This window comes from Anser cygnoides, chromosome 24 (genome assembly GCF_040182565.1).
Source record: "Anser cygnoides isolate HZ-2024a breed goose chromosome 24, Taihu_goose_T2T_genome, whole genome shotgun sequence".
In the NCBI taxonomy this organism is placed as follows: Eukaryota; Metazoa; Chordata; class Aves; order Anseriformes; family Anatidae; genus Anser; species Anser cygnoides.
Window position 1 is genome coordinate 3892750 of NC_089896.1, and position 223386 is coordinate 4116135.

The 223386-nt window shown below is 56.2% G+C and overlaps 23 protein-coding genes and 2 long non-coding RNA genes across 69 annotated transcripts in view; 13 read left to right on the forward strand and 12 right to left on the reverse strand.

Annotated features, from left to right (window-relative positions):
- RPS6KA1 (ribosomal protein S6 kinase A1) overlaps positions 1–13675 on the reverse strand; it is a 40547-nt gene extending 26872 nt beyond the window's left edge. For 2 of the 4 annotated variants that reach the window (XM_048073167.2, XM_048073165.2), the window contains exon 1: positions 13505–13674. In XM_048073167.2, coding sequence (XP_047929124.1) covers positions 13505–13567 — 63 coding nt within the window. In that variant the 5' untranslated portion in view covers positions 13568–13674. Of the gene's footprint in view, positions 1–7005; positions 7051–13504 lie in introns of all 4 variants that reach the window. The other 2 variants (XM_048073164.2, XM_048073166.2) reach the window with 2 other exon arrangements.
- Positions 13676–30195: 16520 nt separating this feature from the next.
- Positions 30196–33712, reverse strand: HMGN2 (high mobility group nucleosomal binding domain 2). Its single transcript, XM_066982619.1, has 6 exons — positions 33560–33712; positions 32755–32799; positions 32371–32400; positions 32000–32050; positions 31543–31638; positions 30196–31092 (listed from the first exon to the last, which is right to left on the reverse strand). The coding sequence occupies exons 1-6, from the start codon at positions 33572–33574 to the stop codon at positions 31057–31059; spliced, it is 273 nt and encodes a 90-aa protein (XP_066838720.1). The 5' UTR covers positions 33575–33712; the 3' UTR covers positions 30196–31056.
- Positions 33713–34362: 650 nt separating this feature from the next.
- DHDDS (dehydrodolichyl diphosphate synthase subunit) lies at positions 34363–46281 on the reverse strand. Of its 3 annotated transcripts, XM_066982616.1 has the most exons (10): positions 46160–46281; positions 44769–44847; positions 43728–43844; positions 43126–43268; positions 42139–42255; positions 41853–41954; positions 41110–41224; positions 39339–39446; positions 35547–35615; positions 34363–34495 (listed from the first exon to the last, which is right to left on the reverse strand). In XM_066982616.1, the coding sequence occupies exons 2-9, from the start codon at positions 44829–44831 to the stop codon at positions 35577–35579; spliced, it is 804 nt and encodes a 267-aa protein (XP_066838717.1). In that variant the 5' UTR covers positions 44832–44847; positions 46160–46281; the 3' UTR covers positions 34363–34495; positions 35547–35576. The 3 variants fall into 3 exon arrangements, with proteins under 3 accessions (XP_066838717.1, XP_066838716.1, XP_013055098.1); XM_066982615.1 differs by lacking the exons at positions 34363–34495; positions 35547–35615 and adding an exon at positions 35780–37378; XM_013199644.3 differs by lacking the exons at positions 34363–34495; positions 35547–35615; positions 46160–46281 and adding exons at positions 35780–37378; positions 44937–45738.
- Positions 46282–47864: 1583 nt separating this feature from the next.
- LIN28A (lin-28 homolog A) lies at positions 47865–62006 on the reverse strand. Its single transcript, XM_066982618.1, has 4 exons — positions 61887–62006; positions 60889–61067; positions 51224–51408; positions 47865–50105 (listed from the first exon to the last, which is right to left on the reverse strand). The coding sequence occupies exons 1-4, from the start codon at positions 61915–61917 to the stop codon at positions 49892–49894; spliced, it is 609 nt and encodes a 202-aa protein (XP_066838719.1). The 5' UTR covers positions 61918–62006; the 3' UTR covers positions 47865–49891.
- Positions 62007–70474: 8468 nt separating this feature from the next.
- On the forward strand, positions 70475–72967 carry ZNF683 (zinc finger protein 683). Its single transcript, XM_066982798.1, has 4 exons — positions 70475–70564; positions 70798–71493; positions 71766–71894; positions 71987–72967. Exons 1-4 carry the CDS (start codon positions 70475–70477, stop codon positions 72419–72421), a joined length of 1350 nt encoding a protein of 449 aa, XP_066838899.1. The 3' UTR covers positions 72422–72967.
- A 747-nt stretch (positions 72968–73714) lies between these two features.
- CRYBG2 (crystallin beta-gamma domain containing 2) lies at positions 73715–84718 on the forward strand. Of its 3 annotated transcripts, none has more exons than XM_048073119.2 (19): positions 73718–73911; positions 76762–78923; positions 79494–79538; positions 79618–79736; positions 80081–80237; positions 80325–80464; positions 80565–80691; positions 80773–80936; positions 81105–81231; positions 81457–81599; positions 81681–81807; positions 81895–81927; positions 82028–82140; positions 82351–82480; positions 82754–82893; positions 82983–83106; positions 83532–83690; positions 84037–84196; positions 84297–84718. In XM_048073119.2, exons 2-19 carry the CDS (start codon positions 76827–76829, stop codon positions 84383–84385), a joined length of 4194 nt encoding a protein of 1397 aa, XP_047929076.2. In that variant the 5' UTR covers positions 73718–73911; positions 76762–76826; the 3' UTR covers positions 84386–84718. The 3 variants fall into 3 exon arrangements, with proteins under 3 accessions (XP_066838473.1, XP_047929076.2, XP_047929075.2); XM_048073118.2 differs by having other exon boundaries at positions 73721–73911; positions 79491–79538; XM_066982372.1 differs by lacking the exons at positions 84037–84196; positions 84297–84718 and adding an exon at positions 83791–84030 and having other exon boundaries at positions 73715–73911; positions 79491–79538.
- A 4956-nt stretch (positions 84719–89674) lies between these two features.
- On the forward strand, positions 89675–102018 carry UBXN11 (UBX domain protein 11). 7 transcript variants are annotated; one of them, XM_048073188.2, is made up of 14 exons: positions 89687–89811; positions 90018–90051; positions 90641–90791; positions 91044–91144; positions 91916–91970; positions 93011–93087; positions 93593–93704; positions 95113–95330; positions 95665–95742; positions 97108–97228; positions 98228–98331; positions 98568–98725; positions 99362–99508; positions 100414–100662. In XM_048073188.2, the coding sequence occupies exons 4-14, from the start codon at positions 91061–91063 to the stop codon at positions 100586–100588; spliced, it is 1329 nt and encodes a 442-aa protein (XP_047929145.1). In that variant the 5' UTR covers positions 89687–89811; positions 90018–90051; positions 90641–90791; positions 91044–91060; the 3' UTR covers positions 100589–100662. The 7 variants fall into 7 exon arrangements, with proteins under 7 accessions (XP_047929142.1, XP_047929145.1, XP_066838477.1 ...); XM_048073186.2 differs by lacking the exon at positions 89687–89811 and adding an exon at positions 89826–89891; XM_048073185.2 differs by lacking the exon at positions 90018–90051 and having other exon boundaries at positions 89675–89811.
- Positions 102019–102198: 180 nt separating this feature from the next.
- SH3BGRL3 (SH3 domain binding glutamate rich protein like 3) lies at positions 102199–104260 on the reverse strand. Its single transcript, XM_048073212.2, has 3 exons — positions 104053–104260; positions 103517–103684; positions 102199–103121 (listed from the first exon to the last, which is right to left on the reverse strand). The coding sequence occupies exons 1-3, from the start codon at positions 104098–104100 to the stop codon at positions 103056–103058; spliced, it is 282 nt and encodes a 93-aa protein (XP_047929169.1). The 5' UTR covers positions 104101–104260; the 3' UTR covers positions 102199–103055.
- A 119-nt stretch (positions 104261–104379) lies between these two features.
- Positions 104380–117325, reverse strand: CEP85 (centrosomal protein 85). Of its 5 annotated transcripts, none has more exons than XM_048073273.2 (14): positions 117195–117325; positions 116186–116258; positions 115493–115645; positions 112584–113308; positions 111802–111935; positions 110811–110928; positions 110231–110416; positions 109714–109866; positions 109280–109434; positions 108651–108774; positions 108131–108181; positions 107939–108046; positions 107065–107293; positions 104380–106796 (listed from the first exon to the last, which is right to left on the reverse strand). In XM_048073273.2, exons 2-14 carry the CDS (start codon positions 116238–116240, stop codon positions 106633–106635), a joined length of 2355 nt encoding a protein of 784 aa, XP_047929230.2. In that variant the 5' UTR covers positions 116241–116258; positions 117195–117325; the 3' UTR covers positions 104380–106632. The 5 variants fall into 5 exon arrangements, with proteins under 5 accessions (XP_047929230.2, XP_013039647.3, XP_013039648.3 ...); XM_013184193.3 differs by lacking the exon at positions 117195–117325 and adding an exon at positions 116343–116546; XM_013184194.3 differs by lacking the exon at positions 117195–117325 and adding an exon at positions 116352–116545.
- A 1157-nt stretch (positions 117326–118482) lies between these two features.
- Positions 118483–119082, forward strand: LOC125183890 (claudin-19-like). Its single transcript, XM_048073058.2, has one exon. It carries the CDS (start codon positions 118483–118485, stop codon positions 119080–119082), a length of 600 nt encoding a protein of 199 aa, XP_047929015.1.
- A 438-nt stretch (positions 119083–119520) lies between these two features.
- On the reverse strand, positions 119521–126285 carry CNKSR1 (connector enhancer of kinase suppressor of Ras 1). Its single transcript, XM_066982373.1, has 20 exons — positions 126128–126285; positions 125529–125686; positions 124875–125065; positions 124708–124792; positions 124441–124482; positions 124129–124344; positions 124002–124061; positions 123514–123582; positions 123154–123273; positions 122902–123008; positions 122147–122510; positions 121903–121933; positions 121608–121780; positions 121450–121523; positions 121227–121298; positions 121060–121133; positions 120767–120831; positions 120577–120691; positions 120101–120282; positions 119521–120026 (listed from the first exon to the last, which is right to left on the reverse strand). The coding sequence occupies exons 1-20, from the start codon at positions 126177–126179 to the stop codon at positions 119823–119825; spliced, it is 2454 nt and encodes an 817-aa protein (XP_066838474.1). The 5' UTR covers positions 126180–126285; the 3' UTR covers positions 119521–119822.
- Positions 126286–128858: 2573 nt separating this feature from the next.
- On the reverse strand, positions 128859–130633 carry ZNF593 (zinc finger protein 593). Its single transcript, XM_066982379.1, has 3 exons — positions 130399–130633; positions 129498–129560; positions 128859–129343 (listed from the first exon to the last, which is right to left on the reverse strand). The coding sequence occupies exons 1-3, from the start codon at positions 130593–130595 to the stop codon at positions 129202–129204; spliced, it is 402 nt and encodes a 133-aa protein (XP_066838480.1). The 5' UTR covers positions 130596–130633; the 3' UTR covers positions 128859–129201.
- Positions 130634–131382: 749 nt separating this feature from the next.
- C24H1orf232 (chromosome 24 C1orf232 homolog) lies at positions 131383–133062 on the forward strand. Its single transcript, XM_066982371.1, has 4 exons — positions 131383–131873; positions 131957–132043; positions 132135–132232; positions 132444–133062. The coding sequence occupies exons 1-4, from the start codon at positions 131787–131789 to the stop codon at positions 132703–132705; spliced, it is 534 nt and encodes a 177-aa protein (XP_066838472.1). The 5' UTR covers positions 131383–131786; the 3' UTR covers positions 132706–133062.
- Positions 133035–150179, reverse strand: LOC106038014 (serine/threonine-protein kinase PDIK1L). Of its 10 annotated transcripts, none has more exons than XR_010826444.1 (4): positions 149941–150079; positions 148146–148447; positions 141421–145494; positions 137232–140058 (listed from the first exon to the last, which is right to left on the reverse strand). XR_010826444.1 is itself a non-coding variant. In XM_066982366.1 (4 exons), the coding sequence occupies exons 2-4, from the start codon at positions 148764–148766 to the stop codon at positions 144751–144753; spliced, it is 1080 nt and encodes a 359-aa protein (XP_066838467.1). In that variant the 5' UTR covers positions 148767–149537; positions 150039–150053; the 3' UTR covers positions 137232–144750. The 10 variants fall into 10 exon arrangements, 5 of the variants coding, with proteins under 5 accessions (XP_066838468.1, XP_047929064.2, XP_066838467.1 ...); XR_010826440.1 differs by having other exon boundaries at positions 137232–140795; XR_010826441.1 differs by having other exon boundaries at positions 140675–145494.
- Positions 150180–152077: 1898 nt separating this feature from the next.
- On the forward strand, positions 152078–155445 carry TRIM63 (tripartite motif containing 63). Of its 2 annotated transcripts, none has more exons than XM_066982369.1 (9): positions 152078–152278; positions 152380–152546; positions 153543–153711; positions 153998–154093; positions 154223–154456; positions 154600–154622; positions 154796–154920; positions 155006–155083; positions 155193–155445. In XM_066982369.1, the coding sequence occupies exons 1-9, from the start codon at positions 152120–152122 to the stop codon at positions 155231–155233; spliced, it is 1092 nt and encodes a 363-aa protein (XP_066838470.1). In that variant the 5' UTR covers positions 152078–152119; the 3' UTR covers positions 155234–155445. The 2 variants fall into 2 exon arrangements, with proteins under 2 accessions (XP_066838470.1, XP_066838471.1); XM_066982370.1 differs by having other exon boundaries at positions 152079–152278; positions 155223–155445.
- Positions 155446–155741: 296 nt separating this feature from the next.
- On the reverse strand, positions 155742–157276 carry LOC136786893 (uncharacterized). Its single transcript, XR_010826445.1, has 3 exons — positions 157151–157276; positions 156733–157007; positions 155742–155774 (listed from the first exon to the last, which is right to left on the reverse strand). It is a non-coding gene; the product is annotated as an uncharacterized lncRNA (long non-coding RNA).
- Positions 156329–158667, forward strand: SLC30A2 (solute carrier family 30 member 2). The gene is made up of 8 exons (XM_048073104.2): positions 156329–156455; positions 156726–156925; positions 157143–157289; positions 157437–157590; positions 157665–157821; positions 157992–158097; positions 158184–158318; positions 158413–158667. Exons 1-8 carry the CDS (start codon positions 156406–156408, stop codon positions 158556–158558), a joined length of 1095 nt encoding a protein of 364 aa, XP_047929061.2. The 5' UTR covers positions 156329–156405; the 3' UTR covers positions 158559–158667.
- Positions 158668–158783: 116 nt separating this feature from the next.
- EXTL1 (exostosin like glycosyltransferase 1) lies at positions 158784–166926 on the reverse strand. 4 transcript variants are annotated; one of them, XM_066982364.1, is made up of 12 exons: positions 166305–166926; positions 164894–166174; positions 162073–162166; positions 161877–161984; positions 161377–161496; positions 161158–161290; positions 160959–161068; positions 160488–160583; positions 160321–160407; positions 159952–160112; positions 159688–159859; positions 158784–159541 (listed from the first exon to the last, which is right to left on the reverse strand). In XM_066982364.1, exons 2-12 carry the CDS (start codon positions 165826–165828, stop codon positions 159422–159424), a joined length of 2136 nt encoding a protein of 711 aa, XP_066838465.1. In that variant the 5' UTR covers positions 165829–166174; positions 166305–166926; the 3' UTR covers positions 158784–159421. The 4 variants fall into 4 exon arrangements, with proteins under 4 accessions (XP_066838465.1, XP_066838464.1, XP_066838466.1 ...); XM_066982363.1 differs by having other exon boundaries at positions 158784–159562; XM_066982365.1 differs by having other exon boundaries at positions 158784–159499; positions 166305–166925.
- A 1440-nt stretch (positions 166927–168366) lies between these two features.
- PAFAH2 (platelet activating factor acetylhydrolase 2) lies at positions 168367–173418 on the forward strand. 6 transcript variants are annotated; one of them, XM_066982779.1, is made up of 11 exons: positions 168367–168411; positions 169732–169826; positions 170043–170193; positions 170418–170514; positions 170600–170668; positions 170802–170916; positions 171893–172006; positions 172146–172237; positions 172320–172490; positions 172605–172753; positions 173083–173418. In XM_066982779.1, the coding sequence occupies exons 2-11, from the start codon at positions 169737–169739 to the stop codon at positions 173175–173177; spliced, it is 1143 nt and encodes a 380-aa protein (XP_066838880.1). In that variant the 5' UTR covers positions 168367–168411; positions 169732–169736; the 3' UTR covers positions 173178–173418. The 6 variants fall into 6 exon arrangements, with proteins under 6 accessions (XP_066838880.1, XP_066838879.1, XP_066838884.1 ...); XM_066982778.1 differs by having other exon boundaries at positions 168396–168443; XM_066982783.1 differs by lacking the exon at positions 168367–168411 and adding an exon at positions 168501–168519.
- A 10754-nt stretch (positions 173419–184172) lies between these two features.
- STMN1 (stathmin 1) lies at positions 184173–187987 on the forward strand. Of its 2 annotated transcripts, none has more exons than XM_066982784.1 (5): positions 184173–184269; positions 185240–185309; positions 186041–186213; positions 186944–187135; positions 187499–187987. In XM_066982784.1, exons 2-5 carry the CDS (start codon positions 185297–185299, stop codon positions 187565–187567), a joined length of 447 nt encoding a protein of 148 aa, XP_066838885.1. In that variant the 5' UTR covers positions 184173–184269; positions 185240–185296; the 3' UTR covers positions 187568–187987. The 2 variants fall into 2 exon arrangements, with proteins under 2 accessions (XP_066838885.1, XP_066838886.1); XM_066982785.1 differs by lacking the exon at positions 184173–184269 and adding an exon at positions 185109–185132.
- Positions 187988–189002: 1015 nt separating this feature from the next.
- Positions 189003–193672, forward strand: PAQR7 (progestin and adipoQ receptor family member 7). Of its 7 annotated transcripts, XM_066982776.1 has the most exons (3): positions 190341–190459; positions 191325–191867; positions 192324–193672. In XM_066982776.1, exon 3 carries the CDS (start codon positions 192363–192365, stop codon positions 193401–193403), a length of 1041 nt encoding a protein of 346 aa, XP_066838877.1. In that variant the 5' UTR covers positions 190341–190459; positions 191325–191867; positions 192324–192362; the 3' UTR covers positions 193404–193672. The 7 variants fall into 7 exon arrangements, with proteins under 7 accessions (XP_047929216.1, XP_066838878.1, XP_066838875.1 ...); XM_048073259.2 differs by lacking the exons at positions 190341–190459; positions 191325–191867 and adding an exon at positions 189003–189029; XM_066982777.1 differs by lacking the exon at positions 191325–191867 and having other exon boundaries at positions 190306–190455.
- Positions 193673–194503: 831 nt separating this feature from the next.
- On the forward strand, positions 194504–203105 carry GJA9 (gap junction protein alpha 9). 2 transcript variants are annotated; one of them, XM_013184285.3, is made up of 2 exons: positions 194504–198640; positions 200417–203105. In XM_013184285.3, exon 2 carries the CDS (start codon positions 200438–200440, stop codon positions 201992–201994), a length of 1557 nt encoding a protein of 518 aa, XP_013039739.3. In that variant the 5' UTR covers positions 194504–198640; positions 200417–200437; the 3' UTR covers positions 201995–203105. The 2 variants fall into 2 exon arrangements, with proteins under 2 accessions (XP_013039739.3, XP_066838874.1); XM_066982773.1 differs by lacking the exon at positions 194504–198640 and adding an exon at positions 198663–199066.
- Positions 203106–203250: 145 nt separating this feature from the next.
- On the forward strand, positions 203251–208730 carry MYCBP (MYC binding protein). Its single transcript, XM_066982786.1, has 5 exons — positions 203251–203407; positions 203572–203644; positions 205234–205282; positions 206189–206318; positions 208632–208730. Exons 1-5 carry the CDS (start codon positions 203393–203395, stop codon positions 208674–208676), a joined length of 312 nt encoding a protein of 103 aa, XP_066838887.1. The 5' UTR covers positions 203251–203392; the 3' UTR covers positions 208677–208730.
- Positions 208731–210436: 1706 nt separating this feature from the next.
- Positions 210437–220891, forward strand: RRAGC (Ras related GTP binding C). The gene is made up of 7 exons (XM_048073024.2): positions 210437–210734; positions 213166–213369; positions 214053–214252; positions 215100–215214; positions 216661–216803; positions 217686–217834; positions 218881–220891. The coding sequence occupies exons 1-7, from the start codon at positions 210462–210464 to the stop codon at positions 219030–219032; spliced, it is 1236 nt and encodes a 411-aa protein (XP_047928981.2). The 5' UTR covers positions 210437–210461; the 3' UTR covers positions 219033–220891.
- Positions 220734–222286, reverse strand: LOC125183883 (uncharacterized). 2 transcript variants are annotated; one of them, XR_007166678.2, is made up of 3 exons: positions 222149–222286; positions 221487–221614; positions 220734–220867 (listed from the first exon to the last, which is right to left on the reverse strand). It is a non-coding gene; the product is annotated as an uncharacterized lncRNA (long non-coding RNA). The 2 variants fall into 2 exon arrangements; XR_007166679.2 differs by having other exon boundaries at positions 221487–221611; positions 222149–222282.
- Between the last annotated feature and the right edge of the window lie 1100 nt (positions 222287–223386).

Consider the following 223386-nt stretch of genomic DNA (forward strand, 5'->3'; position numbering starts at 1 on the left):
CGAGCCAGGATTCCTTGACCCACGGCAGAAGCTTTGCTGAAGTCTAGGTTTCAAGTACAAACGAGGGACGAATGCCCTCGTCTGCTGTACCTGAAGGTGAGGGGGACATTTCCCAGGTGTGCACTCCGTGACTGGCGAGGGAAGGGCCCAGATTTCACGCTGCACTTGGGTAAACCCTTTTTGCCTTAGAGCGCCGTTGCAATGAGATCAGTTGGAGTTTCTCCTGAGCCCAGCCAGCTGGGAGAGTGCCTCTGCTTTCCTCACCGCGGAGGCAGTGCCAGGCAAACAAGCGAGCAGCTTTTACTAAGGGCAAAGGGGAAGCAGAAGGGCTCCAGGCCAGGCTGGAGTCCTTACAGGAGAGCTGGGGCTCAAAGCCGTCCGCATGCAGAGCTTGTGAACGCTGCCTGCCCCCCGCACACTTACAGAGCCAGCGGGAGCTGCTCGTGCTCCCTGAGCCATCTCGCTGCTGCAAGCTCCGCAGGACAGTCCGCAGCCTCTCCCCGCTCCGTGGCGGCGCCTGACAGGCAGCACCGTGCGGCCGGGGGGAAAAAGTTATTGCAGCTTCACCTGGAGCTATGGAAGGAATTTACTGCTCGTATCAAAACCACGCTTCAGCTTCCAAATAAAGCTGACACTTGTAAAGCTGCAGGAGCTTCGGAGACTGCCTGCGCGTGCGGGAGGAATCCCAGATCTGCCTCTGAGCCAGCGATGAAGCCGGTTACCCTGCAGCAAACCTGGAGCGAGCCCCGCAGCTCCGTGTTTAGTAACACGGGGCCAGGGCGGCATGCTCCAGAGACCCAGGCCCACCCTGTGCCCTTTCAAAAACCAAATGCACGTTCTTGGGTTTGAGCCCTTCAGGGTCCTCTTCAGCACCAGCACTGCTGTTTGCCTGGGCACAGAGGCAGCTGCCACCACCACAGCACTTCCCCACCCCATCTCCTGTGGCCAATTCCACTCTACCTTCCCGTCAGTCAGAGGGAAGAGCGCACAGCTCCCCTTAACCCTCTCGAGAAGTGCAGGCAAAGCTCTGGCTTTGCTGACGCTTCCTCCCGGGTCCACAAAGAACTTGACTTTGCTCCAGCGCCCTCTCTGCCCCCTCCAAAGCGCACCCATCTGCCCCCGCAGCTCCATCCCGAGATACGTGGCTGAGGAGGGGATGGCGGGAGGATCCCTCGCTTTGCTGCAGGCTCAGGAGAACTCACCCCTTTGAACTCTCACGGGGAGATGGATGACACATGTTTCCTCCAGGTATGGCATACAATAAAAGAGGAGGTTTGTTTTTTTTCCCCCTCCAGTTAAAGAGGCTTCCCGGATACAGAATCTGAGGCGGTTTCTATTAATCTCTGAGGTGGATGGAAATGGAAGAGGAGAAAGCAGAGCAGTTGTGATCGGTCAGAGCTCTGCCGGGCGCGACGTGCAGGAGGGCTGCTAGAGCGCTGCTTGCGAGCTCTGCAGCCTTCGCTGCATTCCTCATGTGCAAGTCCTGTAAACTGACCCCTCTTCAATTATTCATTAGAGTCTGCAGCTCATCAGAGACTCTGCTCCTCAAACAGGCGTTTATTTGTTATTTTTTTAAAGAGCTCAGAAGCTTGCTGTTAACCATCGCCCGGCCTTGCCAAGGACGAGGAGCAAACGTTCTGGCAGGAACGAGGCAGGCAGCTGTCAGGCGTTACATTAAAAAACAAACCCACTTGATTACCTCAACTGACAACACGGAGCAGCCGGCTTAAACCGAGCGCTTTACCACTGACGGGCTGAGAAGCTGCACGTTGAAAGAGAGCGGCGGTATCTGCAGCTAGTCCTTGCGGTGGAGAGGGGAAGGCAGATTTCCAGGCAGTGCTAAGATGTTCTGCTCCCACCAGGTTAGGCCAGGCCTTGGGGTCCGGCCCAGCAAGAGCATTCGTCGCTAAGCGGCTGGAAGCAACCAAGAGGGGCACTGGGCAGAGAAGGGATCTGCTGAGATATCCATCTCTTCCCACATTCGATAGCTCTCTAATTCTTGGAGAAAACAGCAACAGCTGTGCAAACACACCGGGTCTCTGTTTCAAAGAAGAGCATTTCACTTGTTTGTTTTAAAACCTTTCATTTTAAGAGGCTGCAATTGGAGTCGTGTCCTGTGCTGAGGATCGCACCGCTGGGCTTCCAACAAGATCCGCGCTCAGCCTGGAGTAAGAGTTCGCCGGCAATGCTGACAGCATACGGCAACAAGAGCCCTCCGCCACCTGGACACTAGATGGGCACGCAGGACTTGCCCCCTCGGGCCCCCCACTTGGGGACGCAGCTCCAAAAGCTGTCAGAGGATGTTCTGCCACGCAGTCGGCGAAGCCAAGCAGCAAGAGGCACAGTGCAAGAGAGATGTGCTGCTGGGAAGCAGAGCTGTGACCAAGCACTAACGGACTATGCTGTGATGGAGCAGCAACAGACCTCCCCTCTGACATCCGACCGGAGGAGCATGAAAAATTCCGCTTGTGAGCAGAGGTCAGAGCAGGATTCCTCACCAGCAGCCTGCAAGAAACTGTTGTACGTCCAGTTTGTGGGTGGCAGTGAACAGCTGGGCTCAAGCACCTCAGCAGGTGCACAGTAACTCCAAGCACCTCAGCAGGTGCACAGTAACTCCAGCAGAAGTAGGAACCAGCCTCATTTCTAACAGTAATCTGCTGCTATCAGAGCACACAAGGACAGGAACAGAGCAGCCTCGTGTCCTTCAGCTGTCGGGTAGATGGCTACAATTCCTTCAAGCATCCCGAAGAATTACTGTGTGGAGCTGTGATTGCAACTCTACTTTGCCATCACTAGAGCTTTACAACTGGGTGTTTCACCCCCAACAACACAAACTAGTGTTAACATTGACGGTGCAGGTATTCCTCTAGCCCAGCAGGTCCACGTCCTCGGTTTCTGCCTTTAGCTTCCCCTGCTGCAGGTGATGCAGAGGAGGATCTTCCTGCAGGCTTTACCTGGTCAGGACATGGGGATGGATCAGCAGGAGTTACCCAGATCTGGGTAAGAGCTGTGTGTTCCCCCTTGCCGCCTTCCCGCTAGGGTTTGCTGCCTAAGAGCAAGGCCCAGCCTGGCCAGGTGGGGCACCTCGTGCCGGGCGTGCAGAGCAGAGCAGGTCCTCGCTCCTGTCTCAAAGGTCTCTTTTATGGCGCACAGCAGAGCTGGCAGAGGTTACTCATTCACCTCCCCAGGTTTCACTGCACCCTGTGATTAACGCCCAAGAACAAGCTGATCAGCACTCCCAGCCTGCAGCAGGGTTACCTCCAGAGAGAGTGGGCACGCTCGACACTGCAAATCCCCTCCTCTGCTCTTCATTATCAAATGATTTCGCTAATTGGGTGTTGTACTTTCACGTACAATTCCTCACACTTGGCACCTTCATGGCGTACATGCTCACCCCTCAGCCAAACTGGCTGCAGGGCATGCTGTAAAGCCCCAATTATGAGAGGTTCCATTTTTCCACTCAATTCAAGCCCTCTGCTGCCATTCCCCAGCTGAACAAGGACCAATCTTCAGCCTCCTTGACAATTAAAATCTAGAGAACATAGGAGAGAGTGAGATTCCATACCAAAAGACCAACGCACAGGGCTGGCAATTAGCCCCTGGCACAGAGCAGCTTTTGAGAGCACGGCAAGAGCCCTCGTGTTCTGCTGCTGACCAGCACAGATGCGTGGCTCTGCCGGGGAAGCCAGCGGATTGACCCGAGCCTGTCGCAGGAGGTATTTCTCTCTGGGGGAACCCGGTGTCAGCCCAACTTGTGTCAAAGAAAACAGAAGAGGAAGAAAGCGGGCCCTGAGCCCTTCTCTGAAATGTGGAAGATGTTGGAGGTATCAGTTGTGCTCTGTGAGCAATACAAAACCTCAGTCACCAACACGGATGGGAAATAACAGCTCTTCTCTTCAGCAGCCCACAGAAGTTGCACCGGAACATGGTGCTGACTGCACTGCTGCTATCATAAAGCCGATGTCAGATTTAAACAGGCTGAAACAACATTACCAAAAGAGAGGTGTTAAAAAAAGACATCCTCGCACCTAGCTTTTCCACAGACCTCCTGCTCAATGCAGCTGGATTAGTTGGATTGGTTTTAAAGATGTGGCCAGGACTGCCTAGCAGACTGCAAACTGTTCTAACACATACACACTGGGAACATCCAGATAAGCAAGGATCCAGACGTTAGCAATTTAGGATTGTGCTCACTGTCAGGAGAAGGTTTGGCTTGGGATTCCTATGGCCACAGAGCTGGAACGCTGTTGGGATGCCCTGACTCTGCAGAACCACGCAAGGGGAGGCAGTCGCCCTGGAAAACGCTCTGCCCAACCTGTAGGATCTTGCAGGCATTTCCAAGATACTCAGATAAACACACCAGGGAACGATGCTTGCAGGGACTTGTGTACCACAATTGTTCTTGAAAGGTGGGAAGCCACGCAGGAATAAAAGCCAGAAGTTGTGAAACGCACCAGCTGTCCCGGGAAGGAAGCGGAGCTGCAGCTACAAAGGCAACTAGAAAATATCGGGCTATTCACAGACCACAGGCAGCCTAGCCCAAAATATCCCCTTGCTGCATCTGCAGTGACCATTCCGCTGTGTTTCATGCCCAAAGGCCCTGATGTGCAACAGGAGCAGCGAGGTGGGAGAGAGATGAGGCAGGCATCAGGTCTTGTGCCGCCAGCTGCCAAGTTCCCAACTCTTTTGAGGAACTCTTGGACTTCCTCCTTTTCAGAGTTTCTTTGGTTGTTGCCCAAGCAAATAAAGATTTTACTTCTGGCAGCATCCTGCTTATGGGGACAGGAGGAGGCATGGCACTCGTGTGGGCGTTGAGTAATGGCCGCTGTTGCTGCTTTGGCCTATTTTTAGAAGAGATCACAGAATTAGCCGCAAGAGGATAGCAAGTACAGACGTGGGATAAAGGTGCCTCTTGTCCTTACACACAGCTAGAACTGAGGGGCATGGAAGCGATCCCGAGCAACTTTCAGCTTACAAATACACAACCTCGGATGTTTACCGCTGCTTAGTTCTCCTTCTTTAGTCCTTGCTGTAGGTGAAAAGCAAGAGTCAGCACCAGACTGCTGACGTCTGCTCCCAAGCGAACAGAAAAATACATAGATACCGAGCTAGCTGCCTGCCTGCGTCCCCCCTCTGGAGCATCAGAGCTGGCTCAGAGTGCCAATTAGCCCTGAAGTTTAAGGTATGTGTTTATAGTAGGGATTTCATTTGTCTTCGTGCTGGTAGAATATATATACCTTGTACAAACTTGGAAAATGCGACAGAGGTTATTTCAGGAGCGCGTAGCAGGGCTTCACACATTTAAAAGTTACCGAAAATGGGATTGTCAGACGCTGCTCACAGGCATTTGGGCCATGGGGCCTTGGAAAAGTGCACAGCAGGACCCTGTACACAGCACAAGGCTCTTGTGTTCCCTTCCCAGCCTGCTGCGGGATGCTGGACAACTTGCCTGCTTCTCTGCTCCAGGCTCCCCAGCTGCAACGGGACCTTGACTCTCATGTCTCACAGAGGGACAGACGTAGAAACAGAAAAGGCAAAGAAAACCCTGCATGCTTTTTAGCCTTTATTGCACCATCTTTTTGAGGGGCTGTATCTACAGCTGGGTTCGGCCAGGCTTTGTCCCAGTGATGTTCTTCAAAGAAAAAAAAAAAGTCTTCAACTGTTTTTAAAGCATCATCCTTCAGCTACTTTCACGGGAGGGCAGTTTAGCCAAGTGTTTGAAGATGAAACAGGCAAAGTCTCAAGTCTTACAAGCCCAGCTGGAATCTAACCAAACGAGACACAGATTTTCTTCCGTGCCAGAGATGCAGGCACAGCGAAAAACCATAAAACCATTATGCTCAGGGGAGAGAAGTGCAGTGTCACTGACCTGAGTTCATCTGACCTGTACCACATTTCCTGCAGGCCACTGGAAATGTGCCCAACAGCTAGCCCAGGAAAGCAGAACAGGTAGTGGAGATGCAATGGCAGTACTGGAAGTTCAGCGTAAGCTTCTGGAAAAGAACTAGCTCAAAAGTAGCCGATTGTTTTATGCTTAAATTTCTTTTACTAAAAACGTTATGGTAACCGAGAAACAACACAATAAGCCTCCATGGCCTTTAGCACGAACAATGATTCAGAGACAAACTGCCACAGGGCACTCACCGAGTGTAAAGAACGGGACAAACTCTGGTCAGGCCATTCAGCAAGGTCCCCAAGCCAAATCAAACACGGAGAGTCATTCTTCATAATTACAGAATGTGCATATCAGAAAAGGAAATATGGAAAGGCTTGTGCTTTGAGGGCACTGAAATGCCTTCTCTGCTGCCCTTCTGCTCTACAGTGTCTTGCAAGACAGAGAAGTAAAGGCACAGTGTGCACTAGTAGGAAACACCCGTGTTAACAACATCAGTTCTCGGTCTTTTACTTGGAGAGGGTTCACATCAGAGTAATCACATCCTTCAACATCACGTTGCTCATGTGGGGAGCAGGAAGACAGCAGATCACTTCCCTCTACCACTCCCTGCTGCTGTTAATGGGGATGCAGAGGGCAACATGACAGATGTGGAGCTTCTCCTAGCTCCACCAGGGCAAGAGAATAAACAGAAACCAGGCACTCTGCAAGGGCAGCTGTGCCAAACCCATCAAATACTCTTGCATTTCTCACCCCACCTGGCAAGATCTCAACAGAGAAGCATGTAAATATGGCACTGAAACACCCCAGGGATTCTCACTTCTAGCCCTCCTCTACAGCTGCTGGTCCACCTCCGGTGCACTAGACTCAGGTGGCCCTTTAGGAAACTTCCCGGATATTTTGGATGACCAAAGGGACAGGAGGAAGGAGGGCTTGGCTTTCCTCTTCCTCTGCTCCAGTCCCTCACGCTCCTGCATGCACTCGTCCAGATTACAAAGCAGCAGCTTACAGGATTTAAAAATAGCCTTCCCCAACCCATTCACCAAGTCAGCTCACACACCACATGCAGCTCAGAGGGATGAGTAAAAGACTTAACCCTGCTGCATTTTTACCTTGGATGGAGGATTCCCACTTTCTTCTGGAGCAGCCTGCCCATTCTGCAAAGGAAGAGAACCTGCTGTTAGCACACACCAGGCACGGACCGCTCCTCTGACACCCCCGGGGCCTCTTTGCTCTGAGAGCATTTCATGCTGGACAAACAGGGGGATGCCACTTTCAGACACGGTACGAGAGGGTTGAACTCTTCCCTTACGTCTTGGGGGCACAGCAAAAGACTCTGCCAACAGAAAAAACACTTGTGTAAACAAAGTCTCTTGCCCAGGGAGTCTGCAATTAGGGCTGGTATTGCTCGTGGGATCCGCCTCGTCCCTGCGCTCCTCAGGCACAGATTCCCAGGTTGGTGTGTACAGGAGTCCCGCTCTCGGCAGCGTGTGCTGCAGGGGCTGCTCCGGAGACAGAAACCCAGCGGTGCGGCTGCGCTATCCCACCTCCGGCACTCGCGTGGCAGCGACACCCTCCACTGTCGCTCCGGGACTCACAAAGAAGCAAGCGGGGTAAACCAGGTGAAGACAGGACAGCAGTGCCAGCATGCAATTTACAGCCTCACAGCCATTTTGCCTTTACATTGGTTTTTAATATGAGCTTTTATCAGTAATTTATTACCTTATCACAGCTGGTATCACTGTAGGAAATCGGCACCACCTGGCTTCAGGCCACCTTTGGCCTGCAAGTCAAGCTTCTGTTGCTGGGGCTCTGTACAAAGTCACAACAGGTGACCTGAGCTGCCTGCAGTGGCACCAGGCCAGTCACACTCAGCGCTGAACCACAGGCGTATCAGGTTCAGCACAGCACCGTGCCTGGAGGAGCCAGCAGGAGCAGGAGCAGAAGTGGGTGGGATTTACTTAGAGATACGCAGAGCAGGGTAAGTGTGTACAAAAGGGTTTCTGCAGACTAGGGAGAAAAACAAGGGCAAGAACGTTTTCCTTTGACATCTATTTGCGCTCGTCTCAGGCTCCAAAAATCATGGAAGCCTTCACTTTGCCTGAAAGAACAAAGCAAATTTATCCACTTCTCTTTAGATTTTACAGTCTGAAAGAAGAAGCGCAACACATTTGTATTTCAGCCTCAGATTCCTAGTTGAATGTTTGGGTTTCACTGTCTTTAAGGGGAAAACTTGCATTTGCTGATTTTCAGGGAGCTTTGGGGCCACTGGGAAAACCTCCTTCTGGTGTTGTGCTCTCTTCCTACAGCATCCACTTGGTGCTTCCACTCTCCTCCTTTCCATAGGAGGTCATCAGTGCTGCGTTCAAACTGTTTGGATACCTGCTCGCAGCTAGCTCGTAACAAAGGATGGAGCACTAAAGAGCTACATTTCTACACAAGCGTGGTTTTCAGATAACTCAAACCACAGCCACCAGTCTCCATGGGTCTTCCTGTTCAGGTCTCTCTGCTCCTGACTCGGCCCAGCCAGCGCCGCCTGCAGCAGCTCCACCACAGTGCAGAGAGCCGCCACACCAGCTAGGGGAAGGAAGACCTGCCTCAGCCTGATGCTGGCCCTGCAACGTTTACGTTTACACGGAGTTACTCTGAGCTCCCTAAGTCACCTTAGTACCACTCACAATGGGGTTTGAGCTCCTAGGATTTTCAGGCAACAACTGCAATGAAGTAATCGCACACCACCACGCACCAAGCTCTTCCAGAGGAACACAGGCCTGATGTTTACACAGAGCTATTAGTGACATTAGCACACAGAATATCTAAGAAATGAAGTAAGAGTTTATGTTTATGTATATCCCTCCACGAAGAAGGGGAGACACCGTGCTGAAGACGGCCAGACTTGGAAACATGCTCGTGTTTACTGGCTCAGCTGTCACTGATCAACAATCTGTAAGTTGCGGCTAATCAAAACCATAGCTCTGGGAGGGCTGTTTATGTCTAAAACAGCTCGAGTCCCGTAAGAAGTACAATTTCCATGTCAGACAGAGAAATACTGCCTGGCTCATGGTCTGGAGAGCAGATCTACAAGGCACGTGTCAGGAGAGGGGATGAGTTGATGCATGGGACAAGCTCTTTTATTCCCCTGGGAAGATCAGCATCTGGCGAGCGAACGCAGGGTCTGTTCAAGCCCTCAGCTTCGGGGCTGAGCTAGGAGACACCAGGACCTGCCAGAGCTTTTGAGCGCTGCAGTTCATCAGCTCCCTACCCCGAGGGACACTTGTTCCGTGCACTTGCTGCTGATAGCAATCAATCCTACCTGGGAACGGAAGGGACGTGGAAACAAACAGAACAGTGTCCGTCCTAGGGAGGCTTCCTGGGCACGTAAATCCGTGGCCTTAGCGAGATGAAGCTCCTAATGCAGCAGTCACGTTCACGAGCTGACGTCGGATGGATTTGTAAGGAGAGAATTGCAGTATTTACAGCCAAGTGTTTTCCTTCTACCCGAGAGAAGAAACAGAGCCTTTATGCCCTCATATGGGGTTCGAGAGCCGTTTGTAAGCTTCCATGATGGAAACACACAACTACAGACTCATCACCTCGCAGGATAACATACGGCTACTCGCCGCAGTACGAGGAGAGCTGAAATAGTTGGAGGGTTTCTGGGTTTGACGTCTGTCTCTTTAAAATGCTTTATTTCTGCACTCCCCCTGCATACCACGCACAGCGTGTCAGCGAGTGCATGTGTGTTTGCCTCCGATCGTGCCAGATCCACTCTTACCGCGCACCGTTCTCCTGGCTGGAAAGGAGCGGCCTCAGTGTCCTACTCTGAAAGCAACCTCCAAGAGCTCCCTGCAGGCAGCAACCAGGCAGCACCTGCTGCAGGAGGGAGGCGCGGCGCCTTCCCTTGGGTGCCCACGGCAGCAAGGAGCTGATGCAGACCGAGCAGGGCTTGGTCTCACGTGCCTCGCCAGGGGACAGCGGGATGTCCCCGCGGCTTTTCAGCCAGCACCGCTCCGTGGCCACGGGACACGGTGATTACAGAGCTCACCTGCCGGCCACACGGGGTGTCAGCCCGGCAGCTGGGGCACCTCTAGCTGAACGACAGCTAAAGCTGTGTGGGAGTTAATGCAAAGGCCCTACAGCGCACACGCTACTCTAAGAACTTTTCTTCATGGCACGCAGAAAAGCGTACCGGGAAAGAAGTGTATTCCGTTACATAACCGCCAGCCTGGCTGAACCTGGAGATATTTATCTTAGGGCATCTTGCATTCTAAATCCCTTTAATTCCCCATAATCTGCAGCCCAGGGAGGAGCAATTTACAGAACAAGCCACCGCTGCTCTAATCTGAAACCAGGACAAGTCTCACCCCCGGCAGGACCACGCGTGCCTGTGCCCACTCCTGCTGCCATCAGGGCCTGTGCTCTATAGTTAGCAGCATCAGCACAAGTCACCCCGGATTATCGACAGCTCTGCTTAGCCGGGCAGCCTGCTGCTATTCCTGGACCTCTAGGTTTTGGCTGGTCACTTCCGAGATACCCATATATAAAGCCACGGGGAGCAGGTACCAAGGGTGCTCCTTTTCCCCCCTTTGATGAAGGGTGAAACATTCAAGCAGGCAGCAGCGGGGGAAGAAACCCTTCACCCCAGAGCTTCTGCTCGTTTGACACAAGAACAAGACATTTTATTTCTATTTTTAAGTGGATCTTGCCTATTGCACTTCAGAGAAACAGAAGAATTCTGCAAAAAAATAAAGATCTCCAACTCTTTTCTGCAGAACCCACGTAGTCCAGACCGAGGAGACTGCATGAGGCATATCAGAGACACAAGTCACTTGGCTTCCTCCCGTATCTTTGATCACTGTTTTATGCACTGTTCAGCTAAGATGCTTCAAAAAGATAGTTACTCATGAATAGCTTCTGCTCAATAAAGGATGATACAGGCAAAAATAATTAGCTTGAAGTGGTTGGGTTTGTCGTAATCCCACGTCAGTTGTGTTGCTGTATGTTTGTGTAACAAGAGAAGAGTTTAAAGAAACGCATAGCCCAGATGACAGTTTCCATCGCTATGGTGATGAAGTCATTCAACTCCACTCTGTCGCTTATACTCTGCCCCAGCCAGATTTTTCTACTACACAAGCAATATTCCGAATAACGTAAGCTTCTGAGGGAAGAGGGGATGAAAAAGTATTATGAAGCGAGCTCAGTGCCCAGGACAGAGGGACTTGTCTCCTGCAGCGGATCTGTTCCTGCTCCCACTGCCACCCACTCCCCGGCAGGCTGCGACAACAGGCGCCAGCTGTGACCGGTCCCCAGCAGCAACCGCCCGGGGAGCGCAGTGGAAAAACCCCAAATCTGAAACAATGGGCCTGATGCCTCCTCCAGCGCGGTGACAGCACCTTTCTGTGACTCAGAAAGCAAAGGTTCAAGGAAGCCGGTTTCAGACCTCGATGGCAAGGATCCCAGGCAATTTACGTAACTGACATTCCAGAAAAGTCTCTTTCATTTCTCCGTGGTACCACCTTGCCCGGGAGAGGTTAAAACTTTCTGCTTGGGCCTCTGCTCTCGGTGACTTTAACCTCACAAGGTAAAAACAAACCTGCACCGAGCCTAAGTCCCTGGCTGCGGTTTGCAGACAGGCTGCAGGATCTGAAGGAATGCAGCAACATCTGGCCCAGGTGGTGACAGCCAGGCTCAGAGGTGAAACCACCCGTATGATCTTCCTCGCTGGAAGCAAGTACACGTACCTGCTCACCTCGAGCCCCAGGGAACTAACTTGCTAACGTCCCATTTGGGGTGGTACTGAGATGTAAAGAGACTGACCTTCAGAAATACCACCTGCAAGCTGCTCCTGCCCCTGGAGCTGACCTAGAGCTCTGGTCAAGGTGAGCTGGGGGAAGGCAGGCCCCGAAATTTCCATTTTCAGTATAACACACCTGTTAACTAACGCAGTGGGGAAATCGTTCTTGGTGCTGCCACGATCTTCACAACTGACTCTGGCTGACAAACGCACCGGGCCCCCCCGCAGCCAGTTCCGGTCAAGAGATCTCGTGATGTTGACACAGCCGGCTGCCTGGCACCTGAGACCTGGGATTAGGCAGTAAATGAATCTCACCGATGGCATTTATTGCCCTGGGCACTAGCGTTCGTTTCCTCCCATGACAAGTCTAGTTTCCAGGCTATCTTCCTGCTTCGGAAGAGAGAAACCACAATTACAAAGCGCTGTAATCCAGCTCGAACCTACCCCAGCACACCCGGCTGGCTCCGCGCACGTGACGCGGTCTCAGGAATCACGATCAAGTCGCTGCAGGACTGCCATCCTCTCCCACCTTCGCGCACAAACACATCCTCGTGACTCAAGCGATGCTTCAGAACGGATGCCCTCAGCCCACTGCACCCGCACCTTCGTGCCAGATGCACACACGCAGCACGGGGATCCCCCGCACGGCTCCCGCCCGCCCCGGGAAGTCTCCAGGAGAAGACTCGCCGCATCTGGCTGATGAAGATTGGGCAACCTCCCCTCCGGTCGCCAGCAGACCCTTCTGCTGTCGCTGCAGTGCTTAGAGAAACGCCGCCTGTGCTCTGAGTAAAGGTCCCTCAAGTGAAAATTTTAAATAGGAATAAGCACATCTGAGCAGTTAACCATCACAACATCCCTAAGAGTGACAGGAGGGGTAAAGGAGCGTGACAGCCTTCAGCCCAGCCAAGTGGGAGAGCACCAGGGTCTGAGCAAAGCGCCTGGGACAAAATCCACACCGCCCCTATCACTCCTCCAGGAAAGCGGCTAGTTCCAATTTGGATTAGGAGATGTTTAACTGAAGAGTGCCAGAGCACACTGCCTCAGCTGGCTGCTCTGCAGCGGGTGAAAACTGCTACGAGCTGTCCCTTTATTCCGAAATGGCTGTGAGGCAAGCCTGCAGATGCGGACAGATGCTGTGCGCTGTCCTGCACATCTGGGCTGGAAGCCTTCATTAAAGGCAAAGAGCAAAGCAAGAGGGAAGCGTGCACATCCAGCAAAGTAAAACAGAGCCACGGCTGGGTACCCCGAACCTGCCTCACGGGCCTGCCAGGGCAGCTGGGTCTAGGCAGACAGACAGCAAGGAAGGCTTAAGGAGAAAAAAAACAAAATCGGAGGCATTTATTCCCGGGGCCTTCGGCAGGGCCAGCCTGCCCCTGTGTTTGGGTGGGAAGAGAGGTGCACGCTACTCACGCGTTACTCATCGTGAAAGCCTGCAAGGGAAGCAGCGGAGCCATGAAGCCCCCGGCGCTCCCAGCCCCGGTGGGCACAACGGCCGTGCCCGCAGCGCCCTGCGGCTCGGAGCAGCCGGAGCAGCTCACGCCGGCCTCCGGCCCCCGCGATCCGCCGAGCCGGGAGCCAGCCGGCCCCCAGCCCTGCCCGGAGCCCTGCGGGGAAACGCGCGGGGAGGGTCCGCGGGGCCGGGCAGCGGCGGGGCAGGAGCGGAGGGAAGGAAGGAAGGAAGGAAGGAAGGAAGGAGGGAAGGAAAGAAGGAGGGAGGGAAGGAAGGGAAGAGGGAGGCCGGCCGGGCGCTCCTTTGTTCCGCGGAGCCCCCTTGGGGGGCGGCGCTGCCCCCCGGGAAGGGCCGGTGCCCCGCTCACCTCCGTGTCCAGATGCACCAGCTCCATGTTGGGCCAGGGCTCGGCCAGCTGGGCGAGCGGCATGCTGGCGGCGGACTGGGGCTGCCCCGCGGGGCTCGGCTCGGCTCGGCACGGCACGGCTCGGCTCGGCGCCCCGCGCTGGGCACCGGCTCCCCGGGCCGGGCCGGGAGCGGCGGGGCGGGCCGGGGCGGGGCGGCCGGGGGGGGGCCGGGGGAAGGCGGCGCCGCTCCGCCCGCAGAGCTCCGGGGGAGGCTGGGGGCCGCCGGGGAGCTTGCGGGGGGGGGGAGGCAGCGAGAGCAGGGCAGGGCCCGCGGCGAAGTTGCGGGAGGGCTCAGGCAGCTCCGCCGGGGGCTGCCCGTGGGCAGGTGCCCCACGCCAGGCGGGTTGGGGGGAGGACGAAGGGCTCGGCCGGGCGCCGCTCTGCACCTCCGGCGGGCGCCGAGGCTGCTCGGGGCGACGCGTTCCCGCTCAGCCGCAGCCTTGCCTGGGCGTTTTTTTAGCCCGATAAATTCGGGACGCGCCCGTTAGGCAAAGAGATCGTAGAGCTGGTGGGAAGGCACCGCCTGGGGCTTGCAAGGTGAGGGGCGGCCGCTGCCTGAGTGTGGCTAGTGAGGAAATCCTCCAAGGCACCAAGAGGCACCCGAACAGCAAACCTACTGCAAGCTACGCTGCCCCGAGCGTCCAGCTCTTCTGTGCCCGGGAAGGATCCTTCCCCTCTAGAGCTGCAGAAGTCACCAGCTGCTTCACTGCGCACACAGCGCTACACGACAGCACCAGGGGAAGAGGCTGCGAGGGTAAACTCAGTAAGAGACGATTTGTATTTCTGTTTAAGGCAGGAAACGTCTCCGGGAAATCTGGATTCTAAGTTCGAGATGCACAGGGAGTTGCTACTCATTGCTGCTTGTAGGGCCCTCCTCCCCCTTCTGTTCCTGGCAAGACATGGATTAAAAACACCCACATCCACCTTTCTACACCGTTTGGAGATCCTCAAAGGAAAGGTGCCTTAAGCACAAGTGCTCCTGTACAATCGCTGTTCTGCTTTGCCAGGCTTCTCACATAGGAAAAAGTTACCCAAACCCAAGGCATCATGTTTTTGTGTTTCACTACAGAATTGTTATAAAAAATCTTTTTGAAAGGGTGCATCACTAAGGGTTGACCTCATCAAGGTGTGGCTGGAAATACCATTTAATGAGCCCAAGTGAAAGCACATACAGCTCGGTTTTGTATTCTGCAGGCGTCTGTCCCAAGAAGTCAGCATTGCACCATCCTAAGCCCATAACCTGTTCAGAGAGGGCAGCGAGCCCTTGAGAAAGCTCAATTAGGGCAGAGCACAACACTGAAAAATTCCAGTTAATCTTCACAACACTTAAGCTAATCTGTAAGTCATCATCAGGACCTGCTTGTGGTTTAGGCTGTTATCTGTTTCACATGTGGGGGAATCGTGTGTAAAAAATTCCCAGGGTGACAGAAAGTGTTTGAGCCGAGCCTGGGAACCGCCGCCTCCTAGTCCTGCGTGCAGAGCACCCCTCTGTGCCTTCAGTGTTGGAGTCCCAGATGAAGGCGTTCAGTAACAAGCCCACCAGGCTGGTACTAAGCGAGGCCCTGTTACAGCCAATTGAACTCATGTCACTTACTTTTGGTGCAAGCTGAAGCAGATCTCGTGGAGAGTTATTAATTCAGCTCCAAAGCTGTCCGTAATTTCCCCGTATTGCCTGGGACACGGCGTGCCGTCTGGTTACATCCATCCTGCAGCTGCTGCAGATTGGAACCTGTTTTAAATGGCATCAGCAACACGATGATGTCAATACTGGCATCCCACTTACCTTCTACATTTAATTGCAAAACGCATCTCCCTTTCTGGATTTCTATCTGCTCTGCGTGCATGTTGAACAGGTCCGTGGTGGGAACACGAAGAGAAGTGCGTGTAGCAGAGGGCTCTCTTGATGTTTTCTGGAAGGAGAACAAAATGAGGCACTGCTCTTTGCGACCTGCCATGCCTTAATGCCAGGCCCCACGAATGCGACCTTTGGGTGACATTCTGGTGCTCTTGGAGCTTCCCACCCGGGTGGCAGACCCACGCGGAGCAGGTAAGCCGTAACGACAGGCACAAAGGACATTTCCCATCAGGTGACCCACAAAACGTCTCCCAGCTTCAAAGGCAGGTTTGTGCCTGCAGGTCAGGTAAGATCGGGTGCTGAGCGGTTATCTGCAGCAGCCGAGGGGGTAATCTTAGTCAAGTTGGTCATTAACTCCTGAGAAGTTTCTGACCCCAAGGTCACGACTGTTACTGTAAACAACAACAGAAATTAAAAACGCTAAACATAAAACGAATTCATTGCAAAGTGCTGAGAAATGGAAGGAACCTTTGCACTTATAGGGTGGTATGGTGACCAGTAGAAAAGCGAGCCTTAATTTTCAAGGTCACAGCGAAAGGTTGATGGACAATATGCAGAAGAACAGTTTGAGGGCAGAGCAAGACCTATTGGAATTCAATAAGGGAAGGGAGAAAGGAACCTACTGCTGCTTCCACCTCCTCGCAGGTCTATTGAGATGCAGAAAGTCCTTCATATTTCACAGCAGAATGACAGGCAGGCTGACCGTGAGCTTGACAAAAGACAGAAATTATGAAGCTTTATGGAGCAACGACTTCTTTAGGCTCAAAGAAAAAGACAGCTCTGCGCCCATGGGTGCCACTGCACCTCAACAAAACTCTCAAATTATCTTGCCCAATTCTTAATAAAACGGCAAGTTAAATATATTTGGGAGACTACAAATGATTTATGCATGACTATTTCCTGCATCTGTGCAGCTACTTCTGTTAAAGGCTAGGAGACAGTTTTGCTGAGGTAGCTCTACAGTATCCTCAAAATTACACGACCCCCCCGAAAAGACTAGATAATAGCACAGCAATTCAGCAGCAGTGCTGGGTAGACAATCTAAAGGGACTCTCAATGCCCATCTACAGGACTCAAAGAGAAGCAATGCTATCTATTATCAGACTGACCTGCCTTCAGTAATTGTGATTCAGTGTTGCCTAGTGCAGGAGATTAACAGAACATGAAATGTGTCACACTAGATTGTTAGCAAGTCCAGAGGAGGATGCCTGGGTAAGTGAAATGAGGTAGTGGTCTACCCTGGTATTTATTTTCTAGTCAAAGAATAGCTATAAAAAACAGCCCCTGTCCTGAAAGCAGGGTACAAATAACGTGCTTTGGAGCTGAACAGCCGAGCCTGCTGTTTGGGTAAGTGTCCTGGCTAAATACAGTGATTAAAACGTATATACTGACATTTTTTGGAGAGGGCTGCAGGCTGGAGAGAGTTCATAGCATGATTTCTACATTTCCGTTTAGACTACCACTGTTATATGCCGCTGTAAACAGAGACTTCCAGATCAACTGGCTGGCCCTTTCATCAGTATTAAATTTGCTGAAAATTCAAAATGCTACAGTTTGTTTTTTTTTTAATCAAATCCTCCTCAAATACAGTTGTAGATATTTTTGCCTCTGCAGCTGGCTGGCTTTTGGTTTGTAACATTTTCCTCTTCAGGGAGGTTGACAACATTTGTTAAGCCAGTTATCCGCAAAGAAGCACTTCCCCAGCGGAAGTATCGAGACCGGTCCTTATCCACATTACCAAATCCAATCAGGCTTTGAAGAGGCAGAGTTTTCCTCGTTACGCTAAAAGCTGCCTAAGTGATTCTCCACCTAACCCAACAGCAACACAGCGTTCCCATGGCTCACCGTATCCGTTTTCTCTACTGGAGCCAGGGAGCATCTTTCTTGAACTGCCTGCTTCATGCTACGCCGCTTTTAAACATATAAGGAAATGCAAAGAGATTGCAGGCATGAGAACTCACAAACTGAGTCCCAAATGCCTGCTACAATTTCCAAAGACAGGCTCATGTAATCTGCTTTGTGTATACACTATGACAGTCGTTTAATTAGAGCTTACAGCAACCTTCTTTGTATTTTTAAGATTTGCTAATCAGTTCCTTAGTTCATTGTTATCCCCACTACTAATAGGGAAACTGAGTCACGGTTTCAACAGGTCATCGGGATAGAATTTGAACTCCACGTCCTGTCGTCTTCTAATCCCCAGCTCACAATTCAAGATCTCATTTCCTTGCCTCTTCTGCTTTGTTTTTCCACTATGAAGGAAGAGATGATAAATCACCTTGTTTTGATCCCAGGGAGACATTTTTCCTTAGCGTGGTTCAAACATCACACTTAAGATATAAAGCAGGTGCCCTATAAATGAGGAACTCTGGCTGGGTTTAACAGTGGAATTGCTTCTTCCTTTTGTGACAGATTTCTTTCCGTTCCTTACCACTGTGTGCAACTGCAGCTGCCTCAAATGCCAGCGTTTTCCAAGGCAGGTCCAGGCAGTATTTGGAATGCAGAAAATACACCACAGCAGACGGTGGGATGAGGAGTTCCTCGAGGATCACAGTCCAGGCAGCTCTTTCATTCTCCTGAAAGGGGCATGTGCAGACTGAAGGCGTTTAACTTCTGCCAGTACTTCCAGCAAAGGTGAGCATCAGATGACCTTGCTCAGCTCCCCAATTCCTGCATTTATTAAGGTGCCTAGCGTGTCTGAAACCTTTTCTTTTCTTTTGCACTACATATTGCATTTTGCCTGCTGGCTCTGCAAGTTGCTGAGTCCACCCTGCTCCTGTGGGCTCTTACTGTAAATCATGCCGTTCCTCCATGGACCAGATTTTCTGAAACCTCCTCTGGGGCTCCCAGGGAGTCCTTGGCTGAAGCACACGCAGCACAAGTCAGGGAAGAGTTTTGCTAATGGAGACAAGAATTGATTAAGCTGTTGCCTTTAGGAAACTCACTTCATTTGGGAATTGGGCACCTATCTCTCAGGAACATCCAGCTGCAGCTAAGAGGTGCCTCGAGGAAAGGGACCCACTGGAGCTGGGATTGTGGCCTGGGAAGGCGACCAGGGAACGAGCTGCCAGGCAGCAAGGCCATATCTGCTGGTTGTCATGGATACAATCACTCTGTCAGTCTCCCCTGATATCAGTTACCTTCCGTTTCCTGGATGCAAATAAATGAGTGGAGGTCTGTTCCTGTTTCTATGCAGAACAGAACCCTTAACATCCAAACAAAAGGAGAAAATAATCTGTTTCTTCTTAACATTATCTAAGGGGAGAGTGGAAGGTGGCTTGCTTTTTCGGTATTCAAACTATGTGAGTCTGATAGTACTCCGACCAATTGCATTCGGTGCTGTCATAGCCTTTAGATACTTCCTAGGACCTCAGAGGAGCTATTTTCACAGCCCATTCAGCCTTTGCTCTGGCTCAGCCTTTTGGATTCATAACAAGCTGCTGCGAACTTGCACTCTGCCTCCGCACACACTTGCTATTTCCTTAGCTCGGCTGCTCAGAGAATTCATTGCAGTAGCACCAGCAGACACACACCTGAGCAGAACTGTTCAGGTCCCAACGACTTCAGTTCCCTGTTTGAAAGGAAAACGGGAGGTTTGGTCTTCAACTACAACTGAAAAAATACTTACAAAAAATCATATAAAATACAAGCAAATGCGTTATTTGCGGGAGTGAGAGAGGCAGATTTTTAAAGCAGGTTTGCATCCCAGGTGGTAAGTTATTTAGAACAAGTTACCTGGCTAATTTTGGTTTTAATTAGCATACAGATATGTTTGTAGTTTATTTCATTGTAGTGCTATGCAAGGGAGTGATAACATGAAAGAGAAAGCTATTAGAAACTGTAAACAGAAGTGAAACTCTCGGGCCTGTTTTCATTGTCCCCTAGCCAGGGAGAAAGCTGAGTAAACAATAGTGGTAAGTAGTCAGTTTTATAATTCTTTTAGGTTTAAAAACTCGTAAACAAGTGATGGGTCTTTTAAGCGTATACAAATAGATTCCCTCAGTTTTGTGCTACTTACAGAACAGACGGATGTGCACAGGTCCCAGTTTCTCCAGACAGGGAAGGGAAATATGGCAACTGAAAACAAAAACACATTTCAACAGAAACCCAGCTTCAGCTAGAGGAAAATGTCATTCCACTCTTCGCAGTCTCAAGCCTACATCATGCAACTGAACAAGTCTCATCCTGCTTAACAGAGGGCACACACAAATACCCATTCCTAATTATCCCATTACACAGTTTGGGATGCCATCATTCAAAGTTAAAAAAAAAAATCCAAATTGGAAGTACGTTTCAGGAATCCTGATGATAAGCCAAAAGACTCCAAGCCAAGTAAACTATTTTTCTTATGGAGGAAAAAAAAAGCACACACACACAAAAAGACTTTATTTCCAATTTGTTCAAGACTGATATAATCATAACTGTCAGTATTTAGCTTCTTAGTACTCTTACAAAACAGAGATTGCTGCACACATCCAGACTTGAAAAGCCACATCACAAAAACAAACAGAGAAATAAACTCCCAAAATACAAGAAGTGATCCTGCCTGGGAATATTTTGGCAGAATGACCAATTGTGTTCCACAGGAAGACACAACACAAGCAAAACTTTCTAAAGAGGTGCCTTCACCACCTAGGGAGAGAAATGTATGTCTTCAACTTTTCTTCTAATGCTTCTTTTCTGTATTTGAGAACCTGATTAAAACTGCAAAGCGGCACAGATATGACTCAGCTGGCTTGCATATACAGGTAGCAGATATATCTACCCCATGCTCACTGGTTTCCTTGTTGGGGAGTGAACAAAAGGCACTACAGGTTCAGTGATGTCAGAAAGACAATTACCTGGCGAAAGAAAACCTGTTTGTCCTTCATCAGCATTAAAAAAAAAAAAAAAGAAAAAGACTCTGGAGTTAGTGAGGCTCCTAGATACTTTGCAGCGCTGCATGTCTTTCAGCACACCATAAAATGGAGCAGAAATGCAAGGTTGGTACTTTGTTGCTGAAAGATTGAAGACTCCCTCTTTGCTTCCCCAGGGACTGGATCAATACTTGAGAGCAGAACAGAACTTGCTAACAGTGGGGGAACTTGTTTCCGCTTTTTAAATCGCTCTTCTCCCCTGCTCACCTTCATGATGAGTAAAGGGAGTTTGGAGACTGCTCTTCAGACATTCGTCTTTCCAAAAGAGGTACTTGTGCTTTATATTAGAAATCTAAGGAGTGTCCAGCTGGGCCTCTTCTGGCTCTGTCTCAGTGAGTTTACACATAGATCCTACACCTCGACTGATGAAGGAAGGCTTACTTTTTCTGGATTATTCTCTAGTGACAATTTAAGCGGTCATTTCTTGTGTGGTTGTCATTTCATTGTCATTCTCCAGAACTGCTCAGAAAAGATAATTTCAGAATTTCTAAGATCAAAAGCAAGAAGCTTACTTTTATCTTTCTTTCTTCAGACTTTGTGGGCTTCCTTCCATGTGATCGAAAGCAATCTCTTTGTTACACTGGGGCTGTGTCTTTCCTCTGTCACTGTAAAGAGAGGAGGGTGGTATTGCTCAGATGGAGATGTTTTACCACTGAAAACAACATACATTTTCCTATAAAAGCTATCCCAGCATTCATATTCAAGAATTCATAAAATAAGCACATTAAAAAAGTATCAAAAACTGCTCAATGCGCAGATAAACCTCCAGCACCCAGGAGCAGCTGCAGCATGAACGGGGAGCTGCACAGCCACCCCCTTGCTGCTTGGAACAGCTGAAGGCTGCACCAGTAAATACCAGTGGAGCAGGAATAGTGGTGGGCCACACCACTGAGTTCCTCCCTGCCCATGGATGTTTCAGGCTCTCAAAGTGCACCAGCACACCCGCGTTCTAGACTGTCACGCTCAGACACGATGCTCAAGAAACATGTCCGAGGGAAAAGAGCTCACTGTGGGGCAGTCTGTCGGATTCTCCCACCACCTTCTCCTGTTCTTTGCTCACAAGTGCGTCTCCAGCCACTGAGTAAGAGCAATTTACAGAGCAAAAACTTCAGAGACAGGTATTTTGTCACCCAGTGGGGATAACTAAAAGCTTCAGTGCACACTGCTTTATATCAATAAAGGTTTTGCCACAGGCAGTGAACATTTTAAAAGGTTCCAGCTCCGGAAGCCTGTTTGAGTTTTGCTGCTGACTTAAATGACAGCGAAAACGAGACTTAGACAGGGCTTGCAAGGTAGGTAAAGACTTCTTTCACCCTTTTCCTGTGGGAAATCAGAAAGATTATTTGCTCATAACCTTGTTTCTGAAAGTCCTGGCCAGACCTGCTGCCTTATTTGTCTATTTAAAACCTGCACAGAAGCATTTTCTGCCTCAACCTAAAAAGCTACTAGCATGATGTTAGAGATAAATGCCCTGTGGCGGCAGCCCAGCATAAGATATGGTGGAAATGAGGCCAGTGTGTTGGAAATGGATAATAAATAACATCTGATGTAACATTATTTAACTGAAAAGTCTCTCAAATCTAAAGACATTGGAGCATGTTACAGTTCTTAAAGCAGTACAAGAAACACAGCGCTATTAGCTAACGCTCAGTAACACCACATGCCTGTTGAAAAGCAATATTGATCAGCAGAGACGGAAACAGGCTTTTTGGCAGCTGCTTGCCAGATTCTTGGAAATTAATATAGGAGTCAATTACCAATGGATAAATGTCCCTCCTTACAAGATCACCAAGGCGCTTTTGGCATAAGCTCACCTGCTGCCAGAAGCATTTTGGGAGAGGTAGATATAGACAGAAACAGATGAGTTCAAATTTCATCACTATGGCCTTCGAAATTGTTCAGTAAAGTGAGAAGGTGAATCAGTGTGGATCAAGAATCAGTAAACCAGCCTATCTGGAGCATCAGTTAGTTACCCCTTGTGGCCTTGCAGTTCTTAGCACCAGTCATGAAGAAAATTTTGTTATTTGCCTCCCAGTGTAAGATGGAAACTGTGTCCGAAAGACAAAAAAGCTGCAGAACCAGAGTGTTGGTGAGGTGGCAATACTGGGAAGAATCCCTCTTGTGAGAAAAGCACGGTATTGCACAGAGACTTACATAACTGCTGTGCATGAGAACTGCTGCTGGGTTAACTGCACACAAAGTGCAAAGAAGCCACAATTCTGACTTCATACGTGTCTGGTTGTGTAATGAGCTACCTGCTCAGGGTTCACACACCATTTCTTCATAGTGGGCAGGAACCCAGCACCTTTGATTTCAGAAAAAAAAGTCATTGCACTTCTCACTGCTCTGATGCACAAAGGCAGCAAATGCATAAACCCAGCGCTGAGCACACGCAGCACGTGAGAAGGACCTTGAGATGACTTTGGGGCATTTTATCTTAAACAATCTGATTACTCATGTGTGCAAGCCGGGCCCTGTATATAGTATAAGCTTGCTGAGGCCAACACACTTCAGCCCAACTAGTATACTCACTCAGGAGGCTGTGAGGCTCACCACCTCCGTGAATGATAGGAAGAAAGGGTCTAAAAGGGGCTATCAGCATCCCTAATTCTGGGCTGAGTCACACACACACACACAATGCAAGCTCTATAGGCAACTTAAGAACTCTGGTCTGGTCATTTCACTCATCACTGAATAATCACTGTAGGTTTGTTATCTAGGAACTAGCAGGGAATGGTGATGGTGCATATATAATAGGGACATTTGAATAAAAACTATGTTGTGTTTTCCAGCGCAGTGCACACTCCGATGTCCCTGAAACAATTGGTTTCAATGTTTGCTGTATCTTCACGGCACGGCATTTACACCTGTCAGTGACTGAGAATCCCTGTCTTCTCCCTCTGAGTCTGGGTGATGTTTTGCTCACTTCATCCCAAAAATGCATCTAGCACAGTGATCCCTGCCCCAGTCACGTACTGAGAGCTGAAGAAAAGGAACAAGTTTGGCTTACCAGGAGCTCACCTTTCCATTTTGCATCCACTTCAGGGAAGTATCATTAGTGTGTCAAGTGCTTCACATGCAATCTCTCCAACTCTTGTAAGCAGCCACTTCCTTTCCAACTTCAGGCACTGCTACTTGCTAAGGGTAAACATCGAAAGCATGTGTTAGAAGGAGATAACCCAATGACTAAAGTGTTTCATAATGTACAAGGTGAAGGACAAACAGCTCTCTACAAATGATGGTATTGCTTCAGCCCAATACATATTATAGGATGTCATTCTGCTAGACTTGACAAGAATGTTAACGCAATGATGGGAAAGGTTGCTGGCTACCAAAGTGAGCACTGAACTTTACAACATCAGAAAAATCATCTAGTCAGGCTTTTAATGAGCGTTGTGAATTAGCACAAGTATTACAACTCTATTTCCTGGATTGCATTTAGCTTGAAGAGAAAAAGCAAACCTACTCAAGACACTGGCATGCAAAAGGAGACATGACCAAAAGTACAGAAAGCTTGTTGACAACGTATTATTTCTTTGAACAATACTGTCATCTCAGGTTGAAGATTCAGCAAATCTGATATAAGTAGCTTGTGCCAACAAGCCTAAAATTGACCAGGCTTATACAATAGCCATTTAAATCTGGGTTTAAGATAAAGTATCCCTTCCCCAGTTAAGGACAGGTGAGATGGATAACAGTAGCTCTAGTTTAGGCTTAAACTTTCAGGACACGTGTCATACCAGCTGCACTAACTGCTCGAGGGGAAAAACGAACAATCCGGTGACTCCTAGAATAGAATTTGGGAAGCCTGAGTTCAAAGACCTGCCATAACACACATTTCCCCTGAGATGTCAGGTAGGCCTGTAAACTGACAATGAGTTGAGCACTGTGTGGGTTTTGAGCAAAAGCATAACAAAAACTGGAAAGCGCTCATGTAGTGTGGTTGTATAGATACATCGGAAATCAGAAGGGAGACTCGCACTGCTCAGGTGATTACTGGTTGCCTAATGCTGTCTCCCAAGCCAACACAACACCACGGCGATGGGGAATGCTGGAAGAGAACTTCTCCCACTTTCTAAAAGAAGTTAACACATTCGATTGTAATAAACCAGACTTCAGCCTCCCAGGTTTGTTAACGGGCGGTATGTGATGCATTTGGACACTGCCAGCCATTTGTTGGCTTCCGAGCACTGATTCTGTGTTTCCTGGTACCACCGTGTGGTGAAGGGAAGGAATAGGCTGTTAATCAACATCTGATAATGAAACAAACAGCACTACATAAATCCCTGCGTCCACTAAGCTGGGGCAAGAATGTGAGAGGCGAGATTGCCAAATTCAGCGCTCCCCTGCCAATGTGCCTCACATCCAGCTTACTTTTGAAACCATGGGCATTTTCGCAAGAGAAATTAATTTAGTATCAATGGAATTTTCCTTCCTGGATTTCTGTTTAGCTTGCCAACAAGGAAGCTAGTTTGGTCATGCTGTGACAGGGAAACCTGGGCATTTCAAACCAGGCTACAGTCCAACAAACTCTATTCACCAAATACCCAAAGCATAGTTAACAATCTCTGTTATTATCTCCAGTAAGAAGGAAACCACTAGAAAAGGTAATTTAGTTGCCCAAGTTTACAATCAGTCCTCACACTAGACTAAGACCATCTAATATTATGCATTCGGTTCTTATACTTAGACAAAACCTACTTCCATCGACAATAAGCATGGAGATACCACTTCATTAGAGTAAAGGCACACAAAATCTCCCAATTGTGAAACACTAAAATAGAAATCTTCTCTGGGCTAACTCCCCTCTTGCTCCATGATTGCTGTACACACTAACCTCCACATAGCAACAGCAACCGAAAAGCTGGAGAGCAGGAGAGAGTTGTCGCCCAGAGGGAAATCTGTTAAAAATCCAAAAGTAAGTTTAGTGAGATGATTGAGTAACGTGTAATGAAATCCACTACCAAATCTGCTGTTCCGAAGGGGAAACCTAGAGAGTTTGGGTTTCAAGTATCTGGTAGAAAAAGGCAGAGTCTTCCAGTATCTGCAGGTGGGTTGGAAGGTGGAGCAACGGCCATGTTACGCAGCTGGGTTATTTAAAGCCACTGTAGGACCACTCCTTCCAGCATGTTTTCTTAGTACATTCTCCAGGCTGGTTTTAAGCACCTGAGGCAATTAAATATTCTTGTTTGGAGGCTTTAATGCATTTTAATAGACCTCACATTCAGGAAGCTTTCCCTGATGTATTCTGTTGCTATTTCTTCTGTCACACCCTACATCATCTGGCACCCTAAAAATTCCCATTTCAAGATGGTTTAAAAAAAAAAAGATTGCCAAGAGTTGTTTTTTTTTTTTTTAAAAAAAAAAAAGTCTTTCACCTCAGAAATCTTCCTAACCTCAATTTACTAACACTTTATTAGTTGGTATTTCCTCAGCCTCAGTCAAACTCTACTCAGAATCAGCTTCCCATGTTCTGTCTCATTCCTATCCCTTGCAAATGAGGACAGGTGTGCATTGTAAATTGTCTGCATAACTATAGCTCCATTTCATCTTTATAAACGGCAGGATAAGAACCCATTTCTCAGAAATTATAGTTAGAAATATTAATCCCTGGATATGGTATTACCGTATCTGGGATGATTTAGGGACAATGAAATCCCTGTGCCATCAAGCTAGGTGATTCTTCTGACATGAGTGATCCTGCAACTCAATATTCACTGTGTGCACTCACTGAAATTTAGTCTCCTTTCCTTCCTTGTTCCTTTTCATACCCACCCATGGCAGGGCTTGGCTGATGCGAGGAGTACACTGTCACTTTTTCCAAATATAATTAAGCTCTGTGAATGCAAGATGAAAACTTCTGCAGGGAGTACATTATCCTGAAACTCAAAACTGTTAATCCAAGGGCACTGCACTGGGAGGGGCAGGGACATGAGTTTGTCATTCTTGTGGAGTCCTCCCAGCACAATCTACTTCGGTTCTCATGCTTTTTTTAGCTCACAATCCACTTTCACTTCACAGTAAAAGCATGTTTGGGCTAAAGGTGTTTGTGCAGAATTACGGAGACATGCTGGTCTGCAACTTGCTCACACTAACTTTTACTCACATTTAAATGTCACTTAGTACACTGCTTTAAAAGTGCAGACACTTTGCTCTATCGTGTCTCAGTTATCTAAACATTCTTAAGACCCCAGCAAAACGTGAAGGCATTAGGAAAAGAAGAATCATCCACAGGCTCCACTGGAAGCATGCCAAATATTTTGGTGCCACGAAGAGCTCAGCCATTCTTTGCAATCTTACCTATACAATCAAAAAGCAGCTTTGGATTCAAAGTGTGAAACAAATATGCAAATATTTATTTCACATATATATATGCATATATAAATAATATAAAATAACTTCACATATAAATAAATTCACATAAATATGCAAACATGCATATTTATTTGGGTCTATTTCCCAGATACTTTGTGCTGAAGCCATAATCCGAGAAAAAAACTTACAGGCACAGCCACTCATTTTATATGGATTTAAACCAGAGAGGTACATAACTACTACTCCAAGGCCTGCAAGGAAACACTGAACCTACTCATTTGCCTTTCTGTTGTCAGTGGTGACCTTCTGCATCCTGGATGTGGCTGTTCTCCTTTGCATGAAAGCAGCTGCAACTCCAAGCAACAGACTCAGTCCTTCCAAGTGAATCAGGCTCCCATTTCACTGTGCATCACTTGTGCAAATCAAGTTTTCTGTAAGAGGATGGATAAAATGAAGGTGGGAAAGGTATCAGAAAGCAGAACAAGAAAAAGAATCATGCAAACTGACAGTGAGTGTTCAGAACTCAGGTAATTAGCAGAGAGACAAAAAGCTTTCATATCTTATTCTAAGAACAGGACACATCCAATGTACCCAGCACAACCCTGCCGAGGAGCGTAGCACAGATTTCAAGATGTACCGTATCTAATAGGAAGTGATACAGCTGGTTGGAAACTGCCAGGATCCCAGCTACCAGGATTCCAAAGGAAAAAATCCTAGACAGGAAACTTGAGCAAAGCCCAGAAGCGCAACTGAGCTCTGCCAGTACTAGTTCTTTATTTATTGGTAAACCAGACAATCCATGGCCCTTCTCTGTCACCTGCTGCGTATGGGAACTGTTGTGTGTTCTGAGGAGTGCTTTAAATGCTCAAATCCTCAGCCCGCGTTGAAATTTGGAAAAAAAATATACATTGCTGAATAGCACCACGTTATTTATCACTGAAACATCACAAAGTAGTGACTCTCAACTGTGTATCACTGGATGCTTTTTCATGTCACCTTTGTTTCCACGAAACACCAGTAGTCTCCAATTTTTGTAATCTCAAAGCTTCTAATAGTACAGAACGCATGCTAAAGCGAACACCACCTGAGAGATCAGCTTTTTTAACGTACCCAGTAGCATAAATCACATTTCCAGATTACACACACAATTTTCCATGTAAAACGGTTATGATTTAACAGAAAAAATTATTTTTAGCTTAAGGCATTCTGGCAGCTGGAGATGCAGATTTGTGGCTATTTCTAACCACTAAACATGCACGGGTTACAGCACAGCGTTGTCTGCTATTTAGTTTTTAATTTAGAGAACTAATTAGTTGGATTTACTGTCTTTAGCATCCCTTACATTTTGCTTAAGGAGAAATAGATGAGCCCTGCATGTCAAGTCAAGCCCCAAAAGAAAAAATAACTTCAGCACAAGGGCATGCCCAGTGGGAAACACCTTAGATGTAGCAATAGATTCAAATCTTGCAGCACCAAATACGTGTCGCTGTGTGGAGAAGAGACGGGCAGATCCCTCACGTAGCTGAGCTGCAGATCATCCAGCGAGTTTAGAACTTCCCTAGCAACATTTCTGCTTATGGGAGAGAGGGGCATTCTGATCAGCAACTAGATGCCAGATCAGAATAAAGGAAAATATAAGAGAGCTTTGTAGCAAAAATTAAAGCGACAATACGTTCCAAAATGTGCTACGCTGAGCATGAAGTTACACACGTGCCACAGACATGAAGACAGTTGTCAGTACGTGCAAGAGGTAATGAGGTTTGGGAGTTCAACGGGAAGCAGTCAAGGTGGCACGGCTGGATGACTGCAGAGTAACTTAGGCAGCAGTTATCACCAGAATTATTGTTTTCCTCTGGCTGGAGGAAATACCCTGTAGCATTACGCACAACACAGCAGCAAACATTTTAGAATTTTAAGTATTGAAAACGTTAATAGTTAAGGAGCACGTTCTTCAACAAAAATACGATCTGTAACTACGCTTTGTTAGCAGTAGCGTATCTTTCAACTGAGGGATGAAGAGGCCTCCCAGCCACGAGGTTGGTTTCGGAGCATTTCAGTCGGCAACCAGGCCAGCAGCAACCTGCTCAAAAGCCAGCTCGTTTGGAACTGCTCATTCCCTTTGCAGAGGCCCAGTAACATAGAGCAAGGTAGGGTATTTCAAGATTTCTTCACCCTTACATTATTATTTTAATGTAATAATTACATTTTTATTGGGGGAAGCCCATTTCACTGCTCACAGAGCACTCGCAACATCATCCAGCCTGTGGACGTCCGAGACCATCCCACTACCTCGATGCTCATCTCACTCATGCTTACAAATTGACTCGTTAGGAAATCCAGAGGACATCAAACCTGCCGTCAGTTCTCACGCAGGTGAGCCGCTCTTTCTCCCTAGAGCAATCAGTCCTCTTCTGGAGGACACGGCCGAGCAGACCAGCCCAACGACACAGCACCCTAAGTGCCCTTCTTGTAAATCCTTGAGCTCCTTTTCACTTTGCCCCAACACCGCAGCCCCACTCACTTGTCCCAGGGCTGCCTCTCCTGGAGAACGTCCCCCCGATTTACTCCCCTCTTCTCCCCGTTCCTGCTGCTGGGGAGCTGCAGCCTGGCAGCAGCTGCATCCTACTGCTTGGTTGCTCAAGTCAGTTGTCAGAAACGTTGTTGGCCACTTCTACACTGCTGCTTCTGGGTGGGGTACGTACTTTACTCAAGCTCACTGCTTTTCATATGTTTGTGAGGGGAAACGTAAGATTTTTCAGCTATGATAACGCAAGGTGGAAAAATAGTTCTTACCGGGACATTTTGATCTGTTCCCTGTGCTCTAGAATACCTCTAGCGTTCTAGATGCGGAATACTTCTCAATCTGAAACTCCACCCTGTTGCTGTTGGATTCCCTCTGAACAGCACAGGTTAAAACAGGTCACTGAGCTTAAGAACAGACACTCAAGTCCCAGGAACGGCCAAGTAGAGATGGAAGAAATATTCCATCTCATAAAGTTACTGAAAGAGACGTTTACACATTAGGGTTTTCGGTTTGGCTCTGTTCTAGGGTGTAAGTAGTGACTATAAAAATGCTGCATTTTTACTCAACAAATCTTGTTTCCTGCTTAGTCACTACACCACAGCAAAGTCTGTATTTGATTAGCAGAAGCAACAACATTCAAGCAAATCTAACACATAATCAGTTTTATGGAACTAGTTCTCGCTTCACTACAAAGAAAACCTTACCAAAATTTATTTTTTCTTTGCAGCAACTGAAAGATTGCTGTGTTCTTCCCCCTTTTGTGTAGTTACAACACTATAGCCACTGCTTTTTAAGCGATAACAAAGATAAACTATCTCAGGAGATTCACTTACATGCTCCATTTTGGGCCTCCCAGGAAGTCAGGACTTTCCAACCAACCTGCAGTGAAGTTACCTTACCCAGCTTTTAGGTACAGAAACCTTGCTTTTCCCTTGTGAATTACAAATGCATTAATTATCTGAACTCAGATACTTAAAACAAAAGTCTTTTAACCACATCAGAGATGAAATAATGGCAAAGAGAAATTAGAAAGGCATTAAGAACAGTCCAAGCCAAACCGTATCCAGCTTTATTAAAGGTACTTTTCATAAACAATCATGGTAATTTAGGCAGGACATGGGCTACAATCTGCAACATTTTACAACAACTGTCAAACTCCCCTCCCTTCATGGACTACCCAAACGTAAAAGTTGCTATAAAACTGAAGAATCTTCATTTCATACTTGTAGAGGGAAAAGTTTAGAGTGAGGGTGGACACTTTCACATTTAGCATGTTGTTTAACAACTCTTCACAAATCTACCCTGACTTTGAGAAAATTAAAACTGCAGATTTCTTAATCTGAAGATCCACAATATAAAAGAGGAAATGCAGCTCCTTTTAGAGCTATTATGTCCCAAATTAGACACCACAAGTCCGGGATCACCTGACAATGCATTTAGAGTGGCAAGTCCCAAAATGCCGTTTTTGCTGTATTTCGGAGTGATAGGCTCTAGGCAAAAAACTGAGGACACGAAAGGGAACACAGAGGGCAATACAAACTGCAGTTGGAAGTTGGCAACAGGCGTCTTGGGAGCTTCAGCGTTCACTCTGATGCACTTCACGAAACAGACGTGCAGCATTAAGGAAACCCTTCCTCCTCTATTCAGGAAGAGCCCTTCTTCCAAAAACTGGGGAGGGGGTAAACTTTTACTTTTAAAATTTAGGTTCCAAGAAATAGACTAAGTGACATTTGTCCCCACTGCCCCCCCCCTCAAAACACAACAACGAAGCGGTCTGTGTGCTAACAACATAGCTTAAAAAAAAGTAAAACAAAATTCTGCATTGTTATAAAACTTGATAAAAAATAGTATTTCAAACTGTACAGTCACCAGAAGTACACAGTTATCAAAAATTCACACATTTTACTTGGCATCACCAGCACCTTCGGCTTTCTGTGCCTAAAAGAAAAAGGGGGAACCGGTCAATACACACCACACACTTGCACCAAACAAAATTCCTCCTCCTGAGTAACAATTCTCTGAACAGAAGAAATTTATCTGGGCTGTACCACCATAACTCTTAGCAGAATGAAGTCTAACATTCAAAGCAGTGCAAAAGGCAACCGGGAGCTGCTTTATGAAGTGCTAACTTTATATGATTTTAGAACAAGGCAGAACAGTAACTTTTCATACAGCAACTTCAACTAGCAAACAGACAATGTTAACTCATTACTGACCAGGCAACACAGCCCTCTGCGTCCATGGATGTACTGTTAATGTCACAAGCGACAGGTCTAAATACTCAAGCAGTAATTCATCTTCATTAGCACAAGCCTAGACCTGCCTTTGTTTGATAGGGAAAAAATTAATTTGCTGTTGTAACTCAAGCTGCTAGACCTGCTGTTATACCTGGTCTGTTTTGGCATCTCCGTTTTCTGCAGGGTTGTTTCCCTCCTTGCCAGCATCAGCTTTCCCCTTCTTTCCCTTGGGCAACTTCTCGCTCTTCTGTCAAACACAAGATGACACACACCATTACAATTACCAACATCCAATCACTAAGCCACAGGAATCCAAAAACCAGCATGGTAAAATCAACATTGGATGTCGGCCTGAAAAGAACGCAACACACAAGTGTTCATGTATTTAAGAGATCGATAACAACTGAGAAGGGTCTTCTTGTACTTAATCACTCTTTGGTATTTTTTATTCAAGTTTTGTAAAATACAGAAGTTTTCACTGCAACTTTATAGAAGTGACGATGCAGCTAGATTTCGGGACTAGATACACTTCAAAGTTCTGTCAACAGACAAATCCAAGCCTCGTAACCTATTTTCCTCTCAATAACGGCGCTAACACAACAACTTACCTTTGGAGCTGCCTTTTTAGGTTTAGGCTCTGGCTTCGGAGGGGCGGGTTTCTGTTAAGTAAAAAAAGACTCTTGTATTATTAAAATTATTTTTAAAGAGGCATTTGTTTTTACAATTCAGCCCCAGATGGTTTATTTTTAGGAAAGCAAATTGAAACATTTGAAATCAAAGCACTTACTTGATTTGTCAGTTGCTCAGCCACTCCCATAACACTACACAATGGGGCAGTTTGTTAAGCTAATAACTTTCTTTCAGCTGAACAATGCGTCTCTCCAGAATACCTACAGTTCTCACACAGATGCAGTATTTAATACTCGAGCCTAAAGCTATTAAATGTTGTGACATCTCTGCTCAGCAAGAGAATACTCACAGCAGATAACCTCGCCGATCTCCGTTGTGGCTGTTTGAAAAGAGAAATTATTTAATTTAACGTGATGAAACGTAAACCATCCAAACACACAAAGTCTGATCCCAAAGTAATAAAATCCCAGGAGTAATTTCTAAGTTTTTAGTTCACTTTTTTCCCTTTCTCATGGAGCACGAGAATATCCTGTTTACATCACTCCTAATAATAACTAACAATAGTGAAATAGTTTTTTCATGCTTAAGCCCAGACGACGCAGCTAACACTTGGAAGGGCCGCTACGGATTAGGAGGAATCCCCGTCTCCTCAAGGATCTTTCTGACAATCGACCTGAACCTTGCCTTCCAACGCTTTACGACCCAACTTTGGCGAAAACACCCAACTTCTTACCTCATCCTTAACTTTGGCCTTATCGCCCTTGGTATCTCCTTCAGCCTAGAGCGTGAAAGAGAAGCGGAGGCAACAAGTTAACGGGGGGGCGCTCGCTCTAACCGGCTGCGGGGGGGGGGGGGGTGCTGGGCCCTGGGGGCTCTCCCCGGGATTTGGGGGGGGCTACAAGGAAGCCACAGCGGGCGGGGGGGCTCGCCTTAGGCCGGGCTGAGGCGGAAACTCGGCGCACCCCCCCCCCCTTCCCCTCCGCCCCACGGGGAGGCGGGGGCCGAGCCGCCCCCTCAGCGAGGCCCCGCTCCCCGCTCCCCCCCCCTCCCCTCACGGGTTTTGGCGGCAAAGCCGCCCGGGGGCTGCGCGAGCCGCTTCCCGCCCTTCGCGCTCCTCGCAGGGGAGGGGAAGCCTCCCCCCCCCCCCCCCTTTCCCCTCAGGCCCCCCCTTCCCGCCAAAACCAGCCGGATCGGACCGGCTGCGCGCGCTCGCGCCCCTCCCCTCCCCTCAGCCGTTAGAGCGAGCGCGCGCGCGGCCGGCAACGGTCCCGCCGCCCCGCCCCCCCCCCTTCAGCTCCCCCCCCCCCTTCCCCTCAGCGCCCGCCGGGGCCTCCGCTCGCGCGCCGCCTCGCAGCCGTTACCGCCCCGAAGGGAGGGGGGGGCGGGACTACGCGCCTCAAACTGCTCCCCCCCCCGCCCCCCCCCCCCCCTCCGGTGTGTGTGTGTGGGGGGGGGAGGAAGGGAGGGAGGCCCCCGCTGTGGGGGGGTGAGGGGGGAGGAAAGGGGGGAAGGGGTCCCGGTGCCCCGGTGCCACGTACCTTTCTCTTCGGCATGGCTCCGGGCGGCGTGTGTTGTGTGTGTGTGTGTGTGTGAGGGGAGAGCGAGCGAGACGAGCGCGCTGGGCGGCGTGAGGGGGCGGAGGGAGGAGGAGGCGGAGGAGGGGGGGGGGGGGGGGGGGAGCCGGGCTCGCTCGGGCCGGGGCGGCGGCGGTGAGGAGAGCGGGGGAGGGGGAAAGCGGGGAGAGGCCGGCGGCGCGGAGGGCAGGCGGGCAGGAAGGCGGGAGGGCGGGCGGGCGGCGGGGCTGCCTCCCGGCTCGCTCCGCTGGCTGCCGACCCCACTAATTTGAATCGGGTGTTTATAAAGTTTTATATAGAGCCGGACGCGGCCCAACCGGTTCCAGCCGGATCCCCGCCGCCCCGCCCGCCCATTGGCCCGCGCCGGTCACGTGGGCTGTGGGGATGGGGAGGGGAGGGGGGGGGGGCCGGCAGGGGAGGGAGCCGCTGAGGCGGCGCGCGCGCAACTGGGCCTCGAGCCCCCCCCCCCCCCCCCCCCCCCTTCACCCCCCCCCCCCCTTCCCTCCCCTCACGGCGCTCCGCGGCCGCCGCCTGCCCCCGCGCCCGGCCCCCGCGGGCGGGAAGGGCCCTGGGGAGGGGGCGGTGGAAAAAAATACTAATAAATAAATGAATTTAAAAGGGGGGAGGGCACAGAACTGCAGCGACGCAACAGGGTTTGCGGGGGGGGGGGGGGGGGGCGATGTGGGGAACGGGGGCTTCCCCCCCCCCCCCCGGCTCCGTGTGCAGGTGAGGGGAGCTGTTCTTCAGCACCTCCGCGGGCACCCGCGGCCGCTTCATCTTCATCCTCCTCCTCTCCCCCCCCCCCCCCCCATCCTCTTCCTTTTCTTCCTCCTCCTCCTCTTCCTCTGCCACCGCCACCCCGCTGCCGGGCTGGAAAATGGGCGTTAGCACTCTTCTTTCCTGTGAAAACAAAAAAAATCAAGGAGGGGAGAGTCGCGGCCAAAGCTGAAGGAAAGGAGAGGATAAAGCAAAAATAAACGCAAAAGCGAAAGAGCAGGAAATTTCCCCAAGAGCACTTCACACAGGTGGTAGAAGTTAGTGCCCGCTACTTGCGCTGAGGGACCCCCAGAGCTGGGCTCCCCCCAGAGCCCTTCCTCACACCTGGGCACAGGTACCAAATGTTTGCTACAAACCCAATTACAAAATATTCCCTTCACTCCTGCCCCAGCTTCACACCTTTAACTGAATCTCATCCAGAAGAGCGGCTTCACAAGTGCGCTTCCCCTTCCCCACCAGGTAAGCTCTCAGGCTTCTTCCAGACCTCAAATGCAAGGAGAGCACACTTCCCCAGCTGTGCTGATTTACCAACACCCTCACCATATAAACACGAATTAGGAAGCTGAATTCTCACTGCAAGCAGCCTGTAGCTCATTCCACAACTGTCATTTAAGGACTGACTGGAAAGCTGCGCTCCTGAAAACTCAGAGTTTGCCTTTGTAACTTACCACAACCTCTAGGGAAGCAAGGTTTACAGGGAAAGTTTGTATTTCACTAGAATAACTGATGCAGGGGGAATAAAACTCAGAGGTAACAAGCCTTTTTCCACTGCTTGATGAACTGACACCCTCTTCCCTCCCCCACAACAGCAAAGAAAGGGATTAAAACTTTCCCTGCAAACCTTTTGTAACTCCTAGCCTTCAGTTACCACACCTGCAACAGTTATACTCCGTTTTGGAAAGCCACCACTGCAGTTTGGTCACCCACAACATGAGAACAACCAAAAGCTTTTTTTTTTTTTTTAAAAAGGCAAAAATGCATCCTTGGGTAGAACCAGTCTCCCTGTATCTGCCTGGCAAAGCAGACTGGAGAGCGCTCATCTCATAGAGAGTACAAAGTATTTCCACAGAGAACTTCCCAAAACGTGCAGACAAAATAAAATAGAGCAGGAGTTGAAGTTGACAGCTCCCTTCACCTTGGCCCCCTTCATCCAAGCTACTGTTTGCTTACTTACACAAGAGGATGTACGTGCACAGAGCTCCATTCAGCCAGGCCTTGGGATACCAGCAAATTGCTCACACAACTGTAAAGAGAACACAGCCTTCAAATTTTTTTCCAGTCTAACAGGAACCAGATGAAGAGCCTGTCACAGGTTAAACGATGTACTAGACCTCGATGCCAACTTCATGACACCTACGAATATGAAGCTCTATGAAGTTTTAAGTGTTCACTTCTTTTTTTAAATAGTTTGGTATGAATATGCTTTATTCACGGTTTGACAATGTAGTTACCCTCTTCACAATCACATTCAAAATGCTGAGTTTGCAGCACTTAAGTCTTAAATTTGCATTTTCTCATTTTCACCTGGAGGTTAAAAAAAAGAATACTTTAAAAACAGCAATAGCTGATACTGCTGCACCTGCACGTGCATCAGTAACAAAAGCAAGACATTTCCTGTTATTTTGATTGTGGGGACGGAAACCAGGAAAAATTAAGAGACAGAAAGAGTCTTGGAAATTATCTAGTCCACCTCCCTGCTAATAGAGAACTGAGAAGTAACACTCCACAGCTGCTCCGGCCACTCCCATTAAAATCAGCTATATCACTTCTGCATCATTTTGGCTGGGGTCAGAGGCTGGTTTTGGCTCCTGTATTCCTGAACTAAGCCCATCCTCATTCCCCAGAAATGGATGGTGGATGTTAAGTCACAGCTGTAGAGGTCTCAGAGGAATTTGGCACACCGCATCCAACCCCTGGTTTAAGCTAACTTCTTTTCCTTTTTAAGCCATGAGGTTAATTCCCAAACAATTGTTTTTCTTTGCCTCTTTGGACCCTTCCCCCTTCTTTCCCTCAGCATAGTCAGTGTGTTCCAGCCGGGTTTGGAAGCCAGCATTTGGGTTTCCTCCCCCCCAGCACTGCTGAAAAGGGATCACAGGGCCTGATGGAGCTCTGGAGTATCCTTTTTCCTTCATGGCAAGGCTGACAACACCTTGCTTTAGCTTTTTGGAAGCCCAGAGCAGATAAATCAAAACCAGCATAATAAGGTGGGGAAAAGGCAAGATGCCCGAAGTAGGCAGTGGGAAATATCTCTGCCAGTGCTTGGCACAGGGCTCCCTTATACACCAGGAATAATCCTCTCTCTTCAAAAAGGAAATGGGATGGGACAGCAGAGGAAATCTCACTGGAGGATTTGCTACTGCAAAGTCACAGAAAGAATTCAAGCCCAGGCTGATTTAACATGACTGAAATCGGTAACCTGGGCCAATTCCCGAGGAGCCTAACAGAATGCAAGGCTCCTTTTAGTTAACTTGTCACAAAACCACCAGGCCTCTGAAGTACCAAGCAGCGGAGATACAGCAGGATGCTCTATCGTCAGGGGCAGGGAGGGAAGACAGAAGGACGGCATTACTTTCCTCAGCAGCATTCACAGAACTAGGAAGGTTCACAGTACTCTGTCCCTGCCCTCAGACAGTGCCAGTGGGGATGTAAAGTCCCGTAGCAGCCCTGCATCCCCACAGCAGAACCACACCAAGTGAATTTCTCTGGACAGCAGATATTCTCTCTAACATGATTAAAAACTGTCTTCCCAAGAACCACCCAGCACTTATGTCATGCAGACACTGTACACAATCTTTCAAAGAAGTCCGCTCTCTTGTGCTCTAGTGCCTGTAGGAAGCCCTGGATTCTCTCCTCCCGCATGGCGGTGCATTTCTGCAACAGTGTCCGTCGACGCTGAGAGTCTCCATGGGATGCAAAACCCTCCTGCTGCAGCTTCTTTGTCACATAAGCCTGATCCCTTTCCATCTGTTGTTGCTTCCTTTCCTCCATGTAGGAGTCTCTGGCCTTCTAGAGTGAAAAGCAGCAGAGCGTTAGCACTTTACCAGGCCTTTCAGCTCATCTGTGGTGCAGATGCAAGGCAGCACAGGTTATGGAAGAAACAGCCTCTGCTTGGCAATCAATCTGTAGGGTAAATGAAGAGTGGCTCTGTGTGTGCCTCCCCTACTTCAAGGCAGCCTGCTTGATCAGTTAGAGAAAATATAGGGATATCCTTCAGGACCTTCTCCCCAAGACACAAGCCTGCTCAAAGCATTAACTCACAGTTAACATAGATAAAGGTCATGACAGATTGTGGAAAAAACCCTCAGATACCTGAATCAGAGAGGAACGGTGTACACGAGCACTTTCAAACCACAGATGTGCACATAAGCTTGCCAATGTCATCACTGAATCTTTGATCCTATTCATGCAGCAGCTGAAAGGTTTTAGGGGATTCAGAACAATGATCTATGCAGCAATTCTTCGAGCTGATGATCAGGTATGGAGCTAATAGCTAATCAGCTTGAGCAAAAAAGCAAGAGTGTGCTCAACATTCCCAAACGTCTGCAACCTAATAAATTACCAGCTCTATACACAGCAGGATGGGCAGGGGAAAGGTAAAGACAGTAGCTATCCTTGCCTATCCTTCAAGTATTTGAAGTATTTTTGCAGAACATCACTTGAATTTCTTCTTACTGCAGATACCCTACCCTGCAACCCACGTCACACACAAAGAAACAAACAAAACCCACACCTGCATGCAGGTATATTAACTTTTCATTTTAAGAGAAGTCACTACGACATGACCTGACACGCACACGCTACGGGGGAGTAGTGGCCTTTCAAATGAGGAAGTAGTAATAATTACTCTAATGAGAACCTGAGCCACTCTTCACCACCCTTTCACTGTGTCCGTGTCAGCAGTCTCTGCTCTGGCACTGTAAACTTTTGTTGCGCTGGTAATGAGCGTAGAAACATCCCTAGCTAGAGAAAGCCCATTGAACTGGTAACACCCCACTGCTGTAGCTCCGTTTATTAGAAGTGAAAAGATCACCAGCTCGTTCAGAATAAGATTTCCACCCCGGGACAAAGTGAAATTCTGCCAGCACCTGCTGGCTACCACGTACCCACAGCAGGTTATAGCTGACCTACAGACTAAGGGGTGAGGAACTTGCCTGAGCAGCAGGCAAACTGGAAAATGAAGATTGCCATTAAACAGGAGGATACCTTTATCAAATGCCTCCGAACCGTATGTTTTCTGTACTTTGTCAAACCTTCCATCCAGCTGCCTATCCATATTGTAGCTGCCTCCAGCACCCTGAACGCAGCAGCACTCTCCCTAAGTAGACACAGCTGCTGTAACCCATTCTGGCTTCTCAGCAAGTCAAGCCCCTAACCCCATCTGTTTCTAACTGGCAAACATCCCCTCCACCAGTGTAAGCTGTTTCAAAAGCTCTAGCTTTGGGCTTTCAAGATTACTTATTTCAAATGCAAAAAAACCCACCTCCTTGTAATCAGCAGTTACTCTGAGTGAGAAGTCCTCCCCTACCAATTCCCCACACTTGTTCCCAAGTGAACTCAGCAGCTTTCACTGAAACCACTGATGAAGTGGCTTGAGTTAAACTCCCTGATTTTGCCCTGTAGCAAGTGAGGAGTGTTTACTTGTTCTGTCCTGCCAGAGGAGGAGTGGGGACATACTTCCAGCTGGTGGAGGGGCAATAAGCAATGGAGACAGTGGTGACTTCAGATTCTTCAGTTATTCGTGAAAGCAGAGGAGTCTGTACCCATGCTAATGTGTTGTAACAAGCCACACAGGTATAGGAGACACAACACATCTGGCAATGGCTGCTGCTACTGAAACAAAGTCTTAACTAAACACACTAGGTGAATAATTCCTGTCTCCACTCTGCACACTCTCACCTGATGTCCAGCACATTGCTGCTGTGCAGGTAACTGCGATGAGCTTTCCATCTCCCTAAGGCTCGCTTACCTGTAAAGCACTGTAGTTCATCTGGAACCGAAGGATAGCCTCACACAAGTTCCAAAAGGAATATTCTGGCCACAACACTGACTGAAACACCAGGCATGAATGGGATGTCTGCAGAAGACAAGATTACCAATGGTTTAATCAGCTAGCACGGGGAAAAAAAGTCACCAAGATACAGCTCAGTTGGTCAAGCTATGCCGATTTTCACATAAAGATTTCACCTAGCCTGTGTTACCAGATTCTACTTAAAATGAAATAAATACCAGCCAGGATAGTTTGAAATCGCACACTGTACAGCCTAATTAGTTTGTAATGCTAGGACACCAGTCACCCATTCCTGTAAAATCACCAGCAGAATACTCTCTAATGCTACATAGGTCTTTAGAGGTATTTTTAATAGCTTAAGCATCACAGATGTACAATAAAACTAAAATAGCAACATCGGACTATCAAAGGCTGTGTTAAGGGAATAACATATGAACTGAGGATCAAGACATGACATTTAAGCCATTCATCAAATGACATCTCATGATATTCCTCGCTGCCCACTCACGGCATTTAAACTGCTTAATCAATTTAAGAGTTGTGGTGTGCCACAGACATCCTAGAGCTGAAAGATGTCAGGTTTTAACTTGAAAGCTTATTTTGGCCACTAAGTCCCTCAGTGTTTCAAGTAAATGTATTCCCGTGACCATTATTACAAAATCTAACACTTAAAGAAACTCTGCATGACTCAAAATTGTAATGCTAAAGGAAAAGTCTCAGAGTCGATACTATGCAAAAACACTGTGAGGACATTTTCTTTGATACCACAGAATCACCCTGAATAGCCCAATTTCCTTCTACTATGGGGCCGTCAGGACTCACACAATCGCTACTGAAGGGAAATGTGGACCAACGCTTTGGTCTGCGAGCTGGCAAAGCAGGAGCACAAGCGCACGTTCTCCTCTGCTGCTTCTGCCAAAAACCACGGCACAGGAGAGGGGCACCACACCAGCCAGACTCCCAGAGCGTCGGCTGGCTCAGTAACGCTTCGCCACTTACATATAAGCTCAGTCTCCAATGCACCTCTGCCAGAACTACCAGCAAGAGGAGCAAGGGAAATGTTACTTTGCAGTACTGACACCCACCCATTCAGGGTAAACACGTGCCCAAGAATACGGCAGAAGGGAAGGATGCCTTGGTAGGCAATCGCAGCTGAGGCCAGACAACTTCTGCGAACTTGCCAGTTAAGCTGGAATAGGAACATTTGATGTGGTTGCTTAAAGGCAATTGTTTTTTGGCTCCAGACTGCACACGTAAAATGTAACTAAGTAAAGCAGCTCGACTCAAGGGTTCTCCCACAAAGTTTGGATTACAAACAATTCAAAATTGCCTACCACAGGAGAGAGAGAAATGGAAGCAGCTTTGAACACTGCAATTGCAAATTCATGAAGTTACTACATTTTAGCTTAGCAGCCCAGTCATGCTGATTCAACTTTGTTGTCCTTAGAACCTATCCTGAATGTGCCTTGTTTCACTACCGAAGTCAAACAAACTTCTGAAATGGTGAAAGGTTAGTCACATACATTATAAGGTTACATCTTCAGTACCTACAGCTGCTGGCGTGTGACAAATGCCACTCCAAAGGTTCTAGAAATCCTTCCTGGGATTTCCTCATCCCAGGAAACACCGACAGGGAGAGTTTAAGAGCCTTCATCATCATCACATCTGGAGTCAGAACACTCTCTGAGGCAAAGGTGGAATATTTTATGGAAAAAAACAAAAACTTTACCTGCCAGAGCAAGAAATCACTTAACCGGACCTCTCCGGAGGTTCGAATCAGGAGGTCTGGGTCAGGGGAGTTGCTGGTGTACAGACACTTATCAAGCAACGATTCAGACACATCACTGGAAGACAGATGCATCCCATTAAAATCACTTTCCTGAGCGGACGGAGGTGTCACTACTGAATCAGAATTACTAAATAATTTTATAAACTCAGGACTGCAGGTTAAAATTGGGTGGCTGGGACTGGACCACAGCCAGCTTTCAGCTTGCTGACAGACACTGCTACCTGCTTCACAGGCCATTCCAAATGCTCTTTCAGCCCCCAGAGCATCCCCCGATGCTCTTTAAAACATAAGACAGCGGTAGAAACAGACTGTGGAGGCTTCCATCTGGAGCAGAGAGCTAACTACTCCATCTTCTCTAGGATAGAGGAACAGTTCAGTGTTAGTGATTCACCCGTTGTTTGACCTCACAGCTAAATCTGCCAACTGAGCAGCCCAGCGTTGCGGCATGAAGTCTGCCTTCACACTTTAACTTAAGACACAGATCTTTTCTTCTGTATCTATCACCACGGCAATTGAAATAAAAAAAACAAACATTGCACAGTAACTTTAAGTCATTTGCTCCAGTCAGACTGGTTTAATAAGATCTATTTAAAAGCCACCTGGTTTCTGGGAGGTTATTGATAAATCACAGGAAGCAAGACAGTCTTAATCTATGAAGCGTCACACAGAAAAACCAGAGTTACCTGGGTTCAAGCAGCCCTTGCTCCACGCCCCACGCCATCTCCCTGACAGCATTACTGATTTCATGCCTTGATGTGTATGCAAAGCAGACATTTAGAAAGCACCTAAAAAGAGAAGAAAGTCATGAAAACCTAAAAGTAAAGGGCCAGCAGGTGACAATGGTGTATGTACAACAGTTCTGTGTGCTTGTAGGACAAAGAAAGAGGTATCGTGTCTGACAAGTATTCAGCCTTCAAGTAAAAGAGGAGAGCATGACGTACCAGCTACTTTGATCCATACATCACTTACTTGTTGTAGTTCCTGGTTGCCAGCACAGCTTGGGCAATCAGTTCCTGAATATCCAAGGGCAGAAGTGGCAGGTCTCCGAGGACGCGGATACACACACCGTGTTTCTTCAGGTTCTCCCTATACCCAACAACAAGAGTGAGGACTGCAACAAACAGATCAGCCCCTATTTGCCTCGCCTAACAGCCACCGAACGAAAACAGCAGGCACAGCTTTAGCAAAACTAAGAATTAGAAATAAGCATAACGACCAGATGTGTCAGGCGTTCAGAACTGGCTTAGATTTGTTCATCCCAAACCATTCCCTACAGGGAAAATGATCATCCCCCACGCGGGCACCTCAGGTACAGACATAACCACAGGGCTAGATAACAATCACAAATCAGGCATGCCTACCCGAAGTTATGAAGATCCACATGTGTAAAACTTAAAATACAACCACAGCCTCTAGGCAACTAACTAATCAAAAATACAGAAAGCAGAATTACTGAGGATCACCCACAGAACAGCACAACTATTCCTGGTCTATCACTGATGAAGAGGCCACGCTGGCTAGAAAACAGGGAAACGGCCTCTTTGAATCGTGGCATACTGTAGTGCTCAGACAGAACTCGAGAAGATCAGGACTCCCCATGCACAAATGAAGCCGTGTGCACCAGGGAGTCCTCTCCTTCCCTTCATTCCAGTTGTGCCCTTTCACTGCCCTACCAATTTGCTTCAATCAGATAAACAACCTTTCCACACAGCACTTTCCTCATCCATCGGGCATGGGGAAACAAACACCCCCGAGTTACTGTGCAACAGTGCGCTGCAACACCCCCCCCACGCTCACTCAGGTCCGTACTAGTTCCATCAACACGCGCAATGTGAACTAGTTCTCCAGCTCCAAGAAGTGACTTAACACACTACGTGCCCACACATGGGTTTCTCTTAATGATGATGATCTGCTTTTGTTCCACCCTGCAGGAAAGAGACGTGAGAGGGTTCTTACTGTTCCTCCAGCAGGCGGCTAAATTTCTGTCTTGCCAGATCCATTAGTCCATCCACCTCTTCCTTGGAGCGTTTGAAGTTCTCGATACTAAAGGCGTAAACAGTCACCTCCCGAATACCCAGGTTTAAACACCACCGCAGCGTCTGCAAGGAGACGAAATATAATTAAAAACACGAGCCAGCTAAACAGACAATCAGACAGCTCAGCAAGACCCATATCCTCAGCTGCTAGAACCTTCCTGTCATTTCCCACTGCGCTAAGACTGGATCAGGAGAAACAACCATCAAGAGCTGACAATTCCTACCTTGCCTTTTCAAATAAATTCAATCTGCATCACAGAATTAAGCTTCAAATGTGCAACGCAGTTACTTTAATCAAGTGTAAAACAGAGGAAAAATTAGGAGATCAGAATGATTCTGCAAAACAACAGTAAGGGAGCCGAAGTCAGGCCCCCAAACGACTAACATCAGCTGCAGGCACAAGGCCTGACTCGTCAGAGAAGAGAAGGGACGGAACACGTCAGTAAAGCAGCAAACAAAGCCAGCTGATGAACACATCTCTGACTTCCAGCACAAGTCAGAGGCAGCAAACATCCTTCCCACCTGTGCCAGCTTATCAAAGCCTTGCGAGTGTCCCTGCTGCCTCTCCACGTGACACTTCTGGGCGTAACGGCGGTTGCCATCCATGATGAAGGCAACATGCTTGGGCATCGGACCTGCCTAGAAGGTAAGGACAAACAAAACAGACCAGAAAGCTGACATCTTGCATCATGGAGCGTAGCCCCACCCTTCCTGGTAGCACCCTGTATTTCTAGGGGTGCAGTGGGTTTCTCACAGCTTAAAGCCTGGGAAGATAAAGATGCTAATCACCTCTTTGGTAATCCCAGCTTAGTCTCCCTCTAAAACATCTCAGTATTGACGATTGCCTACACCTACAAGCAACTTTGCCCTCCCCATTTCTGTTTCATGACAGAGAACCGTAGCACTTAGGAGGCAGAAAAGCACTGCCACAACCGCCTCTCTGCAGGTGCAGAGGAAGGTGCTCAGAGCTTCATGCTGCTGTGGTTACAAGTATTTTTGTTTCAGACTTCAGGGGCATTTTCACAGACGCAGTTAACTTAGGAGAGGACACGTGAAGCCGTGAGACCTTCTCCCCTTTAAGACGAGTAACTCCTTTCCATTGACCTCAGTAGGCCTGCAGAGAGACCCTTTGAAAAAAGGGCAGCAGCGCTAGTTCTAAGGCTCTGCTGAGCCAGGACAGAACTTCCCTGGAACTGCTGGGTCATTATTCCAGCCAGAAGAAACCCGGCTTCATTTCTTAGATCATAACCCACCACTTCACTGCTCTCTCTCCTCCCGTGCCCTGCTTTCATCAGCGAGGGCACAAAACATGGAAGCCTGGGAGCATAAGCTCATTATTGGCAAGCACTACCTGCAGCCCTGCTCATTTGCAAGACTAAGCTTAAGTAATTTTCCATCCCCGAATGCTGCTTAGGGAAGTACATCCAGTGCCAGCATTAATATGTACCCTTGCTAGCAACGCTATCTTCCTACAGCAGATTGGTCACAGAGATAGCTCCACTTCGAACCACGGTGAGCCTGCTAATTGCTGATTACTGTAGGTAACCAAAGTTCGCTCCTTACCTTAATTATGTTGGCACAGAATCTCTCTATGATGGTCAGCTCGCCTTCTCTGATCCACGACATGTCTCACCAAGAGCTCCTTTTGTTTTTCGGGGGGAAGATGAAAATAAAATGGTTAGAGGTACAGAAGACTCCATGTGAGTCCAAAGCAACACTGCATGCAATCACCTGGGAAAAATAAGGTAGCTGTTTTGGAGACCTTTTTATCACCTGCACGAGTGCTTGGACAAGCAAACAACAGGGGAAGTGAACAGCTCAGAAACGAGCTCTGGAATTTTCCAGCTGGATGCCAACAGACTTGATGCTCTACCGGCTTGCTGCAGGAAAAATCCCTCCTGCTTCTTCTTGCAGAAATTGCTGGTGAGTTTGTATACACCCACAGTAACAAGCACTCACATCGCACCAGGCTACCACCAGGCTCAGCATGGAGCAGTGATCCCAAACTGACCTGCGGTGCTTTTCTGCTGGAAACCCTTCAAATGAAGCAGCCATCGACATCACCAACCACCCTGCTCAGTCACCACTGAGAATTTTTTCCCCTCACAAACAGAGAACTTCAGCCTCAAGAGCTCTAAAAACGTTGTGTTTTGTTTTTTTTTTTTTTTAACCACATCACCCACACATCAAACACTAATACCTGGTTTAAGCTAACAAAATACAAGACCCTGCCGAACTTCCAAATTTGCCGTCATTTCTCTGAGCTTGGAGCCCTGAGAGAGGTGGGCACAGCAGTTCTGAGGAGCGCTGCAGGGTCACAGCCCAGATCCACGCACCCGTCCCCCAGCGAGGAGCAGGAGCAGCCTCAGATCGCACCGACCACACGCTTTCTGTGCGCGCCTTCTCCACCTGTGCCCTCGGGAAGGGGCGCGCGGCCACAGATGCGGCCACAAAGCATTCAGGCGAGGACAGGCCGCACCTCGGCCTCTTTCTACAGCTCCCAGCCCTCCCTGGAGACAACCCGGGCCAAAAACACGTCCTCCTCCCCCACCGCTGCCCGCTAACAAAACCCAACCTTCTGTCACTAAAACCTCACGCGGTCACCTCTAGAAGCGCTCCCCACCGAGAAGCCGCCTGCCCACGAGCCAGGAGCACCGGGGGGACGCCGAGAGCTCACCCACACGGCCTCGGAGCTCACCCACACGGCCTCGGAGCAAGGCCGGGAGGCCCCGGGCCCACCCCCGCCGTGAGGGGAGACCCCAGCGCGGAGCGAGGCCCGGCCTCCTGAGGGGACGGCAGCGGCAAGGAGGCGGCAGGGACCCCAAGAGGCGGCTCCCCCGGGCCTGAAGGGTCTCCCCGCTCCCCCCGTCCCCCTTTTTTTCCCCCCCGTCCCCCCCTTTCCCCTCAGGCCCCCCCCCCCCCCTCGGTTACCCCCGGATCTCCCCCCGCGCTACCTCGCCCGGCAGCGCCGCCGCTGCCTCCTCAGGAGGGGGCCGCGCCCTTCCGCTTACGTCACCCGCCCGCGCCCAGGGGCGGGAAGCGCGTGCGCGGCGAGAGGGGGGCTCGCGCGCATGCGCGCGGGGCGCCGAGGGATGAAGGGGGAAGAAGGAGGGGGGAGGGGAGGCGGCCATGATGGCGGCGGCCATGAGGGGAGGGGGGCGGCCATCGGGGCAGGGTGGTCGCGGGGAGGCTTCAGGCCGGCCCTGGGGTGTGTAGGGGTCCTTGGGGCTCGGTTTTTGCCCCCAAAGCCCAGTCCCCCCCCCTCCCCCCCCAGCCCGTTTTGGGGCTGAGGTTCTCAGCCCCACAGCCCCTCCGTGAGGGAAGGAGGAACCGCACACAGCACATCACCAGCAGCCATTGCCCATGGTCTTTTATTTATTTTTTTTAAATTTTTTTTCCAGAAAAACACATTTTACATAGATGGTACAAAATTAAAAACACAAATGAAAGGAGGGGGGAAAAATCCTGCAGCGACAGGCTCTCGCTGCAGGGACTCCAGCAGGAAATCTCTTTGGAAAGCACGGCCGGGGCGAGCCGCACGCAGCCTTCCCCGTGTATTCCCTCCCTCCCACCCACTTCATAAAAATTCAAGAGTTTGACACAAACAAGCTTTGGTTGCTAGCAGTAAACATGGAGTTACATTCTTCCGTCTCCTCGTAGACAATCTTGTGACTCAAGGCTTTTACACCAGGGGAGACACCGACACCACCTCGTGAGGGACATTTTTCCCCAATACATTCAAATGCCCCGTTACAGCCGGACCCTGAGTGTGCAGCCTCATCCGCCCGCGATTCGCTGTCCCGTAATGCATAGTGCCCAGCGCCTGCGAGCCGAGCATGGGCAGGGTGGGTGATGATGCAGCAATTTATTTAATTATTGTCAAGACACGGGAAGAACCACAACAGCAAACGCAACAAGAAGATGCAAATCAATCCCACCTTCTCCAGCGTGGCTTCCCTTTACAGATAAAAATCCCTGTTTTCTGGAATCCCAGGGCCGTACTGGCCCTGGGGAAAACCTGAGTGATTCTCTAAGCCGTTCGCTATTTGCTTTAGCCTAGGACAGGGATGGCTACAGAAGTCAAATCCCCACACAGAGTGGCAAGGCAGAGTACACAGAGAAGATCCCGTCTCCCTGGTCCAAAACCTATTAGATGCTTTGGCTATTTTTTTTCTTTTTTTTTTTTCTTCTTACTTTTGTAAACAATAATCAAGAATACTGAGAGAAAGTGGAAAGATTTACAGAGATATTTACACATACTAGGCATCTAGCAGAAAAATCACCAAACCATTAAACTGGGGGCGAGGGGGAAAGGTCCTACACGATTCTTCAAGACAGATACAAGACCCAGGGGGCAGCCGTTTCCCCGGCACAACCAAGGTGCCACGGGAGGGCCGGCAGCCCACACAGCGCGGCAGCGGGACCGCAGCCCAGGGTTAGACGCGCAGCCTGGTGCGCTCTATTGCATTTACCCCGTTCAGACAAAAGCGGTTTCCCTGAAGTGGGTTTGTCTAGGTCCCATCACTAGTTGAGAACTCGAGGTCCTTCCCCCACCCTCCCAAGAAGAGACCACCACCTCACCATAGAAACTACTGGAGCAGGGCAGGCTCAGCTGGGAGCCGCTCTCCATCCCCGCAAGCCTCGGAGCAGGGGGTGGATTTGGGGCCAAACAAAGCTTTGGAGGGAATGCCAGGCTCCGACAGCCTCGGCAAGTCCCCGTGGCGAGGTTGGAGGAGATGCTCTCCACCTGGTCCAGCCCTGCTCCGCATCTAAACCTATCACTACCTAAAGAACAGCAGGAACCGTGCTCGCATCCTGAGATGCCGGCACGGCGAGATGCCCTCCCTGGGAAGGCTCAGGCCAGCCCCGAGATTTTGGAGTGGAGTGTCAATGGCCCGAAAGCAGGGATCCAGAGCTTCCCCCAGCCATCGTGAGCCAACATTTGGGGGAAGCCAGGAAGGGAGCAGACGGAGCAGTTGCACCTCCCTTGGCGGAACTTGGCACCAGGTCCCTTGTCCCAGCAGGTCCCAGCTTGAGGACGAGTGAGGGCAGGGATTCGGGACGACGCTCAGTCTCTCAACACCCTCCCTGGCTGCTGTCAGCTCTTCAGCTCTCACCACATTGCCCTGGGACCCCCATCCTGGCTTTCTGGTCCCCAGCCCCAAGGCACCAGCCTGCTGGGAGCCTGTGTGACATCCCAGCCTGCGGGTGACAAGGGGGACTCCAGCATGGGGCAGGCAGGAGCGTTCCCATTGGGACGGCGGGGAGGGGAATGTAAACAGGAGAGGGGAATGGAGGACAGTCCTCAAAAGCCACCAGGCTGGGAGAAAATCTGGAGTTGGGGAGCCAACACGGGCTCTAGCAGCTGCTCCCTGCCCCTGCACTGCCTGGCTTCTCCATCCCTGCGCACAGATTGACAGACCCAAATTCCTCCTCAGTCCAGCAGGGAAGGGAAAGAGACTATTAAAATACAGTTAAAAAGAAAACAAAACCCAAACATACCAAAAAAAAAAAACCACAACCAAAAAGCTCGACAACACGTCAAGTCCACCTAGCGAACATCCAGTGAGGTAGATCTACGCTTCCAATACAAACTTCGTCACATCTTTGTGCTGTTAGAAAAAACCCTCCTCTCTGTCCAGCACTGGGCTACAGAGGCATTTTATCCCTGAGATTGCTCGAATACCTGAGAATAAGTTGCAGGAATTAGGTCCTTTCTCTCTCTCTCTCTCTTTTTTTTTTTCCTTTTTCTTTTCTTAAAGATTAAAATATACAAAAATACAAAAACAGAATATTTATATTAAAAAAAAAAAAAGACGACAAACAAACCCAAAGATACGTCATCCACGCACATCCTAGTGCAGCTTTCACTTGGCGTTGGCTTCGGCATGGACGGGGCGGCCGGCCCCGGGAGAATAAAATTTATTGTCACCGGGGCCAATAAATAAAGGCAAGGCTGGGGGGCGGCGGGGAGAGACGATGGCAGCTGCTGACACCCTGCTCCCCCTTTCCCTCTGCCCCTGGGCAGGCTTAGCCCAGGGGCCATCACTTTCTGGCGCACGGCACGGGCAGGAGGAGCAGCGGCGTTTCTGTCCCGCGTGGGTTTGATCCACGTGGAAGAGCCGGGCTTGGTGGTGTCTCCTCCGAGCCGCGCGCTGACGTGCGGGAGCCCCGGCTGGGTTGCGTTTCCCCGAGGGAAACACCACCAGCAAAACCCCGGCAGCTGGCTTAAGCACTTCCAGCCCTCGCAGCCTTCCCGCTGCCCGGCTCCGTGTTTCGGAAGCGGGGAGGACCTGCGAGCGAGGAGCTGGGGGAGCCGCGGGGCCGGCCCGTGGGCATCCCCCAGCTCTGCCGCCCTCGTCCCTCCCTCCTCCGGGCACGGGGCAGGGGAGCAGGGAGCCGCGAGAGCCTCCCTGAGATGCTGCCTCTCTGCTCCTCCTCCCAGAGACGCTACTGCCCGGCTTCGTGGAGAATAAAGACGAATCAAACGTGTTTCTTTTTACCTGCAAGAGGTGCGCTGAATGCTCCCCCCGCTATTTTTGGAGCCGTCCCAATTAAAAGCGGGCTTCGGGGAGGAAAAGGTGCTGCCGTCTCCCCTCCCCGCTCCCTCCTCCTGGCCCCCATGGCCGCCCGTTGCCTTGCCAAAGCCTCTCCGTCCCGGTGTTAGCCCCCGCCGCTGCCTGCCATCATTCCCGGGTTTCGGGGAGCAGGGGCGAGCTGTGCATGTCCTCCTCCTCTCGGAAGTAGGCAGGCTTTCCCTGAGAGCTGGGGGACTGCTGCGCTTTCGCGGGGCAGTTGGCGACCATGTGGCTGATGCTCTGGCAGAAGTGGCATTTCTTGGGCTGCGGCGGGAGCTTGCACTCTTTGGCGTGGTGGTCCAGCCCGCCGCAGTTGTAGCATCTGCGAGGGGAGGAGAGAGATTCGAGGAGGAGAAACAAAAGGAGAGGAGTCCCTGCCACCGAGGGTGGTGGTGGCGGCGGCAGCTCCAGGTTTACTCCCCCAGTGGGTTTGGACCTGGCCCAGTGGTGCTGCCGGTACCCAGGAGATGGCAGCAAACCCACGTGCCGAAAGCAAGCGTGTGGGGACAAAATGGGACATTGGGGGCTCACATCCCTCCAGCACGACTACGGATCCTGCGTTATGGATCCTGCGTCTATGGATCCTGCATTTTGGGTGACCGCCAGCCTGCACGGTACAAGCCACCAGCACTCGGAGCAGCAGGAACAGGCAGTCGCACGGCCGGTGGCCCCAGCTGGGAGGACAGGGACCGTGGCCATCAGCACGGGGACAGCCCCGAGGGTGGCTTGTCTGAGGCTGTGCCTTCGCAGCACGCACCCCCAGGTGCCACTTTCGTGCTGGAACAACACGGGGAGCAGGAGCTGCCTTGTGCCCGTTTCTCATCCTGCATCGTTCTAGGATGGCCGCGACCATTTGCTCTTTGCTTCTCCTCCCCAGCTCCTTCCCAACCGATTGGAAAACCCAAATTTTAGGTGAACAGCCGGGGAAGAGGGCAGCATTGCCGCACCTCGCCCCGGGGGCCCCGAGCCTCACCGTGGGAGACGCTGCCAGGACGTCCGGCCGTTTCCTTCCCACGAGGAAGGGTTTCTCTTAGGGAAAATTACCCCTGCCCAGCTCGGCCGGCCGCGGCTCCCGCTCACAAGGGGAGCATCAGCCCGGGGTGTCCCCGACCTCTGCCCTCTCCCTTCGGCTTCTCTGCCCTTTCCCCACCAAGCTGCATCTGCCGCTCATTAAGCGCAGGAGGAAGCCGCTTTCCCAGAGGAAGGGCCGCTGCCCACCCCGTGCCCTGCTGCCCCCCGGCTCCGCTCGCCTGCCCAAAGCAGGCAGGATGGGGCCGCCCCGGCCCGGCTCACACCCGTGCATGGGGCAGCCTCCTGGGGACCACAGGGACGTGAGGGGGACGCTGAGCACGTAGCCCCTGCTGGAGCCCAGCCCCAGGCACCTCCTGGCACCCGCAGGGCTCCGAAGCAGCCCCGGATCAGGCCCCAGGCGCCCCTTACCGGTCTCCTTTCGATCTGCGTTTCTGGAGGCTCTTGCCCTTGGGTCTCCTCTCGCTGCCGATGCAGAAGACGCCCCCCGGGCCGGTCACCCGGATGGACTCCAAACCTTTGGATGACTTCTTGAAGGTGAATTCGACAGCTTCGCCCTCCTTCAGGCTGCGGAAGCCCTCCATGTGGAGCTTGCTCTGGGGGCAGGAGGGGACAGGGATCAGCACCAAACCAAGGCGCCCCCAGCCCCGGCACACCCCAAGCCCCATCCCACGGCACCAGGGCTGCCGGTGTCCCCTGTGCCTGCCACCCAAGGGTGCAGACACCAGGGACCGAGCTCGACCGTGCACCTTCATCTGTTGACGCGGAGCTGAGGCACGCAGCCAAGCTGGGCTCATTGATCCAGCAAACTGGGGCCGGCGGAGCCAGACCTGACCCTAATTTCAGTGGGGTGTGCTGCAAAACGCTGGCTGTCCGTGCTGCAGCCCCCTTCTCCCCGCGTCCCGCACTGCCCATTGCAACCTCCCGATGCCACAGGCTGGGGATGCTCGCGCAGAGATGCAAGACTTTGTTTTGAAAAGACAAAAGGACCTCGAGGCTTTGCACGCGCAGCCCTTCTCGCCTCCCCATGGAGAGGCAGAACCAGGGGGACACGGCCCGAGCCCCCCCGCACCCATGCCCGCAGCAAGTCCGGGAGCTTTTGCCCTAAACCACGGCTGCACCGCAGAGGATGCAACACGGGGGGTGGGAATCGGGGCCCTCAGGGCGGCATCTGCTAGTCCCTCCCTGCTCCGCTTCCCAGAACAATAAGGAGCTTTTCTCCGGGGCCCAAAGGCTGCAACGTGACATGCCAGGGCTGCTACCAAAAATACGAGTCTCCCCTGGCCTCGGCTCACCCCTGCTCTGCGCCGCTTTTGCCTGAGCATCCTTAAAAAGCTGCCGAGCTGGGTGCTGGCCCAGGGTAACCCTAAATGCCGCAGCTCCCTGTGGCTCCAGCCCTTTAAACGCCCCCAGCAATTAAGCAGCCATTTGGCCCTGGCTCAGCACCGCCGGGGGCATCTCCCGGCCCCGGGGGTCACCGCGCTGATCGACGCCGTGAAAACAAACGGGTTCGGAGAGACACAGGCTGCGAGGGAGCTCGCGAGAGGACGGAAAAATCCTCTCCACTTTCCCCGAGCCCCGTCCATCTCAGGACGCCTTCGCGCGGAGCTGGGACGGGCGACGCGCCCAGCACCTCCTGCCCACCCGCATCGCTGCCGGGCCGGGAGCACCCCATCCCAGGCGGCTTTTCGAGCGGAGGTTTGGCTCAGCTTCGTTAGCGGAGGCTTAACGAGCGGGAGCAAAGAGTTAAGGGGGATTTGCTGGCGGAGGGAGGAGCAGCTCCAGCCTCGCCGGGCTGGGATTCCCGGCAGAGCCCGACGCCTGCGCGGCTGCATGCAGCGGGGACCCTGCTTTTATGAATGGAGCATCTCCCATTCATGGGCTGCCGAGTTCCCATCACGTGGCCGCGGCCGCCCGTGCTTCCCGCAGGGATCCTCCGCGGGCACGCTGCCCGTCCGGGCGGCCCCGCCGCCTTCCCTCTTCCCTCCTCCTCTTCACCCTTCAAATCTGCCCGGGACCCGCGTGGAGACACCCCGCAGGAGAGCAGGGAGGGAGGAAATGGAGCCGCTGGGGTTTAAGGGTGATTTTTTTTCGGTGGGATCTTGGGAGGATGCGCCTGCATCTGCGGGCACGTGCAAGTGAAAGCGCAGCAGAGCTTGAGAAGCTGCTCCTTCTGTCCTCCCTTCCATTCCCAAACCTCCTGGGGGGTTTTAGCCACACTGGTCCCTACCGCCACGTCCTAGAGCCTGGCTCTGGCTGGGACAGAGCCCACGGGGCTGGGGTGGGCCAGGCCGCCCTGGGAGAGATCACCAGAAACCTCCGCTGCCTTCCACTGCCGAATCAGAGCCAGAATTTAAGCTATTTAACCTCCTCCCTGCTGGTGAGGACACACTGGGACAAGCTCTGCCCACACCGTGCTGCTCCGAGCGGTCCCATCACCGCCCAGCCACCGGTGAACACTCTGCCACGCTCAGCACCCCCCACACACCTCTCCCCAGCCCCAGCCCGGCCCCCTGGTGCCCCACATCCCCACATCACCGGGAGGGTGCCGAGCATCACCGGGAGGGTGCCGAGCACCTCCCCAGCACCAGCTCCGGATCTGCCCCAGCCGCCAGCAAAGCGCAGGAGGTGCCTGGCTCAGCCCCAGCACCCCGGGGTCGGCCACAGCAGCCGCTGTCGGGGGCGAGGAGGGGACGAGCTTTGCTTGGTGGCACTGCCGGAGGCTGGGGGATGCGAGGGAGGCCGGGGGACACGAGGCAGCCTCCACCGGGGTGTTTACAGCCGCGGCCAGCCCAGCTGTGTTTACACTGCTGGCGATGAAAACTCACAGGCGCTCGGCCCCGTGCTCCGGGACAAAGCTAAGCCGCAGTTGGGGGGGGGGGGGGACACCCCGGCACCATTCCCTGGGGGCTGCTGCACCCCTGGGTGCCGGGCTCCCGCTCCTCACCCCTCCCGCTCTGAGCACCCACCCCACTCCCCGCCATCGCCCCTCTTTGGCAGGACCAAGGAGGACGAGGAGGGCCGGGGCAGAAGCTGCCGCAACATGATGGGGAAGCGATTTATTTTCCAGCGGCGGGCGAGGATGACAACCGCCTCCTCGGCCCCCCGGCCCCCTCCGCCAAAAGGCCAAAGGAAACGCCCTCTCCCCGGGGAAGAAGGGGGGGCAGCGGCCGGGGCGCCCCAGCTCTCCCCCCGCCGCGGCCTTTTGAAGTGAGCTGCGAGTGGCTGGTGGTCCCTGCGCATCCCCCTGCCCCCTTCCCAAAACACACACATTGCTGGCATTCCTCTGTTATCAGATAGGTAATCAAACTGCAGCCCATTGAATTAGCTGCATACCTCCTGCATCTGAAAGGAAGGGGCCCAGAGCCCCCGTCCCACACCACACACAAAGCGGGAGCCTTCCCAGGCCTCCGCACGCACACACACACACACACACACAACCCCCCCAAAAAAATAAAGGGAGGAAGGGGGGGGCTCGGAGCGAGCCGGGGATGCTGGCGAGGGGGAGCGCAGGGGAGGGCTTGGGCTGGGAGCCACCGGGGCCGGCCAGCGAGAACAAAGGGCCGGCGGCGGCCGAGCTCACGCCGGCCAAATTCCAGGAGTTCCAGGCCACGGCGGGGGGAGGAAGGGTGGCCGGCATGGACGCGGCCCCACTGACCCCCTTCGCTGCCCATGGGGGCTGGAAGCCCCAGTGCTGCGCTGCGGTTGCCCCCGCCAAGCTCCGCTGTGCCCCCGTGCACCAGCCCCGTGCCCGCAGCAGAGCCGGGTCCTGCACCCCACGGGTTGGTCTCTCGGGGAGGTGGTTTGGGGGCAGGGGGTGTAGAACGACCCCGTGCTCTCCATCACAAAGCACTGACAATAAAACTGTGTTTTAAAGCGTATCCCAGCGCAGGGATCTCGCTCGTCATCATTAGGGCCCAGAGTTAACCGGCGGGACGAGAAGCAGCAGCAGCGCCGGCGCTGCCCGGCCCAGCTCCCCGTGGTGCTGAGTGGCCCCGCAGCCCCACCACGGGCCCTTCGCCCCTTTTCCACCCATCCCGCACCCCGGTGGCTCCAACAGCATTTACCACAGACAAAGACCCAGCACGTGAGCGGCCGAGCGCTGCCCACCGCCCCAGCGCATCCGTGCGGACCCCAGCTTCACCCATTTCCCCTTCCCCACCTGCACGTGGGCACCTTCCTCCCTCCTCTTCCTCCCACCCCACAAAACCCCCACGGCGGCTGCTTCCCCTCAGGGCTGGAGCACCCCAAACCCAGCCTCTGCTCCCCAAACCGCGGCAGCGGCTCCGCTTTTTGCCCCCAACCCCGCTGGGCGCTGGAGGGGCTCGGCCGGCCCCGGGGTCACCATTGTCCCCGCGGCCGCCCCAGCGCGACACAAGGGGACGTTTATTCCAGCCGGCCCCGGCCACTCAATCAAACCATCTTTGTGTCCGGAGGGGCCTCGGGCGGCGTGGCCGCTGCACCTCGCCCTTATCTGCGCGGGGGAATCGCCGCGCTTTCAACTCGAATCTCTGGGAAAACAAGCTGGGTCGGGATGCTGCCCTAAGAGCGGCTCCGGGACCGCGAGCGCAGCACCGAGCTGGGCCAGGGGATGGCCGGGCCGTGCTCTGAGCTGGCTGCGGCGTTTCGGGCAGCCCGTGCCTCAGTTTCCCCCTCGCAGTCAGGAAAGACCCCCCCCGGCAGCCAGCACACAGAGCTCGGATCCCACAGCGGGGGCACCAAACCCTATAGACGGCACCCCATGGGAGCTGCGCCCACCCCGCTGCCCCTGTTTTAGGGTTGGGCTTGGCGCAGCCCCCAGCCCCTGCGCAGAGCAGCCCCTTCCTCGCTCCCACTCCAGGGACGAGCGGGCTCACAGAGGGCTCCCGCTCGCCCAGTTTGGGCTAACGCTTGCCCAGTTTGGGCTGGCACGGCAGCGACTCCTGCCCGGCCGGCACAAACAGCTCCGTCGGCTCGACGGCCCCCGTGGGACGGGGCAGCCTCAGCCCAGCCCGGGAGCGGTTTCAGCCGAGCGGCCGCTGCTGCCCGCCGGGGAACGAGCCCCGGGGCACGTCGTGGCCGGGCTGGGCACCAGGGAACACGGACCACATCCACAGCCCGTGCCCAGGCAGGATCCGTCCCCTGGGCAAAGCCCTTCCCTCTTCCCAAATTGCCATTTCCCAGCGCTGCTGGAGGGAGCGAGCACCAGGGGCTGTGCTGAGGCTTTTCGGGGGCTCACGCGCAGGAACCGGAGCAGGAATCTTCTGCTACTGCTCAGCCCTCGGCGCGAACATCGGGGCAGATGCTCAGCCTGGCAGGAGGCGGTGGTGCAGAGGGAGATGCCTGCAGGACCCCGCCGCAAGGAGCCCAGGGGATTTCACCGAAACCCTACTGGGGATTTTCCAGGCTCTCCCTCCCGCAATCTGGAGCAAAGCCCCCAAAGATTTTTTTTTTTTTTCCCCAAGTAAAACCAAAACAAAGCCACGTTCCTGCCAAAATAACCACGCGTTCCCTCAATTTTCCACCGTAAGCAAGCAAAATTAAACACTAGATTAATTCTGGGGGGGGAAAAAAGCACCCACTGAGGGTCTAAGACATCAGTTGCCTGCCCTAAATCCACCCCCTCAGCTCGCTCCGTTGGGTTTTTACCTGCCCCCAGGTTGCCAAACCCTCGCTCCCTTCCCAGGCAGGCACCTGGTGCTGCGAGGGAGCCAGCACCAGCACCAGCTAATTAGGATCAGCTGCTGCATCTTAATTTCATACTCCCATACTAAAGCAGGGGCACGTCCAGGAGCGGCAGCACCCCTTCCTTCGGCGGGGTCAGCTTTGTCCTGGTTATTTTTAGGAGCAAATAAATGGGGAAAAGGAAAAGCCAGAGCTCGGGGCAGCAGGGGAAGGGGCTGGCGAAGACCCCGGCTCCGTCCTGACCCTCCCCAGCTCCGCGCCAGTGCCCTAGAGAATGGGAGAAATCCCATTCATTTGGGCCATTTTATCTCGGAGACCATTTAAGGGTGTTTTCTCTCCCTGCCCGTCACCCTGGGGGCTCGAGAGCTGGGGATGGGGGAAGGGATGTGCCTGCAGCCATCAGTTAATCTTTAGACAGAGACAGGAGGCTTTTTTTGTGTGCAACTTGAGGGAGTTTCAGGGCAGGAATAAAGCCGCTCTCTTTCACCGCTCGCCACCGGGCACCGCGTTCCCAGGAATTCCCGTTCCCAGGGCGCGGCGCGTGGTGCGCCGCGATTTAATCCAGCGGTTATTTAAATAAAATAAATAAAAATCAATTAAATAAAGCCATTGCTCTCGCCTCCCCTCCCCCCCCCCCCCCGTGAAAGCGGAGAGGCCAAAGTGCATTGCTGCCCCCCGGGGAGCCCTTCCCGAGGGGATGCGGTAAATCCCCCCCGCTCCCGCAGCCACCCACGCCGGCACCCCTGGGACGCCCACCCACGGCTGGGGTGACCCCAGCCCCACGCGGAAGCAGGAGCAACCATGCACCCAAGTGGGAAAAATGGGATTTTTAATACCAACCCCACGGGCATCGCTGCTCCGATGCGCTGACTTAGGCGCACGCTGCCCCTTCCCCTTGCTGCCGCCCCCACGGGGGCTGCATCCTGCCCCATGGCAGGCAGCAGGAAGGCAGGACCCCGCTCCCGGGGGAGAAACGCCCCGTGTGCCCCCCACCTTTGCGCTCGCTCAGGGACGGAGCTGCCTCAAAACCCGTGCTTTTGTTAAAATTTCTCATCTCATCACCTCCCAGCCCTGCTTGGGGACACGGCACCAGCCCTTGTCCCCCTCCAACCCATCCCCTGTGCACCCGCGCGGGGACAGAGCCCCTCTGCCCCCCTCTGTGGGGCTCCTGGGGCCAGGAGCCCCCTCCCCGTGCCGGCACGCAGCCGGCTGGCCCCGCACTGCGGGCAGGACAGGAGGGACACGTCCTGGTCGTGTCCCCCCCACGGACACGCGGGACCGTGGCACCGAGATGCCAGAGAGCGAAGCCCTGCAGCCAGCAGCACTCCTTGCCAAAAATCACGGAGCAAAAAGCCCCAAAACTGCCGCTTTTAGCAAGGATTTAGACCTGTTGGGATGGAGGAACGCTCTGAGACACGGAGCCAGGAGGCAGAGACAGCGTGAGGCTGCTGTGGGAGCAGCGAGGTCCCCATGGGACGGGCAGCCCCATCTCCTCTCTCTGCCAGGGCTACAGGGCCAATTTTGGGGATGGTTGTGCTCTCTCTGCTGCTCCAGCCAGCAGGCTCTCAGCCTTGGGGACACGGGAAAGGGGCACACACATCTCCCCTTCTCCCTTTTGCCAGGTCTGCCTTCCCTGGCAGCCCAGCTCTCCCCTAAGCGATGCCCAGAGCAGCAGTGTGAGCCCAGGACCACATCCCTGGGGAGAACCGCTGCAAATCTGGGGTCTTCACTAACACCAGCTGGATTTCTGCCACCTGGTGACCCCCCAGCCCTTCACGGGCGCTGCTCAGCCCTCGGCATCCCCAGGACGACCTGCTCCGCTCCTCCGGGCTTCAGCTCCCCACAGCCCCCAAATGAATCCATCTCCAGTGTCCAGGGGAGGCATTTTAACCCAAATGCCTCATTTTTAGCTCACAATGAGAGGGAAAGGCAGCCCTGGAGGAGCCCTGTTAGTCTCCTGTCCTGCAGAGATTTTAATCTCTTTGTGATCAGATAAAGGGGGAGAGAGATGGAGACGCGCTCCCTGCGGAGAAGGGCCATTCAGACCTGGTTCCTGTAATAAAGTGATTTAATAGATCTAAAGAGGCCAATTCCCTTCTTTCTCCCACAATTACTTCCTGTGGGTCATCATTCACGTATGTAAATGAAGAGGGGAAGGAGCGGGTTATCGGGGAGCAGGGGGGGCTCTGGGTGCTAAACCCCCATGGCTGCTTTGGGGCACCTCGCACCGCGCCGGGCACGGCACCCCGAGCAGCCCCCGCTGCGGCCGGGGTCTGCCTTTTGCCCTTCGGGGCCTGACCCCCTCCCCAGGGTGCGGAGACACCTCTGGTCCCTCTCCCCGGGTGCCGAGGAGGGGTCGGGGCAACCCCGCGGCTTCGCTGCAGGGGATCGGCGACCTTGTGCCAAGAGCGAGCGGGGTGGGAATCGGAGGATGCTCAGGGCGCTACGCCAGCCCCAACCCGCCTCAGTCCCGCGGGACGCGAAGCCCACGGTGCCACGAGCATCCCGGGTGGGACCCACGCACCGTCCCCAGGCGCTGTGTTGCCTCTCCCCTACCCAAAATCACCCCGTGCCCCGTGCTCGCCGCGTTTCCCGAACGCGCCAAACCCCGCGCGGGGCTCCTGGCAAATGGGACGCCGGGCGGTCGCCCCTCTCCCCGGGATGCGCCGGCGGAGCCACCCGGCTAATTCTCTTTTCCTGCAGGGACGAGAGTGAGAGCAATCAGGAAACCAGACTGTCTGGGGGCAATAAAACCCGGGGAGAGCGGAGGGAGGCTCGCCCCCACCCGCGAGGTCCCGCTGCACCGCATTGACATGCAAAGACCCATTTGCTGCCCCTGGGGAGCACCCGGTGCTCGGCGCAGCTTTCCCCTGCTGATTTGGAGCCCTTGCCCCCAAATCCGGTTGTTTTTTTTGGGAATTGGCTCCTACAAAGGCAGCTTCACCATGCCGCTGCCGAAGGAAGAGGGATTTGGTTCTCCCTTGTTCCTCTGCTTGCCTGGGCAAGGCTGGGAGCCCCTTGGGGACCCCAAATCCCAGGATGAGCCCTGCCAGGGTGAGACACAGCCCCGGAGCTCAGCCCCGCACCTTGGCTGCCCAGCAGACCGCAGGATGGACCCTGCTTTTGTGGGATTCGCGCCTGTTGTCAGCACCGGTCACTGGAGCCGGCTCTTCCAGGGGCTCCCCGGAGCTGGCGTTCACGGCACCACCGCGCCGCCTCCATCCCCGTCCTGCTCCCGGCCGTACGCACAAAAACACACGAGTTTGCTCCCCAGATACCACGTTCCTACATTCACAATGCTTCCCAGCCCCGATGACCACTGTTTTCCCCATCGGAGCGGGGACCCCGGCGCTCAGCACCCAGCCCCGGTTCCAAGCACGCAGGCGCTGAGCCCCATAACTCCCTCCCGGCGTTGCCCCACGGCCCCCATTCAGGCACCAGCTCCAAGCCCGTTTCCCCAGCCCCTACACCGGGTCCCCCCCTACACGGCGGATCCGTCCCCCCCCCCCCCCCAGCGAGGCAGCTTTGAGCAGCCGCAGCCCCGAAATTGCCATTTCCCTCGGTGCAGGATCACCAACAGGACACGCGCGGGGCTTCCCCGCTCGGCAAGGTGCGCGGGTTAAATCCGGACACGAGACCGCCGCTACCCTACAGGATCCATAGGGGCGTGGATGTGCCCCTACACGCCTTTGTGCCAGCCACGGCAGGACCAAGCACAGCCCCAGCCCGCTGCCAGGGAGCGGGGCACGTTTCGGGCAGGGCTTTTGTCCCCCAAAACGCAGCACAGAGACCGAGCGCGGGTCACCGTGTTGCAGCCGGATTTGGTTCTCCAGTTCCCAGGGACAGCGTCCTGGGGGCCCGCAGAGAGATAATTCCCCCCCCCCTACAAGGATGAGATGGGGAGAACCCCATCCAGCGTCCCTGCCTAGCTCAGGGGTCCCAGGACCCCATACCCGGGGGAAAGGCAGCTCTTTCCCCTTTCCCTCCACGGGGTGAGCAGCGGCCCTGCCCCAGCACCTCCCGTGCACCCCCTTTTCAAGCCGGCGGGCACCTGCTCCCCTGGCCCCGGCCCCTCTCCGAGCTCCAACGAGCTCCCCAGTGAACCATGATGAGAAAATGAAATCGCTCCGGGATCAGCTTACGGGGCCGGTCCCTGGAGAGGGCCGGGGGCTGCGGCGGGCGCGGGCCGTGCCTGCCCTTCGCTGCCCTCCTCTCCCCAGGGAAACGAGCCTGGGGGCACCCCGGCTCCCCCAGGACACCACTCTAAAATTGGGGGGAGTGACGAGATCCCTTTTCGGGCAGCACGGGGGGCCCCGTCCTGCACAGCATCCCCCCGGCGGGCTGCTGGGGCTGCACCCCCTTCGCTCCCCACCCCAGGGCCCCACTCAGGGGCCGGGCTCGCCGCCACGTACCTGGTGCACGAAGACGTCGACGGGCGAGTCCAGCGTCGCGCCGCCCTTGGCGGTCATGGAGAGGAAGCCGAAGCCCATGCGGACGTTGAACCACTTGCAGATGCCGGAGCCGTGCAGCGGCTGGGGCTCGTTTTCGGCCTTGGGAGAGTCTCCGGTCGTCTCCTCACCCGGCTTCGCACCTGGGGAGAGACCCACGCCGAGCACCTGAGCTGGGGCTGGGGGAGCGCCGGGTGCCCCCAGCACCGCCCAGGCCCCGCAGCCACCCGGGGAAGGAGCAGCAGGAGCCCCAGGTCGGGTCCCGCAGGCTGGAAAAGGCAAAAAATAATAATAATAAAAAAAAATATGATACGACTCCCTTCCCCAAACGCAGTGATCAGCTCAGCCTCCACGTGCGTGCGGGACCGCGCCGGGTGCCGGGGGAAGCAAAGGGAGCCGCTGCCGGCGTGACCCGGGCGGTGCGCGGGGTGGGAGCCCGAGGTCCGGCCCCCTCTCGAAATTGTTTAAAAAGCAAAACGAGGAAAAAAAATAATAATAATTAAAAAAAAAAAAGCCAAAACGAAAAAAAAATGAAAAACAAACCAAAACCCACGCAAAAGCAGGAAAAACTCCCCCAAAACACCAACTCGCCCCCCCCCAGCCCTGCGGCGAGCCACGCCGGGGAAAGTATTTTACCCCGCCGGCAGCATCCGTCCCGCTGCACCCCTGCTCCCAGCTGACCCCCCCCACCCCCCCCTCCAGCCCCGAGCTCCTGGGTTCATCCTGGGGCGGGGGCAAAAATCCTAAAAAAAAAAAATAAAAACCCCCCAAATCCCCCCGGCCCTGCAGCAGCGGGAGCGTGGCCACGCTCGGCCCGGCTTGGCCATCGGGTTTGAGCGGGGCTCAGCGGGTCGGGTTTGAGGGGGGGGTCCCTCGCCCCCCCCCCCCCCCCGGCCGGGCTCTGTCGCCGTTATTAATAATCGCGGAGGCGAGGAAGGGCTGCGACAATAATATAACTTAACCTGCAAACTGCTGGTTGGAAACAGACCCCATCCCGGCACCCGCTTGCAAATTCCGAGTTGTGGCTGTTACCGCCTCCTCCCTCCTCCTCCTCCTCCTCCTCGGCCAGCTTTGAGGGTAGCAGCCCGGCCAAAAAAAAAAAAAAAAAAAAAAAAAAAAAGGGAGGAAAAAAAAAAAAGGGGGGGGGGGGGGGAAACAGAACCAAAAAAAAAGCCCAGCTTAGACCCCGCCAGGAGGGAGCCGGGAGAGGTTTGACTCCATCTTCACTCCAACAATGGGGGTGGGAGGGAGCGGGAGGGTTTTTTTTTTTTCAAAGGCTCCCAAATTCTCGCAGACAATAGCGGCCCCCGCCCCCCCCCCCCCCGGGGACCCACCCGCGGGGCTGGGGGGCGCCGGGCCCCGCCGGTCCGGCCCGCCCCCACGGGATGCTAATTTCCTAATTAACCCCCCGGTAATAGCGACACATTCCGGGAGGGATTTGGGAACTGAGGGGGGGGGTTGAGCCATCCCCCCCCCCCCCCCATTTAGGGGCGAGGCCACCTGTCAAGGGGGGCGACGCGACCCGTTTGGGGGGAACCCCACGGGGGGAGGCGAGGACACGCGTGGGGGGGGCGGGCACGGGGCAGAGGGCCTTTAGGGGGGGGGGGGTTCCAGGACACCGGCACCTCCCCCGGCCTCCCCGGCCCCCCCCCTCGCACCCACCCACGCGTGTCCGGGGCGGGGGGGGGGCGGGGGGGGGGGGGGAGGCCGCTTAGCCCCGGAGCCCCGGGGAGCGGGGCCGAGGCCGGGAGCGGGGCGGAGGCCGGGACAAAGGGCGAGGGCCCGCGGCCTCCCCAGCCTCCATTTCCGGCCGGAGGCTGCGGCCTCCCCTCCCGGCGGGGGCACAGCGCCTCCCGCCGCCTCCCTCCCGCGTGGTGCGAGCTGTGCGTGGGGGTCAGCCCCCCCCCCGACCCCCCCCCGTGCCGAGCTGGCCGTGCCCCCCCCCCCCCGCGTTGTGCCCCCCCGGAGAGCCCCAGGAGCGGCCTCAACCCCGCTCCGCGCTGCCTCCCCACGCGGGATGCCGTCCCGAGTGGGTTCCTGGAGCGGGGGGGGAGGATGCGAGGGGAGGTCGGGCGCGGGGGGGGGTCCCGGGGGGGCTCGCGGTGGGGAGGGGAAGGGGCAGCCCCCGCTCGGGCCCCCCCGTGAAATCCCGCGTGGGGGAGCCCCGCGTGGGGGGCGCCGCGCCCCCGGGCTGCGGCAGCGCCGCCGGAGCTGGCCGCGGTGCTGAACGGCGCCTGTCCAGGGTGCTGCGCCGCGGCCTTCCTCCGCCGCCTCCTCTTCTTCCTCCTCCTCTTCTTCTTTGTCCCCCTTCCTCCTCCTCCTCTTCTTCTTCGTCCCCCTCATCATCATCACCTTCTTGCTCCTCCTCATCTTCTTCCTCCTCCTCCTGCTCTTCACCTCTTTCCTGCTTTTCCTCCTCTTCTTCATCTTCCTCCCCTTCCTCCTTCTCCTCCTCTTCATCTTCTTCTCCCTCCTTCCTCTTCCTCCTCCTCATCTTCTCCTTCTTCCTCCATCCTCCTTCTCTTCTTCTTCCTCCCCACACTCTTCCTCCTCCTCCTCTTCTTCCTCCTCCTCTTCATTTTCTCCTTCCTCCTCCTCTTCATCTTCTCCTTCCTCCTCTTCTTCCTCCCCATCCTCTTCCTCCTCCTCGTCTTCTTCTTCCTCCTTCTCCCCCTCTTCTTCCTCCTCATCTTCTTCCTCCTCCCTCTCCTCCTCTCCCTCCTCCTCATCATTGTCCTCCTTCTCTTCTTCTTCCCCTTCCTCCTCCTCTTCCGTTTCCCCCCACTCCTCCTCCTCTTCTTTCTTCCTCTTCTCCTTCTCTTCCTCCTCCTCCTCCTCGTCTCCTTCCTCCTCCTCCTCCTCCTCACCCACCGCTCCCAGGAGCCCCGCATTGCCCCATCCCCGCGGAGCCAAGCAGCCCCCCGGGCTCCCACCAGTGGGTTCGGGGGACGGAGGAGGAAGAGGAGGAGGAGGAGGCTGGTTTTCCTCCTGCACCCGAGGGCAGCGAGGCAGGTGAGCCTTCGGGAGGACGTGGCCAGACCCGGGGCAGGGGTGTCCGTGTGCCAGCACGGTGGGGACCTGCACGGCCCCCTGGGGCTCTGCGCCCTCCCAAAGTGCGGCTCAAGCAGAGGCACAGCGGGGCCGGGCAGGGCAGGAGGCGCCCACTGCCTGAATAAGCCAACGCTGCGCACACGCTGCCATCTTTACAGCCACGATAACAAGGATAGACGGCGTGGGGGGAACTCCTCTAACACGCCTCTGACTCACGACATCCCCCGTGAGTCCCCAAAGCCGAGTCCCCAAAGCCAAACCCCCGTGTCTGCAGTAGCAGGAGGTCGGAGTCCAGCCGGCTGCTCTCCCTCCCAGTATGACCACCCTCCCATACTGGGGACGGACTGGCCATCCCTCCAAAGCCCCCACCGCGTGCCCTCAAGGGCGACCACCTTCTGCTTCCATCCCCGCTCTCCAGCCCAGGCCAGTTGGGGTGCGCCCCATTTCCCCTCCCACCCCCGGCTCCCCACCAAAATCTGAGCGAGGAGCACGGAGGGAACCCGCGAGCGCATGGGGAACAGGGACTCCTCCTTGGGGGGGCCCTAAAGACCCCCCCTAAATCCCAGCCCAGTGAGAAGAGGTGCCGAGAGCTTTCAGCAGGTACTGACCAAAGCCGGGCGTCCCCTCTGCCACCACCCCCCCCCCCCGAGCTGCCGCCAGCCCCCGGTGGGACCGGGCCGGGGCCGGGGGCGCCGGGCAGCGTCTGGCAACCTCTCCTGGCCGGCCGCAGCTCGCCTGCCTCCTTTTCCTTCTCGGGTGGGGGTGTGCGGAGGGACAGGAGAAAAAAAAAGAGAAGAAAAGGAAAAAAAAAAAAGAAGGAAAAAGTAAAAAAGGAATAAAGAAGACCAAAAAAGAGGGAGTAAAGAAGGAAAAAATAAAGAGGGAGTAAAGAAGGTAAAGAGGGAGTAAAGAAGGAAAAAATAAAGAGGGAGTAAAGAAGGAAAAAATAAAGAGGGAGTAAAGAAGGAAAAATATAAAGAGGGAATAAAAGAATGAAAAAATAATGAACGAATAAAGAAGGAAAAACAAAAAAGAACTGGGGGAGACTTTTCCATCTCTCCTTTCCTCTCCGCTCACCTCTCCTTCCAGCCCCTCTCCGTCCACGCCAGCGGGATGTGGGGATGTGGGGATGTGGGGATGTGGGGATGTGGGGATGTGGGGATGTGGGGATGTGGGGATGTGGGGAGGGGACAGCCGCCTGCCCACACGTTTCGCTCCCGAGCTCGGCCCCATCACACCTGGAAGACGCAAAGAAAAACACCCAGGAGCAGCCCCAGCCTGCGCAGGGGATGAGGGGCGCCTCCGCGCTGACATGCCCCCCGCATGCTTCGCAGGGCCGGGGCCAAGTTGTGCAGAGCAGCCCTGAGGAATGTCCCTGTCCCTTCTGTCCCCGGGGGGGACACCCGGGTGCCAGCACGGCCTGGGGACGGGCCACATCGGGGGCATCCCGTAGCGGGGCAGGAGGTGGGCAGAGGTGTGGGGCCATCTCCTGGGGGAAGGACGCAGCGAGGCGTCAGCGCTTCCCTTCTCCAAACCAAATCCTTCCAAAAATAATCCAGCACTGCGCACCGGCTCCCCCAGCCCCTTCCTGTGCCGGCCTGATGGCAGGACTGCCAGCCCCCTGCGACACTTTCCTGTAAACCTTTAAGCTCAGCGCCACTTCTCAGTGATCCCGAATTTCTGCCCGTCCTCGGTGACTTCCCAAATGACAGCCCCATGGGGGGGGGTGACCCAACCTCGCTTCCCCCAGCCCCAGCGATGCGGCCCGCAGCGGCGACGGCCCCGCGTCATATTTCTGTGTGTGGCGTATTTGTTTTTTTTTTTTTTTTGGGGGGGGGGTGTTGCTGAATGGCGAATGCAAACGGGAAGGGGACTCCTTCCTGTTCTTTCAGAGCCGGTCGCTGCGCCTGGCTCCGCTTCAAGGGGCTAGCCAGCAAAGCGGCCGCTTTCACAAATAATGGCTTCATTAGATTGAAAGAAGTGGACAGTGACCTCTCCGAAATGGACTTTCTGACCCCTGCTGACCTCTGGCCCCGGCTCTGACAGCCGGTAAATCTTCCCCCTTGCCGCACGGCCGGGGCGAGGGACGAGCAGCACCAGGCACCGCGGTGCCGCCGGTGCCGCCCGGCCTGCCCGGGTCCCCATCCCCACAGGATGAGGCCCAGGGGCTGTGCGAGGCACGACAGTGGCAGAGATGGGAACCGGTGTCCTCTCGGTGCCGCAAATCGCGTCGGTGGCCGGCCCGGGGATATTGCATTTCCAAGGGCTCCCAGCATCGCCGCCTGCCCGCCGGGACGCCCAGCCTGGCTCAGAAGCGTCCTCGGCGCCCACGCTGCCGTGAACCAAACCCCCTCCTCCTCCTCCTCGTCCCCGGTCACCCAACCTTCTGGTGGGGAAACCGAGGCACGAGGGGGACACCACAGGAGCCCCGAGGCTGGCACTTGGCCCCGTGGGCACGGTCCCATCGCCGCCCGCCCGCCTCCTCCCCGGCCCTGCTCGCACGCCGCTGACCTTTGGCTACGAAGCGATCAATAACGGAGGCCACGGTGCTGCTCCTCCCCCTCTGCCGTGCCCCCTCCTCGTCCCGGGGCCTCTAATGAGCCCGGGGCCTCTAATGAGGCCGGCGGTGATTGAGGGACCCTCGGGTACCTCCCCTGGGTGGGGACACCCCCAGACACAGGTGTGCTCCCGAGGATGCCCTAACAAGCCGTCCCCTTCCCAAAACCCCCAAAATGCTCCCCCGGCAGCGGCATGGCTCCGTCAAGGGGCGAGGAGAGGGCGTTCGGGGTGTCCCGTGGGGTGCTGCCTGGTGCCACGGGTCCCTGCCGTTTGGGTGCGGTGGGAGGGGTGCAGGGAAGGGTCCTGGGCCGGGGCGAGGGGGGCTGCGGAGGCTCGGCAGCGCCTCGGTGCTCCCCCAGCTCCCCCGATCGATCGGCTGCCGAGCGGGGATTGATCGGGATTGATCGGCCCCATACATATTCCTGCTCTCTGATAGAGGGAAATCAATAGCTGGAAGAGATCCTCCTCCAGCGTGGCCTCTCCAGAGGCAGAGCCCTCCAGCACGCCGGGGCTTGCAACCCCCTCCTCGCCCCCTAAATCCCCCCGCCCTCCTCAAAGCCTTGCTCCCCCCCAAAACCAGCCGTGCCTCAGTTTCCCTACCCATAAAATGGGATTTGCGCCTGGGTTCTTCCCCTGGACGCTCCCTTTGGGGAGAAGCCCCCCCCTCCAGGCACCTTTACAGGGATGAACCCAGGGTGGGGGCTTTATCCCAGCACCCCTGGGTGCCCCCAGGGCTGTGAGGACATGGGCAAAGGCTCATCGCGGGGGTGTCCCCATCCCCACGTGTCACCGCAGAGACCCCACATCCTCGCTGCACCCATGGGTGCCGCTCTCTCAGCCGGGTGCTGCTCGGCAGCCGGCCCCCCAAAACTTTTTCTTCTAAACACCCCCGTTTATTTTAAGCTTTCAGGCCCTTGCAGGAAACCCCAAAGCGAGAAAGGGCAGGGAAGGGCTGGGGGGGTGTTTCCGAAAGGTGCCCGCTGGGGGGGGGGAGCACCCTGTGCCAGGGCACTGCGAGAGGAACCGGGGACCGGGTGACACCGGGGGGGCTTGGGGACACTGGGGGGGGGCTTAGGGACACCACCTGTGGTGACAGGGACACCGCCAGCACCGAACCCCAGCTCCAGGGATGCCTGCGGAGGTCGGGGACCGACGCTGGGCGCTGCAGCGAGGGGGCTGCAGGGCTCCGGGCGGGGGGCACGCGGGGGTGCGCAGCCACAGCCGGCACCGGGCGTTTTTATCTCGAGCCATCTCGGGCGGGCAGGGAAGGTGCGAAGTTTCAGAGGGGGAGACGTTCAGGTGTCGAGCTCCTCTTCCGGACCCTCACATCTCTTCTGCTCCCCTGCATGCAGCTTCCCCCCCACACCCCCCCACCCACCCCCAGCAGCCGAGAGGACGTGGACGTGCAATGCCCCGAAGGCGTTAACCGCAGCGGGATGAGGGGGGGGCTGCACCCGCAGGGTCAGGATGAGGGTGTTCGGGGTGCGGGGCAGACGTTTGGGGCTATGAAGGGCCAGCCCCCTCCCCAGCCACGCTGCCCCAGTGCCCACTGTCCTCTGTCAGCGCTGGTGGGGAGGAAGCGGGGGGGCTTCCCGCTGTGGTCTGTGCGCGCTCGCCGTCCTCACGTCCCCAGCTCCCTCCCTCCCCGTCTCGCCTCCCTCCTTCCCTGCTGGCGTCACTCAGACGCTCTCAATGCACCCCAAAACCCACAAAGCTGTAGCCAGACACCCACCCTGGGCACCCCATTACCCCCTTAGCATCTTGTTACCCCCACTTGGGGCGCCCACCACTCCTGGGTACCCCATTACCCCCTAGCATCCCCTCACCCCCACTTTGGTCACCCCATCCTTTGCCCAGCACCCTGCCACCCCCTCCTTGGGCACCCTGCCACCCTCCTGCACACCCCATTTTGCCACCCTCCTGCGCACCCCGTTTTTCCCCAGCTCCAAGGGCACCGCTCCAGCCCCAGCTTGGGGGGGGTAAAGTCTGGCTGTGCGAGGCTCAGGGCTCGGCTTTGTCCCCATCCCACCCACCCAGGAAACGTGCCCGGCCCCCGGGGAAGCGCTTTTCGGAGAAGCGAGGGGAAGATAAAGCACACAAGAGCAAAACGACTCTGCCGCAGCTGCCCACGGAGCCGGGGCAGGGATGGGAGAGGTGCCTGGGGGGCTGCAACACCCCCGTCCCCTCCCCAGGGACAGCTCCATCCCGTCCTGGAGCCATCACTGGCTCATTCCAGGGCATAGAGGGACACGAGGGGAGCTGGGGACGTCCCCGCTGGGGTCCCCCCCAATCTCCGCATCCCCCAGCCCTGGAGCAGCCCAGGATGGGGCAGCCCCCAGAGCCCCCACGCTGTGGCTCAGCCCCATCCCCGCCGTCCAGCAGCGGTGGCAGGGGGAGAGGACAGTGACCCGGGGACCTTCCCCTGCTTCCTGGGGGATTTTCTGCTCCTGGGGGACCAGGACGGGGCGAGGGGAGCAGCACCCCAGCCCGTGGGCCAGGTCTCTAAGAGACACCTCGCTTTTCTCCTCCTCCTCTTCCTCCCCGCAGAGGTGCTGAGGCTTCACCTCGCCTCTCCTGATTTAGCAAGGGCCCCCGCGCCCCGGAGGTTTCCTGTTCACACACTCGCTCCCGGCAGCCACCGAAGCATCGCCCGAGCGTGACGCGGCGTGGCCGGGGCTCACCGCACGGCCACAGCGCCCGGCGAGCAGGTAGGGGCCCCCGCGCTGCCCTGACCCGCGGGAACATCCCCAGCACCCATCCCTGCCCCTCCTGCCCCTCCGGCAGATCTCTCCGGCTCTGGACCGTGGCTTTTTGCCGGTTTTTGGGGTGCAGCCGCAGCTCACGGGGGGAGCAGGGGCGCAGGGTTGGCGATGGGCACCGCGGTGCTGGATGCCGCATACCTGTGTCAGCAAAGCTTTGCCATCCCCAGCCTGCATGGAAAATACAAGTTTTAGGCTTGGCCGTTGCCTTGGGGTTGGTTACCCCAAACATAAGCACTTTGGGGGGGGAAATAGGGTCTGGTTTCCCTTCTGAGGACAGGGGGAGCGGGGCAGGGCTCAGAGCCGAGCCGAGGGCCCCGCCGTGCCCGCACGCTCCCAGCCCCGGCTCCGCTCCCTGCCAGACCCCCGGTTCACACCTGGCAGGTCTGCATTTGGCTTCAGCCCCCCCAAAAGCCACATTTTGCCCTGGTAATGGATTTTCTGGAGTCTGGGGTCAGCAGGTGGCGGGGTGCAGACCTGTCAGAGCGCTGTCCCCAGCCGCGCCAGGGCAGCACCGCGGTGCCCAGCAGCCGGCCCCATTTACCCCTTGCTGGGCTCAGTGGAGCCATTTGGGGCACGGATTTCCCCCCAGGACACCGACACCGCCCCCTCGCTGTGCCCTGGGTGGGGGGGCATCGCCCCCATCTGGGTCCCGGTTTGGGCACTGGGTGCTGGGGAGCACCCACGGGGAGGGGATTTGGGTGGGTGCTGTGGGTCAGCGGCTTGGTGGTGCGGTGGCTCCCTGCTCCCTGCTCGCCGTGCCGGTGCTGGCACCAAGGTGGGGGCACCGCTGCCTGCGGGGCGGGCAGACAGGGCTGTGCCCCCCCAGCTCAGCCCTACTGGGTGCTACTGCACGGGGGAAACTGAGGCAGGGCTGCGGTGGGACAGCCAACGAGCCGAGCACCGCGTCCCCTGCCACCCCCCCCCCCCCGAGGCTTTCTGCTGCCGGGGGGGCCGCCGTGGAGCCGCTCCCCCCAGTTTTCCCCGTTCTCAGAAGGCAACAGCCCTGCGGCGGCCATGCGGGCAGCACCCAGCCCACGCCGCCCTCCCCGCTCGCCGAGCTAAACCGGGACGGAGAAACCCCGCAGAGCTGCTGGTGGCTGCGAGGTCCCTGCACCCCCGCAGGTCACCGGGCCTGGAGGGGGTCCCCAGCAGCCCCCCCGGCCCCCCACAGCTCCTGGATGGGCGACGGGACCCCCGTGCACGAGCCCCTCACCTCCTGCTCTGCCCCGGCACCATCGGTGCCTGCAGCCTGCGGCCGGGGCTGGCCGGTGAGGGTGCAGCAGGGCTCGGGGTCGTTCCCCGCTGGGTTCTGCTCGTGCCTTCCTCCCCAGGGGCCGAGAGCTCAGCGGACGCATTGCTGCCCGCAGAGCCCCCTCCCCGCGTCCCCTTCTTACCCTCCTGCACTTGTGGCTTCTGCAGACCCCGCGGCGAGTGCCTCCGCCTGTCCCACGGACGCAGCCGTGCTCCTGCTCCGCCATCTCGTGTCTCTGTCCCCCTGCAGGGTCACCGCGAGCATCCCCACCCTCTCCTCTGCCCACAGCCCCCCGGGACACCAGGGCAGCCGGGACCCCCGCAGGACTGCCCCCCCCCTACAGTGTGGGTGCTCTACGCCAAAGACATCCCCATCGGCAGCACCGAGGAGGAGGAGGAGGAGATGAGAGCCGAGGCCAAAGGGCTGCACAAAACCCCAGAGCAAACGCCGGAGCCGATGAAGGAGCCGGTGCTGGCGGGGGCTCGGCCGCCCCCCGCGGTGCCCAAGGGGCTGCGGCTGCACCCGGGCAGCCTCTGCCCCCTCCTCGTGCCCCAGCCCTGCCCCTGCGGCACCCGCTGCCCCCCGTTCCTGCTGGCCCCGCACCCTGCACCACCCCTCGCCCCGCTGGGTGACACGCGGGCCCTGGTGTCACCTCCGCGGGGTGGCACGGGCTGCGGTGCCCTCCTGCAGCTGCCGCCCCCCCTGGGGACGCACGGCACCGTCCCGGCCCCACGCAGGCAGCGGGTGCCTGAGCTGCAGAAGGCACCGGTGGCTTTTCTGCCCCTCCCCACAGGGGGTGGGTGCCCGCCACCCCAAAAAGCCCCCGCCTGCCCGGCCAAGCCACCCGCCCGAGCCACACTGGGGCCGCGGGGGAAGCAGGACAGCAGGAACAAGTACGAGTGCCGCGTCTGCAGCAAGCGCTTCAGGCAGCTCTCCAACCTCAAGGTATCGGGGGGGGGGGGCCCCGCTCCTCATCCCCAGGCCAGCAGCACATCCCTCCTCCCTCCTTCGGGCTTTGGGGACAAGGCACAGCAGGGGATCACCCCAGCAGGTTGGGCTCCTTGCTCTGTGCCTCAGTTTCCCCCCATCGGCACGAAGCACTGGGATCTCCAGCCGTACCCCGGGGGCTGCTCCCATGGGGGGTGGGGGGGGAATGTCTGGAGCCCAGGGTCCCCTGGGTGCTCCGTTCCCCCCCCAGCCCCCTGCCTCCCCCCCAGGTCCACCTGCGGGTGCACAGCGGCGAGCGGCCCTTCCAGTGCGCGCTGTGCACCAAGCGCTTCACGCAGCTGGCCCACCTGCAGAAGCACCGCCTGGTGCACACCGGCGAGAAGCCGCACCAGTGCCCGGTGGGTGCACGAGGAGGGCTTTGGGGGACACGAAGCGGGGACGCAGCACCCCTCGAGCCCCCCCCCCCCCCCCCCATCCTTTCTCCCCGCAGATGTGCTGCAAGCGCTTCCGCAGCAGCAGCAACCTGAAGACGCACCAGCGGCTGCACGCGGGCCGGGACCCCACCCAGTGCCACCTCTGCCCCGGCCGCTTCTCCCCACGCGTCCATCTCCAGCTCTGCCGGTGCCCGTGCGAGTGCTGGCACCTGCCCCGTGCCCCCCCCCGACCCCCAGAGCCTCCTCGTGCAAACCCTGGGATGCTTCAGCCTGGGCATGGGGTGGCTGCAACGGGAGGAAGAGGAGGAGGAGGAGAAGGAGGAAGGGCAGAGCTGCCCTGCGGCACTGCTGCGGGGCTGGGTGCTGGGGGAGGGGGGGACGGGGGTGCCCGGGTGGGCAGGGGCGCACGTGGGGTGCCCTGTGCCTGCCTGGCCCCGCTTTGGTGGCCCCTGGAGGCAGCCGCGTGCCCCGTTGTGGCTGGTCTGAGCTGAAGCCGTGCCTTTGTGCCGCAAACGCCCCTTTCCATGGAAAAAGGTTTAATTTCTGTTTTCTAATTTCTGTTCATGTTTTAATTTCTCAGCCCCCTCCATCGCTGGCACACCCCCAGCTCCGTGGTGCCTGTGGGGACGTGGCCCTGCCCACCCTCACCCGCTGCGGGGCTGGGGACATTATTATGGCATCATTCCCGTGTTTTTGTTCAGTAAAAATTCCTGCCGTTGGATCTGGCCTGCTGGTCCCTGGGGCCTTGTTTGCTCTCCAAATAACCGGGCTGAGCTCCCGCGGTGCCGCGGCCCCAGCCTGGGTGCGCCAACCTTTGGTCCCGGCACCCTCCTGTGCCGGAGACCCCATCCCCGGGCTGGACCCCGCGCTGGGGCTTTGCTCCGGGGCTTTCACAACCCCAGCCCGTGGCTGCAGCGGGGACGGACAGGGCAGAGTCCGGCCGGCATCGGTGAAGGTGGGTGGAGAACGGCAGAGCCACGAGCTCCCGGGGCCCATCGGGACCCTGAAACTCCTGGCCGAGGTGCGGTGGGACCGGGGTGCCCCAGGCTCCCCACTGGAGCTGCGTCGTGGCTGCGCGCACCGAGCTGGCGGTGGCCGAGCGGCTCCCCGGGCGGTGGCCGGGAGCGGTGGCCTGGGGCGAGGCTGGCACGGCTCGGCAGGGCACCCGCGGGTGCTGGGGCGGAGCGGGAGGGGCAGGGCGAGGATCCAGGGCGGGTGCTGGCTCTGCCAGTGCCCTGAGCCCTTCCAGGAAAGGGCCCCGCGCCCGCGCCCCGGGCCAGGTCTCCTGCGGTGGCCCAGGGCCACCGTGACCACTGCTGTGTCCCCAAGCCAGCGCTCAGCCCCTTGGGGCCCTGCGGGACGTGCGAGGCCGGTGTGGCACGGGGACGGTGGCCTGGCTTGGTGGCAGCAGTGGGACAGCCACGGTGGCCGTGCAGCCTGCCCTGGCCCTCTGCATGCTGTGGGCAGGCACGGTGCGGAGCGAGCTGCCCCTGGCCAGGGCTGGCAACTAATTCAGCTGTGGTGGTGGCCACGGGCCCCCCCCAGCGCCTCGGCACAGCGTTGGGACCCCAGAGGTGGCACTGAAAGGATCCCGGTGGTCAGAGGCGGCCAGCGGGCGGGAGCCACGGGAGCCACGGAGCCCCCACGGAGGTGGCAGGGGAAGGGTCGGCGGGGCAGGGGGTCCGGGGGGGGCCCCGCCAACCCGGGCGGGCCGGTCTCCCCGCCGGCGCTGCTGAGTCGCAGGAAGGAGAGGAGCAGGGTGCTGGGGAACCAGCCCGACCGGCTCCCCGGCTGTCAGCACCTGAGGAATGCCAAACCTCCGCTCGCCAGGGCTGGGTGCTCGGCGAGGGCTGGGTGCTCGCCGGGTGACTCTGCCGGTCCGCCCAGCCGCGGCGTGCCGGTGCAGGGAGCAGCACCCCGAGCCCCGCACGGCGCCCTCGGCACGGCCAGCCCGGCGCCCACCAGGACCCTCGGCCAGCAGGTACGTGGGGGTGCGGGTTTGGGGCCCGTGGGTGCTGCCGGGGCGCGTGGCGGTGGTGGGAAGGGCGGCGGTGCCGTGCCAGGAGCGGGAAGGCACCTGCTGCCAGCGGCACCGCGGCCGGAGCCGTGCCCCGGTGTGGCGGCGCTGTGCTGGGGCTCCCAGCTGAGCCAGCATCGCTGGGGACGGGGATGGGGGCTGAGCCCCTCTCAGCTCCAACCTCTTCAAGGGTTTAGCCCCACTCCCACATCAGAGTGTGTCACCGGACCCACTGGGGACAAACCGGGGCTCACCCACCTCCGGTGGCCTCGTGGCTGGGGGTCACGGGGGCCTGGCCGCCCCCATCCCCTCCTCTCCGCAGGGCTCGTGGCTGGGGGCTGCCCGTGACACCTCCGCACCGGGCAGCAGGGGAAATGGAAATCGCCCTGCCCTAATTATTAACCCCAATCTGAGCAGCAGCCGCCCAAACCAAAGTCCTGATTTTCCTGAAGGTGGCAGGTCCGCGCTCACCCACAGCCCTCGGGTGCATCCCGGCGTGTCCGCGGGCCCCGCTTTCTCTGTGGCCACCGGCTCAAAGCTGGCCGCAGGTCGCTGCCACCCGGCAGCCGCTGCCCTCACCTTTTGCCTTTTAAATTGGGTGCTCAGAGCCCCAGCCTGGCTGCTCCGAGACCCTGCGGAGTGCCAGGAGCTGACAAATGAGCCGAGCGCCTTCACCTGGGTGGGACGGGGTGATTAATTGGCCGTGCCAGGTGCCCGTTGCGACAATACGGCTCGGTTTCGCCGCAGCGTGTCCCGGCGTGCACAATGGCTCGGCTGGGTGGCCGCATCCTGCACCTGCCTCCATCCAGGGTGCTGGTGCCAGGCAGGGGAGCCCGGCGCTGGCTCACCCCCAGCACCGCTGGCACCCCGGGTGTCGCTGGGTGCCGGATCCTGCTACGGGCGCGGGGTGCGGAGGGCTGGGAGACGCTGACCTGGAGATCTTTGGAAATCCAGCTCGGGGCAAGAGTCAGCCGTGGTGCTGAGTCAGAGCCTCCCAGCACCCCGGTGTCCCCATCCCTGTGCCACCTGGGGCCATGGGCACGGCGGGGACGGCTGAGCACCGCCGGCGAGTGCTTGAGAAACCGGGGCTGAAGCAAGCTGGGGATGAAATCAGGAGCCAGGCGGCGCGGTGACGCCGGCTTCACGGGGAAGGTGGCACAGCAAAGAGGGGTCCGTGTCCTTGTGTCCCCGTGTTCCCCCCCTTGTCACAGCCAGGATCAGGAGCGTCCCCAGCCCCGGGGTCCCAGGGTGACCCTGTGGTCGTGGCGCTGGGGCTCCCTTCCAGCCTAAAGCCACCCGTGGTCCCCAGCATGCCTCCACCGGTCCCTTTTCCACCTGGGACTTGCGGTGGCCCTGCGGGTCCAGCTGCGGCCCTGCGGGTCCGCATCCAGCTGTGGCTTTGCTGGTGCAGGTGCGTGACCCTGCCTGGGCTCATCCCAGCCTCCAGCCGTGCTCGCTGTCCCAGACGAGGGCTCCTCGCCTCCTGGAAAATGACACCAACCCTTCCTATCTCTACTGGAAAGACCTGCCGGGCCGGGGCGCGCGAGACGCGGAGGGTGCGTGGCGGGCAGGCAGGAGGGGCGGGCAGCTGCCTGCACCCTGCACTCCCCTGCCTGGCCCCGGCACCCCCAAAATGTCCTGGTGAAGGCCAGCCTGGAGGCAGTAGGGCTTGGAAACATCCAGGCCTGGGCAGTGCAGGATGAGGCTATCCCCATGGTCGGGAACCCCCAGCGCTGACCCCAAGGATGGGGGACTCCTCCCCAAGGAAATCTCAGGTCCCGGCCCGGAAAAATCAGCCCGGGGAGGTTTTCCCCCATCCCCAGCCAGGAAAGCCCCAAATTTGGCCTCTCCCTGGGCTGTGCCCAAGCCCCTGATCCTCCTGCAGCCCCCGCAGCCTCACAGGGCTGGTGACACCGCGCAGCTCGTAACTGGGAGATGCCGAAATGCTGCCACGCTTCCGGCTCACTCACACGCAGCTGCCTCGTCAGCTGCTTTCCGTATCCCAAACACAGCAATAAAACCCTTCTGGGGCGGTCACGCAGCCTCGGCACGGCGTCGCCTCCGCCGGCCTCCCCACAAGCCGGGGCCCCGGGGTGCCCGTGACCTCCCCGGCGCGCACCAGGGGCCGGGGGGTGATGCCCGGTGCAGGAGCTGGGTGCTGGGTGCCCACTCTGCTCAGGGTGCAAGCGGTGGGTAATTAGCACAGCTCGTTTTCTCGTGCCAATGAGGCTGCAGAGGCAGCTGGAGCGATCCCACCTTTGCCCCGATGCAGGGAGGGTGCTGCCCAGGTCCCCACCTCCTCCTGCAAAACCCCATGGGTGCAGCGGCTGCGGCACAGCCCTGGCGAAGCCTTTTCACCCCGCGGAGCTGCCTCCCTGTTATTTTTTGGGCTTGTTTGTTTGCTGTGCTTGCTGACTCGGCGCAGCCCTGCGCCCTCCTGACTCATCCCGCAGCTCGGGGCACGGCCCGGCCTGGGGCATGGCCCGGGCTGGCCGCATCCTGCCTCGGTGGCGCGGCGCAGCTCCCCGTGTGCTGGCCACAGGAGCGCTGGGACGTGCAGGCAGAGGGGGTGGTGGTGTCCCACACGTCCTGCGTGTGCCAGGAGGGTGTGAGCGTCCCAAGAGATGCTTGAGATGCATTTGGGATCCCCAAAGCCACCTCCTGTATGCATGGGATCCCCCCTTAAAACATCCTAAAAGGACCACAGGGATGTATAGGGCGGTTTAGGGTCTAGAAGGGTGGGCACAAGGGTGGATCCCAGAGGGTTTCAGCTCGGGTGCCCCACAGTCCGATTTCTGGTGCCTCTCCCCGCAGCACCGACAGCCCCAGCACCGCAGCGGGGGCCCAGGCGAGGTGGCGGGGGCCGCAGCCCCCCCGGCATGGATTCACCACTCCGGCACAGCAAGGCGAGGGGCCTCGTCTCCAGCACCGAGCTGAGCATGAAGCAACCGCCACCGGGACCCGAGGGCCGGTCCCGCTTCCAGAAGGTCTCGCTGGTGTCGCGACGGCTGGAGCAGGCGACGGCCGGGGGGGCCCGCGACGGCAGCCCCTCCCGCGTCTCCCTGCTGCTGCAGGCCTGGGAGCGGGAGATCGTGGAGAAGACGTCGGCCGGGCCGGCCCCCGTGGCGCACCGGGGATGCTCGTCCTCCGTCAGCATCCTCAAGGACTTCACCGCGCACGGCCCCGTCTTCTCGCAGGTCTACTCGCCCGCTCAGAAACCCCGGCAGAAGGACGAGAAGGGGGGGGATGACAACGGCACGGCACCGGCGGCTGCGCCCCGGGACATCCCCGTGCACCGGGAGAGCTACATGCACGGCGCCCTCCTCCCTGCCGGCCCCGCGGCCGCCGCAGCCCCCTGCCACCGCTCGCCCCGTGACGGCTCCGGCGCGACCGAGCCCAGGCCCAGGCACGTCACGGTGCTGCGGGCGGGCAAGGAGGGAGTCGGCCCTAAGCTGGGGGGCGCAGAGGGGAGGAGAGCCCAAAACGGGCTGCACAAGGCTGCCAGCACCACCACGTCCCCGTCGCAGAGGGAGAGCTGCGAGCAGGATGGTGGTGGCTCCGCTGAGGTCGCGGCACGCACGGGAAGCTCGCCGGGCGCCTCGGGTGCTGGGGGAGCCCCCGGGGAGAAATGTTCGAGGCAAGCTGAAGCCGTGACGGTGAACGCGGCATCAAGAGATGGCGACAGGCCCCAGGACCCACAAACCAGTAAAACCAGTGCCCAGCATCCCCCAGAGGACGTCAGCAGCCAGGCAGATCAGGCTGGTGTGGGAGAGGGAGGCACGGCGGATGGGGACGGCACTGGTTTGGCCACGCCGCCCAGGACAGAGAGCTCTGGGGGAGCTGATGGCACCCCCGAAAACCTCTCCTTGGAGGTGAGCAATGGTCCTGAGCCCTTACCTGAAGCACGAGCATCTCCAAAGGGTGCAGAAGTTGAGAAGGAGGAGGGTGAAATGTCGGGGGACCCCCAAAGCATGGTCCAAGGGCCTGAGAGCATCCCTGAGCCCCCCACAGAGACCATCCCAGAGCCCCCAACGGAGACCATCCCAGATCCCCAACCTGAGAACATCCCAGAGCCCCCCACGGAGAGCATCCCGGAGCCCGAGCCTGAGAGCACCCCAGAGCCCCAACCTGAGAGCACCCCAGAGCCCCCGCAGAACCCCCCAGCCCCTTCCCCACTGCCTGAGAGCCCCCCGGACATGGCGGAGGAGGACCCCGAGCTGGTGGTGGACATGGAGATCTTCGTGGACACGCTGCGCAACATGGAGCCCTCGGAGATGCGGAAGGCGCCCAAGGCCCCGCGCCAGCCCCGGCCCTCGGCGCTGGGTCGCTGCGCGGCGCTGCCGCCCATCCACGAGGACCGCGTGGCCCCGCGCGCCCCCGTCTCGCTGCCGGACGCCCTGCGGGAGCTGCTGGCGCGGGGCGGCGGGGGGCGGCGGGCAGAGCCCCCCCCGGAGAGCAGCAGGAGCCTCGAGGAGGAGGAGGAGGAGGAGATCGAGAACCCCTACCTGAGCCCCGGAGAGAGGGCGTCGCGGGGGCCCCGCCGTGGCACCAGCAACGGGGAGCCGGACACGCTCCTGGGGGGGCCGAGGCTGGAGGGAGAGAAGGAGAGAAGCAAAGGGGCGCAGGGCAGGGCGGCGGGCGAGCGGAGCGTGCTCTTCCGAGGGAACGTCCTCAAGGGCATGGCGCTGCTCTCCGACTTCCTGGAGCACCGGGCGGCCGCGGCGGACGAGGCCAAGCCCTACTCGCGCCTGGACAACAGCGTGCTCTACAGCCGCTTCGTCGCCCCCGCCGCCGCCCCACTCTGCAGGGACCGGCGGGACCAGAGCTCACCCCCCGGCGGGGTCCCCGGTGGGACGGGCACCAGCGAGCACCCTGGCACTGAGGCGGTTGAGCTGGAAGCCCCGAGCCTTGGCCACGTCCCGCCTGTCACCGAAGAGCCGGAGAGCACCATGGCCCCGTGCCCCGCTGATGTCCCGGTGAGTGATGTCCATCGCACGGCCCCTGGGGATGCCCTGCCCTGCCTGGCACATGGGAGGTGGTGGGGTCTGGCTCGGTGTCACGTCTGAATCCCCCCAAGCAGCTTCTCCTGCTTCCAGTCTATGGCTGGTGCTTCCCAGAGGAGCGGCTGGGTTGGGAAAGGTCCCAGTGTGAGGGGAGGGTACTGCGATGGGAAGGTAATGGGGTGAGAGGGTACTGGGATGGGTGACGGGAGGGTGCTGGGATGGGAAGGTACCGGTACTGGTGATGGGAGGGTACCGGGATGGTTGGGTACTGGGACAGGTGACAGGAGGGTGCTGGGATGGGAAGGTACCGGCACTGGTGATGGGAGGGTACCAGGCCGGGTGATGGAGGGCAGGGGCCGGGCGAAGAGGCCGGTCCTGGAGGTGCAGGAATGTCGAGGTGTGGCTGCTCGGGGCGGTGGGAGGGATCCGCAGGCTGCAGACGTGAGGCCGCAGCTGCTGCTTCCTCGGGCTGCGGCGATGGCTGGTGTGGGCGACATCGCCCTGCGCTCCTCACGCGCCGGTGTCCTCGGCTGTCCGCAGCAGGAGGACAAGGAGGGCTTCGAGAAGATCAACACGAGACCCGGCAAGGTACGGGGTGTGTGGCCGGGGCCGGGCTGGCCGTCCCGGTGCCGCGGTGCCGTAGCACCTCTGCTGTCACCCCTCCCAGATCGTCCTCTTCTCCGAGGCCGGCTTCGCGGGACACAGGCGGGAGATCTGGGGCGACGTCCCCGACGCCACGTCCTGGGAGCTCTCGCACACCATCTCCATCAGGGTCATCCGCGGCGGGTAGGGGCCGGTGGCGGCGCGGGGACGTGACACAGGGTGGCACTGGCGCGGGGACGCGGAGGGAGAGCTCGGCCGGGGCCGGCACTGCCCGTGGCCGGGGTGGAGGCCACCAGGTCACCGCCCGGGGTTCATCAGTGGCCGTCCTGCTGCTGCTAACGACCGTGGCCACGAGCCAGCATCGCGGCGGCACGATGTCCCCACCCCGCTGTGCTGCCGGAGGCTCCTGGTGGCCGGGCCGGCGGCATCCCGCACCCTGCCATTACCCAGGGCCGGGCGCGCGGCGGTAACCAAATGAACGGGGGCGTGGGGGGATTTTCCCCCTGGTGCTCCCGCCCCGCTGGCAGGTGGGTGATGTACGAGAAGCCGCGGTTCCACGGGCGCAAGTGCGTGCTGGCGGAGGGGGACGTGGAGATCGACAACCCCTGGACGGCCTACGGGCAGAGCAAGGAGCCCCGCGGCAGCCGCCCCTTCCGCATCGGCTCCTTCAAGAGGGTGGTGCGGGTGAGCGCACGGCCCCTTCCCTCGGCACCCAGAAAATGGGGGGCACTGGGGGTCCCCCTCACGCTGCCCCCCCCCCCCCCCCGGCAGGACTACCGCACCCCTGAGATCAGCCTGTTTGCGGAGGAGAACGGCGAGGGCGCCAGGCTGAATTTCACCGACTCGGCCGAGGACACGCGCGTGGGCGGCCAGGCGCTCGCCGCCTCCTCCATCATCGTCCACTCGGGGCTGTGAGCGGGGTGCACTGGGCTCGGGGCGCTGCCACCCCGGGGTGCTGCCACCCCAGGGCGCTAGCGGCCGCCCTCGAGCGTTTGGGTGTTTCTTCCCCAGGTGGCTGGTTTACTCCAAGCCTTTCTTCGACGATGACCCCTACGTCTTGGAGCCGGGCGGGTACCCCAGCTTAAAGGCGTGGGGAGCGAAGGATCCGTCCATCTGCTCCATGCACCCCATCAGGCTGGTGAGCGCTGCCTGCCGCGGGGCCGCATCCTGAGCGCGTCCCCTTGCTGCTGCCTTCTCACCGGGGCTCCTCTCCTTCCAGGGCTGCCCCGTCGTGGAGCGGCCCGGCGAGCCGCAGGTGGTGATCTACGAGGACGTGGGCTTCCAGGGCCACAGCTTTGCTGTCAACCGAGATATCTACGACCTGAAGAACCTGCCCGGGCTGGCGCTGCCCACCCTGGGCTCCCTGCGCGTCCTGGGCGGCTGGTGAGCGGCGTGGGCAGGCAGAGCTGGAAGGGGACGGAGCTTCCCGGGGCTGTGGGATGATCGGGAGTAGCGTCCCCGTGGCAGGGAGGGTGGCACTGGAGCAGTGTCCCCGTGTCCCGACACGTGCTGGAGATGGGGGGACCTCACTGCCCGCGTGTCTGCACGCAGCTGGGTCGGCTACGAGAAGGAGGGCTTCCGAGGCCACCAGTACCTGCTGGAGGAAGGGGAGTACCACGACTGGAGGCAGTGGGGCGGCTACAACAAGGAGCTGGTGTCCTTACGGCTCATACGGACGGTGAGGGCACCGCGTGGGGATGGAGCCACCCGCCCTGTCCCGTCCTCATCCCCCCGCTGGGCACGGCCTGAGAGCCCCCCAGACTCATCGCACACAGAGGTCTGGGTGCAGAGAGCTGCTCCCACCAGCCCCTAACACCACGCGGGACATGGTGCGGAGAGCACCCAGCCTACGGCCCCTTCCCCACCACAAACCAAGGACTTGGGGGTTCCTCTGTCCCTGCAGGACTTCTCCGACCCGGCGCTGGTGCTCTTCGAGGCCATGGACTTCGAGGAGGGCCCCAGCGTGGAGCTGAGCGAGGCGCTCCCCGACACGCAGCTGGCCGGCTACGGCACCGTCACGCAGTCCATCCACGTGCTGAGTGGCGTGTGAGTGCGGGCACGGGGGACCAGGGGGACAGAGGGGACAAAGGGGCCGAGCCTGAGCCAGCACCCGCGTCCCCCCGGCAGGTGGGTGGCCTACGAGGGCCCCAACTTTTCGGGCGAGCAGTACATCCTGGAGAAGGGGGTGTACCGCAACTGCGAGGACTGGGGCGCTGCTGACTGCCGCATCACCTCGGCGCAGCCCATCCTGCAGGTGAGAGCACCCAGACACCCCCCCATGCACCCATGGGTGCCCCCGGGTGGGCAAGGCACCAGCCAACCCCGCTCTGTTTGCTTCCAGGTTGGGGAGCACAACCTGCACTTCGTCTCCAAGGTACGGGGTGGTGCACGGGGAGGGGGACACGTCCCTCGTTGCGATGCCGCCCTTTGCGGGATCGCCCCCGTCACCGAGCCCCTTTGTGCCCCCTCCCCAGATCCTGCTCTTCTCAGAGCCCGACTTCCTGGGGGAGCACCTCGCCTTCGAGGACGAGCAGGGCGCCCTGCCCGATGGCTTCGTGCCCCGCTCCTGCAGGGTCCGCGGGGGCAGGTAGGACACCTTGGGGCTCGCTGCCTCTGGATGGGGACTGGGACAAAGAGGAAACCCCAACACCCATGGGTGTTAGGGAGAACGGGTGTTAGGGAGAACCAGGCACGGGGCTGGCAGCCATGGGGACACCCATGGGGGCTCGCTGGGAGGGCAGGGGACACCCACCCGGCACGGTGGCCACGTCAGCCTGGGCACACTCCTCTCTGCCAGCTGGATCCTGTTCGACGGCCAGGACTTCTCCGGGGAGCAGCACGTGCTGTCCGAGGGCGAGTACCCGACGCTGGGCGCCATGGGCTGCCTGTCCTCGGCCACCATTCGGTCCCTAAAGAAGGTCCCGGTGGTGAGTGTCGGTCCTCTGGTCTGAATTTTTGGGTAGACCTGTGTGGTGCCAGGAGCTGGACTCGACGATCCTTCGTGGGTCCCTTCCAACTCGGGATATTCTATGATTCTACGATTCTCCCTTTGCTGGGGCAGAAACCCCTAGGAACCTCCTCCTTCCCCTCCCGTGGCTACCCCAGTGCTGGCTCTCCAGCCTCGGATCCCTCCTGCACCCACGGGTGCTCGCTCCCCCTCCTTGCCCCCCTCTCCCCTCACCTCCTGCCCCATCCCGCAGTTTTTCTCGGAGCCCTCCATCTTCCTGCACGGGCTGGAGTGTTTCGAGGGGAAGGAGATCGAGCTGAACAGTGAAGTGCGGAGCCTCCAGGCGGAGGGCTTCAACAACCACGTGCTGTCGGTGCGCGTCAAGGGCGGGATGTAAGTGAGCCCCGGCCCCGCTCTCCCCTGCCCCGCATGGGGGGGCTCTGCGGGTGCCCGGGCTGACCACGCTTTTCCCATCCCCGCAGCTGGGTGCTGTGTGAACACGGCGACTTCCGAGGCCGCCAGTGGCTGCTGGACTGCACCGAAATCACCAACTGGCTGACGTACAGCGGGCTGCAGCACGTGGGGTCCCTCTACCCCATCCGCCAGGTGAGCGCGGGGTGCCGGCACCCAGGGAGCCCCAAAAGCAGCCCCGGGGGGCAGGCGGCTCGCAAGGAGCTCGAGTCACCAGCCCTGACGCAAGGGGCCCGGAGGAGGCAGCGGGGCACGACCTTGGGGAGCAGCACCCCGCCGACGGCGCTCGCCCATGAAAGGTGCCGCCAGCCCGTCGTCGGCACCCGGCTCCCTGCCCTGGGAGCGGCCGCCGTCGTGGCGAAACGCTCCCCGGGGACAAACGCCTTGCACAACGTCCCGGCGTCGTGCCGGGGATTGCCGTGCCCAAAACAGCTGCGAGAGACAAGCCAGGGCCACATCCGTCACCCCAGCACCGCGGGGACACGGCGCAGCGCGGGTTTTGGGTGCCGTGGGGACGCCGGTGTGCAGAGCCCGAGCAAAACGGGCTTCTCTCCTCGCAGAGACGGGTCTATTTCCGCATCAGGAGCAAGGAGCTGGAGCTCTACCTGTCCGTCCCCGACGACGTGGAGGACATGAAAGCGGGGCGCGTGGTGGTCTCCAGCCTGAGCGAGCAGAGCAGCTCCGTCTGGTACTACGAGGACGGGCTGCTCAAAAACCAGGTCAGGGCTCATTGCGTGACAGCCGCGACTCGGAGCCGGAGGGGACCTGGGTGACGCACCCCAGAGTGATCTTTTAGGGCTTACAGCAGCTTTTTCCTAGGCTAACCTCAGCCCCGACACCAAAGACACGTTGATTCTCTCTTCCCCTGGAGACATGAAGGCATTTCTGCCCCACCTGAGGGCTGTTATCACCCCAGTCATCCCCACCCCTCGCTTGCTTTCCTGCCTTTCGCGTGTCCCACCCCAGCCCCAGCTGCGTTTGACAGGGAACCCTCCAGGCTTGAAGGCCCTGAGCCTCATGGGGTGGAGGGGACGGGGCTGACGTGGCCACCGCTGCTCCCCGCAGGTTGCCCCCAACATGAGCCTGCAGGTCATCGGGCCGGCTGGGAAGGGCTCCAAGGCCGTGCTCTGGTCCGAGACACGGATGCCGCGTCAGACCTGGAGCATCGACGCCCGGGGACGGATCCGCAGCCAGATGTTCGAGGACATGATCCTCGATATAAAGGGTGAGGCCGTGGTGCCGGCACAGGGGCTGCTGTCGCTGGGACCCCCGTGGAAATGGGGCACCAACCTGCTCTGCCCTCCCCAACCCTCCCCTCTCCGCAGGCGGCCGATCGTACGACCGGGACCACGCCATCATTTGGGACGCGGCTGAGGAGCGACCCACGCAGATCTGGGACGTGCAGGTGCTATGAGGGGGCAGCGTGGCCCCGGCGCCGAGTAAGTGCCACGGGGCAGGGCGAGGACACCGTCAGCCTCCCTGCCAGCGTCCCTGCAGCGGTAGGGGGCTGCCCCTGCCCTGCCGGACACCCCTCGGCCCCGGCTGCTGCTGTGAAGGATGCCCGCGACCACCTCCGTCGCCGAGGGGCCGACCCCACGGCCCTCCTGGGAGCCCCGCAGGACACGCTGCCGACCCCGTGGGACGCTCTGGAGGGTGGCACAGCTGAGCCCCTTCCCCTCCCCAGTCCCCTCTGAACTGTATTTATGTACGTGTGTAAGATACGGCCCCTCGCACGGGGCCAGCCCCGCCTGGGTTTGGTTTCCTTGTCCTGGTGTTGGCCACTGCCCGGCTCCCCCCACGCCAGGGAGCTGCTCCCTCGCCCCCATCCGTGCAGTGTGGGCCCAATCCTGCTCCCCGGGCGGGAGCTCAGTGCCCTCTAGTGACCAAGGGCCACAAGCAGCACCCAGCTCCGGGTTTGGAGAAGCGAGGTGCGTAACTGCACCCCCCGAGACAGCAGCATGTCCGGTTCGGGATGCTGCTAAGGAGAGGGGGCTCTGGATCCCTTTCCTCCACCATTTCTGTAGGGGTGCAGCAGGATGAGGACCCCAAGCGCTGGGAGGTGCCCTGGGGATGTGTCCTGGTATCGCTGGACAGGGCTGGGCTGTGCCAGCAGGGCGCTCAGCAGGAAGACGTGGCTCTGCACAGGCACAGGACCCCCAGCCCCGGTGGGAGCCCAGCCCCTTTGTGCCCCCACCCCAGATCCTGCTTGTGTGGGGGCTTTGGCTCTGTCCCTGTCCCAGCCCCAGGCAGGGAGAACAGAGACGTGCGTGGCGGATGGAGGGTGTTTAACCAGGGAAAGCTCTACCATGGACGAAGGTAAAGGTGCGGGGGGGTCACACAGAGGACGTTTGGGTCATGAGGTGGCAAAGGACACGGGGGGGCTCCAGATGGACACAGTGATCATCCTGATGGCCATCAGCATCCTGCTCTGCTGTGGGCTTGGGACTGCTGAAACCCACTGCTGCCAGCATGAGCTTTGTCCCGTCCGCACGTCCGTCCGTCCGTCCGTGCTGCAGGACACGGGCAGAGCCGTGCCGCGGCTCAGCTCCCCGGGACAGAGGCGTCCTCCCTGCGAGCAGAGGGCAGGGCAGGGCCGGAGCTCCCCGGGGACGTGACTCAGAGCCAGGAGGGACGTGCGGGGAGAAGCCCGTGCAGCCGGACACGCGGAGCTGCAGCCGGACACGCGGAGCTGCTGCCGGACACGCGGAGCTGCTGTCCTCGCTGCGGGCACAGGAGCCCAACGCTGGCAGGAGCCCGGTTTGCTGAGCAAGGCTGAAGCCAGTTTGGGGCAGCGCAGGGGCAGTTATCGGCCTGGGGCAGAGCTGGGCTTACACCTGGGGTGCTGGGAGGGAACGGGGGGAGCGGGGCGAGGCCGGGACTGGGGGAGGAGGATGAGGAGAGAAGGAGGAGGAGGAGGAGGAGGAGGAGGAGGAGGAGGTGGGCGAGCAGAAGGCACGCAGGCAGCGGGGAGGGCGTCAGATGCAGAACCACAGAGCTGCCGCCAGCCTCTGGGGGCCGGAAGAGGTCCCCAGAGAGCGGGGTCTGGCTGAGCCCGGAGGCCCCCCAGCCGCGGACACTGCGGCTCCCCCTCAGCGGAGCCCCGCGGGCCCTGCCCGCGGCTCCCTCAGGAAATGGCCGCCTCCTCGGCCCGCCCTTATATAGCCCGCCGAGCCGGGATAGGCCGCGCCGGATTGGTGAGGAGCACGAGCCCTGCCGTCCGATTGGCCCGCACGACGGGGGCCACCTTGCGATAGGCCAGGACTCGGCCTGGGGGCGGATCCGCCCGGCCTGAGGGGGGCGCTGCGCCCCTGCCCCGCGCCTTAGGGCCCGGCTGCGGCTTCCAGCGAGGCCTGGGGCCCCTCAGCGAGCCCAGCCTGAGCGTAACACCAAAATAAACACCGCGGTGTAATAACGCAATAAAGAAATACCACAAAGCCTCCACGCTTTATTTCTCAAAGCCTCGCAGCGCTCCCGCTCCAGGGCCGAGCAGCTCCGGGGCTGCCGGAGGCTGCGGCCATGGCGGGGCGCCGCGGGCATGGCGGGGCAGGGGGAGCGGCGGCAGCGTGCGGGCAGGCCCGGGGCAGGGGGAGCCGTCCTGGGGGCGTCTTCGTGGGGGGACACGGGGAGGGCAGGGAGCTGGAGGTCCCCCATCAGCACAGTCGCGGGAGGAAGGCCGCAGCCAGCCCCAGCGCGAGGAGGAGGATGGCGGGGCTGCTGCCCGGCGGGCTCAGGCTGCTCTGAGGCATGGTGCTGTTGTTGGTGGCGGCACCACTGTTCACCTTTTCGTGCGCCTGGATGAAGGGCTGGAAGAGAAAAGGGGACAGTCAGGAATCGCCACGCGTGGGATCAGGCAGCAGCGCCTTGGGGGGAAATCCCCCCCGGGACCCGTCAGGCGGTGCCCCGGTGCCAGACAGGACGCATGGTCTCCTCTCCCCCAGCTGCACGCAGATCAGTCAGCTTCTGGGTTTTCCCTCTGCATGAAGTAAAACATGCGTGAAGCCTAAACGTGAAGCCCAAAACAAGCCCTTACCATGCTGTTACCACATTTCTAGCCAGGGGCTGTTAGAAATTGTGAGTGGGGGAGCAGGAGTGAGGGGGTGGCCTCCTCCTGTCCGCGCCGCTCTGAGGAAGCGGCTGGGGACGTGGGGCCTGCGAGCCCTGCCATGGAGGATGTGGGGCACAGAAATGGAGCTGGGAAAGCCCCGTGCTGGAACCAGCGGTGAGGAGGAGAGAACCCCTTCCTGTTGGTACAGTGGGCTGTTGCAAGCGGTGGCATTGCAGTCATTGCGTGAAATGATAACGCAGCTGGGGTGGAAATTTCAGGGCAGTTTCCTTCCCTCTCTAAAGAGACCCTCCCTTCAAATTAGGGCATTTGCTTGAATTCCTCCTGCCCTGGCTGTACAGAACCACTTTCTCTGGGGGGTCGGTGCAAGCAAGCAGCAGTGCATTTCATTGTTTCTCAGCCCCACTGGGTCTCTCTGGAGCTGGAACAATGATGAGGATGGGGACAGCCCGCAGTGCCATGAGGAAGGGGTTCGTTTCTCATGGGAAAGTAAACAACCTGCAGACGGACGAGGGGATGAGGGAACTCTCTATCTGTGTCCAGTGTCCCTGTAGCCCCACGGCTGTGCCAGAAGACTCCACGGCCGTGCCTGGTATCCCTCCAGCCCCACAGCCATGCTCAGCATCCCTGAACCAGGCATGAGATGGGGACAGGGATGGGGCCAGGATGCGAAGGAGAAGCTTCAAGATGGGACGGAGAGCTGAGAAGTGCCAAGGTTACAGTATACGCACAATGCTCTTAAGCAAAAAACACTTAAAAAAGCAACATATAGTAGTATTTAAACTTTGCAGACTACAGTGGAAAGCTCCTAGTAAGAGAGCCAGGGTTAAATTCCAATAGGAAATATAATGCTGTTTTCCTGCTCACGGCAGAAATTCTCCCACCAGTTAACTGGCCAACCCCCCAAGGTTACCCCCCTCCCGACCGCTTCCATACCCAAGGGACAGATCTGGCTGCCCCCCAGCTTTTGGGGTGCCCGAGCTCCCCTGGGCTGTGGAGTTTCTCTTACCAAGCAGAGGGCGAAGAGGGCAAGCAGGAGGAACAGGTGGGCACGCTGGAGGGGCTGCATGGTCGGTGCTCGGTGCACAGTTTGCTGCGACGCTTCCTCATCTGCTCGCGGTGATTGCAGTCGGAGGCTTTAAAGTGCAGCCGTGGCCCCATTGCACCAATCACACCTTCCTTCCCCATGCCACTGCTGCTGAGCATGCCTTGCCGCCCAGAAGGGCAGCTAGAATCAAACCCATGGCGATTCAGGCAAGGCATCGAGAAGGCTGCTGATGCTGCAAGGGAGAAGGTTCACGGGATGACATGAGGGGCATGCAGGTGGGGATGATGTCCCAGCCCATCTCCAGAAAAGGCAGCTGGAGCCTCTCGCCCTCCCATTTTCCACACCATATAACACTGCCTGCGGCACAACACCCCTGGGCTGAGGTCTGCCCCCATGGGGGTTTCTTGTCATGAGCTCTGTGCCTGTGTAGGACCAGTGCTTGTTACAGGTTAAAACCTCCTGCTGCACCAGGAGGGTTTGCAAACATCGCACCTGGTAACAAACCTTGTCCCCTGCAGCTCAGGACAGGAGCTGGGCTCAAGCTGTTGCTCGGAATTTTGGTTACAAACACGGATGACAGGGAGGTCTGATCCAGGTAGTGGATGGGGATGATGCTTCCTTCCAGCCCCGACACCCTACCGCTCACAGCATGTCTCTGAGCTCCACCACCCATCTGACTGCAGCAGCAGGAAACAGAGGCTTATTTTAAGACAGGTTGAAATAACTAAAGCTGACAAAATGTGACAAGCATGGGTGTGAAATGCACTTGTCTTGGTTTTGCAGTTGTGTAGCGCATGCAGTTGTGAGCCTAGTCCACCCAGCGCTGACAGCGCCTGAATGCAGCAGCACACCTTCGCTTTATTTAGTTCGTCTTTGCACGGTACAGAATCGTCAAAATGAAAGGCTCCTGCAGACAGCAAACGTGCCATAAAAAGTGCTGCCCCTCTCCAGGGAACGAGGCCGAACTCTGCACAGAGCAGAGAGACGTGGCGGTGGGATGGCGACATGCAGGCCAAGGGCCCTCTGGAAGAGCCACGGCCGCAGGCACAGGGTCTGGCTCAGCCGAACCCAGCTTTGAGCCAAAAAAAAGGGAAAATTTGTGCAGCGTGCAATGCCTCTGGGGTGGCCTGCGGATGCAGACCGTGCCCGTGGGAGGGCAGGGGCGCGCAGGAGGTGGCTAGGAAGAGGAAACGTCGGTTTAGCTGCCATTCGCTGCGCCACGAAGCGTGGAGAGAACCCCTAAGCGAAAAAAACAAAAAGTTTAAAAATCGCCATGACGGGGCCGGCTTGCAGGGCAGGTCGGGGGGGGGGGGGGAGCGGTGCACGCCGGGACTTGTAGTCCTCGAGCGGCCTCTCTGCCCCACGTGATCGGCGCCGAGCCAATCGCAGCGGCGCGGCGTCGCCGCGGCAACGCGCGGTACACAAGATGGCGGCGGGGGGCAGCGGGCCCGGGGCTCGCTGAGGGCGGCCCGGGGACCCCCCCCCCCACACCCCGCGGGGCCCCAGCAGGTAGCGGGGACAGCGGGGACAGGGCCCAGCCGCCGTGTGTGACTCTGCCCTTCGTCGCTGCAGCAGGGCAGGCTGGCTGTGCGCCTGCGGCGGGACTCGCCTGCCCCCAGCCCAGCGCTGCGCTCCGCTCCCGGTTCCTCCTCGTTGCTCCCAGGCAGCCAACGCAGGGCGCACCGCGGGGAGCTGAACGGCTGCTGCTCGAGGCCAGGCTGAGCCGCGGGTGCGTGACCCCCCCCCCCCCCCCCCCCCCGGCCAGAAGGCGAGCAGTTTGCACCGGGAAGGCGGGCTGGCGAGGAAAAGGTCTGCGGTTCAGGCGTGGTTGGGCAGCCTGCTCAGTCACGTTTAAAAAGTTTGCCTGTCAAGCAAACCTCCCCCCTGATTAATGAACTTACCTTTTGATTCTACATATTCTCTCCTCATTTTTAGTGAAAGGGCGGAGCTAAGTTGTTTGCGTCTTCTGGTAAGGCTTTTTTTTTTTTTTACCATCTTACGTGTTTTGCAGCGATCGTGGCTCTTTCTCCTACATGTCCAAAATCAGATAAGTAACAAAGGGTTTCCACATCCTCAGCAACCCCTAGTGCACATTAGAGCTTCATCGAGTTTTACAGTTCCATTTTAGGTCACATCCTTCCTATTAGATCTTAGAGCAAAAGCCGTCTTTCCACTGTCAGTGAAGGCTGCTGCTTCTGCTCCTCCCAGAGTGAACTTTTTGTTAGCGCAGCTCGGTGTCACCGCTTTCAGCCTCACAGCACAGCACAGGATGCTCTGCATTAGCGTCATGGTCTCCTTCTGCTAGCCCCGTTTTGTGATCGCTCTTTCTGGCTGCTGAGATCGTATGTTCCCTTGGGTCCTGTGCCATAACGAGTGCCCTCATACCCTTATTATTTTGAGAGTGCTTATGGGAGTGAACAGACCTGGGCCGTTCTGTTTTCTCCTCCCCTCTCGTTCCCTTAGCATAACTGTCATGTTTCTTTACCTCCTTTCGGAGAAGTCATATGCAAAATGCTGACCTGTTTTCTTTCTTCCATGCTCTTTGTGCCTCTTCTCAGGTGACAGCCTGTCTCCTTGGTCAAAGAACCCAGAGCAAGGCAGTCTCCCCTCCTGCTCAAGGGGGACGATACTGGAAAAGAATACACAGGGTGAAGTCCCTCAACGATTAAGGGGTTCTGGGCCATCACAGCTTCTCAGTGACAGTCTCAGGTACTCAATACCCCAGGCCAGGGCTAATTTGTGTGGTCTCCCTCTCACATACACCGCATGCTGTCAGTGATGCAGCCATCCCCCTACCCACCAAGGGATTTGTACCCAGCACCCACCAGAGGTCCACACGGGGTACTCACAAAGGTCCTGTGGCAGAACTGGAATTCTTGGGTGGGGTCCCCTGTGGTGCAGATCTACCTCCGATAGCAATTGCCCTTTTAGAGAGGTAACGTGCTATATTTGTGTTTTCAGGTGCAGCTCCCGCTGACATGGAACTCATGTCATCCATAATGCAAAAAATCAGTCTGTTGGAACAAAAAATAGATAAACAAGCACAAGAAATCCAACTGAAGGTAAAAACCCTGGCTTTTTCCAGGCCTGTTCTGTGTCCTGCTTTAACTGTTCAAGCCAAGGTAGCAATACACTTGCTCAGACATAGCCTGGTCTGTTAATTAGACAAATAACCCTTTGCAAAGCAACAGAGCAGTCATATCAGTCCTTGACATTGGAGACTGAACAGTCCTTGCTGTGCTGACCCTGCTGTGACTTTAAGAATTAATGACTCGCTGCATCCTTCCACTAATATCATTATCTGTTTGACTTCGGACCTTTCTTTTCTTCCTTTTGCTTAGACAGTAAAGTCGTCCTAGAACAGGCCTCTTTGTAATGCTGCAGTTTAGAATAAATAGCTGTGGTTTTTTGTTGGTGGTTTGGTTTTTTGTTGGTTTTCTTTTGGGGGGGGGTGTTTTTGATTATTTGTTTTTAGAAAGAAGAGGGTGCGAAGACGCTGGTTTGGCTTCTAGATCAGCCACTTACAGCTCAGAGCATGAGCTATGCCCGAGCAGGGAGTACAGGGACATGAGACCACATCTCTTGTGCAGATGGCGGCAAGGAAAATAGGTTCTCAATGCCCCTTACCTACTTTTGAAGCACTGAGTTATATCCCACCCCTCAGCTGAGCCTGATGATTCGTGAGGCGATACAGCCTTTCTAACCCTAATTTTGCCCATCTGAGAGAGTATGTGCAGCACTGACTCACCCAGCCAGGACTAATTATGCAGACTGCCTCAAGGTCCTGAAAGCAGAGGAGCTTAACAAGGTCATTATTCATTCTGATCCTGAAGGACAGGAGGATTGCTGAACTTGAAGAGAAAATGAAGACTCTTCAGAAAGGAGAAGGTAAAAAAATTGTTCTGCCCTTGGCACCTTGCTCCTACCTGTGGGAGAGTTACAGGTCTCCTGGTACTGCACCAGAACAGGCTTGGAGACCTTCCCTCTGAGCCATCCTTGCCTTAAAAGCCCAAGAGCCTCTTCAGTGAGCGAGATCAGTTACACACGTGGTGCTGTTTGCCAAGGTAGATTCTCACTTCATCAGTTACTCTGCTTTTCTGGCGCAGTGCAAACATTATTTCCTGACCTATTTTCTATGGCTTACTAAATTTCCATGAGCAAAAAACAACCACAAAGGTACCTGAGGATGGTCAGAAAAAAAAAAAAAAGAACAGTAACCACTGCAGAGTTCAAACAGGCTGGGGAAAAAAAAAAAAAAAAAGGACTCACAGCTAAGCAAAACCAAAAATCTGCTTGCAGTTGCAGGTCCAGGCTCACTTGTCCTGTAAGGCAGCCTACCTCTAAATTGAGCCCAGCTTTGAGTGAGTCACTGGAGTTCTTTCACCCCTCTGTTGCTTGGAATCCAGTAACTCTCCAGCTGATCCCAGACACATTTCCTACGATGGCTGAACTATCTTATTAGCACAAAGCTGCGGTGAATTCTCTATTTCCTGAGCAGAGAAAAATACGCCTATCAAACCACAAACACGTTTTGTACCTCATCGTACATTGTTCCAGCTATTAAGCCTAGGTTTCTGGACCCAGCTTTAGTGGACATCTGCTGATGTTTGGAGAAGTTTCTTATGACTAAGCCAAGCAATTCTCCTTGTATAATTGTGAACAGCACTGCTCACATCAGCTTCCCGCAGCATAAAACTTCACCAGCCTCATTCACAACTATTTTTGAGAAAGATATGAACGGGCTAAAAGTGCTGCAAGTCAGGTTGTCAGGGACCAGCATGCAGAACTCACATTGAGTTCCTGCGTCTTACAGGCTTGAGTTCATTTATGGTACAGGCAGACTGCTGGGGCATCTGCACCGTGGGACATGCACTACCTGTAGCTCTTCTTTAAGGCTGTGCACAGAAAAACCAAGTCTTCCCTTTCAGATGCTCCTGACTCGTCCACAGCAGAGGATCTGGAAATGAGGTGCCTTCAGCTGCAGACCCAGGTCTGGGAGATGGAGGTGAGATGTCTGCTTCACTTGCTCTAAGCCATCTGCGTCTCTGGTTTGAGATTGTTGCAGTCCCAGACTGCTTGGTTCTTTTCAAGCTGCCACTTTGATAATCACAAATCTTCACCTCACCCCTCTGAAAAGAAAGAACAGGTTGGATGTGAACTACAAGGTAATCTGTTATTATGTTTATTTTATACACAGACATTTAAGCCTCCTCCAAGCCTCTTCATTTTGATTTCAACGACCGTAGAAATAGTCTATGCAGCTATTAGGCACTTGGGAAACTACTGTATCACTACAGATAGTTTCATTCTCCCTTTAGCCTGGTACTTCTATTCTGTCAGAGAGTTTGTCTGTCTGCCAAAGCCAGGTAAACTTAAGAGAAACCTTCTCTTTCACTTCTGCTTCTGGTGCTCACAACTGCAGCCAAGTACTCTCAGGCTTCCATTTGTAGTTTTCTGAAGGTCTAGTTTTCTGTTGATCTGCAACACTGGCTCGTGCTTTCCTCTTACAGCGGTTCCTAAATGACTATGGTCTGATTTGGGTTGGAGAGAGGCATGAACAGCTGGAAGGTTTACAGTCACTCAAAGATGAAGACCTGCCAGCAAAGAGCCTCTGGAAGCCAGGTAAAGCATCAAGGCTCTTTGCTGAAGCAACCATCCTAGCTCCCCTTGTGTGCTTAGAGAAGGTATGACACTCCTTAGAGCAGATAAGCAGGCCATCAGAATTTGTGATCCTGTGCTGGGTCTTCACATCAGTCCATGTCTCTGGGACAGAGACATGGAACAATTTAACAGGAGCTAGGCCAGGCAGAACAGTGGTATTTTATATATCGAAGTTTTATAAGCCCCATCTGAGGAAAGAGGAGAGAACCTGGTGGCTCAGCCATTTGGAAGAATACCCTCGCAGCAGCTGCTTCCTGGAGAGTTCACATATGCTAAACGTTTGAAGCTCGATTGCTCTAATAACACTGACGTAAAATGGGTGGAAAATGGAATCAGATGCTTTGTATATATAGTAGCTGTAGCAACTTACCCATATTGTCTGGCTCCATCAGAGAGTATTGTTTGCCTTTCCTCCCAGCCCCTATGTGAGTGGTTTAATTGGGACCTGATTGTGCTGTGTAGGGTCCAAGCATATTTGGCAAAGGCTTCTTAGGAAGTGGTAACAGAGAAAAAACAAAATAGAAAAATACTTGGGCTATACAGCCAACACTGCTTCCTAACTGCTGTACAAATATTAGCTAACTAATCCATCCCTCCCTCAGATGCAGACTGGGTAAAGCAGGATAAATGTTTTCATGATTTTTCAGTTACCCTTTTTACAGGAGAATTTCCCCTCTCCTATTTAAGGCAGCTTTTTTTCTCACCTTTTTCAAATCTTAGAAAAGCAGAACAGAAAAGCAAAGGCCATACCCTCTGCCTTTCGTTTCCTCTTCTTATCTCATTCTTCTGTCCATTATAACACTTCTACCACTTTACCCTGCCACCCTCCTCAAACACTCAAACATCCTCAGCAGCATCCCAGCAAGAGAGAAATCTGCTTTAGAGGGGGAAATCTGCTGGTGACTGGGAGCATGCAGCCAGCTGTGTTTACACCGACATTTTTTCGTCAAGTCTGCCCTATTCCATTTATCCAGCCTAGATACCTAGTTCCTCCCTCCATGCATTTTGTAGCACCGCAATTAAGGGACAACACTTACGAACCCACAACCAAACACAAGCTGCTGGATGTGATTGCTAAACAGCTGGCTGCATCTTAGCAGCAGAGTTAAACTGGCTTGTAGGCAAGAGGGTTGTTTCTCTGCTACTGTGCCTTTGTGGTTTTGCACACGCCCATGTAAACCTGGCAGCCCTGCACCACAGCAGGATTGTTGCACCACGCTTTGCAAAGGTATGAAAGGTGAAAAATGGAGGCAGCGCTGACAGCCCCACTATGCTAGCATTCAAAGGCAAGTCAAACACATCTGCCCAGAGGTGAAAGTGGCTCAGCTGGCATCTCCTTCCCTCCGTAACTCTGCTCCTTCTGCCACAGGTGAGGCAGTTGTTTCCAAACATGAGATTGATTTTGATTTAATCTTGGAAAACGTGAAGGATTTGAACATGCTAGCTGGAGAAGGCATTTCTCAAATTGAGCACACGCCTCAGGGTGCCCGGCTGAGACAGCAAGAACCCCTCCCTCTTACGCTGTATCAGAATGGGATCGTCATGTTCGATGGACCCTTTCGGTCCTACGAGGAACCATCAGCACAGGTATGGAAATGTTTGTAGAGGAATTAATGAATCTTAGCAGGGTGACTCTAAGCCTAAGTCTCAGGAAACGGAATATATAAGAAAAGGGTGTGAGAGTTCATCCTAAAAACGAGCAGCTACCGAGACCTCCAGCCCCTCACCCATGTTCCTACTTGCATACCAGTCTAGTATGCAACTGTGTCATGATTTATTAAGAGATGAACAATCTGGGCCGTAGGTGCAGACATTTTGCACAGCAGTAACAACACAAACAGGAGCAGCCCAGGATGTAAATATTAGTCATCAGATAAAGAGAAAATTTGAGGTATGACCATGAGCTCTTGTTTTATTTCAGCAATGCCTGCAGGATATCATGGATGGCTATTTCCCTTCAGAGTTGCAGATGCGCTACCCTGATGGCATCCCTTTTCAGGTAGGGAGTGCAAAGCCCTGTTCTCATCAAGTTTTTGAAAGAAAGCGGTCTGCTTCCTAAGAAAATGGTTCCAGTTTCTTTCCCTTTCACCAATCTTCTGGATGTTCCACACAACAAACTGAGTTTAAGGCTTCTAAACACAGCATGCAAGCAGCTAAGTTCTCTGCATGTGTGTCTTGGGGAAAGGGTGGCTAGGAACACACCTGTGAGCCGTTAGAGGAAGTGAGTATTTGCGCATCGGGACTGAACGGTTTCTGTGTCTCGGTGAATCTTGGCTCTGATCAAGACTTCTGAGAACATAACAGGCTTTGCAGAAGAGAAGTAGCATATGCAGCATCTGAAGAGCTGTGCAACAACAACAAAAAAAACCTCAACTAGTTCACCTGCAAGAGCTTTTAAAAACAGATTGAACAAGCATCTCTCAAGGAGGTTGTAGGGAGAGTTTATTTTGCCATAACTTAAATGGATGTAGGCACCTGAGGTTCTTTTGGGTCTTTTTTTTATTTATTTCTCAGAAATAGCAAAAAGCTAAAGCCACATTTTCAGACAGCTTTAAAGGACTCTAAATTAGGTCTTCAAGTGCAGCTGAAACTTAATGAAATGTAAGCAGGCAGGCCACAGGGGTGGCACACCTGCCCACCACCACGAAGAAAGCAGGACACATCTGCACAAGCAAGTAGAAGGTCAGAACAGCTAGCATGAGCTGGTAGGTGGGGAGGTTAGAAAATCAAATGGAAGAGGAAGGTCTGTGCAAGGTTCACGGGTCTGTGGTTCCCTGTACTACCTTCGTAGCTGACTACATCTGGAAACCACAGGGCAGTATCTTAACCCAGACAGGAAGACTGCCCCTATTTATACAGCTTTCCCCAGTGCTGGGGGCCTCAGGCTGGCACTCTCCGTCCCTTGATTTGTTGGAGCCTCCTGTCAGTCCCCACTGCAGCTTCTTCTACCGTCAGCCAGAGCAATACAAGTCTGACAGTAAATCCCTCTCCAACCCCAACCTGCTGGTTTCACATCTCTTCCCGCCCTAAGAGCATTATTAAGTGTGGAGACAGAGGAAAAGTCAGGTCCCAGCACATTTCTTACAGCTTGTGGAAAGGGGGCAGCTGTCCAGTGCCTGTTGAGATGGATGAACGACTTGACGGGCCATCTTAGGGACCCGAGGGATCGTCCAGGATTTGCTTTCTTAGCCTACAGGACCTAATGGTACATTTCACTGAGTTTGGGCAGCTGGAGCAGCTTCCAAGGAAACATCTGTTTCATTTGGGGTTTACAGCTCCAGATTGTTGCTAAAATTTATTGTCTTCTGATACAGTAAGAACTGCAAGTCAGATTTGCTTATAGCCGTTGGCCTTAATTCAACAGGTCACCGACAAAAGGGATGTGGTATTTCAGGAGGGAGACCTTCCAGGGAGTTTCCCTGGCCTCGGCCAAGCTGTTGGCCATTCAGAATCACGCAAGGTGCAGGAAACCGACGAGATCCCAGGTAAATTCCTACACCTGCCTTGAAAACGCAGCTCCCAAAGAGGAGAATCTAAACCTTACCAGGGAAGTCCAACCTGCAAGAAGTGAATGTGTGGGGTCTCAAAGAAGAAGGCAACACTTCTGGGTCAAAACCCTGCACTAGTAGCCCCAGTATTGCTTCAAAAATTAGGGGCCAGCCAGCACACGTAGTGTCTTCTCACCATTAAGTCTTAAAGAATGAGGCATGACAAGCCACGATAGACTAGAAGATCAGTAGGTTTCCCAAAATGTATCTGGCTCCCACCTCTCTGAAAGCCCAGGCTCCTTCTGGCTTCACCCTTACCATCAAAGGATGTCAAGGGAACCGTGCATGCCTGGGCAAGAGTAACTTGCAACCACTCCAGTTCTCCTACAAGCTCATTCCATAAAGGGGGACATCCTCCAGCTAGACCAATCTTAGCTGTTCTGAATGAATGATTCCTCTTCAGACTTTCATGAGAGGATATGAGACATGAGGTCAGGCCTCACGTTGCTCATTTTGCTTCTGGATTCTAGCAACCTGCAAAGCAGAGCCATACCTGCTAGATACTGTCACTGCCTGGAAAGCCAAATGCAGTGGAAGAAAAAAAAATAATTGCCCAGTGACACCACAGAAAGATGAACTCACTCCTACAAATACACCCTCACAAGATGAAAACCATTTCCAAGCCCGTAAAGTCATAGTTTCAGCTTTTTTCTGTTCACAGCAGAACTAACAAGGAATCTGCCTGTTGCACATCACAGGTGTGAGCTCAACAGGCTGCACAGTCACTCACTGGTTACATTGACAAACATTTAGCGGGCCAGAGAGCGGGACAAGCTGCTGCTGGGTACACCCAGAGCCAGCCTCTGCCTAGCTAAGGGAGGTTAGAGCTCTCTCTGTTGGCTGATCTGGTCTCTTTTCACCAAATCAGTCTATTCTGACAGAGAATTGTCAAAAGGACTGTACACACACACACACATCTCCCTTCTGCTCTGGCAGGTCCCAAACCCTCCTCGAAGCAGTTTCTGAACAAACTTTCTAAGTCCTCAGTCCCTGGAGGAGAAGCGATCAACATCCGAGACTCAGTCAGAGCAACACAGCAGGTATGAGCGGGCCCCAACACCACCCAGACGAGGCTGGCAGTGATTCCTTGGGCTCAGTGCCCTGCCCAGTACCGTGTACCCCTTCCTCAGGCCTCTCTCAGCTCTGTGTAACCTTCTCCTCCCAAAGAGGCTCCACCAGAGCACACGTGGCACTTTGGCACCTGCTCCCGGGTTTTTCTGGCGCTGGTTTTGTCTCCGTGCAGGGGAGGCAGTGGTGACACTCGGTTTGGTTTCAGGGCTCTGATGGGATGTGGAGCAACAGAGAGATCTTGGTGGAGACACCCAGACTGTCTGCCCTGAAGAGGTACAGGCACAGCCCCGCCATCCCTGCCTCGCCACGCTCTCATCTTCCTCCTATTCAGTCACTGCAGGTTTTTTCAGGGGGTTCTGTCGGGCAAGTCCATTTACTTCCTCATTTATCTTGTACCTTGAAAATCGTTTTTTTTTTTTAAAAAAAAAAAGGCCAAGTTTGGTCTTTTGGGAAGAACCTTCCTTCTTTCACATCTCTAACAAAAGCTCCTATTGTTTAAAGCGTTACTTACTTATTGCAGCAAAATACTTTTCCTGACAGCAAGCCAAGGCTTAAATATTTAAAACCATCCAAAAAGCTGTTTGCTAAATGGGAGAATCCCTCCAGGAAACTGATGTGCAAGCGGGAGGTCACACTAACAGCACTTTTTTCCACTCCTAGTCTTCCACGCAAGACAAGACCCAAATAGCTGATGAAAAAACCCCAAGCAGATTATTTTTAATCAAAAAAGTAGGGCAAAGATCTTACCAGACAATCTTGATCTAAAATAAAAAAAGCAAAAAAAGGTCAGCAACCTTCTTTTCCAGGCACATTTAAGCAGTGAAAGCAAAGCAGCAGTTTGGTCTGTGGGTCAGTTTGCTTGCCCCCCGTCAGGCCATGCCACTCCTAAACGAGAAGCCCCCCTCCCCAATTCAATTACCCCAGCACACCAGAGGCTCTGCCTGTTAAGAAGAGCTCACAATCTCTGCTCCTCAGCTAAAGAGGCTTTCTGACCTCCAGGTTAAAGAGAACCGAAGAGGCTGGGGCTCCTGCCCCTGAAATCTGCACTCTCCGCATAAAGTCTGAGAGCGGGGAGCAGACGTACACCGTGAGGATGCTGTTCACAGAGACCATAGGGGAACTGCGCCAGCACCTTGCCCGCGCCAGGTAGGGCGAAAGCTTCCTCCCTCCTTGCTCCCCACCCCGCTCCGTCACGCCCCAGGGAAGGCTTTGCAGCTGCTGCTCAAGGCTCTGGAGCCGTGCTTCGAGCAGAGCAGCCTGCACTGAGCTGAAGGGCTCAGTCCCAGACCCCAGGAGGTCCTGGGCACCTTCTGCTGCTGCTTTGGCTTCTCCCAACACCAGATGTGCTCTCTAGCACCGCTGCCAGGGTTTTAGCTTGGAGTATTTCGGAGAATTATAGAACATCCAAGTTGGAAGGGACCCATGAGGATCAGGGTCCAACTGCTGGAACTCCAGCTCCTTTTTAATACCCACCTTTGACAAAAAGCTGACACATCGGAAGAGATGCCTCTTGTCCTCTCAGAACTGCCATCCTGCCCAGGTCCATCACTGCCCTCGCTTCCTTCCAGCTGCTCAGCAGCACTCACTGGCCTGTCGCCACCATTCCCAAGGTGTTGGTGCAGCCTGGAAGCTGAGCTGCTGCCTTCAGGCCAGCTGATGGACAAATGCCATCCCTCGCTCAGCCAGCTCCATGTCCCAACGCACTTCATACTGCCCAGAGGCTCACGCATCCCCCTGGGGACCATTCCACGTGGCTGTGGGGATCCCTTTAGTCTCCCCTCCTGTCACAGGCCGCAGCCCTGGCCTCTGTCTGAGCCCACAATGAGCTCACTGCTGGGATGTAACGGCCTCCCTGCAGCTGGGGAGCCTGGAACAGCCGCCCTGCGCCTGGCTGCGTGCAGTGAGGGCAGGAAGCCTTGTTCTGCTTGGCCTGCGCTCGAGAAGCAGCCTCTCCCTCTGCTCTTATGTAACTGCAACTGGATTAGGCAGAGCATCTCAGCAAAACCTTGGGGGATCTTGTGCATAGGAAAGATTGCGCTGTTCTTTCCTAGGGGTGGAGACTCCAGCTCGTATGAAATCATCAGTACCTTTCCCCAGAGGGTGTACGCGGACAACTCCAGGAGCCTGCAGGAATGCGGCCTGATCCCCAGGGCCTCCTTGCTGCTGCGGAGAAGAGACCCCCTCCCGCGAGAGGGGCAGGGCTGTACGCAGCATAACAGCTCCTAGAGCTGCTGCCCTTGCACTGTGAGCTGTGTTATAACCTCCCCCTGGCTGGCAAGAGCAAGAGTTGTCTTTCCAGATCCAGTTTCACTGCGCCGTTACCTGGGACGGAGAGGAGGGCTCCTGCTCTGGCCTCCCTTTGGCACGGGGTGCCACGTGGCTGCCCCAGTCTCCTGCTGCCTTGTGGGTGGGTGTTCTTCCCCAGGCAGTTGGGTTCCTAACACAGGGGATTTCTGTCAGCTCAGAGACCTGGTTTCTCACCTCTGCCGAAGGTTATGCAGGCTGATCCCTGCTCAGGAAGACTGGCAGCTTTACACTGGTACTGGGGCAGTCACTGGCTGGGCTCAGGGACTCTGGAGCAGCACTCCTCTCCGGGCAGGACAGCCACACAGCCAGGGTCAGCCTGCTTTCCACACTGCTGTTCCCCCGAGATTTCATCTGCATTTACACCGCGAGAGAAACAGGCTCAGTTATATGGTCTCGAGCAATGGCCTTGGGCCACCGCACTGCTGGGACCGAGCCAGACCCAGTGCAGCCAGGAGATCCTGCTACTGGGTTTCCTGTACGTGAACAGCTTCTTCCCTTGGACAGCCCCCAGCTCCAGAGGGGCTGAGGCTCACAGCTACACCGAACGAGCCTGCCGTGGCCCTGAGCTGCTGGCCTTCCTTCCTCCCTCCCTCCCAGCCCGCTGCAACAGGACACCGTGTCATCGGGGAAGAACATAATCCCTTCGGTTCTTCTCTGCTGAACCCCGAGAGTAAACCATCTTCCTCTCCTGTGGGCTGGGGCCGTGCTCTGCAGGCCCCTTTCCCAAGACATTCTTCCCATTTCGGCTCCGACAAGTTCCCACTTGACTCCCAGCTGACAACACTCCCACTTGTGCAAGGCAGCACCTTCAGGCAGGTTCCCCTTTAGCAGAGGCCCAGCACATGCTGCCACCCAGCCCTCATTAAAGGCTCCCAGCATTTATTTAGTTGCAATTTCCACTTCCGTAAACTTCGAATTAGCTACAGGAGGAGGCAGGATCCCCTGAGCACTTCCTGGAACTGCTCTGCCTTCCCCAGGCCCCTCTGCCTGGAGCTCGGCCATGCGCTGCTCACACGGGAAACACCACCAGCACGGGCCAGCTGCTTCCACAGGCTCCCTGTGACCAGTGACTCAGTCCCGCAGCTGTAAACGAGCTTCCTTCTTTTTTCCACCTACAGCACATACAGGAGTGCACCAGGGACCCTCCTACAGAGCAGCCTTTTCCACTGCCCCTCTGCTGTGAGCCAGTCTATAAACCACCAGGGAATTTTTACGCTACAGGTTCGTTTTTCTCCCCATGGGTCTGTCTGAAGCTGTCCCTCCCCCATGCTGTCGTTCTTACCCCACACAGGAGAGGGCTGCTTGAGAGGTACCTGTCACTACTGCACTGCAGGGGATTCAGAGTCCCACGAGCCTTTGATTAGTGGCAGCAATCTGAGGTGTTAAGGTCTTTGTGTCAAGCTGCAGCAGCGAGTACAACTGACTCAGCTCCTCCGAGCTGGAACTGACTCAGAATCGTTATGGAGGATGATGTTTAACCTGTAGTCAAGATAAAACCAATTTAAAAGAAACCCACGAGTACCAACACGAAAGGTACAGTAACATTTAATAGCATCTCGGAAGACGACACTGGTTATAAACTTGCTTTTTGGCAGGAAAACAAAATGCACTTGGTCCAGGTTGCAAAAAGCCAACTCAAAAAGGAAAGGTAAAGACAGCTGCAGCATCAGCTGTTCCGGAGCAGCCCTGAGCCATTAATGCTCACGAGGGAGCCCTTGCACTGCAGCAGAGGGCACCGAGGGAGCAGCACGGGTCCCAGTTTTGGGCCTATCCATCCCCCTCACGCAGCCTGCCAAGGGACACGAGCCTTACACCTCAGCCCCAGCCTGCTCCGTGGCGGGCGGTCAGGCCCAGCTTTGTGCAGTATTTCTGCATTAAGTTAAAACAAAACAAAAATTAGTCACCGTAATTCTGTGCAGTTGGGATTAAAAAAAAAATAATAAAGGAAGTGAGGCAGCAGGATTTACAATTGTAACAGCAACCGGGGGAAGTGGGAAGTAACATGCAACCTTAAGCCCTTCCCTCCTAAAGCAGAAGCTCTCCCTGTAGAGGAGAGGGCTGACGGACAGCTGCACTTCGCACAGCCCGAGAGGCTTTGCTGTTTACAGAGGCACTGGAAGCTGCGGAGTGAGCCAGGCCCAGCTTTGTTCAGAGGCCATGCGCAGCGAGCGTCAGACTTTCTTTGGATCCCTCTGAGATGATGTCGGGGTTAGGCAGGAGGGAATCGTAGGCAGCTGCAAGGAGGAGTTTTGGTCGTGGGGTTGCCCTGTGCTGGGATACAGGTCATGGTGCCAGGACAGTGCTGACAACCTGGAATCGGATGTGGTCAGAGATGAGGGTGCTCAGGAATGCAGGTAGAGTCCAGGACGGGAGGGGAGCCCGGGGCTCAGGCCAGCTTCAGGAATTCCTGCAGGGTGTTTTGTTCCACTGCTTCCACAAAGAGCTCGTAATCCTGCAGGGAAAAGCCACGGGGTTGCTCGCAAACAAGAGGCACGCAGCCCAAACGCTCGCGCGCTGCGCGCTCCCTCCGATCAGGCAGCGCGGGGTCCCCTGAGCACGCAGCCCAAACTGGTGCCAGTCGGAGGGAGGATGACGGGGCAGGGCCAGCCCCGCACGCTGCAGCCCCGCTGCCCAGGGGTCCCCCGACTCCCAGCACGGGCCCCATTTTTGCAAGCCATCGTGTTCCAAGCGCACGTTAACCCAGCCCACGCCCTGTCAGTGTACCTCATGGGAAATGCCTTTTAGAAGGCATTTTGACACCACTTCGAGCAAAAACAAGGGCACAGGATTATTCCACACCCCCCAGCTTTCAGGGTACCTATCCCCAGGGCAGCGCAGGAGCCTCACCCCGCAGTAGTGGTCTCCGTTGACGATCTGGGGCGGGATGGCTTTGGGGTTGCCTGCCTTGGCCCTCATCTCCTCCCGAAGAGCGTTGTCCTGGGAGATATCCACCAGCTCGTACTTGATGTTTTTCCCATCGAGGATTCTGGTCACTTCACTCTGTTGGGATTTGATCTGGAACCCCGGGTGAAAGAGGCACGTTATCAAGAACTGGGGAGGAGCTCAAAGGGTAAACACACACCCAGCGCGCCAGAGACGCTCAGCACACAGAGCTACCACTCCTTACGGGCCGCAGTCCACCCTACACCTGCCCAGGGGGCTCGGCCCTTTTTTTGGGGGGAGACACGCAGCACAGAGAGCCGAAACCCAGGCGGGCGGGGACCGGGCACTGGGTGATGCACGGCAGGAGGCTGCAGAAGGAACACCCGGACTGGGGCGGCGTGGGGAGGCTCACGGCTCCGCGGGGAAGCGACAACCACCCAGGAAAGGGACCCCCCGGGGGCTCCCAGCCCTGCCCCACCGCCACCCCACGCCCCGCTCACCTCCCGGGAGCCGGTCACCGAGGTGCTGTAGACCTTGAGGGTGCTCATGCTGCGATCGCGGCCGCTCCCTGCGCGCAGCCCAGCGGAGGGAGGCTCGGAAGGCGGGTGCTGGCGGCCCCTCCGCCGCCCGGCATGTGACTGCGGGGACCAATGGGGCCGGCGGGCCCGGGCATGCGGTGTTAGCGGGGCCGGGACCGCAGCAGCCCTGCCCGGGAGCCGCCGCCACCGCCCCGCCGCGCCCCAGCGAGCGCAGCGCCGGGCGGAGCCCTACCCCCCCCCCCCCCCCCCCCGGTCCTTACCCTGCCCCCCAGGACCGCTTTGCACGAGTGGAGCAGAGCAGCTTTATTTTATACTCAAAATACTCGGTACAAACAAGTGGGGAAGACAAACGCTCGTATAAACGCACCTGCGCTCGGCTCGACAAAACCGCAACGCGGGGCTGGCCGGAGCGAGGCACGGGAACACGCTGCACGGGCAGCGGGGCAAGGCGAGGGCCGGGGGCCCGCCGCCCCGGCCCCGGGTGCTGTGCAAAGAAAGGTCCAACATTTCCCCCACCCGGGGGCTGGCAGGCACACGGACGCGAACGGGAATCGTCGTTTTAAGCCAACGGTCCGGTTTTGCAGGATAACGACACGGGCATTTCTCTTCCCCAAAGGGAATAACACGACCTGAGCGACACCGAAGCCAGGGCTCGGGGAAGGGGCCCGAGCCCACGCAGCCAGCACAGGGCCAGACGTGAGGCTGCGAGCACGGGCTGAGGTGAGGGTTCTGTGCTGTGATCCCATTTGCACAGCCAGTTTTGTAGGGGCACGCGTGTCCCCGCGCAGCACCTGGGAATTAAATCTGCCAGCACCCCGAGGACAATGTGGGGAGAAGGGCGTACCGCCGGCCTGCCGGAGAGCAGCCCGCAGAGCTGGCGCTGCCCTGCCTCCTGTGCCTGGAGAGCTCCCAGCAGCCAGGACAAGTGACTTCAAGAAACAGCCTCGGCCCACAGTCAGCTCAGGACATGGCACCAGCAGTCTGGGGACAGACACAGCCAGAAGTGTAATAATACATCAGACGCTGAGAGCTCCACAAGCTGTGCTGTGGGATGGCACACTAACCAATTCATCACCTGTGGTAGCCAAACTCCAAGAACAAAACAGATTTGGTCTTAACTTTTAACTCAAAGGAATAACAAGAACATTTCTCCTAAAGGTGGGGCTCAGAGCCCCAGCACAAACCAAGAACATCTGAACGGGCAGAAGTTTCAGCAGCATTTTTCCCCTATTTTATCACTGTCTCTTAGCTTGTGAGTCAAGAGTGAGACGGCAACCAAAACAAGTTTCACCCTCAGCACCACAGCATTGGCTCATCAACACTCAGTACCGAGAAGTTGCCACTCAGATCCAGGAGGCTGTGACAAAATGAGCTGCACCCCATGCTGATTGATTTAGAAATCCAATTATTTAGGACAAGAGTCGGGAGCAACCAGAGAAGCAGGGGCACTAGAACAAAGTCAGAGCCTCGCCAGGATCAGGAAGAGCTCTCGGACCCAGCTGTACAATCCTGCTGCCTCTCAGGACTGGAATGGCTTTCTCCCTAACAAGCAGAGACCCAAGCAGAGGCGTCTCCCCACTGGCCTGCAGCAGGGCCCCCCCTGCAGCTCAGGCAGGGGCTCCGTACATTCAAGGCTCTGCAGATGGTTTGTGATGGCTCTAAAGGCTGCTTCCAAGAAACAGCCACTCCTCGCCCTGCCAGCAGATGCATTAGGCACAAGGCAGCGCGTGGACAGGAAGTTTCTCTAGCACATTAAGGCACTTCAGCATCAATCTGCTTCCTCTGCGGGCTGAAGCATAACTCACACTCGGAGTGCCATTTCAAGGGGGATAAAAGGCTTAAGGCTTCTGGGGGTAACAGGGCTCAGGGGGAGCATTTGGAGTCTTTTTTTAGTGTTGCTTTATTCCCTAACTTCTGCTGGCTACCAGAAGACTCTGGTTGCATCTACCTGAGCAAAGCAGGTCCTGTTCCGCGCACGGCTACGCAAGTATCCAAGCCAGAACTGCGCACAGAGCATCTGAGAAGCCTGTAGCACCTTCGTGTAATTAGCAGTGGTATAACTAGCACACCTGCCTGCCTACAAAATCCAGAATTCCCCCAAACACCCTGATAATACTCCGGTCTTACAAGTTGCACAGGATCTGCACAGAGAATTTATCAGAAAGACCAGGGCATCTGTTTCCTTTTAGTGTTGGTTTTAACTGTCACATTTGCATGTTCAGCGTTTGACATGCCTGGAAGGCTATTCAGAATTCATCTCCCAGAGTCGGAGACCACACCAGCTCCAGCAAATACAGCACAAACACATTCCACAAGATCAAAGCTACTGCAAAGCCCGACACCGAAGCCCTGAATGATTCCAGTTAGCCAGTCAGCAGCTCAACGCTTCTGGCAACAACCCCCCTGATTTCTCATGGATAAGCCACGTCTTGTACCCAAGCGTAGGGATGGTAAAGTGCTGAATAGGTTTTCGGTTGCAGGAGCTCTAGTCTCCCGAGAGTTTCAAGTCTTCGTTTCCTGTCTTACTTTGGGGAGAGTTCTTTACTGAGTGATGCAGTTGTCTCCCATGTCCTGAGCATATCTGTCAGATATCGCCGTCCTCAAGTCCTCCACCTCTTTGTGAAGCTGTTTTACCTCCACCAGTTTTTTTGCAAGCACATCGGGGCTCAGCAGGTCATCCTTCTCCTTAGCTGAGTACTGTGCAGCTGGGGAGTCAGAGAAAGGAGTTACCTCAGACACGCAATTCTGACCAAGGGTCATTAGCAAGCGACACAGAAAAACAACGCGTGTTTGCAGCAGAGGTACTACTTATCATTTAGTTGTTACAGCATGCATCTTTACAGCATGCTAACTACAGAAGGAAGGTTCAGAAGCCCAGAAAGATGAGAACCTTCCATGCTTTATGTGAGGTACTTAATTCTATTGCAGCACATGAGCCAGAGGGTTTGCTATGCCATCACTCCGCATACTTACATCGAATGCCCAGGAGCAGGGAGAGATTGGGATCCTTGCCCTGCGCCCTCTGAGTGACAATGCTGTAGACAGACTGCAAATCCTGCAGGCAGCTGGCCAGCTCGGCGTGCAGCTCCTGGGCAAGGTGGGCTGTCTCAGCAGGCAGCGGCTGAGTCGTTAGCTCTGCCTGCCGCAGTCGTTCCTGAAGGGTCAGGTTCTTCTCAATGAGATCCTGGTTCTGCACTGAAAGCTGAACAAGTGGCCGCAGCAGATTAGTGGTCACTTAGTACAGAACAAGAGCACTTCACAGCAACATAACAACTGCTCCACGATGGGAACACCGAGGACAGGAGGAGCAGGTTTCTATATCGAGCCCTCCAGACTCTCACTAGATGAGAGAGCGAGCAAGCGGCAGTCCTACACAGGGTGTGAGCAGTCTGCTTTCCTGGCTCAGACAGCTGCACCGTGGTGCTATACCATCCCTGCTGAGGTGCGAAGCAGCAGAGAGCCTTTCAGGAAGTTGTGCACCAGCCTCTCACCCCAACGTTGGCCTTCCCTTCCCACAAGGGCTGCCACCATGCTTAGGTTCCTTTTAGGCTTGAGACTGGGGCTCAGCCCTGCCCTTCAGCCAGGGCTGCAGGGAGTTCGGGCTCCTGCTCACTGCCTTACTGCCCCCAGCTGGCTGCTTCAGTGCTCTCCAGCACAACCCACAGCCCCAGCTGAAACTGGCTTTCTGCTCCTGTTTTGGAACAGCAAGGAACTCTTTTCAGAGCACTGACAGAGCAACAGGAAGCAGGAGAGGTTGTGCTGTTGACTGCGAATTAAAGGCATTACTAAAACACATAATCCGCTGTTCATTCAACTGCCATGCTCAGGTGTTCTACACCACTCTGACCTCTTTCACAGCAGTCCGGAGCTGCTGCAGTGCGTTTTCCCTTCTCATTGCCTCCTCTTTCAGAGCTTGGCTTGTCCCCTCTTCCTGGGCCACCTGTTCTTCCAGGTTCTGGAACAGAGCATGGGAAAACAGTAAGTCTAACTTGCTTTATAGCAGGTTCAATTTCTAGTTGCCTCCACAGTCAGCCCTCACCTTTACTTGCAAAGACAACTGCTCCATCTTCTTCTGCTGTTTGTCCACAATCTGGAATCAAAAGCAGAGACATATGAACTGGCCACACAGACTTCCAGCAATAACACCAAGACTTCTCCTCCAGTAGGACAGCGTCCCCTCTCCTCCTCATTCCTATCCACTTACTGCTTTAATTACTGCCTGTTAGTAGAGGACCTCGATTCCCCGATAAAAGGCACCCGATGAAAGATATATCAGCTATAAAAAGACTGGTGAAGTTGCATTCTTGTGGTTTTCCTCCGCCTTTCTCTGTATTCTGCAACTTCTCTCTAGTGTTATCCTACGAGTGAGTGCATGGTTATCGCACCAAGACCAGTTCTTAAAACTCTTAAAACTTCTCTGTTTAGAACTCCAGAAACTGCTGTTTTAATGCAGTTGTTAACTGCCTACTAATGCAGAAGTCCCTGATTTCATTTTTTGTGCCTAGTGACTCAGTGGAAGGAAAAAAAGAGTGTGGTTCCTGGTTGGGAGGGCCTGTTACCTTCTTGAGACAGTCACATTCTTTCTTCAGAGAGTCATTTTCTATCTTCTGTTGTTTCTCCCCATCCTGTGCAAGAGGCCCTCTCTCCACATTCTTGACACACTGCTGCACCTTGTCCTGCAAGCTGAAATTAGCAGAACACCATGGGAAAAAGAAACAACTTTATGTGGGGTGTTTCCCTCTCTCGACAACATGAGGAAGCAAATGCTTTTCATAGCAGATGTCAGTGTCAACCTGTTTGCGTCCCAGCTTGCAGACCAGAAGAGCTGTGAAAGAAGCACTCCCCCTCCCTGGACACAGCCCTGGGCATAACATTTACAGAGACCTAAGGACTGAAGGCCACAGATCTGTTTTTCCAGAGAGTTACACTGAGACCAATAACCACGAGAGAAACTCATGTGACAAAGAGGAGCCACTGTTTCCTTCAGCTATTTTGTTCTGCTCCCACCCTCCACTCTTGGCATGCAGAATTTGCACAGTGCTTTGGTGAGTGGTCACATAATCATCACGAATCAATGGTAACCCAGTTCTGAGAGGTGGGACAGTGGCTGTGCTGAATTATCACTGTCCTCGGGCAGCTACTGCTTCAGTCCTAAGATGAAGCTTGTTCTAATCCTCCAGATTTTTACCTGCGCACAGTAGAAAGAAGCTCCAGTTCCTTGTGTTTTTGGGTTTCCAGCTGCATCTCTTGCTCCCTGAACGCAGCCCGGACATCTCCAAGCTCTGTTTCCAGTGCCAGCACTGTTTCTTGCAGAGCAGTACTCTTCAGTTCAGATTCCTTTAGCTGCAAAGACAATCACAACTCTAGAGGTCTCCCAGGCATTTCAACACATACACACAACATGTTTCGGCCACACTCACAAGGCAGATTTTTTTACTACTTGTGTGGCCATTCTGAGCTACAGCTCAGAACATTTGTCCTCCAAAAAGGGCAGACTGCAGCTTAACGTGGGCAGCTACACAAGGGATTATTTGTGGATCTAGAAAAGCCACCTGAGCAAGTATCTGAAGAGACAACTCAGAGAAGTAACAAGACAACATCATTACTCAGAGAAGGTTTTACCTTCTGACTCTGTTTCTGGTGGTCCTCAAGAGTTGGCAGATCAGCCAGGTATCGTTCCAGGGTCTCGATTCTCTGTTGCCTCTCCCTGTTTTGTTCAGATTCCTTCTGGCATTTCTTTTTAAGATTATTAATGTGTTTGTCTCTTCCCTTTATCTGCAGGGATGGTTATATACAAGATTAGTTTATATAATTTCTTGTCTGTTCTTTAGTCCTCTATATGCCCACTCATTTACCTGTTTGCACAGCACTCAACCTCAAAATGCAAGACCACCTTACCTCAGCACCATCTCTGCTCACTTAAAGACAGGCTTCTTCTCTGGTTAAAAGAAGAGGTGCTGAAATACTTCTAACTACTGGAGGAAGGGGTTTTGCTTATAAACCAAAGCACTCTACACGGAGATCAGAAAATACCTACAATACTACATTTCCATGGAAAGCTTTCATTCGCCAAGGCACTGTGATGAATTTTGGCTTCTTAAAGAAGAGACATCTCAACTCTAGAGCAATGGGATCATACCCTTTCTTCCTGCTTCTTTAACTCCTCTGCATGTTTCTGCATAGTTTCCTTCAGCGTTTCTCGGATCAGCTTTGCATCCACCTCTGCAGCAGCCAGTTTTCTCTCCAATTCAATCTTTTCCTTACTGAGGGATTCAGTCTTCTCTGCGAACTGTGCTCGGAGAAACGTGTTCTCCCGTTGCAGCTCCTGCAAACACAGACAGCCTGTGAGTTCCGTCCGTCAGAGCTAACAGTTAGTTAGAAACTGGCACTAAGCAGCCGGCTTGTCTCAGAGCTGTGGCTAAGCCCTCCTAATATCCAAGCATCGCTCAGCCCACCTTATACATAGCAAGAAATAACACTTGTCGTAGTGCTGCCAGGCACTTGCAACACTAGCACAGCTTCTAAACAAACCTCAGTGCTTCAGGGCTTGAAATCTCTAGAGTCACAGCCGCTCTCAGAGATGTCAGATAATCAGGACCACACACAAAGGATAATTATACTCTGCGTAGCCCTCCTACTCAGAAAATACCTAATGAGAAGCGGTAGGACCAGGGGATTCAATACATATTTCCCCCTCACAGCCTATTGCACCTAATTACCTGCATTCTCAACATGTAGACATCTCCATAGGGCGCTGCACAGCCAAGCAGGGCACTGTGAACCTGCAGTTCACTTTCCCGGACCTTCTGCTCCAACTGGGATATGTGCTGCCTTTGCCTGTAAAGAAACAAAACCAACCAAAACAGATGATACGCTGTTCTCAAACATACACCTTCTTTTTAATGGTAGTAAAGAGCAAAACAACATAAACGGAGCCACAGCAACTCTAATGCTTGATATAATGACAAGCACAGAGGAAAGACAGCCCTACAACTCAGAACTGGCCCGCAGAGAAGTAATCTGAAAGTTACTCATTTTTGACCTCTTCACAATTTACACAAACTTTTCTTCTGTCTCTTCCCTTAAAAAAAATTCCTGCACCACTCCCCACAGCAGCAGTTGTGCATAAAACACAGCAAGCCCTGCACGTTCCGGAGAATCCAGCTTGACTGTGGATCTTTGAGTGAAATTAACAAACAGGGGACTCAGAATGAGCAAACAGAAGAGGTATTTACAGTCCAAATGCTGAAGGCAGTTTTCTTTAAAACTAACTTTTTCAAAAAGCATACAGACCACCAGCATTAGCTAGAAGTGTTCCTTGCCAGCCCAAACTCACAAAGAACAAATTTGAAATAATTATCGCCAAGAGCTCCCAGAAGCTCCTCAAGGAAAGAGGCGGTAGTTTCGACATTCTGCATAACTGTGATGTAAACAAAAATCTTTATTTGTTATAAAACACAGAAAATTATAACCAAAACTGCTTTATTTGAACCCTTATGGGTCACCATCCCACTTCCATGACAAAGGGCAGGAGAGCGTGTGAGAATAGCAGACTGTTCTCAAAGGTCACTGTGTTCTTTAGAGAACAAGAAAGATCATTCAGGTTAAAAGGACTCAGAGACATGAACTTTCGTTGGTATTTTCAAAACCGTCCCTTTCCAAACAGAAATATGCAAGTCCTTAAACTACGCACCAGTATCAAGCCCTCACCTGTCAATAAGGAGCTCTTTCTCCTTGAGCAGGTTTTCATTGGAGTTCAGGATATTGATCCACTGGGCTGGATCAGGTGCAGGTAGTGAAGGAGAATACAGGGAGGGGTGGTGGCAGGCACCTCCGTTTTGTAACTGAAAGAGGAGACAAAATAATGAGGGAGAGGTTTATGCTCCGCAGAGGTAATTGCAACATTGCTAGAGCTATTTTGCACACAGTGTGCTCATCTGCATGCCAGGACACAGCTATTTCAGTCTCTGTTGATGTCCAAGAACGAGTAACTTTGCCCAAGCACAACTGGAGATTAACAAATAATTTTAGATCACTGCGCTAGCTCGCTGGAAACAATTTGTCTCCATTAGGGTACAGCTGGTAGGAGGCAATAAACAAACTTTCTCTCTAAAAAATCAACGGCATCTTTTGAGACAATCTGCTTCCTAACTCGTACATATGGAATCAAATTATTCTATAAACCACTAAGAACTTCTGGAAACTGATGAGTTTTCTTGCAGTTTCTGGTGGACAGAATATTCACCTCTTGATCCGAACCAAAGCGATGTGCAGTGCTGCAACATAATAAAGGACCGCTCAGCATAAGCAGCATGTCAAGTGATACCCGTGATACCCCCATGTTGTAAAAACAGGTAATTAGGACACTTTTAATGTAAGATGGGGAGAAGCAGGAGACATTTTCTCCCATGCTTCGCAAGTCCGAAACAACGATTCACGATTGAAGAGAGGAAGAGTTTCAAACTGGCACATTCACACCCCGTGCCCCCTACCTGCATTTGCTCTATTTGCAACCGCACGTTCTCCAGCTGTTGTTTCCAAGCACTGAGCTCGCAGACCCTCTCATGCGGATGTAGCGCGCAGGTGTCTTGCATCCAAGATCGAGACGAAGGAGTTACTGGTTTTGAAAAGAAATTGTTAGCCTGGAGTCCCGTTGGCATCAGCCTGCCGCCATTTGGCCACGTTCCGTCCTGGGTTTCACAGACTCCATTAGCCCCTGCAGCCTGCTTGCTCTCTGGCAGCACCTTATAATGTTCCTTCCCTGCTTCAGCTGCCCCGGAGTTCGGATTGAACTTCTGAAACCTGTGGAGAGGGTCGGCGCACAAACTATCCAGAAAGACAGACTGATTAAGGGTGCGCTCAATGGCAGGGGTGTCAAACTTCCAAGTATCTTCTGTTCTCATGTGATCAGAAACAGGATGCCAGGATTGCTCAAAACCATTTTCCCCTGAAGTCCCGTAGAGACGCAAGAGATCCCTGGGCGGCACCTGAGATGACTTCCCGGCACTAAAGTCTCCGTTTCTCATGAGTCCTGCGTGTTCAGAAGCCGAACCTGGCATAGCAGTTTTGGAAGTACTCTGCGAACAGCTCTGCTCCCCTGCCAAGCACAGCTTGGAGGGCGAGGCACCCAACGTGGATGGCATAACATGGGCTGTCGGGATGGTCACTTGGGTTTTGATGGGCTGGAATGAGGAACCGTTACTGGAATTGCAAAAGTCTAGGGAAAGAAGAGCGATGCTTTAATTACAATCCTGAAAATAGCCTGCGCGAACAGCTGGACAACTTTCCTAAAGAATCTAAAAAAGTGAACCTTTCCCCCATACAAAAGCACAACCAAGGCACATCTGTGTTCCCCCTCGCTACAAGTTTCAGGAGCCTGTTGACATTTTCCTACCACAGTAAAACCACAGGTAGAACCCACATTTAGATCAGTACACATTTTTAACTGACTCTAGCTAGCTAATACACTAGCTACTCAAACATAATCCTAAGTTAATAAGGTTATCTTTCAACACACATAGAAACCAAGCCCTTTAAATTGAATAAAAAGGCTGAAACTTACTCAGCTGAACACTGAGACCTTGATTCTGCTCTGCCCGTCCCACAGCTCAGCGACTCTGAATTGTAACCAAAGCTAACTGGAGACTCCACTAAGCCCATGATGAGCTTCAAACATAGCTGAACACTACATCACCAGGTAGTTGACCTTCGAACTCCTCCAGGACGCAGCAGGAAAAAAGCTTTTTCCAGAGGCTATAGGAATGGCTCTCGAATATTGCCACAGGAAATGAGATACAGCAAACGCACCCCGACGTGAGCCTGTCCTGTCAGACAGACACCAAACCTGGCTGCGTAGGGTTATTCTTAGCAGCTCTCAGATTTCAATACAGCAACAGCAAGAGCTGAGAAAAGCAAACACCAAAACGCCTGTTTCCTCTCCTCGTCCCGACACATCGTGTATCACACTAATTTCAGGTTTCTCCCGGATACACAAGCTTGTTTTCTTCATGAGTTTGGCTAAAGGCCCATCCCCATATGATGTTTCTTTAATCCAAGGTCAGGACTGCAAGGTCACCCTTCCCTGTGGTTATAACCACCGCTACAAGGAGGAATAAAAGGTAACAATCTGAAGATGACTGAAACCAGGTTCTGCAAAGACCATCACCAAGCCACAGAAAACTATCACGATAAAGGCACAGGACCCTTTCCTCAAAAATGAGCAGAAAGCGTGGGGGGGAATCTCTTCAGACACTGCTTGGCTGTGCCCAGGAACTCCAGAGAACACCGTGCTACCAAGCAGTCCCAAGTACGTTCACCTTGGCAAACAGCGGAGAGACAGTACAGTTTCCTTTTACAGCCCCTAAATTTATCCCCCAGTGTCACTATCAGGAACTTGATTTCACTGACCAGCACGCCACGTGCGGATGCTGGAATCGGTTCCCTGAATGTGCTAAGGGTCATCACAACAACATTTCTAAGCGATGAACTGACCTGAAAGTCAGCGTGGCTCAGCCAGCTTTCGGTGCTGCAATTCAGCCTAAGCTCTAAGAAAGAAGGCTATCGCTCTGTGATATTCAGAAGGGCAATTTCCCAAAGAAACATCACCTCCCCTGCCCTCAGCATACAACTGGGAGCTTTATTATCCTGAGAAAGGCTGGAAGAGACTCTTAAACACACCCTTTAGTAATATTTCCACGGGCGAAGGCTTTTAAAAGCCTTCATTTCACCTCACAGATATTAAGATCTGTAGCTCACTCAAAAGACACAGGGCAGCTTGTGAAACGCACAAATGGGTGAAGTATATTGCTTTAAATAACGCAAACTTCCTCACTGCTGGAAGAAGAAGCAGTGAATCAACAGCGTTTTATGTCACTCTCGTGAACGAAGATGAAAATACAAGCACGAGGGAACACCAGGTCAAGCAGTTCCACTTCACATGCTTTAGCTGAGTGCAAGACTCCAGCACTTTCCAGGAAGAAGCACACAACTTTAACGCTGACAGAACTTACGCACAAAGGCACACTGACCTTAAGTCTCTAGAGGCAGCTATAAATGATTTGTTAAAAAAGTACACAAGACTAAATCACCCATACACCAGTATCAAACAGCAAGTCACCGATATGGCCCTCTAGTCAGTTAAAAATGCTTATTACAGTTAAAAGACAAGCAAGCTAGCCTGGAGAAAAAGTGATTTCCTTAATTACTTATCTGTATTTTAGGCAGCATATCTGTGCAGTTAAGCACTGATTTTTAAATGGTCTCTAAACATCACTACAAATACTGCTCCCTCCGAGTTCTACATTCTCTGGGGTTCGGTAATATTGGGCCGTTTAATGCTTGTTGGTCTTAAGAAAACCAAAAACCTGGGACCGTTACTGTGTGATGCCGTGCTGACAACCACCTTCTGTGCTGTCTGAGCAGGAGGTCCCAATGCCTGCATCCCCGCTGTCGGCCACACTCGAGCAGCGACTGATGCGGCTCTGGAACTTCACGGACAACATCGGCGTCTTCCAGTCGGTCTCTGAGAAACGACTCTTCTGAGTGGGGCTGGGAGCTAGAGAGAAAAAGGCAGTGATGTTTATGTATTAGCCAACAGACTGAAAAGCCTTTTACTATACAATTTAATAAGCCGTACTTAATTACCCTTAGTATTGTTGCTAAAGAAATCTCTTTTGTAAGCACAAGGAGGTCAAATAATATCAACAGATATAAAAAAAAAATCAATCTTGTTAAGGAAGTCAGAACAAACAGCAATAAATTATACTCCCACTGATAAGTTTGGTGATACTACACTAAACTGACACTCTGATAATTAGGAGCAGTGTTGGCACGTGGCAATACTATTAATGGTAAAGCTACATTCTTGCATTAGTTGTTAAGAACTCTTCTCAATTTATCAGTTGTTATTCAATAGATGGGTCCATTATCAAACGATGGTCTACCCTTGGATACCCACACGATGATTTAACTTGGCAGGAACAGGACATTGTCTTTTATTAAAAAGCTTTTGGTAAATAACTCTTCCCAGGGTCATATCTCCTCAGGGATACAGGATCCCACAGCAGCGCGGCTTTAAAGAAAAGACTGCCCTTACCCGATGGACTGTTCTGCTGGAGCCTCAGGTCTGGGTGTTTCTCAAGAGCAGCCATCTTATTTGCTCCAGTCAACTACAAGGCAATAAATAAAAACCATACTTTAAATGAGTACAAACCAAACCCTGCTCCCACTGACCAAGCACAGCGTACACACACATCAGCTACCCTTCGTCCAGAGTAACGCAGCATTGCAGATTTAATTAGCATCCCCCGAGGGCATCACTGCTTCATCTCTGCAGCAACAGAGGCAGTTCTTAAAAGCGAGCAATTTTTGCAGGATTTCTTCGTGCCTGAGAACTGAGGAGAGTTCCTGTTTGCAACATTCTCCAGGTACGCAGCTGCTCAGCAGCGCCTTTCAACCGGGGCATGTGTTATACCCATTGCAGTTATTTATAGAGCATCAGTCACCATGGCATCTATGCACCGGCTCTTACAGCGACTGGAAATTTCCCTTTAAAAGTCTTAAATCCAACACAGTTCGTTCCTGCCCTCTGTGGAGGTCACTGAGCAACTACACGCAGAAAGAACTCCGCGTTACGTACCGCGACCGCCCGTCAGCACCTACCCCAAAGTGAGATTTATCTATTTATGCTTGGGGCGATGGGTTTCCTGAGGAAACGGAATTCCCTCGCTCCCCAGCACTGCAGCGGGACCCTGAGGGGGACAAACTCCAGCGTGCGCCGGGCAATGCCAGAGCCAAAGCGGCCAAAGCGCTCGCAGCGCCCGCAGAGGAGCCCCCGGCCGTGTTCCCAGCGCCAGCAGCGGGCCCGGGGCCGCTCCCGCAGCGGGGGACGGGCCCGGGCCGTGAGGGGAAGGGGGCAGCGCCCGGCCTGAGGCGCCGGGGGGGGGGGCTGAGGCGGGGGTCGGCCGGCCCGGGGGGGCTGGTTTCACCTCAGGGGGGCCGGTTTCACCTCAGGGGGGCCGGGTGGGGGCCCGGTATCACCTCACGGGGCCGGTTTCACCTCAGGGGGGCCGCGCTGCCCCCGCCGGGCCGAGCCCTGCCCTCACCTGGCTCCGCGGCTGCGCCCGCGCTCCCCGCGCGCCGCGACCGTTACAGCCCCGGCGGGGGGGCGGGGCCAAGGCACGGCATCTTCCCTCGCAGCCTATCAGGCGCAACGGCCCCGCCCCTTCCCATCGCTCATTGGCTGTCCCCACGCCGATTCCCCGCCCCGGCGGCGGTTAGCGGAAGGAAAGTGTCCGCGGCGGCCACCCGTAGGGCGGGGCCTCGGGGAAGGAGGGGCGCCGGCTGTGCCCGTGCGCCTGCGCAGTGTAGAGGCGGAGGGGGGCCGTTGCTTAGCAATGGAGGGGAGGCGTTGCCTAGCAACGGGGCCGCAGCCCGCCCCCCCAGCTGCCTAGGCCCACAGGGGGCAGGGAATCCTGTGGTCATTAACGTTGGAACCCTAAAATAATTAAATTTGGAAAAGGAACCCTAAAGTCATGAAATTTAGAGAAGGAACCCCCAAAAGTCATTAAAGCTGGAGAGCACCTCCAAGCTCACCTGCTCCAACAGTCCCCCCCCCAACCAGTGTCACCCACTACCGTGTCCCTAAGTCCCGGCCCCGCACAGCACCACCCCAAAACCAGACCCTACATCTGAGAGCACTGTCCAAATGCTCCTCGAGCTCCATCAGGCTCGGTGTCATGACCACGTCCCTGGGCAGCCTGTCCCAGTGCCCGACCACCCCTGGGTGCAGAACCTTCCCCTAACCCCCACCCTGACCCTCCCCTGTCCCAGCTCCATGCCGTTCCCCCAGGTTCTGTCACCGTCCCCGGGGAGCAGAGCTCAGCGCCTGCCCCTCCGCTCCCCTCAGCCTCCTCTGGGCTGAACAAGCCGAGGCACCTCAGCCGCTCCTCATACACTGCACCCTCCAGACCCTTCATCCTCTTATAGCCCTCCTCTGGATGCTAACAGTTTTATATCCTTATGTTGCAGCACCCAAAAAAATGCACACAGTGCTCAAAGCTACGCCAGAGCAGAGCAGGACAATCCCTTCCTCCTTGCCCCCATGTTGCTCCCCACCCACAGCCCCAAAGGTCCCACCACCTCCTCGGGACCCCCATGTCCCCGCAGGCCCCAAGAACCGCTGTGGGGCAGCTTCCCCCAGCACAACCCCTCACCCGCTGGGCCGGGAAGGTCGGCGCTGCGCTGGGCGCGGTGCCCTTCGTTATGCCTGGCCACGGCCCCTCAGCGCCGCATGAGCAGTGGCAGGGTCACCTTCCCACCCCAGCACCACGGGCACAGCCCGCCCCGGCTGGAAAGCACCGTCCCCAGCAGCAGCGAGATCTAGGGCCAGCGATGGGGACCCTCTCGCTGGCGTCAGGCCTGGTGGTGGCCCCCATGGGCTGGGTGCTGCTGCTGGCCGCCACGGCCACCCCTCGCTGGCGGGAGCTGCCCCAGCGGCCTGGGTACCCCCGCGACGTCTCCTTCAGCGACGGCCTCTGGGAGAGCTGCGTGGAGGTGCTGGCCCAGCCGGGCCCAGCCTGCCGCTCGTTCCCGGAGGACGCAGCCCGGTTCTGGCCCGTGCTGGTGCTGAGAGCTGCCACCGTGGGCTCGCTGCTGCTGGGGGCCGTGGCGTACGCCCTGGCCATGCTGGGGGCGCGGTGGTGGGCTCCCCCGCCGCGGCGCAACCTGGTGGCCTCTGCCGGGCTCCTGCTGATGCTGGCGGGCGCCGTGTACCTGGGCGCCGCTTCCTACGTGGCTCACCGGGTGCTGCAGGACTTGGCCAGCCCGCAGACCCCCCCGGCGGACCGCTTCCACCTGGGGACGTGTCTCTACCTGGGCTGGGGCGGCGGAGGGGCGGAGGTGCTGGCCGGCCTCTGCTTGGCCACCAATTTCTGCAGGAAGAGCGGGTTCGTCGCCGGGCCGGATGCTGCCCCTTACGAGGTGGATTACTGAGGTGCTGGGACGGAGCGGGTCCCACTGCGGGTCCCGTGGGGACCATGCTGCTCGCCATGGGGTCACGGTGGCTCCTCAGCCTCCCACCGTGGGACCAGAGCCCCTGGACACCCCTGGGGTTGTCACTGGGTGGGGAAGGTGGATTCATTCCCCATCTTTACCTCTTCGCTGGTAGTTTTTCACTTGAAATGAAGCCGGTGTTGACGCTTCCTTGCCTGCTACTTGATTGTGGTCTAATTCTTACACAGGCTTTAGCCGAATAAAGAGCATCCGCACATCCAGCTGTGGCTCCTCTGTCAGGGGCCGGGTGGCACAGGGAGGGGCAAGACCTTTCTGCCACCTCCTTCCCCAGGAGGACGGTGGCACATGGCCTGAGTGGGGGCTGGTTGTCGCTGCAGGGACACTTCTGCACCAGGAAAACCAAGGCACAACCAGCCCTCACCGACACGGTTTTTATTTACAGAAGAGAGCCCAGCTAGAGGCACCACGCCGGCACACGGCGGGAGCGTGTTCCTCCAGGAATAGGCCCCCATTGTGAACATGTGGCCGAGGCAAAACGTCCTTGGAAAAAGCAAGGCCATCCCTGCAACGTCCCGCTCCCGTGGGCGATGTAGCAGAAGGGGTCAGAGCCTTCAGATCTGCCACAAATCCTGCCACGCACCCACCCCAGGGCGGGCAGAGCACCGGCAGCACCATGAGTTTTATGGAGAATGCTTGATGCCAGACAGGTCCTGGGGGTGTCAGGGTTTGGCTGCCTCTCCTGGGGAGCTCTGCTCGGCCTTGGGGTCTCCACCGCCGCCGCCCTGGCCCTGCCGCTGTGCCCAGCACTCCTGCAGCTCCTGGTACAGGTCCTGGTGCTCTTCCTTCCAGCGCCTGAACTTCTCCGAGGTGAGCGTGTCGTCGTCCAGCAGCTGCTCGAGGGCCTGCAGCTCCGCCAGCTTCGCCTGCCAAGGGAAGAGGCGGTTTTTGGGGCAGCCGTGCAGGGGCTGGGGAAGGGCCGGGGGCTGCGGGCTCCCACCTTGAGCGTGCTCTGCAGGGCCCGCACCGCGTGCACTTTCTCGTTGACGTGGGGGTTCTTGTTGCGCCGGATGAAGGACTTGCGGCACTGCTCCTGCGTCAGGAACCGCTGCCGCCCGATGAGGGACACCCCCCCCTGCTTCAGGCACTGCATCAGGCTCTCGAGGTCCTCCTCGCCGGGCTCTGGGCGAGAAGATGGGCACCATAGCACGGCGCAGCCCTGAAACCCTGCAGGGCCGCCTCTGCCTGCGACCCTGTTGTGAGAGCATCCCACATCCAAAGGGGGGACTGGACCAGAGATTAAAACGGGGGTGAAGACACAAAAATGCAGCCCAACAGTGCTGCAAGGACTCGATTTACCCCCCTCCCTTGCACACATACATGCAAAAGGGTGGCTGTGAATTCAGTCACAGGGTGACAGGGAATGGGACCCCATTTAGCACAGGGCATGGAGCCCCCACATCCCCCAGCACCTACCCTCGGGTGACCGGGGCCGGGGGCTGCCCTGGGGGCTGCTGGCTGTGCTGCTGGATTCGCCGCTGGTCGGGAAGAGCTGGCCTTTTTCTGGGGTGTTTTGCAGCCTTTTCTTTGGCTGCAGGAGAGACAGGGCGGGAGGTGAGACAAGGACCTCCCGTCCCCTCCCTGGATGTCCCTTAGGGCCACTCACCGAGTCACAGCCCTGCCGGGGAGATTCGTCATCGGGGTCCTCGGCTTCTGTCTCGCTGTAGCAGTCTGGAGGCCACAGGGGAGGACGGTGGGAGCAGAGAGAGCAGGAGGTCCTGGGGTGGTCCCAGCAGCGGGGCAGGGACCCCCATCCCCCCCAGGGGCTGAGCATCACCCCAGCACCCCTCCTCTCAAAGAACATTTCTCACTTTTTCCCCAAACCGTGGGCAAAGCTCCCAGTGCTCCCACCCACAGCTCCCAGCAGGGTCCCTGTATCCCCGGGCAGGGCCGTGTTACCTTCCTCCCTGTGCGGCACCGGCTGGTGGGCCAGCGCGTGCTTCGTCTTGGCCGTTACCAGGTGACTGACCCACCTGGGGGAAAAAGGACGGACAGACGGGCAGATGGACAGAGGGTCGTCACCAGCCCGCTGTGGCAGGACTGCCACGGCCCGCCGCGTTACTCACATGCTTAAATCCGCCAGCGTTTCTGCGGCGAAGATGAAGGGCTTGTACCTCTCGTGGGAGAGCTGGAAGACGCTGGGGGAAGGACAAGCGGGCGGCTGCCCTTGCTGCTGGGGGTCCCCGGGACCGGAGCCGGCCCCGAGCCCCCATCCTCAGCACCCTCGGCACCACGGGGACCCCACTGGCACCACGGGGACCCCACTGGCACCACGGCCCACCCACTCACTATTTCTTCTTCTGCTCCCTCGTGCTCTCCAGGTTGTAAGTGGCCAGGTTGATGAGACCCGCAGCCTTCTCATCCTGCAGAGGAGACATGGCTGCGTCCAGCACCTGCCTCGGCCGGCAGAGCCCCATGGCGGGGGGCGTGAGGGCGTCCCCACTCACGTTGGGGTGGTGGTACCAGTAGAGCGTGTGGCCCTTCAGCACAAACCAGCACCGCTTCCACTTCTGGGCCATGAAGCCCACGTGGTCCTTCTTCTTCAGGAGCCAGCCATCGCAGTCCACCCGGCCCAGGTCCCGGCACGAGACCCGCCGGCGGCTCAGCCTGGTCGCCACTCCTGCGGGCGCAGCGTTTGGGGGCACATCAGGGTGGAGGGGGGGGGGATAAGCTGCAGGAGACCCCCCCCCAGCCTGGCTCTCCCCAGCCTGCTGACACCAGCCCTGGCAGCGCCCTGCTCACCTTTGGGTCTGCGTCCAGTCTCGGGGCTGCCCTGGAAGGGGACGGATGAGCGATTAGGGACGATGCAGGCAGGCGAGGGCAGCGCTGCGAGCCCAGGCACTGCCGAAACCCCCACCCCAAGCAGCACCTCAGGGTCCCCACCTCACCCACCCTGCAGCAGCAAGCCCGGCAGGCTGTCCCCACTGGGGACAAGCAGGACATAAAAAAACCCTTTTCCCCTGCTGCTGCTCCCACCAGCTCTCACCTCCCCAGGGATCCGGTCGGGCTCTGCGCCCTGAGCCCCAGCCCCGGGGGCTGCCAAGGGGCTGAGCTCCGCCGTGCGGGGTCCGGCGGGGGCGCGTGGCGAGCACGGGGTGCCCGGCGGGGTGCTGGCCTCCCACGCCGCGTCCTCCGCAGCACCTGGGAGCAGCGAGCGGGGCTGCAGCCTCCCTGCGGCCTCCCGTCCCGTGGGGAGCAGCGGCTCCTTCCCCTCCGCTCCCCTCCTACCGAGCGGTGCCGGGGGGAGCTCGCCCACGTCCTCCCCGGGCAGGCTCGTGTCACACTCGTCCTCGTCGTCGGTGCCGGGGTCCGGTGCAGAGTCCGGCCCCGAATCCACGTCGGCGGCCGCGCTGGGGGAAGAAAGGAGCCCTGAGCTGCAAAATGTCCCCTGCGGGGTTCCCAGCCCGGGCACCAGCCTCGCTCCCCACCCCGAAAATCTCCCGGCGGCACAGAGCTCAGCCCGGCCCGCCGCGCCAACGGCTTGGCGCACGCCTTTCCATTCCGGGAGAGGAGAAGGGTCATTTCTAAATATAGGTTCTGCCCCATTAAAACGTTACCAAGCAAATTAATTACAAACAGAGGCACTTTTTGGTTGTTGTCGTTGTTATCGTTGCTTAAGACTGCCGGCAGCTGACCCAAGCTGCGCTCGGCCGCCGGGACGCTGCCGGTCCCACAGGGGATGGGGCCGTGGGGTTCGGGGCCGTGGGGTTCGGGGCCGTGGGGCACGAGGCCAGGGCTCACCTGGACGTCAGGGACACGGGGCTGCCGGGGCACTCGCTGCTTTTGGCACCGGGGGGATCCGCAGCATCCGAAAAGGCTCCTGGCACCTGGGGATGGAGCCTCAGCGCCTGTGTCCCGCAGCAGCACCTCGTTTTGGGGTGACACCCCCCCACAACCCTGGGGCTGTAGGTACCACCAGTACTGGAGGTGCCCGGCTCAGCCCAGATTCCCAGCACAGCCCAGTCTGGCACTGGGAGCACTGGGATTGCTCACCTGCTGCCGGGGAGATAAAGGGGAGCCAGGCGGGCTGAGGGGGACCTTCTTCAGCACCAGCGTCACCCCACTCGCCTTCTCCAGCAGCTTCTTCGCCAGGTTGGTGCGTGTCCAGCCCACCTGCCACAGCACCCTGCTGACTGGGGGACAAAACCCGGCCCCATGCACCCTCCCGGACCCCAAATCCCCCTTGGCCCCGGTTCCTGCATCCCCCAAATCCTCCCCCAGCCAGAGCTGAGCGTCCTGCAGCCCAGGGGAGCCCTGCAACCCCAGCCGTGCCGAGCTCCCCGACCACAACCTCCCGGCCGAACCCACCCCCCCATACGCGCCCCCCCAACCCCGTCCCCGTCCCCGACTCACCACCACCTGCTCGTTGACCTGCACGATCTCATCTCCGGGCAGGATGCGGCCCCCCTGCGCAGCCAGGGCCTGGGGCAGAGGCAGGGCAGGGGGCGTTCAGGAAGTTTCCCAGCTGGGGAAACCCGGGGCAGGGGGGACGGGATGGTGGGAAGGGGGGGGTTAACGGGGGGGGGTTAACCATTAACCCGTGGGACTGACCCTGCTCGGCGCCAGCCAGCCGCAGGGGGCCGAGGGGCTGGCGGGACGGGGGCGCAGAGCGGGGCACTCTGCACCCACCCCTGTGATGAGCTGCCCGGTCTCAGCCACACGCAGCCACCCGCCAGTTTGGGGACGGGGGGGGCGGGTTAGGGCCTGGAGGGGCTCCCAGGATCCGGCCCCATAGGCTGCAGCGGTGGGGGGGGCAACGTCTCCTGTGGCCGGGGTTAAAATGGGGACAGGGTGACAGCGGGGGACGGGCACAAGCAGCAGGGGGGCAGCCCCCAACTCACCTCCAAGTTGGTCGCGGACACGAAGTGCAGGCAGGAGCTGGTGGAGGTGATGTCCAGGCCCTAAAAGGGGGGCGGTGTGAGGGGGGGGGCAAGGGAAAGGGAAGGTGGGGGGCACCGGGGGACTCACCAGCGGGTTGCAGGGCAGCGTCGGGGTGCTGGGGGATGCCGGGGGGCTGCTCCACAGCTTGGGGGGCAGTGTGGGGGTGCTGGGAGATGCCGGGGGGCTGCCCCACGGCTCGGGGGGCGGCACCAGCCCCACGCGCTCCAGCACAGCTCTGCGGTCCAGCAGAGCCGGGGGGCTGCAGCCCACGATGCTCTCGCAGATGCCCACGATGTGCTGGCACTGCGGGTGAAAACACGGAGATTGGGGGGGGGGGGCATGGGGCCACCAGGACCCCCCCCCCCCCCATTTGCAGCCCCCTCCTCGCCCCGCACTTACGATCAGCAGGATCTGGCCGTTCCTCTCCACCGCCGAGCAGTCCTGGGGGGGGGCAAAGCGCAGGGCTGAGCGGGACGGATCAGCCCCCCTCTTCCAGCCAGGGGGGACCCCATAGGGAGTCCCCCCCACATATCCCCCCTCACCCCATCTCTCCCCCCCCACACATCACACAGACGTTTAGGGGAACGGGATAGCGCCCAGCTGCCTCCCCCTGCTCCGTGCCCATCGCCGCGGCCTCGTGGCTGCGCGGCCACCCCGGGCACCCACCTCCTGCAGCACCTCCGCCAGCCGGGCGCAGAGCAGGACGATGTCCCTGCTGGCCGAAAAGTCGTTCAGGGTGGAGAAAAGGTACCTGGAGAGCCGGGCAGAGAGCTCAGCGCCAGGCACGGGGGTGCGCCCAGCACCCACGGGTGCCCCCCCTGCCCGCCCCAGACCTGTTGAGCCAGGAGAAGAGCCCCTTGGCGGCCCCGATCAGATCCACCACGCAGGCCAGCAGGGCGAAGGGGGGCGGCTGGGGGGTGGCACCCCCGGGCGGCCCCTCCAGCACCAGGGTCTGGGCGCGCTGCGCCAGGTCCCGCAGCCCCTCCGTCAGCGTCCGCAGGCTGGTGCTCGCCAGCTCCGTGTCCTGCGGCGGGGACGTGGCCGGGACGGGGGACAGGGGTGGGCGGGATGTGCGTCGGGGGTCTCCAGGATGCCCCCACGTCCCTCCCTCCATCCAGCCCAGGGTAACCCCCCCCCCTGTGCCCCCCATCCAACCCAAGGTGCTCCCCGCTCTCCATTCAGCCCAGGGGGTCCCCATCTCCCCCCGCTCCATCTAGCCCCGGATAACCCCCTTGTGTCTCATCCAGCCTAGGGTGTTCCCATGTGTCCCCCCCCAAAACCCTCCATGCATCCCAGGGTGCCCCCATGTCCCCCCCTCCATCCACCCCAGGGTAACCCCAAATCCCTCCTCCACCCACCCCAGGGCGCCCCCCTGCCCCCCAGGTTACCCCCGTGTCCCCCCTCCACCTCCCCCCAGGTTACCCCCATACCCCCCCCCCCTCCACCCAGCCCACACCCCAGCAGCACCCATGGGTGCCCGGGCTCACCAGGGCTCGGAGCTGCTCCACGGCGTCCAGCAGCAGCTCCTGGTGCCCCACGCGCCGCACGCCCAGCGCCTCCAGGACCCCCGCCGACAGCCCCAGCAGCTCGGCACCCGCCAGCCCCCACGCCTCGAAGGGGTACCCCTGCACCGCCGCGTCCAGCCCTGCCCGAAACGCCCTCCCCTGGAGCCAGGCGGACAGGGTGGGGGGGCCGGGGGGGGCTCTGACCCCCCCCATCCGCTGTCCCCTGGCTCGGTGCCCCCGTGTCCCTTGGCTGGGGGTGACGCCTGGCCACCAGGAGGGCCCCATCCATGCAATGAGCCCTCCAGGTCTCAGCCGGCACCGTGACGAGTGGGGGGGGGGACACACACACACGCAGCCCCTTCCCCACCCCGCTGAATATCACCCCCCAGGGATCGTCTTGGGGAAGCTCGGGGAAAGCTCTGCCGCCCCCGCCGCGGCCACAGCGTTGTCCCCAAAGCGGGGACACCCCGACACCTCCTCCCCACCCGCCCCACTGCTCACCCCGCTGGGGTTCCCCCATGGGGTAGGGGCACCCCTGGGTGGGGGGGGGGTGGTCTCGGGGCCGGGGGGGGGGGTCTCACCTCGCAGCCAGGCCGCCACCTGCGCAGGGCCCCAGGCGCCCACAGGCTCCATGGCGGCGGCGGCAGGGCCGGAACCACCGCTCGTCCCCGCCGCTCACCTGCGCCAGGTCAGGGCGGCCCCATTGGCGCGCACGGGTGCCGCTCACCGGGGCCTCCCTCCCTCCCAGTACAGCCCAGTACGGCCCAGTGCAACCCCGCGGGGCGAGGCACCCGCGACGCGCCCCGCTGACTCACGGCCCCCGGACGGTGACGCGCGGCCGTCGAAACCCCTGCGGGGATGGCAAACCCAGCCTGGGGGGGCCCCCGGCCTCCATTTTATGAAGGCCACGAGACGAGGAGACGTTGAGACGAGGCGCCCCCCCCCCCCCGGTACACACAGCGAGGGCTGAGCCCTGGCACAACTCACGACACCAATGCACCCCCACCATCCCAGGAGCCCGCTCCCCACTGCGGGGATTTTGCCCCCCCCAGCCCCAACCCCACCGCCACCCCTTCCTTTGCAGATGGGGAAACTGAGGCCGGGGGCTGCCTCCCCTCCACGCCCGGCTCTCCCGAGCCCCAAACCCGCCCCGGCCCCCCCCGAAACGCCTCCGTGCCCCCCCCCCCCGCCGCGCCGTGTGCGCTTGGGGGAGCAGCGGGCGCTGATCGCTGCTGACAGCGGCGCCGCGCTCGCCGGCGGTTTCGGAGGGGCCGCGGGGGCCTGATCCTGCCGCTCCCCTCGCGCCATGATCATCCGGCCCCGACGCCTCACCCCGGGGTATTTCCGCCTGCTCCAGGTAAGGGGCGAGCAGGGGCTGGGGGGGGGGGGCGACAAGTGGGGACCCCCCAGTCCCTCCCCACGAGGCCTGCCGGCTGCGGGAGCCGTGCCTGGCCGTATCCTGGCTCCACGCTGGTGCCGAGGGTGCTGCGGCAGAGCTGGGGTCGCAGGGCACCCCAAAATCACCGTGGGTGCTGCACTGGGGCCAGCCCGCCGGAAAAAGAGCCCCCCCTTCGCCCCCGTATGCCAGCTGTGGGTGCACTGGGGTCGCTCAGGGCAGGCTGGGGGCTGTGTCTGTCCCCTGGGGGGCCTGGGGGCGGCGTTGCCCCCTTCTTCCCTTCTCCCTCTCCCCCTGCAGATGCAGCTGGCGGCGGGGCGGGGTGCTGAGCCCAAGGACCGGGCGCTGCCCCCCCTGGCCTTGCTGCTGGCGGCCGCCGGGCTCTGCCTCTCCCTCTACAGCGCCCGGAGGATGGCCGGACCCGCCAAGGCCCCCCCCGAGCCCTAAGCGGGGGCCATGGGGACGGTCCCCAGGTCCCCAGCCAGGCCCCGGCTTCCCCCCCCTGCCCGAGAGGAGCTGCTGGATGCGGCCCCCCCTCGCAGCCCCGCCACGTCCCGCCCGGCCCCTCCACGCCTCGGCCGCATGATGCCAAGGAGCTGAGGGACACTCGCGCCTCTGCCTGCTTTGGGAAATGGAGAAATCGACTCGAGACCCTAAAAAGACGCAGCCAACAGGTTCCAGGGCCGCCAGCACAGCCCCGGGGCTCGCTGCCATGACGCTGAGTCCCGACCAGGCGGCAGGATGCGGCCACTACGAGACCGGAGGCTGAGCGGACGGACAGACCCCGCTGTTAGAGGGGTTTGGGGTTCCTCACACCCCGCTCTTCCCTGACCCTACCAGCGGCACGGGGACGCGCTGTGCCTGCCGCCAGCCCTGCCACGGCTGGAAGAAAGGAGGTCAGCGCTGAGCGGCGTTAGGTAACGTGGCAGGGAGGGCTGGGACCGGGATCAGCCTCCGAAATGAGGGGATACAGGGCCAGCCTGGGCCTCGAGGTAAAGAGCACGGTTCAGGCAACGTTTCCCCAAGGACGGGCACATCCCCCCGGGACCGGCGGCCGCAGCTTTCCCCTTCCCCGTGCCCACCGACCCCGCGCGGAGCTGGGCACGGAGCTGCGCCCAGCAGAGGGCTGGCTGCTGACAGACGGCTGGCTGCAGGCGCCCTGAGCTCCCCGGGCAGGGGGGGGGACAAATCCGGGCAGCTTGCATGGAAATAAATCCCTTCCTTCTGAGCAAAGCCGCGCTGTTGTCGTGCTGCCTCCCCGCTGCTCGGCAGGAAGGACAGGGCCCCAGGAGCTGGGTTAGCTGCGTCGGCTGAGCCCGCCCTGCGGGAACTCGCAGCGGTGGCACCCGGGGCCACGCGGCAGCATGGCGTCACATCACCCCTGGGATCGGCTGCAGCAGGCTGGGGGATGCAGCGAGGGGGCTGGATCATGCCATACACACGGCCCCAGCCCTCTAGGAGCATGAAATCACCTCCGTGCAGTGAGTTTTAGGGCATCAAACTCAGTGGTATTGTTTTCAGAAGCCCCAAACTCTACCTGCTGAGGAGGACACCAGCTCACCCCCAAGGCTGGCAGGGCCAGCCCCATAAAAAGCTGCTTACTACAAACCCAGGTGCTCGATGAAGGCTTGGTTCACACACGAAGCTCCCCCCAAGCAAAAACAAGCCCCGTACCTGCTACCAGTGGGTGGGATCCCTCCCCTAGAAGGGAGCAGGGGGGGCCTGGCCATCCTGCCAGCACAGGAGCACCGTGACAAGGCTTTGCCCACAGACTCGCACACACACACGGTGTTTTCCTTTGAGGGCTCAGGAAGAGCACAGCCGGGGAAGGTAACCTCCTCCCGAGGGGTGGCTGCCCTCGCTCCCTCCAGCCAGAGCCTGGAACACGCTCGCAGAGAGCTCTCAACACCGGCCTGTTGGGTGACGTATTTTAATGGGTGACTAACGGGGTCTCTGACCCAAGGAGAGACCTAAAACCGCTCCAAAAGCCAAGAGACGAGCGCACAGTCATGCCAGTGTTTGCAGCAAGGAGCTGCTTGTCCCGTCCCCAGAAGGAGGACACACACAGCCCGCCCCTGCAGGGGCACGCGGGGTCTCGCTGGCTCCTTCTCCTCGTTAGTGCCCAGCAAGGAGGAGCGCGGTGCCTTGCTGGCCGGCTGCGATGGAGCGTGGTTTTCTCATGGAGCTGGGGACAAAGACGTCCTTTCAGCGGCACCGTGACAAAGGCACCTGCGAAGGGAGCAGCCCGGCCCCTCGGGCTCAGCTGGACGCCTCCATCTCGACCGCTTCGTCCAGCGGCTGGGTCTGCACGTGGACCTTCTTCGGGGGGATGTAGGAGCCCATCCCCGCGGCGCGCTCGGCCTCCTCCTGCGTGTAGGGCTCCTCGCTCAGCTGCTTCAGCCTGCGGGAGAGCAGAGAGGTGCTGAGACCACCCACGGCGGTGCCCTGAAACACGGCAAATCCCCACAGCGACCGGCCCAGCACCGGCACCCCCACCTCAGCCCCCTCTGGGACCAGACCTTAGGGTCTTAGGGGCTCAGGACCCCCCCCCTTACCTCTTCTTGTGCACCTTGGACCTGAAGTGCTCCTTCATGCTGGTCAGGTCCACGAAGTAGCGCCTGGGGGCAGAGAGGGGCTGGGGTCGGGGGGGGTTTGGGGTCCACACCCCTCCAGAACCGACTCCCAAGGGGTTAGGGAGCCCCCCCAAGGGTAGGATAAGCCCCCAAGGAGTCAGAGCCCCCTGGGCCAGCCCAGGACCCCCGGACCTGTCACCCCTGGGCCCTGTCACCCTCCCCAAAACCTGTCACCCCCCCCCCAAGACTTGTCACTCCTCCCTGGGTCCTATTGCCCCCCCCCAAGATCTGCCGCCCCCCTCCCAGGCCTGTCGCCCCCCCAAAGCCCTGTCACCCCCCCCAAAACCCTATCACCTCCCCCAAAACCCTGTCACCTCCCCCAAAATTTGTCGCCCCCCAAAACCCTGTCACCCCCCCAAACCCTGTCACCTCCCCAAAACCCTGTCACCTCCCCCAAAATTTGTCGCCCCCCAAAACCCTGTCACCCCCCCAAAATCCGTCACCTCCCCCAAAACCTGTCCCCCCTCAAAAACCCTGCCGCCCCCCCAAAACCCTATCACCTCCCCCCAAACCTGTCGCCCCCCAAAACCCTGTCACCTCCCCCAAAACCTCTCCCCCCCCAAACCTGTCCCCCCCAAAACCCTGTCGCCTCCCCCAAAATCTGTCACCCCCCCCAAACCTGTCCCCCCCCCAAAACCCTGTCACCTCCCCCAAAATCCTGTCGCCTCCCCCAAAACCCGTCCCCCCCCAAAACCCGTCCCCCCCCAAAACCCTGTCACCTCCCCCAAAACCTGTCCCCCCCCCCCAAAACCCTGTCGCCCCCCAGTCCTGCCGCCCCCCCCCCCCCAACCCCCCGTCACCCTCCCGGCCCCGCCTGCCGTACGCGCAGTGCAGGCAGTAGAACTGGGCGCAGCCCGGCAGGTCGGGGTCGGGCTCCTGGCGCAGCAGCCGGGCGGCCCGGCCGGGCTCCAGGTCCGCGTGGATCTCGTCCAGGTCCCGGCGGCGCCGCTTGGTCTTGGCCCGCCGCGCCTCCGAGTGCGCCCGGTGCGCGCCCGTGCGGCGGCTGCTGCGCGGCGCCATGGCGGCGGCGTGGCCGAGGGACGCACTGCGCAGGCGCCGGGGGAGGGAGCTCCGCCCCCCCGCGCTGGCCACGCCCACATCCGCGCGTGGCCACGCCCCCACGCTCATAGGCTCCGCCCCCCGGCCGGTGCCCGGCAGGCAGCCCCCCCCCCCCCCCGGTGTCCCCCCCCCCCCCCCCCGGTGCCCCCCCCCCCCCAGTGTCACCCCCTGGTGTCACATCCTGGTGTCACCCTTCAGTGTCACCCCCCCACCCAGTGTCACCCTGCTGGTGTCAACCCCTCAGTGTCACCCCCCCCCCCACAGTGCCCCCCCCCCCCCCAGTGTCAACACCCCCAGTGTCACCCCCTGGTGTCACCCTTCAGTGCCCCCCCCCAGATTCCCCCTCCCCCAGCGCCCCCCCCGCCCGTGTCACCCCTCGGTGTCACCTCCCAGTGTCACCTCCCCAGTATCCCCCCCAGCGTCCCCCTCCCAGTGTCACCCCCTGGTGTCACCCCCCCATGTCATCCTTCAGTGTCCCCTCCCCAGTGCCCCCCCTCCCAGTGTCACCCTGCTGTTGTCACCCCCTGGTGTCACCCCCCCCAGTGTCACCCTTTGGTGACAGCCCCCAGTGTCACCCCCAGTGCCACCTCTCAATGTCACCCCCCCAGTGTCACCTCCCCTGTGTCACCCCCCAGTGTCACCCCCCCGCCCTGCCCACACCCCCATCCCCACACCGCCCCAAGCACGGCCCCGACCCCCCCCCGTGGCTGCCCCCCCCCTCCGTCCTGCCCCCAGGGTCCCAGGCTCGGTGCCAGGGTGCCCCCGGTGCCCCCCCGGTGCTGCTCGGGTGCCCCAAGGCCACCGATCGCGTTTCCTGCCCCGGGCGATCAGTTACACCTTGGGGACAAGGGGGGGGGACAGCAGTGACCCCAGCACCAGCTCGCCACCACGGGCTCGGTGTACCCCCCATTGGTGACCCCCCCCCCGGGTGAGGGGCACCGGGGACCAGGGGGCGGCTTTGGGGTGACCGGAGCGGCCGCCCCCGCTGCGCCCCCAGCTCTGGCCGGGCTCAGGTTCCCCTTTGTGCGTCGAGAGCGGCCCCTGAAACTTTAATGAGGACACCGGATCGCCGGGGCGGCGCGGGGGGGGGCCCGGCCCCCCACCCCTCCTGCTCCCCGGCACCCATCGGCTCCGTCCCGCCAGCCCCTCGCCATGACCCAGGGCTTCTGGGGGCTCTACAAGGCCAGGGTGCTGCAGGCCCTGGGGGGCGCGCAGGCTGACGGGGCGCTGCAGGAGGAGGTAAACATGGGGGGGGGCCACGGGCGGGCAGAGCCCCCCGTCCTCCCCCTGCCCTCACCGGGGGGGGGGGGGCTTCGTTGCAGGGGGACCCCGCTGAGCTGATGGAGGCGGCCGAGCCCCCCGCGCTGATGGAGGAGGGACCCGGCCCCGTGTCGCAGCTGGCGAGGAAGGTGAGGCTGGGGGGGGGGGGCAGTGAGAGGGGGGCTGCTGTGGGACCAGGGGAGCCCCGGTGACCCCCCCCCCTCTGTGCCTCGCCCCCAGGTGCAGGGGGTGGGCGCCAGGGGCTGGCGGACCCTCTCGTCCCTCTTCGCCCGCGAGGACGAGCACCAGCTGCTCAGCCCGGAGCCCTGCGCAGACCAGTAAGTTGTGGCTCGGTGCTGGGGGGGCCCAGAGCCACCCCCAGGGCTCTGTAGCCCCACGTCACCCCCACCCCCTCACCTGCGGTCCCCCACCCCGTGACCAAGAGGTTGGGGGGCTCGGACACCCCCTGGTGTGGCAGCGGGTTCGGGAAGGGATGGGCACGGTGAGAAGGGCCCTGCGGTGACGTCCCCGACCCCGCTCTCCCCCCAGCCCGCCGGCTGCCTCACCAGCAGAGCCGCCCCCCTCCCAGAAAACACACGGATTTTGGGATCTCTTCGCTACCAAGTGGCAGCAGGCGTCGGCCCCCCACCAGGAGGAGCCCCCGACGGAGCCGGGCGAGAGCCCCGGGGAGCCGCCAGGGGACGCGGGCCCCTACGACCTGCGGGAGCCGGAGGAAGGGGCCTTCAGGTGGGGCTTCCTGGCCAGCAAGCTGGCTGAAATCCGAAATAAAAACGCCCCCAAGGGCAACTAGAGGAGGAGGAGGAGGAGGAGGAGGAGGAGGCACCGGCTGGACTCTGCGGCAGCCCCCGCCGGTGGTGCCGTGGTGGGCTTTGGGGATGTGGAGGTGCCGGCACTAAAGACCCCGAGGTGCCTTTTCCCTAAGCGTGTGTGGTGCTTTCTTTGCCTTCATGCCCCCCCCAGCAGCCCGGTCACCCACGGAGCCACCCCATCGTGTCCCCAAGGCCTCGGAGCTGCCCCAGGCGGCCAAGACCCTCCAGAGGGATGGAGGGGGGGCACCACCCCCAGCCCCAAAGCATCGTCCCCAGGCTTTGCTGGCAGAAACCACACACACAGCCAGGCTAGAAAAAAAACATGGGTTTATTGAGCCCTGCTCCCGTCCCAGCGGCCCCTTTTCTGGCGAGGACAGCATTGAGGAGGGGGCTCGGGCTCTGCCCCCCATCCCAGACCACATCCAGAAACAGGGAGGACCAAGAGGAGGGGACCCAATGGGGCACAGCAGCCTGCGGGCCCCCGGGGCTGTGGCTGAACCCACCCAGGGGAGCCCCCCGGGCACCCCACCACACTCAGTCGTGTGTCCGCACCCCAAAACACGTCCCCCAAGGGGCAGACCTGGTGTCCCTGCCGGCCAGCAGCAGCCCCGCGGTGCCGGGGCCGAGGATGGCCGCTGGCTGCAGGCCTCCTCCAGCCCGGGCAAGGGGCCGCATCCTGCCACCCCGACCCCCGCGGGGCCGGCCGGGGCTCGTTGTTTCACACCGTGGACTCCTTGGCGGCCGCCCAGGCTCGCTGGCAGCCGTAGAGCCACTTGATGACGCGGGCGTTGCGCTCCACCACCGAAACGGCGGAGCAGAGCCGGGCGTCCTGCTCCTCGTCGCCCGGCCCCGCGTCCTCCCCGCTGCCCCCCGAGGCCTGGCTGGGCTCCCACTCGCAGGAGCCGGGGAACTTCGTCGAGGCGTTGTCCCAGCCCGCCGGCACGAACCGCTCCTGCCCCAGCCCCTCCACCAGCGCCCGGTCCAGCCCGCAGTAGTTGAAGAAGCGCTCCTGCTCTGACAGCGGCAGCGAGAGGCGCAGGCCCAGCGCTGGCTTGCTGGGGCTGGGGGAGGCGGGGGTCTGGGCCGGGCTGGGGGCTGCGGGGGGCTGCGCCACGGGGCCGCCGGGCAGCTGGAAGATGTTGCTGCCGCTGCCGCTTCTGCTGCTGGTGGTGGTGCCCGGTGTCCTCGGCTCCGCTCGCTCCGTGGGCACCCACAGCATGGGGCTCTCGGGGGCTCCGGCCAGCCCGCGGGCTGGGGGGGAGCTGGGGGGCTTGTCCCTGAGCGGCCCCTGGAAGAGGCGCCTGACCAGCCCGTAGCCCTTGTTCTCCTTGTTGATGACCGGGCAGTCCCGTTTCTGCCGGTAAATGATGAGCGAGTCGGGCCTCAGCAGGCGCTTGCCGCTGCCGCCCCTCCGCAGCACGGGGGACTGGGGGCACGGCGGCTTGCGGGGGCCGTCGCGGCTCAGGTCCGAGCCCTGGCAGAGCTCGTGGCACTGCTGGAGGGCGAGCAGGCGCCGGCCGCGGGGGGAGAAGCGGGGCGAGCAGCCCCGCAGCGCCGGCTCCTGCCGGCTGTTGATGACCTGCTGCGATTTGACGTATTTGGCTTTGTCGGCCTCCAGGCGCTCCACGGCGCTGGGCGCGCGGCCCCCGCTGCCCCCCGCCACCTGCTCCCGCAGGTACTCGGGGCCCCGGTTCAGCAGGCGCAGGGGGGAGACGCCGCGGCCGGGGGACGCCAGGCGCACGCTGCCGGGGGAGCACACTGCTCGGGGGGAGCTGCCGAGGGGGACCATCGCCCGCCAGCCCCCAGCCGGCTCCGGGTGGGACGGGGACCCCAAAGGTCTGCTGGGCGCCTGGACTCAGCTACGGCCCTGGGAGGAGAGAGGAGAGACGGGGTTAGTACTGAGGATGGGGCTGGCACCGAGGACGGGGTTGGCACTGCCAGCAGAAGGACCAGGAGCGAAGCGGGGACCGGGGCTGTCCCCTACCCCCAGCAGAGGTGCCCCGCAAGCCATTGCGGGAACAATCACGGGCAGGAAGAGCGAAGCGCCGAGCATCCGCCGGCTTCACCGAGATCCCAAGAGCGGCTTCAAACAGGAAAAAATACCGGAGCCACCGCCTTATCTTTATGAGCCCAGGGACAGCAGAACAAAGACAGCGCGGGGAAGCCAGCGAGCTTCCCTGGCCCTACCTCTGAGCGTGCCGGCAGCGGGGCCGCGTTGGCCGGGGCCGTTTTGGCCAGCGGGGTTTCCGTGCCATGCGGGCATCGCGGCTCCCCGCGGCGCTGGCCTGGGCCGGGCCCTGGCCCCGCTTCCCTTTTCGGAAAGGAAAACAAAGGAGCTCGGGGCAGGTTTATTTTAAGCGGAGGCTGCTTGCGGCAGACAGTCGGCACCGAGGCTGCCGGGGGCAGTGGGGTCAGCCCGGCCTCCCCGGTCCCTCCGCAGCGGGGGGATCCCGAGCGCTGGGATAAGCGATCCTCTGACCCTCTCCTGCCTCCATTTGTGGGGTTCAAGGAGCAAAGGGCTTCTGTTAGCCCTGGGGGCTAACGACGGCTCCTGCTCAGCTTTACCCGAGCATCTGTGAGGGGACAGCAGAGGACGAGGATGGTTCGGAGGCAGCCGGCGCGGGCGTGCAGGGCCAGGGCCATAAATCGGGCGGCGGAGGTGGGGCCTGGCCGCGGGCTGTAAATGCCCAAAGCAGATGGTGGCCCTCAGGAGAAGCCCAAATGGCCGTGAGGAGCCTCCTCTGGGGAGGCGGCGAGGACGGGCAGAACACGGCTAACAGAGAGCAGACAGCCGGGGGCCTTCTGCCCCGACACGCAGCCCGGGGGCTGCAGCGTTGCGCCCACCCCATTTTACAGATGGGTAAACTGAGGCACGGAGCTGTTCTGCTCCTGTACTCCTAAGGGGGCAAACTCCCAAACCTCCCTGGGTTTCAGGCAGAGCTCTGGGGCGGTTCAAGGGATGCTGCCCCCACACGTGGTCCCATCACTGGGCACAGCCAGCACGCCCAGGGTGCCAGCGTCCCCGCACCCCCAGCCCAGCGCCAGGCCCCGCGCCCAGCAGCTGGGCCAGCAGAGGATGCTCTCGCTCACCTGGGCCCACACAGGGGTCAGGGGTGCTCCGCTGGTCGCCGCCGCTCCTGTCCCTCCGGCCGCCAGCAGCAAACTGAGCCCAGAGCTGCAGGAGCCTCATATAGAGGGGGAGGAAGAGCCACCCCGTTAACCCCTGCCAGCCCAGCCCCGTCAACACAACCGCTGCCTGCCAGCACCCTGCTGGCATGGGGGCCCCCATTCCCACAGCCTTCGCACCCCAGACCCCCGCACAGCCGGCATTAACCCCTCTCCTCCTGCAGCCGCAGGCTCCATCTCCTCTCCCAGCCCTTTTTGCCTCCCTATGGGAGCCCGGCCAGGATCCTGATTTAGGGACAGGCTCCCCACCACCCTCTGCCCCTGGGGGTCCGCTAGCAGCGGTGTCTGCCTTCTCTCAGGTGGGGCCCAGCCTGTCCGCCCCCCTCACACACTTTGCACCAGGAGCAGAAGGATGGAAGCGCATCCACTGCACCAGCTTTTCCCCCCCTCTACCTGCCCTGGAGATGCTGAGCCCAGCTCAAGAGCAGGAGCCCACCGCAATCCCCCTTCCCCAGGGTCCCACAGCAGGCAGGCGGAACAGAGCAAGGAAAAGTCCCGACCCCTCCTCTGTCGGTGGTGAAAGGGTCAAAGCGAGCTCTGAGCCAGGAAGGTTCCTGCCTCCTCTTCCCCCGGGAAGGGCTGTAAATTGCAGGAAGCCACAGGGACCGGAGCCAGCCCAGGGGGTTATTTTTACCTCTGCCCTCTCCCCTTCCTGGAGGGCCGAGCATCCCCCTGGCCCCACACACCGCCCCAGCCCACCCGGCAGGGGGGGACTCAGGCTCCCCAGAGCTTGTGCTGCAGAGCCTGGGCAACCCCAGGGACCTGCATCAGCTCCCTGCATCCAGGAAGCCGAAGAGGAAACCAGGAGGCTGTAGCAGGGACAAAGCCACGAAATTTGGCACAGGACCTGCAGGTTCCCTTAAAGAAGGGGGACATGGCCGCGAGCCTGCCTGCCCCCACGCCAGTTCCTTCCTGCAGCGCCGGTGTCACTGCTGGTGTCACTGCCAGTGCCGGGAACCGGGGCTGGGTCAGCGCCCAGCAGCTCCCCGTGGCAGGAATGGGGGCCAGGAGGGGTGGGGGCTTGGGCCAGCACCCCCCAGTGCTGGAAAAACCAAGCCTGAAGTTGAGGCCTTAGCAAGATCTGAGACAGCAAAGCTTGCCTGAGCTCTGCTGGCACAGGCCAAACCCCAGCAAAAGCAAAAATAGGGACAAACCCGGGGAGGAGCAACGCACCGAGCTGTGCTCCCAGCACCACCCGGACAGTGCGGGATGCTCCAGAGGAAAACGGGAAAAGGATGGGGACAAGAGGCTGAGAAACCCGTGCCAGGACTGGGATCTGCTCCCCACCCACCTCAGTTTTAACACCAAACAGGAATCGCGGTTCATTAAGACAGGTTTATTTTCCGAGCCGGAATTCAGGCAGCCATTCTGGTAAAGACAGCCATGAGTAAGAGCAGCCTCTGATTCCCTTTTTCTGTGGCGTGTCCCCGTGATGCACTTCCACCAAGCGCCTGCCACTTCCCCTGCCCTGGGAACAGCACAGACAGACAGACAGACGGGGGGGGCACAGGCAGCAGGCACTTACTGCTGAACTACAGTTTGCACGAGCCAAATTCTTTGGGGGATTCAAAAGGGGCGGTTTGAGGGATCCTCCCTGGCATCAGGAGGCCAGGCAGCTCCTTAAGCCCTGGGTGAGGGGGGGTGGCTGTCACCTCAGTTTCTAGGAAGTGATTTAAGTGATTTACCCAATTAAGCAGCCTCTTGTAAACGCACTGGGTGGCATTTCTTAGTCACACAGCCCCTTCAAGTTTGTTATTTAATTAAGCCTGTCTGTCTTACTGCTTCAGCACTGCCTGGCCAGTGATTACGGGAGAGTCGCAGGTTTGGGTCCAGCTGGAGGATGCTTTCAGCCTGTGATGGGAGAGAAGGTTGAGAAAGTCCCCAAAGGTCCAAGAGCACAGCTCACCCCTCCCAAGTGACTTCTCAGAGTACGCCCAGCTCCTGATCAAACAGCTCCGCTCCCAGCAAGACCTCCCCTCTCCCAGTTTGTGGAGACATGTACGAGGTGGGCACGTAATCACGCACCGCAGGCTCCAGGAGGCGGAACCACAGAAGAAGATCCCCAGAAGAGCTCTGCAAGATCACCAGGGCCCTGCCGCAGCCCTGACCCACCCCAGAGGAGCAGCCCCGAGGCTATGACAGCCACACCTGGAGGAGGACTGAGGCTGTCGACAGCCAACTGCCTCTGCAGGGAGGATGAGCTGATTTCCAGAGAGGGAAATTTGGTGTGGATAAGCAGAGCTCACAGCCCTGCTCCTCCAAAGGCAGAGAAGGGCTCTCTGTATAGTCCTTAACCTGCCGTCCCACAGGTCTGCTCGGGGCATGCAGAGACGTGGCCTCCTAGGGAGGAAGCTCTGACCCCTCAGCACCACTGGGCTTCCTGGGAAAGGTCTCAAAACACCCAAAGAGCCCAGCATGTACCAGGATACAAGAAAAAGCTGAAAAATAACAACCTGGTCTGCAAACAAACGGTAAATATGGAGATCCACTTCTCCGGAGTCGAGCCTTGCCACGGGATAGCGGTCAGGGCTCAACATGCCCCTCAGTCACCTCTCCAGATGCATTTCTCCTTTGCAAATCACTTTAACACTACTGTGACCAGGTGCAGACATGGCTGAGGGAACTGATAACATCGCCATCTGTTTCTACTTGCCAGCTTACTTTCCCAACCCACAGAAGCCCTTTCTGGTCTGAGGCCCATGTAAATACCAAAGAGGGGAGAGCAGCCGAAGTGAGCTGGCAGGCTCAAGGCTGTATGGCTGCAAGCCAGAGGGCTCAAGATGCACAAACGTGTATTTGGGACAGAGCAAGAGTGGAAGGCCTGCTATACAAGTTTAAAAATATCAAGGGCTCAAATGGGCATAAATAAATCTGAAACCAACACCTCATCTAAGGCAGCCACCCACAAGTTTGTGCAAGTAGGAACTGGAGAGCAGTTGGGCGCAGGAGAGGAGGACACGGAGCCTCACGCAGATGTTCGTGCCCTACCGACAGGCAGGGCTTCAAACCACGCTGCAGGGTGAGGCTGGCCTCGCTGACTTGGGGTGCCTGCACCAGTCTGGGAAGCAAAAGCAGTCAGTATTCGGACCACGGACACAGGTTGAGAAAGGGAAGGTAACCACGACAGAGGGGTCTCCGAAATAGGAGTGTCTGGGCTGAACCCCCCACCTGCTGCAAAGGACCCACGGACATTTTGTTGTTTTCGTTTCAAACCCCAGAGCACTTGCAATTCTAACGCTGCTGCTCCCTTCACCCGCTTCAAGAGATGCAAAGCACGTCAGCCATGCCCTCTAGCACCCAAACCCAGCGTACGTTACCTGGTTAAAGCATTTGAAAGGAGCAGGATTTATGGGAGAGGCACCCAAGGGAGGTTGCCTTCCTCCTGCTCCTCCTCCCCAGGCCCGTGGCAGCCACAGCTCCAATTCGCCACCTGCCAGCTCAGCCCACAGGGCCCAGGCACCGGCTGCTCCTCGGGGACTGCAGCCCTTATGCAAGTGTTTCTGCTCCAGGCACCCAGGTAATCTGGAAACTCATCTGGGAACGAAGGGACTCGAAGAGGAGAACATCACCTGGGCCGTGGCTCCTCTTGCAGCGACGCACTGGGGCTGCTGGCTGATCTTTGGGGTCGCTCAGCTTCTCCGTGCTCCCCCTGCTCTGCTTACAGAGGCAGACGGCCTCCGACTCCCCCAAATGCTTACAGACCTGGTGGTAAGAGGGGAGAAGCAGCAGCAGCAGCTCGGGCTGGGATTTCCACCTCCCAACCCCTCCCCAAATACAGTGCAGGCACTCAGGACAGCTTGTGACACTTGAGACAGATCCCTCTTCCTTAATTGCGTGTAAGAATAGCCAGCACTTTGCATGAACTGCTCCCAGACCCCGAGCAAAAAGGAAACGAAACCCGGTCAGTGCCCAGCAGCGCCTGAGCTGCCAACGAACTGCAGTTTATGTTTAAAGACTTGTAACAAGCTCCCCGAGGGACCCCGCTTCTTGGGCTTACAGCGCAGGCCACCAGTGAAGACCGAAAACACTTCGCGATGGATCCCAGAGAGGATTCGGGCGACACGGGCACAGCGAGGGGCGAAGCACCGCAGAGGTTACCTCCGTGCTGCCCGCAGTCCAGAGTCCACCCGAGCGTGTCTGCTCAGCCGCTGCACGAGAGGAAAAGAGACGTTACTTCAGAGCGAGGGCATCCTTCCAAGGGGCGGGCAGCGCTGCCACCGCAGGCAGGGCCTCATCTCCCCCAGAAAACAACGCCCGCCATCGCGCCGCGGCTCAGGCAGGAGCGGCAATTGGCTGGCACGACGGACAGCCGCGTTCAAACGGGCACCAAGCACCAAACACAAACACGAGCTCGCAGCCCCAGCGCTACGGGGCAGGGAGCTCCCAGCCAAACCCTGCCCGAGGAAACGGGACGGGCAATCCGCAGCCCGAGGACTCTGCACTCTGCGAGACGAGCAAAATAAAGCAGGGGGTGGGTTATTTGAGCTGAGATGCAGCTTTGTTTAACTTCTAGGGTCTGCAACAGCATTTCTTCAGAGATTTTAATTTTTGTTTTCCACGCACTAGGCATATTTCAAGTGTGTAGGTTCAGTTTCCTCCATTTTACGGGGGAGGGATTTAGCTTGTGTCTGTATTTAAAGTCACCGGTCTTACAGCTAACCAGAGGTGCAACTCTCCCCTTTAATTAAGGTGCTTATCCTTTAATGGAAAAGAAAAATGTAAATTTCAAACCCTTTCTCTTTTGCAACGACTGTGCTGACTTACAGATTTCACCACAGCTCCTGGCCGGGCGGGGACCTGCCTGCCTGCAGCACCGGGGAACACAAAACTCCAGGCGACAATGCAAGCACACCCGGCATCCATGAGGCTACTGGGTTTGGGTTTGCTGGTGAGGTAAAAACAGGAGGACGGGATAATTTAAGGCATTTCCAGTTTGCGCTAGTCTCACTCCCAGTCTGCACAACCCTTTGTTCTGGAGCACTTTTTAATTAAAAACATGCAAATGACCTTCGCCTCTTGTACCATGTATAAGTAATAGCATTTCTTCACCTTTATTTCTAAGGTTTCTCGGGGCGTGTGAGACCAGCGGGTCGCCAGCACCTCGCGGCCCCCAGGACACCATTTACAGCTGGGTCAGCCCCAGCACCAGCTCTGCCACCAGCTCCGAACAAAACCAGGCTGGATCAAACAGCTCAGCCCCCGCACGCAGGAGGGAAGCGTGCGGGAGGATGCTTTTACCCGGCTGCCCTCAGCTCTCTGCACGGGGGATTGCAGCGTGCTGGGGAGAGGGGAACAGGGCTCACCCACCGAGGAACAGCTGGAGGTCTTCTGGGTGAGAGTTTGCTACTCCAGCACCCGTTCCCCGCAGGGGGAAGGCTTGCTTCAGAGGGAGGAGGTGCAGCAGCGCCCAGAAAAGCAGCAGCATCTATTCACAGCCTCAAATCGTCATACCAGTAACAGAGCAGACAGAGGCTGCCGGAGATTTCCATGCAGCCCAGGGTGGTACTCACTCTGCTTGTAGTAACAGCTTCAAGCACGCAGTGGATGCGAGACTTCTTCCGTCTTTAATCCCGTCTTTGAAAAGGAAGCAGCACACCCAGAGGAGCAGCGCTTTGACTCTTAAGAGGCTCAGCAGAAGGCTCCACACAGCCAGGGCTCACCTCAGCTGGTCCAGAAGCCAGCTGCGGGCACATCCAGCAGCGCCGGGCTCTGGCAAATCCTCCAGCAGCACATTGCGTACCTGCCAGAGCCTGGCACCGCCGCTACCCCCACACAGCGAGCACAGCTCCTGGCCGACCCAGCATCTTTTCCACCCTGAAGGCACTTCGAGTACTCCTACAGCTCACTACTCCTCTAGCAGAGCGAGTAAACCTTTCTGCAGCCTGCCTGGCACCTGGGTGACATTGTGCTGACTGAAAGGAAAGCATTTCTCGGTAGAGAGTTCAAAAGCTTCATCAAAATCCAGGTTTTATTTCAAAAAAAGTCATGAACTTAATAAATTACACAATAATCTCCCCCATTATAAATTCTGCACAAAATATATTTTACAATTTTTAAAGAAAGATTTGAAAAAAACCTTTTCTGAGTGCCGAAGAGTATCTTGACTTTGTGTCACGCTGGTGAATAGTTCTGTAGCTGCTACAACAGTTTGCTTTACCGAAGGTTTGAAAACAGAGACCTCAGACAACAAAAATCAAACAGAACACAAACCTCAAGGACTGTCATTCAACGAGCCAAGGAAATGCTCGGTGTCACCCAACAGCAAGGCTAAGCACCATGCGAGGGATTTCAGGTACCCCCACCCTTTAAAGTGGCAATCAGTGCAAACGCATCCTGTGGGAGTCAAAAAACAAGTTTTTTGTGCATTCATTAGCACTCATTTCTGCACTGCAGGCAGGCAGCACGTTCGGTGCTCATCCTTTGAAGTACTTCAGAGGAGAATCAAATGATTTGCAGAGAGCCTTACCGGTAAGTACTATTATTCTGGAGTAGATTAATACCGTAAGATTAGCAGAGTTGAATTAACAGAGCTGATTCTGTCTTTTGGGTGGGCAGGAGAGAGGAGGAAGTTAATGCATTTTCAAAAGTTTGACCTGAAAGGTTACCTACCCTCAGCTTTACGCAGCCTCCCTGAACGACCACGCAGGGATGTAAGTGCTGTAGAGGTGCTAGCACAGGGAGCAAGAGGTTCGCTTTCCTCCTAACAAGCTGAGTCTCCAGTTGTACCGAGCCCAGTTAAGACAGGAGAATGAGCAGACCTCCACTTCTAGAACACGGGAACAGAGCTCTCCTCATCACCCATTACTCAGAGAGGCTCCCAGGCTTCCTTTACAGACGAAGCTCCCTGCAGGGACGGTGCAGTGCTGGGACATCCGTGCAGGCAAGAGGCCGTACCTTCAGCACGATGCACTCGCCTCCATCCCTGCCAGCTCAGGCAGGAGGCACTCTGCCGGACCCAAACACCTCGGTGTGACGCAGCACCACCCTCCCGAAGTCACTTCGGAAAGCTCATCTAGACACTAAACATTGTTTTGCTTTGAGACAGGAAAACATGTTTGTCTGAGCACCACTGTTCAGGCAATCTGCCTTACACCAAGTGACGCAAACTACGAATTAACCACTACGGACCCCCAGGTAACTGCTGCCACCAGGACTACACTCGGCAGGCAAGGCCTGCAGGTGAGAACTTCCTGCTGTAGCCTGTCAAGCCTCAGAAGTCTGGTAGAATCAGAAACCTTTGCTTCTCCTATGGATTTGTTGGTTTTGCTGCTTTCTCACTCTGGGCAGAGTTTCAGGTTTCATGGCAGTTTCCAGGTAAGATTTAAGAAAAACGAAAGCATTGAATTGATTTTATTACGAAAAAACAGCCTTTGTTGCAGCTTTAATAAAAACTGCCTTTTTTTTTTTAAGGACTACATTTCCAAAAGGTCAGATTGATGGGAAAGGTCATGCTCCTGCAGCCAAAAGAAAAAAAGTGTTATACCAGCACAAAGCAGCTTCTGTCTGGCCTGCAGTGTCAGGTAGCATAAATGAAACATCTCTTAGCACGTGAACATGCTCCTGTGCAGTAAGAGAGGGGGATAAGCAGCCTTCCAGCTGCTCCAAAGCTTTCTTTCCTACTGGCAGCGGTTTTAAATATTACTTATTAAAAGGAGGAAAATAAATCCAAAGGTTGGCCAAGGTTGCTGCACAAGTCTGAGACGCCTTTCACTGATCACTAAGAGTTTTCTCCCGTATTTGAGGTGTGTTCAAGAAGACAGCCATCCCTTCATCTCCTCGTCGCTACCAGGTTACAGGCAGCACCAGAAAGGGAGACCATGACCAGTAACAGATCCGCTTAACAAGAAAAACGTGCCGTAACCATTATTTTGGAGAATCTTCAGAACAATGCTTTATGCTGCCGGATTCCCTCATCAGGGATTTGCCTTTTCACATGGAAGCTCTACCGTAACTACTCAGTTTGCTACTGGATTCTAGTTTAAAGGAGGGAGCATGTTGTGAAGCTGTAGATTAATGGATTAATAAAGTATTTGATTAGTAGGGGAAAGCAGAATTGAATGGTTAATGAACTAGCCACCATGCCAGCACCTGATTGCATGCACTTGTAATTTGACTCCCACAGTGATGAGCTCATTAGGCTGGAAGTGCTAAACTCAACCACCTCAGCACTTTTAAAGCTGCTGATACCCTTGCATTGTATTTTTTTTTTGTCTACAAAGTCAAGTCTCAGACCCTATCTTTAACATTAGATAACAAAAATAAATAATAAAGTTATCCAGGACTGGAGAAGAAGGAATGCTTCTCACCCGTCTTCCTCACCCGGTGTTCTAGCAGACCCCAATCATTCAGACCCACAGCAAATAATTTAAGAGAAGTGTCATTTCCCCATGGAATGCAACACACAGGCATACGCTCCCAGTCACTCAGACATAAATATATACACAGAATTACTTTACAAAGCCTGAAGATTTGCACTGCCAGCATGCAAACCTCTTTTTCCATGAGAGTTCCTAATACTGATATAGGAAACCGGAATGTAGGAAATACTCTGAGACATTGCTGGAAACCACGTCTCAGCTCTTAAGACATCCCACTGCCAACGTACACAAACGAACACCGTCACATCTTACACTTGCATATGGACATCCTGGTAACACACACATCGACGCAGTGCTAACACAACGGCCAACTCACATTCTGATAGTTTATGAAACCCAAAATTCTATCGGAAGGAACTAAACCTGCAGGTTTGAGATCAGGCTCGTTTCTTTTACTGCCACGAAGTTGCACCATCAGTTAGGCCAGCAGCAGCTCTACCAAGAGACGGGCTGCTCGGCGGGTCACGTCTCCCAGCTGCCATAGTCTTTAAAAGCTATGTTGACTAATCGCAGCTCGAGTTCAAAAGCATCGGGACGGTCCTGCGGGTTGGCAGCCAGCATCTCCTTAATCAGCTGTTTCATGCGAGCGTTCATGGATTTTTTCTTTACAGGGATGAGTAGCTCCATTTTAGGGTTTTCTAGAAGCGCCTCCCCAACAGGCACGATCGCCGTCCCCTGCTTGACGTAACTCCCCAGAAGTTCTTTCTTTGTTTCTGTGTCTATGAATGTGATTCTTTCTAGCATCGCCCAGATTATGATCCCCAGGGCAAAAATGTCTGCTTTGGCAGTGTAGTGTCCTTCCCAGACTTCGGGGGCCATATAGAAGTCAGTCCCACATGCAGTTGATAGAAAACACTTATTTACATTGACTGGTTCCTCGGGGTTCTGTCCTGAAGCCGAACACACCTTACTCAGCCCAAAATCAGCTACTTTCAGCGTGGGCTCCAAGTCACTAGCATCCATCCTGCTCTGGGATATCAGGATATTGTCAGGTTTGAGATCACGATGAATAATTTGGTTTTTGTGCAGGAAAGCCAGGGCACTGCTGAGCTGAAGCATGAAACTGGTGTTGGTCTTGCGGTTAGGCTTTCGGGACAACAGATACTCATTCATATCTCCTCCATCACAGAAATCCATTACAAACCATAGGTAATAAGCACTTCTGGGGTCAAAGACTATTTCTCCTTTTAACGAGGTCTCTACAAGCTGCAACAAGGGAGAGAAGCGTCATAACTACCTGATGAGCACAGGAATATAAAGATATGATGGAAAAAACGCATGAGTTTTGGATCTTCCTCTCAACAGTCCAGAGAGTAAGATACCGCAACCGGTAAAAGTAAAGGTTAATGCAGAGCTTATGATTTAAAAGAAAATCACAAAGTATTTGACAGCCTCTTTATTTGTGTGTGCACGAAGCATATCAAGCTCACACTGCTGCCCAGAAACTAGAGCTAGACCCCGATAAGAGTATTTTGAGAGATACCAAGTGGCTATTTCACTCCCATCTGTTTCAGCTGGGCAGCGTCCCACCCCAACAAAGCCTGTCCCACCCATTTTGCTAACAGCCTCGTGTACAAACACAGCTCCGAGTAACCCCTGCACAGCACCAGCAGATTCTGTTTGTCCTCTGCAGCATCACGATAGGTTTTTAAAGCCTGCTCTCCGTTCCTTACACATGAAGGCATTCTAGCAAGTGTCAGTAAAGCAGCTCTTGGCTCAGGAGAACACTAATCTACAGGCACAACTGAACAGCTGTTGCAAGTAACACCTTTCTCACCATCATTATTCACCAGCTACTTCCTAGAACACAAGCACTGAATGACTCCAGCAGCTAGTCCTAAGAGCCACTTCATACAAAAAGCAGGAGTAAACCAGCAGTCGCTTTTGCTAACCCTGTTTACACAGCTACACATTTGCCTTTTCAGCTCCTCTGAGCTGGCTCTAAGACTTGACATTATTTGTTAGTAGCAAACAAATGTTTACTAAACCAAATGTAGCTTCTACAGGCTTCCAAAAATTAAGGTAGTTATTAATATTTAGAGAGACATTTTAAAATACTTCTTTAAAAGTGGTGTTTTCCATTCAAGAGCAAAATTAGTAGCAAATTATAGCTATCTTGAATTATAAGCATGGCTAGTACTCAAACCAGACTAACTTAGGAGTAACTCCGTGTTAGAACTCGAAAACTGTGTACTCAGGGCTCAGAGTCAATACCAGGAGATTAAGGTATGGCAGCACAGGAGAAGCCTCCTTGCCAAGAGCACACCAACACGCAGTTCCTCCCTCCACGTGGGTTTACAGAAGCTGGCCTTGTATTTTGGCTCAGAGCATCAGGACAGCAAAAACTACCCCGGACGCCAAGCTAGTCCCCAGGTCTCACTAAATCAGCTTGGCTGAGCTGACACTAGTTTAGGTCCTGCCCCAGAGCAGTGCAGGGGACACCGACACCCCCTTCCCAGCCAGCCTGCTGCCCACTGCACCAGCCCAGCTCTGTAATGTAATAGCACCTGGGGCAGGGAGAGGAGAGGGCACACCACAGGAGATCTGGGGTTCTCTATTTTAGCATATGCTATTATAAAGCGAGCCCAGCTCAGCCCTGCCCTTTGCCCTTCTCTGCTCTCTGGAGAGGAAAACAATCTGCAGCACTTGTGCCCCACGCACATGCAAGATCTACGCACTGCATTACTAACAGGCTACCAGCAAAAATCAGTGCTGCAGGTGCCCTGGAAGCTCTCCCCCCACCTCGCAGTTCCACCCTGCAGCCTTCCCCTCAAAACCCCCTTTTTTAAACTCCTCCCTGTTCAGCTGTCTTCAAGTTTCATGCAGTATCTCAGGGATCCACTAACAACTAGGAAGGTAAGGCACTAATTTCTCCTGTATGAGCTGAGCAGAGTTGTTTTACCCTAATGCCTTCATGAAAGCCAGCCAATAACAACAACCGAGCTATGGCAAGTTCACAACGGCAAGAATCCTCGCTCTCAGGCTCATACAGCACCCAGCACAACGGGATCTGGACAGCCGTGAAGTGCTGTCAAATCAATGTCCAGTAACAAAAGGCCCTGTGCCAGGCATGCAACAACAACAAAAACCAAAACAATAAAAGTCAACTATGGATAACAATAAACATTGAGCAGGCTACTGACTTTTTAAACCAAACAGACAAGTTTCTGTCAAGGGTTGACTTAAAGTTTGGGGCAGATCCCTGACAAGGGAATGAATCAGACAAGATTTCAAGGTTCTCCCTTGAAATATACTGGAGTACTTCTTCCAGAAGTATGTGCCTTCAAACTTTAAGGCAACTCAGCTTGTAATAGCCACACAGGGAAAAGCAATATTTATTCCTCCGTTCCACTATTTATCATACCTTTGCTTCTCTTTGAAGAGATCCAGTTATTTACACAAAGAATTTTAAACAGCTCCATGTACTCTAGCAATTGCTTATTATTTAGGAAGCCAACACTTAAAATTCTTTAAGAAATCAGACAGCTACTTCCCCTCTAAGGGCATCCGAGAGGAAGAAATTCTTCAGAGCTCTGTCTCAAGACACTAGTACGACTTGTTAACCCTGCAGCGGGACTTCTATCAACTCCCTTGTGCTTTACCTGCGGTGTTTCCTCAAATTAGCAAAGCACATCCTGGAGTCTTTTAGAGTGACATGGCTTTAAGTTAAAAGATACAGGTGATTGTTCAATACACGTGCTCTTTTGAGGACAAAGTAGCTCTTGGGTGTCAGCAACGTGAAAATACCCTCTCCTAACTAAGAATACCTCAAAAGTAGTCTTAGCTACCCATCTCCTTCCCTCCCAGCTGCACATCCATATTAAGCGCTTCCACCCCGTTACCTCAGCTTCATGTACCTGTAAGTACAGGGAGGAACTGGAGCCATGGGACATCTTCTGCACCATGCCATCTTTCTGCAAGATGCACTCCTCCAGATGAATGACGTTGGGATGCTGGCTCTTGATACTGCTAAGTGCCCAGAACTCACGCAGAGCTAGTTCCACGTTCTCTGGAGCATGGCACCGAATCTTTTTCACAGCGACCCGGGCAGAGGTCTTCCTGACGACTGCTTCGTACACCACACCATAACTGCCACGACCAACCTCCCGTATTAGATCGTACTTAGGCTGGCTACTCACCATCTTCAAGATCAAGGGTTCTGGGGAAGGGGGAAAAACCCACAGAACTATAACTTATGAACAAGAACTGAGCTGCATTTTCCCCCATATGGCGTGGCAATATGAAGTCTATCAATACCCTTCAAATAACAGGGCAGCACCTCTGGGCATTGCACGGAACGTAACGCTGCGTTCGAGTGCTAGAATATTTCAGAAGTTATTCTGTAAACCTGGACCTCTTAAGGGCTAGCTAAAAGTGCATCACTTTGGTGGGACTGTTAAGATTTAAAATACAGCTCAGTTTTCAGGAAGGCAACAATTCAAACCTAGAATTGTACTGTGCTGAGACAGGATTATCATGTACTCTCCTACTCCTTTCTCTCAGTGTCCTTTGTGAGTGTCTACGTGAGTAACAGCACTCTGTCATGCTCTCCATCCACGCCTGGGATAGCAGAGAAGAGGTTCTAGTTGAAGCCTGTGGTTGAGGAGTAACAGATTTAAATAAAGCTGTCTTTAAGAACATAATTGCATAGATAAATATTCCTGTTGGGATTTAATAATGCTTTTGTTTCCTCTGGTACTAAGATAAGAGGATACTTCACAGACTTTTAATTTTACTATGATGTTCCAAGTGGTTTCATCTGTACGAATTCTATTGTTACAAAAAGAGTAAAAGAGTGACTTATTACAGAAGCTTGTACCCAGCACCTAACTTGCAGCTTTGCTCATCGGGGTAACGACTTCAACAAAAACAAGCATATTGCTCTGTAAGGAAAACAAGACACACACACACTCAGGAAAAAAACACCAAACACTGCCACAGATTTATGAACCTCCCTGCGCACTTCCCTCAAGGATTACAAATCAAAACACACCAGCACCGCCTCCATACAAACAGACCGAAATGGGACACTGCCTATAGACAGAAAAAAATTGTCTGGCCAAATATCACTGGTCAAACAGAATGAAATGCAAGAAAAAAAAGATATCACAGTTAGTGTATCAGAAATAGCTTGCAAGAATGCCAGTGATAAATGTAATTCTCTAGGTCAGTAAACCAGGCAATAAGGACCACATCAAAAGAGCCTGTTATTAGGAGGGAGCTTTCAAGTATTTCCAGCGTTTTAGGTACTATTTTTTTGGAGGGAAAACAAAACAAACAAAAAAAAGAGACAAAGAGAGAGAGACAGGTATCATCAGTCTCAGGGCAATACCACCGCGGACCCTTCAAAGCTCTCCTCAAAGCCCTGCAGCCAACGCTTCCAGCAACGCTCGCACGGAGCCAGGGCCGCTTCCACGGAGGGGTTCAGGGCTCTGCGACCTCACCAGCGGCCAAAAACCTCCCGGGGAAAACCCCGCGGTGCTCAGCGAGCAGAAAGCGCCCGCAGCCCCGGGGCTGCCGGCGGAGAGGCCCCGTCCCCCCGTCCCCCGTCCCCCGATCCCCAGCACCGGGGCCTGAGGAGCAGCGGCCCCACAGGGCCCTGCCCGCCGCCGGTAGCCGAGCCCCTCACGGCGGGGCTCCACACACACACACCTGAGGCGGAGGCTGCCGCCTCCGAACCTCCCCGTGGAGCCCCGAACCCCGCGGCCATGTCCCTCTATGACAGAGGGGGGACGCGGCCCCCGCGTTACCTCAGCGCTGCCGCGCTGCCGCCGCCCGGCCGCCATTATAGGGCCCGCCCCCGGCCGCCATCTTAGGGCCCGCCCCCTCGGCGGCCATCTTAGGGCCCGCCCCTCGCACCGCCCCCGGCCGCCTCAGTTCTGTGTCATTAATTAATCAATCGCCCGGCGTTAATCAATAGCGAACGGGGGTCCCCCGCGCCTTTTGTGGCGCCTTAGCTCTCTGTGGAGCTGCTGGCTGAGAGCTGTCCCCCCTCTCTGTGCCCTGTTCTCCCTTATTTCTGTGGGTTTGTCACAGCTGGGGTCCCGCAGCCCCCTTGAGGGTGTTGGGGTGCGGTGGGGCTGCTGCTTGTGGGGGTCCTGCGAGGAGCCCGTGGGGGTCCTTCGGATGTGCTCCCACTACAGCAGAGCTCCCACATCACTCCCTGGTTAATTGGTAACGAGCCCAGTGGTGATTAGTGCCCCACAGCCCTGCCTAAGCTGCCCCAAGCCAATTAGGGGCCAACGAGCCCCTTGTAGGGTTTGGAAGCCGATTAAAGCATTAAAACCCGTCCTCTGCCGTGAATCCCCTTAATCGAGTCCAGGAGCAATTAGTTAATCAATGCCAGCCTTGGGCAGGGCAAAGTTTTGGACATGGGGACGAGTGCCCGTCCGGTGGCCAACCCCCCATGTGCCTGGCCAGCCCTGCTTCCAAGCACACACCTCCCTGGAAGAGCCCCAAGTGCCCAAACGGGGACAATTTTGCAAGATGTGCTTGGCCGGTGCCTGCACAGTCACTTGGTTGACATGTGAGCCTGTCCGGAAGGAGCACACAAAACAGCCCTAAGGCTGCCCTGCCCCGGGGGGGCTGGCTGCGGTGAAAACAGGGCCCCTTGCACCCATGTACCCCGTGCCTATGTGCACAAGTGTACCTGTGTGCCCCTACACCTCTGTGCACAAGTGTGCCCATGTACCTGTGCACCCATGGGCACCTGCACGCAGGTACCTGTGCATCCGTGTACCTACACACCCTGCACGCCCATGCACCCATGTACACCTGTACCACATACCCCTGTGCCCTTGCACCCATACATTCACGCACCCATGTACCTGTGCACCCACACATCCCCAGCTACCCCTGAACCCCTAAACTCATGTCCCCCCATACTCAAGCACCCGTGCACCCCACACACAGGTACCCGTGCACCCCTGTACCCTGTGCACACCGACACCCCTGCACCCCACACGCATGCCTGCAGCCTGCAGCAGCGCTGGCGCTCGCAGCACCCCCTGCCCAGGGGCTCTGCGGGCTGCAGAGCAGCCACCCCGTCCCACCCCGTCCCCTGTGACCCGCAGCCAAGGCGCTATAATTACCCGCTCTCCTCATGCAGCTGCTAATATTTACAGGTCTCCCTGTGCACCGGTGCTGGGATTTGGAAGAACACCCTGTTTACCGCCAGGCAATGTGATCGGGGCCGCTCCCAGCTGGGGCAGCTCCGGAGGGGTTGCGCTGCTGCTGTTTTCCTGCTGCGGTTTCTGGGTCAGGTTTTGCAAACAAGCAGAGGGCACGGCCGGCCACGCGGGTTGTGCCAGCATGGTGGTGCCAGCCTTGGGGAGCTCCCCATGGGCTGCCAAGTACATTTTGGGGTGCAGAGAAGCCCCCATGCCCTGTCTGGGGGGGCTGCACGCACCAAGCACGGTGCTGCCATCCACCTGGAAAGCCCCCCCACCCTATGCGTGCTTAGCACCCCAAAAGCGCTCACATTTTGTGGGTACAAAGGGAGATGCTCCATACAAACCACACTACCAGCTTGGTGTTGCCCATTCCTCACCCTAAACCCCACGTAGGACCGAGCCCCCCCCGTCCCCCCCCACGGGGCCCCGCTGCCCACCAGCATGGGCGGCTGGGCCACGCGGACAGCCTGTCCCCAGCTTGTTTACCGCCGGCCTTGCGCCCCGATTGTCACCGCCATGTGACAGGTGGCGGTGCCTCGCCGGACACCCGAGCCGGCCGGCGGTTTCGGGCTCCACGTGACGCCGAGCGAGTGATAAAAAGCCGCGCGAGGGGCGCCGGCGGCAGAAGCGGGGGCTGCTCCGACGAGGTGCCGCGTACGATGGATTTCCAGCCCAGCATCCTGCGGGATGGCAGCCCCATGGAGAGCCTGGAGAAGCAGCTGCTCTGCCCCATCTGCCTGGAGATGTTCAGCAAGCCCGTGGTGATCCTGCCCTGCCAGCACAACCTCTGCCGCAAGTGCGCCAACGACGTCTTCCAGGTGAGATGGGGACCTCACCCCCACCCCCGGACCCGCTCCCCTGCTCCGGGATGCTCTGCGGGGACACCTGAGGACCCCCCGTTGTCCTTGTCCCCCTCCAGGCCGCCAACCCCTGCTGGCAGAGCCGGGGCAGCATCATCCCGGGGGGCCGGTTCCGGTGCCCCTCGTGCCGCCACGAGGTGCTGCTGGACCGCCACGGCGTCTACGGGCTGCAGAGGAACCTGCTGGTGGAGAACATCATCGACATCTACAAGCAGGAGTGCTCCAGGTTGGTCCCACGGGGAGACGGGGACGGCCGTGTCGCAGAGCCCTGCGTTGTGCCTGGGAGGCGATTCTGCTTTGGGCGAGAAACTGGGGGGCTGGCTTGGTGGTCCCCCACCGTCTTCATCCCCAGAGCCACCTCTTCACGCCCCAGCCCAAATCTCCGTCTCCCAACCCAAATCTCCCATGCCATTCGGGTCTGTGGTCTGGTGGCTCACCGGGGACGCTGGGACCCTGGGGGGGTGGCAGAGGAACAAGTCCTGCCCCCCCCCATAGCACTCTGCAGCCGAGGCTTTCAGTTGGAGATAAGGGGTGTGAGGGACAAATCCAGGCTCTGCTTGTGACAGCAGGGAGCTGATAAGGGACAGGGGGACAGTCAGGGGGGACCCTGCTGGGTAAAGGCATTGCTCAGCAGCAGGGTTACAGTGTTGGGGGGGGGGACAGAAAGGGGGGTGACGTCTTCTTGAGGGACCCAGACGCAGGGGCTCACCTCCCCGGTCTCCTGCGCCACTGTAAATATTGTTCCGGTGCCATGGGGACGGGGACGGATGGCACGTGGCAGGTGGCTGCGGCCCCGGGGGGGGGGGGGGGGGCGGCGAATTGGCTAAGCCCCCCCACTGGGGACTCAACTGCTGTCACCCTCCCCCCCACCGAGCTGCCCTGGAGCCCCCGCTCTGGTCACGCGTCGGGTGATAATAATAAATGCCAGCAGTGCTGCTCTAAAATTAGGCGCTTGTGCAGCATCCCTGGAGCGCGGCCCCCGACCGCTGCCACGGCCAGTGCCGGACCGGTGCAAACTGGGGTGTACTGGGCTTGCAGAGGCGCAGGGGACCCGATTGTAGGGTGGCTCTGCAGCATCAGTGGGGATGTCACTGCAGTGGGGATGGGATGTCACTGCCGTGGGGACGTCACCACGATGGGGACGTCTCCGGGATGGGGACATCGGTGTGATGAGGACATCGGTGTGACGGGGACGTCACCACGGCCGGGCTGCTCTCTCCAGCAGGCCACTGAAGAAGGGGGAGCACCCCATGTGCAAGGAGCACGAGGACGAGCGGATCAACATCTACTGCGTCACCTGCGAGGTCCCCACCTGCTCCATGTGCAAGGTCTTCGGTGCCCACAAGGACTGCGAAGTCGCCCCTCTGCAGAGCGTCTTCCAGGGCCAGAAGGTGCCACAGGGGGGGACCTGGGGCCATGGGGGGGCACGGCAGGTTCCGGGCAATGTGCTGAGGGTGGCCACAAATAGCACTGGGACGTGCTCATGGGGTATTAATAGTCAGCAGGCTGACTTCAGCCAGGAGACAGCCCTATATTTAGAGTGGTGGATACAGTGATGCCCCCCCGGCTCCCAGCCCGTCCCCACGTCAGGATAGGGGATGGACCTTGACATCCCGGCAGTCCCTATCCCTACCCTGCTGGGGTTAAAGCTGCTTCTGTCCGTCTGTCCCTGCCCAGAGCGAGCTGAACAACTGCATCTCCATGCTGGTGGCGGGGAACGACCGGATCCAGACCATCATCTCCCAGCTGGAGGACTCCTGCCGCAGCACCGAGGTGAGGGACGGGGAAACGAGCCCCCCGAAACCCCGGCGTGCTGCGGGGAGCCGGAGCGAACGGAGGAGGCAGCCCCGGGGAGGGGACACGCAGGGGCTGGAGGGACACGGCTGTCCCTTGTCCCCGCAGGAGAACAGCGAGGCGGCCAAGCGGGAGCTGTGCACGCGCTTCGACGCCTTCGTGGCGCTGCTGGAGGAGAAGAAGACGGAGCTGCTGGGGCGCATCGCCCGCGAGCAGGAGGACAAGACGGGCTTCGTGCAGGGCCTCATCCACAAGTACAAGGAGCAGCTGGAGAAGTCCAGCCGGCTGGTGGAGACAGCCATCCAGGCCATGGAGGAGAACGGGGAGGCCGCCTTCCTCATGGTGAGACCCCAGCCCCACAGCCCCTTGGTGCCCGTGGGGTGCCTCTTGTGCCGGGTCCTGGTGGTACGGGGACATCCCGCTGGCATGGGGACATCCCAAGTGGTGCCACTCTGACACCCTCACCTTTTTTCTTGCTCCCACAGAACGCCAAGCAGCTCATTAAAACGTAAGTGTCCAAACTGGAGACCTCGGTGTTCCCCAACCCTGTCCCAGGGCCAGGATCTGGCCGTGGGGCTTTGCTAGCCGGGGCTAAGGAGCAGCGGGGCGAGCACCGCGAGCCTGGCCGGGGGTGTCCCCATGCTCGGGGGCCGCAGGACCATGGCCGTGCTCTCCCCACAGGATCGTGGAGGCCTCAAAAGGTGGCAGGCTGGAGAAGATCGAGCAAGGCTATGAGAGCATGGACTCCTTCTCGGTGAGCCTGGACCACCTCGCCGACGCCGTCCGCGCCTTGGACTTCGAAGCAGGTAATTCAGCCCCAAAACCCCCCCCGTGTGCTCCTGGGGCCCCGCTGCAGCTGCCCCTCACTCACATTTGGGTGCCCCTTTGCAGACGAGGAGGATGAGGAGTTCTACGAGGAGGTGGAGGAAGAGACAGAAGGGGACTCAGCGCCCGGGAGGATGGTGACGGGTAAGGACGGCCACCTCCGTGCCGGTGTCACGGCGGAGCCCCCGCCACGAGCACCCCCACACAATGGGGGGAACAGGGAGGATTTACTGGGGGTCCCATCCCTCCCCAGCACCCACCCACCACCCTCTCCCTCCCGCAGCCCCCCAGTAGCCGCAGTGGGCGCAGGATGTCCGGCGACGGGACCTGGGGATGCGCCGATGGGGGCTGGCTGCCTGGCGAGGCGACGGCTGCTCCAGCACAGGACACTTTTCTATACGGGTGCAAAGGATTATTCCGCACGTTTTATATGTTCCTTGTTTTGTATATAATTGTAACGGAGTTGAATTTTGTGTATTTTATAAAGAAAACCAGTGCTTTGGGCATTTTTCCCTCTCTTGCCTCTCATTTTCGGCTCACTGGCCCTGCGATGGGCTCTGGGGATGTGGGAGGGTTTCCCAGGGCAGGTCCAGCACCTAATTTTCAGCCTCATTAACACCTCCAGCAGTGCTGGCATCCCGTGCTGGGGTTTTAAGTGGTCAGCACCCTGCAGGATTTATCCCCTGGTGACTGGGGCACACGGGGCCAGCGCTCACCAGGGTTTGGGAACATGGGGTGGGGGTAAGGGGGGAGTCCAGGCTGTGCCAGCCCCGAAATGGGGCCGGCCTCGGCATGGAGCTGCCAGCTGAGCTCACGTGACACGGGTGTGCTTCTCCTGCAAAAACACAAACTCAGCTCAGCCCCTGCTCGAGGGGAAACTGAGGCTGCGCAGCGAGCGGTGCTCTGGGCTGTGCCCTGATTGCAATTAGCCCCGGAGCAATTAACGCTGCTCTCGGAGGGGGGCAGGCAGCAGCTGCTGCCAGGGGGGGTGTCTGACCCTGACCCCTGCGCACGGCCCCAGCTTCACCCGTCAGCTGTTGTGCAGCTGGATTTAAACCGGGGGGGCCCCGAGGGCTTCCCATAGTGGTGAACCGGGGTGTCTTTGGGGGGCTCGGGGGGGTCCCCGCCCTCCCCGCCCTCCCCACCCTCCCCCTGCCTCAGTGGGGTGACCACAGCCAAGTCCTGAAGCATGCGCAGCTCCTGGGGCACCCCAGGGTGCCTACAGGGGGGGAGCTCACAGCAGCCCCCCAGCACCGGGACCCCTCCCCAGGGTGCAGGGTGAGGCAGGGCCCCCCCAGGGGGGCGAGGCGGCGGCGGCGGCGGGCGCTTTGCAGCCGGCCTGGCCCTGCCTCCCCCGGCTTGGCTTTGCACACGAGTCCCCGGCGCTTTCACACGGCCGCCACCGAGGCCACCGGCTGCCACCAGCGCCCGCCACGCACCCACCGGGGTCACCGGCCCCGGCCCCGATGGCGGCCGGCGAGGAGAAGCGGCACCTGCTGACCGAGGGCGCAGCCGGGTAAGGGGGTGCCCTGAGGGATGGGGACGTGCACGTCCCCCCGCTTCCCCTTTTGGGGTCCCAGATGGCGTCCCCAAAAGCCTTTTGACTGGGGAAGGGTGGCTCTTGCTGGGGAGGAGAAGGGGATACAGGGGGAGCAGTGCTGAGCACGAAGGGAGGGCAGCGCGTCCCCTCTTTTCCCCCTGTTCTCCCATCCGGGCACCCCGCCGTGCCCAGCGCCAGCACCGCTTGGCGCCCCGCTGTCCCCCGCTGTCACCCGTCCCCCCGCAGGTCCTACCTGGGGACGGTGCAGGAGGACGGGCACAGCTCGCCGCAGGGCCAGGCGCCCGTCCTGGAGCTGGGCACGCGGCGCCGCCGGCACTGCCACGCGCTGGGGGCCGCCGACCACCCCGGGCAGCAGCAGCGGGCGCGCAGGAAGCTCTACGTGGCCGCCGGCATCTGCCTCGTCTTCATGGTGGGGGAAGCCGTGGGTGAGTGCTGGGTGCAGGGTGCGGCCAGGGCGGTCGTGCCCTGAGCAGCTGCGTTTCCCTGCGTGGCCTCTCTTGTCCTCATCTGCGCAATGGGCGCAAGCAAGGTGCGGGCAGGGCGCCCCATTTCGGCCCGGGGTGACCTGGTCTGTGTCTTGCCCTGAGTAGGGACCCCCCCCCCCCGATCTCTCCCCCCCGCCCCCCTTTTGTGTGACCGCAGGCGGGTACCTGGCGCACAGCCTGGCCATCCTGACGGACGCTGCCCACCTCCTGACGGACTTCGCCAGCGTCATGATCAGCCTCTTCGCCCTCTGGGTGTCCTCGCGCCCCGCCACCAAAACCATGAACTTCGGCTGGCACCGGGCAGGTAACAGCACTGTCCATCCCCCCCCCCCGGGAACCCCACTGCCAGCCCCACGGGGTGCACACGGGGAGCATCCCGGCAAGGCGGGGGCACCCCAGGGTGCTGTCCCCACGGGAGCCTGGCATGGTGACGACGTGGGGCTCTCCGCAGAGATCCTGGGGGCCTTGCTCTCCGTGCTCTCCATCTGGGTGGTGACGGGCGTCCTGGTGTACCTGGCGGCCCAGCGCCTGCTCTCGGCCGACTACGACATCGAGGGCGGCGTCATGCTCATCACCTCCGCCTGCGCCGTGGCCGTCAACATCGTGTACGTACGACGCGCTGCCACCCCTCCGCGGGGGACCCCGGTGGCCGGGGACGTCACCGCTGCCCTGCCCGCAGGATGGGGGTGGCTCTGCACCAGACGGGGCACGGGCACAGCCATGGAGCGCCGGGCGAGCAGCCCAACGCCAGCGTCCGCGCCGCCTTCGTCCACGTCGTGGGGGACCTGCTGCAGAGCGTCGGCGTCCTCGTCGCGTCCTACGTCATCTTCTTTAAGGTCGGGGTGGTGCTGGGGGCTGAGGGGACGCTTGGGAGGGGGACGTGGGGATGGTGGCTCGTCCAGTCCTGGCTGCACGTGGGGGTGAGATGGATGGGACTGAGTCCGATGGGGATTTGGAGGCGGGGGATGGCACTGGGGGGGACCTCACCCTCTGCCACCTCTCCCAGCCCGAGTACAAGTACGTGGATCCCATCTGCACCTTCCTCTTCTCCGCCCTGGTGCTGGGGACAACGCTGACCATCCTCCGCGACGTCCTCCTCGTCCTCATGGAAGGTAGGGACCTGCCGGGGCCGGGGGATGGGGAAAACCACCCACGGGTGCCGTGACCCTGACCCACCCCGCGCCGTGTCTACCCCCAGGCACCCCCAGGGGCATGGACTTCAACGCCGTGCGGGAGACGCTGCTGGCGGTGGGCGGCGTGGAGGCCGTGCACAGCCTCCACATCTGGGCGCTGACGGCAGCGCAGCCGCTGCTCTCGGTGCACATCGCCATCAGTGAGTGTGGGGGGACCAGGGGGGTGGTGGGGGGAAGGATTTGGGGGCTCACCCGCACCCCGACACACACACACCCCCCCCCGTTTCCTTGCAGACGCGGGCGCCAACGCGCAGGAGGTGCTGGAGGAGGCCAGCTCGCGGCTGCAGCGCGCCTTCCGCTTCCACACCACCACCATCCAGATCGAGAGCTACTCCGAGGACATGCGGGACTGCCGCGAGTGCCAGCCCCCCCGCGACTGAGCCCCCCCCCCGCGCCCCAGCGACCCCGTCCTGCTCCTATGAACTTTTAACAGGAGGCAAATAAACCAGAGCAAACGGTGGCCCCGCGGGGGACGGCCGCGCCGACGGACGACCTTGTGTCTGCGGGGTTTGGTCTGCGGGCGACGGGAGCAAGGACGGGGCCAGGGCTGCGGAGAAGGGCGGCGCGGGGGCCTTGATTCTCACAGTTTCAGTGCAGCTGGGAAAAGCAGTTGAAATATCCCTTTTATTTCACTTTGGGGAGGAAAGGCGGGTGCAGGGGCGCCTGGGGAGGAGCCCCCGGGTGCTCGGGGTCCGTCCCAGCCTGGGGAGGGAGGATGATTGCAGTGCTCTCACCTCTTATCACTCCCCTGTTTGCTTTTGGGAAGCTCAAGCACTCGCTGTCCCCTCCCTGCTGCTCGTGGGGTGGGGACGGTGGCAGAAGCGCCCGGTGCATGAAACCATCGCAGGGACACGGGCACCTCTGCAGCACCTGGTGGGGACGCTGCTAGTGTGGGGCTGCCCCGAACGCAGCCTCCTGGGTGCTGCCACTGCTTGGGGACCGTGCCTGGGAACGCAGCAGCCACCACCAAGCCCCGAGGACGGCCCCGATGTGCTGGGCACGGTGGCACCGGGGTCCCCTGCTGCGCCGCCACCAGGCACAGCAGGCTCATCCCGCATCCTGCAGCCTCCAGCCGGACTCTGCTCACCCGGCATCCGTCTCCGTGCCTCCCCTGACCTTTACTGTACTGGTAAAACCCAATACCGAGTAAAACCCCATCGGCAGCCACCCCAGCGCTCACTCCGGGAGGGATCCGCTGCTCCCCGCGAGGTCCGTGCGATGGGGACGGGGCGCCCAGCAGGGCTCAGGGCCTCTCCAAGTGGCGGTATTTCTTGCGCAGGACGGAGACCTGGTCCTTGAAGAGCACGGGGTCGAGGCGCAGCTGGGAGGACACGAGGGGCATGTACCCGAACCAGTCCGCCACCTGGTTGAGGCAGTCCTGCTGCTGCGAGAAACCCCGGCCGCTGGTCGCCGCCGTGCCCTTCACCTGGGCAGGGGGAAGAGCGCGGGGGTTCAGGGGCTCTGCTCCCGGCTCTGGGGGGGTCTCAGCACCCCCTCCTCACCCCCTACCTGCTGGGGCACGGCCTCCTTGTGCTGCTTCCTCTGGGCGACCTTGATGGGCGGCAGCTTGGTGACGGCGGCCACCAGGACGTTCATCAGGATGTCCTCGCAGGCGGCCAGGCCGCCCGCCAGCTCGCGCAGCCCCGCGGGCAGGTACCCGGTGAAGAGGCTGTGGTAATACCTGGGGGAGGCAGCGAGGCGGGGGCAGGATCCGGCCGTGCCCCCCCCCCTGGCTCGCGGGGCTCTCCCCGGCTGCCCGGGGGGCTGCGGTACCTGTGGTAGAAGGCGGCGGCGGTGAGGACGATGGAGAGCTCGTTGGTCCACCGGGAGGTGTAGCCCCAGCGCTGCTGCTCGGCGTCCCAGAAGTGGCTCGAGGCGGGGAAGCCCACGATGCGCTCGGGGAAGCTGCGCCACACCACGAAGGCAAAGTCCACCTGGCACGGGCAGGGGATGGCGTCAGCGGGCCGTGGGGACCCATCGCCGCCCCTGCCGTCCCCCTGAGGTGTCCCTTGGGTGTGGGGACACGGGGACAGCGGGCACGGCTCCCTGCCAGCCCCACGGTGGCCGCTGAGCATCCTGCTGGCTCGGCATGGGGCTCATCCAGCTCTGTGGGGCCGGGGATCGCGGTGCCCACGGCCTCACCTCGCTGGTGGAGAGGCTGCTGTGCTCGTCCAGGCTGAGCACCGCGTCCGTCCGGATGGCCGCGTAGGGGAAGAAGCGGTCGCTGAGCTGCAGCGGGGGGGGAAATTCAATTTGGGTTGTGCCCCGGGGTGGGTGCCCGGCTCCCCACGCATCCCGGCTCCTCGTACCTTCCTCCTGCCCTCGATGACGGTCAGGGGCACCGCGATTTGGGGCCACTTCTCGGTCGGTGGCGGTGGCTTCTCGCAGTTCCACAGCACCAGGATCTGCAGGGGGGGTGTGAAAAAGCAGGGCTGGGGGGTGTCAGGAGGGCATTTGGCCAGGCTGCCCCCCTGGGGCATGTTGGTGTGTTGGGGTTTGCAGGGCTGAGCCCCCCCCGATCCAGCAGCGGGACCGGCTCCAGCTCAGCTCTCAGTAGGGCTGCGCCTCTTCCACCCCAAAACCATCCCACGAGGGTTTGGAGCCAGGATGCAACCAAGGGTGGTCCCAGCACCGCGAGGAGGGGCCAGCTCTGCCCCCCAAGGGGTGCCACAAGCACTGCCAGCCCCCCAATCCCACCCCAATCCCACCCCAGCCCTTCCCAGCCCCCGGGAACCTGCCCCATCCCTCCCGATGTGCCCCCGTCCCCCATCTCCCCCCACCTGCGCGCAGTACTGGGACTTGGAGACGGCCTGGACGAGCCTGAGGAGGGGCTGGGACAGCGGCGAGACGGCGCGGACGAGCGCCGTGAACTTGTCGGAGGGGCTGGAGCCTGCGATTTGGGAGAGGGGCAGCGGAGAGGCGTCAGGATGCGCACCAAGCCCGCGGTGCTCAGCCAGGGGGGGGACGCGGGGGTCCTACCGTGCTGCAGGTAGTAGAAGGGGAAGTCCCCGACGTGCGTGGAGAAGTCGGGCAGGGCCAGCAGCCCCCCGGGGGGCGCGTTCCAGAGGAAGCGGGAGCGCGAGCGGTGCGGGAGCAGCCGGTCCTTGATGATCTGCCAGGGGTCGAGGAGGTGCCGTCGGCGTCCCGGGGGGGGTCCCGCTAACCCGGGAGGGGGGAGCCCCGTGGGGCCGCGCTCACCTCCAGCGTGGTGTGCACGATCTTGTCGACGGAGGAGAAGTAGGCGTCCCACAGGAACTGGGTCTGCTGCTGGAAGGCCAGCACGCGCTCCGGGTGGATGCAGCGCACAGCGGAGGGGATCTGCGGGACGGGGGGCGCTGGTTTCTCACCTCGCTGCCCCCCCTCCCCGATAGCCCCCAGCAGGGCTGGTTTGTCCCCCTGAGACCTCCAAGGGGTCCCCCCGCAGCCAGGGATGCTGTGCCGTGGCCCCAGCCCTCTCTGCGGAGCAGGATCAGGCCCAGAACCTCCCCGAGGGTTTGCGGAGATGCTCAGCGCCCCCCAGCTGAGCAATGCCCGAGGGCTGGGATGGGACCCCCTGCATCCCCACGCAGGAGGGATGCTGCGGTTGACTGCAGAGGTTTTACCCCCCCCAAAAGCGGGGACTCCACCACCTTTGGGGTCAGCCCCCCCCACTGGGGGTTCCCCGGTGCCCAGCACGGGGCAGGATCCGGCCCCGGTACCTGCAGGAGCAGCCTCTCACTGCCCACCACGGCGGCTTTGCTCCAGTCGATCACCTCGGAGAAGGGCAGCTCCCAGCCATCGCTCAGCAGCACGGGGATGCAGGCGGCCTGCACGGGACCCCACAGGGGCTGGGACAGAGCCCGGGGACCCCGCAGGCGGGTCCCTTGTGTCCCCCCCCCCAGACCCCCCCCGTACCTGCAGCGCCTCCAGGAAGCGGAAGGAGCCCAGGCGCCGGCCGCGGGGCACGATGCAGAAGGTGGAGTTGTGCAGCAGCTCCTGGTAGTCGAACCTGGCGGGGGGACGTGGTGGGGGTCGGGCACAGCCCCCCCCCCCCCCCATGTGCACCCCACAGGCTTTTGTTGGCACCCTACGAGGCCGGGCACCCACCCCGTGGGGTTAGGATGGACCAGGGCTGGGTTTGGCCCCAAAAAGCCGCCGCTCCACAGGGCTGGTGGGGCTGCAGCGCCCTGGGAGATGCCCTCAAAGGGAACCTGTTGCAGAGCCAGGAACCAAACCCACCCCAAAGAAAGGGTCAGGAGACCCCCGGCGTTACCTGGGAGGGGGGGGAGCACAGCCCCCTCCACACCGCCCCGCAATGCAGCGCCCGAACCCCCGAGCCCGAAACTGCGGTGACTCCTGCGCCGTGCCCGGGCTTGCAGGGCAGGAGCGGCCGTGCCCGCCCCAGCAGCATTTTTTTTTTGGGGGGGGGGGCAGGAGGGCTGGCAGGGCCGCGGGCTATGAAAGCCCCGTCTGTGCCGCCGGGGGGGGGAGAGGCGCCTTCGCTGCCGGGGCCCTGCGACCGCACCGGAAAATCCAATATTGACACTGAGCTGGGACAGACCCCGTCTGTTCCTGCCTGCGGGGAGGGCCTGGAGGGGATGGGGGACACACACACAGCCCGGCCAGGGGGGCTGCGGGGCCAAAGGGGTGCTGGTCCCCGGGGGAAAGGTCTCCTAGACCTGGCTGTGGTGGGGACGTGGAGGACGAGCCCCCCCCTTGGTGGGTGCTGAAGCACCCTGGAGCATCCCTGCAGGAAACCAGCCCAGCACGCAGGTTTAGGAACAAAACCCACCTCCGGAGGGCTCATCCCCGCGTCCCCGATGGACACCAAATCCCCGTGGGTGCTCCCTGCCTCGCGAACACCCCAGCTCCTGGCCTGACGCCCCACCAAACCACGGCAGCGACAACCCCGACGGTGACATCCTTCGGGCCGGGCACCTCCAGCGCTCGCCCTTGGGGGCCGCCCCGCTGCCACCCGCTCGGTGGGGACCCGGCAGGATGCGTCCCGGGGAGGGGAGGGGGGTCCGAGCATCCTTCCTTCGCCGGCAGCCGTGGCGGGGAGGCTGGCGCCGGCCGGGCTGCGGGGCCGAAACCTCCCGATGGAAATATTTGGCTCCCGACGCGCTGCGGTTTCCGGGCGCTCGCGCCGTCAGGGCTTCCTTGTTTTGTTAGGGGCCGGGCCGGGCGCCCACCACGTCCCCTCCGAGCGGCTCCGGGCGGGCACGGCGCTGCCGGGGGACCCGCGGGCTGCAGGGAGCCTTCCCCAAAGGCTCTCGGGTGCGGTTGCAGCGCGGGCAGGATCGCGGTGCTGCTACGAGCCCCGCTCCGTGCGGGCACGGAACCGGGTGGTTTAGGCGACGCCGGGCACGAGGAGGGCGACGGAGCCCCGAGCGAGGCCGGCGCCATCCCGCTGCACACCACGGGCTGGTTGGGGGGCACGGCTCCTTCCCATTTCCCCCAGCAAAGCGGGACGGCCCCGAAGCGCTGGGAGAACTGGGCTCTCGCTTTGCCCAACTTGGTGTGTCCTCCCCCCGCTGGCCTGTCCCCACCGTCCCTCTGTCACTGCTCCGGTGCTGGGTCTGTCCCTCTTGGGGCTGGAGGGCACAAATGCCCGAGGGAGATGCCGGTGGCTTTCTGCCTGCGTGTCCCATGGGGGTGAGGGGACAGCAGAGACACGGGGTCACGCGCCAGGACCCTGCCACGTGTCCCCCATCTATCTGCCGGCCAAAGCCGTCCCGGGCGAGGTGCAAATCCCCCTGTACTCGCACACAGCATTACGGGATTACCTGGGAGGGGCATTTCCCACCCCACAGCGCAGGGCTGACCTTGGGCCCCGTCCCGCCAGCCCACCTCGTGTCCCACCGTCCCGCCGTGCCCCGTCCCCAAAAAACAGCCCCACGGCGGGGGCTGACGGTGCCGTGTCGGGGCCAGGCGACGCTCGAGCGGCCCCGGAGCCCTGGCTAATCCCAGTGCCCCCAGTCCCCGGCTTCACTTTTACCTCCCGGCACCTCCTAAGACGCTTTGAGGATGATGTCCCACGCGGCCCTTCCATCTGCTCTCGGGGCCGGGTGGCCGTGGGCTGTCCCCAGGCAGCGGGACGGGGACCTCCCCGCTTGTCCTCGCGCTTCGTCCTGGCACCGACCGCTTTTTTTCCCACCCAAACCGCCCTGGCTGAGGGCAGGACGGGGAGGCGAGGAGCCGGTGTGCATCTCCTCGGTCCTGGGACCCCACAGACTCGCAGAACTTTGTCCCCATCCTGTTTTTCCAGCAGGTGCCACCGCACAGTGTCCCCGCTGTCCCCGAGGAGGGAGCTCGGGGCTGTCCCCCCCCCGGGACGCCGAGCACCCGCTGGTTCGATGGGATTTGTAGCTGAGCCGGGGCGGGGGGGATGCTTCGGGCTCATCTCCAGGACAAACATTTACGTTAGGGGAGGGCGGGAGGTGGGGAGAAGAAAAGCATCATTCACCAGCGTCGGGAAAAAGGGAAATCGTATTAGGGGCAGCCGCGGCGATCGCAGATAAGAGCCGCTCTGGCCAGATTGCTCCAACTTTAATGCACAGCAGGAAAACCCCGCACAACCAACACCTTCCTGCCCACCTCGAAACGAGGCCGGGACGCCGGGGGGAGAGCCCCAAACCCTCCCCTCTCCCCGTTGCTCACCCAGCGCGGCCGCATCCCCCCAGCGCACGGGGTTTGGACCCCTTCTCCCATCCGTCCCCTTCCCCACCCCACTCACTTCTCGTAGTCGACGTTGTCCTTGTCGCAGCGCGTGTCCTTGTGCTTCTCCCAGTCCTTGCCGTGCTTGCAGGTGGTGAGCGAGACGATGTCCTTCCCGTTGTGGATGTGGTGCAGCGCGTTCCTGGTGCCGGAGCCGATGCCGGTCAGGTAACGCTTCCCCTTGAAGGCCAGCAGGTATTTCTTCTTCGGGGGCACCGCGCCGCGCCGCAGCCACCCCCTCTGCCCGCCCCGCTGCGGGTGGTCCCTGGGGAACAGGGGGATGGAGACGTCGAAGCCGGGCCTGAAGCTCTCGGCGTAGAAGCTGGCCTTGGCCAGCATGGCCTGGCCGACGTCGAAGCCCAGCTCCTCGGTGTAGTTGGGCCACGTGCCCGAGTAGAGGTTGAAGATGAGGTGGTTGCGGCCGCCGTTCCACAGCGGGAAGCCGCGGATCTTCTCGTCCACGTCGGGGACGTAGTGGCCCGAGAGGCGGTCGCGGTCCAGCGTGTCGATGCCCAGGACGAAGAGGCAGGCCTCCTCGGGGCGCGGCGTGTAGTAGCGCGAGCGCTCGATGGAGGCCAGGATCTTGCCGTAGCTCTCGGAGACGGGCTCGCCGCGCTCCCGCGGGTAGGTGAAGACTTTGAAGCCGTGCCTCTGGCACCGGCCGAGGTCGAAGCAGGTCTCCATGCGGCACCGGCTGCCCTTGTAGGCGCTCAGCCGCGCCGCCCGCCGTGCCCGGGGCGAGGGCGGCGGGGGGTCCCCATGGCTCTGCGGCTCCTCGGGGTCCCCGAAGCTTTTGAGGAGGGACCGATCAGCCCAGCGGGGCCAGCTCCTCCGGGCCCCGGCTTTCGTCCGGGAAAAGAAAGCGAAACGGTGCAGGCGGTCCCCTCCGAGGAGGAAGAGCAGGAGCCAGGAGGCGAGGAAAGTCACGAGAATGTATTTCTTCCTGGCCTGCATAGGTTCACGCGCGGCCTCGGCTGCTCATCGGGCTCCGACGGGTGACGGAGTCCGGTCGCGAGGCTGGCGGGGGACGGCTCCGGGCTGGCCCGTGGTGTTGGAGGCGTGCGGGGACACCGAGGACCCGCGGTCCCCTCTCCGTGCCCGGCTCCGTGGGGTCTGGGAACCCTCCGGCTGCGGAGCAAGAACCGGGGCTGGTGCGAGGCGTCCCGCTCCTGTCCCTCCGGTGTCCCGCTCCTGTCCCCTTGGTGTCCCTCCCGTCCCTCCGGCGCTGCGTTTCCTCGGCTCGCAGGCTCGGTGCGGCGACAATCACATTTCCACCGCCGTTTGGCCCAGCTTCAAATCCCTAGAGAGGGAGCGAGGTCGCATGATCGCCTCCCTGCCAACTGTGTCAGCCCGTGGGGCCGCCGGGACCCCCCCTCCCTCATCCCCCCCCCCGGCACTTCCCAGCCCCGTCCCCGTCCCCGTCCCCGTACCTCCGGTGTTCCTCTGGTGGTGCCGGTGCCCTCGCGGGTCGCTACGTGCGGCTGCCCCGTTCGCCATCCCCAGCCCTCCCGTGGGGCTCGGCCTCCCGGTGGAGGCGCTGCCGGAGGCTCGGAGCCTCCCTAGGAGCAGCGGGGGGAGGCTGCGGATCGGTCCCAGCGCCCCCCCGGCCCCCAGCCCCGGGGGGGACCCCGCCGCTGCCTGCAGCCCATCGCGGCGAGGGGATTGGGATTGGGATTGGGGTTTGGGATGGGGATGGAGATTGGGATGGGGATGGGGATTGGGGTTTGGGTGGGGATTTGGGAATGGGATGGGGATTGGGGTTTGGGATGGGGATTGGGGTTTGGGATGGGGATGGGGGTTTGGGATGGAGATTTAGGATTGGGGATTGGGATTAGGATTGGGATGGGGTTTGGGATCGGGATGGGGATTTAGGATTGGGATTGGGATTAGGATTAGGGGTGTCCCAGTTTTCTCCCTCTCTCCCCTCCTGCGGTGCTGTCACTGCCCCCAGGTGACAGCCCCCCCCCCCCCCGCCTCCTGTCACCTTGCTGTCCGTCTGTCCCTGCCCCGGGCTGTCTGTCCGTCCCGTGTCCTGTCCGTCCGTCCTTGTCCTTCCCCCCCCCCCCCCCCCCCCCCGGGCTTTGCTACCTGTGCCCCCCCTTGGCTGGCTGTCCCCGGGACCCCGTGTCAGGCTGCGTGTCCCCCCCCCACCTCGAGCCGTCTGTCTGTCTGTCCGTCCGTCCGTCCGTCTGTCCGTCCGTCCGTTCCCCCCCCCCCCCCCCGTCCGTCTCCCCGTCCCCCCGGGGCTGTCCGGCTGTCCCTTCGCCTCCCCCGGTGCCCCCCCCCCCGCCCCGTGACCCCTCCCCTCGGTGTCCCCCCCCGCCCCGCGCCCCCTCCCTCCCGGTCCCACCGTCACAACGTTCGCCCTCGGCCACGCCCCCTCCGCTCCCATTGGCCGCCCTCCCCCCGTGGGCGTGGCCCGCGGACCCCCCCTCCTCCCCCGGCGCCCTCCCATTGGCCGCGCCCGCGGGGGTCCCACGTGGGCCAGGGGTTCCCCGCGGTGGGAGGGGGCGCCCGGGGGTCCGCGGGGTCCTAGCGCCGACCCCGCGGCACGCCCCGTGTCCCCACGCCCCGTGTCCCCACTCGTGTCCTTGCTCTCGGGGGTCTGTCCCGTGACGGCGACCACCTGGCCTGACCCCCCCCCTCCGACCCCCGCCCCAATTAGCCATCCGCTGAGCAAACTGGAAAAAAAAAAAACAAAAAACTCGAGTGGGAGCGTGGGCGGGGTGAATCCTTTCAATGGAACCCCCGTGGACGCTGCCCCTGGACACGCGTGGGACACGGGGGGGACACGCCAGGGGCTGGCTCCCACGCGGGGCAGGGGGGGCGAGCCGCGGGACAGGCGCGGTGACACCCCCGGAGCCCACCCGTGCCTCGGTTTCCCCGGGGGAGGAACCGAGCGCACCGGGAGCCCCGCGTGGGCTGCGTGGGCAGGAGCTCGGCGGGGGGGTTTCAGTGTTTTTAGGGTGTTTTGTGGTGTTTTGTGGTATTTTTAACCCAGCCTTTGGCTCTTTGCCCGGCCCCGCGGACAGCTCGGCCCCGCGGGGAGTTTTAATCCCCCGCCGCCCTGGGGATTACCGCGGGGGGGGGGGGCGGGAGCCAGGGCACGGAGCGGGGGGGGGGCAGCGGGACCCACGCGTGGGGTCGGGGGGGGGCGTGGGGACCGTGGGGACCGTCCCAGCCCCGGCAGGTCAGGGCAGCCCCGCGGAGGCTGGGGGGACTGGGGGTGAGTGGGGCACTGGGAGCTCTGGTTTTGCACTGGGTTTGCACCGGGAGTTCTGGTTTCCAACTGGGAGCTCCGGTTTTGCACTGGGTTTGCACTGGGAGTTCCGGTTTTGCACTGGGAGCTCTGGTTTTGCACTGGGTTTGTACTGGGAGCTCCGGTTTTCCACTGGTGGCACCGGGAGCTCAGGTTTTGCACTGGGAGCTCTGGTTTTCCACTGGTGGCACTGGGCACTGTGTCCCGCACTGGTGGCTACTGGGAGCTGTAGTCCCCGCCCACGCGTGGCACTGGGAGCTGTAGTGCTGGGAGCACTGGTGTGTGCTGGGAGCTGTGTCCCCCTGCACTGGTGACAGCGGGGAGCGCTGGGGGGCTACTGGGGGATACTGGTGCCGGGGGGGTGCTGGAGCTGGAGGGCACAGAGGGTAACTGGGAGCTCGGGGGGCTGTGGGAGGGGCACTGGGAGCCAGAGGGGAAACTGGGACAGGGGTCACTGGGAGGTATGGCAGCACTGGGAGTTATGGGTGGCACTGGGAGCTGTGGGGAGCACTGGGAGTTATGGGAGTTATGGGGGGGGGCACTGGGAGTTATGGGGGGTACTGGGAGGCATGGGGGGGTACTGGGAGCTATGGGGGTATACTGGGAGCTATAGGGGGACACTGGGAGTTATGGGGGGCACTGGGAGCTATGGGGAGGCACTGGGAGCTATGGGGGGGCACTAGGAGCTATGGGGGGGCACTGGGAGCTATAGGGGGGGCACTGGGAGCGCACTGGGAGCTGCACTGGTAACTGGGAGCACTGGGGGGAGCCCTGGGAGCTGCAGGCAGGGCTGGGGGGGGGGGGAGGGGGGCGCTGGGAGCTGTAGTTCCGCGGGGGGTGCTGGGAGCTGTAGTCCGGAGGGGGGGGCTGCGGGGCATTCTGGGAGCTGTAGTCCGGAGGGGGGGCTGCGGGGCATTCTGGGAGCTGTAGTCCGGAGGGGGGGGCTGCGGGGCATTCTGGGAGCTGTAGTCCCCACCCAGGGGCACGCTGGGAGCTGTAGTTCTGCGGGGGGTGGGGGCAGGACTCTGCCCCCCGTGTCCCCAGGGGTGTCCCCAGGGGTGTCCCCAGGGGCTCCGAGGGCTCCCGGGGCTGTCCGGCCCCGCAGCCCTGCGCTGACCTCTTGCTCGCGCGCTGCGTGCTCCGCAGGGCCCGGCCGCGCTGCTGCGCCCCGTCCAACGCCTCCCCGGGGACAGGGTGGGACGGGGACGGGTCCCCGGGCACGGCGAGGGGCGAGTTGGGCACGGGACGGATTAAAAACCCCACGGGGCGAGGAACCACGGCCTCGGGTCGGCCCCGGGGACTTTGCCCCCACCGGGGCAGCGCGTGGCCGGCCAACGTGCGGCGGCGGGGCTGGGGACAGCGCCTGGGACCCCAGGTCCGGCTGTCACCCCTCGGTGCCACCCCAAGGTGCCACCCCCAGGTGCCCGTGGTCGTTCGTGAGGGGCGGTGGGAGCCGGGACCCCCGTTTCTCCCCCCCCCGTCAGCACCCCGGTGGCCTCAGCGCGGGGTTTTGGTGACGGGGAGGCGACGGGGGAAGGAAGAGGCTGATCCTGGTTCGGGGTGCGGGGCACGGACACTGACCCCCTGCCTCCACCCAGGTGCCATGGGGGGGGAACAGTCGCTGGCGCTGCCCCCGGGGAAGGGACCTCACTGCGTGGGCTGCGTGGACGTCATGGTGGGCCATACACAGCAGGTACGGGACGGGGGACAGGGACAAGGGACGGGGATGGGGACAGGGACAGGGACAGGGACAGTCAGGGTGGCCGCAGCCACCCGGGTTTTGCATGGCCTGAGCCCGCCGAGGATGTCCCGCAGTGGGCACAGGTGCGAGGGGCTGGGGCGCAGCCCTCGGTGGGCTCCACGCCGCCCCCCCCCCGCATCACCCCCCCGTCCCCTCTCTCTCCTCCAGGGGCTCTTCCTCCGCCTCTTCTACCCCTGCGAGCCCCGGGAAGGGGCCGAGCGGCCGCGCTGGATCCCGCGCTACGAGTACTGCCGCGGGCTGGCCGACTCCACCGGCCACAGCCAGCGCTGGGGCGCGCCCCTGCTCCACGTCGCCTTCGGTAAGGGGGCGGCCGGCACCCCGACCCCATCCCGGGTGTCTCCCCTGCCCTGGGACCCCATTACTTTAGTGGGGTTTGACGCAGTGGAGCCTGTCCTCGGCGTGAGGAGGATGCGGGGAGGGTGCCGTGGGTGGTGACGGAGCTGAGCGGGGACCCGCTGCGGCGGCAGCACCCCGGTTTGCCCGTCCCCCCGTTTTTTCCGGGGTCCCTTCTCTTCCCCGCAGGCTCCTGCAGAGTGCCGGTGAGCTGGAAGGCGCCGTTCAAACCCCGCAGCGGCGGGTACCCGCTGGTCGTCTTCTCCCACGGCCTGGGGGCTTTTCGGTAGGAGGACGGGCGGGGGGCTCGGGGCTGGAGCCGGGACGGGGACCCGGCTGGGAGCCCTGACCCCACCGGGGGCCCTCCGCAGCACCCTGTACTCGTCCATCTGCACGGAGCTGGCGTCCCGGGGCTTCGTGGTGGCGGCGCTGGAGCACAGGTTGGCACCCGGACCCCACCGCCTCACGGGTCCGGTGGTCCCGAGAGGGAAACGATCCCGCTGGTGCCTCCAACGGGGGTCTGGACGTGGGGTGCTGCCCCCCCACGTGCCCTCTGCCCTCCCGCTGCCGCAGGGACCGCTCTGCCTCCGCGACGTATTTCTGCACGGCGGGGAGCGGGCAGGAGCAGTGGATCCACCACCAGCGGGTGCCCCAGGGACAGAAGGAGTTTTATTTTCGGAACATGCAGGTGCTGGGCTGGCAGGGCTAAGGGTGGGCAAAGCGGGACGCGTCAAATCCCCACCCCAGGGCAAGCCGAGCTGCGCTCCCTGGGGGCTTCTCCTGCCCTTCCCCAACCCGTACGGGGGCAATTCTGGGGCTGATCCCGAGCTTGTTCCTGGCAAGCTGATCAAAATCCGCCCAGCCTGGTTGGCTTCGTTTCCTGGGCCCCCTCCGCCTGGCTTTAGGCTGACACCGGCTGGAGCCCAGCTGGGTTTGGCCACGTCCCCGCGTGCGTAAGGTCACCGGTGCCCCAGGGAGCCGGGCTGTCCCCAGCCTGGGGGGGCTCGGCCGCATCTGCAGCCCTGCTGCTGCTGCTGGTGGTGCTGCTGCTGCTGGTTGTGCTCCACTTGCTCCCTCTCAGGAATTACCCCGGCAGCTGAGATTTGTGGCAGGAGAACTGCAGGACACGGAGTGGTCGGGGGTGTTTTAGCAGCCCCGAATCGCTTCCCAGCCTGTTAGCTTCACATATGCCCCATTTCACAGCACGTGGCACGGACAAGGGAAATAGTTCCCTGTAAAAATGACCCCACGAGCTTATGCTCATGTGCTTGTGCTCAGTTCACGTGTTGAAAGGGAACGATAAATCCAGCAGAGATTATTATTATTATAAATATAGCAGAGGCTCGGCCGAAGGGCAGCATCTCCCCGGCACGGCTCAGCACTGAGGGATTTCGGGGGCTTTGGGTTATCTCCGGCGGTCCGTGGTATCAGATGGAGTGAATCGCAGTGGAAAAGGAAACCACCCCAATAAATTCACTGCAGCCCTGCGGGAGCCGCTGTGCTGCAGCCTCTCTCGCCCGCCGTAATTCAGGGAAAGCCTGGCCGAGCGTTGTGGGTTTAGAGTGAAGAGCCTGGGGGGGGGGACACACTGGGGAAGGCAGCACCGTGAGGACCCTGCCTGTAATTAGCAGGGGGCTAATTGCCCAGGGCAACTCTCGCTGCAGGTTCATCAGAGAGCAAATGAGTGCGTGCGGGCGCTCCGGCTCTTCCAGGCCATCCGCGGCGGTCAGCCCGTCCCCAACGTCCTGCACCCGGACTTCGACCTCTCCGTGCTGAAGGTACCCGGCTCCGGGGGTGCCGGGGGAGCAGCCCGGGGGCTTCGTCGGGCCGGGGGGGTTGCAGGCAGGATCAGGTCGCGTTCCACGCGTCTTTTCCTGGGGACGTATGCGGAGCCACGCCGGCTCACCCTTTTTTCAGGACGGCGTTGATCTGGCCAAAGTGGCCGTCATGGGCCATTCGTTCGGGGGGGTGACCGCCGTGCTGGCCTTGGTGAAGGAGCCCAGCTTCAGGTGAGCGGCTCCGGGGGTGCTGCCGAGGGGCTGGGGGGCCGGGGGCTGCCCGAGGCCAGCGCCGTGCGTCCGTCCCGCGCAGGTGCGCGGTGGCTCTCGACGCCTGGATGTTCCCCCTGGAGAACATGCTGTACCCGGAGGTGCCCAGGCCCGTGCTCTTCATCAACGCCGAGAAGTTCCAGACGCCAGAAAGCATCGCCAAAATGAAGAGGCTGAGCTCCAGAAACAGCCAGACGAGGATCATAACCGTGCTGTGTGTCGGGGCTGGGGGCAGGCACCCGGTGGTCCCCCCCCCCGCCCCGAAAGGAGCAGCAAGGAGCCGGCCGGGAGCAGCAGGACCCCTGCCACGCTCCCTTCCCTTCCCCAGGGGGTCCGTGCACCACAGCCAAACCGACTTCGCCTTTCTCACCGGGAAGCTCGTCAAGCGCATCTTCAGCGTGGGGGGCACCCTCGACCCCCACAAGGGCCTGGACATCACCAGCCGGGCGGCTCTGGCCTTCCTGCAAAGGCATCTCGGTACGGCGTGCGTGGGGGGCACGTTGGGTGGGGTTTGGGAGGGCACGAGAGCCCCCAGCTTGCAGGGCCACCTCCCCGGGGTTGGTTTGGGGCTTCTCATCCCGTATGGCCATGAGCCGCGTGGCTCCTGTCCTCCAGGCGCACGTGGCCGAGGCTCTGGCACCCCACGCGGCTGTGGGTCACTGGTTGGGAAATCTTTGGGTCACCCCTTGCCTTAAGGCAAAGCTTCGCTGCGCAAAGCACGGTGCCCGGTGGCTGCTCCTCTTTTATACGTGGGGCCAGGCCGGGAACTGCTGCAGTGACCCCGTGCCCGGCTCTGCCCCACGCAGACCTGAGGGAGGATTTCGATCGCTGGGACCACCTCCTGGACGGCATCGGCGACTCGGTCGTGCCGGAAGCACCTCCCTGCCTCTCCAACCTGTAACCGGCTGCGAGGCCGCTGCTGGGAGCTGGGAGCCGGGAAATCATCCGCCCGAGGACGTTCGGGAGCCAGCCCCGAAGGGCAGGAGGGCCCCTGGGGAGAGCAGGGCCTGGGGACTGCGCCCGTGGGACGTGGCTGCGGCGCTCGCCAGGAGTGCCGGGAAATCCCTCCCAGCCCGAGGGCTGCCCGCGGTGGGGCAGCGAGGGCTGCGGAGCTCAGGGAATAAAACCCCTGGGGACGAGGACTTGGGCTCCCTTGGGTGGCGGCCTTCTCGCACGCGTGGGGCACGGGGGCAGCTCCGGTCCTGGCTGGGTGCGCCGCGGCGGTGGCACACGTGGCAGGGGCAGGGTTGGGGATGGACCAAGCGGGGCCACAAGAACCAGAGCAAAGAAAGACGCAGCGAAAGGGCTCCGAGCACGGAGGCGATGCAGATCTGATCGGGAAGCTGAGCTGATTGCTGGCTTCAAGTGCAAAATTTGGGGAGGGGAAAGGGGGGGGGAAGAAAGTGGTTTAAGGAAGCATCTCTGAGCAGCCCGGCGGTGCAGGGATGTGACACAGCAAACAGCCGGGTCGTGCAGCACTGAGAGCAGCGCCGCGAGCAGGCTGCAGGCACGAGCACGTGCTGGAGGCAGGATGGAAGCAGTCCAGAAGCATCTACAACCCTGTCCCCAGGAATACCGGAGACGTGAGCACAAGGGCTGCTCTTTAAGGAGGGTCCGGCCCTCAGCTGTCCCGAAGCAGCCCGGCGGCACTGGGGCCGCCGGTTTAGGGCCCCGCAGACCCTCCCCAGATTTCCGTATGGGCTCTGTGGCCGGGGCCGCAGCCGGTGGTGCTGGACGCGCTGCCTCGGCAGCTGCTGCCGCCGGCGGGGTGGTGGCACGCCATCTGCTTGGCCTTTGTCCCCCGCGGCTCCCGCTGGGGATGTGCACGGTGCCACAGCTCGCGGGACCCTGCGGCAGCAAGGTTTCCTCGGGTGCCTCGGGTCTGGGGGGCCTGAGCTGTTCCTTGCCCGGTGACAGCAAACCCCAGGGCCCTGGGGGAAGCGGGGAATGGAGGAGCAGCATCCTTCCCTCCCTCCTCCGGTGCGACGGCCGCATCCCCTCCTCGCTGTCTCCTCTTAATCGAGGGCTGAGGATGCCCTGGGGTGATCGGGGAAAGGTGTGGCAGCAGAGAACACATCTCCTGTCCTCCTCCCATGGCACGAAGGACCGACACAGACAGGACCGCAAGCCCCCGGTGCTTTCGAGGCTTCCAGATGTATTTTTAACTGCTTTACAGCCTCTGGTGCTGGGAGCAGGCTGGGGCGTGGTAACGCGGGGAGCAGCGGGACCGTGCTGCTGAGATGCTGAGGGTGGGGTGGGGACGCTCAAGGTCGATTCCTGCGATGATCTGGGGGGGGACAGAGCCTGTCGGGGGGGGACGTGCTTCTGCATCCTGCCTAACAGCGAGAGACAGTGACCGGTGCCGAAATCGAGTCCCATCTTCCTCCCCGAGTTAGCGCCGCCGCCATCTGCTCTGACACAGCACGGAGCAGCCCGGTGGCGGCACCAGCTGAGGAAGGCCATAAATTGTGCAGGAGCCTTATGTAAGGGCCTTTGGGAGCCGGGGGGGAGCGGCTGTGGTCGGAGGGTGGCTCCGGAACACGTTAACCCCTGGGCTCGCCAGGAGCTGCTCCTTGCCATCGCCGTGCCCGTGGGGCTGGGAGAGAGGGGGAGCAGGGGCTGCCCGGCCCTGCACCCCCCGTGGGCTGCTCCCCTCTCCGGATTTGGCCCCCGTGCCCAGGGCCCTGTCCCTGGCTCTCTTCTTGCCCAGAAGAGGAATGAGGAGAGTTTGGAAGAGCCCCGGTGTCGCTGGGGCAGGGCAGGCTCCTTCCCTCCTCCGCTCCATCGTCCCCTCCCGGCTCCCCTGTGCTCAGCTGCTGGGGGATCCCTCTCCCAGCACTCCCCGACCTCGCTGCCCCGCTGCATCTGCTGCCAAACCCAGCCCGGAGCCTCCCCCCCAGCAGCCTCCCCCCCAGCAACCTCCTTCCCCGTCTCCATCACGTTCGCCACCCCTTTAGCCCAAGAGGAGCAGCACAAAACCACGGTGCTCGCTGCCACGCGATGGAGACCTTTGCCCTGCTTCCCAGTGCGGTTGCTTTGCTTCTCTGGGGCTTGCCAGAAGGGTTTTGTTTTGTTTTATTTTGTTTTGTTTTGTTTTTTGGCAGGAGGCAGCAGTTCAAGGTTAGCCTGGGCTGCCAGCTGCCCCAGTGACCCGCCCTTATCAGCTCTAGGTCAGCCTGAGCCGACAGAGCGGGGGTTCAGGGCTGAATGTGGCAGAGCTGGGTTTTAATCCGTGGGGTCCCGCTGGCCGTGGGGTTTTGGGGTTGTGCTGGTTGTGGGGACGCAGCCGGCCCCAGAGCTCTGAGCTGCGAAGGGCTCGCCTCCAGCCAAGCACCTCGGAGCGTCTGACCGGCTTTCCTGTTCAAACCGGTGGCTTCAAAAATAAATAAATTCGAAACAAAACAGCAACAACAACAAAAAAAAACCCAGCTGCCCATTTGTATTCCCCTCACAGCTGTGCTTGCAGCGCGGCCGGGGTGTGAATGGGCAAATTCCTCTTACCCACGCCTCGCCGCAGCGCAACCTCCGCTCGCAGACCTGCTGCGGCTCCGCGGGCTCGGGGCTGACAGCCGGCGGTGCAGGCCGGGCGTGCGGCTCCCAGCAGCTCGCAGCCGCCTGCCTGCCCGCCAGCCTCCCCAGCGTCCTCCCCAGCCCCTGCTGCCTGCGGCTGCCTCCCTGCCGGGAAGCCCCTCGCAGCTGCAGGACCCTCCCCAGACCGCGCGTGCAGGCAGCGAGGTGCGGGGACGTGCAGCGAGGTGCGGGGACGTGCAGCGAGGTGCGGGGACGTGCAGCGAGGTGCAGCGACGTGCAGCGACCAGCCCCAGCCTGCTGCAGCGCTTCCTGCTCCTTAGACAACCTCGTTTACTCCACCGAAGCTCCCCCGGTTGATTTAATTAATGCAAATTGAGACTTGTGTTGAAACCTCCTTTTAATTACCATAGCAATTACTGGAGCTTGTTGTTGTTGTTGTTATTTTTTTTTTTTTTTTCATTTTTTCTCGTGTTTTTAAGGGCGATAGTAAGGCCTGAATGCACAATGGCTCCCGAAGGTGTGCAGCCCTGCAGGCTGAGCTCCGCGTGCGCCGGCGAGACCCGCGCGAGCTCTGGCAGGGGAGCTCGGTGGCCGGCTGCGAGCTGCGGCCCCAGCCCCGAGGAGCAGCAGGGATGCAGGTGCCCCGCTCCTAGCCCAGACCCAGCAGCGCCCACTTGAGCAGAATCCCTGGGATTCCGTCGATCGGTGAGTACACGCTTGCTTTTGTGTCGATTTTTTTGTTTGTTTCTGTTGGCAAACCAGGACTTGGCTCTGCGCGAGGTTTGTAGGAGACACCCAGTTTCTCACTCGGAAGCAAGTTGTCACCCAGCTTCCAGGCCGCCTCGGGCTGAAAACCCCCGGATGCTCGCAGTCACGAGGGATTCGCCTCGATTTTGTCACCTCCCGGAGCACCAGCTCCTCCTGCTCTGGGTCGCACAGCGGGACCAGGGCACGCGCTTGCCGGTTGGTTCCCTGCTGCGATGCCGCGGGGCTGAGCTGCCGCTCCAGGCCACCGAAATGCAAAGCTGCGGGCACAGCAGGCTCCCGTGCTCTCAACCAGCTGCATTTGAAGCATTTTGAGGGAATAACTGTGTTTTTTTCTGAGTTTTCAGTCTGCAGCAGAAGCCCTGTTTCAGGCTGCAGCGGTCCCTCCTGCCCCTACACAGGGCAAGAGATGGTTCCTGAATAAACAGGATGGAAAGGACTAAGGGAAACTGAGGCACGGGAGGAGGAAAGGGGCTGCGTGGGGTCTCTCCAGTTCCAGGCTACCCCAAAACACATCGCAGGGATCGTTTTTGGTCCTTTCCCCCAGGTTTAGGAGGAAGCACCGGCTGAGCTCAGCGCCACGGATGCTGGCGCGTGCTTTGTGCCTGTGCACAGTGGTGGGGGAGAGCAGGGGGCTGTGCGAGGTGGGACGGGGACCCCAAACGCCCCATCCTCCTTTTTAACCCCCGGGCGTGCATTTACCCCTGTCGGCACCCATCCCGGGTGACACGGGGGCACCGGACCCCCAGCCCACCAGCTTCAGGACCCCTTCGTCTCCTCGAATCGACGGCCGCCCTCTGACAACGTTCATCACACGAGGCCTGGGCTGGGTTTGTTTTTTTATTTTGATTTTTAATTAAATGGAGCACGTAGGTTAGCAATCGCAACATCAGCGTGTTTCTCCAGGTATTGATTTCAGCGCACGGCAGCAGCTTGCTGCTTTATGGCACAGAAGGCAGAGCTGTGTTTCCCCCCATGAAAGGCTGCCTTTGTTCGCCTGTAGTGGACGTGCCTGGTCTTTTTTCTCTTAATACATATATATATTGATCCATTACGAACTGAAATGAGTGGGGAAAAAGAGATCAACCAGCACTGAGCAAATGCGAAGTGCGGGTATTGTTTCCGTGCTGGTTTTGCTGAGCGATTGGAGGCAGCCAGCGGGACGGAGCAGGCATTAACCCATTTGGATGCAGAACCGTCGGAGGAGATGGGAGGGGAATTGCTGGTTGTGTCCTGAAGGGATCGAAATCTGAAAATGAAGGTCTGGTCCTCGTGGCTGGACTGGGGTCGATTTGTGCTGTTAACCCCCCCTACCTTGTTTCCTTGGCTCACGCAGCCCGTGGGAAGAGGCGTGGTGTGGTGTGTCCGCGGTGTCCGCCCCAGATCTCGCCCGCAAACAGCACCAATTTGTGCTGCTGCTGCAGGACAAATACCTGTGGGCTCCCTGCGTGCGGGGCTGGCTGCAGGGAGGGGGGGGGATCTTCCAAATCCTGCCTTTTGTTCCGAATCTGACCTTGCCCTGCCCGTTTGAAGGAAGTCGGGCACCTGAGAACCGCAAACCCACCTGCTCCCCGGGCGGCGGATCTCTGCGAAAAAGAAGTGAACTCGTTACCGTGAGGCTGCGCGCCGACGTGGGCAGCGATAGCGAGCGCCCTGGGAGCTCTGCGTTGGGAATTATTTCAAAACGTGCGCTCAGTGAGGGCAGGCTCGGCCTGGGGGTCGTTACAAGCTCATTCCTCTCGGTTTTTGACACAGGGGAAGTCGTACTCCTTTAAAAGGATTTCCATCCCTCAACTCCTCCCATCGTGACACTTCCAGGCTACATCTTGTCTTGAAAGGGTGGCAGTATTTTTAACTGTATCACGCCAGGGATGTATTAATAGCACAATGGGCTCGCTGAGCTTCTGCGAGAGCTGAGCCCGTATTTTAAATTCAAGGAACTAATTAGGAGCGAGGGAATAATTAGTGCTACACCCGGCTTTTCTTCCCCCCCCTCCCCCCCATTTCATTTGCAAAGAGCTAAAGCAAATGTCTTTGCTGGAATCTTCTGTCGCTCTTGAATATTTTATGGCCTCCCCGTGCGTTGCTGTTCCATGTGGCTGTCAAAGCCGTGCTGTCTCCCCTGCTCCATCCCAGCTGAAGCCGCTGACTCTGGCGCTTCTGAAATGTAATTAGTGCATCTCACGTTGGCTCACACGCGAAAACCCGGCCGTAAAGCCCTTCTTAGCGCCTCTCTCGCAGCCCCTCGCCGTGGCTGGGTGGTGCAGGTCGGTTATTTTGGAAGCCTGGGCTGCGCAGAGGCTTCCTCGAGTGGCAAAGTTCTCGGCACTCCATACGGGGAACGCAGATACGGCGCCGCGGGTGGGAGCAGGAGGGGAAAGCGGCGAGGATGCTGAGAGCGAGGAGGGGGAAGCGAGGCGAGGAGACCTCAGGGCCGGCTTTCCCTGCGTGTTTCTGGGTGTCGTGGGGCTGAGACCACGTGCAGGCTGCTCCTTCTATCGAGCAGGTTGCTCCCAGGACCCCACAACTGCCTCGGAGGATCTGCTGGTGGCACAAAGGAAACCGCCGGCTCCGAAATGTTCCCCGCTGCAGGGAGCGGCAGCTCTCCCCGGCGCGAAGTCTCTGGTCTCTAATAATAGTCGGGCTTGTGCTGAAGCCTTTCCCTCGCTCTTGCCTCTCCCCAGCCATCTGTTTTCAAGAAACTTGTGGAATTCGAGCCGCTGAGATCTCATCCATATTTACTGGAGGGGCAGAGAGCGGCTGGCAGAGCCGAAAGCTGGGACGGGAGACGAGGCCGAGGTATGGAAGTGGTTCGATTGCACAAAGCCCCGTTTTCTGAGGAAACAAAGAGTGAAAAACACGCCAGGAGACCGGGCAGCGCTCCTCTGTGCCCCGGCTGAGCCGCCTGGGAGGAAGGCCAGAATCTAGGATTCTGTGATAAGGCCAGCGCTCCGACGGCCACCAGGCTGCACCCGGGGTTAAGGTGCCCATGAGCCCAACCCGCAGCCTCTGCCAAACCTTTAGGGTCTGTCACCGTCCCCGTGTGCTGGGGGATTGTTTGCGAGGACAGCAAAGTGCTTGTCATTAGTATATTAGAAGCTTATCATATTTTTCCACCCTCTTTAGAGCCTTGTAGCTCCCATCTGCGTAGTACGTGGGCATCACGCGGTACCGTCGTGTGGCTGCGTGTTAAGAGCTGAGTATGATGTTTCAGGGTTATATTGCCCCAATATCAGAGCAATTAATTTATATTTTCATCTCTCTTGCTGCAGGCGCAATCGCCGTCTGTGGTGAGTGCTTTTACTTGTCTCATTTTACGGAGGAATTAAGTGAGTTCGAGTGAATTTCTCAAAAAGCAAACCAGCAATAGGAGCCAGGCGCCCTGTCTGATTTGAAAAAAATTAAATCATTTCCAACAGCACATTGGCAAGTGCAATCTTTTTCCGAAGGGAACATTTTCTTAATGGTGTATTTCAGCATAAATATAGTATCAGCCTTGAACCCCACCAGTAAACAAATCTCAATTACCTTACGCATTCCTTGCCCGCGGGAGAGCTTTCACGGGGAGGCAGACACTCCCTGAAAGTCGTGTTTTATTCTACATTTCCGTGGACTCCTAGGCTGCACGTGGATTGAAACATATTTGTATCTGAAGATCAGGGAGAGCTCTGCAGCCACTAATTTTTTCCTGCAGGACTTTTGTCAGGCAGCAGCACGTAGGTGCCAGCACCACGTCGATGGGCAAGCGGCCGAGAGGAGAAAGATCTGCTGGAGGTTAACACAAAGCCTGAAAAACGTGGACAGGAAAAAGCCTTGCAGCCCCTCTCTCTACCTCTGAGAGCAATTTTCTTTTCAATTACCGTCTCCTCTAGCAGGTTATTTATTATGGGAGTATGGTTATGGCTGACTCAGGTCAGTGTATTGGATTTCTGGCTTTAAATTGAACTTTACTATCGCACTGCCTGTTACCAGTCTCAGCAATGCACTTGCTGCTCGTATTACTTACAAAGGCGCTTTACAACGTTCTCTGACTAACAAATAAGCTGTCAGTCCGTCCACCGTGGGTGCTTAAGGGTGGCAATTTTATACTCAGAAAGCGCATTTCCTTATTAGAGATTAAATATTTTTGCAAGTTAAAAGAGCTGCCGTGGGCTGAGTTGTCACCTAATTCTGTCAGTCTCTTTGTGGGGTATTGTGATAAGCACATCAGAGGAGACTCTTTTAATCTTCGTGCTAAATCTGATCACGCCACGGCCTAAATTCACACGTACAAGGAGTCCTCGGGATGAGGCCTTGACTTATCGGTTTCTCTGGGAGCGGAGTGTGTTGAGACGAAGCCGAGGGGGTCTCGTGCTTTGTCTGTGCTGGGAGCGAGCCCCACTTGAGCCAGCAGCGAGCAGTTGCTGTGACCGGCACGAGGGCAGCGATTTTATGCGGGTGCAGTTATCACTGGCTCGCAAGCACGGCAGCCACTGGCCCTGAGAACGGCTCAAATCCCCAGTCTGTAACGCCTTCGCCCCTTCCCGCCCTGGGAATATCTCCTGCAGGTTCTGCTGTGGTCCTTTCTTGTCCCAAGATGCACAAATTCGTCTGATTCATCTGGCTGATCTGGTTAGATTTGGGCTTCAAACAGTGTGTTCCTTCTTGAGCCTTTTTTTTCGGGTTAAATAGTGGCATTTTGAAGGAAATTTCTCATAATGATGCTTGTTCTTTTTTTGGAAAAACAGGAATTAGAGCAAAAGGCTCTTCTTGGTGATGAGGAGCCCAGGAGACAAAAGCTACTGCAGCCACACGCTGCTAGGCTTGCCGAAAGAAGAGCCTGTTTAGAATCCCAGTAAAAGTGTTGATAAACACAAATCAAATGCAAATTAAATAAAAGCCTTTCATACACTCCATTCTCATTGAGATCCGACAAAAATAAATTCCACATAAACAAGCGGGTCTTATGAAATGTTCCAAAAATAAAAACCCTCTTGCAATGAGGCCAAAAATGAGATCGCCTCCATGCATTTCCAGCTGCTGAGGGCTGTTGTTTCTCTTTGTATTACAGCAGTGCTCAAAGATTTTGGCTTAAATTGAAACCAATGGTGGCAGGTGTTGTAAAGAGGTTGGTAAAGAGTCTCCGTGTAAGCAACATGGAGTGGAAAATGTCAGAGCTGAGAACAGATCCCAAATCTGATTCCCAGCACATTGCCTCTTACATATGAGAGCTCTTATCTGAAGTAAATGATTTTGGCTGTAAAGCTGGTCTGCAAAGGAAGGTAAGTTACGTTCATGTCTTTCTCTTTTTTCTTTTTTTTTTTCTCCCTGCGAGAAGCCCAGGAAATAAGATGGAAAGCACTGAGAACAGCCCCTGCATGACTGTAGTTATATCTCAGTCTGCATCCCTTCTTCAGAAGCTGAAAATGATGTTTCATCATCATCTCTCCAGGGGATGAGGAGTGACTAAAGGCAGTCACATAGGTACCAAACAAAAAGCCCCAAGCCCAGGAAGATTTATTTCCTTCGGGAAATCCTGAGATCATCCTAGGATAAGCTCACTGATTTTACTAAAAAGCATTAATATTAAAGCATCCAACACACTGTTGGTCTACATGGATGATAATTAATGAATGATAAAGCAAAACACAAGCTGATGACATGATCTCTTGGCTTCTTTGTCTTCCAGCACTATTTAATGCAATTTAATCCAAGCACTCAAGATGTTTCATTTAAAAACACGTGTTGTGTGTGATATCAATGCGTGTACTGCTGTTTTTGAGCCGGGAACCCTGTAAATGTACCAGGCGTGATCCTGAATGGCCAAGCAGGCAAACCATTTTGAATCTGAAGCCCCCTCCACCCTACGAAAGCTCTACCATGCTGCTGGAAAATGGCTCTTCCCATGCCCAGCCAGCCACTCCGACAGCAACCTCTCCCAGTTCTAGCAGCTCGGCGGCTGGATGTGGTTTCCATGGAAATAGACGTCAGATCAGCAAAAAACAGGGCAAGTGTTTAAAATAATCTCTATTTTGAAAGCTTTACATATTTCTGTCACAATATTAACCTTCCTTAAGGTAGGATTTTTTTTTTTTTTTTGGTGCAAAATCCGTGTTTTTAAGATTGTGCACAAGAAGGGTGGGTCCCCTCGGAAAAGTCCTTTCTTTGGTATTTTGGGTACAAAGACTGCTCTGCTGGGCTTGTGTTGTAGCAGAAGATTTGTGCTTTTCTCTGGCCATCTGCCTTTTATGTGTATTGACTCTTGGTGTTAACTCAAGTGACTGCAGCATGAGAACTACCGCAGCAATTGTACACGAGTAATTTGTACAGAACATGCAAAAATGCAGCCAGTTCATTTAAAACACATTTGCGAGCAAGCCACTTATCTATGCATGGTAATGGCGTTATCTCAGGAAGGGAACCGCTCATAATGCAGCCCGTAGGACAAGGGAGGATCCTCTATATGCAGCCATTGCACATTATGTATCATGGAAATTCTGTTATGAAGACAGTTGTGGCTTTTTTGGACCTGCTGGTGTCACCTCATAGGAGAGGGTGGCCAGGTGGCCAACCAAAAACATCATTTGTTTGGGTGGCTACCCAAAAACTTATCCCAAAACGTCATTCCAGGGGCTGTGGGGGCCAACGCATTGCCAGACCCAGATCCTGTGGGGTCAGCCTGTGGTGGCTGCGGCCCGGAGGTGCACAAAGGTACACGGTGCTTATCTTGGTGATGTGACCAAGAGCCCCGAGGTGATCGTGGCGCTGAGATGACCAAAGACGCTCAGACAACTGGCTGGCCTTGAGGTGAACAAGGCTCCTCAGGTGGCCATGGCTCTGCAGCAACCAAGGGCCCTGAGGTGAGAGGCTGTGGCCCTGAGGTGGCTGTTGCCCTGAGGCAGATGGCTGTTGCCCTGAGGTAGCCATGGCCCTGAGTAAAGTGTTCCTGAGGTTGGTGGCCGTCCCTGAGGTGTAAGTGGCCATCCCTGAGGTAAGTGTTCCTGAGGCAGGTGGCCATCCCTGAGGTACAGGTGGCTGTCCCTGAGGTGTAAGCGGCCATCCCTGAGGTAAGTGTTCCTGAGGTGTAAGTGGCCATCCCTAAGGTAAGTGTTCCTGAGGTGCAGGTGGCCATCCCTGAGGTGTAAGCGGCCATCCCTGAGGTAAATGTTCCTGAGGTGTAAGAGGCCATCCCTGGGGCAGGTAGCACTGAGGTAAGCAGCCATCCGTGCGGCAGCCACCCCGTCACGGCTACATTCCCCCGAGGGGCAGAGCGACCCCCCGCCGCGCGGGGCCCCCGCTCCTCCCCAGCACCGGGGTGGCAGACAAAGGGAGTCCCACCGCCCTCAAGGAGCGGCAGGAGAGCGCCCCGCAGAGCCGCGCAGCCCCCGGGCCGGCCCGCCGAGCCGCCGCACTCCGCGTCGCGACCCCGCAGCCTCCCCCCGGCCGCGATCGGCCCTCGGGGGTCGCCGCCCCGCATCGCCTCCCCCCGCCCCCCGCGAACTACAACTCCCGGCATGCAGCGGGCGGCGGGGAGCGGGGCGCGAGCCCCCCAGCCTCGCCCTCCTTCCCCCCCCCCCCTTTCCCCGCGGCGGGCGGCACGTGCCGCCGAGCTCGGCCAATAGGGGCGGGGCGGGGCGGGTCACGTGCCTTTGTTTGGCGCTTTTGTGCGCGGCGGGGCGGGCGGGAGCAGAGTGGGGCCGGAGCGGCGGAGCGGGCAGGTGGGTGCGCGCTGTCGCTGCGGGCCCGGCGGCGGGCCGAGGGGGGGCGCGGCGCGGAGAACGGCCGGTGGGCAGCGGAGGGGGCGTCGTAGCGGTGGAGGGGAGCCAGCCGGAGGGGTCCGAGGGCGGCTGTCAGGGCGAGGGGAGGCGGTGCGGGGGGCTCTGAGGGGCCGCGGGGGGCTCTGAGGGGCTCGGAGGTGCCGGGGGGGGGGGGGGCGTCGGGTCGTCGGTTTTGTCCGTGAGGTGGGTCGGGGGTCGGGGGGGGGGGGTATGTGGGTGTGAGGGGTTGACGGGGGGCTGCGGGAGACAATGGGCGGGGGTCCTATTGTCCCGCCGTCGGCGCTGAGGGGGAGCCGCCCTGATGGCGGCTGAGGAGAAAGGCGGCGGCGCCCCCTCCCCTCCCTGACAGGACCCCGCCATTGTCAGTGGGGAGGGGGCGGGGCGGGGCCGTTCCCCCGGGGGGCGGCTGTGGGGAGAGGAGGGGGCGGGAGGGGGTGGGGGTGAGGGGAGGGGAGGGGAGGGGGCGCCGGGGGGTGCCCGGATGTTGCCGTTGGCCCCGCCCCCTCCCCGAGCCCCCCGCCCGCGCGCGCGCGCTCCCCCTCCCCCCGCCCGCCCCTCTCCGGCCGTTTGAATTCGGTGCGGTTGGAGAGGCGCGTGCCGGGGGGGCGGGGCCTCCGCCCCAGCGCGCCGCGCTCATTGGCTGGCGGCGGGCGGCGCGGGGAGGGGCGGGGACGGGGCGAGGAGCCGGGTCCTAGCGCCGCCCGCGCTGCCTGCGGTGGGCGCAGCCCCGACGGGCGCTAATTAAATCAGCGGCATCTCCGCTCCCACCCGTGCGCAGCAGCCCCGCGGCCGCTAAGTACCGGGTGCGGTCACCTGTCGGCCCCTCGTTCCTTTTCCCGCTGCTGCGGGGCGTTGGAAGCGATGGCAGCCGTGTGCCTGCTGCTCAGAGACGTGTCTCTTTGTTACCCAGGAGTGCAGCTGTCGGAGGTCTCGTGGAGCGGGCTGCTGGAGGCGTATTTCCTCGGTCATGGCTACTTCTGGTACGTAGGATCGTGAGCCCAATGCATTTTTCCTCCCTCCCCCCTTAATTTCCTATGTAATTGTTGTGCTTTGCCAAATAAACTGTTGTCGCCAGGCTTTTCTACCATCTCTAGGCTGCTTTGGAGAAGCTGTTAAAGCAGTGCTTGTGGAAACAGAAGCAAAAGCCATCCCAAACTAGGCTGAGAGCAGATGGGCTTCAGTTCATCTGCACGCCATCTGCTCAGTTAACAAAACCGACTGTCATCTAGACATCTTGGTGGTCAAAACTGGTGTGCTGCTACAGCTGAAGCCATACGGGGCTGACGTGCCTGTGCCCCTGTGGAGGTGTTTAAATAGAAGGATGCTGGCTTAGGTGTTTCTCAGAGAAGGGGTTTCAGTGCTTGGCCCTCTAGGTCAGGTCTTTTGAAGAGGTTCAAAATGCTCACCTCTAACTTCTCATTGGAGAAAGCAGTGCTTCCAAATGAAAAAACACTCTACAGTTGTTTTTATGAGTCTGGATATTAAAAGCTAAATGAAATGCCAGGCGCTTGAGTAATTTATCAAGGAGGAATTGTGAACAGAACTGCCCACTGCGTTTTTGAATGGCGCTACTGCGTAGAACAGAGCTATCTGCTCCGATGCACCTGTAACCTAAAGTGAGCTTGGTGGCCTTCAGTTCTTGAAGGCTGCCGTTCAAGTTAGCTGAGTCAGTTTCATGGCTTAAAATCCCATTTCTTTTTTATGTTCCTAGATATACAAGTGAAGGAACTGGAAAAGCGTGCCTCTGGGCAGGCATTTGAGCTGATACTCAGTCCCCGCTCAAAAGAAGCAGTCCCAGAATTCCCTCTTTCTCCCCCAAAGAAGAAGGATCTGTCATTGGAAGAAATTCAGAAGAAGTTGGAAGCAGCAGAAGAGAGACGTAAGGTAAGTTTGAAAGAGCAGGTTAAAGGAACTCTACTCAATCAATCCGTGGGGTTTTCTTAAATTTGTGTTACGTAAGACAAATGAGTGGTTTGTGTTATGGTAAATGGAATATTAATTGAGCTTGTTAGAATCATGGGCTCTTAGGGAGATTTACGCCCAAAGTTATTTTGAATGGTCAATTGAAAAACTGGGGAGATAACAGAGGTGATGCTCTTTCAGAAAGAAGCTGTTCTTTTCTCTATCTGTAATGTCACGAAAGATTCACTTTCTCCTAGAAAACCTAGTGGTGAATCTATAATTAGAAGGCTTGTGGATGCAGTATCTTGATGTAAGATCTTGCTGTTGATGTGGTTTAGAGCCCTTGGCTGTACAGAGGCTTAGGAATTGAAGTACAGCCTCACGTGTGACTGGAATCGCAAACTCAGCATTCTGAGAAGTGAGTCTTCTAGGAAAGATCAATAGGTATTAACATAAAAATCCATGTACCCTTCTGAGAAAAATCCCGCTTAAAGACTTGTGAGTAATGATAAAAATTCCCTTTCCTTTGTTGTTGGTAGTGGTGAAATACAGACTATGGGAGGTGGAGTGGGTACTGGGGGGCTTTGTGCTGCATCAAGAACTTATGCAGATTGCCATGAAAATGGTGGAAAAACCTCTGCTCAGGAGTTGCAGGCACCTGGATTGTAGCTGTGTAGTTTATGTTCAGAACGCGCCTGCTCTGTTTTGTTAGTCTCATGAAGCAGAAGTCCTGAAGCAGCTAGCCGAGAAGAGGGAGCATGAAAAAGAAGTGCTTCAGAAAGCCATTGAAGAAAACAACAACTTCAGCAAAATGGCAGAGGAGAAGCTGACCCACAAAATGGAAGCCAACAAAGAGAACCGTGAGGCACAAATGGCTGCTAAACTGGAACGCTTGAGGGAGAAGGTAGGTGTTGAGTTGTGGTTGGGAGAGAAGGTGTCAGCGCCCCTCACTTGCAAACCAGCTAAGCAGGGACCAGTGAACAGCCGTGTGAGGGGACTGGTACAAATAGACACATCCCTGGGCGGTCTGTGGGTCCGGTCTCAAAAGAATATGGAATCTATGGGAGACCTTGTAGGAATCCTCCTTGTGGGGGAGGAGGGTGGAAGGGGTTAGAGCAGGCTGCTCGCTTTCTCTTGAGCTTCATTCCGCAGCCCCCCTCAGTAAGGCGCAGCAGGTTTCCTGCTGTGAGCCGGGGATGGGATGCAGGCGGGGGCGCGCTCTGCTCTGCGCCCTGCGGCTCACTGCTCCCCTGCTGTTGTCTTTCAGGACAAGCACATTGAAGAGGTTCGAAAGAACAAAGAAGGCAAAGACCCCGGTGAGGCCGAAACCGACTGACTTCGTTCTGGAAACTGACACTCTCCCCCTCCTCTAAATATCCAAAGACTGTACTGGCCAGTGGTTTTACTTTTGGTTTTGTTTTTTAAGTTTCTAGAAACTGATGTAGAACTGTAAAGTTAGATCCAAACTGTACGCTTTCTTTGGGGGCTAGAGGGGAGACCTTCCATGTTTCACTTTTTCTAAAGTGTTGTCTTTCCAGTGTAGCTATCTTCTTGTTGCATCCTTTTCTACTCCAGAGCACTTGCTACTGGGTTGATGGCTAGTACTGTATCAGCTCTGTAAGACATTTGTGAAAGGAATATGTAGTAAACTGTTCCATGCTCAATATGTTACACTTCAAAAAAAATCTGACTCTGTCCCAGTCTTCTAAAATACTGCTGTAACTGAGTGACTAAATAAAGCTGCACAGTGCTGTTACCATGAGAATCATTTCTGGAAATGACCTGAGGAATAATTGGTTGGCTGATGTCTACAACAGGCATCCTTATCCAGCGCTGATAGAAAAATCTGTAACAGCACTTCTCCTTACACCCATGGGCATGCTGCATAGCTGGCTCTTCCTAGAGCACGCTCATTGTCTCGGTTGTACAGTAGGAGCTTTGTTTGGACACCTCAGCAGTTGTCAGCTGTGGGGTGTTTTTGTTCAAAGGGTTCAGAGCCACCTCCCTTCAGATGCTGATGCCTCGACAAACGAGTCCTTGTTGCCACATGACTCTGATCCGAGCCTTTTATTTTTTTGGTAAGGGTTTCTGGAAGATCGCTTGTGCTATTGAATCGGGATCTGTGTACCGCTCGCTGCAGTGTCACGGGGTAAAAGCCAGGCCTGCTCCGTGCTGGGATCACGCGCGTCCACCAACAGAGAATGCCGCTGAAGATTTTTAATCTTGTATCTGCTGCAGATGTGTTGGGATAAAAAAACTGTGCCCTGGGCGAGTCTGGAGATAACGCCTGCCCGCAGAGATGCATGCTGTGCTTGTTTTTCTGGGAAGTGAAACGTACAACTGTACTTGTGCTGTGAGTAAAGATGCTTTTAGGTGGCGCATTGCTGTAGTGTACGGTTGCCTTAAAAAAAAAAAAAAACACAACAACAACAACCACCCTTCCTGTGGGATTAACACAGGGTCTGGCATGTCCACGAGTACCCGTGCAGCTTGGCTGTAAAGGCGAGGCTGCTATGGGTGAGTATAAATAGCCGTCCATGAAGGGAGCGTGTCAGTGTGAAGTATAACTTCCTGAGCTGAGGTACTCGGCATTAATGATCGCCTTCCCTCACAGCCTGGGGACCTGTCGCTTCTCAGCTCCTCGTGCTGCCCGGCACTGAGCTCTGCTCCAAGGCGCGCTCCGTCCCAGCTCCCCTTCCTAGGTCATGGGGCTGGCTGGGGGCTGGTTCTGCTCCGTGCCCAGAGCTCCTGGCACTGACCGTGCACCAGACACTGATACTCTGAGGATGGAAAACCTGGTAAGGATATTTTTAAAGGGGCTAATTGAGTCCTGGATCACTCACCGTTGCTCTGGGGCTTGCCAACGTGAGAGGCTTACTTCAGAAAGCTCTCGTGCGTTACGTTTGGTGCTTTTGGTTGTACTGGAAAAATGCAACAAAAAGGGGAGGGGGAAAACAGGTGGGGAATAGGGTGACACAAAGCCAGGCTGCACAGATGGGGGGGCCGAGCTCTTGCTTAAAGAACTTTTCAGCACTTGTGCTTCACACTTCGAGGCAGGAAGGGCTGTACTTGAGCCTGCTCAGAGGCACCCAGCTGCAGGGGGAACAGCGGGCTTTGTGTTTTCAGTGGCACAGAGGTAGGGGCTGGGATCCACTGGGGCAGGGGAGGGGGCTGCGATGAGCTCGGCATGGGGAAAAAGACCTCAGGCATTACAGAAGTGCCTGTGAAAGGTGAACGGCTCTGACAGTGCATGGTGAGGCTGGTGGTCACAGAACCGGTTCCCATCTTTAAGATCATGCGTAAGTGCTAGCTGAAAACCAAAAGCCTCTGCAGCTGAACATGGTTGCCTGCCGCTTGAGTGAAGTTCTGGCAGCCCAAATGCTGTACGCTCCCCCCTTCTTTCCAAGGATGAGAAGGATGCCAAAACCCAAACGCTATTAAGAGCACAAAGACATTAAATACGCGGCTTTGACTTGCCAAAGCTGTCACATGGGAGCCTGGGGCCTTCTGTTCCCTTCAGTTCTGCTTTCTGTGCCTCCTTGTGTGAAATGGAGCCTAATGTGTGGGGCTGGGGCCTCGGCAGGGGAAGGGAGAGGGGGATGCACATCCTGAGGGGAGGAGGGGGTAAAAGAAAAGCCCTGCCCTTGTGCCCCCTTGTGCGGGGGCGGGAAGAAGGGACAATTCCTCTGCTTGATGGGGAGAACCTGTCTGAACGATGCCCGAAACGGCAGCAGAAAGCTGCAGCTTCCTTGTTCCTTCGGTCTGCCCCTTGCGCGGCAGCGAGCCGCAGGAACGGCAGCGGCCCTTGGAAGGGAATAACGCCAGGAACCCCATCACGCCGCTTCCCACCACCACCACCACGGGGATAACCCCAATTCCCACCCCCCCCCCCAGAAAACCCAGGTTTTCGGCCGGGCGGAGGCTGCGCACGGAGCCCGGCCTCCCCCCCCCCCCCCCCCGCGGGCATCCTCCGCTCCCCCGGCCCGGGCGAGGCCCCGGGGGCGGCTCCCGGTGCCCGGCGCTCGGCAGGGCCGCGGTGCGGGTCCCCCCCCCACCCCGGGTCCCCCCCCCCGGTGCCGAGCGGAGCCCGAGGCCCCCCCCGGGGGCGGCAGCACCGAGCCCCGGTGCGGGGCGGGCCCGGCGCAGGGGGCGGCCGCTGCGGAGGCTGGGCGGCAGCCGGGGCTCCGCGACCTCCGGCGGGCAGCGCGGCCGCGGCGGGGCTCTGCAGGTGCCTTCGTGGGCAGAGGGGGGAGAAACCGGGGTCGGCTCCGGGCTGGGGGCACCGGGACGGGAACCGAGGGGGGGAGGCGGCGGGGGGAGGCTCCGCCGAGCGGGGGCCTCGCCCCCTGGGAGCCTCCCGGAGCCGGGCTGGAGGCTGGAGGCGGGGGGGGGGAGGCCCGGTGCTGAGCCGGGTTTCCGAGCGAGGGGCTGGAGCTCCGGGGGCTGCGAGGGGCTGGGGCTGGGGCTGCGGCCCCGAGGGAGGCTCGGAGGGGGGGGGGGACGGATGCTGCGGAAACGCCCCGCAGGAAATCCCGGGTGCGACAGGGGCAGGGGGAGGCTGGAGCCGGGCACGAGCAGGGCGCGGGGATCCCAGCGCTGCCCCAGCGGTGCTCCGGCCCTACGCCAGCATCCCTTAAGGCTTCGTGGCTGGGAAGAGCTTTGGAGGAGAGCCCCGTGCCTGCGGGCTTGGGAGGGCCTGAAGCGACCTCCAGAGCCTCCCCTGCCCGGCTGCCTCCACGGGGATCCCACGGCCTGTGCCCCAAAACCTCCCCGGGGGCACCTTTCCCGTGGGAACCGCCGCAGGCCGCAGCTCCGCACACATCGCAGCAGGGCTTCGCCCTGGGAAGGTTGGGTTTGGTCAACGCTGCTCTCGCCCGCGTGCGCCCCAGCGGGACCCGAGGCTGCTCCGGACCAGCAGTGCGGGGCGAGGGCTGGCGCAGTTCCCTCCCCGCAGCAGCCCGCACGTGTCGCAGCATCACGGGAGGGCTCAGGTCGAGGGGGAGCCTCCTTAGCCAGGCAAGGTGGGAAAAGAGCGCTCAAGAGGGGAGCCGAGCGGCAAAGAGCCGATTTTTATCCCTATTTGTGCTCCTCAGGCAGGCGTGGGTTATGGACCTATCTGCTCCACTGCGATGAGGAAATTCTGGAGTGTAAAAAATAAAAAAAACCAGTCCCACTCCCTCCTCCTCTGCTTCCAAACTTTGAAAAGCTTTTCCTGTCTGAGCCGTGCCTGAAATGACTGAACTTGCCAGGAGTTAAGGCTGTAAATCAGCACCGGGGCTGGACGGGAATTTGGCTGTTTTCCTCCACTTGTCTGAGCAAGAGCAGGTAAACGGGCACGGGCGAGCTCACCTCGAGCGAGTCCTTTTCAGCGAGCCTTTAAGGCCACCATGAAAAGGCAGAGCGGGGCTGCCTTTATCTCAGCAAGGACAGCAGCTTCTGAAGTGTAAATATAGGAAGCTTGCTCGGAAAGATTACGCTGCTGGATGTCAGTGATGCAACCGGATAAACTCACGCAGGCTGCATTGTTTTCATGTAGTGTCATATGGAAAACACAGAGTTGAAAACAGACGGTGAAAACCTCCATCAGATTATGTCCGTGCTCTGTTACTTCGTTCCCCGAGGCAGCTCCTCATGAGGCAGGGCAGGGTGTCTGGCCAGAGCCTCGAGCGGGGATCCTGCAGGCGGCTGGCAAGGGAGGATTGGGGCTGCTCCTGGAGCGGGAAGTTTTCTCAGGATGTTGTGGGAACAGAACATCCCGAACCCCTGGGAAGGGCCGAGCTGAGCTTAGCTAGGAGTTGGTGTATCCTGGTGAGTTAATTATTTCATTGATTAACCCCATGCTGGTGTCCTCTACCTCTCCAGTCTTCCAGACTGTCGCCTGCATGGGGCACTCCAGCAGGGCTTAAGTATCACATCAGCCTCCTTCATATTGCTATTTCTGGTGACTCTCTTGTTTCGGCTACAGAGGCCGCTCTCTAGTCGTGCAGGATTTTACATATTAAAATAAAAAAAAGCATTCAAACAGCCCCTGTTGCTGAGTTTGCTGAAGCCGCCATTAAACCCCACAGCAAAACTTTCTTTTTGTTCCGAAGGTTGTGCCGGGTGGCGGCGAACTGGACTTTGGCTGTGTCATGGCAACGGCCGTCCCTGAAAAGCTCAGCCGCCTCTTCGTTAACGTGCGGCAGGTCCCTCAGCTGCTGGCCCCGCTCTCCCCCTCCACCGTCAGCAGTGCCGAGGTGCCGAAGGTCTTCTGGAAGCCCTACATCCACACCGGCTACCGGCCGGTGCACCAGACCTGGCGCTATTACTTCTCGACGCTCTTCCAGCAGCACAACGAAGCCATCAACGTCTGGACCCACCTGGTGGCCGCCCTCATCCTGCTGCTGCGGTTCCAGCAGCTCTCGCAGAGGGTGGATTTCGGGCAGGACCCGCACGCCCAGCCCCTCCTCATCATCATCGTGGCGTCCATCACCTACCTGACCTTCAGCACCCTCGCGCACCTCCTGCAGGCCAAGTCCGAGTTCTGGCACTACAGCTTCTTCTTCATGGACTACGTGGGGGTGGCCGTCTACCAGTACGGCAGCGCGCTGGGGCACTACTACTACGCCATCGAGCCCGGCTGGCACGAGAAGGTCAAGGGCTTTTACATGCCCGGGGCCGTCCTGCTGGCGTGGATGTCCTGCGCGGGCTCCTGCTACGCCAAGTTCCGCTACCACCAGTCCGCCGGCCTGCTGAGCAGGCTGTGCCAGGAGATGCCCTCGGGTCTGGCGTACATGCTGGACATCAGCCCCGTAGTGCACCGCATCTACACCGCGCCGCCGTCTGAGCGCGCGGACCCGGCCCTTCTGTATCACAAGTGCCAGGTCCTGTTTTTCCTCATCGGCGCCTTTTTTTTCTCCCACCCGTACCCGGAGAAGTGGTTCCCTGGGAAGTGCCATTTCTTCGGGCAGAGCCACCAGATCTTCCACGTCTGCCTGGTGCTCTGCACGCTGGCGCAGATCGAGGCGGTGGTGCTGGACTACGAGTCCCGGCGGCACATCTACTCTTCCCTTCACGGTGACCTGGCTCACAACTTCTCTGCCCTGTGCCTCGTCACCGTGACCTGCTCGGTCCTCACGGCCATGTGCATGGCCCGGAAGGTGCAGAACAAGCTGAGCTTCAAAGAAGATTAGGAGCCCCGTGGGAGAAGCTGGGGCGCTCGCCCGCGGGCCTGAGCGGTTCCTCTGCAGCTGGTTGCAGCGATGCCGTGGCAAAGGCGACAGAGTTCGAGGAGAAGAGGAGAGAGACGCTTTGCAAGCTGTTTCTCGGCACTGCTCTGGTTAGGGAGGGGGAATAAGAGCTGCTCTTCGTGCTTTTTTAATTCACAGTTTATCCCAGCTTGTTCTCAAAATGGTACACTGGTTTCGTTCAAACGTCTGAATAAACGGCTGGAACAAAACGCTGGTGGTGGTGCAGCCCTGTGCCTTTGCAGATGGGGGCTGGGAAGGTTTCTGGGATGTTCCCGAGTCTTGGGGCAAAAAGTCAGGAGCTGCCAACCGACTTCCTCGCTAGCGGTGGCAGCATCCAACCCATTAAAGCAAACAGACCCATGGGGGCTTGTATAAATCATAATGAAGGGGGAGCAGGTTTATTTAAAATTGGTTCAGGCCCCTTTTATATGGGTTAGGGAATTGTGCAGAGCTGTCCACCCAAAGAGCATGCAGGTGGGCTTGGGGTGGCGGAATTGGACCAGCTCAGGTTGGAAGGGTCCCCAGAAGATCACCAGGCCCACGCTGCATGGGAACAGGGAGCCCGGGTGGGATGGCACCCCTGTCAGCCTCTGGTGATGGGGCTTCTGCCACGTCCCTGCGGAGGTCCTGCCCCCGATCGATTGTTCTCACCATAAATAATTTCTTTCTTATATCGGGACAAAGCCTCTCCCGGTGCGGCCTGCACCCATTGCTCCTTGTCTTCTCCTTGTGACGAGGGAGCCCCCACCCGCTTCGTGGCTGCCCTCCAAGTACGGGAGCCCTGCGGTGAGGCCCCCCCCGGGCCTGATCCTCACAGGGAGGAGAGACCCAGCTCCTTCAGTCCCCGCTGCTGGTGTTAGCAGCAGGCTTTCGGGGGCCGCTTCCAGTCCCGTCACCCAGAGCATTCAGGAAGGTGGCGAGCAGCGTGGGGCCTGGCAGCGAGCCCTGGGGGACCCCCCCCTTTGACAGGCTGCCGGCCGGGGTAAAGCCACTGATCGCCCCCCTCCAAGCGTGGCCTTTTTGCACCCCCCCAGTCCCTATCCCACCAGTTTGTCTACAAAAGGCTGCGGGGAGCAGTCTGCTTGCTGAAGGCCAGGTCAGCAGTGACCACTGCTCTCCCCACCTCGACAGAAGTTGTTCCCGTCTTGTAGGACGCCATCAGGTTAGTCAGGCACCGTCTGCCTTCAGTAAACGGGTGTTGTTTTTTCCCAATCACCTGCTCCATTTGGCTGGTAGTAATTTCTAAGAGGGCTCCTTCTGTTACTTCCCCAAGGACTGGAGAGGCCGGGCTGAGGTTGGTTGGATGGAAGCTGAACGGATCGCTGTGCGTGGGGAGAGCGCTGCTCGGTGCGGAGCTGCACTGGCTGCCACGGGCAGGCACGAACCCAGCTTGTTTGTCACCGGCTTGCACCGCTGGCTTTTTTGGGTTCGGCGCGGGGCCCCGGTTGCCTCCAGATCTGCCAGGAATTTACAAACGAGTGGAGGACTTGAAGAGCTCCTCTTACGTGACTGCTGTCATTGCCTCTTCAATTTTTGGTGTAGCCTTACTCCTTGCTCCGATCAGATTTATGATTTTTTCTCTTTGCCTTTGCGATTGTGGTGGAAAAACAAAGAAACCAGTTTTACTGAGAGCAGTGCAGGCTTCCCTCTTCTATGACATTCAGATTTCCCTAGGCATTGGCTTCTTGCTGTGTCAGACTTTTGCCCAGTCCCATTTCTTTTAGGGCCCAATTAACTGCTTTATTCACTGGGCTACAGCAGGACAAACGGCCACGTGCGTGGTGAGCAGCGGCTCTGCAAGAGCAGTGAATGATCTTTGCTCATCAAGGGAGAGCTCCACACAAACGCACCTTCTACAGTGTCTTTAGGGAAAAGCAGTTGCCTTCTCTTTAAACGTGCTGAGGCACATCAGACTGGATATTTCTTGCTTGTAGGAATGGGATTTAAATGTTGTCAACTTTGATCTACAAAATTGCTGTGCAAGAAATTCCTAAATAGTACTAAGCTGGTTTTGAGCATTCAGCATCTTAGCAGGGAGTGTTTTGTGAGTGCAAGCACCCTGCGTGCTTTACAGGAAGCTTTTTACAATATAGCGAAGAACTTGAGCAGCAAAAAAGGGCGTCCTAAACAGAAATGTTGCATGCTATCTAAGCTTAAAAATAACTAGTGACCAAAAAACCACCTTAAACCTTTGGATAAATGCCAGGGCATCTTCAGAAAGCTCCCTTGGGAAAGCAAACCCACAAGTCTGCACCTACTAATTCGCACGTATATCATAGCAATAAAAATTGATTCTGTAAACCAGCACAGAAAGCAGTCAAAGATCAAGAGCGTGTGCCTCTCCCTTTATGTGTTGTTCTGTGATCTGCCCCTGGCACAGCTGGATTGTGCAATCATAAAGACAATATTGAGTATTGTGGTTGTCCAAATTTCTCATTATCATTTGTGATCCTAATGTTGCTGTTGAATGAGACTACAGGAGTGAGTCTGCGTCGTCCCACAAGCCTGTAGGACACGTCGCTGATGTCTGTGCCTCTCGCTATCTAGCTGGCCGTTGTGGGTCAGACAAGTGCAGTAGAAAATCAAAATCAATTGTACACATAAAGTGCACATTATTGATGAGTAGGAATGAAAAGGTCTGATCTTAGGAGAATATTTCCACGACTGAATGATTTTTATGGCGTTTGACCCTGAGCTAAGAAAACATAGTTTAGTAGGCAGATGAAATTTGGAGGGTATTTTGCAGCAGAACCAACTACAATAAAATGTGGGTGATGTAGCTTCCTGACCTGGGAGAAAATAGAGTATTCTCTCCTATGTCACTACTCGTGTTGTTGCTAAACTCTGAATACTGGCAGGACAGTCTGTGTAAATATTCCTATCTGCAAAATATCTGGACTAAAGTAAAGAGCAGCATATCGCTGCTGTAAAATTGCCATCAGCACTTGAATTCATTTTCCCTCCTGACCGGTCAAGTTGTCATTTGACTGAAATGCCCTTTTACATGAGATAATGCATCTTGGAATACTAAGTGCAGATTGATAAAGGTTTCTCCTAACATAAATCTTTTACAAAATGAGGGGATCCCCAGACACCATAGCTCAGTCTCTTCTAATTCTTGGGATTTTCAAACAAAGCTTCAGAATCTTTGCAGGGGGTGGGGGGTGTCCATGGACCGCTCAGATGGATTAAGAATCTTTTGTACCAATAGCAGAAAAATATTTAAAAACCTACTTTAAGTATTTAATAGAAATGGCTGGCTGGAGACCAATAGCTTGCCAAAACGACTGAGTACTTCCAGCATGCTGTCATTCAACTATGAAATCGGACATGACCTATTGACTGGTCCTCAGCACCAAAATTAAAAGATATTGATGAGCGTCGGAGTTTTCAGCAGAGGAAGTTTATTCATCCTGTACAGGCCACTTGTATTGGCGATACACTTTGGCAGGGCACTGATCAGAAAAATCTAAAAGAGCATTATAGTGCTAGTTATACTTCTCAACGAATATTGATCCTAGCGCAGGAGTGGCATCTTAATACCAAGTGTGCATAACAGGTCCGAATTTTTGGCTACTGTGCTGCTAACACAAGCTTCAGGAAAACCTCTGTACACAAAGCAAGCATAGTTCTTTCTCTAGCTTCCCTTTTCTAAAATGAGGTCTCTTTCTCTTCCCTCTCCCAAACATTTTGCATGCATTTACTAAATTTTAGAGTGTTTGAATGGATGTCACCTGCTCCATTTTTACAGGCTCTATATAAATATTACTCCATCTTCAGAGTGTCTGACAGCTAGACTGGGGTGGTAGCGACTTGCTCCTGAAAGGAAATACCAAGTTATACAGGCTGGGAAAATGGAGTAGCAGTTGCAATGTTTAGGGGTGTTTAAAAGAACTCAATATGACAAGAGAGGTGGCACGGGGAAAATAAATGAGGGGTCAGGAATCATGGAATATAAGGACAGGTGCTGTATATGAAGAAGGATCGAGTTTGGAGCTGCCCCAAGTACTGTTACTGTGTTTTGTTTTGTTTTGTTTTGTTTTGTTTTGCATCAGGAGCGCAGCGCTGAGCTGTTACAGCAGAACAGATTTTCTGCAGACATTTACACCGCATTCCTTTTGGGAGGATTTACATTCTTAGATTTTGCATAGCCAAGCTGAATGTTGCTGTTGTGATAGGTAAAATATAGCTTGGTTGTAGCTGGTGGTGTAGTTGGTGGTTGTAGTTAGCCTTTTTATAACCATGTATTAAAAGAATGAAAGAAGATTATTCCAATGCCTTGACAGAAGCAGCCACAGAAAATCAGTATCAATAATTATGCCGTTAATTGACCAAGTTAATATGGCTACTGTGGTAACAATTTTTCATAAGTAATGTCTTATGGGATTACAGGGATAAACCATCTTCTGTTGGTCAACAACTATTTCATTTAAATCAATAAAGGAAAGCTTTTTTACTTGCTGGCTTTCGAAGGCATAAAGAACAGAGTTAATTGTAGGGCACTAACGCCATGTTGTAAGTGCATCTGTGTAGTGACAGAGGTCTTCTGAAATTCCCATTTCAATTCAAAATAAGCAAGTTTCCTTTAAAAAACGAAGGAAACCACAAATGAATCAGACAACAAAAACTCTCTGGCCCAGAAAGGAGACTGGAGGGTCTGGTAGTATTTGCCCTGATGGTCTGAGCTCTAGCCTGTGTTGCTTGGGAACTCTACGTCATGCATCGAACTGATGAAACTCCGTTCCCAAGACACCAAAGAGAATGAAATTCTCCTGGTTCATCAGAATATCTCTGCCTGATGTCTTTGATCACCCGTTTATCCCGTACCCATCACCGAGGCTTACAAAGGGCAAAAAGCCTCCAAAGGTGGAGACTTGTGAAGCACCCTTCTCTCGCTCCTTCTACCTTGTCTTATGAGCTCCCACGTTGGGCAGTTTATGGCAGGGCTGTTTTCTTCTTTTGGCATTGTACACATAAGGTGCACAGGCTCCTCACTCGACCACGCTGTGCTAGGACGCAATGCAGAACTTGAAGTTGTCTAAACCAGGACCTCAGCATTTCTGCTGTGACTGAAGTCGCTAAGACGTCTGATCGCTCCGTCTGGAAGGACTACGTTCATGATGCAAAGCCTGCCTATGCCCAGCGTTAGGACAAGCAGCATTTTGCAATCAAATTAACAGGTAAGGGTGTGGGAAGGGGTGGGGTGGCCTGGGGTATTGCTTTCTTTTTTGCTGTTTACCAGATGCTGAGATGGTTCTTAAAGCTTGGAAGGTGCTGGAGAGGGGAAAGAGAAGATCATCTGAAGGAAATCTGAGCAGTGGATTTTTTTATTTTTTTTAATGGGATTTTTCCCTGTAGATGTTAATTTGATTACAGTTAAATTAGGCTTGGAGCTGTAGCAGACTGGCCAACAGATTGATTTTCTCCTCCCTCCATCCCTGGCAAGTATAAATTCAGTGTGCAAGGCTTGCACTCCGTCGGCTGCTCCAGTAGTGAACTAAACTGTTTATAATGTGAAATTCGCTCACGCGGATGGAAGATGTCAGGGGCTGTAACTTTTCATTGGATGTCATAGAGCTTAATTTTACAGATTTTTGTAAAGAAAGGTATGTTTTATTTATAATGTGCTGTTTATTTGTAATTTGTTTATCTTTTTAAAATGTCTAATACCTATTTGTCTACCAATACAAAAGTGTATTGTCATGTTTAATAGGCTGTCTTAACATAAAATTTCCTCCGTGGTCATCAGTATTGCAGCCAAGACTTCAACATCCATTTACTTAATATTCTTCAACATCCATTTACTTAATATTCTTATTTTACAGGGTGAAAATTAATTACATATGAACCAAAAACTCTGTTAAGCCACCCTTATCCTAAATAATCAGACTATTCTGTTTTTAATATAACTGAATTCTGAACAAAGTAAAGTTATATCCATGAATATAACTGTTACCCCTGCACATACAGAAGACAGATATTTTTGTTAGTGTGTACACCCACAGAAGTGCTGAAACGGAATTTATAATCTTGTTCACTCTATAGTATCCTGTAACAGAGGAAGAACCAAAAATGTGAAGTAAATGCAAGGTGTGTGATTACACGTATATTACCAGTTTATCTGTACTCGGATAATAATTATTTGTGAAAATGCTGGTAGGTAATTTTTGCATAAATCATTCATTTTTCATAGAACCACAGACAAAGATTGCAACACTTGACACTTAGACACTCCATTCTGTATTTCATATGCAGGTATCATTGAGCAGAGGAAAGTGATCCGATTATGGTGATTTATTTATTTGTTTATCGTTGTGATCCACAAACCAAAAGCTACTGTTTGCTCCCAATTATATGTTCAAAAAAAGACTTTTAAAAAATTTAACACTGTATTTCTAGTGAGATGTTTTATTCCCTCATGAGGGTCTTTGTATAACCAGTTTTCACAGCGAAACAGTAATTGGACATTAGCATAACCTCAGCTGCAACACGGGGCTCAGAACACCTGAAAATGAGGACCAGGAAATATTTCTCTGTTTGCAGAGAAATAAAACCTCATTACCTTCACAGCTGCCCTAAATATAAGCACACCGCTCTCACGCTGGTGTCTCTTGGATGATGTTCAAACAGCCCCCAGGGTGCACAGAACCCTGCTACCAGTCAGGCACCTGATTTTCCACCGACTTGGATGCAGACCCGGGGTGCTGCATTTCTCGTAGTTTCCTCCTTATGGGGCTGGCTGTCTTTTACTGAAATCAGACGCAGGTGGACGATGCACTTCTTCATCTTGTAGATGAGAAAGAATAATGCCCGTAATATCAACGAGGAGTGGGTCATGTTGCCAGCTTTACAATGTGAGATAGGACGTTTCCTCCCAGTACAATTATTTTCATAATGCATTAAGGAAGGACTGTGGCTTTTACAGTATTTGATACTTTTTCTCTCATTCGTTTCAGTGTTAAGATGGCAGAATAACCATGGGAGACTGGAATTTCCTTGGAGGCATTTTAGAGGAGGTCCACATTCATTCCACCATTATTGGGAAGATTTGGCTCACTATCCTCTTCGTATTTCAAATGCTTGTCCTCGGAGTGGCAACTGAGGACGTCTGGAATGACGAACAATCAGAATTTATCTGCAACACTGAGCAACCTGGCTGTAGAAACGTGTGCTATGATGAGGCCTTCCCTATCTCCCTCATAAGGTACTGGGTCTTGCAAGTTATCTTTGTGTCTTCCCCTTCTTTGGTGTATATGGGTCATGCCTTATATAGACTAAGAGCCTTAGAGAAAGAGAGACAAAAGAAGAAAGCTCAGGTAAGAGTGGAGCTTGAAAGCACTGAATTGGAAATGACCGAATATCGGAAAAGGCTGGAGAGAGAACTCCGGCAACTGGATCAAAGGAAGCTGAACAAAGCACCCCTGCGAGGCTCTTTGCTCTGCACTTACGTGATACATATTTTCACTAGGTCTGCAGTGGAAGTCGGTTTTATGATTGGGCAATATCTGCTTTATGGGTTTCGGCTGGATCCCCTTTACAAATGTCAGAGAGACCCATGTCCAAACGTCGTTGACTGCTTTGTATCAAGACCGACAGAAAAGACAGTGTTCATATTATTCATGCAATCGATAGCGACTGTGTCGCTGGTTTTAAATGTCTTGGAAATTATCCACCTAGGATTACGAAAAATTAAAATGGGTCTTTGTGGGCAGGAGGAAAACAAGGGTGGCCATGGCAATTTCTACATAAACAAATCTAAGAAATACTCTGTGATACCACGCTCTTCTTTGGGAATACCTGCAACCCCTCCAAAAACTCTTCCTTCTGTACTTAGTGGTTATGCATTTTTAATGGAAAAGCAAACCGACACTGCCATCTACCCGGTTCTAAATTCTCCTCCCATGTTTCAGTCTATTCAAAATAACCATACAGAAAATAGCAGCAACTACACTCACCACAATCAGGAAAATAAATTGCCGAGGAAAAGGCCAGCTACAAGTGCTTTAAATGATCAGAATCAAAATATTAGCACAAACAATGAGGCCTTGCCTAGCAGGCCTCAGACTGAAGCAAACAATTCTCAGAAAGAAGCTGATCAGAAACATTTCCTTGCTGGTACACAGAATGCAGATACAGCTCCAACTATGTGCTTGAGAAGCTTTGCTGAAATGCCATCGCAACCGTCTCTGCAACCTTGCACTTTTCCAGCTGCCAGCTTCAGAAGGCAGCAAGGAATCGTTTCCTCCTGGAACTGCTCCGCAGCCGTCGAGAGCGCCGGCTCTTCCACGAATTCTCTCACAAAGAGCAGCAGCAGAAGACAAAGCAGTCTCAGTGCAAACCAAGGCCAGCCACCTTCCAAAACCGACATCAGAAATCCCAGCCGCCCAGACACTCCCGACTCCGTCGGGGAGGCGAGCTCCAGCTCTCGCCAGAGCAGGGGCTGTGGCAGCCCCCAGCTGCTCCCCGTGTCTGGGCGCCCGTCCCTGTCCAGCAGTGCCGGCAGCCGGCGTGCCCCCACCGACCTGCGCATATAGCGCGAGCGCGCCGGTGAATCACGCTACTCGGTGCCAGGGTAGTTACTGGAAGTTGTAATATACGAGCTATTTATAAGAGTAGCCGCCTCGTTTGACTTTAACCAGCTCTTTCACGGAAGTGAAAATAGAAGTTGTGTAGCCCTTTGCTTATTAGCTAAGTAACTTTTAAACAGTCCACTTCTTGGCAATGAAAGGATGGCTTGAACCTCAGTGCCGAACATCTGCGTTAACCTCCCAGCTAAAAAGGGTTACATACATCACATAAATCCACGCATTAGGAAGTCAGGGCTAAAATTACAGCTGTACCTAAACCAGATAAAAGTAGAAGACAAAATTACAGTCTAAAAATGTATTTTACAAAGACCAGTAAAGGAAGTTAGGCTAAAGAAAGCACTAGAACACATGAGAAATACGAATTATTAATAAATAACTTTATTCTTAATCTAATAATTCAAACACATAGTTGATAGCTCTTTGAGAGAAGAATGTCACGTATATTCTGCTGTTTGAACTATTAAATACAAAAATAACAAAACATTTGATAAATGTTTCACTTATTGACTCCGCAGCACATATTTTTTCAGTGTATCACCACTGACTTCTTCAGCAGAGAAATCAGCGATTCTCCTATCTTTTGGTGTCACAGCGCACAGACACAACGCCGTGCCCAGGTCAAGGCCTGACAGCCTTCCCAGGCCATGGGCCTCCCCAATTATTTTGGTGTCAGTAATACTCTTTTTGGTGTCAGTAATACTCTTTTTGATGTTGGTAACACTCTTTTTGATGTTGGTAACACTCTTTTTGATGTTGGTAACACTCTTTTTGATGTCAGCAGGAATCTTTTTGACATTGGTAACGATCTTTTTGCTGTCAGTAACACTCCTTTTGACATCATTAATGCTCTCGTTGATGTCACAGCGCACACACAATGCCGGGACTAGGCCGAAGCCCCCCAGCCTTCCCGGACCGCAGGCCTCCCCAGTCTTTTGACATCAGCAACCCTCATTTTGATGTCAGTAATGCTTTTTTGTGACATCATTAACACTCTTTTTTATGTCGGTAACACTCTTTTTGACGTCACAGTGCACAGACATAATGCTGGGACTAGGCCGAGGCCTGACAGCCTCCCCAGGCCGCGGGCCTCCCCTGATGTCATTTTGACACCAGCAACCCTCATTTTGACATGATTCACGTTTTGTTTTGATGCCACTACACTCCTTCTGACGTCAGCAACCCTCACTTTGACGTCACACCGCCGGGCCGAGGCCGAAGCCCCGCAGCCTCCCCGGGCCTCCCCGGGAGGCCGCCCTCGGGGCGTGTCTCCCGGCCCCGTCGCCATGGCAGCGGCGGCCGCCCCGGGGCCGTAAAGGAGGCGGGCGCAGGCGCGCGGCCGGGCCGATGGCGCACTACAAGGTAGGGGCAGCGCGGACCGGCCCCGGCGGCGCCCCCCGGGGGCTGCCCGCGGACCGGGACCGGCACCGGCACCGGGACCGGCCTCGGCCTCGGCGGGGTGGGGGCCGGGCTCGGGCCCGTCCGCCCCGCCCCGCCGCGCTGACCGCCCGGCCGTCCTCCCGCAGGCCGCCGACTCGAAGCGGGAGCAGTTCCGCCGCTACCTGGAGAAGTCGGGGGTGCTGGACACGCTCACCAAGGGTACGGCGGCGGCGGGGGGTGCTGAGGGGGTGCGGGGTCCTGGGGGTGCCCCTGCGCTGCGGGGGGGGAGTGTTTGGGGGGGCTTTTCTCACAGGTAGCCAGGGATAGGGCCAGAGGGAACGGCCTCGAGTTGTGCCAGGGGAGGTTCAGGTTGGAAATGAGGAGACATTTCTTCTCAGAAAGAGCGGTCAGGCGTTGGGACGGGTTGCCCAGGGAGGTGGTGGAGTCACCGTCCCTGGGGGTGTTCAAGGAGAGGTTGGACGTGGGGCTTGGGGACATGGTCAGTGGGTGATGGGGGTGGGGGGGGGGGGCGGTTGGACCAGGTGAGCTTGGAGGGCTTTTCCAACCCTAATGATTCTGTGAGGGAAGTAACAGGAGGTGTGCCCCAGGACTGGTTAAAGGTCCCTTCCTGAGCAGGGCTCGTATCTTCTCTTGAAGCTAGCCGGTAAGCTTTCACTGAATCATTACGGTTGTGAAAACCATCTGAGACCATCTGGTCCAACCACCCCCTACCACCACCGTCACCCACTAACCCATGTCCCTAAGCACCACGTCCAACCTTTGTAGAAGCAACTTTGTATCAGAACGGAGAAAATACTTGTGCTGCGCTGAAGGATACTTTGGTTTTCTTTATGGCCTCCTCTGACTTCTTCTGAAGTGTTTTTGAGAGCCTTCCGGCAGTGTGTTAATATTCCTGCTCGACAACGCACGCTGTTTGAAGGGCGAACAGCAGATCTGCGATGTGAGGGAATGGGTTTCATGCTGAGGCTCCCAGCCGGGTGTGTGGGTGCTGTTTGGCTTCCTGTAGGTGTTTTGTACTATCACAGTTTGAAGCACCCTGTGCGATAGCAAAACAACTCTTCCAAGCACTGTGGCATCTCGATTTTGCTTCTAACTTAGGTGCGCAGTGTAAAACCTGTGCAGTTCAGGCACCTGAAACTGGGAGAGGGGCATCAAAGTTCCCTGCAAATACTGCTTGGGAAGGATTTATGAAACCAAACATCTACAGATGTGTGTGTGCCACTGAAGACAGGTGGGGTGATTGTGTTTGGGAACTTTCTGACTGCTCATGGGGCTGGGTGCCCCAGATACAGGGTTGGCATATGTATGGCTAGTTTTATTTAAGCTGTCAGGGTACTGCTGCTTGTGCCGAGCCCTCTGGCACTCTGTTGTCCACAGGAGCCCCAATCCATGAAGGTTTTCAGTGAAGTGAGGAATTTAATCACCTACTCTGACAGTAGCCTTTTAGTTCTGTACCTGTTTGATGGAGGCTTGCTTTTATGCTGAAAGTTACAGAAGTGCTGATATACTAGTGCTATACTTGTTCTGTACTATCCCCTAACTAGTCAGTGACTAGTTAGGGGAACAAAAAACCCCTTCTGGTTAGCTGTTACAGTGTGGGATGCTCTGTTCTCTCCCGTACAGCTCTACTCTTAACATCAAAGGATGTAGGTGAGAACCTTGTTAAACAGAAGAACGTGCTATAAACATGGCATGCAACGCTTATGCCTTCTGACTGTTGGTATGTGTTTTAAAAGTGAAGAGTTGCATGAACTTTTTTGAAATTGTTGAATATTTTCTGTTTGCAGTGTTGGTAGCCTTATATGAAGAGCCAGAGAAACCAAATAGTGCACTGGAGTATCCTTTTTCTCTTCTGTGGAGTGCTTATGGAGACGTGCCACGCAGTGTCAGTGTTGTTTCTCACTTGCAGATGAACTAGAGAGACTTACTCAGAAGACTTAAACTCAGAAAATGCTTTCTCTGGATGATTTTAGTTACTACTAGCAGTCTTACAGGTGGCTCTTGATCCACTAGGACAGCATATAATAGACAATTGGAAATTCCTCTGGCGCTAAACCTTTTCCAGAAACCTTAAGACTGCTGGCATTTTCCAGTGTTTCTGGCTGCAGTTTATTACCAAAGCATTTGGTAATACTCACAAGCATGTATCAGATTATTCTTGGCTGAAGACTTGTCAGAGAGCTAACCAAGTCTGACAGGATGCAAGAGAATCGTGCTCATCAGTGTGTCAGCATTTATGAAATTAAGTTACAAGCTACTACAAGATGTTGTAGACCTTCCATGTTAGATTTGATTACTGTATCTGTGGCTTCTGAAGTCTGCTTCTTCATGCTGCCCCTTATTCTAGTATTATTTGAGTACAAGAAGGCAAAGAAAAAATATTAAAGGCTTTGTTTCTTGCTGTTTGTAGGCAGCCTACCTTTTTTCCTTTTTATTTCTTAATGTTTGAAACAAGTTGAAAAGCTACCATATTCTGCGTTTCAGAGGAAAGAAAAGATTGGTGTAGCAAAATGTGAGCATCTCATATGTACTGATGTCACTTCTTTGTGTGATATACCACTGAACTTGAAAGGCTTTCATATTTTTGTAACTTCATCCTGTAGGATGAAAAGCTCTGTAGTAATCTGACTGGTTTAATGCAATTTTGGCCATGTTTATTGCATCACTAACTTTTAATTAAGCATTAAAAATTAAAACAGTTATGCTGTCTAACTGAAGAAATACTTAACATCCAAATACCAGCTTTCTGAAGCATCATTTGGGAGCTTCAGCTCCTGAGAATCCAGAAATAGAGGCACTTCGCCTAGAAGTGGCAGAGATGAAAGAAAAATACGAAGCTGTGTTGGAAGAAAATAAAAAACTGAAAACCAAGGTAAAAGTCTGTCTAGTATTCTGAAGTACTTCTGCATATCACAAGCAGATACTTTGACGTTTACAATACAGCTAACTCTTTTTCACTAGAATAACTGATAAATGTTGTTAACATTGTTTAGCCTTGGGGCTGAGGAATGCCAGCTCATTCCTGGTAGACTTCTACGTAGTACATTTTTTTTGATGGGAAACTTGCATTCTATAATATAGCTTTACTAACTAGAGAATTTATTTTGTGAAAAATACCTGTATGAAGGCTAATTCTGTATCATCACTCAGTCCTAGCTGGATATTTTTAAGTTACCTGATACGATGTAGCTTACACTTCCACAAGAGCTTTGAAAAAGAGGGTGGTGGCGGTAAGCTAGTATATCTGCTATAGAGGCTTTTAAAGGGCTAACTGAAGGAGGAAAGTTGTGTGTTAGTTTTTGTATCCTGGTACGGATTTATACGCGGCAGGATTTTACCAGTGGAGGTCACTCTTACCACGTTGAACATTAACTTGCCCTTTAGTTAAAACAGCTCTGGTACTCCTGTGTCTGCGAGGCTCTGAAGTGCTGGTGAATGCAGGGCTGTTTAAGGGGTCCCTAGGCCCTCTTAAAACAGCTCAGAGATGTGAACGGCTTCCCTTTTAGATAGTAATGGCTGTAAAGTAAACAAGAAGTTTCAAAGTAAAACTTTGAGAGCCTTAATGAGCTAGTGTCATGGCTTTAAGCTTATGTGCCACTGGGGGCTTCCGTGTGTTTGTTTGAAGAGGATGGCTCTTCTCCTATGTGAACATCCCCGTGTTTTTTCTTGTATCGTGAACAACTACCACTGCTTCTCTCCTGGGAGAAGGGATTCTTGGGCTTTACGCCCTCTTCTGGAGTGTCCTCTTGTTTACCTAGCAATTCTCCTTAGCTAGTACCTGCCGAGTCCTTGCAGCCACACTTGTTCATGCTTGCTAGGAAATACGGCAGAGAGCATCTTGCCTCCTTTTGTGGGAGTGGCAGCAGACCAGCAGTCTGCTTGGAGTAGCTGAGTTGAAAATGCAACTAGTAAGTGGAGGTGTGAAAGCAGAGGGACCTGGGTCTCTCTTAAAGAGGTGTTGCTAAAACTTGTTTCAGGAAAGCAAGCTTTCCATAAGCCAAGCCTTTTAGTTTACTTGTACTTTGGCCTTCTTCATCTTCGAATGTTAATTTTTACTTTGTGTTTTCCATTATTACTGTTTTTTTTTTGTTCCCTTATCTTCTACCTGTCATTCTGACACAGTAGAAGTTGTGTGGATGAACTCATACGGACGTTCTCAGCAGGGAGAACTCTGTTAGCTTTATTTTCAGCACTCCTCTAGCATAAAATACACCCCTCTAATTGTGCCTTTACTGGTAACTTCAATCATGCCTGAATAGGTGTTCTGCTGCTGTGTTAATCTGTGAAGAGCTGTTCTTTTCCTTAAGCTTACTGAATGCTATGTATTTACATGGGGGTGTGGGCAGAAATGCAACAGTTGGGTCCTTTACAGGAAAGAAAACTGACTTCAGGTTGTATACTGGCTATCTTGTGTGGTAAACTCTAGAAGAACATGCTCGAAATGCTGTTTTTGTGGTTCTTGTTAATGCCATAGTGGCTGCTGTAAATCAGTGTTGCTACAAGGGACACAATGGTATTTTAATTTGTTTTGATGCATTGATTTTTAACCTACTTCACAGTTTACAGGATGAGGGGTAGAATCTTAAGTAGGGAAGCTGGACTGGCATATTTCAGACTCAGTCCTAGCACTCGAACTGTTTTTGAAGCTTGAGCTTATCTTTTATGTTACCGAGGTCAAGTAAACATCTTCGTGTTTCTTTGGAAATAACTTTCCAAGTAAAGGTCACACTTGAATGCATGGCTGCCTAGGCCATGCTTTCTAGAAAGAATAATCAAAGCTGGAATGATTTCAGGAAGTGTTTAGATCTCATTTCTATGAGAACTATTTTATTTAATCATATATCAGTACAAATCAAAACTTAGAAGGCACTGATCAATACCAGCTGCTATTTTAGATTAATAGTACTTCGTGAGACCTAGAACAAGAAACAGGGAAAAATGAAAGTGTATTTGAAAAGCCCACTTCTTACAGCTGTGTGATTATACAATGCAACAACTTGGTGCTTTGAAGGAAGGGTAATTTTGTTGCTTAACTTGAAAGTGGACATGCATAACTGCCAGGGATGGATTAAAATACAAAAAGTAAATGCAGCACTTCCAGACCAGACTGTCTTTCACGTTTCTTAATGTAGAAATTGTCTCTAAGATGTTGCAGCTAACTGAATTCCTCTCTTTAAATCCACAGCTGGCTCAGTATGAACCACCTCAAGAAGAGAAGCGTGATGAATAACAGTAGTTTCTCCTTTAATGCCTTGATTTAATAAAGGGCTTCCTGAGAACTGCAGTCCTGACTCTTCTGTGTGAACTCTGCACGTCTATTTAGGTACCTGACCATCTTAAAGGAAAACTAGTGTTTTGTGTGTAACTGTTTCTGTGCAGCTGCACCAGCAACTGATGAATTTAGACATGCTTGCCAATCTTGCTTTCTGTGCTGAAGAAAAGGTTGCTGTTAAGATTAACTTGCAGAGAAATGTGCCTGCCAACTTTGTGTAAGCTGCAGATCGTGGTCAATGATCCTGTTAAGCTGCTGATCTCCTGGTATTCTCTCGATTGGGAGGAGGGAGGGACCAACTGTAAAAGCAAGACCTCCAAAGCATGTTGCAGGCTGGTACTTGGCGCTGCAGTTAGGCTTCTGCTGAAGCTGATGTAGGGCAACTGTCTGCTCAAAGTGGCATCAGGAATGGGTACAGTTAAGTGAGGGACACAGCACACTGCTGGAGATGCAGTACCACCTGCATCATTTCATAGCGCTTCTGAAATGTAAAGTTGTCCTTCACAGGAAAGATGCATTTCAGAGAGCACCCTTTTTTCCAATCCTAAAACTAGGTACTTTAAAGGCAGCTGTTGACAGGAGAAAATGAGAGGAGATAAGGGGACAGAAGTGCAGTAGCTGTTTATGTATGGGATCTACTGGCTAGTAGAATAAGTTACTTGTTTCTAGGATGAGTCTTGCACCTGGTCTTAGAGGTGTGGTGAGATAGAGCAAAACTGCTGAAGTCAGTGTGCAAATTGAAATCAGGTGCTAACAAATGTAATGGCTTCTTACCTTGCTGCTGTACCTATTCTTGATCTAGAGAGAACAGAAGAGAGCTAAATGAGTGGGTTAAAATGCTGTGTTAACTCTTAAAAACAAACAAAAATAAATCCACAACCCAACAGGCTGCTTCCCTCTCGTGTGTTGCAGAAGGTAAGTTAGGATGTGTACACTGCATTAAGTTGCAGCCTGGGGAAGGACTGGGAGGGGTGATGCTGTAGGAAATGCATCGCAGCTGAATGTGTGCTGCTTGGAGCATGCCTTGCTCCGGGAGCAGCAGGCAGGTCAGGTGTTGGGCTGAGGCAGTTGCAGGGCGAGAAAGCATCAGCTGGGAGGTAATAGCGTGCGCTTACACTTGTCACTGGTCACACCCCCGCTGGTTTTATCTGAAAACCCTTTGGTCCTGTGAGCCTTAACCGGGGGTTGGACAGACTGAGAGCCCCAGAGCACAGCTTCACGCGAGGACCGAGCCGGGCAGCTGCTGCCGGGGGAAATTAGCGAAGGGTTAACGAGCAGGACAAGAAAAGGACCGGGCAGGGCGAGCCCCGCTCCCGGGGGGCCGCTGGGGCCGGGCGCTGCGGGGCACGATCGGGGCTGGGGCCTGCAGCGCGAAGCCGCCCCCTGGCCACGCCCCCAACGCATGGCCACGCCCACCCCATTCACTACCCGGACCCATGGCCACGCCCACCCCATTCACAGCGCCCCGACCATAGCCACGCCCCTCCGGGCACTCGCCCCGCCCCCGCAGCCCCTCGGCACGCCTCCCGCCGCTCGCCCCCTCCCCTCGCCCCGCCCCTCCCGCTCACGTGCAGCCGCGCCGTCAGGTGACTCGGGTCTTGTGCCCGGAGCCACCCTACCTTGCTGCCGCCGTCAGCCAATGGGCGGCGCGGAGCTCGCCGCGCAGCCAATGGGCGCGGGGCCGGGCGGCGTTGGGTTGGCGCGGCAGGCGGAGGCCCGGCGGGGCGCAGGGCGGGGGCGGCCATGGCGCTGCAGTTCGGCGGCGCGGGCGCGGCGGGCGCGGCGGAGGAGCCGGCGCTGGTCGGGGGCAGCTTCGGGGCGGCGGACGCGTTCCCCAAGGACTTCGGCTACGGGGAGGAGGAGGAGGAGGCGGAGCTGGACGGCGGCCCGGGCTCCGGAGGCCCTGGCGGCGGCGGCGGAGCGGGCGGGCCCGGCGGCGGGGCGGGCGGGGCGGACTCCAAGCCGCGGATCCTGCTGATGGGGCTGCGGCGCAGCGGCAAGTCCTCCATCCAGAAGGTGAGCGCCGCGCCCCGCCGCTCTCGCCGGCCCGGCTCCGGTGAGGGCGGGCTGCGGAGCCCCGGTAAGCTGCGGAGCCCCGGGGGAGGCTGCCCCGGGCGAGGAGAGGCCGCCCTGGCGAGCTGCCCCCCAGGGCGAGCTGGTTCCCCCGGTGGTCGCCCCCGCAGGGCAGCCGGCCCCGGGTCCGCCGCCTTCCTGAGGCGCTGCCGCTGCGCAGCGGGGGCAGCCCCGGCCCCGCCGCCGGTTCCCGCAGGGGCAGAGGCTGCACTCCCCCCCCGGCTGCAGGCCGCGGCGAGGTGCTGGGCGAGGAGGAAGTGGTGCTGGGCGCCGCAGGGAGCCGCCGGTGGTTGGTAGTAAAATAACGCGAACCTGAGCGTGTCGGATGGCAGAGGAGAAGTGGGGCGGCCGGTCCGTGTTCCGCAGCTCGAGGGTCTTCTTTGCGGTCACTGCGATGAGGTTCTTCCGCGTGCTGTTCTGGGAAGGGGCTGTGGGTGAAGCACAGGGGTTGTCAACCCGGAGCGTGGGGGTCTCCGGTTTCCCTGTAATGCAAACGTGGAACCCTTCGGGGCTTTCTGTAAAACTACGCAGAGAAGCCTTTTTTGCATGTTGCACTCTAGGAGGAAGGAATCTGCTGCTTGTAGCTGTGCTGTGCAGGCTGCGTGGTAATCCCCAGGCTGTGCTGCGCCACTGGGTCCTGAACTGCAGCCTGGGACTCCTGTCTTCACTGGAGACTTGTTCCTTTCCTTAGGCAGGGTTTACAAATCGTACTGGAGCAGTTAGAAAACATTTACTTTGTGCCCTGAAATGCAGCAGTAGATGGGGCTGTCGCTGCCTTTCAGGCTCTCCACTCACCTGTCAGTACCTAGGCCTGTTGCCCCCCACATATGTTCAGATGTTGTGATTGCACTGAAGAGTTTTTTTCTGAGTCTCTGGGCACGGGGGTGGCAGCCCTCACAGGCTCTTATTGGAGATCTTAGTGTTATCTACAGCTGGAAATTGTGAAACCTGAAAGCTAGAGGGAACCAGTAACCCCAAATTGTGGCTACATTTGAAGACTTTGCAAGTCACTTCTTAGATGCAGCCTTTCTTCTAAGCAAAGCTGGGAGCATCAGCTACACGCTGCTTTGGGAAAAGGGGATGGTGACATCACTTCTTAGAGACTCACCTGCTTTAAACTTAATTCATTAATTCTGTTTTACTCCGTGTGAGAGATGCTCGGTTCCAAAGGAGTGTTGATTTCAAGGATGCTTTAAAACCGTTCTTCAGACCCTGAGGAACATCTAGTCCTTGCAGTAAAGCCGCTACCTATCTAGAACTGCTCTCACTTCTCCATACCAGTGTCGTGCTGTATAAAACCTCATTCAGACCCTGACTTCTTCATACGTTTGCTTTGAGGAAGTGAATTTCTTTCCCCTTATTTTTAAAAATCTGACGTACTACCTTGAACCTCACTATGCAGCCATTGGCTGTGCTGGGTGTGGAGCTGTTTGTCTTGCAGTTTGACAGAGATTGTTGCATTCGCTCTTTTTAAGGGTTGACTTTTATAACGGTGTGAAACATTTAGAAGAAAATTGAAACATTTCATTTTGCAGTCCTAGCCTTCAACCACCTTACCGTTTGTAGTAACTTTTGTGACAGGCAGTCCAGTTGCTTTAGCACAACATTTGCTGTTGAAGCTGACTGCTTTTGTTACAGAACGCTTTGCTGTGGGCTTACATGTTTCTGTTTGTTCAGGAAAGGGCTAAAATCCCAGGGGAGCTTTTTGAGTACTAGCAATAACTGTGTCTTTCATCGCTGCAGCTAAACTGTTTACCAACTAGCATAATAGTTTTCAGCACTCCTTTTAGGGTACTTGAAGGGAGAGGGTCAGCAAAGATAAATCAGCTGCTAACAGAAGGTGAACTACCTAGCAGTTCAGGCCTTTAAAACAGAGATGTATTTCTGTACGTTGTAGCGTAGGAGCAGTCTGATTCTGTTGCACTATAACTGCTTTTAGTCTGGTGCTGAGTGTTTTGTAGAGGAAATTCTCAGACTGAAAAAGAACAGTTCTTAAAAGCTTGCAGTTGCTTAATTAACATGGTGGCTTTCCACCTGATGCAATGTGGCTAATACAGGAACATTTCAAGATACTCTGTTTGACTTGCAAGGAAGAAAGAGTAACTGGGATGTCCGCGTCTTTAGGCAGTATCATTATTTATGCTTGTAAAAATATTTAACTGAATTGAGTTGCTTGGCTCTGTCTAACAGCAGGTTATTTGCTTAGCTGATGAACCAAGCTGTCTGTTCACCGAAAGGGAAAACTCAAGTCCCTGTAGGAAAAGCCATACACTTTAGAGCGGATGAACCTATTTGTAAGATTCAAGTCACAGAACTTTTAACAATCTCTTCTACTGAGGCCAAGTCAAGGCTGTTATTTGTGTTCTTTTAACAGGTGGTGTTTCACAAAATGTCTCCCAACGAGACCCTGTTCTTGGAAAGCACCAACAAGATCTATAAGGATGATATTTCCAACAGCTCGTTTGTGAATTTCCAAATCTGGGATTTTCCTGGACAGATGGACTTTTTTGATCCAACGTTTGATTATGAGATGATCTTCAGAGGAACAGGTGCTCTAATATATGTTATTGATGCTCAGGTAACTTCTTAACAATTCTTAGTGATTTGTATTTTTCTTTGTGAGAGGAACCATTGGGAATCTAATAATTTGTATTTTTAAATAAGGTTTTGTGAAACACTTCTTACGTATGAAAGGCTGTGTTGGCAATCTCACTTTCTGGTGTGTAACTTTTAGTTTTGTGAATTGATTATGTGGAACATACAGCCCCAGCAGAGATGGTGGAAGGGGCAAGTACTCTGAAGTACTTTTCTGCACTTGTGGGAATCTGATGTGCTAAATGGTCTGAATGATCCAATTATCCCCTTCCTCTGCTGTTGAATGCTGTGGAGTTCATTTAATAACAGCATGCTTCTGACCTCAATGTCAAGGTACTGGTACTGTTAGGTATCTGTTAGCTTCTAATGGACTTAAGAATCGCGCCATTGGAGAGTACCTGGTTATTGGGACTGTCTTGGAGATTACTGCTGCATTTTGCTGGAGTTGAAGTGTAACCTGCCTTTTGCTATGAAACCTGGTTTTGTATAATTGCGCCTTGCATAGCTAATGAAACAGAGTCTAAGCCACTTGGATTCCTGAATCTCCAAGGTATTCTCTTCTCCCAAACTTCTGTTTCATCACAGAAGTGAAATGAAGTTCTTGTACTGAAAGGAGTTATTGAAGATAAAGGCTTTTCATTCATTCCTGCCAAAACTTATTTACAGGATGACTATATGGAAGCTTTAACAAGACTCCACATCACAGTTTCAAAAGCCTACAAGGTCAACCCAGAAATGAACTTTGAAGTTTTTATTCATAAAGTTGATGGTTTATCGGATGACCATAAAATAGAAACTCAGCGGGATATTCATCAGAGGGCTAACGATGACCTTACAGATGCTGGGCTTGAAAAACTTCACCTTAGGTGAGTTACAAAATACTGGCATATGTGATTCTGCTGTTGCTGATATGCCTACAGACTACGGGGTTTTAGATGTAATAGTGGATTGGAGCAACGTCTTGTTAGTTTCTTAAAGTTAAAAAAAAAATACACTGCTGAATTTTTGGCCAAGTCTCAGCTAGCTACCTTACTAAAATAAAGCAGGCTAGCGTATCGGTTTCCAATCAACAGGCTTACAAATAAGCTTGCTGATAATTCAAGATCCTCTTGCATAGCTTTCATTCAGTGTAACAGGCCAAATTTGTACAACTGGCCTGGAGGGAGGACAGAAGAAGCTGTGTTCTAATACTGTCTAGCACTGGCTTTTCAGTATGACTGGTTTAAAAGCTTGGTCTCTTTCTTGATATTTGGCCTGCTTTTTAAGGAATCTTTTACTGACACCTTTAAAACAAGATATCTTTTTTTTCTGTTTTTGCTATTTTAATTTTTTACTATTTTAATTCTCATGGAGCCTTTAATTATGGCCAGTCTCTCAGTGTTAGTGTGACAAAGTGGAAGGTCAGGAACAGGACTTGATGAAACCTGGTTAGACATTTAACTCCTTTGCATAGGCTCAGTGTGTTGTGAAAGCAAATTGATTTTTTTTCTCTTTGCTCCCATCTCCTGTGGAAGCCTGCATCATGTTTACTCTAGTCTCAGAAATGATGTTCTTGATGGAGCAGCCAAAGATATCTGTGATAAAGCATCCCAGTTTAATTACCAGCCTTGAATGTTAGAAAATAGAGATATAACATTTGTACTATTTGTACTGTGATTCTAACAGACTCATGAATCTGTTCTTTTTTCCTTTTCTCTTCCCTCCTCATCTCAGCTTTTATTTGACGAGTATCTATGACCATTCAATATTTGAAGCCTTCAGTAAAGTGGTTCAGAAGCTCATTCCGCAACTGCCAACACTGGAAAATCTACTAAATATCTTTATATCAGTAAGTGTTAATCAAACAGAATTGTAAGTGAAATATGTGGAACAATAAAGCAAGTCCTTCTGCTAAGGGACGCTGACCTTGGGAGATTTGGGTGGCTCTCAGCATCGTTGTACTCATCCTAATTGTCTGCATTAGAAGTTCTGTACCAGAGCTAAACTGTACTGGTCTGTACTTCATCCAGGTTTCTCAAAATACTGGCAAAGCGTAGTTTGGCTTGTTGTAACTGTTGATAAGGAAGGTTTCTGCCAGCATGATATACTAATTAGTCTGTCAAGGCGCTTAGTAGTGTAATGTAGCTCTGCTGGCAAGATGCTTTTTTTCACATGAACTTCGCCTTAAACCAAACTGTCAATTTCATGTGGCCTGCAAGACCTTTGTCCTTATTTTAGTGTTTGTGTTTTTTACAGAGTTTGTGACGTAGAATTTTGTGCTGTATACTTTAAATCAACTGAGATACCAACATAGGAACGAGGCTGAAGTAGCCTGTCTTTCATCTAAGTTATGTCTGAGACTGTTGTAGGCATGTGGACAACATGGAAAATTACAGTTGTGATTGAGAGGAGCTGTGTGGGTCAGATGCATCACCCCATAAACTGTTTGATGCTTGCTTCTGTTGGCAGAGGACTGTAATAACCTGGCCCAGTGGATAATGGGCATGTTCATGCTCATGCTGCTCAGTGCCATGAGAGTACAGTGTGGCCCTGATGCTAAAAGGATAGGTTAGATCTTTTCAGCGTGCTGCCTTGGGTACTCACACAGGCTAGGAGAAAGCAATAATGAATGTTCCTGGTGTGTAAATAGAACTTAAGCTTTGCCAGAAATCCATGGTGTGTATGTGGTTAACTCGCTGAACAGCAGAAGGCTCCTGAACTTAGGAGCATGTGAACTTTGCTGAAGTGCTCAAAGTTATGTATGGGATGGTACAATTGGCTGGGTGCTCTTCCTTCATCATAACTGCCATAATATGATATTCTTCATGGAGTCAAAAGATTAGAAGCTGACTTTATTGGCTCTGCATGTCAGTCTACATGGCAACTACATCACACAGTCACTGAACTGCCAAGATACTACAAGTATGCGCTGACACACTTTGCTGCTATGAAGTAACTCATCTCTGAACCTGGTTCATCAGGTGAATATGCAGCTCTTCTGGTGTTCATAGAACCACAGAAGGTGAAAAATGCTGAATTTGGATTCTGGTAGCATTGTAAAAGTATAGCTTTAATTACAATCTGGTAAATAATAAACTAAAAAGAATTCTATCCAAGTGCCAAGCTTTACATTTTGTCAACTAGAAGATGATATTGATATCTACTACAGCTACAAGGGTATTGTATTTATAAAACATTTCCTGCTATTAAGAATGTGAAAGTGTATGAATTCTACTTGAGATTTTAAAAACGCAGTTATTTTAAAAACTCATCCAAATTCTTTCTCTTTCTGAAGAATTCAGGCATTGAAAAAGCTTTTCTCTTCGATGTAGTCAGCAAAATCTACATCGCAACAGACAGTTCCCCTGTGGACATGCAGTCGTATGAGTTGTGCTGTGACATGATTGATGTAGTGATAGATGTTTCCTGTATATATGGGTAAGTGATGAATACTCTTAGGAGAAAAATCCTTAAAAGTTGTAGAATAGGTTGCAAACTATGCAAATAGCGTTGGCTTCATCGTCCTGCAAGATGCTATTAGTTGTTCTATAGAGCATATTGGTTCTGTAAGTAACTAGAATAATATAACAGATGATTTGGGAGCTGGATCAAGTGTTTGTAATCGCTTTTTGTCCCTCCACTTGTGTCTGTAGAAAGCCATTTGACATTTTGAAAAGGCAAGGGTTCAATATAAAATATGAATACTGCTGTATTGTTTGGCGTGGTATGTTAGTATGCAGATATGTTAGTACCTGCAACAACTGGGGTCGATAGCATACCATAGCTCCGAAGTGTAACTTGCAAGTCATGTTGCTATCAGCCTTCTTGCTATCTCAGCGGAGTAGCTTTTGCCAACTTTCAATTTGGCTCCAGTTCCTCAACGTGGCTTTTGCTAACTCTCTTTGAGGGATGCATGTAGCACTTATTTCTCCTGGTTTGTGACAGAATTATAGTTCAAAACACCTTTTTTTGAAGTGGCTCTAGAGATGTGGTAATTTATTTTAGAGGTGTGGTTGTAACTGAAAAATACAGTGCGGCCAACAAATACTGCAGTGTTTAATGGTCTGTCTCCTGATGGGTCAGCCCCAGGGCTGCATAACTTTTTGTCTTTTTGCAGAAGTAGCTCTACAATGCTGCTATTGCTTCTACAGTAACCTAAGTAACACTAATAGTTTGTCCTAGTCTTTTCTTAAAAACCCATGCGGTTTTAGCTTAACACCAAAGTGTGTCCCCCGTGTCACAGGTATTAAGCATTTGTCATGAAGTTACTTTATGCATGCCTTACTAAATTATGTCTTGGGTTAACTCATTCTTTCTTAGGTTAAAAGAAGATGGTACTGGAAGTGCTTATGATAAGGAGTCAATGGCAATTATCAAGCTCAATAACACAACGGTCTTGTACTTAAAGGAAGTAACAAAGTTTTTGGCATTAGTTTGCATTCTTAGAGAAGAAAGTTTTGAGCGCAAAGGTAAGAGCCTTCCCTGTTTGAATGGCTTTTGTATAATGATTTTTATCAACTATAAAATATTAGTATGGCCTTACAAGTCACCTTAATTTTGTAAAATTAAATTTATTTAATTTCTTCTGGGGGTAATTTTCTCCCTTCATAGAGCTAAAATGGTCTTATTTTTATTCTTGTGAATCATTGCTTTAATGCTGTCCTCCTGTTGAAATGACTTGTGTAGCTAATGAGGCCTGTGTCATTACCATCTGCTATAGTGCAGTCATTTGAATGGAGTAATACTTATTTGTTCTGCTTGATAGGCTGCTGTGTTGTGATAGCCCTATTCTCTATTTCTTGTGTTGTGCTACTGCAACCTTTTTGACGTAGGACTGAAGAAATTAGCAGTGGTAGGCTAGTACAGTACGTGGTAAGAACTTAAAGCAAAGGGTTTAATGTGTTGCGAGTTTAACCAACTATACAGTTGCTTGGACCTGTAGCAGACAATTGGTATGAGTGGTCTTGCATATATTATGGGGTAGAAATGAAAGCATAAAACCCTAATTTCAAAGTACTTGGCTTAACTAGTGATGGCGTTTACCTTAGCATTTACAGACAGTTCAAAAGAAGAAAAGCAGATATGTTTTAATAACTGTATTGTATTTAGAATCTTTCAGGTTGGAAAAGACCTCTAAGATCCTCTAGTGCAACCTTTAACTTTTAACCTAGTACTGACTCAAGTTTTCCTTGATCTCAAAAGTTTTACAACAGTTAGGATATGCATCGATGACACCATCAAAGTGCAAGATAATGTTGAATGTTATCTGCTCTTTAATTATGAATTATACACCTTGTGTTCCAAACGAGTACCTTGTTTCTAAAAAGAGACAGTCTAAACAAATACTGGCACTAGAGTAAAAACTTAGCTGTTAAATCTTCTGAACCCATATTCATACTGAATCAAGTAACAAAATAGCTATGTATTAAATGAAACATACTGATTTTGAAGGTCTGACTACATACACGTGGCAAGCTGAGCACAGTTTTTCCTCTCCCCTGCCTCTCCTTGACAGGTCTGATAGACTACAATTTCCATTGCTTCCGCAAAGCCATTCATGAGGTCTTTGAAGTAGGTGTTGCCTCCCACAGAATCTGCAACCATCAAGCAAGCACCTCGAATATGAAAGCAGTGACTCACAATGGCACACCTAGGAATGCAGTCTAGAGGGAAACTAGACATTGGATAGACTTGTCAGCTCTTCAGTCCAAAGATTTGTGGAACAAGAGAAGAGTAGTCTGAAAGCCTGAAGTATGTTTCACAGGAGAAGAGCGGCGCTAACTGTGGCACAGCAGCTTGTAACTCATGTCCGACAACTGAAACTACTGTAAAAATACTTTGAGGCCAGTGGAGTTAGAAATGTCAGTTTGAAACCACCTTTATTGCAAGTGCAGTGGTATTTCAGTTTGGAGTCCTGTTTTAACAGTCTATGACTGATTGCCCGGTCAAAACTTAAAAATGAGAGAGTTGAGTTTAATGTGAAACACCGAATAGTCACTTGCTCAACGTTTTTTTTAAATTATTCTGTAGAATGTCCAGTTTTGCTTAAGTTTAACCTCTTATCACGCAAAACGTTGGTGGTGTTAATACTTAAGCTCGTGAAAGTCACGCTTTCTGTTTTGTGAGGCTGGTCTCACAAATCATTCCATGAAGTTCTTGCTTTCCCCAGTTTGCTCAGAGTATCCTTGTGAATTCTGTACTTGTTAAGTGGACACAAGGTAGAGCTCTGTTCTAGTGACTCGATGTTTGCTTGGAGAACTGAGCTGGAGTTTTGTTTTGAGAGATCACGATACTTTGCTTTCAGACAACACTTCTTGTTATGCCCGCTTTGATGGAAGGGAAGTGTTAAAAACCAGGAATAAACTACCTGCTCTTTTTTGCTAAAACATGGATGTCATAAATCTATGTGATTAATCCTATTCACAAAACAATTGCATGGCTAACTAAACTGAAATGTCTGCCATCTGTTGGAATATAGCAACCAGTTTCAGCCATTTCCAAATGAAGAAACGATCATATTACTGGCTTGTGATGGTAGATCTCTCCTTACCCTCTGACTGATAATCAAGACAATTTTAGGAAACTACCTGAAGGTGTTACCCTTGAATAGTAATTAAATATTGGAGTGCCACAACCTAATAATAATATTGGACATTTGAAGTGTGTTGATTCTGTATTGTGGCAAACAGCTTCTTGTTTGTTGCCATGCAATCTGAATAGAATTGCGTGTATTCTGATTTTGTGAATGCTGGCCGTCATATTATGGGAAGTGTATCTGAATAGTTTTCATCTAATTTATTGGTAATATTGCTGCAGATGTCATATTGTACATCAGCCTTGTTATGCGGTAAGCTCAGCTATTGGCCCATAAAGATCTTGCCACTCTTTGCCTATCCCTGTGTGTGTATAGGTGTTCCGAAGCCACTGGACCAATTGACTATACAAGTGCCACTATAGAGGTTTCTACAAGAAGGTCTGTAACTGTAAACGATCTCTGTGACTGATGTATTTATGTGGTCAGACATAACCACAAGATTGCTTATGTGCTTATAGAATTGATTTTTATTGAACTATGTAAAAATTAACATTCATGCATTTACATTAGGGTGTATGCACATACTATGTAAATGTTTTTCCTTTGATTTAAAGCTGTTTTATGATACTCTATACATAAAGGATCTGCTCCAAAAGTTACTCAAGTCAGTAGGAGACTTGGGAATTCAAATGCTTTAGTTCCGGTCTCTGTTGGCAGTTGTCATTCTGAACCTAGGCTTAGCCCCTTTCTGGTAATGGAACTGCAGGGTTGGTTTTTTAAGGATGTGCTGTGGGCTTGTAAGATTGGGTTTTTGTGGCTTGCAAGCTCTATGACAGTGTTCAGGTACTCAAGGTGAGAGGAGAATAGGCAATATCACAGGAAGTAACAAGTCATTCCCATTTTTGTAGTGAGTTTTCCATGTTCAGAGTATGTGTTCCTCTCTGTCTTCATTCTACATGATTCTGTGCTAATAAAATGAAAAAAGATCAAACCATGGCACTATTGTTTCTGTTGGAGGGTGAGACACTTCAACAAAAGTCTAATAAAATGGGCCTATATGATTAAGCAAATAATGCCATGTTATCTTCATTATTATTTTTTTTGAATATTATCTTCCCATGTGAGACTTGAAAAATTCTAGTCAGCCTTGGCTTTCCTCTCAGTTTAAAGCTGACTCTTTATTGAATACTCAATATTTGGAAGATAACTCTAGACTTTAAAGGCATGTAAGTGATAAAGAGACTTGTTCTCTTATTTTGATCAATGATGAGCCTTAGGCTGCATTATGAAGTTCTGCTTTCTAGCGTGCCTTTTTTGTTGTTTTTCGGTTTTCTTTTGCTTTTGTGTGTGACTATTTTTGGCCTTAATTATCTTATTCTTGAATGATTGCATTTACTAAAAATTAATGGTAGCTTCTCAGAACATCAATATACTTGCATGATTACTGAACATTATTAGCTTTAGAAGTTAAATTTATCTCCGTTAAGGAGCAAGATCTTTAAATTACTGAAACTAGTCTTAGTTTTCTTTCTAACACATTAATCAATTTAAGTCAAATGCTGCTATGCAAATAGAGTGTACCTTACCCTGTTGCTGCTCTAGCAAGGTGGTTCTCAGATTTTGCTGAGATCTTTGTGGTCACAGAGGGGAAGGACAGGAGTTTTGTCTTCTCTTCCTTCTGCAGAGACCTGCGTCCAGTTCCTTTGCTGACCTGCTGTAGGCAGAGATACTATTAGAGAAAAGAGAAGGCAATATGACAGTCTGTCCAATAGTGGAGGTCTGAGATTGTAAAGGAAGTCATTGAGTAGTGCTTCACTTTAAAAAAAAAATAAATATCTGAATCTACAGTCTTTTTTTACAAAGACCTGAGGATATGTACTTCTAAGGAGGAAAAAAAAAAAGGGGGTAGAAGGGGACTAGCCTGCATGAAGGAATAAAATACACTTGCTTTTGAAGAGTAGGGCAGTCTCTGTGAGCTGCCCTCAAAATTCTGAGGAACCTGGTGCTGGCCAGGTGCTCATCACAGGCTGGATTTCCACTCGACAATCACAGTAACTGTAGCACAGGAAAGGGATGGAGGGCAAGGCCAACCCCGGGCAGAGGTTCCGAACTTCAAGCTCGTCTCTAGCTGCTGTCTTTAAGACCCAAGTCCTCCCGTCACTCGGCTGGAGGAACGAGTGCCCTTTCCCTCAGCCCTTCCCGCCCGCCCCCCCGACTGAGGTGCGGCCGGGACTGGCCGCCGCCTCACCCCGCGCTGAGGCGAGAAGGTGCCCGGGGGCTCCGGTGCTGGTGTCCTCGCTCGTGGCTTCCCCACCAGCTGGGGCCCGAGTTGCTGAGCAGCCATGGGCCCGGTCTTCTTCTGCTGTGACTGCCCCAGTCAGCAGGGGCTAAGTGGTGCGAAAGCCCCTGGCGCAGGGGGGGCGGCCGGAGCGGCCATTTTGTCTCTCGCTCCCCTCATCGCCCGCGGCGGGTGGGGCGGGGAACTTGTGGCGCCCCTCGCCTGAGGAGAAGTTGTGCCTGGCCGCCCTCAGCCGCTGCGTGTCGACGCCTGGTGGATGTGCACCGACCTGCTGAAGACTCAGAACCTCTCGTCTGGGCCTCGCTGTGGGGGACGTGATGGGCTTTGGGAGCTGTTCCTCAGTCTGAGTACGTACTGCCTGGCACCTGTGTGTCTACGGGCTTTTCTCGTTTATAGAAGACTTTGAGTTCCCTTTAGTGCTGAACAGCTCTGTTTAGCTTTGAGTATCTACTCGCAGTAGATGGCACCCTTGTAACGTGTCTACAAGAAGTTTTTCAGAAATGTTTCTCAAAGCCATCTTCACTTGCTGTCTGAAGCCCGCCTTCAAGGGACGAGCAGATGTCCAGTCACCGCTGCACGGTAAGACACGTTCTGAGGTATTTAGAGGTTTCCTTGAAGACTAAGTTAACCTTTTAAATAAGAGCAGCTGAGGAAAACTGGGTTTTCCTCAAAACTGATAAAAGTGTTCTGTAGGAAGTGGTTTTGATAGTCGGTTTTTTCAATGCTGGAGTGTTTTTTTGGCTCAATATTTGGTGGAAAATCTTTTATTATTTGGATACATGTTTTGTTTGGCTTCTGTCCTTCTGTCAGTTAATTTAAGGACAGAGTAAATGTTTTTTTTGCCCCAAAACAATCACGTTAGGATATTTTCCTTTGTGTTATAAACACAAAGTGTATTTTCCATGCTTTAGAACTATTATCATGTTTCCTTATTTTCAGCATGTCTTTTCACCTCATTTTTCTGGTCTTAATTTCTGAACAGCTATCCCCTAAGCACGAACAGGAATGAACTACTGTTTTTCTCATTTTTCATTAACAGTAAATTAACCCTAGCTTGTTTTCTGGGTATGCTTTGGAAGACATGTAAAGGTGGTGCTAGTGGGCATCTGTTGTCTGCAGGTGCACAACTTCATTAAGGGCACATGTTAAAATAGTGGATCTTGTAAAAATAGAAGGGAGAGCTGTAT

Coding starts and splice junctions, on each gene's coding strand:
- HMGN2 (XM_066982619.1), bottom strand. Junction 32,051..32,370: donor GATCGGCGAGGTTATCTGCT/GTGAGTATTCTC, acceptor TTTACTTAACAG/AAACCCGCCCCTCCGAAGCC. Junction 31,093..31,542: donor GAGATGCCAAAACAGACCAG/GTATAACAGCAG, acceptor TTTTTCTTTTAG/GCACAGAAAGCCGAAGGTGC.
- DHDDS (XM_066982615.1), bottom strand. CDS start 44,831: ATGTCGTGGATCAGAGAAGGCGAGCTGACCATCATAGAGAGATTCTGT. Junction 42,256..43,125: donor AGCCGCCTGCTGGAGGAACA/GTAAGAACCCTC, acceptor TGTTGGGTATAG/GGAGAACCTGAAGAAACACG. Junction 41,955..42,138: donor GCAACCAGGAACTACAACAA/GTAAGTGATGTA, acceptor TTCTCTTTTTAG/GTGCTTTCTAAATGTCTGCT.
- LIN28A (XM_066982618.1), bottom strand. CDS start 61,917: ATGGGGTCTGTTTCCAACCAGCAGTTTGCAG. Junction 51,409..60,888: donor TCGACGTCTTCGTGCACCAG/GTACGTGGCGGC, acceptor TCCTGCCCCCAG/AGCAAGCTCCACATGGAGGG. Junction 50,106..51,223: donor CGCAGATCGAAAGGAGACCG/GTAAGGGGCGCC, acceptor CTCCCCTCGCAG/ATGCTACAACTGCGGCGGGC.
- ZNF683 (XM_066982798.1), top strand. CDS start 70,475: ATGGGCGACGGGACCCCCGTGCACGAGCCCCTCACCTCCTGCTCTGCC. Junction 70,565..70,797: donor CCTGCGGCCGGGGCTGGCCG/GTGAGGGTGCAG, acceptor GTCCCCCTGCAG/GGTCACCGCGAGCATCCCCA. Junction 71,895..71,986: donor AGAAGCCGCACCAGTGCCCG/GTGGGTGCACGA, acceptor TTCTCCCCGCAG/ATGTGCTGCAAGCGCTTCCG.
- CRYBG2 (XM_048073118.2), top strand. CDS start 76,827: ATGGATTCACCACTCCGGCACAGCAAGGCGAGGGGCCTCGTCTCCAGC. Junction 78,924..79,490: donor CGTGCCCCGCTGATGTCCCG/GTGAGTGATGTC, acceptor GGCTGTCCGCAG/CAGGAGGACAAGGAGGGCTT. Junction 82,894..82,982: donor GTGCGCGTCAAGGGCGGGAT/GTAAGTGAGCCC, acceptor CCATCCCCGCAG/CTGGGTGCTGTGTGAACACG.
- UBXN11 (XM_048073185.2), top strand. CDS start 91,061: ATGGAACTCATGTCATCCATAATGCAAAAAATCAGTCTGTTGGAACAA. Junction 95,743..97,107: donor CTGATGGCATCCCTTTTCAG/GTAGGGAGTGCA, acceptor TTAATTCAACAG/GTCACCGACAAAAGGGATGT. Junction 99,509..100,413: donor CAGCACCTTGCCCGCGCCAG/GTAGGGCGAAAG, acceptor GTTCTTTCCTAG/GGGTGGAGACTCCAGCTCGT.
- SH3BGRL3 (XM_048073212.2), bottom strand. CDS start 104,100: ATGAGCACCCTCAAGGTCTACAGCACCTCGGTGACCGGCTCCCGGGAG. Junction 103,685..104,052: donor CGGTGACCGGCTCCCGGGAG/GTGAGCGGGGCG, acceptor CCGGGGTTCCAG/ATCAAATCCCAACAGAGTGA. Junction 103,122..103,516: donor ACGGAGACCACTACTGCGGG/GTGAGGCTCCTG, acceptor TTTTCCCTGCAG/GATTACGAGCTCTTTGTGGA.
- CEP85 (XM_013184193.3), bottom strand. CDS start 116,393: ATGCTAATTAAATCTGCAATGCTGCGTTACTCTGGACGAAGGGTAGCT. Junction 111,936..112,583: donor TGCAAATAGAGCAAATGCAG/GTAGGGGGCACG, acceptor CTCCTCTTTCAG/TTACAAAACGGAGGTGCCTG. Junction 108,775..109,279: donor CTTCTTTCTACTGTGCGCAG/GTAAAAATCTGG, acceptor TGCTAATTTCAG/CTTGCAGGACAAGGTGCAGC.
- LOC125183890 (XM_048073058.2), top strand. CDS start 118,483: ATGGGGACCCTCTCGCTGGCGTCAGGCCTGGTGGTGGCCCCCATGGGC.
- CNKSR1 (XM_066982373.1), bottom strand. CDS start 126,179: ATGGAGCCTGTGGGCGCCTGGGGCCCTGCGCAGGTGGCGGCCTGGCTG. Junction 125,066..125,528: donor TGGAGCAGCTCCGAGCCCTG/GTGAGCCCGGGC, acceptor TCCCCGCCGCAG/GACACGGAGCTGGCGAGCAC. Junction 120,692..120,766: donor CCCGGCAGGGCTGTGACTCG/GTGAGTGGCCCT, acceptor TCTCTCCTGCAG/CCAAAGAAAAGGCTGCAAAA.
- ZNF593 (XM_066982379.1), bottom strand. CDS start 130,595: ATGGCGCCGCGCAGCAGCCGCCGCACGGGCGCGCACCGGGCGCACTCG. Junction 129,561..130,398: donor TTCTACTGCCTGCACTGCGC/GTACGGCAGGCG, acceptor CTCTGCCCCCAG/GCGCTACTTCGTGGACCTGA. Junction 129,344..129,497: donor TCCAAGGTGCACAAGAAGAG/GTAAGGGGGGGG, acceptor GCTCTCCCGCAG/GCTGAAGCAGCTGAGCGAGG.
- C24H1orf232 (XM_066982371.1), top strand. CDS start 131,787: ATGACCCAGGGCTTCTGGGGGCTCTACAAGGCCAGGGTGCTGCAGGCC. Junction 131,874..131,956: donor ACGGGGCGCTGCAGGAGGAG/GTAAACATGGGG, acceptor GCTTCGTTGCAG/GGGGACCCCGCTGAGCTGAT. Junction 132,044..132,134: donor TGTCGCAGCTGGCGAGGAAG/GTGAGGCTGGGG, acceptor CCTCGCCCCCAG/GTGCAGGGGGTGGGCGCCAG.
- LOC106038014 (XM_048073101.2), bottom strand. CDS start 149,998: ATGGCCGCGGGGTTCGGGGCTCCACGGGGAGGTTCGGAGGCGGCAGCC. Junction 148,448..149,940: donor GGCGGCAGCCTCCGCCTCAG/GTGTGTGTGTGT, acceptor CCCCTTCCCCAG/AACCCTTGATCTTGAAGATG. Junction 145,495..148,145: donor GTTCCTCCCTGTACTTACAG/GTACATGAAGCT, acceptor CCCTTGTTGCAG/CTTGTAGAGACCTCGTTAAA.
- TRIM63 (XM_066982369.1), top strand. CDS start 152,120: ATGGATTTCCAGCCCAGCATCCTGCGGGATGGCAGCCCCATGGAGAGC. Junction 152,547..153,542: donor TACAAGCAGGAGTGCTCCAG/GTTGGTCCCACG, acceptor TGCTCTCTCCAG/CAGGCCACTGAAGAAGGGGG. Junction 155,084..155,192: donor GCCCGGGAGGATGGTGACGG/GTAAGGACGGCC, acceptor ATCCCTCCCCAG/CACCCACCCACCACCCTCTC.
- SLC30A2 (XM_048073104.2), top strand. CDS start 156,406: ATGGCGGCCGGCGAGGAGAAGCGGCACCTGCTGACCGAGGGCGCAGCC. Junction 157,290..157,436: donor CTTCGGCTGGCACCGGGCAG/GTAACAGCACTG, acceptor GGCTCTCCGCAG/AGATCCTGGGGGCCTTGCTC. Junction 157,591..157,664: donor GCCGTGGCCGTCAACATCGT/GTACGTACGACG, acceptor CCCTGCCCGCAG/GATGGGGGTGGCTCTGCACC.
- EXTL1 (XM_066982362.1), bottom strand. CDS start 165,828: ATGCAGGCCAGGAAGAAATACATTCTCGTGACTTTCCTCGCCTCCTGG. Junction 160,408..160,487: donor TCATCGAGGGCAGGAGGAAG/GTACGAGGAGCC, acceptor CCCCCGCTGCAG/CTCAGCGACCGCTTCTTCCC. Junction 159,860..159,951: donor GCCGCCGCCTTCTACCACAG/GTACCGCAGCCC, acceptor TGCCTCCCCCAG/GTATTACCACAGCCTCTTCA.
- PAFAH2 (XM_066982779.1), top strand. CDS start 169,737: ATGGGGGGGGAACAGTCGCTGGCGCTGCCCCCGGGGAAGGGACCTCAC. Junction 170,515..170,599: donor CACGGCCTGGGGGCTTTTCG/GTAGGAGGACGG, acceptor GGCCCTCCGCAG/CACCCTGTACTCGTCCATCT. Junction 172,491..172,604: donor ACGAGGATCATAACCGTGCT/GTGTGTCGGGGC, acceptor TCCCTTCCCCAG/GGGGTCCGTGCACCACAGCC.
- STMN1 (XM_066982784.1), top strand. Junction 186,214..186,943: donor CAGCAGAAGAGAGACGTAAG/GTAAGTTTGAAA, acceptor CTGTTTTGTTAG/TCTCATGAAGCAGAAGTCCT. Junction 187,136..187,498: donor TGGAACGCTTGAGGGAGAAG/GTAGGTGTTGAG, acceptor GTTGTCTTTCAG/GACAAGCACATTGAAGAGGT.
- GJA9 (XM_013184285.3), top strand. CDS start 200,438: ATGGGAGACTGGAATTTCCTTGGAGGCATTTTAGAGGAGGTCCACATT.
- MYCBP (XM_066982786.1), top strand. Junction 203,645..205,233: donor GCTGGACACGCTCACCAAGG/GTACGGCGGCGG, acceptor TTCTGTTTGCAG/TGTTGGTAGCCTTATATGAA. Junction 205,283..206,188: donor AAACCAAATAGTGCACTGGA/GTATCCTTTTTC, acceptor TCCAAATACCAG/CTTTCTGAAGCATCATTTGG.
- RRAGC (XM_048073024.2), top strand. CDS start 210,462: ATGGCGCTGCAGTTCGGCGGCGCGGGCGCGGCGGGCGCGGCGGAGGAG. Junction 214,253..215,099: donor CTTGAAAAACTTCACCTTAG/GTGAGTTACAAA, acceptor TCCTCATCTCAG/CTTTTATTTGACGAGTATCT. Junction 216,804..217,685: donor GATGTTTCCTGTATATATGG/GTAAGTGATGAA, acceptor ATTCTTTCTTAG/GTTAAAAGAAGATGGTACTG.